Genomic DNA, 243,361 nt, shown 5'->3' on the forward strand with positions numbered 1-243,361 from the left:
CAGCATTCTAAAATCTGGAACATTCTGAATCCCAAAACTCATCGGCCCCAAGGGGTTCGGATAAGCTCTGTTATTATTTGTTGTTGTTACCAAGCTGACTGTGTGCCACCAACTCCTCTAGGTGGTGGGGACCGAGCAGCGACAAAGGCAGACCCGGCCCTCATGGGGTTCGCGGTCCAGCGGGGGAAAAGGACAGACGCAGTGCTGGGTGGTCACAGCCCCGGGTGATGGGGGGACCCCAGGAAGCACCCCTCACTCAGTCCAACCTCGCTCCCCAGCCCGTGGCTCGTGGCCGCCTGAGGCTGAGGATTTATCGAGAAAGCCTTCCTCTGCAGAAATCCTGCTTCCGGGCCAGAGAGCTGGGGGCCTCATCTCCCGACGGTCCTCTTACCCTTCCCTTCACATGACAGATCAGCCAATCCTGTCGCCTCTGGATCCACCCCAAATCCGCCCACCTCTCCCCACTCCTCTGTCTCCACCCGGTCCAGCCTCATCACCACTGGTCCTGCCTCAGGGCCTTTGCACATGCTGTTCCCGCCCCCTGAGCGCTTCTTCCCCCAGCCCTAACACCTCCATTTATTTCCTCTGCTTCTACAAACGGATGTCGAGGACGGAGGCCCCGAGGAGGCAGTGACGATGTCTGACACGGTCACCAATGGGTCCCCGGCTCCTAGCACAGCGCCCGGCACCCCGGAGATAATCCATAAAAATTCCTCCCGCCGCGGAAGGTGGAACCTCAGCCAACAGCCTTGTTGGGTCCCCGTGTCCGGGATGGGGGCCTCTGGCCATGGACCCTGAGAGGGATATTAGGGCAAAAAAGAAGAAAAGACCCCAAATTCTGGTCTCCTTTATTTTGTCGACGAGCCCCCCCATCCGGCGTTAGAGAGGACGGTCCCCTTTAGCGGAGTTGACAGCTAATTTGTGGGAAGTTTAATTACGGGCGGCGTTAATTAACTGGCAGAGTGCTGGGCAAGGAAGGCGGCCATCTGTTCCTGCAAACGTCCTCCGCTCCCGGCCCGGCTGGGAGGCTGGGAGGGTTGGGCCCGGAAGAGGACGGGGCGCGGGGAGGAGGCGGCGACAGGGGCGGAAGGAAGGACGACGAGGGGATGATTCAGGCTTCGCGCCCCCCTCCCAGATGCCAGCCTCCTCGTGGCTCCCACCGTTTGGCAGTCGCCGCCGGGAGCCGCTGGGAGTGGCAGCCACAGTTCCTTGGCATCTGCTTCTCGCTGGTTGTATCACAAGGAGCAGAGGGTGTGGAGGAGAGGAGGTGAAGAGTGGACGGGCTCCCACCCAAGAAGGGTGGGAGGAGGAGCTGGGACAGAGCTGGAGCGAGTGAACTAAGCAACTGGCCTGGAAGGAGTGGATCCCTCCACCCCTCAGTCCATCAGCCCCCTCTTCCTTCCCACCATTCTCCATGGGGATGCAAACAGCCTCCGAAGACGGGCTTCTGGGATTTGAAACCCGGCTCTGTCTCTTCTGTGCTGTTTGCCCTGGGGCAAGTCGCTTAACCTCTCTGGGCCTCAGTTTCCCTGGCTGGAAAACAGGGTTGATTCTAACGGGTCCTGCTTCCACGTGTCCTTCTAGAAGAGTCGAGCCCAAGCATGTCCAGGCGGCCGAAGAGAATTTGGTGGTGAACTCGAAGTGTCGTCACCTGTAACTAAAAATGCGCGTGCGTATTAAGGCGGCGGGCATGGGGTGGGGCGTTCTTAAGATTGTGAGGCCTTGTGCCTTCCGGGACTCTGGGTCTTTGCACAGGCTGTTCCCTCCCCCAGAACACCCTTCCCGCTCCTGCCCGATTGCCTGTGTTCTGTTGCTCGGGGTCTTGACCCTCCCTGACCCTCCAGGCTGGGAAAGGGGCGTCTACACGGGACCCCAGCTCAGGAGGCGGCTGGAGAAGGGCCCGGGCCTGACTGCTGGGGGACCGAGGAGGCCGGGGCAGAGCTGAGGCCCCTTCTCCGAGCACACAGGCCCTGACTGGGGGCAGGAAGCTCCGTGCGCACTTATTAAGCACCTACTGGAGGCCAGACGAGGCTGCTTGGGGGCTTCACCCGTGCTGTTCCAGCTGCCAGCGTCACTTTTCCTTTCCACGGAGCTGATCTCTGCTCTTTATGCTCTCGGTCTGGAAGCCGCTGCCTCCGGGGATCTGCCCAGATCCTCTGCGTTGGGTCAGGCACCTCCACTTGGGTTAACACAGTTTCCCCAATCTCATAGCTGGGCTATGGGCAGGTCACTTAGTCAATCAACAAACACTGGCAGAGCATGGAGATGGTGTCAGGCGCCGTGCTAAGAACCGTCCACGCTTAGGGAACTCCATTAGCTGGACAGCCACTAACATCCATTCTCTCCTTTTTCGTAATGATGGAACCCTTGGTTTTCAGTCGAACCACTGGCCACTCAGAATAAAGACTACATCTCCCAGCATGCTTTTGGGCAAGTGTGACCACGTGACTCAGCTGCGGCCAATGGGGTGTGAGCACAAGTGGGGTTTCTGAGAAGAGGCCTTAAAGAGAGAAGACAACCCTTCCTCCTCACTGACTGGAATGCAGATGCGATGGCAGGAGCTCAAGCAGCTGCCTCGTCCCATGAGGAGGAGACCACTTGCAGGGGATGTGGAGCAATAAAAGAGAAGGAACCGAGGCCACGGACACCATGGAGGCTCCTTTCACCCCTGAACTGACTGTTCCTGCTCATGAGCAGATAAGCCCACCCTTTGCCATCATCAGTCCAAGAAGGGAAACTCATCCTTCAACCACCATGGAGATTCCCGGCTACGTCATGAAGGGCAGACAGCGAAACATGAGTGAAAAACACATCCATGTGTGTAAACAAGGAAACCTTGGGAAAAAAGCAAGTATTCGCTCGAAAACCCACCAAGCCCAGACTGCCAGGTCCGAATCCTGTCATTGTCCATCTGCTGTGTGTTCCTGAGCAAGTGACTTGGCCTCTCTGGCCTCAGTTACCTTGTCTGTAAACTAGAGACCTGGCAGTGCTGCTAAGTGGGATTTTTCTCTGAGCTGTTTGAAACCCTCCAGTGGTTTCACTTGGCACCTCAGAATAAAACCCAAATTCCTTATCAAGCTTGACAAGGCCCCACATGGCCTGCCCCATCCCCTCCCTGCCCTCCCTCCTCCCTCTCTCCCCCTCCTCCCTCTGCTCCAGCCACATGGCCTCCTCGCTCTTCCCCCAACATGTCAGGCCCGGGCCTGCCCCAGGGCCTTTGCACGGGCTGTGCCCTCTGCCTGGAATGCTCTTCCTGCATACCCACTCCCTTCTCACCATTCCCGCCTCAGATCCAGTGTTCGCTCCCTGACCTCCCTGGTCACTCGTGCCACGTGACCCAGCCGCGCCCCCCACCCACCGCCCAGAAGACCCCTCAACGTGGCCCAACCCTGCAGAAGCAAGACGTACTGGGAGCCGAAGAAGCGCCTCATCTGCTCTCTCTAAAGTGACACCACATCCGAGCTGGCGTCCGAATCCAGCGACAAATTCACAGGAGATGCAGGGGGACCGAGGAACGTGTTAAAGGACCCCCCGGGGGACACACTCTGCCAAACCCGGACCGGGGACGTCCCAGGGTGAATGACGGATAAACAGCAAGAGACAGACGGGGGAGAAGCCGTGGCTGCAAAGAGAGATCCCGGCGGCCACGGACGGCTCTCCATCTGGATCCGGACTCGAAGGACCGAGGGAAACGTGCGCTACAGATGACACGCGGGGACGGCGCCACGGCGGGGAGCGGCCGCTCCGAAGGGATTGTTGTCATTTCGAATGTGACGCTGAGGTCGTGGGGTTTCTAAGAGGTCTCGTCCCGGGTGCTGTGGGGGGCTGAGCAGCATCCCTGGTCCCCACCCGCTCAATGCCAGGAGACCCCCCAGTGTGACAGTCACAGACGTCCCCAGACGCGGCCCTGTGTCCCCCGGGGGCAGCATCCCCACCCCCGTTGAGAATTACAGCTTTAGACACAATCAAAATATTCCCAGATGCAAAAACACGTGGGATTTGCACCAAAATAACAAGGGCTGGGGTGAGTGGCAGGTGGCAGATACGCGAGCGGCCGTGTGTCCACTGTGTCTAATCCGAGGGACGGGGGCCTGCGGGTGGGTGTCCCCAACTCACCCCCTCCCCTTGGGTGTGTTAGAGATTTTCCACCAGAAAAAGCCAGAATGGGCGGGGGGTGGGGCTCAAATGACCCCTGGAGCCGGGGTCGCCGTCACGTACCCCCGTTGCTGTCTGCGATGTGACGGACGCCCCGTGCTCACGTCAGACGTGACCCGTGCAGGGGAAGCCCGGGCGGGGCACATGGGGACCCTCCACACCCGACCTGACGTGATTCCAGAGTAAGAAGTTTATTCACAAAAAAGTGTGTCGACCAAGCAGCGAACCAGAGACCAGCGGCCCTGGAAGTGGGGACACGGGGACGCCGGCACAGAGCCGTGGTGGCCCTGACGGCGCCCTCCCCGTGCCCCGTCTCTCCTCGCTCCCCCGTGGACACCGGCAGCCACCTGGGGCTCAGCTGGGACGGGCCACACACGGCTGGCACGGGGACGTGCCCCCGACCCCCAGCAGCCAGTGCGAGAATCCGCTTTCAAACCCGCTTTATTCTCCGCCAGCCGGGGGTCAGGGTGCAGGTGGGGGGTGGTCCGTGGGCCTCAGGGGGCACCCGGGGACCCCTCCGAGGACGCCTCGGCCTCCACGGTCCCCAGGGACGTGGCACCGCGGTGGTGACGGGCCGGGCCGGCCCGGGCCAGCAGCTCCAGCCTCCGGGAACGCAGCCGGGCCTGGATGGCCCAGACGGGGGGCCGGCGGCCAGGCAGCGAGGGGTCCTCGTCCCCGAAGCTGTCGGCGGTGGAGTCGGAGCCGTCCTCCGTGCCGGCCACCGACTGCTTGCACACGGGGCAGGCGCGCCGGGCGCCCCGCGAGAACCAGAGGTCGATGCACTTGCAGTGGTAGGCGTGCGCACACGGCAGGATCTTCAGCCGGTCGCCCTCCTCGTACTCGTCCAGGCAGATGGCGCACAGGTCGCTGTGCCGCGTGAAGCGGCGCACCTGTGCCTTCTGGCACGCCTGGGTCTTGACCGCCCTCTCCGCGTGCCACCGGGCCCACAGCCACCTCCACAGCCGCTGCAGCACAAAGGCGGCCGACGCCAGCAGGGCCAGCGCGCGGCCGAGGACCCAGGACGCGGCCAGCAATGGATGGCAGTCCGGCTCCGGGCACGGCAGGTAGTCGGGCAGCAGGAGGACGTGCGCCAGCTTGTCGCAGCGCACCAGGACCCGCAGGTCCTGCGAGGCGGCCTCGCCCACGAACACCGAGGGGATGGTGATACGATGCCGCACGTCCTCGTAGACGTGGGCCATGAGCACCAGCTCGTCCGAATGCACGTTGTGCACGATGGCCGCCTCGAAGCCGGCGCGCTGGGCGTGCAACACCTTGAGGTCGAAGGTGCAATCGTAGCGGCGGATCAGCACGATGGCACCCAAGGAGCCGTTGCCCGGCCGCGGGGGCCCCTCGATAGGGTGGCACGCGTTGGCCGGCTTGGCCTCCATCAGGTAGCCACGCACGCCCTGGGGGGCCAGGGGCGCCCCGAACAGGGCCTGCGAGCCCGCGAAGTCCACCGCACTCCCGTTGCCGGCCAGCACGACGCGCACCACGGCCCTCGAGGGCGCCAGCAGGGCGCACAGGATCAGAGACACCTGTACGGCCCCCCGGGCCAGTGCTCGCCGCAGCCTCCCCATGGTCGCCTCCTGCGGCCGCCGTGTGGAGTTAGGTCCCGCTGGGGACAGCAGACGGGGAGGCCTGTGGGCATCTCTGGGGCCTCCCCGGGGGGCCCGTGCCCGGGGTGGGGCAGGGGGGTGGTCTCGAACAGGGGGCGCCGAGGCCGTCACCCAGAGCGGCGGGGACCCGGGCGGCTAGGCGGAAACAGGGCCCCGGGGCAGCGCGCTCTGCATCGTGTCGTGGGAGGAGCTGCCCTGCCCGGGCGGCTGCGCTGGCAGAGGACGCTGAGGCCAGGAGGCCCCAGGGTTCTAGAGGCCACCGGCCTCTGTGACATCGTCCTGCTGTGTAGCCTGTCCCCCAGGAGCCCCCCGTTGCCTGGGCCTGGGGCCGGGACAATTCCTGGGTCTCTGACCTGGGGGCCTGGGTGGCCTCTGAAGAACCTTCTGGAAGGCTCAGAGCATTGCCGTCTGCTGGACCTCAGAGGGGACCACAAAGTGGGCTGGCGGCCCCCGCGGACACAGATCCAGCCCCCAAATTCATCCTCCGGGAGCGTCCCGTCCCTGTGCCTCCCAGAGGCCCACCGAGGACGGTGCCAAGGTCACACCTAGAGATTCCCAGAAGGACCTGGGCTTGTTTGGGGCACCCATGCCCCATGAGGTCTGTTTTTCTAGCCCAAATTCCTCCCCTCGTCCCTCTCTCCCTCTCGATCCCTCAGCTGTGGCCACACAGGCCTCCTCGCTATTCTTTCCACGTGCCAGGCCTGGTCCTGCCCCAGGGCCTTTGCACGGGCTGTGCCCTCTGCCTGGAATGCCCCTTCTCCCCAGGCCTGATTCTCACGACTCAGGTCTGGGCTCCTACATCCTCAGGGTCTAACTGGACTTGACCTGGAGAGATGGAGAAGTGCCAAGATCTGGGCTGGGCTGGCAGGGGTTGGGGGGTCCCAAGTCCTCACCGCCTGGTCAGCCTCCAGACCTGCACCAGCTTTATTCTCTCACCTCACAGCTTCCTCACCACCCGGCTACCCCACTGTTCCCTGTGCCCCAGCCAGAGCCCCGGACGACAGCCTCACGTCCTATCCACCCCCTCGCCTCCCAAAACCTCCCACCTTGAGTCCGTCTCCTGCCCGGCTAAGCGGCCTGCTCAAGTCTCAATTCCTGGCTCTCCCATTGACACGCTGTGTGACATCAGGTAACTCAACCTCTCTGGGCCCCCATTTTGCAATCTGTAAAATGGGCCCACCGATGGGGAACTTATCTTATGGGACTGGTGGTGGGAGAATTAGATGAGATGATGTGGGATGAGTGCTCAGCATGGGGTCTGACTTCATCCTTCTCCCAGACCAGACCCGCCTCCGGGTCGCAACCCTCCACGCCTCATCGGATGCCACATGGCAGTCCTGGATTTTGCTAAAACCTCAATCCTCTGGGCTCTCGCGTGGCCCCCCCACCCCCAAGAGGAAGCCTGTGCCCCACCTCTGGGGCTGGCAAGCCCCCCAGGGTCGCCCCCTGCCCATCTCAAAAGCCTGAATGTTTTTCAGTGCTCCGGAGGCACCATGACTTCTTGACCTCTGGACCTTTGCACATGCTGTTCCCTCTGCCGGGAACAGAATTCTGTCTCCTCAGCTGCACCTTCCCAGGCTGGCTTATTCTTCAGGATTTCTCAGTTGGTCTAATACCGCCATTGGCAGAGAAGAGACACAGGGACATGTGTGACAACAGGGGCAGAGATAGGGTGACGTGTCTACGAGTTGCCGGCAGCCCCCCGAAGCCGGGAAAGGGGCACGGAACAGATTCTCCCTCTGATTCTCCAAGAAGGAACCAACCCTGCCGCCACCTTGAATCAGGAGAGAATAAATCTGTCGTGTTAAGTCGTGTTAAACCCCCTGGTTTGTGGTGCGCGTGCAGGAAACGCGTACGTGCTGGAATCTTTGTCCCGGGGTCCGGGTTGGGTGGGGCCAGCCAAAGGCACGGGGTCACCACGCTGAGACTGGAGGATGAGTAAGGGTGAAGTTGGCATCAGGGGGCAGAGAACGGCATGCTGGGAATGTGTGCGGCATGTGAAAAGGTCCTGTGGTGAGCAAGAGACGGAGAGAAAGAGAGAGAAAGTGTTGAAAGGTTGGAAAGAGCCAGCCATTCAGAGCGGCTGGAAGGATGGTCTCAGTCAAGGACGGGAGAGACTCGGGGAAGGAGGGGCAGGGCGAGCCCGGGACCTTGACGGCCAATGGCCTCAGGGTTTACAGAGAACGAGGGGGGAGCCGCAGAAAAGCTTACAGTAAAGGCAGGACATGGCTGGGTGGTTCCCGCTTCCGCGTTATACATTCTGCGTTGCTGGGATCTTTTGCGACGGGCATGAACTCACTTATTACTCCCCGAGTTAAAGAGATGCGGGTTTCCAAAAGGGTCCTCTGGTTGGTGGGGGGACGGGGAGGGGGCCCGTGTGCAGGGGGGTCTGGGCGAGCCCGAGATCTAACACCCCTGGGGAGCAGCCCAGAACCCCTGCCTTATGGGGGTCAGGGGGCGAACACCCCATCCCTCTCGCCCCTCCAGTGACAGGACTCTGGGGTGCATGTCCCACACAATGTCCTAGAGGTCCCGGCGGATGAAGCCCCAGCTGCCCCTGGACGATGCTTCCTTCCCGGGCTGCCTTCCTTTTCCCATCTCCCTTCCCCGACGCCCCTCCCAGCATCTTCTGAGATGGCTTCCAAAGTAAATAACTTTCATTCAAATTCTTGTCTCGGCGCCCGCTTCTGGGGGGACCCAAACCAAGATGCCTCCCGAGAACAAAAGAACACCGGGGAAAGCAGAAGGAAGAGCCGCAGGGAGACCCGAGTCCTAAACACATCCGAGCGCCCCAATCCAGCTGAGCCTGAAGGCCACACAGCACCTGTGCCCGTGTTATATGAACTCGTATGTTTCCTTTTTTGCCTAAGAGAGAGCTTCCGTCTTCATAAAACTGACCTCATGCCCCCTCAGGCTGACCTGGCCTCTCCCGCGTCTCTCTGTCTCTCCTCTCTCTGCATCTCTCTGTCTGGCCATTTCTGTCTCGTCCTGAATCTCCGTCTGCCCTGTCTCACCCTCCCTCCATCTCTGTCTTTCTGTTCCTCCGTCGGTGTCTCTGCCTCCATCTCTGTTCCTCTCTCTCTCACTTTCTGTCTCATCCTTTCTGTGTCTCTGTTTCCATGTCTCTGTGACTATCTCTGTTGTGTGTCTCTGTCTTGCTCTCTGTCTCTGTCCTCGTCTCTCCATGTGTGTCTTTCTCTGTCTCTCGGTCACTTTGTCCCTGTCCCCTTTTGTCTTTCTCTCTGACTTAAGCGCTCTTCTTATCTCTCATGTTTCTTTCTGTGGGTCCCTCTGTCTGTCTCTCTCAGGCTGTGTCTATCTCTGCACGTCTCTGTCTCTCTCTCTATTTCCACTCCCCAGCCCCACGCCTGGCCCGAGGATATACAGTGGATTTTGTCAGTTTGATGCCAAAGACACACCTTCATGGACCCAGATGAGCCTAAAACGGTGCAAGGCGGGGAGCTGGGCTTCAGGCCCCACGCGGCCCTCACTTCCCGTCTCAGCATCTCGGTTTCCCCATCCATAAGATGACGATGACGGATGCAGGGTCCGCAGACGCTTTCTGAACACGGTCGCCTGCGGACCCTCCCGTCGCCCTTTGAACTTGGGAACTGCTCTCCCTCGTTCCTCCCAGGAGGAAGCCGGCATGCAGACAGGGGACCGTCCCTGACCAAGTTCCACAGCTGAGAAGGGGCTGGACGCCTCCTCCATCCCCAGGCTCCCCAAACCTCCTGCCCCGTCCGTGGCTTTGTCCCAGCCTGGCCACCACCCCGGGCCAGGCGTCAGGCTGCAAATTAACAGGCTTGCTATCCGAGGTCAGACCGCTTCATTTGTCTTCCCGCCTTTCTCGCTCTAAGGTCCCGATTTTCATGTTGGAATAATTAAACGGGTGGGGACGGGAAATACTGCCGGGGAGAGGGATCTGTCTGCACAGGATGATGAGCTGGGCACTGGACAAAACCCTTGACATTCTGGAGATGGTATTCTGGCCGAGAGGAGGGGAGGCAGCCAATGAACTAATTAACTAAATGAAGAAACCAACCATCAAAGAAAGTAATTCCAGGGTGGGAAGGGCTGTGAGGAAATGAAGCAGGCCTTGTGCTTGAGAGAGGGCGGCACTGGTTGGGGTGCTCACGGAAGGTCTCCTCGAGGTGGGAACATTGGAATGGAAGCTTGAAGTGAGGGAAGACCTTTGCTTCTAGAACATTCTTGGGGTGCCACCAAATCAAACTCCCTGAGCACCTGGGCCTGGTGGATTGGTGTCATTTCCTTTCGTTTATTTGTTCATCAAATACTTGCTAAGGCCCTACTGTGCGCCAGGCCCTGGGCTGGCCACTGGGGACACAGACATGACCAGGACTGACCCAGTCCCCACCCTCCTGTGGCTCCGTCCAGCGATGGAGGAAAACGTTCGAATAAATGAACAAGAATATTTGAAACGGCGACAAGCTCCAGGAGGGAAGTAACACGATGAGGAGACAAGATCAAGTGGCTGAGAAGCAGGTCAATGGAAGAATGCTAGAATTCTTGGGTGAACGTTTCAGGAGAAACGGGATATTTGCATAGCATCAAAGTAACCCTCCCAAGACACTTACTAATTTGAAAAAGTAAAAAAGTAACTTTCCAGTGGGGAAATCTGGCAGACACCGTCGTAACCACGGGGTCAAGGTTAACATCACTGGTGACGAGACATATCCACCTCGCGTGCCTCCTGACACCCCGCACTGCGGAGGATGTGCCATCGCCCCTGTGGGATTCTGGGCAGAGACGCACGGCCCCACTGTAATCACCGGCCGACATGAGACAGACCCAAATTGAGGGACGATCTACAAAGTCCCTGGCCAGGGGTCTTCACAGGTGTCAAGGTCATGGAAGACGAGGAAGGGCTGAGGAACTGCCCCAGAGTGGAGGATGCTGGGGAGTGTGACGATGAAAGGCAACGAGTGGTCCTGGATGGGATCCCAGAGCAGGAAGAGGACATTCGTGGAAAAACTGATGAAATTCGAATAAGATGTGTAGATTCATTACTGATATCGTACCCACACTATTTTCCCGGTTTTGAGCACCGTGCCAGGTTATGTAAAAGGCTACTATTAGGGAAAGCTGGGGGAAGGGGATACGGGAACTCCGGACTTTCTGCAACTTGTATTTCTGCAACTTTTCAGTAAGTCTAGAATTATTTCAAAAGAAAATGTTTTTTTAAAAAGCACCAAAGAGCCTTAAGGCACTAAAAAGAAGGTGAAGGAGGAAGACGGGGAGGAAGGAAAGCAAGAGGCCAGGATGGCGGGCATGGGGGCTGGGAGTGAAGGGGTCACCGGCTTGATTACCGAGGGTCTTGAAGGTCACAACAACCCTGAAAGCAAATTTGCCCGTTATTTTATCTCAAAACGAGTTTATTCGGGAATAGCCCAAAGAATCGGAATTCAGGTTGCGCCCCTGTTATGGCAAAGCATACACAATCCGGGAAACAAACCAGGGAGCTGCTTTTATAGAGAAAAGGAGTGGGCGGGACTGTTCTCAAGCAAGTCCATTGGAGGAAAGTAACAGTTCAGGGTGGCAACGGCTTCTCATTGGCTGGGCTGCTGCGTTTCTCATTGGCTGAGCTATGGTGCTTCTCATTGGCTGGGCTGCAGCATTTCTCATTGGCTGAGCTGTGGCATTTCTCATTGGCTGGGCTGCAGCATTTCTCATTGGCTGGGCTGTGGCATTTCTCATTGGCTGAGCTGTGGCATTTCTCATTGGCTGGGCTGTGGCATTTCTCATTGGCTGAGCTGTGGCATTTCTCATTGGCTGGGCTGCAGTGTTTCTGATTGGTTGGGCTGTTGCCAGGTGGGGAGAGAAATCTTCCTTCAGTAGGAAAGTCGTTTTACCTCCTTTGCAAGATGCGAGCTTACGTCTCTTCCTGTTTGGAGTAACTGACTTGTGATGAGGCCTGAGAGCTCCCCCAAGGGCTTTCCCGACTCCAATTTATTAAGCTTTCTTTGCTTCACTTCTGCAGGCATGATGGACAGTTTGCATTTTATCGTAATTGCACGCAGAGCCTGGCGCACCTGGGTTCCCTGCCAGCAGCCCCTGAGACAAGGATTTGGGCACAAGTCCTTTATGGGGGAGGCGATCCCCGGATGCCCCAGGGGAGCAATGGGGAAGTGGGCGCCAGACAGGGTGCACTCATGAGCAGGTGACCATGGTGAGCAGATGGGGCTCAGTCCCACGGGGGACCTCGGGGAGACAGCACCCAGCTTGCAATTCAGAGATGCCCCACCCAAGGGAGGAGGGAGCTGGGGTACTTATGCACCAGCCCCTGCCAGTTATCGGTTGGGGGATGCTGGGGGGAGGGTGTGGCATGAATTCTGTGACACTTCCGGCCTGCCATGGGCGAGAGCGGAGCAGGCTCAGGCAGAGAGTCAGAGCCGGGATGCCAAACAGCAGCGTAGAGAAACGGCGGGGGCCCCGGGGATCTTTCCAGCTTTTAGAGCCGCACGGACCAATATGGCAGCCGCCGGCTACCTGTGCTTATTTAAATTCATTAAACTGAAATAAAACTCCAAATTCAGCTCCTCGCTCACACCCGCCACGTTTCAATTGCTCCATAGCCACACGTGGGTGACCGAGTTGGGCCGCACAGTTCTAGAACATTCCATCATCACAGAACGTTCTACTGGACTGCCCTGCCCTGGAGAACTTTAAGCAGGAGAATGGCACCATCTCATTGAGGCTCTAGGAGAATCCCTCTGGCTGCTGAGGAATAACAGTCGGTTGGGGGTGAGGGCGGAAGCTGGGAACCCGGGGAGGAGGCAGCCCAAGCATCCACGCTGGAAGTGATGGAGGCTCAGACCGGTGCAGTAGCAGTAGGGGTGGAGCAAAGCTGTTTGGAAGTGGCATCACCAGTCCCGACCATTTGGATGTAATCGGTGAGGGGAGAGGAGGACGAGGAGGTGAGACCCAGACTCTGCTGTGAGAGGCAGGTGGAGGTGGAGTGGCCGCCCCCAGGATGGGGACCCGGGAGGAAAAGCCCATTCAGGGACAGCTGCTGAGGTCTGTCGGGCCCCGCTGGGCCTGAAGGGTCAGGGAGAAATCCAGGGGGGCCGCCCAGTTGGCAGCTGGAGTCCAAGGGTGGAGGCCTGAGCAAATGTGGGAATTGGGGCCCCTGGGGCGCCCCGGCCACAGGTCCCACTGGCAGCTGCTGGGCCGCGATGTCACTTGTCAGGCGGAAGAGAGCCTGGTCCCCAGGCTGGAAGGCGCAGCTTGCCTAAATGCTAACAAGTTTTGCCTCCGAACGGTGGCGGGCTGTGCGTGCGTGTGTATGTGTGTGTTTAATTCTGGAATGAATTTAATTCTAATTCCGCCGACTTTGGGGATGGCAAACAGCTGTCTTAATGACTTAAGCAGTGGGTTTAAAATAGCGAGCATCTGTTCGCCGTCTGAGCCAGCGCCCGCGAGGCTGCTCCGAGGCTCCGGGCTCACGGTTCCGGGGGCCTTGGTCGTGGCCCTGGAGGTGGGACCGAACGTGGGGCTGGCAGGTTTGGAGCCAGCCCTGCCACCAGGTCCCCCACCCGTCCCCCGGGATTTCTGCAACTTCGTTTGTTCGACTGGGGGCTGTGGACCCACCACGCCGGCCGTCCCCTGTGTTGGGACCAGGAGCGCACACAGCTGTGGCAGATCCGACCGGTCCCATGAGGTGACGGATTGTAAGCACACACCCTCCACCCCTCGGATGCTTCCTGGCTGTGTGGCCTGAATCGCCCTGTGCCTCAGTTTCCCGTAAATGGAGATAATGTCTCCCATTCCTGTAAAATGGAGATGAGGACGGTACCTAACACCAACAGTTGTGAAAAAGTGGAGATGAGTAAACACTCAACAAGCACGTGCTTACGGCGGTGCCAGGCAGACGGAGAGCCCTAGGTAAATGTGGAATGAATTTTTTTTTTTTACGAGTTCATAGATATAGAATAGAATTTCAAAGGGTGAAAAGGGATAGAGGGAAGAAATAACGGGGTGATGGAGGTCACAGAGGGGCCTGGGTGGGTCTGGTTTAGATGGAAAAGTCAGGGAGGGCTTCCCTGAGGAGGTGACCTTAGAGCTGAGATGTGAAGGAGGAAGAGTAGCCACCCCCGTGCAAGTCGGGAGGACGGTAGTCCAGGCAGAGGGAACGGCAGGTGCAAAGGCCCTGAGGCAGGGCTGTGTTTGGGATTTCCGTGACTAGCAGTGCGACTAGAACAGAAGGAGCGGGGCCCGAACGTGAAGGAGCCTGCAGGTTGTGTTATGAAGTTGAGCACCCGGGAGCCACTGCAGATGGGGGAGGAGTGGCATCTGATTTGTAGCCAGACCCACAGCTCTCACTTCGGCTCCTGTGTGCACTTATTGAGCACCTGCTGGATACCAGGCCCTCGGGGGAGAGCGTGCAGAGTCAGAGTTGCTCACGGCCAAGCCGAGAAAGAGCCGGACGCTGAACGTCCCCCTGAGCTTCCATCCCGGTTCTGCGTCATGCAGCCCACGGGTGATGCTCCGCCTCGGACGGCCCTGGGTTCGGGTCCCAGCTCTGCCGCTTCCCAGCCACATGGCCTGTCCTCAGTTTCCCCTTCTTGTCCCTGAACCGTCTCCCCGATGGGACAAGATGGTCCACGCACAGCGCTTCAGCACGTTTCAAATGCTGAGCCTCATTTCTTACAAAGTGACACTCGCACCCGCCCCGTGACCCCGCGATTCCACTCCGAGGATGGACCCGAGAGGGTCGACAAGGCGCGTCCACACGGAGCCCTGGACCATGTTCGGAGCATCTGCATCTGCCCAAACCGGAAATGACCCACACGTCCATCAACGCGGGATGGGTCCACCAAGAGCGGTCCACGCGGACGGTGGCACGTTCCTCCGCCACGAAGAGGCGCGAAGCGCGGGGACACGCAACCACGCGGACGAACCCCAAAAACACGACACTGAGCCGGTGAGGCCTGGACGCGCGCTATGGGATCCCTCGACGGGGCCCACCCACTTGTAGCGACCGAGGACAGGCCAGGGGTCACCGGGAGAGCTGGGTGCGCGGCCGGGAGGAGCTCCAGAGGGACCCGGGGGAGGATGCATGTGTCCCCTGTCCCGCTGGGCTCGCGGGTGCGTGTGCGCGCATGCGCGCAAAGACGCATCTGAGCGCACGCTTTAAATATTCGCCGTTTACCGCGGGCCCAGTTCACGTGCATGAAGCAGGAGAAACAAAATGAAATAACCAAACAAACAAAAAAAAAATCGCAGAGCCCGGGGTGCAGGGTGCAGGGGGGGCTGGGGGTCGGGCAATTTAGAAGAAGCTTCCAGAGGCTGGAGCCCAGGGCCACAGGTTGCACCACCCCCCCCTCCTCCCTCCTCCCCCTCCCCTCCCCCTCCCCTCCCCCGTCCCCCTCCCCTTCCTCCCCTTTTCCCTCCCCCTCCTCCCTCCTCCTCCCCTCCTCCCTCTCCCCCTTCTCCCCCTCCTCCTCACTCCTCCCCCTCCTCCCCTCCTCCTCCCCTCCTCTTCCTCCCCGTCCCCTCCTCCCCCACCCCTCCCCTCCCCTTCCTCCTCCTCTCCCTCCTCCCCTCCCCCTCCTCCCCTCCCCCTCTTCTCCTCCTCCCCCTCCTCCCCTCCTCCTCCCCTCCTCTTCCTCCCCCTCCCCTCCTCCTCCCCTCCTCTTCCTCCCCCTCCCCTCCCCCTCCCCTCCCCCGTCCCCCTCCCCTTCCTCCCCTTTTCCCTCCCCCTCCTCCCTCCTCCTCCCCTCCTCCCTCTCCCCCTTCTCCCCCTCCTCCTCACTCCTCCCCCTCCTCCCCTCCTCCTCCCCCCTCCCCCTCCCCTTCTCCCCCCTCCTCCCCTACCCCTCCCCTCCCCTTCCTCCTCCTCTCCCTCCTCCCCTCCCCCTCCTCCCCTACCCCTCTTCTCCTCCTCCCCCTCCTCCCCTCCTCCTCCCCTCCTCTTCCTCCCCCTCCCCTCCTCCTCCCCTCCTCTTCCTCCCCGTCCCCTCCTCCCCCACCCCTCCCCTCCCCTTCCTCCTCCTCTCCCTCCTCCCCTCTTCCCCTCCCCCTCCCCCCCATCCCGGGGAGGGAGCCCGCCGGCCTCGCCTCTCCAGGCCTCACGTTCTGCTCCCCGCCAACGAGACACAAGATGAATCGAGGCCATAAACGCGCGGCGCCGCCTAAATCTTTCCTGGGTCTGTGCGCGCGCACGCGCGGCCCCGCGCTGCCTCTCAGCATTTTTGTATTTTGCTTCTCCGTCCTTCCCCTGCCGGGGTCGCGGGCTCTCGAGGACACGGGGGAGCCTCAAGCTGAGGTTCAAGGAAGGGATGTTTGCAAGGTGGCGGCTGTGCTGGGAGGATGGGGGGCAGGCGGGAAAGGGGGGGGGGTCTGTGCCATGACCTCGCTCTTGGGGACAATCGGAGGCCCCTGTGTCATTATGGAAAGTGGCCAAGAGCCCCTCCCCTTTCCCAAAGGATCCCTCAGCACTCATTTATTCACTCAACAGACATTTCCCTGGGCTGTGGCAGTTTAGAGCGCAGACTTGAGATCAGAAAAAGACCTGGGTGGGTTTCAGCCTCCACAACTTCTTGGCTGTGTGACCTTGAATGAGCTCCTTTCCGTCTCTGGGCCTTGGTTTCTTTCTTTCTTTCTTTCTTTTTTTGGTGAGGAAGATTGGCCCTGAGTGCACATCTGTTGCCAATCTTCCCCATTTTGCTTGAGGAAGAGTCACTCTGAGCTAACATCCGTGCCCGTCTTCCTCTATTTTTTGTATGTGAGACGCTGTCACAGCGTGATAATCAGTGTGTAGGTCCACACCTGGGATCCAGGCCTGCCAACCCTGGGCCACTGAAGCAGAGTGCGCAAACTTAGCCACTATGCCACCAGGCCGGCCCCTGGGCCTCAGTTTCCTCATCTGCAAGATGGAGATAATAATAGGATCCTCCATCATGGGGCTGCTGTGAGGCCTAAGTCAGATCTAAAATTCTTGTAAAGTTCTCAGTGTGGGACCAGGTACACAGTAGGTGCTCAAACAGCTTAGCTGTCACGAAGTGGGTGTTGTCACTGTTGGTTGAGCTCTGGGCCCTGCCCTGGAGCAGCGAAGGCAATGGAGGCTTGTCTGCTCTCCATGCTCAGACCTTATTTCCTCTTCTTCTTTCATCCTTGCACTTTACATAGGGAGGCTCAAGCCATGGAAGGGTTTGCTCAGGGCCTCAGTGCAGGACACGCCTGAGGGAATTCAGAGACGCCTCGATGGTCTCAAGGCCTCTTCTTTTAGCTGATGGGGAAACTGAGGCCCATAGAGAGCCAGAAAGGGCTCCCAGGCCTCCACCTCTGAGCCCAGCCCTGAATCTCAAGAGGAACCTCAGATCTTCCCAGTCACGTCCCTGCCTGTCCTCGGCGCTGCAGCCGCGGGAGCCGCCCGCCTGTAATTTACGAAATTTGACAGCATCTTGGCACCGATGGCACAGCCTGAGCCAGTGGCATCTGCGGGGCTGTCACCTCCCACGCTGGGTCTGAGCGATGCACCGAGGGAGCGAGAGTCAGACACTTCTCAGACTTGGGGGACGGCTAGAGACTCTTACCGACCCTAAGGATGGACGGATCACGACCCCATTAGACAGACGTGGAAACTGAGGCTCCGGGATGGAAAGGAAGTCACCCCGGGTCACACGGGTACCCATCTGAGTCCCTCCTGTTGCTGGGGTCCGGGCTGGGGGCTGCAGTGACCAAGACAGACCTGGGCCCTGCCCCCTCAGGGCTCATGTCCTGTGGGTTTCTGGAGGAGGGGCTTTCCAGGGAGCGGAAACAGCCCGTGCAAAGGCCCTGCGGCAGGAGCCAGCTTGGCCTGGTTTCTGTTTTAATCTAAGGCGATGGGGAGCCGTAGGAGGGCTATGAGCAGGGGAGGGACACTAGGATGGACGGTGTCGTGGGCAGAATAATATCCCCCCAGGATGTCCTCATCCGGATGCTTGGAACCCATGGACACCGTACCTTACACGGTGCAAGGGGATAAACAGTGCGCCCCCCCCCCAATTCACATCCACCCGGAGCCCCCGAGTGTGACCTTATTTGCACAGAGTGTCTTTGCAGGTATCATTAGTTAAGGATGAAGTCGCCCCGGATATAGGGTGGGCCCTAAATCCAGGGACAGGTGTCCATATAAGGAGAGGACACAGGGACACAGGGAGAAGGTGGCCCTGTGAGCCACCAGCCAGGGGAACCCCTGGAGCCCCCGAAGCTGGACGAGGGACACGATGCAGCTGCTCACACTGACCAGCCCGGTGCTCAGTCGTTTTGGGGGGGACCCACCGCCGGACCCCGGGCCCGTTTCTGTGCCTGATGCCCGGCGGACCCGCCACCCTCGGCTGCCGGGGGGGAAATCAGCGGCTGCAGGCAGAGCCTCCCCCAGCCCCCCTCCCACTCACTCCCCTTTTTGCAAATTGCAAGCATCACGAAGGTTCTAGAACGCCTTCAAGCTCCACAGACCCGCGGAAAGCGGAGGTTGCAAACTGCGGCCCCCGGGGGCCACATCCGGCCCCCAGACGTGTCTTTGGTGTCTCGGTGTTTAAATTAGTCAGCGATGTTTAAAGATGTGGAAGTATCGTGCAGGGCTGGAACTGGACCATCAGAGGGTCTGACCCCACTGGGCCCCAGGTGGCGGAGGCTGGGAGGGGCCCCCCCCCCCCCGTAGGCCGGGCAGGGGTCCCCATTCACCAGGGACCGGCTGAGAGGCATCGCCGTCCCCCAGGCCCCACACGACCTGCCCGTCCCCTCCCCGCCCTCCCTCCTCCCTCTGTCCCCCTCCTCCCTCTGCTCCAGCCACACGGGCCTCCTCACTCTTCCTCCAAAGCGCCAGGCATGATCCTGCCCCAGGGCCTTTGCACAGGCTGTGCCCTCTGCCTGGATTTCTCCTCCCGGCTCACCTCGCTTCTCCAGGCAAACTCTCATTTTTCAAATCAGGGCTCCAAGGGCCTTTCTTCCTTCCAGACGGATGGAGGAGGGAGCGAGGGATGGGGGTGCCCAGAGAGAATGTGAGAGACGATCAAGAGGAGAAACCAGGCAGAGATGGGACAGGAGGCAGTGGGGTGCTGGGCGGGGGGGTGGGGGTGGGGGCCGGGTTGGGGGTCGTGGGGAGGGGGACCTGGGGCCGACCCCCGCCGTGTGGCACCCCCGCCCCCTCCTCCAGCGCGCGGGCTCTTGCGCATCCGCACGCGCCAGAGTCGCGGGAAATATTTCCTGCGCGGCTGACACTTTTGGCAAAATCCGAGCCCTGCGGCTTTTCTCCGCGCGGAAAACACGTCCATCAAAAGCGTCCCCGGTGCCGGCGGGCGGGGCTCCGGGGAGAGCGGGACGCGGCCGCGACTCTCTGCGGAGGGAGGGCGACATCAAAACGGGGAAAAGAGGAGGAAAAGAGCGGCCGCCGGCTCCGCCCGCTCCGTGCGCGCGCACGACCCCACCGTTTTCCGCAGTTTTCAGGGGAGGATGCTGAGCCCAGAGAGGGGAAGACACTTCCCCAAGGTCACACAGCAGAGCCTGGATTTGAACCCCCCCCCACACACACACACTCATCTTCCCCAAGGGTGCCTGGAAGAGCGTCTCCCCAAGAGGGAGAGGGGAGGAAAGGCAAGGGGGCCTGAGGGATCCGCATATGCCAGGGATGGCGTCCAACAGCTCCAGCGGCAGCCAGCAGCCCTCAGTTAAATGGGACCGAGTGGAGCCTAGAGGAGGTGTGCAAGCTGAGCGGGTCCACAGTGGTGGTGGGGACGGGTCTCCCTCGACTGCCTGCATCGTCTCTGTCACATCCCGGTCCCCACAAACCCCTAAGCCGGGAGAGAGTGTGGCGGCAGCAGCTGTGCAACCTTAAGCAAGTTGCTTAACCTCTCTGTGCCACAGTTTCCCTGTTGATGAGAGTAGACATAAAAAATAATCTCTAACTTTCAATTAAAAATGTTAACATTCCAAAAGACGCTTGGGACAGGGCCTGGCACACAGTAGGTGCTTATAAACGTGGAATATAATTAGGTGATTCCTGACCGAGGAGTGGGCAAACCCGGGCGTCGGGGGCCAGGGAGGGGGCTCTGGTCCTGGTGCCCCAGCTGCCGCCGGGCTCCCGTGGCCAGGGATCGACTTTTCCAGAATGTGGCCCCTCCTCCCGGTTTCCATCCGGAGCCGCTGCCGCCGCCGCATAAATCCCGCTTTACGGCTGTTATTGACGGGCGGCCCGACCGAGGCCCAATTAATTTTCGCGGCTGGCATCTGTGCGCCAGGCGGCTGTCGGAGCTCCTGGGGGGCGGGGGCGGGGCGAGCCGGGGACAGGCCAGGCTGAGGACAAGGGCGTGGGCAGGCCGGGGCGCTCTGGACTCCATCCGAGGAGCACTGTTCCTGGAGTCTCAGATTCTGAGCCCCCGGGGCTCTTGTCTGCAGGGTGGAATAGGTGTGGAACGGGAGATGCAATTTTTAATGAGGATGAAAATGAGGATTTCACCGCGGAGACGCTTGAGCAAAAACCCGAAGGAGGTGAGACAGAGAGCCGTGTAGCTTTGGGAAGGAACAGTTTGACAGCAGCGGGCGCAGCACGTGCAAAGGCCCTGGGGCCGGGGGGTTGGAGGAGCAGCGAGGAGCCCCGTGTGGTTGGAGCAGAGGGAGGAGGGGGGGCAGGGAGGGGACGGGGCAGGTCGTGCGGGGCCTGGGGGGCCGCGGGGAGGACTCGGCTTCTCCCCCGACTGAGGGAGAGCCTGGAGGGCTGCGGGCGGAGGAGGCGGTCCGACTCGGGGGCTCACAGCGCCCTCTGGCTGCCATGGAATGAACACTTGGACGATCCACAGTGAAAACAAACCCAGGTATTAAATTCTCCCTTTTTCTGCCCCAAAGCTGTGAGCCCGAGGCCTGCGCTGCTCTTTCAAGGGAACATTAGCGCACAGGGAGAGGGGTTCAAACACGCTCGAGGAACTTCCTGCGATGGCAGAGACGGTCCATACCCGCTCTGTCCAGTACGGGGCCCATTGGGGACAGGTGGCTTCCGAGCAGATCAGAGTGTCCAGGGTGACTGTGGAGCTGCACCTCAAATTTATTGAACTAATTTATGTTTTAAATTGTGATAAAATTCACCATCTTCCCCATTTTCAGTGCCCAGCTCAGCGGCACGCAGCACATCCACGTTGCTGTGCCACCATCCCCTCCATCCGTCTCCAGAACTTTCCGTCTCCCCAAACGAAGCTCTGTCCCCATGAGCCGACTCCTGTTGTGCACATCGTTAAATGGTTGAAACAAAGAATCCAAGAATAATATTTGGGGACACGTGCAAATGAGATGAAATTCAACTCTCAGCGTCCGCACGTTAAGTTTTACGAGCACACAGCCGCGCCCGTTCGTTTATACGGGGCGGCTGTCACTCGACCACGGCGCGGGTGGACCGTGTGGCCGCAAAGCCGAAGATTTTGCCTTTCTGGCCCCTTTACAGAAGACGTTTGTCGGCCCCAGCTCTGTGAATTGGATGCTGTTGCCTTCCTCAGTTTATACAGACGGGGAAACTGAGGCACGCAGGGTGAGGGGGCCCAGCTAAAGTCACAGGCGCTAAGTGGCCGAGCCGGGATTTGAACCCAAGTCTGTGGGACTCCCCGTACAGTGCTCTCAGCTCCGCACGTCACTAGGTCACGCCCTCTGGCACGGCCCTCGGCACACAGGGCCGGGCGTGTGCGGGTCGGGCTCTTTCTCCCCCGAGCGAGGGGAGGTGGGGTGGGGGGTCAGCACGTGCCCAGGGGGGGCTGCCCCCTCCCCTCGGGAGCACCCAGGAAGGCAGCCAATTAGGAGCAAATCAATTAAACACACTCCAGGCCGGCCGCTGCCCTGTTTTTCTGACCTCGGCCGCGAGGCTCTCGTTCTGGGCCCGGCCAGGACTTGGCTTCGAGCAAATGCACTTGTGGGCGGATCCGAGGAGGGGCCGCAGGACCCAGAATCTGTACAAAGAAGTCCGACCCAGCCCCCTGGGAGCCTGCGGCAGTGTTCGGTTGTGTAACCTGGTTCCCCCTCGGGAAGGTGGGGGGGGGGGGGGGCGCTGTGTGAGCAAATGCTGGGAGAGGGGACCGTGTGCAAGGAGAGAGCGTTCTGCAGAAGAGCAGCTGCTCGGGGGGGACCGGGAGTGTAGGGGGAGCAGAGGGAAAACAAGGCTATAATTTGCCCATTTTACCTGTCAGTCAGGGATGAAGGTTGCTGTTTCTTTGTCGCATGCAATTTGAGAGATTTGACACCTGAAAAGGGAGCATGATAATACAAGCTCTTCCTGCTGCGCTCAAACCTGGACCCATGTGAGGTTAGAGCTGCTGCAAACGTCTTCCAGGGCCTCTCCGTGGAGCCTGAGAACAGAGCAAGGCAGGGAAAGCAGAGCAGACAGACAGAGGGAAATGAGCTCCTGGATCCAGCCGTGCCTGAAGCTGACATACACCTGGACTTTCTTTCCACTTACAGCCGGGGCGTTTATGTGTAAGGCTTATGTGTGGTAACTAATAATGCTCTCACCAAATATTTCCCGTTCTTCGCTTTCTAGGATGTAGAAGATTAGATTCTTATTCAGTAAATTCACTCAACCTCTCCCAAACTCAACAGGAGGAATATAGTTCCCTGCCCCCACGATGTCAGGCCACGTCACTCGCTTTGGCCAAGGCCCTATGAGCCAAAGGGACGATGTGCCCATTCTGAGCTCAGGCCCCGAGAAGGACTTTGTCTTCCCGTGTGCCCTCTTGTGCTCCTGCCGTGAGCCGTGAGACTAACGTGTGTTTGTCACACAGCGCCGGCTGACCATTACACACGCCCATGAGAAGACCGCCCTTCAGGGCTTCTGGTTAGTGGCACTCGATGAGGCTAGATGACTAGTTCTAGCCGATAACTAGTCACAGGACGTGTCCTGGGTCACTTCCGGCCAGAGCATCGGTGGCGGGTGAGACGTCACCCAGAGTTCTCTTTCTCTGAGCCACAGAGACCAGCGATATTCCAGACGGCGGCCGCTCCATCCGCCGGGGCCCTGGAGAGAGGGGACACGGGGCGGGTCCTCAGCCCGAAGAAACCAGAGTGAGGAAACCGTGATGTTATCGGCCTCTGAGACGCGAGGGCTGTTTGTCACCGCAGCCGGGCCGAGCGTGTCCTGATGCGGCGAGAAGGGAGGTTGTGGGGTTGGGCACAAAGTGGTGGCACAGATTTGGGGGGAGAGAGAAGATTTTAGACCCTAATAGGTGACGTTTATCAAGTCTTTCCTGTGGTCCGAGGGCTTTTCCTGAGTGACTTCGAGTAACCCATGCTGAACCCGAGGACAAAGGAGTTAGAATTTCCCTGGATTTTTAGCCTTTCACCCAAAAAGTTGACATGGGAGACAAAGTAACTAACGTTTCTGAGGTTGCTTCGCGGGCTGAGAAGGGGGCAGCCTGCTGCCCGTCCCCCGGCCTGAGCGTCGCCCAGGAGAAGCTGGAACGACCGACTGCAAACTTCAGACGTCGCAGAGGAAGAATCCGCCGCACGCAGCACGTGGGACCCGCCCAAATGTACACACGTGATCTGTGAAGAAATGTGAAAGACGGTGGAGAATGGGCAGAAGACCCTTAGAACTTCAGCCCTCAAGGCCACATGCCCCCTCTCCCCAACCCCGTTTGCCTTATATAAGTTGTTTCCAAGTCAGGTCCCCTTTAAGGTGCTTTTTATACTTTTTTTTTTCTTGTTGAGGAAGATTGGCCCTGAGCTAACATCTGCTGCCAATCCTCCTCTTTTTGCTGAGGAAGACTGGCCCTGAGCTAACATCTGTGCCCATCTTCCTCTACTTTATATGTGGGACGCCTACCACAGCATGGCTTGTCAAGCGGTGCCATGTCTGCACCCAGGATCCAACCTGGTGAACCCTGGGCCACCGAAGTGGAACGCGCGCACTTAACCGCTGTGCCCCCGGGCCGGCCCCCCAGCTTGATTTTATATCCTGCTCAGGATCACAGCAGCCCTGCCCATCAGGTCTCGGCAAAGGTGAGGATGACACATCCTGAGTTCGGAGATGCTGAGACACGAAAATGGTGGCGAAAATCGGCGAAAGGTGGGGAGTTTGTGGTTCCGTGACTGTCTCTTCCGCGGGACCCGGGAGGCGGGAACGTGGTCTGTCTTGGTCACCGCTGGGTTTCCGTGCCCTCAAATGGGGCCCGGCATTTAGCAGATGCTCAGGTGGAATGAATGAGCTGTCTGATCCCGAGCTACGAAGCTTTCAAGCGCTCTCTCATTAGATGTCCATCACGCAGTCATCATCAAACTCGACATTTTACAGAGGGGAAACTGAGGCCCCAAAAGGCATGGGGATTTGCCTGAGGCCCCGACACCCACCTCCGCCGGCCGCGCTTCCCCAGAAGCTGTTTGGTAAAAACCTCATGACGCCTGCCCGAAAGTCGACATGGAAATGACTGCCGAGCCCTTGACTCGGGGTAATTAAGAGCGTTTTAGGACGCGTCGCTTGATTAAAAGCACATCAGCCGTTCGGAATGAAAATTCACGAGGCAAATTGCTTTTGTTGCCGCCGCCACGAAGCTATTTTAAACCCACGCGGCTCTCAAGCTAATAAAGGCCCGTCACCCGGCTGTCGTCCGCTCCGGGGCCTTTGCACGGCTCCCCGACCACTGTTTACTGCCATCGCGCCTGGAGGGACCCCCGTCAGGGCATCAGAGCCGGGGGGCACGGGGCCGGCCTCCACGTCACCCCCAAACCTGCTCCCATCTCAGGGATACCCCAGTGTCTGCCTTCTCTTTGGCCTCCCCGCCTCCAGTCCCAGCTTCCCCGTCCGCCCTCCCTGCAGGGCCCCCCAAGTCTGATCCGGCTCCTCGCCCCCCGTCTTCGCCCAGCGAGGCCCCCTTGGAGCTCTCAGCATCCACGTCGGAACTACCCGGTCTCCTGTCCGTCTCCCCCCACCCGGGCTGTGAGCTCTAGGGGGGCGGCGCCTGGTCCGTCTTGGTCATGGCTGTGTCCCCAGTGCCCACAACAGGCCTGGGCGCTGACGGGGGGCGGGTGGCGAATGAATGCATGAATGAATGAATGAATGCACGTGTGCACGGGGGACCCCGTGCAGCTCAGGCAGGCCCCCCAAATGCCTGTCTGCCCTGAGCTCATCACGCTCTGGGCCCCTCCCTCCCCGGCTGAGTGACAGGAGCCCCAGTAGGAGCAGCAGGTCAAAGGTCCAGCCCCTCCGTCTGACCCCCTCCCCGCTCCCCGGAGGCTGGGGGCCGGGGGGCAATTCTGTGTCACAGGGGACGCTGGGTGACGTCTGGGGACGTCTGTGGGTGTCACACTGGGGAACCTCCTGGCTGGGGATGCTGCTCAGCCCCCCACAGCGCCCAGGACGGCCCCCCAGAGATGACCAGCCCGGATGTCCGCAGCGCCGAGGCAGGTCTGGGGGGGGCCCCCCCATGCCAGCAGACATATGGGGACACTGGCGGCGCCAGACTTTCCTGCGGACGTTTCTGCTCTAACCGCCCAGGAGGTGGGCACGAACCCCATCCCGTTCCCCAGATGCAGAAACCTGAGGCCCAGAGCTGCCGAGCCGCATCCCTGAGGTCACACAGCCTGTGGGACCACCACCTGGGCCGCGTTCACTGCTGGGTCCCCCGGCGCCCCGCGCGGAGCCTGGCGCACAGCGGATGTTCGAGAAACGCGGAACGAAGAGCAGAGCCCGGATTTGAACCCAAGCTTTGGACCCGGGGCGTCCTGACTGCCACTCGCAGCCCTGGGCCGGGGGAACCCCTCTGCTGTCCCCCTTGGGTCCCCCTCGTGCCCTGGGCAGGGCGCCTTCGGGATCCGGCCCCGAGGCCTCGGCTGAAGCTGAACCACCTTATTGTGGCCGCTGAAAAGGCAGCGGGTGCTGGCGACCGAGCAAGGGGCCGGGTCCCCGCTTTGTGCCCGAGCCGCCCCCGTCCACCCGCTCCCTCCCGCCTCCCACCCTCTCGGCCACATTCGCCACTGAAAAGATGAGGGATGCGGGGCGCCTTTGTTCCTACGTCTGGGCCTCTCCGCCTGCCGGGAGCGCGGAGAGGGGGCCGCAGGGATAAATAAATGAGGGGGCGCCCGCGAGGCTCCCATTGAAGGGATTTTCGCCTGACACTCGAAGATACCGAGGAAGGCGGCGCTGGGCCGCGGGCTGCGCCCAGATCATCGCGAAAACAAATTCATCAGGCGCCTTTGTGCTGGCCCGGCTGCCAGACGTTGGTTAACCCTGCCAGAGTAACCGCCCGCCGGCCGCCGTGCTCCCCGGGCCCAGAGAAGGAAGGCAGGGGGACGGGGTGGCTGTGGGCGCAAAGTGGGAGAGGGGACCAGGACGCAGAGGCCGCCTCTGTCCTCACGTGTGACTTGCTGTGTGACCTTGAGGAATCTGCCTGCTGTCTCTGCGCCTTGTCGAGAAGCAGCCCTTTCTGTTCCTGCCCTCTCTGGCCCTTTTCTGTAATAATAATCACCCCAGGGTATGTTGTTTAACTCAGTTACTCAGACCAAAATGTCGCCCGAGCTCCTCCAGGGTGCCAGGCTGTGCGTTGGGCTATGGGAACACGGTGAGGACTGAGGCCGATGGGCCCGGCCTTCCCGGGGGACACAGATGGTCACATGACCAGCCCTGGGGTGACGTGGTTTCGATGGGGACACAGAGGCGCCGTCAGACGCACCCAGAGCCACCTGAGGGGCCAGGGCCCGTTTCCCGGCACAGAGATGTCGCATCTCCCAGGTCCTCTGCGGCCGAGCGAGAAAAAGTCTCGCTTTTCTGCGCCCCGGAGGAGGGCACAGCGAGGCGGGGGCCCGGCGGGGGGACCGGGCGTCCGCGACACAGAAAGGAGCCCAGGGAGAGATGGGGGAGGTGGAGGCCGGAGGGGCCGGACTCGAAGCCCACGTGAGCCAGGCCGCAGCAGGACATGTGGCCAAGTGTGGCCACGGTCGCTTCCGTCTTAGGGGAGAAATGTCAGCAACACCAGTGGGATGGAGGGTAAACGGGGGTCAGGGAGGGCCTCTCGGAGGAGGGGGCCTGTGAGCAAAGGGTCACATAGAGAAGTGGGGGAAGCGTGTTCCGGGAGGTGGAGATGGCCGTGCAAAGGCCCTGAGGCAGGTTGGTGCCCAGTGTCTCTGAGGACCAAAGAGGAGACAGGAGAGATGGGACTGGGCCAGAATCGCTGCAGGATTCCTGGGAGATGCCAGGCTGCGGCCTGGGCAAAGATCAGGGGCCTGAGCAGCCTCCGTCCAAGGAGCAAAGCAGGCCGAGGGCAGAGCGGAGGGCGCCGAGGCAGCTCCCCAAGCTCCAGGATGGTGAGCCTCGACTTCCCCGGGGCCGAGGGAGCCCTTCAAGGGGTGTGGGCAGGAACGGAGCTCAGAAGCAGCCCCCCAGCCTGCCTGCCCTCGAATCCCACTCTGCCCTTCTCCTGCTGTGTGACCTTGGGCAAGTTGCCTCCCCTCTCTGGGCCTCATGTCCACATCTGTAAAAATGGGGATAACGGTCACGACCACCCCACAGAGCTGTGCGAGGATGAAGTGAGTAAACCCGGACAAGCCTGGGCTCGGAACCAGGAGCGCGGAAGGCAGACCTCGCCCCTCAAGACTCTGCACCTCCCTCCTGCTCAGGCCCTGGTTTTCATTTTCTTCCATGACCCGTGTCCCAGGGCGGGGGATCTTGTCAGGCAATGAACCGCCACCGCCCAGGTCGAGGGCCCCCCAGGACCCCCAGGATCCATTCACGACGGGGGCGCATAGGCGGGGTCTTCATCCCCCCCGACCGCCTCTGAGCTTTTCTCTCTCCAAGGCGCTTCCCAGGTCTTCTGTTCCAGCATGATGCAGCATCGTCCTTCCCAATGTTCCCTCCGGTCTGCCCTGCGCACAGTAGGGATGCAGAAATGCTGGTCCGATGGCACCAAGTTGCCGCCAGGGGCCGTGGAGAGGCGGGAGGTGGGGTCTGGCTCCAAGCGCTCATTTGGGTTTTTCTTCCTTTGGGAAACATTTATTGAGCACCTACTGTGTGCCTGAGCCTGTGCCGGGCACCGGGGACACACAGGAGACCAAACAGACAAAAAAAAAAAAAAAAACGCGCCCTTGCGGGAGGAGAGGGGCGGACTGGACAAACGGGACGGTGAGAGGCCACCGGGAGGCGCACGCACAGGGGAGGCATCACGGAGGCTTCCTGGAGGAGGTGACTCTGAAGCAGGCCCTGGAAGGAGCAAGAGAGAGGCTGCTGGAGCGGCGACCACGACGGCCCCGGACAGAGGGAGGGTGTCCAAGGGAGGCTGGGGGACAGACAGCGGGGTACAGACAGCGGGGGACAGACGGGGAGCAGGCAGGACTTACAGCCTGACAGGCGGGGTGGGGGTCAAGGTGAGGCGGGGCATGAGGCTGACATCCGGGTCTCCGACTCGGGGACACGGTGGAGCTCTGTTGTCACTGTCATCGCGAGCCCCGTGAGGGCTCGTCCTGCTGTGGCCCCCGCACCCGCTCGGGACCCGGCAGGCCGTCCATCGGTGACTCCCTGTCCACCATCCGACCCGAGCGGTCCCTCGGGGGCCGGACACATGGCAGCGCGGCCAGAAGCGGGCACCACAGATGCCGGCAAGACCCGGGCCGGTCCCCGCAGCCGAGACCCTGACGACAGCAAAACCAGAAAAAGCAACAGAGGCGGAAGCAGATTAACAAACAGGAAAATTCCGGACATCCATAAGTTTGGGGCCAAAGTAAATCGAATGATGGGGTCGAGAAACCCAGGGGTGCTGTTGAAGCCGGGGCACTCAGGGAGGGCCTCCTGGGGGAGGTGATATTTGAGCAGAGAGACTGGAAAGTTGAGATGGAGCCAGACATGTGGATACTTGGGCGGTGGCAACGGCATGTGCAAAGGCCCTGGGGCATGTGGCTGGAGCAGAGGGATCAAGGAGGAGAGAGGGAGGCAGGAGGGCAGACAGGGGACAGGCAGGTCGGGCAGGGCCTGGGGGGCCGTGGGGAGGACTTGGCTTCTCCCCGAGGGACGGGGAGCCCTCCTGTCCCTCCCGAGTCTTTGTGACCATCACCCCCACAGCCTCGTCGGGAAAGAAACCCAGAGAAGACCTTCGAGGCTCTCTGAGAAGACGTGATCCTCACCCCCTACGCAGCCCTGCCAGGCCCGGGCTCCCCCTTCCTGACCAGGCCGCTCCCCGAACCCCAAGACGGCTGCCCCACCCCCCACAGGGTGGCCCGACTGAGTCCCACGTTGTCCCCACCCAGTTCCGGGGCCCCAGAGGTCAGAAGGTCATGACCCTGACCGTCCTCGGAAGGGGTTAAGGATGCAAAGAGAAGGATGGGGGCCGTCACATTGTCTGGGCTCCTTGCAGAGGTCCCTGGGCGATGCCTTTATTCACTCAACAAACACCAGTCTGGCGCCCCCTTTCGTTAGTCAGCACCAGGCTGAGCCCCGACTCCAGGCTGTGACACTGGTCCTGCTCCACTCGGACCCTCGGTCTCTACCTCCATCCCGGGAGGAGTCTGGGCCCCTCCCCGTGCCGCCACCTCGCTCGAAATCCTAAACCCACCCAAATCTCCCACAGCAAGGCCTGACCCTGGCCGGCTCGGGGGGGGGGACCCAAAAGAGCGGGGTGCCCCCCACCCTCGCCCCTGCGGGCCCCAGGCCCGGCGGCGAGCGGGCGGGTGAGGGTTAAGCCCCGCAGTGGCCAGGCCTCGGAGAGTCTGGGAGGCCCCGCCGCGTGCTCCATCTCGCGCCCAGCGGGGGCCGCATTAGCCGCTGCAAACCCATTCGGGGAAATTAGAGCAGAGGCCTCGGCGACAATCACGGGTCATTCTCCTCTCGGTTCCCGGGGTCCCCCGCAGCGATGACAGCCCAGCAGGGCGGGTCCGGGGGGGACGCGGGAGGATCGGGGGGTCCTAGCCGGCCGGCTGCGGCCTGACGCCTGCTCCAAGCCAGTCAGGGAAAGAAAAATGCGATCATTGCGGGGTTTAAGGGAGTTGCTTCTCTGCTCCAGCACCTTCCATGGCTCCCAGCTGCCGAAGACTTCGGTCCAACCTGACGAACAGCAGTGGGGTCTCGGCAGCACCAGAGGAGCAGCCTGCCCTGCCAGCTCTCCATCCTTGATCCCACTGAGTTTGTGGGCTTCCTGAGTGTCCTCCAGCCTCAGCGGATCATGAGGCTAATTAATTCAGAAGTCAGGTGGACTTCAGGAACGGTTCGATCCAGCATGTCAACTGGTCACAAGAATCAGAGATCACTCTCTCTTCCGAGATCCAGTCCCAGCCTCTTCCCCGAGTTCCCCAGGTTTTTCCACCTCCAGGTTTGTGCTCACACCTGGCTGGCCTATTCCACTCCTCCCAACCCCACTCCCCCCCCCATTCCTCAGCCCAAAAGTCACCCCCACAAGTAGCACAGCAGTAGAGTCTCTGGAAAGAGACATCGGGAAGCTGACTACTACTCAAGTGAAGACTTCTCTGCCTCTCTCCAGGCCTCAGTTTCCCAGCTGGAAAATGAGAGGACTTGAATCCAGTTTCTTTAGAATCTCTTTCTGCTCTAAGGTTTAGTGAGTCTGGGGGCCCCACAGAGGATGCTTTTTGGAGATTAGTCCTCTCAGCAGCCATTTTAGTTGTAATAATAACAGCCGACATTAGTGCCTGGTTACTATGAGCTAGGCCCGTACGTAAGGACCTCGTGTCTGTCATGAGGTGAGGTTTCAATTCTCACCTCCCATAGGAACCAGGGACTAGCATTAGCTCCGCTTTACAGATAAGAAGACTGAAGACCAGAGACGTCCAGCATCTTGCTGGAGGTCACACAGCTGGCAGGTGATGGAGCTGTGACTCGAACACTATGGATCTCGTTCCAGACTCCACATCCTTAGCCACCGTGCCGTGATGGTGCTCAGGGGGCGCTGTGGGGAGGCCCACCCAGCGAGGAGCTGAGCCTTCCCGCTGACGGCCACAGGAGGGAGCCAACTCAGACGTGACTCCTCCAGCCCCGGTCGAGCCTTTGGATGACACAGCCCTGGCCGACAGCTTTGACTGCAAACTTATCGGAGATTCTGAGCCAGAATTGCCCAGAATGCCCCAAATTCCTCACCCCCGGGGGCCAGGAGCGGCTGCCAATTATTCTCTGAAGCTGCTAAGCTTTCGGGTAACCTACATGCTCACGGCAACTGGAGTCGACCCCGAAATCTTAGTGGCTTTAGGATGACGAAGGTTTATTTATTTCTCAGACACGCCGTATGGCCAGCACGGGTGGTCAGGGGGCCGCTGTGTCCATCTAACCCGTGTGCATGTGTCTCTGTGTCCAAATGTCCCCTTTGTTATAAGGACATAGGTCATAGGTCATGAGGGGCCCGCCCTGCTCCAGTATGACCTCATCTTAATTAATTACACCTGCAATGACCTTATTCCCAAATCAGGTCACCTTCTCTGGTGCAGGGTGTTAGGACATCAATGTATAAATTTGAAGGGGCACAATCCAGGCTGTCACGGCAGGGGCCTTAAATCTTACCACCTCCCCATCAGGAGAAGAGCTGGAATCCTGTAAACAACCCTACTAACCACCCACTTATTGAGCCCCTACTGGATGCCGAATCCTTTACTAGGCACCCACAATGCTTCCCCATCCATCTCTCAAGACAATCCTGCCAAATAAGTATTCTCATCCTATTTTATGGTTGAGGAAACTGGGGCTCAGAGATGGCAAGACGCTTGCCTAAGGTCACACAGCAATTCAGATGCTGTGCCGGGGAGAAGGCCATTCTGCCAGCTTGCCATCCTTCTTCCCACAGAGTCCGTGGGTTTCCTGAATCTCCTCCAGCTTCAGTCGCCTACAAGGCAAAAAGTGGGGCCGTGCTTGGATTTAATTCAGAAGTTGGATGGAATTCAGGAAGGGTTTGATCCAGCATTTCAACAAGTCTGGAAGAATCCAGGTTCGTTCTCTCTCTTCCCTCTGCCACATTCGCCCTAAATCTGGTTCCCTCGGGGTTGAAGGGAGGCTGCTGACGGAGAGAGAGAGAAAAGGCGAAAAGGAGAGGGAGCTTGGCTAGATTCACAAACCGGGCTGCATCTGAGTCTACTCAGCTATACTTACTTTCACTTATTGTTTTATATCTTTCTCTCCCCCACTAGACGGTCAGCTCCTGAGGGCAGGAATGTTTGTTTGGCCCTTTATCATTTCCTAAGTGCCCAGAACAGTGGCTGCCACATGGCAGGTACTCAGTTAATACCCAGCGAATAAATTAAAAAGGCAGGGTCGCCCTTAGACGAGTCACATTCTCTCCTGGAACCGAGGGTTCGTTCAGCTTCCCCCGAGGCACAGGACCAAGCAAACTTGGGGGGCTGTCAGGGAGGATGCAGCGGGCTGGATGTGGGTTTCCCCAGCTTTCCCCCTTCCCCGAAGACTCCGGTTGTGCCAGGTGGCCCCATCCACGCAGCTCTCCCCGGGGTCCTCTAACGGTGTCCTCCTCTTGCTGTCTCGCATCTACGGGGGTTGAGGGCCCCCCACTGTTGCTTTTCTGGATGCTGCGCCATCCTTTAGGCATTTCCTGCAACCTCAGCCGCACTTCCGGAAATAGCACTTTTATCCAACTTGCCGACCCTCCATCTCCCCTCTGGCGGCCTCTACTCCTTCCCCAGCCTCCTCTCTCTTCCTCCAGCTTTCAAAAGAGCCCGGCGAATACAGGCAGAAATGGAGGGGGGTGTCTACACCAGCGGAAGCTCCGCTCCCTGGGAATTCACTCTGCCAGGCTCCGTCCACGCCCCCTGCTTTTCCTGCCTGGTGTCGTTTAAGCCTCATGGGTGTTCTTATCAATCTCATTTTCCAGACGAGGAAACTGAGGCTCCGAGAGGTCCAGGAGCTTGCCCCCAGAGGCGTAAGTCCCAAAGCCAGGCTGTGGGTGGAACTGCATCCCTCCCAAAGGATACACGGAAATCCTAACACCCGGGCCCTGCGGATGTGACTTTATTTGGAAATAGGATCTTTGCAAACATAATTGAGTTAAGAAGAGGTCAGTAGGGGGGTCAAATCCCACATGAGTGGTGTCTTGATAAGAAGAGGGAGACAGGGACACAGATCCCGGGGAAGACGGAGGCAGAGACGGGAGGCCCGCCACCACGAGCCGCGGAACGCCTGGGGCCGCCGGGAGCTGGAGGACGCGAGGAGGATCCTTCTCTAGGATCCTCTAGGAGGGAGCACGGGCCGGCCGACACCTTGACTTTGGCCTTCTGGCTTCTAGAACTGTCAGGGATAAATTGCTATTGGTTCAAGCAGGGTGGTTCCTGATACTTTTTTGCAATAAACCCAGGAAACGATGCACCACATTTCCACCCTTGCTGCCTGCTCCACACGATGCCCCCAACTCTGCTCCTCCCCAAAGCCCCGAAAATCAAATCCCTTCATTCCTTCTCTGAGGAATCTCCAGATTCCGCCGTTTTCCTCCTCTGGCCTCTGTTAGTCGCAGGGTCTCATAGAGCAAGGGTGCAATGTCGCCTTTCTCCAGTAGAGGCCGCTCACGCACACACCGTCCATCCTGCAGGTAACGAGCATCCCTGCCCCGTTTGCAGCAAAGCGACCTTGAAACCGTGTAGGGCAGGATCTCAAGGTCAGGGACGGATCAGCGTAGAGATCCACAGGGTCCCGGGCTCCGTGGAGCTGGCCCCACAGCAACTGTTGAACCTAAACTTGTGAGACAGGTGATGTTGGCCCCATTTTATAAATTGGGAGACTGGGGGCCCGAGATGCGCCCTGCCACAGATCTGGCTTCCGTGCGTGGCCCCGTCCCATACCCACAAACCCTCTCTTTTGGGGGCACGTCTGACATCCAGGCTTTCAGTCAGCCGTGTGCCCTCTGCCTGCAAAACCTGCCTCCATCGTGGTCTAAAACCCCATCATCGCCCCCCTGGACCAGCACCTCACCTCCGCCTGGTCCCCCTGCTCAGGCCCTCTCCACCTGCAGTCTGTGACCCCAGCAGCTGCCACCAGAGGGCGCCTTCTCCGACGTCACCTCCTCCGGGATGCCCCCTGGGATTAACTTTATGGGTCAGTTTGCTGCGGCCACAGGTTGCCTGGATATTTGGTTAAACAGTATTTCCGGGTGGGTCTCTCAGGGTGTTTCCAGAAGAGGTCAGCATTTGAATCGGTGAACGGCATAAAGCAGACAGCCCTCCCCAAGGCGGGTGGGCCCCATCCCATCCACTGAGGGCCCCAGTGGCACCACAATGGGCTTTCCTGTCCTCGTCCCCCCACCCCCAGCCGCTCCCCATTTTAACTGCCTTCTTCATTTATTTATTGACTCGCTGACTCTCTCTCTCCCCCCGAACGGAACTTAAACCACATCAGGGCAGGTGTTTCCTCGTCTTGGTGGCTGGATCCCCAACACTTAGAAATGTGCTTGGTATACAGCTGGTGCTCAATATAGACTGGCTGAACTGAGTCATTGATTCCAGGATCTCGACAGCCCCACGGGGAGGCGGACGAGGGACCCAGAGGCCCGTGTGACGGTGGGAGAAACTCAACGGAAGCTGCAGCATCCTTGGTCCCACCCACTCCATGCCGGGAGCATCCGCAGTGGGACAACCACATGTGTCTCCAGACGTCACCGTGTCCCCTGGGGGGGGCGGGATCGTCCCTGACCGAGAGCCGCTGTCCTGATGAACTGGCTCCGAGCCCCCCTCCAGGCTCCACCCGCTGCGTCTACACGGCGGATGGCAAGGCCAGGGCTGGCAGGCGGGGGTGGGAGCCATCACCCAAGCCGCCCAGTCGCAGCCAGACCCGGAGAAATCGGATTAACTGGGAGAAACCGGCCAAGAGAATCCATCACGCCATCTGAAGGACGGCGTATCGATCCCCACGTTGCGAAAAAATTAAATGATGTGCCTTTTTGTTATTTAAAATGCTGCTTAAGCAATTCCGTAATGGAACTGCCCGGCCCGGGGCCAGGAACTCCCCGGCCGGCCGAGCGGGTGCAGGACCAGGCGGTGTGGACGCGGCCCCCCCATCTCCCCCCGCTCCGGGTAATTGATGACCCCCGAGAACAGCTTCGTTTTGCTGGCGACGTGCACGCCTTTGATTTATTAAAGACATAACAATTATGAAAATAGCTGATGGATAATCCGCTCACCCCGGGTCCTAATTGATTTCTGGGGCGAAATTCAGAACGGGAGGTGTTGACACCCTAGGACAGGGCCACCGGCCTTGGGGACGGGCCGTGAGGGGTGGCCGTTGGGGGCAGGAGGATGGGATGGGGGACATGGCGGCCTGAGTTGAGCTGCATCCTTTGTCACCTCGTGGGCTCCCGGGCTCCTGGCCAGCTCTGCCCGCGATGGTCAAGCCCCAATGGACGCCACCATTTCCCGATGACCGAGGTGGACCCCGGCCCCGGCGGAGGGACGTGCCCCGTGTTGCCCAGAAATCCCGTCACAGCTCTGTGCCCGGAGACCTCAAGGCTGCCTCTGCCGTGACCCTGAGAGCCTGGCGCCGGGCCTGCAAAGGAGTCCACCCCTTGGTTTCCAGAAGCTTCTATTCCTCCAGAGCCCCCGGCAAAGGCTGCCAAATTTGGCCACGAAAAATACAGGAGGACCAGTCAAATGTGCACGTCGAATGACACATGCTTTGTAGCATAAGTACATCCCCTGAATGCTGGGACATACTTACACTAACGAGTTTTTCATGGTTTATCTGAAATTCAAATTTCATGGGGCATTTGGGACCTTATCTGACAATCCTGACGCGACACTTAGGGCCCCAGCTCCCAACAGCCCCACGAGGGCCTGTCTAGGGCAAGAGGTCGTTCAGTGCCTGTCCCCAAGGTCACATGCTGGCTGGCTTAGGATTCAAATCCACCCCTGGGCTCTGAGCCGTCTAGAGCCCTCGAGATCCCGCTTTCAGAGGGAAGCGACAACAGCTTTTCTTTCCATTCAGGGACCGATTAGACTGTCACGGGGCTGCGGGGACCAGGCTGGCGGCAGACGGACGTGGATTCAGATCACCCCAGTTCAGCCTGGTTATTGCTGTGTGACCTTGAAAAAAGAGCTTTGCCTCTCTGGGCCTTGGTCTCCAGCAGCATCAAACGGGCGTGATGGTGGGAGCCCCATTACGGGGCGCTGGCGGGGGAGGAAATGACTTGTGGGCGCCCACATTGGAGGAGCATTCAGCACATGGGACGGGTCCCTCAGAGCTCCCCGAGACCTAACAAAGACGGAAAGAGACAGAGTCAAGTGAGAATGAACTCTGCCCATCAGAAGGTTCCGGCGGTTTCTGGAAGACAGGGAGAGAGTGAGCAAGGACCCTGAGGACCCGGGACCCGGAGCACCCGGCTGGCCGCCACCCGTGCCGTCCCCGTGCGGAAATAATTCCCCCCTCCCCCCGCAGCAGGTGATTGACGCGGTAATGGGCCCGAAGAAGGTCGGGCTGGAATGTGGTCAGTTTTTTTCTGGAGCGATGCAGAAACATGAGGACACGGCAGCCGGGAAAAGGGAGCGACCCCACACTGTCCCAGAACCCCGCAGCTCTCAGCCGTGGGGCATGATGGGGCCACGGGGACGGTGGGCATCAGGGAGCCTTCCTGGAGGAGGCGGGGCCACCACCAGGATTGGACAGGGGAGGCTGCAGACGCCGAGGTGGAGGCTGGATGTGGCCCTTCGTGCATCTTCCTGGTCCTCCTGCCGGGACATGCATCTCAATCCCAGCCTCAAACCTTCCATGGCTCCCAGCTTCCCACCCCACCTGAGTTCTGATCCTGGCTCTCCTCTTCGTAGCCATGTGACCTCAGGCCTGTCACCTCCCCTCCCAGCCTCAGTCTCTTAAACTGTAAAGTGGGATGATTGTGGGACTTCCCCACGCCAGGGATCCGGCTCGAGAACTCAGAAAAAGAGGCACCAGTTGCAATGCTTTTGGCTGCAAGTAACGGGAAAACCCAACTTAACCTGCTTTGATGTTAAGAAATATTTTTCATCTCGGACAACAAATCATTAAGGTGCCTCTTCCAGGAGCCTTTGCTGATCCATCCTTCTGCTCCCCTCCATTTTTCTCCTGAGCTCTTATCGCTTCCTGACGCTGTGCATTTGTTCACTATTTGCTTCCCCCTCCTCCAAACTCCCGAGGGCCCAAATTTTTCTCCGTTTTGTTCACGTGTTCCCAGGGGCACATAGAAGGTGCTCATTAAATGCTTCTTAAATAAACGGATGATGTCTTTCTCCAGGAGGATTGATTCAGCTACTCAAGAACATAGTCCTGTGTCTTTTTTGGGATGTTTACCATGTTGTTCCTCATGGTCCAAAATGATTGCCAAAGCTCCGACCATCACCTCCTTGTTCTAGCAGCAGGAAGGAAGACAGGCGGAAGGCTTTCTCCAATAGACTGCCTCCTGGATGGAGACTTCCCAGAAGTCCCTTCTCAAATCTCATTGGCTGGAACTCAGTCACATGGACACATGTCGCTGGCTGGCTGCAAGGGAGTCTGGGAAATGTAGTTTTTAACAGAGTGCCCTCCTGCCCCTCATCCAGCAGTGGTCCTGCAGGTGGGAAGGGACAGGAGGGTGGATGTTAAGAGGCTGGAAGCAATGGGCTCCTCCTCGCAGCCGCCAGGAAGGAGAAAACACCCCAGCACCCACGACCCAGATCAGAACCCCAAGGTCTCCAGAGATCGAACGACCAGCTGCTGAGTCGCCAAGGCCAGCTTAGTCTTGCTGCGCCTCAGTTTCCTCACCTGCAGAATGGGTTTTAGAAAAAGCATCTGGGCCGACGTGAGGGTCGGGCAAACCACGACAAGCACTTTGGGTACTGACTGCAGACAAATCCCGTGTTAGGCCCTGGGAGATCTCGAGGGAGTCCAGGAAGGCTTCCTGGAAGAGGCAACATTTGATCCGGGCCTGAAAGTGTGGCGGGAATTTGGAGCGACTGACAGAGAGGAGGGGAAAGGCCTGGCGGGTGGAACGGCTTGAGCAAAGGTGTGCAAGTTCCAAGAGGATTTTGGAGCACTGAGGGGAGAGGTGGGGCTGAACCATCGAAAGGCCTCAAATGCCAGGCGGAAAGAGTTGGGACTTGGCTGCAGGCAATGGGGAGCCATGGAAAGTTCTTCAGCAGGAGGGTGAGAGAGTCAAGGCAGCTGTGATTTTAGGGAGAGGATCCACCTGCAGGTCAGGGTGGTTCAAGGCAACACAGTGAGCATGCCCCATCCTGCCCCCCGGGGTACCTGGGATGGAGGAAGAAGATAAACATATGGGTGCTCATAAGGGGAAACTGAGGCAGGGCGAGGTTCACTGACTTGCTCAGGGCCACAGGACGAGCAACTTCCAGGGCTGGGATTTGAACCCAGGCAATCTTGGCCCCAGGGCCCCCACCTTGAATGACTCTGCAGGAAGGACTTCTGCCCACGGCACCAAGTTCCAGCCCCAAAGCTGCCGATTGAGCCACTCTTGTCCCCAACACCTCCCAGCTGACAGAAGCTGATCCCACCCTGTCACCCCAGCAGCCCCTGGGCCTTCCAGCCTCCAGGACCAACCGAGACAGCTCCGTGGTCAGATTCCGCCAATTCCCCAGCAGATGTCACCCGCTTGGCGCCTGTGATGGGCTGAACTGTGTCCTCACCCCCAGGACCTCAGAATGTGACCGAATTTGGAGACAGGATCTTAAAGAGGTAATTCAGTTAAAATGAGCTCGTTAGGGTGGGCCCTAAATACGACTGGTGTCTTTATAAGAAGAGGAGAGGAGGGGCCGGCCCGGTGGCACAGTGGTTAAGTTCGCACGTTCCGCTTCGGCGGCCCGGGGTTCGCCGGTTCGGATCCCAGGTGCGGACATGGCACTGCTTGTCAAGCCATGCTGTGGTAGGCGTCCCATGTATAAAGTAGAGGAAGATGGGCACGGATGTGAGCTCAGGGCCAGTCTTCCTCAGCAAAAAGAAGAGGATTGACAGCAGATGTTAGCTCAGGGCCAATCTTCCTCAAAAAAAAAAAAAAAGAAGAAGGAGCAGTCCACGGCGGGTGGAGGACGAGGGGACTGGCTTCAGGAAGCCTCAGACCTCAGCGCCGGCAGAGAGGGAGCAAGACCACTTGTGTCCCAACTTGTGGCCATGATCGTGGGCTTGTCACCGTCCAGAATCACTTGGTAAAGAACTCAGGTCTTCTGCCCGCTTCGCTGGCCCGTCCCCGCGTGCCCGGACGCCTCCAGGTTCTGGCCACTAACAGAACCTGCCCCAGGGCATCCGTTCCCGTCGGCTGTGCTTGGAGCTAAAAATGTTTCGTGTCACCCCGGAAAGTGAGGGAACCTCAGATGAATAGCTCAGCGATGAAGGGCGAAAACCCGAGAGTTAATCTGTGTAGAAAGCTGAGAAAAACGGGAAGGGGTCCCCAAGGATGGAACGATGAGAAAAATTAGAGCGATGATTGGAAAGCTTAGAATGGTGATCGAGGCGTCCGACGCAGAGAACGAGGGATCTCGCGAGAAGACGGCCAAGATATTTGTTAGGATGAAAAAGCAAGAGGATGGATGCAGAGTCGCCGTCTGGGGTGACACAAAGCTGTCCCCGGGTGGACCGTGGGGACGGCTGCTGGACGATGCGAATTTACATAATGCCACCGAGCTGTGCCCCGGAAATGGCTCCCAGGGTGAATTTGATGTTACATGTATTGGACCACAATTTAAAAGCAGGGGGTCAGGGGTGTGAGGAAGGTTTGGCCTCTCAGGGGTGACCCCACCTTGTGCTGCCCACACCGCAGCCCCTCGCAAGAGGCTTAGAAGCCATGTCAGGAGCCGGTTTAGAGAAACCGAGGTCCAGAGAGGGGCGGGGAGTTGCCCAGAATCACACAGCAAGGAGGGCGTGAGGCCGGGAGCCGAGAGGCTCCGACGGGGCCTGAGTGAAGGCGGCAGCCCCACACGGTCCCTCTCCAGCTCCTGGTGGGACGAGGCGGAAGGAGGGGGAGGCGTCCTCTCTCCTTGGGAACCTTGGGAATCCGTCCCTGGGGAGACGTGCGGCCCCGGGGGACGTCCCTGTGGCCTCTGATCCCGAGATTCGGTGATTTCGTTATTGTCTGCAAAGCTGTTACCGATCATCCCGGGGATGCAGGGCGCTGGGGTCATCTGGGATCCTTGAGGACGCTCGGATGCTGGGGCCACCGTGCGGGGCCAGGAGGGTGCCGGGGGAGGGTGGCACCTGCCCCAGGTCACACAGCCAAACAGACACAAGGTGCTGCCCACAGCCACCCACGGTGAGCCTGAGTCGGGCCCGCCCTACTCTGCCCACAGCCCTCCAGGGCTCCCACCTTCCCCGGGGGAGAAGCCCGCGTCCTCCTCGTGGTCCACCAGGCCCCCTGCCCGACCTGCCCGTCCCCTCCTGGCCCTCCCCCCTCCCTCTCTCCCTCCATCGCAGCCCCTGGCTCAGAAAAAATTAAAGACCCAACGCAGGGGCCGGCCCGGTGGCACAGTGGTTAAGTTCGCACGTTCTGCTTTGGCAGCCTGGGGTTCCCCGGTTTGGATCCCGGGTGCGGACATGGCACCACTTGGCCAAAGCCATGCTGGTAGGTGTCCCACATAGAAAGCAGAGGAAGATGGGCACGGATGTGAGCTCAGGGCCAGTCTTCCTCAGCAAAAAGAGGAGGATTGGCAGCAGTTAGCTAAGGGCTAATCTTCCTTAAAAAAAAAAAAAAGAGAGACCCAGTACAGAATAATGGGGCACCTTGAAGATATCCGGGATGAGAAAGGAACTTCTAGTCCATGGCGTCTGCTTGGACTCCTCTGTGGATGAGGAGCTCACTACCTCCAAACCAGTCCCATTTCACCTCTGAGCTATTCTGGTCGTTAGCAAGGTCGTCAGGAACATCTGGGCTGAGGTTTGTGCCCTGAGCCCTGCCCGCGCGCGTGTGTGTGTGTGTGTGTGTTGAGGGGTGAGGGAGGGAGATGAGGTCATGTGGGGCAATTCTGGGGTCTCCACAGGGTGGTCACTAAGGCTGCAGGGGTGAGGTTAGCCCAGCCTCACGCTCTTTCTGTCACTGTCTGTCTCTCTCTCCTCTTGTCTTTGTGTCTCTGTGTTTCTGTCTCCGGGTCTCCACGCTGTTCAAAGTCACACAGACCCGCAGCTTCTCGGACCCAAAAGAAAATTGCCGGCCACCCTGCAGCAGGATAATTGAATCGGCAGGCGGCCGGGAGTGAATCAAGTGAGGGGGTGAGGGGAGAGGGCTGAGGGCGGGCGCTCCGGCTGAGAGCGGGGCCCTCGCCAGGGGGGTGCGCTCAGCTCTGGGCAGCGGGAGCACGGGCGAGGGGGGCTGAGGGGCCGAGAAACCTCACCTGCGGGCCTGGCGCCCCCGGCCCCGCCAGAGACGATCTGAGCCCTGCAGAAAGAGCTAGAAGTCTGCGTCTAGGCCCCCAACACACAGTCGGCTGAGTCCTCAGGGCCGCTTGGCATCCATGACCCGTCTGCATCCATCCACACATTCCCTCATCCCCCACCCACCTACATATAGCCCCACCCACCCATCCCTCTATCCACAGCCACCACACACTCCCAACTCACCCACCCATCCATCCACCCATCCATCCGTCCATCTATCCATCCTCTCACCCACACACCCATCCCTCCATCCTCCTGTCCTCCTACCCCACATTACTTACCCACCCACTCACCCACCCGGCCATCCATCCATCTTCCATCATCCATCCATCCACCATCCACCATCCATCCATCCACCATCCATCATCCATCCATCCACCCATCCATCATCCATCATCCATCCTTCCCTCCATCCATCCACTCATCCACCCATCCATCCACTCATCCATCCACCCATCCACCATCCATCCACCATCCACCATCCATCCATCCACCATCCATCATCCATCCATCCACCCATCCATCATCCATCATCCATTCTTCCCTCCATCCATCCATCCATCATCCATCCTTCCCTCCATCCATCCACTCATCCACCCATCCATCCACTCTCCATCCACCCATCCATCATCCATCCATCATCCATCTCTCCATCCATCCCTCCATCCATCCACCCATCCATCCTCATCCATCCGTCCATCCATCTGCCCACCCGCTAGCCCATCATTTGACAAACACCTATGAAGCTTGTGCTGAGTACTCATTTCTGTGCTGGGTGCTGAGGACACCGGGACAAAGATGACAGCCGAGACCCCTCTTCATTTGGCGCTTAGCCCAGTTGGGAAGGTCATTGTTAAACACTGGAGCAAAGCAGTCCATCAATGACATTATGACGGCCCTTCAGGGACACTCAGGCTGCTCTGGGATGTATAAAGGGGAGAGGGGGCTAATTTCGTTGGGCGGTCTTGAACGGGCTCCAAGGGAGAAGAGTGTGATAGGCAGAGGGAACAGCATGTGCAAAGGAGAGGCAGATGTCCGGTGTTTGGCTCAAGGGCAGGACAAACGAAGCTGACCCTGGATGAGAAGTGGGGCCCCCAGATGAGAAGTGGGTCCGAGGGGAAGTTGCTGACCCCAGGTTGGGGGGTGTCCAGGGGCGATGGGCGGGAATCGGCCACAGGAGGTGACACGAAGGCAAAGGAGATGAGGTGTGGCCAGTGAGGGGGCCGGGGAGCCGGGTGTGGTCGGCCATCCGTTGCCCGGATGGACAACTTAGGGTCCAGAGAGGGGGACGGCTCTGCCTCCCAGCCAGGCCCCCCCACTGACCTCCCTGTTCCTTCCTCACGTCGGACAACAGGAGAGGCCCTGAGGACCACGGAGGGAGACCCCTCAGCGGCCGGTTTCTGAGCCCAGCCCTGCCAGCTCTCGCCGGCCAAGCCACGTGCCTAATCTAGCAGCCTCAGTGCTCTCGGCTGGGAAATGGGGACGTTTCAGCCGCCCCACGGGGCCGTGGGGAAGCGCTGAGGCCCAGCTGACCACGGCAAGAAGCGATTGTGTCCCCTGCCCTCTGACCTTCACGGCCTGGTCCCTGCCTCCTTCCTTCCTTCATTCAACAAACATTTATCGGGTGCACGGGTGCTATCCTGAAGGCTGAGGACACAGCTGTGAACCAGACACGGTTCCTCTGTCCTCAGGGAGCTGATACTGAAGTCAACGGGGACGGAATAACACACAGCTGCCTCGTCTCATTTCAGGAAGCGGGAAGAATTACAAGGTAGGAGAGGAGGGCAGAAATTGCTGGGGGAGACGCTTGTGAGCTGGGGTAATCAGAGAAGGCTTCTCTGAGGAGGTGACCCGTGAGCTGAGACTGTGGGAGGAAGCGCGGTCTGGCCGAGAGATTTGGGAAAAGCCTTCGGGGCGGTGGGAACAGCTGGTGCAAAGGCCCTGAGGCAGGACCACATGTGGCATTTCCAGAATCAGCTCCTTTTGGGGGGCTGCAGTGGAGGGAGGGAGGCGGGAAGGGGGTCCCTGCTCCTAGAGCAGCGTCTGTGCATGATTTTGAATGAATGAATGAATGAATGAATGAGGGGACAAGAAACAGGCGTAACTCCCATCAGAGGGGCCCAGCCTCCAGCCGCTTCAAGGGCCCCTTGAGGAGGTCGGAGCTGAGAGCTTTGGGGTCCAAGGCCCCCCCACCCTGGTGACAGAAATTCTAATTAACTCGGGGCCGCGAGGGCCGCCTGCTCGCAGGAATTACAGATAACTCGGCCCCGGAGGCTCGAGCGGCGGCTCCCCGTCCCCCCGGCGGCCAGCTGGCAGGGGACGCGGGCACCCGGGAGGTCATTTGCATCGGCAGGTAATTGGTTTTGCAAATAAGTCGTGTTCTTGAAATTCGCAGATTAGCAATAATACGTCTCCAGATGAGAGAGAAAGGTCACGGATGAAGACCGCGACAATTAAACGGTCCCGAGATTACGAGGCTCCGCGGCGACCCGGCCCGGGGTGGCCCCGGGGACAGGGGGCTGGGCCGGGAAGGTGGACAGGGGCTGGCGGGGGGTGGGGGGGATGTCCCCGCCTTCCCGCCTCGAGGGGACACCTCCCCTCCCGTGTCGCCTCTTGGCTGTGTGACCAGGACCGTCCCTCCCGTCTCTGTGCCTCGGTCCCTCCGCGCCTCCGACACGGAAGCTGAGGGCACTTCCCATGTGATCTCAAGTTTGCAGATGTTTTTATCCTCGCGGGGCCATGGGAGGCGACACGGCGGCTCCCGGACCGGGCGGCGTGCCCGGCGTGAGGGAGGCGTCCCTTGGGTCACCCGGGGCTCTCGGCCACCAGGAACAGAAACGAGCTCCGGGAACGGAAATTCATTGGTGACTCCCGGGTGGAAGAGAAAGACCGAGAGAGGGGTCAGCGGGCGCGGAGGAAATGGGAGATCCGGGCGGGTCACATGACCAGAGTTTGCCACCCGCCGGCCTGTGACCCACGGGAGTCTCCTTCCCGCCACCCCACTGAGGCCTCAGTTTCCACTTCTGTGAAATGGGAGGGTCCTTGTGCTGCTTTCTTTATTCGATGTGGTTGTGTGAACTATCTTCTGAGCTCCTACTGGGGGCCGGTGCTGTTCCAGGCCCTGGGGACGAGGCTGGGAGCACAACCGGCCTCGCGGGGAGACAGACGAGGGACAAATAAATGAGTCACATCTTTGGGGTTTTGGAGAAGAGCTAAGTGCTGGGGAAAGTTTGGGGGACAGAATTGGGGCGGGAGGGCAGCTTGCCATTTGGGGAAGGCCTCCCCGAGAAAGTCGCGTCTGAGCAGCGACCTGGAGGAGGGGACGGAGGGAGCCATGGAGAGAGCTGGGGGAAGGGCATTCCAGGCAGAGGACACAGCACGTGCAAAGGCCCTGGGGCAGGAGCCGGCCTGGCGTGTTGGAGGAACAGTGAGGAGGCCTGTGTGGCTGGAGCAGAGGGAGGAGGGAGGGCAGGGAGGGGACGGGGCAGGTCGGGCAAATCTCCTTGTCCGGAGGGCAAGAAGGGGCGTCTCCTGCTGGGGTCGTGAACTGGGGACAAATGTCCGCTCCCCCTTCCCAGCCCATTGGGTGGCAAAGGCTGTGGGCCGGCCCTCACTATCCACTCTCTGCTTTCTCCTTTAGAAAGAGAATCTGCCCGGCCAACAGGACACTTCTCAGTGCCCCCTCCCCCTAGCAGCTCAATGTGACCATGTGACCACATGGGGGACAATAGGGTGTGAGCATAAATGGTGCCTGCAACTCCCAGGGGGTCCCCTCCGAAGAGGAGCACAGGCCCGCCCCGACCCCTTCTCCCCTCCTCTCTCCACCCTCATCTGGAAGGTGGCCGTGATGGCAGGGCCTGCAGCAGCCACGATGGGCCACGAGATGAAAGTTCAGCCGAGGAGGCGGAGCGATAGGATAAAGGAGCCTGGGACCCCGGTGACTGTGGAGCCACCACTGTGGCCCCGGGTGACGCCCAGACTGTGGGGACGGGGAGCTGGGTGCTTCTCCCTCATGGAGGTCATGCCCTTACAGTTTCACAGTCACGTTTCGAGCAGCGGCACGGCCGAGTCGCAGCCCCGGGGCCTCCTCTCTCTTCCCTGCTAGCACCGCCCCGCTGCCGGCAGCCCCTCATCCGCTGTCCCCTTCCTTGGTTCCCCTCTGCCTCTGCTCTTGGCCGGCCCACCTGGTGCCACAACCGAGCTGTGCTGTGCCGAATGCACCACCTATTGGCTGGCCTGGGAACTGTCCTTGGCTCTCTGCTTGGGAACCCGCCCCCCTGGGTCTCCAACACCCTTAGTTTCACCCCAAGATGTTGTCACCGATGTCCCCCAGCCCCCACACCCTCCTCCCCGTCGTACCTCCCTCCCTCTCCCGCATTTTGGCAGCCCCGCTAGAGCCGAGCGGGCTCCTTTCAACCTCCAAGCCCTGCGCCTGTGGCGGTTCTGGAAGGAAGAAAGGGGACCAGAGAGGGTGAGCGACCTGGCAGGGTCACACAGCCAGGCCATCCTCTCCCAAGGAAGCAGAGGAGTGGTGGAGAGAGGGTGGACCACTGACCTCCTGGCCGGGAGACGACACGGTGGGACCCCCGTGCCTGAGTGACCCCCACCCCGGTCCCCCCGGAAGAGCCTCCATCGGGGCTGGTTAGTCTCATTCTCTCATTCTTTCCACAGACACTTGCCAGACCCCATCTCAGGCCTCGGAGGGGGGTCCGGGGAGGAGGTCGGGGGCCCAGGACGGCTGTCCCCCCGGCCACACACCCCACCGCCCGGCAGGACGGGGAGCCGAGGGGACCCGGCTGCCTGAGGCCCCACAGCTAATGAGCCCAGAGCGCACGGGCTATTTTTAGCCGCCGCTCCTCGGGACGCCTAATCGCTCGGCCAGGCTGCCATGGCAACGCGCAGCGCCAACCCGGGAGCGCGTCCCCGGTCCCCAGCCCGGGCCAGGATGCCGCCACCGCCAGGGAGGGCCCTGCACCGCCGCTGTGTGACCCTGGGTGCCTCTGCACCTCTCTGGGCCTCACGGGATGAGTGGGGGCAGCACGGATGCTGGTGGCTGAACCCCGGGGTCAGAGCCGGGTGCGACCTCTGGCTTGTCCCCAGCCTTCTTGGAGGCCCCGTGTCTCATCTTTAAGACGGGTCCCACCTCATGGGGCTGCGGGTACGGGGTGCTGGGAGCTGGAAGCCCCGCCTGGCCCCCCTCAGCTCTCATTGAGCACCCACTGCATGCCATTCACTGTACTCACTGCATCCAGGGGCAGATTACATTTTACGCTTGGGGCCTTGGCCACAGAGAGGGCAAGCGCTGTGCCTAAGGTCACACAGCACAGTGGCCTCTCAAGCAGGCGGGGCCTGGTTCTCGCCACCCCTGCTTGCTGGACTGGAAATCAGAGGGCAGAGGCTTCGCCCCCACAGGGTACAAATGGGGACATCGAGGCACGGACGGGAGCAAGTCACCCGACGCTGAGCCCCGGAGCTGTTTGGAGGGGCCGTGGCGCGTGGCCTGACACCCGCTGCTATTTCGAGCCGTGTCGCTCTGGCAAGTTGACGGGGACAGGCGGGGAGTCAGGAAGGGTCCCAGCAGGTGAAGGGAGACCCAAACCCCGACCCGGGCCGGGACAACGAGGTGGAGCCGGGAGCAGGGCAGAGTGGACGGGAGCAGGCCACCTGGCCGCTCTGTGCCTCAGTTTCCCCATCTGTCCGAGGGCCGTCGATCAGCACCGTCCCCTCCTCCCGGGGGTCTTGGGACGCTCAGAGCCATCCTGCAGGTCCCCCCAGCGGGCGCAGGGGCCCGTCCGTCCTTATTTCACATCTGGACATTTTGGGGTCGGTTTGGAATTTTTGAAATAGGACTTAAGTGGCATTTTTCTGGCAGAGGTGGCGCTTGGATTTCGCCTCAGCCCGCGGTCACCGGCTCGGCCCCACGCTCGGCGCGCAGTCAGCCCTCGAGGACCGCTGGACGGTCACGGCGGGTGGGGACGGAGGGCGGGATGCTGCCAAGGATGCAGGATGTCCCGTGACCCCAGGGCTGGGTACTATTATCTGTTGTTGTTGGGCGGCCCGGCCAGGCGGAGGGACAGCCCGCGTCACCTCGGGTGTCGTCCTCCTCGTGGGTCCGTGGAAGCGAGCGAGGAGGCGGGAAGGGAGCATCCGGGGCCGGCGTCCCCAGCCCGGCCACCAGGACCAGCCGTGTGACCTCAGCAAGGCCACTTTCCCTCTCAGTGCCTCGGTTTCCCCATCTGCACGATGAGGGGCGGTCGACCAAGGAGGCCGGTCAGGACACAAGTGTCACCACTGGGCCTCCAGGCCCTGTCCCCTCCCCCGTGTGGCTCAGACAGGCGGCTGGCTCTCTCTCGGTGCCTCAGTTTCCCCTCCTGTAAGAGGGCAGGATGATAGGCCACCACGCCGGCCCATGTGGGTCCCCACACCCAGCCCCGGGGGCCCCTGAGGACACGGGCCGAGTTCTGAAGACCCAGGAGGATTTCCCTCAAGGGAAGGAAAGGCATTCCCGGTGGAGGGAACAGCCAAGACAAATGCTCAGAGGCCACAAGCAGAAAAAACCCCAAATCTGGGTCACAACCGGAACCCAAGTGGCTCCCCTGCATAGACAACAGCCATCTGGGGCTTTGCAGTCCGAGGTCTCAAGTCGGACCTGCTGCAGTGTATACAGTGGGGCTCAAGGGAGCAGATCCTACCGTCAGAGAAGCTCTTGCTCGCGCCCCCTGGAGCTGTCGAGACAGAAAACGAGCTCAGACAAGTGTGCAAACCCTCAGCCCACACTCAGCGCTCACGGGCGGCTGCGGTTACTGTGGTTCCCAACAGGCCCTCGGAGACCATTTTTAACAGTTACGTATTCACTTCAATGTCTATACCCCCATTGATATACGCTGTCTCCACCGCTCAAAAAAAAAAAAAAATATATATATATATATCTGGGTTTTCAGGGTAGGATAGAAAGGCTCACTTTGAAAATAAATCTGTTTTGGTGGAAAAGAATGGGGAGGAGGTTTAGAGACAAACGATGGAGGGAAGGAGGGAAGCGCCGAGTCGGGGTATAGATTTCCCAGTCGGTTCCCCAGCCATAATTAATCCTGAGGGGCTGATTAAGTCCCGGCTTCCGCTCCAGCCACTCAGCACCCACCCCCCCACCCGCCCTGTTGCCGGGGCTCCCCTCCCTCCCCGCCGAGGGCTTTGGGCCCAGATCCTGGGCCTTAATCAGCGGGAATTAGGGTTCAATCAGCACAGAGCCAGCGCCGGGTGGGACCTGGCAACATTTAACACTTTGATACTTTCTTCATTGTATGTGTTTTTGCGTTCGTGCTGAGCTTTTTTAAATGTTTCATTAAAATAGTGTTGAGCAGCCACCTGGGTGCCCCCAGCATCGCCCCCTGGACCACGAGGTCCCCTCCACCCTAGTCCCCGCGGTCTGTCCTCCCCGCAGCCACCACCAGAGGGCGCCCGGGAGCCCCTGAGTCCGTCCCGCCCTCCTCCGCCCGCAGCCCTCCAGGCCCCCCTCCCTTGAGGGAGAAGCCAAGTCCTCCCCGCGGCCCCGCACGACCTGCCCCGTCCCCTCCCTGCCCTCCCTCCTCCCTCTGCTCCAACCACATGGCCTCCTCACTGCTCCTCCCACACCCCAGGCATGATCCTGCCCCAGGGCCTTTGCACGGTTGTGCCCTTGGCCTGGAATGCTCTTCCCGCCTCATCATTCACCTGGACCAGCGCAGGGGCCTCCACCCTGGTTCCCCAGCTCCCGCCCTTGTCCCCATAGTCCATCCTCCCCACAGCGGCCCCCTGGGAGCCCCCCAGTTTGATCCCGCCCCCTGTGGGTCGCACGTTCAATGACATCTTGGCTGTTTTTTCTTGTGTCTCTCAGAACATCTTTCCTTTTTTTTTTGAGGAAGATTAGCCCTGAGCGAACATCTGCTGCCAATCCTCCTCTTTTTGCTGAGGAAGACTGGCCCTGAGCTAACAGCCATGCCCATCTTCCTCTACTTTACATGTGGGACGCCCACCACAGCATGGCTTGACGAGTGGTGCCATGTCCGCACCCGGGATCTGAACTGGAGAACCCCGGGCCGCGAAGCGGAACGTGCGCACTTAACCACTGCGCCACCAGTCCGGCCGCATCTCAGAACATCTCAAATTCCCCAGGCGGCTCCACCGTCTGTCCACAGGACAGCGCCCAGCTAACTGGGTGACATGTGACTCCCAAGATGCCGCCGCATCCACGCTGCCCACCAGAGGGCTCTGCACCCTCACGGTGGGGTCAGTGATCCGGCACCGGAGGAAAAGGAAGTAGTCCAGACTGAGAGTCCGTCCTTTGTGGTTGTCGTCTTAGCTCCGTTTGTAGCACTCAGACCCGCGTCTGCCGTGTGTGGTGTCTCTGCATCTGCGGGAGACGGAGCTCCCTCTGGGCTCGGATTCCACCTCCGACCTTGACCCCACTTCATGCTGCCGGGGTCGGGGGGCAATGAGGCCTCTGGAGTCAACCCTTCTGCAGCATTAATTGGATCCCTACTGTGCGCCCCGCTCCCTGAGTTCCAGGCGGTTCCTCCCGCAAATCCATCCCAGCCCACGAGGATGTTTCCTTCCCTTTTTGCAAATGAGGCGCCCGAGGCTCAGAGAGGGAGAGCGAGCTGCCCAGAGCGGCCCAGCGGGGCCAGGCCTCGTCCCCAGCTCCTTCTGATGCCAGGGCCTCCTGGGCCTGTCCCCTCACCAGCCGCCTCACGACCTGAGCCGCGTGGGGCAGACGTGGGGGCGAGGACGCTGTCTGTCCAGATGGGGCCACGTGGTGGAGCCGTCGGTCATGAGTCCTGAATTGTCCCCATTCGTCACGGCGGCAGGAGCGGCGCGCCTGGACTCCCGATCCCTGTCTCTGTGCCCTTGGCCACCGGAGCCGGACACAGAGGTGACAGGAACGGGGAGGGGGGCGTCCCTGGGTGCTCCTCCCTAGTGCTGGCTTATGAAACGCTGCAGGTGACAGTGGTGCCAGACGAGACCCCCATCTCCCACGGGCGACCAGGGAAAACATCCATTGACTGACTAACACGAAGCATTAATGCTCCAGAGAAAAGAATAGGATGCTGGGAGAATGCGGAAGCCGGGGACCAGGCCTCGGTCAGGGCCACCCCGAGGAAGTGACATGGAGCCTGCGAATCGGAGGATGGAAGGTGAGGGTGGGGTGGGGGTGTCCCACACACAGAAACAGTGCGTGCAAAGGCCCTGTGGCTACAAGGAGTCTCTCCCCTTCAGGGTCCAACAAGAAGTTTAGCGGGTCTGGAGCTCACACCCGCCTGATGTCAGGAGCCCTCGGGGTCAGGCCTGGAGCCCTCATGATAAGGCCAGCAGCCATCAGGGGAAGCCCAGAGGAAGGGCTCCTGGGAGTCCCAGGAGCAGCCCCCGGCCTGGCAGCATCTCCCTCTTCTGCCGGACCTTGAGCCCCGAGAGGACCAGAGACGGGTGTCCCGGGCCCCACGCGGTCGCAGGGTGGGGACCTTTGCACAAATCCCAGAGGCTCCGCCTCCCGGGGCCCTGGCACTCCCTTGGCCGGGTGCCTTTGTGCAGTGAACAACCTGCCCCACTATCCGCGGCGCCCGCAGCAGCGTGTCTTGGCAGCTCCAGCAGCTGGCACAGGGCTGGGCACGCAGGGGGCCCTCAGTCAACGCCTGGGGGATGAAGGTGCACGTAGAAGATTCCAGAACCCAGCCGGGGGGCACGGGGAGAGAGACGGAGACGGCCTGAGGCTGAGCAGACGCCTCCCCTGGGAACCTCCCAGATGGACTCACACCCCGCCCTGGAAAATCACCCTCGACCTTCTGGGAGCGCAAAGCGGGTGGGCGGCCCGTGGGAGGCGGCCCCACCCCAGATGCCGCTGCCCCGGGGACACGTGGCCGCTGCCAAGTCTCACCTGAAACTCATCTCGGCCCAGACTTGCTCCTCCGGTGGAGCTGGGAGCCTGGCAGGCCCGGGTTTCACAGCCCAGAGAGGGGAGGGTGCAGGCGCGGGGTCACCCGGGATGGGAGTCAGGGCGTCCCCCCCGGCAGAGGGGACAGCGTGCGCGAAGGCCAGGAGGGGACAGAGAAGAAGAGCAGAGGCCCCCCGAAGAAGCTTGAACAGGACTTTGTTTTAAACACTGAATCTTTTACTCAGTTCACACTCCAGGACGGCCCCTTGGTCCCCAGTCCCAACCGAGGTGGCCCTGGGCCCCAGAGGCCACTCCTCAGACACAGAGGACACACAGACTCCCCAGGGGTCAGGGCTGGACCAGAGACAGAGAGATCTTGGCGACAGATGCCCAGAAGGAAGTGAAGACTGTTCTGGGAAGAGCAGAAAGGGCTGCAGAAAGAAGGGGGCATTGGAGCCGGGGTTTTGAAGGATGAATAGGAGCTTGCCACCTGCAAACGGAGCAGAGGGGCTGTGTGGCTGGAATCCAAGGAACAGGCTGATGGAGGAGCAAGAGAAAGAAGGACCGGAGGAGCAGGGTGAGCCAATGGGCGATTCCCCCAGATCCAAGCTCAAGAAACCTGGGGACAGCCCTCTGCCAGGCCTTGGTGGGCCTGCTCCAGAGGCTGTCATCTCTCCCCCTTGGGTCACTGGCACCGTCCACTCGGGTCCAGGATGATGCTCAGCGGAGGACACTTTCCACACTGCGGCTCTGAGACCTCAGGCCAGGCTCGTGCCCCTCCGTGCCTCAGTTTCCCCATCTGGAAAATGGGGATGCCGGCAGCCACTTTTGCTGGTTGTGTCCCTCTGAGGACCGGGACGCCTTCGACGGACAATGTGAAGGAGAAAATGGAAAATGGGAAGAAGGGTGGTGGAGGGGTTAGCCTCTGCCCCCGTCCGCCAGGCCACCGCCAAGGGGCGGAAGCAACAGGTCCAACATTGTGACTTCCGAACACGCCTGCGCTGTCGGGGCTTAAGAAACGGGTGCTGATTTGCATGCGATTTGCATGCGATTTGCATACTGTTTGTTAAATGTCAAAACGGCCTGAAAACGTGTCCCCCGCCCCCACCCGCAGGCAGCCCTCCCCTCCCCCCATCGGGGCCCCCTCTGGGCTGGGGACCCCGGGGCTCAGGGGCTGCTGGGGCAGTACCCGAGGAGGAGGGGTGGCCTGGGACGCCCCCATCTGTAAAACAGGTCGTGGTCACGGCCCCCATGACCGTGGGGGACAACTGGCAGTGTGGGGTAAGTTGAGGCACAGACCCCGGCCCACAGTGGGGCCCAGGAAGGGAGCGGGGTGGTTATGAAAGGCCCCACTTTCCCGCCAGGCCCTGGGGGGCAGGTCCCCAAGTGTGCACAGGGGGCGGTGCAAAGGAGGGGCCCAGCCGTCACCTGAGGCCTCAGTTTACCCACTGCCCCGCTGGAGGAGGGACCCCAAGGGGGCCGGGGGACAGGCAGAACCGGGTCACCCATGCCACACTGTGAAGGGGGGATCCCTGGAAGGCAGGGGGGTCCCTCCCTTCTCTCTTGGCCCGAGGAGAGATGTCCCCGCCGAGACCCCATGCAGGGGACCAGGCAGTGGAAGGGGGTGGCCGTGGGGTGTCGCTGGAGAGCTGGCCGAGGGCTGGGGTGCCCCCGTCTCCACCTCGAGTCATCTGAGGCCCCCGGAGTCACTGGCTGCACCCCCCACCCCAGCCAAGGCTGTTCACAGCAGAGGGGACTTGTGGGGACCCAAAAGGGGACAGGGGCTCCCTGGCTGGGAACCCGGGAGGACTTCCTGGAGGAGGCGCACGGAAGGGGCTTCCAGCGGGGACACGGCTTAAGCCAAGGGCCCAGCGACACGCCCCGCTGCCCCTGGGAGCCGCCCCGGGTGGACGGCGGTGCCCACAGCGGCCTCAGGGTCACACGGCATGGCTGGCAGGGCTGGGGCAGCGACGTCCGAGGCCGGCGACAGGGACAGGGGCTGCGTCAGGAGTGGCCGAGCGGTCGGAACCAGAACCTGGAACGGCAGGAGGGAGGGGACCAGACAGTCTCCATCGAGGCCCCGGCCCGTGTCCCTTCTTTTGTCCCCAAGACCCGCGACGTGGACACTGACCCCTGAGCCACCTCCTTCCCGGTGGCCCTGGGACCCCAGGAGGGACCCCCGGCCGCGTCGCTGTCTGGAGTCACCTGGTGGCAGTCGTGGGATTTGCAGGCAAAGAGCACGAGGAGGCCCCACCTGCCAATCAAAGCCCATTCTTGCAACAGAAGCAGCGGGTGCCCGAGCCCAGAGAGGAGAAGCAACTTGCCCAGGGTCACACAGCAGGTCAGCGCACGTTAGTCTCCAGGTGAGCACGGCGTCCCTGCCCCAGGGGCCAGAAGCACAGGGTTGTGGAGGGTGGGGTCGGCCACAAAGCTGAGTCCCTTCTCCTCTCCCGGCCTCAGTTTCCCCATCTGTGGCCTCTACAATCTGGGAGGTCCCTTCTGCACCCGAAGCACCAAAGGGACTTACTGGGATCGAGGGCCAGGCTCCCGCCCCAGCTGCTCCTTCAGCCGGCACCTCGGGTCCGCTGGGTCATGGCCACCGCTTCCAGGCAGACTACCTGAGGAGGGGACAGAGGGACACAGGTCAGAGGTCACACACAGCCCTGGCCTCGGCACTCCAGGTCTTCCCCATCCGGAGTTCCCGCCCCTGCCAGGACCCGCAGAGGGCGCCCGGGAGCCCCTGAGTCGGTCCTGCCTCCTCCGCCCGCAGCCCTCCAGGCTCCCCCTCCCTCGGGGGAGAAGCTGAGTCCTCCCTGCGGCCACCAGGCCCCGCACGACCTGCCCGTCCCCTCCCTGCCCTCCCTCCTCCCTCTCTCCCCCTTCTTCCTCTGCTCCAGCCAATCGGGCCTCCTCCTGTTCCTCCCACACCAGGCCTGGTCCTGCCCCAGGGCCTTTGCACAGGCTGTGTCCTCTGCCTGGAACACCCTTCCGCCCACACTTCACATCGCAACCTGAAATGTCACCTTCCCGGGAGGCCTCCTCTGGTCCCCGTGGCCAGGGTGGCACCACCACCATCACCCTCTGCCTTCCTGCATCTTTCCACAGTACTTATTTCATCCAGCTTTCTATCCTATAGTTATCTGGCTCCACCACTGAACTGACTGCGGGGTCCCCGCAGGCGGGCCTGGTCCATCGGGTCCCCACTGGGTCCAGGGACCCAGCTCATTGCCTGGTACCCAGTAGGCGCTCCATTAATGCTTATTGTGTGTGGGACGTTGATTGTGTGAGTGGGTGTGGCTCACTGGGGCCTGGTGGTCACGGCCGCCCTCAGCTCCGGGGTCACACCCACGGCTCCCGGCCGGCCCCTGCCCCACGCCGCCAACGTGGCATCAGGGCTCTGGGGCCCGTGCCACCTTCCCCACCAGCTCATGTGCGTCTCCCCGGGCTGGCCTGGCCCCTGCAAGCTGTTCCCACAGCCACATCCTTCCCTGCAGAGCCCTCCTGGGGCCCAGAGACCCCTCTCCTGTGTCCCCTTGGCTGGGGGACCGCTGTGGCGACCCCAGATGGCCAGGTCTGAGTGTGGGCGGCAAGAGTCAGGATGGGATGGTGGGGAGGGCAGGGAGGTGACGATGGAGAGAGAAAAGGCTCAGAGACGCAGAGAGGAAAACAGCAGAGACAGAAAGGGACAGAGACACAGACAGGATGATGGGAAATGAAACAGGACAGCAGCCCGGAGAGATGGGGACAGAGAGAGAGAAACGAGGAGAGGGGTGCAGAGAAGAGAAGGCTGCAGGCAGGGGGGCATCCAGCGGCCCCCACAGCCTCTCTCAGCCCTCCCCAGGGGTCCACACAGCAGCCAACGCTTCACGGGGCAGGAAGGGCCCTGTCCACCCTCCCGCCCCCGTTCCACCCCCACAGGACCCCAGCTGCCAGCCAGGCCTCGTGCGCCCCCGCCCTGACCCCCATCCCCAACCCCCGGGCCTCCGTGCGCCCCAGCCCTGACCCCATCCTCGACCCCCGGCCCCTGCCCTGACTCCCCATCCCGGAGCCCTGGGCCTCTGTGCCCCCCGCCCTGACCCCATCCCCGACCCCCGGCCCCCCCACGACCCCATCCCCGACCCGGGGCCTCTGCGCCCCTGCCCTGACCCCCATCCCCGACACCCGGCACCCGCCCTGACCCCCATCCCCGACCCCCGGGCCTCGGTGCGCCCCCAGCCCTGACCCCCGACCCCGACCCCCGGACCTCAGTGTGCCCCTGCCCTGACCCCATCCCCGACCCCCGGCCCCCGCCCTGACCCCCGCCCTGACCCCATCCCCGACCCCCGGGCCTCGGTGCGCCCCTGCCCTGACCCCATCGCCGACCCTGGGCCCCGGCCCTGACCCCATCCCTGACCCCCAGCCCCCGCCCTGACCCCGTCCCCGACCCGGGGCCTCCGCGCCCCCCGCCCTGACCCCATCCCCGACCCCCGGGCCTCCGCGCCCCCGCCCTGACCCCCGACCCCGACCCCGGCACCTGGGCTCGCGCACGAGCAGCAGCACCGCGCCGTCCTGCAGGCGCGCGTCGTGCACCGTCTGGTGGTCGTCCAGGCGGCGCGCGTTGTAGTAGAAGGCGCGGCGCCAGGAGCACACGCCCCGGCCCACGAGCTGGGCGCGCAGGTCGCTGAGCGTGTCGCGCGGGCGCACGGTGAGCGGCAGCAGCAGCGCCTCGTCCGCCAGGTGCACCTTGATGTGGAAGCGCTTCCAGCGCCACAGGCCCCGCCGCAGCCCCGCCATCCCCGCGCCCCGCGCCCGGAGCACACGCGGCCTGCAGCCGGCCAGGCGGACGCGAGGGGCGTGCGCTCAGGGCCGGCGACGGGCGGGGCGGGCTGTTTGGACGGAGAGCAAAAAAAGAGGCCGAGGGGCGGGCTCGCCGAGGAGGCGGCGGCGGCGTGGGAACCGGGTTCTCGAGGAGGAGGAGGAGGAGGAGGAGGAGCGCGCCGGCCGCGGAGGGAACAGCCCACAGCCGGTGCAAAGGGCCTGGGGCAGGATGGCGCCTGGAGGGTTAGAGCAAAGGCTAGGAGGCCCCGGATGCGCAGGGAGGAGGGGACGGGGCAGGTTGAGCAGGGCCTGGGGTCGGCGGGGAGGACTCTGCTTCTCCCCCCGAGGGAGGGGGCGCCTGCAGGGCTGCGGGCGGACGGAAGTGACAGGCGTATATTCGTCACTCACTCATTTTTTTCCCCTTCTTTCCTTCAGACTCGTTCAACAAGCACCGACTCTGCGTCTGAGCCTGGCTGGGCAGTGCTGGGCCACCCAGAAATGCCCCCAGGGCCCTGTCCTCAAGGGTCTCCCAGGACAGAGTGGGGGGCACAGCACCCGTCACAGACGTTCCCAGCCCGGGGTGGCCAGGGCTTGAGTAGCAGGAGAGGCCCCAGGCTGGAGAAGGCCCGTAGGTGGGGATGGCTTCCCGGAGGGGTGGGCATTGCAGCTAGGGTGTTGGCACATGAGTAGGAGTTCAACATTCCTACCAAGGAGGCCCCTGCCTGTGGTCACCAGCTGTGTAGTTCAGTGTGTGCCTGGCGGGGAGGAGCGGGAGTGAAGGCTGTGGCCAGCGGGAGCCACGGGAGGCTTGTGAGCAGGGGAGGGCCCAGCCCAAGTCTGTGCTGCCCTCCCCTCCCCGATCCTTACGACTCCTTTCTTAGGTCCTGCCAGCCTCTAATCCTGCCTCTGCTCCTTGGAAGTTCCTCAGAAAGATAATGTCCCTGGGCCTCAATGTCCCCATTGATCCAGTGCGGTTGTTACGAGGATTAAATCGATGTGCACAAAGCAATTAGAAATGTTCCCACAGGGGCCGGCCCCGTGGCATAGTGGTTAAGTTTGTGCACTCCGCTTCAGCGGCCTGGGTTCGCCAGTTCGGATCCCGGGCGCGGACCTAAACCACTTGTCAGCCATGCTGTGGTGGCGACCCACATAAAATAGAGGAAGATGGGCACAGATGTTAGCTCAGGGCCAGTCTTCCTCAGCCAAAAAAAAAAAAGAAAAACAAAAAGAAATGTTCCCACAGCATCGTCCCTCCCTAACTGGCTCTACTGGGAGAATATTCACGAAGAAGTACAATTCGATTCCTCCAAGAAAAGCAAATTAGAACAAAAAGAGCTGGAGAAAAGGCAGCCGCCCGGTGCCAGATGGTCTTCTGGGCGCTTGATTGCAAAAAGAGAAAGCTTCCCTGAATTCCCACATGACCTTCCTAGCTCCCATTTTACAGACAAGTAAACCGAGGCACAGAGAGGGTAAGCGACTTCCCCGAGGATGCACAGGGGAAAGGGGCAGAGCCGGGATGGGAGCCAGCACCCTGGCGCCAGCGATCGTGCTCTCGTCCACGGACGCGGCAGCTTCTTTTGCAATCGCCAGATTTCAGACAAGATTTTCAAGGCAGCTGAAGGCAAAGGAAATTCCAGGTGGATCTCCACCCCCAGCAAAAAAGAAAAACAAAAAGAGAGAAACTATAAAATTGCTGAAAGAAAACATGGAAGTTAAAAATAATAATAAGTCCAGTGCGTTGAAACATGACATTAACCCTGAAGCCTTTAATTAAAAGACTAATAACTGACTACACACAAATATAAAACTCCTGCGTGCACGCACGCACACACACACACACACAAAGACTAGAAGGTCAATGGACAAAGTCACTTTTCCAAGACATGATAGATGAAAGGCTGATGGCCTGCATATGTAAAAAGCTCCCAGAAATCAATAAGAAGCAACAACCTGAGCACAAAGTTGTGAACAGTTTTCGACAAGGACACACAAATGCTTCCTTTAAGTACGTGAAAGGGAGCTCGTTGCCAGTCACGCTAAGCTACCTATACAAAAAACCTACCCCCAAATCCCATTTTTCCTGAAATCCATCAGCTTGCTAATGAGGTCAAAGTTTGATCATCCGCATGGGGCCGTGGTTTGGGGGAAAGAGTGATCGTCTGAAACGGCGGCGTCTCAGATGACAGCTATCGAGCCCGTCGGCCAGCTGTGTCCCTCCTGGGCCTCGAGCCACGTGCCCAAGGGCGGCTTAGAGCAACACGCGCTGGGCAGCTTCCGTGGGCCCCACAGCAAACGCCGAGGCTGAGCTCCTGGAACAAGGAGGGAAACTGAGGCCCAGGCGGGGAGATGCGGGCTGCTGTGGACACTCTCCAGGGAAGGTGGGCGGGCCGGCTCTACCCACAGAACCGGTCGCCACGGCCCCAGAAGTCTCAGGGCTCCCTTCTCAGGTGACCAGCAGGACAGGTCAGCGAAGCCGGGGACGTGTGGCTGTGACATATGGAGCCCGGGCCGGCCGGTGCCAGTTCCAATTAATTGGGATTTTCTCGTGCGGCGTCAGGGACGGCCAGGTGGCCGCGGGCAGCGGGCCCTGTGCCCACGCCAGCAGATTAGAGGGCCCGCAGTTTCTGCTTGGAGACCCGGCATTATCTGTCACCGGCAATTACGGCAGGCCGGGGCGGATGGTGACAAGCCCGGAGAAGCCCTGAGTCCTGCCAGCTGAGAGGCTCCGAGCGGGGGGCTCAGGGAAATTGTGGATGCCCCGCGTCTTGGAACGCCCCACGTTCTAGACCCTCGGAATAGTCACCCCCTTCCGGAACATTCTAGAATCAGAGAGGCGATCAACATACATCCCTTCTGGCCATGTGAGGGGAGAAGGAATGTCGGGGAAGGTTGGTGGAAGCGCGTCCCACCCACGCTGCGGGCAGATGGGGAGGCAGGCTGGGCGTGATGGCGCCTTGGCCCCACCGGGGACATATGCACGAAACTGGGCATTGGATTCTGGAATCGAGGTTTCTCGTCTAGACTTGTCCCCTGGGATCGGCCCCGGGGCTGGACCTGCTTTCTTAGGCCCGAGTGATAGTTTTGAAAAAAAAAAAACAAGAATTGGGGAATCGAGTGTTTCCATATTAAGAAGCTGGATCCTTCATTGAGAAAGGCCTGTCTCAGTTCGGAGTGTGATCTTCATCGCTGTTACTTTCTGAACCCGTCTGTCTCCCTCCAGTGACATTTCATAAGGAATTCGTGGCTAGGAGGTCCGGCACGTTGGGGTTCCTCGTGGTCCCTATGGGTGAATTTTGTCATTGCAGTTTAGTTATATTAGAAACAAAGGCTATTTGCCAACAACAGGTTCCAAAGTGGCATCCTTCCTATGTAAAGAGTTGTTAGAAATAAATAAGAACAGAGAGACATGCCAAGAACATGGAGGCCACTTTGGACACACTAAAGACACAAGCAGTAAATTGTAAAAGAAAGACTCATGTGAAAAAGAGTCTCACCACCCCAGAATCTCTGCTCTAATCTTTGACATCGATTTCTGCGAATCCCACATTTGGCGAGGGTGCAAGAAAATGGGCGCTCGCCTCTCTTGATGGTTTAAGTTGGGACCATCTTTCTAGAAGGGAAAATGGCAAAGTGTCTGGACAGCATCGATGGGTGATAACTAATTGTAATGACACGCCTTTGTGGAGTGACAAGTCAGCTTTCTTTATTAGGGTCTCCCCACTAGAATAGAAGCTCCCCAGGGCAGGGGTTCTTGTCTTGTTCGCTGCTGAGTCCCTGGTGCCTGGAACAGCATCGGGCTCTGATTTAAACACCCGGCCTGATCGAATATACTTGTTTTTCTGTACGTAGAGGTTCGAGAACCACTGAGCCAGACCAAAGGGGAAGATTTTGTGACCTACTGAGGTCTTCAAGGCATCCTTCAACTCCCTAGTGGGGAGAGGACAATTCTGGGGGGCTCCCGCTGGCCCCCGGGGCAACGGAGGTGCTCACACTGAAAAGGATTAAATGAGATGATTTCTGACCCTTCCTGAGTCCTTAGACTGGGCCCCGGCCGTGTTCGAAGAGCTTTATAAAACTCAGCTCACTTAATCACTTAGCATTGCTGTGGGGTCGGTGCTAACATGAGCCCCATTTTACAGCTGAGGAAACTGAGTCCACAGCAGGAAAGCAACACCCCCGCCCCAGCCGGGGCCTGGCACGTCGTAAGTACTTAGGTTTAGTAGAACCTACGTCTTGCTCAGTCAGCAACACGAACACCCGTCCTTGTCTCTCCGGGGAGTATTTCCTGGGGCACCTGGAAGCGTTCCCTAAATGTTTCGGTTCTTGTGCTCTTTGGGTGACTCAGCCGCGAGCGGAGACGGCACTGGCGGGTTTCTGGGGGCGTGGAGACACGATCCGCAGGGACGCCCGTGAACACACCCCCAGGACAAACGCAGGCGCGCCCGTTTCTAAACAGCGCAGACACGCGGACACACCCCCCGAGGTTTCGGTCTCCGGGCGAGGAGGCTCCGGACCCCGCTCCGCCTCCGTCTGCCCCTCCTCCCTGGGCCCCGGGCCTCCCGCTCGGGCGTGGCGGACCGATGGGGGAACCGGGGGCGGAGAGAAAGGGACGCGGGCGGCGGGAGGCGCAGGGCACGGCTCTCGGGCGCCACCCGGCGGCCACAGGGCCTCGGCTCGGCGTCCCTGCGGGTCTCTGGGTGTCTCTGCGTCTCTGTCTCTCCCCCCCGTCACCTGCTGAGTCCCGGCCTCTCCCGGAAGTGAGCCGCCGCCTCCAGAGACCCCTCCCTGTCCGCCCCTCCTATTGGCTGCACCCCCCGTGCCTGGTCCCCCCAGGGCGTCTTGGCATTCCCGCCACCACCGGGCCGCCTGCCGTGACTCGGTCCCGGACGTGTGATGACCTCCTCTGTTCTGGTCTTCCGGGAGGGGACCCCGGCCCGGAGGAGCACGCGGCCGCCGCGCTGTGTCTGGTCCCTGAGGCCACCTGGGCTTGCCCCACCCCCAGGGCTGCGGGGGAGGGGGCTCAGGGACAGTGGGGATCCCGACCCCTAAGCAAGGAAGGGCCCAGAGAGAGACTGCCATGGTCACCCTCTAAGAGGGCAGGCACCTCCTCTTCTTTTTCTTTTTTTTGTGAGGAAGATTAGCCCTGAGCTAACATCTGCTGCCAATCCTTTTTTTCTTTTTTTTCTGCTGAGGAAGACTGGCCCTGAGCTCACATCCAGTGCTCATCTTCCTCTACTTTATATGTGGGACACCTACCACAGCATGGCTTTTGCCAAGCAGTGCCATGTCCACACCCGGGATCCGAACCCCGGACCGCCAAAGCGGAACGTGTGCACTTAACTGCTTCGCCACCGGGCTGGCCCTACCTCCTTCTCTTAACCACTGAAAACCCACCATGGCCCCCGGCCCCGGGCTCCGAAGCCAGTCTGACCCCAAGTCTCACCCACTCCCATTTGCTCCCGTTGCCAGTTCCTCCAAGGTGCGCCACCCTGTCCTTCCTGGGGGCTCCTGCGCACTCTGTTCCCTCTCCCGGGATGCCCTTCCAGCCACCTCCTCCAGGAAGTCAGCCTCGCTCCACCCCCGGCTTGAAACCATCCGCTGAGCCCCCGGAGAGCAGGTCTGTCTTGGTCATGGTCATAGCTGTGACCCTGGCACGGCGGCCAGCGCCCAGGAAGTGCTGGCTGGGAGGATGCGCTGGAGAAAGGGCTCAGAGGCATGCTCGAGCCCCATCTCCCATCTGCCTGGCTGGGGTCGGGGGCGTAGGGGGGGTGGCCAAGTGGACTTCCTTCCACTCTGCGCCCTATTTTCCCAGGGACGGGGGTGGGGGCGAGGGGACATTTTCTGGGCCGCTGGTGAAACCGACCCCCTGAGGCTCGTTTCAGCTGAGTCTGTAAATATTTAGCGGCCGTGGTGGGCGGCGTCTACGCGGGAAGCTTCAGTGCCTTTTACGAGCCACCCTGCGGGTCCCCCGGTGAGGTTCCCGTGGCTGGGTATGTGGGGCGCCCGGGCCGCTTCACAGCCAGTTGGCACGGGCTGGGGACGACGGCGGGGCCCGGAGAAGCTGCGAGACACCGTCAGTGGCTGGCAGCCCTTGACCCCCAGCGGGTCGGGGCCCCTCGCCAGAACCACTCAGGCGACATCAGAGCTTCCAGTCGCTGCTGAATCCCTGGGGGCAGGGGTTTCTGGCCAGGAGGCGGGAGGCCTGGCTTGGACCTGGCTCTTCTGGAAGGATGAACGGCAAGCCCAGACATTTGCTAAGCGCCGACTGTATGCTGCGCGCCGTGGAAAGCATTTTAAAGGCATCCACGCGTGGCATCCCCAGAAATCGCCTGCCCGTTTCCTGATGGGAAGACTCGGGGGTCAGGGGAACTGGCTCAAAGTCACCCAGGGGGCGAAGGGCAGACTGGGACGCGGCCCCTCCCACCGGGCTTGGTCTCTAGGAAGTGCCCTGACTCGTGGAGGCCACTGTGAACATCCACACCCAGGGGTCCGCCCGGCACTTGACAACTGTCAGGATGGCAAGAGAGGCTGGAGGCAGGGCCTCAATCAGATCAGCAGGCCTGAACTGTGGCCTGGGAAGCTGCATTTTTAATAAGCACCTCCCCGCACCCCCAGGGAACTCTGGCTGGAGGTGTTCTTTGATCCTCTCTCAGGAACGGCAGCCTTACTACTGCACGCGTCCAAACGTCCCCCTCAATCTCAAAAGGACTGTCTGCCACCTGATGTTTCCCAAAGACGCCACAGGACGCAAGGATCTGGTGGCCCCATGAGACGCTCTGAACTAGGAGAATTTTCTAGCAGGGCCTCGAAAGACCCCATAGGCCTAATGGGGGATGAAGTCTTGTGAAAACTTGAAAATACAGGATTAAGATGTGCTTTCTTTCTCCTCTTCTCCAGGGATCCGATCAGCATTTACCACGTGTCTGCTACGTTCCAGATGTGTTAACTATGTCTATATTTTCTGGGTTTGGACGCTTTGCGAACCAGGGCCAGCCGCAGACCCTGCTGGAATTGTTCAGACCAGCCCTTCCCAAGCCGGCTCGCCCTGCCTGCCACTCTCTCCCCTCCCCCTGCCCGGCCCTAGTGCTTCCCCTGCATGGACGGTGGGGACAGCTGAGAACAAGACATTCACGAAGCTTCTACGGGAAGGTGCGGAGGACGTGCTGTGGGACAGGAGGCTGTCACAGGGACGAGGCAGGAGGGAGAGGGGCCGGGGAGGCCTCTCGGGCCCCAAGCACTTTCCGCTGGAGCAGAACGTGGCCCCCCTGGTGTCATATTTGCAGCCGGAGGCAAACCCAGGTGCTGTGCCCGAAGTGCATCTGAGGATGTGCAGGAAAAACGCAACAGCCCATGGGCCATCCGGCTGCCCCTGGGGGCCGGCCTCTCGGGGGAGATTTGGGGGCCCCAGCACCAGCTGGAAGCGGCTTCCAGCCCAGCCCACCCCAGACAGCAGTAGGGACATAGGACGTTATCCTTAATGGTTAGACACGCGAAATAACGTAGACGGTCGTCTTTGAGTCCAGCCTGCTCGTTGGTGCCCGAAGCAATTGTCGCTTTACCACCGTGTGACCTCAGCATGTGGCTCCTGCGTCCTGGGGTGGCCGAGAAGGAGCGTGTGGGTGAGTCCCGGGCTCTCTGGGGCTCTGGGCCATCAGCTCTGTGTGATCTTCCTGGGAACGGACTCTGGCTCCCAGGGCAGCTGTGATGGGCACATCTGGGTTTGGGGGTGTTGTGTGACGTCTTTGTGTCCTGGTATAAAGCGGTCACCGGCCGCAGGGACTGTGTACGTCTCACTTCCTCGACCAGCGTTCACGTCTGCGACCCTCAGCGCAGAGTTTGTCACACCCCGTGTGATGGGCAACATACTGCCCCTCCCCACACAGATGCTTCAAATCAGAGACCCTTCCGGACCAGCGTCAGGGGAGATGGGACTATGGGAAAAGGATCAGAAGGATGCCACACGGCTGGCTCTGCAGATGGAGGAAGGGGCCAGGAGACAAGGAGCGTGGGCACTTCTAGAAGCTTCTAGAAGCGCTGGAAAGGGCAGGGCATCGGATTCCTCCCCTGGCGCCTCCAGAAGGAGCCAGCCCTGTAGACACCTCGCGTCTTAGGACGTCTGGCCTCCAGACCTGGGAGGTAAGTGGTGTGGTTTTAAGCCACGGAGATTGCGTTAATTTGGTACGGCGGCCACAGGAAAAAACCCCGTTATCCTGCAGGTGTCGGATCCTAAAATGAGGACGGCGCTCCCGGGAGAGGAGGAAGTCACCGTGCCCGAGACCTGGGACGGAGGCCTCGCGCCCATTTGAGAAAGCTCAGGACTCCAGAGAGGGTAAGTCACTTTGCCCAGGACACACAGCAGATGGAGGAGGTGGAGCTGAGATGTGTGCCCACCTGGCAGGTGACAGCCCATCCCGTGGCTGTATTTGGAGGGGAAAAAAAAGCCTCCAAAGGCCTTTTTGTTATGTGGCGTCGGAAATTCTTTGACTAGAGCGACGCATGCAATTTGAGACTGGCAATCATGGCGCAGGCTTGGGAATTCCTGCAAAGGGAAAACATTGAACCTAGGAGCTGTCGTGAAACGTAATGAAATCTTTATGATCACAAAATGGAGCAATGGATGAAGCTGACAAGTTTTCGTAGATGTGGAAATGTTTGATAAGGTATTAATTCTGATTTTGTGTGTTCTCATAGTATTTTTGGAGCCGCTCACTTCTTCCCTCCTCCTCTCCAGGCCCCAAGACATTCTGCGGGTCCCCCGTAAAGCATGGGCGCCCCGGGCCCTATTCCTGTAGGCCTCTCGGGATCGGTCAGCATTTATGAAGCTCTTACTGTATGCCAGGAGCAAGCATGAGCTCTTTACGTTATATAACTAATTTAATCTCCACAAAGGCCCTCAATGGTAAACACTATTATGATCCGCTGCCTCCAGTTAAGGAGGCCAAGGCAGCGAGGAACGATGGACTCCCCGTGGGCTGGTGGGGAGGCTGGGTCCCGGCGTCTGGCTCTGAGCCCACCCGCCCGCCCGTGTCTACCCCAGCGGCCCCCACTCCCGACACACAGCAGCTCCTACCCCAACTTTAACATTTTTTTTTATTGTGGTAAAATACATGTAACGTAAAACTTACCATCTTCACCATTTTAAGGGCACAGCTCAGCAGCATCAAGCACATTCACACGGTTGTGCCACCACCCCCTCCATCCGTCTCCAGAACTTTCCATCTCCCCAAACGGAAGCTCTGTCCCCATGAAACACCCCTCCCCCAGCCCCTGGCCCCCCATCCACTTTCTGTCTCTGTGGCTGTGGCTCCTCTGGGGACCTCCTGTGAGTGGAACACACAGTGTGTGTCCTTCTGTGTCTGGCTCGCATCCCTGAGCATCACGTCCTCCACGTCTGTCCATGTTGGAGCAGGTGTCAGGATCTCCTTCCTTTTCATGGCTGCGTAATATTCCAGTTTCTAGATAGAACACATTGTGGTTCTCCACACCACTACATACTAGGATGACTATTATTAACAAAAAACAGAAAATACCCAGTATCGGTGAGGAGGGGCAGACACTGGAGCCTTGCCCATGGCTGGTGGGGATGCAAACGGTGCAGCTGCCGTGGAGAAGGGTCTGGCAGTTCCTCAAAAGTCAGACCTACAATCACCTTATGACTTGGGAATTCCACTCAGAGGTGCCCGCCCCGGAGAATGGCAAACAGGTGTGCCAACGAAAACACGCACGCCCGTCTCCATGGCAGCATCCTTCACACGAGCCAAAAGGTGGAGACAGCCTGTCTCCCCCGGCAGCCCCTTCTAGAACGAATGTTTCATTCTACCTCCCTTTTCTGTTCTGAAATAAAAATCAGTATCACATAACTACTCGATTAAAAAATCACCACCACCAAGCAACACAATGACTGCCAGATCAGACACAAAGAGAAGCCCAGAGAAGAGGGCATCTGCCAATACTCCTCAGGCCTGTGGGCGCTCGCGCCCAGCCCGGCGGCAGCCCGAACACGGCGAGGCGCTCAGCCTGTGCAGCCGGCTCCGACCTGTGACACTGCGACAGCAGCTGGGCAGGCATGTGGATCCGGCGCTCCGGAGCTGTGCACAGAAACGGTTCCAGACTAACCGAGGAGCAATTCCCAGGAAGAATCTGTCTGTAGGGAAAGCGGACAGTGCTCTTGTGTCCCCCCAAATTCCTGTGTTGGAGTCCGGGCCCCGGGACGTCAGAATGGGACTGTTTTCGGTGCCGAGGCCTTGACAGAGATCATCGGATGCCAATGAGGCCGTGAGGGCGGGCCCTGACCTGAGGGGACCCGGGTCCTCACAGACAGCAGACGTGCGGATGGGACGCTGGTCCGTGCACAGCCCCAGGCGGGTCTGGCTTGCATCGCCCGACAGGGAAGATCTGGGTCCCGGTCCAGCCTCCAGCTTGCAGAGGCCCCGGGGGCAACGTGGAGCCGGCGTCCTGTCACCCTGTCAGTGGACGAGGACTCCAGAGGCCCCACACAGGGGTGGCTTGCGAGGTGCTTCTTGGCGGCCATTCAGAGGCCGGCCGCCCTGCCTTTCATGCCCCGGCTCCAGCCACCAGCTGGGCCCGATTGTCACATGGCCCTTTTACAGCTAAACGCCCCAGCGGGAGTGCAGACGCTCCGCCGATTGTTCGGCCGGTGGGGTGGCTGTCCTACTTTCGGAGGGGAGGGAATCGAGGTTCCCGGCAGGCGGCACGGAGGATTAACTCGTACCATGCTGGAGCAGCACCGTGACTCGACTCGGGGAAGCCAGCTCGCCCTCTGTCCCCGGCCCCCCGGGTCTGCAGTCACCCCCCCCGGGGAGGGAGAGACGCGCCCGCTGTGGTGGCTGTCACCCTGGGGCAGGGACGGCGGGCTCAGGAAGCGTCCCTGGGACCAGCCAAGGCCCTAGCGGCTGTCTCTGACGGAGAGAACTGGAATGGCTCATAATCACCAGTGAGGACACTGCCCACGAGCCTGCACTCCTGGAAAATGGGTGGATTGGGGGCCAAGGAAGGGCCACCCCATCCCTGCCCCTCAGTCGGAGCCCCGAACCGCACACCAAGCCGGAGCCCCCCAGGCCCCTGCACGGGGAGCCCCCACGGGACGCACAGCCTCGCTCAACGAGGGCTTCCTAATGCCGGCCCCGCGCTGCCACCCACGAGCTCTGGGACCCCGGGTGGACGACGCGCCCGGCACCCGGCTCCTCATCTGAGATGGGGCACGGACGCCTCGAGCGGCGGGACCACGCCCGCTCTGCAATGAGCGGACACACGCGGGTGCGAACCGTAAACTTTATTCATGGAAAATGGAATGCCTCGGTAACGGAAACCTTGTCTTAGAAACGGCAGAACAAGAACACGTTTATTTAAAAAAAAGTGACTTCACATTGAATTGCGCTACAACAGAGGGGCAGGACCTGGTTTTGCTTCTTAAAAGGGTCCCCGCATTCGAGGGACGCTGGCGGGAGCCGCGGCGCGTCGGTCAGTAGCGGCGGGCGAAGTGGGGGTGCGGGTGCGGGTGGGGGACGCGGCTGCTGCGGTCCTGGCCGGCCAGTCCTCCGCCTTCCAGGGCGCCCCCGGGCAGCGCGTGAGCCTGCGAGTGCCCGCCCTGTGCAAAGCCGCCGCGCCTGCAACAAAGGCGCACGTTTGTCCCCGCGGCCCGCCCGGCCTTGTCCTCGCGGGCGCGTCCCCGGCCAGTGCCTTTGTCCGCGTGCGACAGAGCAGAATCGCGGCCCCGCTGGGGTAACCGAGGACAGCCACTTGTGCCAGCTGCCAAGAGCTGCTGTGGAATTTGTGTTCAAAACACCCAACCACACAAGCTGCTCGAACACGCAAAAGAGGGAGAGGACGGGGAGCAGGGACAGTCAACTGGACCGCGGACAGCACTCCTTACCCAGACATCCCGCCCCGGCTGGCCATGTGCCCCGGCCCCGAGGGCCCCGACAGGCCCCGCTCACCACCTGCAGGAGAAGAGAGAGCCTGCCAGCTCGCCCTCCGGGTAGCCTGGGGCCACCCCCGGAGGCACCCGCCGCAGCGGCCAACCCTACCTTGCCACCGCGCGTGCTCCCGGCCCGCCGTGCCCGCGTCCACCGCGCCCGGCCAGGTGCGCTCCGGATGCTCGTCCAGCCTCTGACCGTGCTCCGTCCAGTCCCGTCCGCCCCTTTACGAAACAGAAGGCAGACATGCGGCTGTCCCCACGCACCTCGACTGCGGCCGCAGGCTGGCTCATCACGCCCGCGTCAGGGGCGTCTGAGCGACGTGGGCGGAGGAGGGGAACAGACCTGTCCTCAAGGACACACGTGGCCAGGGAGCACACGGGACGGTGTTTGGCACAGCTGCCATCACAGCGCGTGCGTGAGACCCCACCTCACCCTGCCAGGACGCCAGAATCCGACAGACGGACAGGAACACGTGTTGGTGGGGACGGGGGGAGACAGGGGCCTCAGGCCTGGCGGGTCCTCAAAGGGCTAAACACACAGGGACCACCCGACCCAGCCGTGCCGCTCCAGGGACCCCCCCTCCGAGGAGAATGGGAACCACGTTCACATGCAGCCCTGTACACGAATGTCCACGGCAGCTTCATTCTGTAACAGCCCCAAAGTGGAAACAGCCCAGTGTCCACCAGCTAGGGGAGAAGCCACACAGCGTGTCCCTCCACACGCGGGCACAGGGTGCAGCCGTGAAGAGGAGCGAGGCCCTGACACAGCTGCACGTGGACGGACCTGCACACAACGCTCAGGGAGAGAAGCAGACACAGAAGGACACACGGCGTGTGACCCCATGGACAGGAAACGTCCAGAACAGGCCGATCCACAGACAGAGAGCAGGTTCGTGGGTGCAGGGCCTGGGGGGGTTGGGGGTACTGCTGATGGGGACGAGGCTTCTTGTGGGGGGACGGAATATTCTAAAATTGATCATAGTGATGGACGCACAACACTGTGAACACGCTAAAAGCAGCAAATTACACGCTTTAAACGGGTGAACCGTGTAGCATGTAAATTACTTGTTGAAAAGGCTGTTTAAGAAAAGCTTCAGAGAGAAACTCTGGGAGATTGAAATCCAAACATGGGTCCAGCGCACGGGCACCAGTGGCCCCGGTGGCGGTCCAGGCCCAGGACGAGGGCCCCAGCAGAGCCCGCACCTGGCTGTGAGGGCGACGCTATACAGCCCCAGACAGTGAGCCTGGACGCCTGCACTGGGGGCCGTCGGGCGACAGGCGCTCAGGGCGCTTCCGTCTGAGCAGCAGTGCGGCCGTGTAAGTCCCCACAGCTGGCTAAGGCAGGATGGACCAGACGACAGGAAAGGCTCGCGTGCTCAGGAGGCCGTTCGGGCAGGACGACTACGTCTCCAGCGGGCGCCCCAGCCCCGCTCAACCCCTGGACACCCCCAGAAATGCTGCGGAAGCTTGTGCTGTGACCCGGCCCCGAAAGGCCCGAGGACAAGCGGGGGAGGGGCTTCTCCTCGCAGCTGGGGCCAGTCTGGGGCCCGGGGCGGAGGGCGCAGTGGGGAGCCCGCTCGCTCACCTGGGTGGTGGCGGCAGCCCCCGGGCCTCGCTCATCCTCTTGTCAGAGCCGTAGCCGCCCCAGCCATCTCGGGAGTCCCGGCCGTGGCGCTCTGGGGGTTCGCCGTGGCGGTCGTCGTAGTGCTGGAAGGCACGAGAAGGGCGACTCCACCTCGTCACCCCAGACGGCCCGTCAACCCGCAGACCCAGGTGTGAGGACTCGAGGAGCACCCGCCCGCCCAGGCCCCTCTGACCCGGCGCTGCCTGAGGCTCGCTATGACCCTGACATCACAGGAGGTCCTGCACAGCCCTTGCTTGCTGATTCCTCCTGCTCAACAACTCCCGGCGCCCCCCAGCATCATCACTGGCGCCACACCGAGCACCCGGGAAGCCCCCTCGGCCCTGTGCTTCTTGGAGCTCGGTGACCCTGCTGAAGGGTCCGCCAAGAGTCACTTAGCAGTTTCCCCAAAGAACCAGACACCTTGTCCTTGCTGATGACGGGAGGGCCCTCCCACATGCCCAGTGCCTTCAGACCCCGCTGCGCATCCCTATGGAGGCGGCCGGGGCTCCCTCACTCCGACACCCGGAGACGAGAACCACAGATGGAATGACCAGCATCCTGGCCACCCAACCCTGCACCCAGGAACCCAGCACATCTGGGCAGCGAGAGAGCACGCTCCAATGTTCTCCCAAACGTAGCCCTGTTTGAAAAAGCGACCATGCCGCCGCCCCACCTTCTCATGGAGGCCCAGACTGCCCTTCGCTCTGAGTCGACACTGTATGCACCCCACACGGGCGCCTGCAGATCACCAGCCACCAGGACCCCCAAACCCAGGCTCAACGACTCCCTAACTGAGCGCTAAGCAACAACTGAGAGCTCCTGGCAGTTCCCACTGGGTGAGCTGAAGCAAGGGCAGGCCCCCCGTACCAGAAACTCACGCTCACTATGCCGGCCAGACGGACGGCCCACCCCCGCCCCTGCCCCGAGGCGGCGCCCGGCCCGCGGTCGGGGTCTCACTCACCTGCCCGTCTCGCTCTCCCATCACTGCCCTCGGACCTTCCCTCCTGCAAAAGGAAAGATCTCGTTCCAGCGGCCGCGATGGCCCCGCACGACACTGCTGCGGGACACGCAAGAGCTCCACCACCAGACACTCACTGTCACCACCTAAGGACGCTAAGGTACTCCGAAAGAAGAGCTGGCTCGCAGCTGAGGCTTCTCCCCGCGGGTGGGAGGGAAGTCGGGTCCCGAGAGTGGGAGGAAGGATTTCACTAGCCTAATATCCCTCAGAGGGGCCTCCGGAGCACAGACCCAGCCCTGAAGCCAGTGCCTCCCACCTGTGGTCTGGCGACAAAAGCAGCCTCTGAGGGTCCCAAACCTCTGGTCCGACCCACTGCACGTGACTAACACCGAGCCTCAGACCACCTCCAGCGCAATGAAGGATGTGCGCGGCTTCTCAGCCGCCCTCCCCCGCTCCCCACCCTTCCAGAAGACCTAATGAACTAGGAAATGGCTCAGCGATATGCAGCCCGGGGGCCAGCGGGAAAGCCAGAGGATTCTCAGACTGGACATCGCGGGCTGCCCTCCCAAGGCATCAGACCCACTCCTCACTAAAAAAGGCACTGGCAGAAAAGGAGAAGAGAAAGAAAAGGCGCTGGCTGAAAAAGCCCACTCCGACCTTCGGAACACGAAGCGGGCCTAAAGGAACTCTCCCACCGTCGCCGGCCACTTCTGTCTGCGGCACTGGGACCGGGCGGCTCGGGGAGCCACAGGAATCACGTCCCTTCTCGAAACGGCTGCTTCTCTGTGATTCCAGCGGGCCGTGCAGGGGGAGGACGGGGGGATGAGGAGGCAGGGCCGGGGAGCGACCCCTGGGAGCTGTGAAACCCAGAGCCTGGGCCACCCCTAAGAGGCTGGAGACCTGCCCCAGGCTGCCTCGGTGCCATCTGTGACGAGGACAGCACGTGAAACGAGCTCGGAGGCACCTCCTGCAGGACAAGTCGAGGACGCCGAAGGGACCACGGACTTGGCACCTTGCTCGGGGCCTGGTTCTAAAGCCCACGTGCAGCGGGGATGGCGCAGCAGGAACCTCACGAGTGGACCAGGCCTCAGGGGAACGGCCGCGGCGGGCGGCACTGACCTGTCGGCCACGTGGTCCTGGTACTGGCCGCGGTCGCGATGGTCGCAGTCGTGGAAGCGGTGGTCTGGCCGAGGGAAGTCGGGGCGGTATCTGTCCTCCACGGCCAGGCGCTTTCCTTCCGGCCAATAGGGATCCTCTCGCCTGGTTTTATCACAAAAAGGACGCAAATTCCACTTATGAAAGAAACCGAGGAACAAAGGAAGGGGGTGGAGGCGCGAACTCTCCCCCAGCCTGGTATCATCTAAAACGTCCCACAGGGCTAATCTCCAAACGTTCAATCACGATGGCTTTGATTAGAGAGATGAGAAGCCCCCAAACCGCCCCGAGGCGCCATGGTCTGCTCGGCCACCATGGTGAAAGGAGGGCTGCTGGGAGCTTGCTGCACCACGAGGAGGCCAACACCTTGATCCTGCGCGCGCTCACACGCAAGGGAAAGGAAGGACCTGACCCTTCTGGAACAGCCTTCCAGCCGCCACACTTCCGCCTTCCCGCCTTCTACAGGAACCTGGACCTCCCGGGGCATTTTTGCAGGAGCAAAGGGGATTAGATGGGGGCCAGTGAATGAGACGCCGCCCAGCTCAGGACGCCCTCCAATGACCTCCTTCCCCATTTTCACCAGCAAACCAGGCTCCCGGGAGTGGGGAGACAGTGACCGTCAGGCACACAGCACAGAGAGCTGGAGAGCAATCCCCCCACTTTTGCACCAGGAAGGCAGTTTCCTTCCCCACCCGGCGACGCTGCCTCTCCCGCTACAAGGACACACAAGGCCCAGCGCAGGCCTGGGCTCTCCAGACCAGCTCCTGGACGGTGGCTCTGCTCCCCCAGAAACCAGTGCCAGGCATGGGGCAGCGCGAGGAAGCACCACAGGCCCTTAGCACAGGCCCATACCGAAGCACACAGCCACCCGATGGAGACAACCCCACGGACGAGGGCACAAACGAGCACGGGCTCTGCCAGGGCCCCGGTGCACCTCGTCTGCGCGCCCCTCTCCCCACCGGGGCGCAGGAAGGGTGCCCCCCCCTCACCGGCCGTCGTCGTAGGGCCGCCGCAGCGCCGGCCGTCGCTCCTGCTCGTAGCGCAGCTGCTCCTGCTGCCGCCGCAGCTCCTCGCGCTCGCGCTGGATGCGCTCCTGCTCCTTCCTGCGCTCGCGCTCCACGCGCATGCGCTCGCGCTCCAGCCGCTCCCGCTCCAGGCGCTCGCGCTCCAGCCGCTGCCGCTGGCACTCGAGCTGCAGGCGCTCCCGCTGCAGGCGCGCCTTCTCCTTGCGCTCGTGCAGCGCCTCCAGCCGCTGCTCCCGCTCGCGCTGCTCGCGCTCCCTGCGGGCACACAGGCGGCCACCTGATGTCCCTGTGCAGGCTCAGGTGTTGGCTGCCCGACCAGGTGCTCCGGCGCGGACCGGTCCCTCCCGCCCAGCTGCTTGGATCGCCGGGCACCCCACCTCCCGGCTTCCCCTTGCTCCCCACGGCACAGCCAGGGCTGAACCAGGAGAGAAGGGCGGCGGGAGACAGACCCCAGGGCCAGGTGGGGAGGATGGGCTCAAAGGCACCAAAACACAGACCCCCATTATTGGGGAGAGAAAAGGAAAAAAGCCAAGGATGGCTGCGACTCTAAAGGCTGCTGTGGGCACAGGGCAACCCCAGGAAAATAGGCAAAGGCCACCGGGGCTGGGAAAGCTGGCCACGTGGAGGCAGAGAGGACAGGGCTGCGGCAGAGAGGCCGGAGCATCACTGGGGACACCTCCAAGGGCTCCGCTCGAGCTCCATGAAGCCCCCAGACCCTGCGCTGCGCGGCTGCGGTTTGTCACAGCAGCATGTGGAGAAATGACAAGGGGGCTCTGCCGCCCTGGTGATGGTGGAACTGGAGAGCGGCAGCGGCTGCCTACTTCCGCCCAGCCTCCCTGACGAGAGGGAGGGCGACCAAGGATGCACTGGGGGCTGCGGCCACCTGGGAAGGCCACTAGCACAGTAGCGCCAGGAGTGGGGACGCCACTGCCATGGGGAGAGCCCTCACAGCCACCACCCGCCTAAGCCCAGGAAATGATGACCATAGAAGGGTCTGGAGGGAAGACAGAGGCCTCCACACTGGGGACCGGCCATCAGAGCCACACGCAGGGGCTGGCTCAGAGGGCCAGGGGCCGGCTGCAGCCAGAGGATGCTCTCTGGGCAGAAACGGGCTCTGAAGCCCGACACGCCATCCATGCTGTGCCGCTTGTGACCTGGGGAAATGCCGCCCTGGCCTCGGGGAGCCCCCGGGAGCCCGCCCGCCTGCCGGCCACTCACCGCCGCCTCTCAGTCTCGCGAATCTCCCGCTCCCGCTGCCTCTGGCGCTCTCGCTCCCGCTGCTCCTTGATCTTATCAAACGACAGGATGTCTCTCTTCTCTTTGCTCTCGGATTTACGGTCCTGACTCTTGGAGCTCTGCTTACCAAAAGTGCTTTATTAACATCAGAAAAGAGATTCCCACGATGGCACACTGAATGAGACGTGCACCTGGGTGACACTGGGAGTCTCCGGCCCGGGGCAGGCCATGAGCTCTGCTCTGCATCACGCCGCTCGGCCGGTCCTCTCTCAACCCGCACACAGGGCCCTCAAGGAGGAGAGGAGGCAGAGGAACCTTCGGGAACCCGCTGGCACTTCTCTGGCGTGGCAGAGCCACAGCCTCCACAAATCTACAGCCAACGAGGCTGTTTGGATCCCCGGGGCACATGCACATGACGCCACGGTGGCCCATTTGTTTAGGGGCGACAGCAGTCAGGCCAGCGGTGTGGACCGCTGGAGGAGGGGCTGCTTGTCGTGCTCTCCTCGGGGGGCTCAGGCCCCAGGCAGGTGGCTGCCAAAGCCACTCCCCTGTCTGCAGAGCCCTCGGCATGTACACGGCCTTCCCGAGCACGCGTGTCCATTCTCCCCGGAGAGGGCAGCAAACACGAGTGGCCGCCTCCCCTGCAGAGGCTTCAGAGGCCGGGACGCCCCAACGGGCACGAGTTGGCCTCTCCAGGATGTGTTTACCCGGCTTGGAGCCCGGGCCCCCAGCCCTGAAGCCCAGACTCTCGCCTGGGAGACGGGTACTCAAAGGTCCTCAGCTTATCTTCCAAATCAGCCCGTGGGGGAGCAGCGACAACGAAGGACAAAGCAACCGAGAGAAAGGGGAGCAAAGGCTTTGACCAGATACTTCACCAAGAAATAACAGCAGCAAAACCCCCCCGAAAAACCAGGGGGAGGCACAGAGACACAGAGGACAACTTCCTTACAAGGACACTCTGCCACCCAAACATGGTGATGACACCCTTCGTCCACGAGACGGGCCAAGAGCTGAGGTCTGGTCACAGCCCCCGCAGTGGGAGGGAGGAGAGACAGACCCCGAGCTCCCGGGGTGGGGAGCGACCCAGTGCACAGGCCAGCATGGCACAGAGCCCCGGATCGCATTCCGGGGTTCCGAACCCAGCCCCAGCTGCCCACCCAAGGTCAGGGTCTCCACGACCTTGCTGAGGGCTCTCCAGGAGTCACAAGCAGACACCTCTGCACCTGCCACCACTGACGGGCTTCGGCGCCTCGACACAGGCCTGCCAGAGGCGCACAGGGAGGTGGCGCCACAGCCGTTTCCGTGGGGCCGTGGAGACAAGCATGTCCCCAGGGTGCCAGTGAGGGCGCTCACAGCGCGTCCACAGATGGAATCACATGCAGCTTCAGAAGGAACGGGAGACGCAGGGCCACCCAGACAGGTCCCAGGGGCCCCATGCAGAGCGCAAGCAGCAGCCTCAAGAAGTCACGGGCTGCGTGACTCCGCCGACACCATCCTCACAGCGACACCTTCTAGAGACGTATGACGGGGGTGGGCTGGGGGGCGTGGACAGTAAAGGGGAGACACGCTGGAGCTCTCTCCGTCTCGAGTGCGGTGGCGGCCACACTCATCCTCCCTGGTGCCAGAACGTCCTGGCACGACACACGGCCCGTCCTCCAGGGTCCCCTTCCTGGCTTGTCGTGTGCGACAGTCACAGGACACGTAACCACCGGGGGAAACTGGGTGACGGGTACCCAGGACCTATGTACTAACTCTTACAACGTCCTGTGAGTCTGTAATTATTCCAAAACTTAAAATTTTTTTTTAACAAGTCAAACAGGAGAACTGTATGTCTCAACAGGTGAGGCTCCCAGGACGCAGACGCACAGAGTGCATGAGGGCAAGTCAGAGGACGCTCCTCTCCCCGCGGGGCCTGTGCACGTGCGTGCGCCGCCCTCCGGGACGGGGTGTGGCCGCCGCGGGGGCAGAGGCGCCCATGTGCCTGCACTGCATCTTCCTGTACTGCCTGGGTGCTCGTTCGCACATCGTTACTACTCATTTTTTTTACATCAGTTATTTGAGTGGTAAGATCACGTGTCTCTTTTTTCCTCTAGATTTCTCTGTATTTTATGATTTTCATGGAGGCCACAGAAAGAGCAGCATAGGAAGTGAAGTCTCGACACCGCCCAGTGCGCCTGGAGGAACGACTCCGCGGTCCCTGAAAGGGCTCTGCTGTGCTCGAGAACCTTCCAGCTAGAACCTTCGGCTGGGAAGCAGAGGGCTTGTCTCCCAGAGCGGGAAAAGCCAGTGCGAAGCCCCCAGCGTGCCCAGCTGCGTGTCCAAGGTAGGCAGCGCGGCTCCTTCTCGGGTGACGGGGCACGCTCAGTGCTAAGGTGGACTTAGCTTCTGGGTTATTCAACAGAAGATCAGAAAATCAACTCCAGAAACTGAACAAACCACGAGGAAACTAAGCACAGAGCAGACCCCGCCCTCCGACGAGAAAAGCGGGTCCCACCCGTCCTACGGATGGGGCGCTGCTGTCCGAGCGGCTCACCCTGACGAAGGCTCGGTGAGGGGGCCACAGGGGAAGTCAACACGGCTGGGGACTGTTTTGAAATAAGTTCTAGAACCTGTGTTCTGTCGGTACACACAACCTGAACAGTCAAGGACAGGCCTGCCGACGACTTCAAAGAACTGAGAATTTTAAAGGTGAAAGCACTGTTGTCATAACGCCAATCAAAGTGGCCGCTAAGCGCCCCCACAACGGTGGGCCTGCAGGGGCGAGCGCGATACTCACCCTCTCTTTGGACCTGCTCGTGGTCTTCACGCTAATGACGGGCTCTCCCTTCGATTTGTCCATGACGACCGTCCGTTCCATTCCTCTGCTTCCTTGAGGAAGAAACAACCACCTCTGAGAACACACGGCACCCCACAGCCCGACAGCGAGCAGACACTCGAGTGACTGACGCCCTGGGAGCCTCTGCACCCCTCTTTCTCCTCCAGCAGAGACAGTACCAGCAAGAGGCCACCCCGGCTGGCAGTGGCTGGCGCACCTCGACAGGCCCGTGCCCACGTGGACGGCGGTGCCCGCAATCTGCTCACACCTTACACCTGAGATATGAGTCGGAGAACATTCCATGCCACGTGCACACACCCGCCCTGCAGGCTTCCTCGAGCCCACACCAAACCCCCAGCATGACCAGTCTCGATTTTTATCCCCCCAACACATTCTACAAGGCTCTGAGGAATCCGGGCCCTGGTGCTCTGAATCAGACACTGCCGGTTCCAAGGGAGCCCCAGCCGATGGGGGGCTTCCCTTCACCTCCTACAGCGATAAAGGCTTCCAAACCCGTCTCCCCCGACACGACCACCGGGCGCCACCCGCTGGAGCGAGTTGTTATTTCGGCAGATCTGCAACACTCGAGGAACATTGTCAAAGCGCGTCCCTCACGAATGCCGGCCAATTACTCCGAACATCTAAGATCTAACTCGTGGTCATTCGCTCCAGCAAATTCCAGATGGTTGGGTTTCGCTTCTGGTTTTTGGGTTTTTTTGGGAGAGGAAGAATGTTATTGTTTGCCACAAACATTCTGTGGCGTCTCAAGCCAATCGGAAGGCACAGAGCACAATGCATTTGTATAAAATGCCGACAGGGGTGTGCTCTCGTCTGTCACCTTCCCAGGGCACGGGTGTTGTGAGGTTTTCGCTTTCTCTGTTTTGCACGCCGGCTGGCTTGCACATCAACGCAGGATAAAGCTGACCGCACACCTGAATTAGCGACAAGGAGCCAGGCCGCCTCCTCCTGCGCATCCCGCACTCTCCTCTGCCAAAGACTCAGGAGAAGCACAGCCCGGCCCTGAGCCAGCAGCCCGGACGCCGCCCGGTGCCTGGTGTCGGGGAGAAAGCCCCGCTGCCCTGACTTCCCCCGAAAGCTGGCCGGGCCCACGTGCTCCAACACCCGCCCAGCCCTGTCCCCAGGCTCCGCCCTGCTCGTGGGCATGTAAAGGACGCCTCACCTGATTTGGTGACTCGGGACCGATCGGTGGGCCCTGGCTTCAGCTCATCTTCGTCTTTTTCCTCCTTTTTAATGTCTTCGGGCCTTTTCTCCTCCTTCTTATCGATCTTCTCTTCCTTCTTAATTACGGTTCTATTGAAAGACACGGTTATCAAACTCGAGTTCCTGAGACTGTGACAGGAGCGGGTCACACACACTCACACTCGCACACGGCCCCCAGCAGCCGGCGGCCAGCGGATGGGGATGATCTGAAAACTGTGCTAAAGATAAGACCCTCTCTAGATGCAGCCCCCACTCCCGCGTCGGTTACTAATGGTTATTAATCTAGAAAGATGCAGAAGGAAGCTGCAGGCTCCTGGGGCTGTCTCCCCACAATGCCAGACGCAGGGATGCACGAGGCAGGCAGGCGGGCAGGCGTACACGGGCAACACTCCACACACACAGCAAGGCTTGTTAAGAGCTCATATTAAGTGTCTCGTTTTGTACGTGCGGAGTATTATTTTCAAGTTTTCTAGGGAAAACGTTTTTTCCAATAAGTCCAGTATCAGATAGAATGAGGGTACAGGACGGGGACAGGAGGCTCCTGCTCATGAAGCAGTGGGTCACTTGCGCTGGACACCAACACGCCACACCTCGCAGCTTCCGCGGACTGCGGCGGAGTTAAAATGGCACACGACGTGCCAGCAAGCGTGCAAAGTCTAACACTCCACCCGAAGGCGGTTTGATCATAAGGCAGGGAAATAAGTCACGGTCGCCAGCCCAAGCTGTCTGCCCCATTCCCTCATGCCGTCTGTCTCGGCCGTCAACTCCGAGCTTACTCAGGCCCAGGCCGGGTAAGCCGGGCCCACAGGCCTCTGACCGGTGCTGCCCGCCCCCTCGACCCCACGAGTGGGCCCAGCTCAGGCCACCAGAGGAGACCTCCCAGCTCACTCTGCCTCCCTCCTAAACTTGCACAGCATGGAGCTGTGGGCTTTAAAATGATAGCCATTTTCAGAAAATTTTTCATTTAAAAATTTTAAAAACTGTAAATATGCACAGGTAATCACTGATGGTGTGTCCCAGAATCAACAACGTGCTGGTTTCCTTTTTAAACAAACGCTATAGACACAGCAGACGTCACAGATGCAGGACTGCCCCCTTATTCACGGTCTCAGTTATCCGAGGTCAACCACGGGCCGAAAATATTAAATGGAAAATTTCAGAAGCCAACCATTTGTAAATTCTAAATCGTGTGCTTTTCTGAGAAGCATGATGGAATCAAGCTGTGCCCGGGTCCCGCGTGTCCACGCTGTGCACGCCCGCCCCCCCCCCTCAGTCCCTGAGGGGTCGTCTCGCGTCTCAGATCGACTGTCACGGTATCGCAGGGCTTATGCTCACGTCGCCCGGATTTCACTTAATCACGGCCCATCAAGGCGCGAGAGCAGTGACGGTGGCCACTCGGGTACGCCCGAGAGAAGCTGTAAATGCTTCCTTTAGCGAAAAGACGAAAGCTCTCGACTTATTAAGGAAAGAAAAAAATCATATGCTGAGGTCGCCAAGATCTATGATAACTTTTATTGCAGGATATTGTTATAATGGCTCTATTTAATAGTAGCTATCATCGTTAACCTCTTCCTGTGCCTGGTTTTATAAATTAGACTTCATCGTACAGGGAAAAACTATGAAACTGTGTGTGTGTATGCCCACTACACACACACACACACACACATATATGTGTATATCACACATTCGGCGTTCTCTGAGGCTTGAGGCATCCACGGGGGGTCCTGGAACGCACCCCCGTGGATCAGGGGGACCACGGTACACTTGTCCCCCCCGCATCACCGTGAGCACCGCCACCGCGCCGTCACTGCCCATCACCCGGCTCCTGCTCCTGCGACTGCAGTACACGCACGGTCACATGACCGCGAGGACCCCTGCACTGACGTCACTTCTTAAGACTGACGCAAGGGGACGGCACCGAGGTGGGCTCTACAGCGCTCCTCGGCTCACACCCCAAGGCCCGTCCGCGTGGACACACACAGCTCTGGGCCCTTTCACCTGCAGCACAGCAGCCCTCGGCTGGTCACCGGCCCCTCCTGACAGGCACAGACGCTGCTTCCAGGAGCTAGGGCTGCAGAGAAGGCCACCTGAGGCAGCTCCGTCATGCCTCCGACTCCTGCGGGACGGCCCTCTCGCTCCCAGGAGACCCGCCTACCTGCCCTGTACTCCCAGGGCGTCTCCGAAACACAAAGGAACTGGGGTAATGCTAATTACGTAAGCAGTCATTTCTAAGAAAGAAATACGTATATAGGAAAAGGACTGGAGGGCTACACACCCAAAAGCGTCGCCCCCAAGGGTGGGAGCGTGCTCAACACGTCCGCGCTTTCCAAATGGCATTGACACACACTCGCTGCTCATCCAAGACAGCGAGGACAAGCCCCCTCTCTGGAAAAGTCCCTCTATGCAGCTTAGGCTAACCTAAACCTGGAAATCCTTAAAACGAAAGAAAAGGTTAATGGAGGTGTTTATTTAAAGAAAAAAATATGGTTCAAACCAATCTGAAAACGTTCAACCTCCTAGGGAATCCACTGGAAGGCCATCTGGTTTGAAACCTCTCCAGTTCATCATCTGGTTAAGGGTCCCCACACCGGGGCAGGGCGCCAGCCCGGACTGCATCCCAGCCCTGCCGCCCCCTCGCTGGGCACCTCCACTGGCTGAGCCCGCTCCCTCTTCCACCAGAGCACAGACGCCAGGACAGGCCCGGGACTAACGGAACCACCGACAACCATGAGCTAGTCATGCCCCTTCCTCTCTTCCACAAACACGGCGTACTTTCGCGATCCAACAACCAACGCGGGAGATGCACCCACAACACCGTGGACACAAGGACTCTCCACGGCTCCCCAGTTCTCCCAACACCAACTGGCCAGCGCTGCCGAGAGGGCGTGTCTCCTTGGAGAGGCTGCTGAGAAAATGACCGGACTCACTCCTAAACACACAAAGGCTGGTCTCATGCCCACTGCTCAGGGGCCGACAAATCCCAATTTGGCCACCACGACTGGCAATCAGGGGCTGGCCCGGTGGCGTAGCGGGTAAAGTTCTCACACTCAGCTTTGGCAGCCCGGGGTCTGCAGGCTTGGATCCCGGGCACGGACCTCTACATTGCTCATGTGCCATGCTGTGACAGCATCCCACATACAAAACAGAGGAAGATGGGCATGGATGTTAGCTCAGGGCCAATCTTCCTCACCAAAAAAAAAGACTGGCAATCACACCTTTAGAAACCAAGTTCAACTTAGCAGGATTGACGATGTCCACAGCCACGTTTACTTGACTATAAACGTTCCTATAAAACAGCAAAATGGAATCACTATGAAACTGGCAGAGTCTCAGCAAAAGTTCGATTTTTAGAGCATGAGTGGATGTAGACGTGGAAACAGCTTGTGTCGATGTTATGAACTGAATAGACGCTCAGTGCTGAGAACAGCGCCATATCCAGCATGTCACCAAAGACTACCTTCTCAGAAAGATATGCCTGCGATTTTTTTTGGTCAGGAGTTAACACCTGTGCCCATCTTCCTGTTTCATATGTGGGACCCCACCACAGCATGGCCTGACGAGCGGTGCTAGGTCTGCGCCCGGGATCCGAACCCAGGAATCCTGGGCCTCTGAAGCCAAGCGTGTGAATGTAACCACTACACTACCGGGCTGGCCCCAAACCTGCGATTTTGATAAAAGTATAAATAAGCAATGCCTGCTTTGAAAGACCTGTCCCTATTTCCATCTGGATTAAAGAAACAAACTGCATCCTCTATAGACAGTGTAGCTCAGACCCGGAGTTCCCAAACCACTGTGTCAAGGTAGCCCCGGGGACCACAGTGAGCTCAGGCACCCTGGGGCGTTTTAAGTCTCCGACTTGACAGTGGTCAGATACCACACAGACACTCGCGTGAGGCCATTCGCTTCAGTACTAAATCGGGCTGCACCCTTTTAGACGATGCTGCATCTTTGCAAAGCTGGGTTTCCGCAGTTGCTTTGATAAAAAGCAGGAGCTGCGTGAAAACCAGTCTGGCTCAGGAAACGAGTCCAAGGTTTGAGAGGCCGTGCAAGGGCCCAGAATGTAGAATGAAATAAAAATATTACTCTTTCATTTCGTGTGTGTTATGTTTTTCAACAGGCTACTAAGCTGTCTGAACATAAACACTCATTAAGGATCAGCAGATCCATTTTTTAGGTACTGGTTAATTCACAAAACGTCTTTATTGAAAGCTGAGGATGGAAGTGGCAGCACGAAGAAAGATCACCTGGGATGTGACCGGGAGGCTGTTCATGGCGAGGAGGACGCACGCTCGCTCCCTGCCGGCCCCGAGGCTGCCGCCTGCCCCTCCCAGCCCTCCACCCAGGAGAAAGGTGTTCAAACGTCACTTTACTTTTCCACTTTGACCTCCACAGGATGGTATCTGTCAGCGCTCGTTGACTTTTCCTTCTTCACTTCGCACTCTTTTCGGTCGGACAGCTTTTTGCCAGCTGGTTCGTTTTTGGCCTAAAACACAACACGGGCAGAAACGGTTCAGGGTCCACGTGCCCCTGCTGGGGGACCTGGGCAGGGGACACGGGCGCGCACCGCTCACCTTCTCCACGGAGATCATCCTCCCGTGCAGCTCCGTCCTGTGCAGGTGGCTGATGCACTTGGTGGCCTCGTCGGACGTGGACATGGTGACGAAGCCGTAGCACCGAGCCCCAGGGCTGCGGGCGTTGGTTACCACTTTGGCCCCAACAACCTTCACGAGAAAGGGCACCCTTATTCCCGCCTCCAAGTGAGAAAGCACATGACGCGTCCAAAGTGATCAGCAGCTAAGTGACCATCAGAACCACTTCCACCAGTTTTTACTTCTCTGGAAACTAGTTTCTCAGAATGAGTTATTAAAGCGGTTCTAATTAACCCCGCCCTATCAAAATACGATTGCTTTCGATACAAGACCAGCCCATGGAATGACAGAAAACAGACAGGAAAAGCTGAGGACAGTTCAACGGCACTAACCACACTCATCAATGAACCAGAGGTCCTTCCCACTCGGATCACTTCCTGCGATGCCACTGTCCCCGTGGCTGGCTGGGGGCTAGCCACTCAGACATGCACCCATCCCTGCGGGCACGGCTGAAACGGCTCTGACACAGATGTGGAGTGGACTTCCGCTCCCGGCCGGGATGAAGTCCCTAGCATTTACGCCCCCGCTGCCTGGAAAATCTAAACAACTGGAGGCCACGTAGGCCACAAGGGTTTTTAGACACCGGACATCAGCCCGCACAGGACGGGGAGTCCTGTAAGCGGGGAGCACACGAGGTGAGCCATGCGGCTGCCCTGGCTCACTGCCTGGGGCCTCCGGGGAGGAAGAACTGAGGGGGCGGTACCCCGAGTCAAGCAGAGCTCAGTCTGAGGAGATCAAGGCAGTGAGAGAGCAAAGAGCCACACAGAGCCCTGAAATTCACGGGGCATCGGCTGAGCGCTCACAGAGTGCGGTCCCGGGAGTGGACAAAGCCAGCCCCGAACGCAGGCTGCTCTGGCCCTGTGAAGTCTAACAGCCCCAGGAGGAGCGAGTGACAGACCGTGTCTCAGCAGGAGCTCCAGGACATTTACAGGGACACAAGAATAACCTGCTCCCGACACGGTAAAGCACGAAGTCTGCTGTCTGATTAAATGACAAGGCTCGCCAAGCAGCAGAGAATCCGATGCTAACGAACAAAAGAAAAAACAGTCAAGAGGAGCAGGCCCAGAAATGACACGACGATCAACTTAGCGGACGTGGATCATGAACAGTTATTTCAGCCGTACCCTGAATGTTCAAGAAGGTGGGGGGATGACTGAGCACCCCAGGTAAACACACGGAAGATACTGAAAAGTACCCAAACCTGACTTCTGGAGGAGACGATGACGCTAGATGGGACTGACAGTGGACGCTGCAGAAGAAAAGATTAGGGCAGGTGAAGACATAGTAAGAGAAGCCGTTCAAAATGAAACCAAGAAAAAAAGTGGAAAACAAAACAAAGCAGAGCGGCGGGGAGCTGGGGGACGACTCGCAGAGTCCTCAGAGGCAAGGAGCACACACGAAGGCAAAGCACGGCGGCAGACAGCCCCACGGCAGGGATCAAGGGAAAATCGCACGGCAGCGGAGGAAGAGGAGCCATGGTGCGCTAAGGAACAAAGACGAGAACACAGCAGACAGGGCGGAAACGACGGGAGCGGGAGGGCAGTGGAGTGGCACTGCCATCTGGAAGAAGATCACCCAGCCGGGAATGCCACACCCGGTGAAAACAGCTTTCAAGCTGAAGGCAGGAGATGACTTTTTCAGACTTGTGAAAGCGGCAGGAAGGCACCATCGGCGAGCCCGTGCTATGAGGAAGGTTTAAGGGGGAGGAGAAAGAGACTCAGTGGGAACCTGGGTGTATGCAAAGGAGTAAAGAGCACCCCAAATGGCAAACATGGGAAACTAAAAACCCATGTGTTTTCTTATTTAAAAATCTCTTTAAAAGATAGCTGTCTCAAGCAAAAACAAGAACAAAACACACACACACAAAAACAAGCCCATCATGTACTGTGTGGTTTATTAAATAGAAGTAAAATGTATGATAACACCACAAAGGCTGGGAGGGGACGTGGCAGAGCACTGCTGTAAGGTTCTTATGCCATCTGGGAACTGGATAACATCGCTGGGGGACAGACCACGGTTAAGTCGAGATCTGTACCATAATTCCTACAAGCAACCACTAAAAAAAAGTAGCTCATCCAATGGGTCAAGGAAGAAATCAAAAGAGGAATCAAAAACTACCATAAGAAAAGTGAAAACGGAAATACAACACACCATGACTTCTGGGATGCAGCCAAAGCTGTTCTAAGAGGGAATTTCCTAGCAATAAAGGCCCATCTCAAGAAACAAGGGAAATATCTAATAAACAACCTACCTTTACACAAAGAACTAGAACATAGTTATACTAGTTATATATACCAGTTATAGATAATAAGCCACAAATCACAAAAAACACTCAATACAAAAGGTGGCAGACAACCAGGAACAAGGGATCCAAGAAGAAACAGCAGAGAGAGAAAACACAGAGCAAGATTGGGGACTGATTGCCCCTGGACCCACTGCCCACGGGCAGGACATCCAAGCAGTGGGGCGGAGCCGGCCTGTGGGGAGTGCCCGAGACGAAGGGCCCTGGGCTCTGGCTCCGACCACCTGATTCAGCGGGTCAACGTGAGTGAGCCACCCCCTCTCTCCGGAGCGCAGTGTCCCCAAGTGCGAGACGACAGAGGGGGTCCTATGCTCTCCAGGTTCCCAGCAGACCCTGACATTCACGCTTCTGCCCGCAGCGATGCAGGAGCACTGCTCTCCTGCAGAGGAAAGCCCTGATCTGACCAGAGCACCCATCCGGGGCAAAGGGGACCAGAGCCTCCGCGGAGAGGGACACGGATGTCAGTTCTCCCATCAGAGATGAAGCTGCACATTCTTCCCCCTCCTCCAGGGCAGGGGCTGAGCCAATTATGGGGCCATGTGACCTTTCCATCAAACTAATCATCCTTGCAAAGGCATCAGTTCTGACGACAGATAAACCCGAACGAGAGCAGACACCACGAGAAGCTCGAACATCCCTGTCCCCCCGCTGCCCTCGGCCATCGGCCCTCACAGCAGCCTCTGGTTAGTTCAGTTACAGAGCTTGCCCCACGGCAGGGCTTTCCCAAGTCCTGCTCTGAGTCCAGAGCTGAGCTCCATGGGCAAGGCCGACTCTAACCACGCGGGCCTCGCCCTAACCTGACTTGCTCAGGGAGCTCTGCTGAACCCACCTGCCCAGCCTAAATCGGGTCTCCCCACCACACACAGAGGGCACACTGTAATTCTCCTTCATATACTTATTGTGATGTGTTCTGTGTGTTTATTTCTTAAATGATTTTTCCAGCAGACTGCAGGCCAGGGACCTTGTATCTGTCAGCTTCCGCTTTGGAATCAGGGCCTGAGTCGAGAAGGAGGTCAACAAAATACCTGAACGGGTAGGTTACAACTTAACAGTTCTCTTAGCCCGGCTGAATGCTTCCTGTGGGTCCTGTCTGCTTGTCACTAATGCATTCACCAACGCCTCATCGGGTGACACGGACCTGAGCAATGAACCCCTGGGCAGCCAGGATGGCACAGCCGCCAAACCTCTGCCTGGAGTCCCCGTGACTTCTTGACACCCAGCAGTAATTGCCCACGCCCTGCTGGAGGGCCACTCCGCACGGCTCCCAGAGGGCCAGGGCAGTCCCTCGGGCTGAGAACAAGACACTTTCATTATCCAACTCCAAGACAGGAGAATCGCTTTCAAGTGTCCTTCGAATTCCTCGGAAGGCTTCTGAATTCTGTGATTTTCCTCCTGCCCCTGTGAGCAGTATAGTACTTCATTTACTTTTAAACCACTACTATGTGCCACTTCTCAACCCACACAAGATGTCAGAAGAGATGAAAGTGGACTCTTCCTCATGGTTAAGGAAAAGGGCACGCCCGCTCCCAGTTCTGCGTAGGGCAGAAGGCAGCAGCCTCCTTAAGAGCAGTCAGGAGCACGAGAACGTTACACGGTAGCTCTTTGTACCCACTTTTGGAGCGGTGTTCCTCTGTGCCACAAGGAGCTACCTGCTCCCCGTCACCCACTCTTGCCCAAGGAACAAGGCACACCACCCAGGACTGGGCGGGGGGCTCCCCCTGGGGTTTTTTATTGTAGTGGTTGTTTTTCAAGACCAGAAATGAGAACCAATACAATTCAACAAAGCCAGAACTCAGTTTCTGAGCTCCTGCGTTGACTTTTTAACGCCAATGCGAGGCTGGGAGGCAACGCACGGAGAGCATACCTTGCCGTACTTGCTGAAGAGGTTCTTCAGATCGGTGGCCCGAGTCGTGGAAGACAGCCCGCTGACCCACAGGTTCTTCCCCGAAGCGCTGCCGGCCCGCCCTGGAGCAGGAGGGACACGGTCACGCCCCGCCGCGGGCTCTAACAGGGAGCATGGCCGTCCTGGGACGGGAGCCCTCTCTTCAACCTAACTACGTCCGCTTTCAGCCCTCCCGACTCAAGAATTTAAATGCTGCCAACGCACAGGACGGGACACAGAAAGTCTGCATCCTGGGAACTGAGTGTCCTTACGGTAGGGATAACCGTGCCCGTGTCAGCAACAGCGGGAATGCCTCTCCACACCCAGTGCTCAAGCAGGACAGCAGTGGCTGCGACCCTGGTCACATTATTATTCCACGGGCAGAAAGACTCCTGTCCTGCGATACGGTTCTCACTACCCCATAAATGATAACCACGCTAAAGACACAGAAGACACGAGCTCACCAACGTTTAACGCTCGTCTCTCGAGGTGCCCACTGGCTGGTTAATTCCAGGAATCCACAATAAAGCAAACTACTGGGTCCAGACTGTGCACGCCTGCAGGCCCCCCTCCCCAGATAACGGCTCCGAAGGTGGCTCCCACCGCGTGAGTTAAACCATACCTTTTTCATCCTTAATGATTGGCTTTATATCTTTTTCTTCCTTAAAAGAGCTAGAGACAAAACTTAATGTTACTCATACAGGAAAAACACGAAAGAGAACTAAATTAAAAGTATGATATGTGCTAAAACTGAATACCTACCAGAAAATTAGTCTGAAATAAAACTTTACCAGACACCTTTGCAAGCTTCTAGTGGGAATCTGACCCCCAAATACAACGTCAGATTCTTAAAAGTCAATTCGATTTAGCTGAAGGGAGCGCTTAATTTAAGAACACAACCATAGTAGGTTGAGAAAAAGAAACGGAATCGAATCGCCCATTAAAAATACACAGAGAAATCAGACATTCTTTAGCAGTAAACTAGTGTCATCAGTCTGGCTGGCCAATGGCAGGACAACAGCTTATGCGTGTCATTAAACGACCCATGAAAAGGAGATAGCGTCTGGTCTAAAACTGAGAAAAAACAAACCTCATTTTCTGATCAGCGCCCTCACTGGCTGAGGACTCTTTAGGAGCCGGAGGGACTTCATTACAAGCTTCAAAAGCAAGCTTCGGCCCGTCTTCGTGGCTATCCCCGGGCTCGGGGCTCGAGGCTTCCGGGGGCGCTTCCGCGGCCTCCTCGCTACAGGCTCCCGCGGGCTCGCAGGCTCCCCTGCTCTGCTCCGCTCGCTGCTCTAGCCCTACAGGCTCGCAGTCCGTCCGCGCGCCAGCGCCCGGCTCCTCCGCCGGCTCCCTTTTCACTACCGCTAACAGGCTGTCTGCCTGGCTCGCCTGAGCCTGGCCCGGGGACTCGCCGGCCACATCTAAAGCACCCTCCTCCGGGTGGCCGCTGCCAAAAAGGTCCTCTTCCTCCGCAAGCTTTCTGTCTGGCCCCACGCTACTTGTATCCTGGGCAAATGGCTGCTCCAGCTCGGGACCTTCTTCTTTTACTGGCTCAGATTTACAAGTTTCCCCCAAAATGTCGAGTATTTTCTCATTTTCTACGGATTTAACAGGAATAGAATGGCACAAGGTTTAATTACCAGGGAAATAAAGCAATCACAAATGCGGCACGGGCACGGCGGCCACACTAACACGAAGAGAAGAGCTAGCTACACAGAGATTGGAAAACCCGCGGGGACACACACTCACACCGGGTACACTACCTGCGCTGCCACCACCGCTAGGCAAGCCTCTACGCTACAGGGAAGAGAAGAGAAAATGCCCCACAGATTTAAACACCCACAACCATTCGGCTGCTTCCCGAACGTCTTCGTGTGTCTGTTCAAGTCTGGGGCTTCTGACTTCTTTTTCCAATGTCCGAGGCGGCGAAGCGAATGCCATCACCGTTCACTGACAGCTCAATTTCCAAATTTCTTCGCGTTTCTTTTAACAGAACAGTCCAACATGAAAACCAGACTCTCTTCCGACGGCGGGAGATACGCGCAGTCCAGGAGGGGAGGACACGTTGGAAATTCTCATGGAGAAACGGTTTCCTCTTCTGGGATCCACCCCTTCTGGGGTCCCGAGCGCCCTGACACCGCTTTATCCTGCCTCAACTGCACTAACGGAAAGGCCGGCAGCAAGATATCACAAGATCTGTTTCATGTGTGGAAACACATGGAAGAATCGCTTAAATGCCACGCTACGTGGTCAGAGGGAGGAAATCACGACTGCCCCTCACCAAACACAGCGGCCTCTAGGCCAGCACGGCACTGCCACAGATCTGGTGATACGAGTGGGTTTCCAATCTCTGATCCTCGAACGATCTGGATTGCCCACCATTAAAGTAATTTACGAGACCGTAACACAGCTTAAGAGAGAGACAGCTCGGAAAAACAGCAGCGAGACCTTTCAAACCACAATGGCGTGTTTGTCTTATCAGTACCTGGCTCCGACAGGGGCTCTTCAACGTCCTGTGGAGAGAGAGAAAGAGAGAGAAAGGCCACCAGGCCTTACAAACGGGGCAGGCACACTTCCCCGGGAGACACAGCTTTCAAGCAAGCAGCGGCAACACCGAGCCCGTCCGAGCCCCCAGGGTCCGGCCAGCCCACCCCAAGTGCCAGCTGACCTAACGGCCTCTGCAGCTGGCGGACTCCAAGTCAAGGCAGAGACCACGCGAGGGCCGCCGCTTTCTAAGTTGCACTAGACCGAAAAATGTATTCCTCCCAACGTAACCCAGTATTTCTAAGCGGACCCTGTGACAAAGGCATCTCTACCTTGTTAAGCCCTCCCCCAACTCCCCACTGTCCCCAAGACGAGAAGCTGAGCCCAGACTCTGGTCGTCAGGCCCACTCGTATCCTCCACCCCCCCAGTGAGCCACTCTCCCTTCTGCCCCTCACGGGGCGAACTCCTGACCAACACGAGACCTCAATCCACAGAGGACGCCTCCAGGAAGCCTTCCAAAAGCTTGCGTGGCCCAACTCTCCCCTTCTAGTTCCGTTCCCATTGGTTGCGAGCCCGCCCCCATGGACTGCAGACCCTGAGAGTGACAGTTCGCCTTCAGCCCTCACCCCCAGCCCCGGGGGCAGCGTCCATGCTTCCTGAGCCATTTGCACACACGCTGTGGACAATGTACCACTGCCCTCAAGTTTCCAGTGGCGCAGAACCACACGGTAACCTACCGGAGGGACTTTGAAGTCCATTGGTGAAGCATCCAGAGTGTTCTCGAAGCCGTCGCCATCCACCTGGAAGAGGACATGAAGATGGCTTCGTGGAGACAGCGCCGCACACGCCGCGGCCTCCCCCGCCCCGTGCAGGCAGCCTGCATGTCTGTTCCCCTCCCAGGCCCACCGTCCTCTGCGAGCCCACTGCTGGGTGCTGTCGTCTACCAGCTGCCTCCCTGCCAGCCCGCTCCGGGCCTGGCGACACCAGCGGCTCTGACAGCGGCTCGCAGAGGCAGCACTGTCGGGAGTGTCTGAGTGAACCCATGAACTCATCTCCCAGGCGGCTTTGTCAGCATCCCCCGCCCGCCTCAGCATCCCCAAAGCAGAGCTCAAGATGGAAATGATAAACTTCACACTCCTCTCATCTCACTTGTGGCCAGACTTTTAAGATAAGAATAAGTGGCCATTTCTGGAGTGTTTTGTTTAAAACAAATACTTGATTGTCATTTCTTTTCGCTGTTTACTATGTATTAAAAAAACTCCTATGTTGGGGCTGGCCCCGTGGCCGAGTGGTTAAGTTCGCGCGCTCCGCAGCAGGCGGCCCAGTGTTTCATCAGTTCGAATCCTGGGCGCGGACATGGCACTGCTCATCAGACCACGGTGAGGCAGCGTCCCACATGCCACAACTAGAAGAACCCACAACGAAGAATACACAACTATGTACCGGGGGGCTTTGGGGAGAAAAAGGAAAAAATAAAATCTTTAAAAAAAAAAAAAAAAAAAACTCCTATGTTAAAGGTTACTAAATTCGACCATCTCTTATTTCTTCAAGTGAAATATAAAAAAGACCCCTTCCCCGATATTTTTCTGTTTTTCCCTTTTCTAGGTTTGAACCTCAAAACCTGGGTGCTTCCACTAACCGAGAAGTTTGAAAGCAAGCCCACCCTCCGGGAACGATCAACACTTGCACACAGGACCACGCTGAGGGGGGAGGACAGACGAGTTGCTCAATGCTACCCCAGGCTGAAGGGCAGCAACATTTGGAGCGTGTGACTTTTGACCCCTAATGTTCAAAGTTCAGTCCTAGGAGAGCAGTTCTTTCCAGTCTAAAGCGATAAGGCCTTAAGTAAATAAATAAAACCACTGAACCAAAGCAGCTGGGCACGCCGAGTCCTTAAGAGCTGTCAGCCAGCTCTCGCAGGGCCGCCCCGCAGAGCTCTGCGCCACAGCACGAGAAGCGGCGCTGGGAACTGAGTTACAGACAGCGCTTGGCCACAAGGACACGTAAAAACATCCAAGGACTATCTGGATGATGAAACTATGAACTTTTTTGTTTTATCTTTCTACAGTTCTCTTTTAATTTACTTTAAAAGGGAAATACTTTCACTGTGTTGGCCTTGCATTTTCAACTTTTGGCTAGAAAGTGTCTCCCATCCCACTGCAAACGTCTCCTCCAACACTGCAGAGATCACGGTCATCCACTTGTTAACATCCGACCTGGGTGGCATCTAAGCGGCTCTAATTTACCCACAAGGTTCAGACATGGACTTGGGCAATCGCGGTGATGGGTGGCTGCGCCGTGTGCTGTCAACCAGGCACCAGCGTGCCCGCACTTGTGTCACAGCACACAAGCCCCGGGGGCCTCAGGGCTGCCGGCACATTCCGCCAGGTCCCCGAGTTACCTACAGCGTGCCCCGTGCGCTGAGCCGGGAGCTCCCGCAGCTGCGCAGCCACGTATCCTTTGCTGTCGCAAAGGGACTCGAGAATGCCGTCGGCCCCCAAGCCCGCGGTGCTGCTGCTCTCGGCGTCGGCTTCCCCGAGCACGCTAACATCCACCATGTCCATGTCCGGCAAGCCCTCCAGCCCGGCTTCCGTGTCCTCCTGAAAGGGGAGGAGAGGTACTGACGACGGGGACGAGGACGCGGGCCTCCAGCCGCCACCGCCACGGGGATGCCACGTACCTGCCCGTCTCTGGAATCTTCTTCCAGGCCGTTGTCTTCCGTGCCCTCTTCCTCCGTCTTCTGTCCTAATCACAGAACAGCTGTTCAGTCACAGCACTCAGGTCCTGCCCTCAGAGGGAGTCTATGCGGGGCGACAGATTTCAACCTGGGGAGAGCACGTGACACGCAAACAGAGAGTGGCCGCTCCTCTACCACGTGTGGCTCCATCCCACCTGGGCCACGAAACCTACGCTACGGAATCTATGCCATGGAAAGCCTTTTGACTTTGAAAAACACCTAAGAGCTCCAGGAGATTTCAAAACGACGCCGAACCAAGGCAAACACCCCAACAGAAAAACAAGAAGACAAACACAGCCCGTCTCCAACCAACAGAAACTTCAGAGCGCCCTGTCCGTCTAGCAACCAAGGAACCACGGCCACAACCACGGGCGGGGGCACTGACGGGCGGCTCCCCTGCATCGCGCCTGCTGTCAGTCTTCGGCCCGGGGCCGTGTTTTGCAAGGTGAAAGGGCAAAGGCCACCACGGAGCCCGTGGTCATCCCGGGTGCTGTGAAGGCACAAGAACCGTTCCAAGTTACTGCTCGGGCTCCCACGGGGCTGGAGGGCAGGGGCGCAGAAACGTCTAGACTCAGGAGGCGAGTGCTAACTCTGGGCTGCAAAGCATCGACAGCCTTAAAAACCTGCGTCCCCGGTGTGCCAGGAACGCTCTCTGAGCACAGGCCCTACGATGTCTGACGAGGAACTCGAAACACAGGTGTTCCTTTGGCTCTAGAAAGTGCGCATGGCCAACCGTCCAAAGGAATGACCCAGGGCACGTTCTGTTCCCACGGGGACACCAGTGGTTCTCGACGGGCCAGTGGGTGTAATCTGTCAATGACTGGAGACGCTTTTGGCGCCACAACTGGGGGAGTCTGCTGGCGTCTGGGGCACAGCGACCAGGGACACTGCTCAACGCACCGTAAGGCACCGACAGCACCTGCCATGACACCCAGCTCAAACTGTCCATGGTGCCGAGGCTGGGAAACCCATGGTAGAGCAGAGGATGGATTGCAACTTAAACAACAGTAGGCTTTTAAAGAATATTTAACGATATGTGGAAACACCCACAAAGCAAAAGAAATAATAATAAAAAAATAAAAAAACCCAAAACCACGTAATCTACTTTTACTAAAAAACATGAGTGTGTCTGTATACTCACAAGTGTGAAGATGCGTTTGTGAGAAAGACAGACGCGGCTCGGGCAGTCGCCAACAGGGCTTAAAACACTGAGTTACGATAAGATGAGAAAGTTTTACTTTCACATGTGTACTTTCCTTGAAATTTTTAAAAACAAGGAAATGAAACATAAGAAACTTCCATCCCTGATAAAGACGCGACCCGCAGCGTCCACAGCTCTAGCATCTCCTTCCCCGTTCTGATCAAGAATCACTCAGGGGACATCGCTGCACCACGTGTCGGGCCCCGCGCTCTCCATGTCTACGATTTAACTCTCCCTGCGACGCCAGCAGGTTTGTCGCCACACCTGACGCAGGAGAATCGGATCCAGCTCCAAAGCTGGGACTCAGAAACCTCAGCTGTGCCACCTCCCGTGCTGTCTACACCCGGCACGTCCTTGGGAAATACGCGGTCTAAGAACGTTTGTTAATTGCACCCCATTTCCAGGCCTCGAACAGTCGCCTGCGGGGCCCGCCCAGGACGGAAGGAGAGATGCAGAGGAGACGGCTGCCCCCGCAGCACGGGACCCCAGGGCCTGGTCTCAGTGACGACTGATGACAAGCAGGGGGCGGAGGGGGCCACAGAGACCGGAAAACCACATTTTAATCCCACGCAAACCTAACTCAAACTTTAACCTTTCAACACACATCCACGAGTCCTCAGCCCTCTGCCTGTCTAGCTGAGTCGGGGAGCGACTATCCTCTTCACAACGAGGAAGCTTTTCTCGGCAAGTTTAGTGGCTTTTTACAATGGAAAGCAACAGTCGCTCGTGAATTTCCAGTGAGTACGGCACGGACCCTGGGGAACGGCTGGTTAATTCCCCCCCATCACTCCTACGTTACCTCGAGGACCTGGCATCAACCAGGACACGGTGAGGGTCCAGCACTGTCGCTAACCAGGAGCCCAGACACCTCCCAAACACGCCAGCTCAACGCGGGAGACCTGCGGGACCTGCCACCGCCCCTTCCCCTGGCTTCGGTGACTCCTCCCAACAGGCGAGAGAAGGACCAGCGAGCATCCTCCTGCTCGCGGTCAGAGCCGTACAGGCACAGACGCTCTCTATGCCAGTGGAAGAGACTGTCCCCAAACCTCTCCGGACAGAAGGCCAACTCCGGGCAGCTCCGATGGGACCTCAGACACAGACACGGGGGTCTGAGGCTGCGTCTGCCTAAGGACGCGAAGATTCCCTGACAGGAGCCGAGCTCACTGTGACCCGTAAGCCTCAAACCTCCACGGTTTGCAGTGAGCAGCGACACTACAAACTCGCAGGCTGATCCCCAGTCACCCCGCGGCTGCTGGAACGCAGGCCTCCAGCCACGGCGGACCCCACGGCCTCGCACAGGGAGGCGCCGTGCGTGCCGGCTGCAGGCCCGCCTCTCTCCGTCCGCAGCCTGCGGGACACTCAGCGTTTGTCGCTGAAACACGGGCCATTGCAAAAACAGCAAAACACACCAACGTTTTCCAACTAAACTCCAAAGTAAATCCTTTACGTAATCTAAGCAAAAATAACCTTCCAAAACGCATGCACATGTTCCAACCCCTGAGACGGGTTATGGAAAAGCTGTGCTTGGAAACGCTGTTCAAAAAGGAAGCTGAAATTGGGGCTGGCCCCGTGGCCGAGTGGTTAAGTTTGCGCGCTCCGCTGCAGGCGGCCCAGTGTTTCGTTAGTTCGAATCCTGGGCGCGGACATGGCACTGCTCATCAGACCACGCTGAGGCAGCGTCCCACATGCCACAACTAGAAGAACCCACAATGAAGAATACACAACTATGTACCGGGGGGCTTTGGGGAGAAAAAGGAAAAAATAAAATCTTTAAAAAAAAAAAAAAAAAAAAAAGGAAGCTGAAATTGTGGAAAATGTCACAAAGCACCGTCTCTGTGCCTTTCTGAGCCGCCGTCCTCCGCTGCCCGGATCTGAGGCTCCTTCAGACGAAAGGGACACGGACCAGGTCCGTGCGCCATCTCTCCAGGACACAAGCCCCTGGCGCAGGAGTTTCGAACTACGCTGTCCTTAATGTTGCAAAACCTAACGTCAAGGAGGGCAGCAAAGGTTCAAAGTGTTACGGAATGAAGCGCTTCCAAGAATGCCTGATATCAGCCGTGAAGAGGAGCGAGGCCCCGACACAGCCGCACGTGGACGGCCCTGCACATGCGATGCTCAGGGAGAGAAGCAGACACAGAAGGACACACAGCGTGTGCCCCATGGACGGGAAACGTCCAGAACAGGGAAACCGCTAGAAACACAAAGTCAATTAGACATCACCAGCGTCTATGGGGAGGGACGGCCAACGGGCATAGGGGCTTCTTTCTGGGTGAAAACGTTCTAGAATTAGACAGTGGTGACAGCCTGCTGAGTATACTAAAAAGTGCTGCGGTATCCACCTTAAACAGGTGCATCTCACAGCGTGTGACCTACATCTCGATTTTTAAAAAGAACCCCACTAGGAAAACAGAGGCTGGGTGCAAATACTCCCGACAGTCTATTTTGGACCCTAAGGAAGCTGGGATCTATTCGGTCTCTGGTGGGTGTCATTTTCCTCGGTTCCAGACCTATTTTTTGAAGCAGGAAGGAAGCCCAGCAGGTGCCTCTGGCTGCTCGGCCCAGCTGTGGCAGCCTTCAGAGTGTGCATTACACTAGATCTTTTTTAATCCCAATGACACCGACTGTTTTTAATTTTTTTTTTCTCTTTTTTTTGCTGAGGAAGACTGGCCCTGAGCTAACATCTGTGCTCGTCTCCCTCTATTCCATATGTGAGATGCTGCCACAGCATGGCCTGCTCAGAGGTGTGTAGGTCTGCACCCAGGATCCGAATCCCTGAACCCCGGGCCGCTGAAGCGGTGCACGCAAGCTTAACCATGATGCCACCAGACCAGCCCCGCCGAGAGTAGTTTCTAATAAATATTTTCATTTTGCTCGACACCCACACGTCTCTGTAGTCCTGCCGTGAACGCCTGACGCAGCAACGTGTCAGGTGCTGAAAAGCAAAGCTGACTGTCAGACGGGGATGACAACGGGCGCCAAGCAGGTTCTCCCGGCCCGGTGGGGGGGGGGTTTTGGGGGGAAGAGCCCCCCAAATCGGTTTTCTACTCAGCACTGAGGCCGAGCAGCGCCAGGCGCGAGCGGGTACCTTTGACGCCTCTCTTGGCCAGTTTCTTGCTCGTGGCTTCCAAGGCGACAGCGATTTCCTCGGGATCCTGCCCTTCCTCCTTCACGGCCTGGAGGGGGAGGACAAGTTGGTGACATGGCTCAGGGCTGCCGGGCACACACCGTTCCCCGCAAGGGACAACCCCCAGCAGACAAGGGCAAGCCTCGCTTGCACAGAGCGGCCCGGGCCGCACGCCCCAGGCACCGCACGTCCCCTCTGTGCCCCACCCCCAGGAGACCAAGCGGGGGCAGCTCGGGATCTGGAGACGGGGTCAATGCCAGCCCCCGGCCTCCGACCCGCCCAACCTCTCGCTTTAAGTCAACGATGGAACAGACAAACTGGCGGCACCGGATGGGGCACGGGCACAGGGCTGAGCGGTGGTCCACAGATCACCCCCGGGGATGGAAGACCACCCAACAGTCTTGTGCGTGCCCGGGTCCTCGCCAGTGACCTCCCAAGATCCCCCCCTTTAAGGAGCTCTGCTCTCGCAAGACGACAACCCCATGCCACCCACTATGTATGAAGCTCTAGGAAGCTGCGCATCCGCACACCCAGAACGGGGAGACACAGAGAGGCAGGGAGATGGAGCAACACTTTAGAGGAGGGTGGCCAGGCAGGTAACATCTCCGCTCTAGACCCAGAATGACAACGAGGCGCCAGCCAGGAAAAGAGCAAGGGAGGAGACAGGCAGTGCAAAGGTCCTGGGGCAGGAACAGGCACGGCCCCCTTTCTGCAAGACCTCAACGGTTCTCCAAGCGGGGAAACGAAGGCGCGGGGAGGGGAAGGCACACGTCCAAGGTGACAGAGCCCCCGGAGCTAACAAGACGGGCTTTCGGGGGCCCTTGAGACGAGCGACGGGAAGGAGGGCGGGAAGCGAGGCACAGAGAGGGGCGGTGACGGGCCAAGGTCACCCAGCCGGGTCCCCTGGCCCCTGACAGCTCGGGCCGCGGTGACAGGCCGCGCGGGGGCGTGCCGGCCCCGGGCCCCGCGCCGCCTCACCCTCTTGAGCCGCTCCATCAGGACGCTCTTGTTGCCGCCCGTGTCCAGGTTCCGCTTCTTGAGCTCCGCCCGCAGGTCGATCACCCGCAGCTCGCTCAGCCGCCGCGTCCCGGCCTCCGAGGCGCCCAGCCCGACGGCGGCAGCGCCCGCACCCAAGTCGCCGGACCCGGCCAGAGTCTCCGCCATCCCGGGCCGCCCGCCTCCACCACCCCCTCCCCACCCCGCCGGCGGCCGGAGCGGCTCTGACCACAAAATGGCGCCGCCTAAGAGGAAAACGCACTCGCTTCCTCCCGCCCCGCTTTCCGGCCGCGCATGCGCGCCGCCCCGACCGGCGTTCATGGCTGCGAGCGCGCCCCCCGCCGCCACGCGCAGGCGCCGTCCCTGCAGCACGCATGCGTCCCGGGCGGCGGCGGCGGGAGGCCGGCGACACGCAACGCGCTTGCGCACATCCCCGCAGCGCGCTCACCGCGCAGGTGCAGACGCGCCCTGGAGCGTCGGCCCCGCGCCGGGTGCGCCTGCGCAGAAGCGAGGCGCGCCGGGGCGGCTGGAGCGGTTCCCTCGCAGGCGGCGCCATTTTGTGCTGGGAGCGGAGCGAAAACCGGGCCGGTTCTGTGTGAAACGGGCAGCGGAGCCAGGGTCCCTGGAATGGCGGAGACTCTGTCAGGCCTCGGCGACTCGGGGGCGGCAGGCGCGGCGGCGCTGAGCTCCGCCTCGTCGGAGACCGGGACGCGGCGGCTCAGCGACCTGCGGGTGATCGATCTGCGGGCGGAGCTGAGGAAACGGAACCTGGACTCGAGCGGCAACAAGAGCGTCCTGATGGAGCGGCTCCGAAAGGTGGCGCCAGGCCCGGGGGCGGGGGCGGCGCGGGGCGCGGGGAGGTGGCAGGGGCCTCGGGGACCCCCAACCCCGGCCCGGTGTGCGGCCTGCGCCCGGCCCGGCTCCGCCCAGGCCCCGGCGGGAGCGCCGAGCGCGGCCGGGCCCGGGTTCGAATCCCGGCGGGGAGGGGACTCGGCCAAGGTCACGCGGCCGGGGGCGGGGGCTCCCCGGGGAGGAAGGATGCTCCTGGGCCGGTGGGGGCCGACGGGCCTTGGGGGGGGAGGCCGTTTGCGGAATAAACGTATTTAGGGGGTCTTTGAAGGGGAAAAGGAGGGTCTGGGGGGCTGCCAGCGCCGGCGCGGGGAGATGCTGTTTGCAGGAGCGGCCGGGGATGTGAGTGACAGGCGGGGGGACAGGAGGACAGCTGCGCGGGCCCCCCCCCCCCCGGAAAGGCGGGCTGGCCGTGGGCGGGGAGCACGTGGAGCCCTCTCGGAGCGTGTTTCTGGGGTCGGAAGCCGCGCAGGATGGGGCTTTGGGGTCGGGAGGAAGCAAGATGGCAGGACGCGGTGCTGCGCCGCGCCGGGCGCCCGGGGCCCGTCCCTGTTGGCGCTGCGATCGCTGTCACCGCCCGCCACCGTTTGTCCCCTGCAGAACGTGGGCTCTGACGCCCGGCTCGCGGTTCTGGGCGATGCGGCGTGGAAAGCGGCGGTGGGGGGGGGGGGGATGTGCACGTCGCATCCCCCGCCGTGTACTTGTTCCCGGCGGCTCTGCTGGGGACCCTCCGCCGCCGCCGGTGCCCGCACCCCCTGCGGGCGGGGAGGTGTCCCCTCCCGGCCGCCCATCAGCCGGGAACCGGGGTTTCGGTTGCTCGGGGTTGCGGCGGGGAGGAAGTAGGGATTGCTTCCTGTTTCCCGCGGGGGGAGGGGAGGTGGGCCCGTGTGTGTCGCCGTGGGTCCCGGCTTGCCGGACGCGGACGGGCAGGCGCGCACGGCCAGTCCCGCACCTGCCCGGGCCCGGGAGCAGGGGGCCGGCGCGTCCGCGAAGCCGGATGGCGCTTTATCCCTTCCCCCAGGCGGGCCCGAGCCTGCAGGCCGAGAGGATGGCTTCGGGCCTTCCCGTGCGGCTGTGGCTCGGGTGTGATCTCAGGGGTCTTCGTCCCTCGTCTCTTCGGGGACAAAGCCGTCCCTCCTTCCTTCTCCCTCCTTTCGGTGGTTCGGGGATGTGCTCACAACACACGCTCCCCGCCTGGCGGGCCTGCAGTGGCCGATGTCTCTGCCCCCGCCGTGCAGCGTGGTCCCTTCGCGGCTGCTTTCCCAGGGAGGGAAGGCGGAGGGCAGTTTGCGAGGCCTGCGAGGAGGACTCAGCCCGCGTGCCTCGGGGACGGCCCTGGACCCCCGGGGACGCGCTGCACCCAGAGAAGGCCGCTCCTCTCCGGGGCAGCTCTTGTCTTCTCCGGATGCTATTCCAGAATCTTCTGTCCCTAGGAAGAGAGAGAGGGGCCTTCCGGTTGTGCTCCCCTTGCCCCCGGGGCGCAGCTCCAGTCCCCGCTCCGGGCTCTGGCTTCAGAGAGGAGGGAGGGTTTTCTTTGCTCCTGGCACAGATTGGGGTGGAGCCCCCAGCCCCGTTCTAAATTTAGATTGCCGAGCTGGGAAACGCCGGGAACCGAGGCTTCTGGAACTGCCTGCGCGAGGGGAGGGTCACCTGTAGGGCTGGACGCGCAGCCTGGCCCCGGGGTGTCGTCTCCCGGCCGGTGCTGATCGCCTGGTGCCTGGGTGCTGCCGGGCGTCCGAGCGGGGGTGGGGCTGCTCCGTGAATGACAGGCTGGGGGCGGGGCTTGCCAGAGACCCTCCTGGTTCCTTGTCCCCGAGGGGGTCCCCTAGCGGTGGAGAGCAGGACGTTGGCAGCGGGTCGCAGATGCGTGTGTTAGGACGTGTCGCCTCGTGTCCAGGCCCCGCGGGAGCGGCCCCGCGGTGGGCGGCGGTGTTCTCAGCCGGTGCCGGGGCGGGCAGGGGGCCCACGGAGGGGTCACGGGGAGGGGGCGGCCTTTCGGGCGGCGTGGGTGGCGGGTCATCCTGCGCCGGGCTGGTGGGTGTGCGGAGCGCCTGCCCGCAGCCCTGGAGGGAGGGGGGAGCGGGCGGAGGCGGGCTCTGCTGACGCTGCCCCCCGCTGTCCCCCCGCTGCAGGCCATCGAAGACGAAGGCGGCAACCCCGACGAGATCGAGATCACCTCCGAGGGGAGCAAGAAGGCAGCGAAGCGGTCCAGCAAAGGTACGGCTGCGGCGCCTGTGGGCCGGGGCCTGGCCGGCGCCTCCTCTCGCGCCCCTCCCGAGTTCTGCGCCCACGGGACTTGGGGTTCAGGCGGGAAGGACAGCTGGCAACCCCGTTTCCTCTGGGCCCCTCAGCGGCCCTGCGCCCAGACCCTGCTGTGGAGCGCGTCAGGCCCACGGCGTCGGAAGACAGCTGCCCTTGCCAGCACCTGGCGGGACATGGGGGTCACTTGTACAGATGGTGCTTCCAAACCACCTGACACCTCAGGGCCCGGTCCACGCGGCCTTGGTGGCCCTCGCCCCCTGCCCCGTCTTCCCTCCTGCTCCATCTTCCCTCCTGCTCCTCCTGTTCCCGCTCTGCTTCACCGTGCGCTCCAGTCGGGCCCGAGGCACGCCCGCTCTGGCCCCGGCCTCGCCCTGAGTGCTCTGCGGCCCCCTCCGTCCTCTGCGTCCAGGCCTCGTCCCTCCAGAGCCTGTCTCTGATCCGCTAGCAGCCACAGGCTCTCCTTGGGTCTTCTGCCTGGCGTGGCCTCGTTCCCTGCCTCGGTTTAGTGCTTTGTCACGTGCCTGGGGTCAGAACCAGGTTGCTGAGGGTGCAGGCTGTGTCATTCTCGTCTGTCTTCGCCCTCAGTGTTTCCTCAATAATTTAAGTCAGTAACATTCAGTACTGTTTTAAGAAAGAATCAGCTACAAGTGGGCATTGGACTATTCTGCAAGTTTCCTTGGTAAGTGGAGGCGTTGCTCAGGCCGCAGAGTGACCTATTCGTGTGACTGGGCCGGTGGTGAAGGACTGGGACTGACCCGTCTCCGGCAGGCCAGGCCCCTGTGTCCACCCCGCTGTGCGGGGTCGGCTCCGGGAGGACAGCAGTGGCCTCACCCTGCTCACCATGAGTGGAGTCGGTTCGGGGTCCGCGGTTCATGGCGCATTTTTGGGTTTGCCCAGCAAGTGTCTTCACCAAGACAGGGAGTCTGGAAAATCGACAGAGAAAGACACTCATGGCGGGGAGAAATAGACCCCGTGGGTCTCCCTTTTGTTTTCAGTTTGGTTTTAACTTTAAAAAGCAATGCTTGTGCTAAGGTTTTTAAAAGTACAAATTTGCAGTAGGTAGAGCGGGAAGTTCCTGTGCAGTCGGCAGGCAGCCCGGTATTAGTTTCGGCGTGCTTCCCCGGACTTCTGCGTGTGCGCAGTCGAAAAATGTGCCCATGAAGATGTCCGCACACCTGTGTGTCTGAGTTTTTCTTCCATTTAAAAAAAATTGGTCCTACCATACAAAATATTCTGTAATTTGGTTTTTTCATTTAGCGTGTTAGAGACATCTCTCTGTCTTTCCCTAGGGCTACGAGTAGATAAAAACACTCCATGATTTAACAGCCTAGGAGGAGTCCTTCGTATGAGTACACTGCGATTTTGCTCGTCTGTCTCCTTATTACTAGATTATTCAGGTTTTTTCCAGTTTTCACTCGGCATTTCCAATTTTTGGTGCTGCCATGAACCAGAAATAACTCTAGTTAAAGGAGTATATGTTTTTTGATAACTTAGGTGAGAATTGTGGGGTCAAAGGGTATGTGCGTTTTATTTTAAAAGTGGGGCAATGCTGGTGACTGTCTCTGCCAGCAGTGGGGGCTGCCTCTTTCTTTAACTCTCGCTTGACTCTGAGCGTTTTTAAACGTTGCCTCTTCTGTAGAAGGAAAGTTCCCCTGAATTTATCTGCTTTTCTCCACGGTAAAGCTTTCGTTTGCATTTCTTCACAGATTGGACAGCTTCTGAAAATCGGCCATCTATATTTTCTCAATCCCCTTTTCATACCCCTTGCCCATTTTTCTGCTGGGTGGTTTGTCTTGCTGACTTTTGAGGGCTCTCTGTGTGCAATGTCACAGTTGTGCCGAGTCCCGCGTGACTTACCTTGTTTGTGGTGGTTTTGTCATTAGTTTTGATCTTTCATACAGGCGGTGCTGTCAACCTGTAGTGTGTGGTTTATGGATTTTATGTTACGTTTTGAAAGGCTCTTTGCTTGAAGATTATGAGAAGTATCCTGCATTGTGTGGTAACTCTGAAGGTGTTATGTTTGCGTGTGGCTGTAACTCATTTGGAATGGTTTTGCGCGTGGTGTGAGGTCGGTGGAGACGGGGGGGCGTGGAGCATCTCAGCAAGATCCCTGGTGCCCTTTCCCAGTTTCACTCTCCCCGCCCCTCGCCAGAAAAACGAAAGTGATGACTTTCGCCATCGTTTGGTTTTGCTTGTTCTAGAACTTCGTGTGAAATGAAACCGTTCAGTACTGACTGGTGTGTGTGTTTCCTTAGGCTTGGTGTAATTAGCCTGTTCTGCAGCTTTACAGCGTGTTTGACCCCTGATAGGGCGAGTCTGCAAGTCCGCTGAATTGTTTCCAACGGCTTTACTAGATTTTGTCCAGATTTTAACTGAAAATAGGGATCTTCCGACCTGTTGATGAGCAAAGTCAGAACGGTTTGAAGTCGGCATACTGGCTGTTTCCATCAGAAGGCTGGAAAGTATGTCTCAGATAGTCCCAGCGCTGTCTTGTTTTCGTGACGTTGCTGTTTTTGAAGAGTCCAGACTGCTTATTCTGAAGGCTGTTTTTCACTTTGGGTTTTATTGTGTTTTTTGTTTTTCTCATGATTAGCTTCAAATTATATGCTTTTGTCAGTAATACCACGAGAGGGGTTCGTCTGCTCGGCATCCGCTGTAGGGCACATGCTGTGCCTTTGCGTAACTGACTCAGAGTGGTGCTGGTCAGGTTTCTCCACTGGAAAGTTCTTCTCGCACCGTCTGTAATTGTATCTATGGGGAAGAGACTGTGAGACTGACATAAATATCCTGTTCCTCCTCCACTGGTTTCAGCATCCACGGATTCTTGTCCGGTGGTGACTTTCTAGATGTTGTCATTCCCCCATGTTGATGAGTTGGTTTTCTACCCTAGGAGGTAGCTTGACCTTCCCCCATTTATCTGCGTGAATTTAGAGATTCTTATTTTATTCAGTGGGTGATAAGCCTTTATGATAGTGATTTGTTGTGATGTTCAGGTTATCCCAGTGAGAGCCCTCCATGCTGGCTCCCGTCTCTTTCTGACATGTCCATGTCATTCTCTGAGTACTTCCTTCCTTTCTGGTGCAAGGATGACTTCCAATCTCTCCTACTTCCCCCCGCCCCCAAATCAGCCATTTCTTCCAGGCGCCCTTGTTCCGTTTCGCGGAGAGCAGCACTCTCTGCTACTGGGATGGCAACTCCTCCTAGGCCAGTGCTCGCTTCATGAGGTCTCTGGGGCAGAATATGCCTCGGGAAATTAAACACTGGTAAAGCAGTCAGAAATAGGCCAGTGACAGCTGAAGAAATGTGAAAAGATAAAGGCTTGGCGGATATGAACAGTACACCTGCTAACCTCGCTAGTTAAAATTGTTTATCAGGGGCCGGCCCCGTGGCCGAGTGGTTAAGTTCGCGCGCTCCGCTGCTGCGGCCCAGGGTTTGGATCCTGGGCGCGGACATGGCACCGCTCGTCAGGCCATGTTGAGGCGGCGTCCCACATCCCACAACTAGAAGGACTGGCAACTAAGATATATAACTATGTACTGTAGCAACAGTTGTTAGCCCAGATGCCAATCTTTAAAAAAAAAGAAAAAAAAATTGTTTATCACTTGATTCTCTTGGATTTTTGAGGTGGCAGGGACATTCTCTGCAAGTCAGAGACCTAAGCAAAATGTCGCCAGATGGACGTAAAAAATATATATGTGGTATTCTTAAATAGTAAATTAAAAGAAAATATTCAAGGCTGATTTTGAGAAAGATTTCCTAGGTGTGATGGCTTCATATCAGAAAGTTATCAGTTCCCCCCAAAGTAATCTAAAAAGAAACTTGTTCTAAAGTTAGTTAAAAAAGGAAATGGCCAAGAATAGCTGGAATTTTGGAAAACCAGTGATGTCGGCTTGCTCTAATTTTAAGGGTAGGATATTGGAAACAGCGGAACGTTTGAGGATTTGTTCGTTTTTAAAGGTACCACTAAAGATTTTTCAGTAAACCATGTTGGAACCGTTGGCTGTCTATCTGATGTAGGAAAAGGCTCTATTTTCATGGCCTTCCATGCAAAACAGAAATTCTGCTAGGAGAGTACTTTTAAAATAGAGTGATGGGGCCAGCCCCTTGGCCGAGTGGTTAAGTTTGCGCGCTCTGCTGCAGGCGGCCCAGTGTTTCATTGGTTCGGATCCTGGGTGCGGACATGGCACCGCTCATCGAACCACGCTGAGGCAGCGTCCCACATGCCACCACTAAAAGGACCCAGAACGAAGAATATACAATTATGTACTGGGGGCTTTGGGGAGAAAAAAGAAAAAAAATTTTAAAAAAACCTTTAAAAAAAAACTAAAATAAAAGAGTGATAAGGAAAACCTAAATGAGACTAAACTGAGAACTATAAAGAAAAAGAAATTTAGCTACATGGAAGGTGTAAACCTTCTAAGAAGACACTATAAGACGCATAGCAAACCGGGGGAAAATACTACAGCGTGTGAGTGTCCAGGAAGCAGTAAGCGTTCCTACAGATCAATACGGAAAATAGACAGTCCAGGTGACAAAGAGCGGGGACTATGAACAGGCAGTTCACAGATAAAAGAAAAACTAAACATGACCTGTGTGCAAGAAAGATTCCCTCGCTAATAATTAAGGAAAGCAAATAAAAATGAGATGGCATTTTTGCCTGTGACACCGGTGAGAATTTGCGTAGCTTAGTACCCCACGTGGCACGGATGTGAGGGGGTGGGCGGTTGTGGAGATGGTGAGTGTGTCCAGCCTCGGGGGTCACTCAACTAGGGATGTCCATCGTGTGCGATGAGGAGGAGGCAGCCCCGCGTGTGCTCATGCGCTGTGTAACGACGTCTCGATCCGTGGTGGACCACGTGTGCGCCGGGGTCCCATCACATTGTATGGCCCAGGTGCGTGGTAGGCTGTGTCACCTAGGTGTGTAAGCACACTCGACAGTTGCACAACGAAACTGCCTGGCACGCTTCTCAGAACACATTTCCATCACTAGGCAGCATGTGACTGGAGAGTGCAGGCAAGTCCCAGCCTGTGATTGGGGAACAGCGGCACGTCGCAGCAGGTGCACACGCTGTGTCCCCGTTACACAGCAGGTTTCTTCCCGTTTGTGGAATGTATGTATGTAAATGCCTGAGGAAACCTTTGGAAGGACCACCCGGCTCATAGCAATGCCTACCTCTCACAGGTACTGTGGGAAGAAGGGAGACAGGCTTTTTTTACGTGTTTATGAGGGTGAAGCCATTCGCGAAATAAAACTTAGAGTGAAATGAGTTTGACTCTTTTAGAAAGTGTATTTGGACAATTTTGTGAATCATTTGTGTAGTGATCAAATTTAACAAAGTAATGACCTACCCACGCGTGGGCCGCCGGGGAGAAGCAGAAGCGGGGAGGTGGCCTGAGACAGAGGGCTGAGGCGGAGGCTTCGCGGGGAGGAGACAGGCTTGCAGCAGCAGGAGCAAGCGCTGCCCGGGGTCGGGGGCTGCTGCCGAGGCTGGCGATGCTCTGGGAGGCCGGCTGTGCCGGTGCCTGCTCCTGGTGCTGGAGCCGACAGCGCTTCAGTGTGTGCCCGAGAGGGAGTGGGAGTTCTCGTTCACGTCCTTTCTCATCTCTGGAGGGTAGGGTGTCTCTCCCCAGTAGGAATGGTTGGTTAGCATCCCGGCCGGGGCTGTGCTTTCTGTATTGAAGGCCAGATGTTCTTAAGACCCCATGTTTTCTTGACGTGTCCGGTCGTTTCTTGCCTGGAGGGTCCGCCCCGAAGAGCTTTGGGCTGCACTGTGTCTGTGCTGCTGCTCGGGAGAGAAGTGGGCTGGAAGGTGGGCCCCTGGCTCTGCTGGCTGGGCTCTGGGCCTTTCTTGTGAGGGGGGATTCCATGTGAGGGCTGGCAGCTTGTGGTAACCTCCTGAGGTCTTCCCCAGTAGCTGGAACAGCATGGGACCGAAACCAGCGCGCACATTTGGAGGGCTAGCAGCTTCAGCGAGTATGATCTATGTGGGGGATTCTGCTGCTGCGTCTCCCTGGCGTGTTTACAGAGCGCGCTGGGTCGACTCGCAGAGGGTTTGGAAGCCCAAAGCACGTTTTGCCGTAGGAATGTCATGCTCTGGCAGTGGGTTTCCCGGCCCACAGCACGGCGATTTGCACACAGTGCACGGAATTCTAGTGTTGGCGTGACGATGCCCTGTTTTCCTCAGTCAGACGTTCCTGAAAACCCGAATGAAACGAGAATGTGGAAAAGTCTCGCAACGCGCGGTGTAAGGAAATTCGTACTCTGAGAGGGGGTGTTTTAAAGCCTCAGTTGTGGTGTAAGTTAGATTTGGGATTTTTGGTTTTTGCTTTTTTTGTTCTGAATGTTACACATTTCATAAAGTTAGAGACTAAATCATTCAACAAGGGAAATTAACGTCTGGCTCCCTTACGTAACCAGAAGCAGCACTTAGTGGCCTTGAGGAACTGGCTGCACGTGGGCAGACGCCTGCGGTGCTCGCGAGTGCGTGGCTGGTCAGCGGGCGCTGCCTGTGTCCCGGTGAGCCGAGCGCCACCATGTGCTTGGGAGCCGTGGCCGCTGTGGCCCTGGCAGCAGCTGCAAGGCGCATCCTGACGGCACCACGCTCTGCTTGAGGCCTGCCCGCCACGCGGTCCTGCTCTGGCTCGCGCGTGCTCACACTCCTCACGCTGGAAGGAGGCGAGCCTGCTCTCGAGACCCCACGTTTCATTTCTGCCGTGCCTCTTCTCCATTTTACTTTTAGCTTTGTCATCCTTGTTATCATTATTTACATTTTTCTGTATTTTACTCATGTTAGCGTTAGTATAAAAAATAAGGCTGGTCGGTGACCCATATACACTGCTCTCGGGATGAAAGTGCCAGCAGGCCTGCCCCCTGAGCTGTCGGCTCCAGAACAGGTCGTGACTGTTAGAAAATAACAACGGTGAGGACAGTTCAGAGGGTGGGTGAGGGGAGTTAAGGGAAGTGGTTTCCTCATTTTTCAAAGCGCAGAGTCAGTTACCTAAAAGGTGAAATTTGAGCCTAAAAATGTGTCCAGCCTCTTAATGTTCATTTTTTCTTACCCTTAAATTACTGACCTCAGGTGAAGAAACACCTGAAGTTAAGCCACTCCTTCCAGGTCGCTTTGGTTTCCTTTTCGAGTTAATCTCGATACTTCATATTTTTTAAAATGTTATAATGCCACGTAATTAAAACTGGAACAAGAATAACTGACGAGTGGGAGAGAATGGAGAGGTTAACTAGTCCCAGGCGGACGTGAGACTGTCACGGTGAGTGAGACCCACATTCAGATCGTGCGCAGAAAAGCTTAGTAGCTGGCGTTGGGAAAGCAGTTTCCCAGCGGGACAGCCGTTTGGAAGAGTCTCAGCACAACGCTGAAAAGAGGTGAATGTTAAAACCAAAAGAGAATGAAGTACAGGTGGAAACGTGTGTGGTCTTAGCGTGGAGAAGGGCATTTAAACGTGAAGGCAAAGAAAAAGAAAACATCGTTTACACAGAAAAACCAACTCATGGTTTTGGCTACATGAAAGTGAAATTTACCCAAAACCCGTAAGTAAAATTAAGAGATTGGCGAAGAACTGGGAGAAAATACGCATGGTGTCTATGACACGCAAATAAAAAACGAGGAGAAATGGAACAGAAGTTTTTAAATAGAGAAAAGATATAAATGAGAAATTTTTACAAAGCTACAAATGATCAACAACCAAAAATTGAGCCTAAGCAGCAATCAGATAAATTTCTGCTGAAACAAGTAGTCCTTTTTGCCTAGCACATTGGCAGAGGCGAAGAAAAATAGCTTATTCTAACAGAGATTCAGAAAGGTTGGCACTTTCCTTCACTTTTGGTGGAACTGTGTGAATGGGAACAGCCTTGCTCTGGGGCATCTTGATAATATGTGGGGGCTTTTTTTCTTTTTAATCAAAGTCTTAAAAATGTATGTACTTTTGGGGCCAGCCGGGTGGCGCGGCAGTTAAGTTTGCACATTCTGCTTCAGGGGCCCGGGGTTCACCAGTTCAGATCCCCGGGGTGGGCCTATGCACCACTTGGCAGGCCGTGCTGTGGCAGCGTCCTACATAGAGGGTAGAGGAAGATGGGCACGGATGTGAGCTCAGGGCCAGTCTTCCTCAGAAGAAAGAGAGGATTGGTGCCAGATGTTAGCTCAGGGCTAATCTTTCTCAAAGAAGCATACGTACTCTTTGTCTTGGGGAATCTATTTCTAGAAATGTGTCCTAAAATGATAATTGCCTGTGTGCAAAGAATTACCAAGATGTTCCTCTTTATAAGCATTTCCTTCCATTTCCAGCCGTAGTCAGATCGCTGTTTTAGTATCTCCAGATAGTGCTGTTAATAGAGATGTCTGTGTACAGTGTGTGAAGTGGGAAGACCATGGGGTGAGAGCACAGTGCCGTTTCTGTAAGCATCGAATGTGTGTATATGCAGCAAAATATGGGAAGGTATATAGATGTAAATATATCATAACACGGGGGCTGACTCTAGGTGGTGGTTATAAATGGCTTTTATTTTCTCTTTGCTCATTTGTGTTTTGCCTTGTGTGATTGTTTCTGTGGGGAGACTTGCTCCACGTGCCTTACCTGGCAGGCAGCGCGTCTGTGTGAGAGTCTTCTCCCACAGCCGGAGCCACGTGGCGCACAGGCCAGGCCTGGAAACGCTTCCCCTCTCCCTCGGCCTTGCTGCGGCCTCCCTTGCAGCGCCCGTACTTGCACGGCCGGGTGGAAAGGACAGAACCCCTGCTGCTTGGGGCGGGAGGGCCGGCTTTGTCCACAGTGGCCTTAGCGTTCCTGGAGTGCAGTGGCCCTGAATTGGGGGTGCCGTGGGTGTGGTAGGTGTCCCCTTCAGTGGTGCTTGGGGCCTGTACAGGTCACAGTTACCGCTTCTGGAAACGCCTATCCTTGTTCTCATGCCGGAAACGATTGTCTCTTCAGGGCGTAAACCAGAGGAAGAGGGTGTGGAGGACAACGGGCTGGAGGAAAATTCTGGGGACGGCCAGGTACGTGCAGCCTCAGCGAGCGCGCGTGGCGGGTGGGCCGCTGGCAGGCCGGTGATGGTTGCGTTTCGTTGTGCGGCAGGAGGATGTTGAAACGAGCTTGGAGAACTTGCAGGACATCGACATGATGGACATCAGCGTGCTGGACGAGGCAGAGATCGATAACGGCAGCGTTGCCGACTGCGTGGAGGACGACGAGGCCGACACCCTCCCGGAGTCCCTGGCCGACGGCCGAGAGCCGGGCGAGGGGGAGATGAAGGAGCTGCCCGAGCCGCTGCCGGAGCCCGCTGTAGGTAACTCGGCCGCGCCCTGTGGCGGCGGTTCCTCACGCAGTGGGTGACAGGCAATGCGGGAATAGTGCCAGGCGGTGGGCTGATGGCTGAATGTTTGCGTGCGGTTCAGACAATGCTGAGAACACGCTTTGCTTCGTTGGAACGGGGTGGCTCGTGCTGCCCTCTGCGCGATGCAGCAGTGGACATTTCGGGGGCGCTGGTCAAGCCCTTCGTGTCCCAGGAGGTTGGGCTGAGCTGCTAGGGCTGGAATGCCTTGGAAGGACCAAGACACACAGAGATTGAGGTTGGTCTTTTCCTGGTCAGAGCCGATCGGGACCCTCCCAGCAGACAGCCTCCGGCCCTAAGCTTTGACGTCGTTTCAGATGGTACTGCAGTCAGAAAGGGTATTGTTTATCGACCCGTTTGCCAGGCGTCGGGCAGCACGTCTGTGATGCTTTTAACAGCAGTGTGACAGCTCGGTGCTGTTGTGCCCATTCTCCAGTTGAGGACGCTGGGCAGGAAAGAGGTGAAGAAAGATCTGCAGGCAGCACACAGCTCGGAAGACAGTGAGAATTGAGAGCAGGCTGATCGAGGCCATGGACTTAACCGTGCCATCCATTCGTTAGATGATCTCATTTCTGTGCGGCTGCGCGTTTGTCAGGGAGACAGGCGAGGCAGTGAGGGGGCTGCCCCGTGGCCGAGGGGTTAAGTTCACGCTCCGCTTCTGCGGCCCAGGGTTTCACCGGTTCGGATCCCGGGCGTGGACATGGCACCGCTCATCAGGCCGTATTGAGGCGGCATCCCACATGCCGCAAGCAGTAGGACCACAGCTACAACATACAGCTGTGTACTGGGGGGCTTTGGGGAGAAGAAGGGGGAAAAATTGGTAACAGATGTTAGTGCAGATGCCAATCTTTAAAAAAAAAAAGGAAGGAAGACTAGTTAGTGAAGATGAGCGGCGTGCGGCGTCGCTGTCGGATCCTGGGTGCTGGGAGGCGCCTGTCCTCATGGAGGCCCTGTTTGCCCAGCTGGGCCGCACAGTGTTCTTGCGTTTTCTCTGGGAACTGACGCTCAGGATCCTCAGAGGGAGCAGGTCGTCATCTTTGAGTGAGCGGGGCTGGTTTTGAGAAGTAGCTGAGAGTCGTTTTGACACAGATCGGGTATGTGATGGTTTAGGTTTCGATGAGTTATTCATTGGCTTCCTGAAAAGTTGCACCAGAACACGGGAGCTGTGACTGGAAGTACACCCCCTTCCTTAGCTGCTGGTTTCTCTTCAAGGCTTTTTCCCCTTCTGATTAGAAAAGTAATACAGATGGTAGTAAAAGCCTGGAAACATCCTGAATATCTATCAATAATGGTTGAGTAACTATGACTTAGTAGGCATAATGTCAGTTAAGAGTTAAGAGCATTGACTAGAGGCCTGCCACTTAACTTGCTGTGTGACTTTGGGCACGTTACTTAACCTCTCTGGACCTCATTTGTAAAAATAGTAAGTTTGGGGAGGATTAAATAGATGAATATTCATCACTAGCTTAGAGCAAAAGTCATCGCCCTGGCCAAAGCTTTACCGGAACACAGCCACACGAATCTGACAGTTGTCTGCGGCTGACTTGTCGCCACAGCAGCAGAGTAGAATACCTGTGACAGACCTTCTGGCCTGCCCAGCCTGAAGGAGCCCGTCTCTGGCCCTCGATGGCAGTGGCTGGCTGACCCTGGCTCAGAGCGCTGCCTGGCGCATTGCAGGCCCTGCGGGGCTGTTGCTGCCATTACCGCGAGGCCTGCCGTTCCTGCCAGGAGTACGGTTACTGCTGCTGCGTAACCGTCCCGGAGAAGCGAGGAGACGCACAGGACCCGAACAGGCTCCGGGGCCGTGCACAGGGGAGGGAGGTGTCCTCGACACACGCGTGTGCGCCCTGAGCTTGCACGGAACGTGTGGAGTGCTCGATCGGGGAGGAAGGCGTGCTGGTCTCCTGTCAAGTGACGGCAGTAACGGCGCATGCTCGGCGTGCAGTATTTGAGAAACACACCCCCTCCGGAACAGTGTAGTAATGTTCGGGGCTTTGTGGCAAACGGTCACAGTTATTTTGGGTCATAAACGGTTTTCTGGACCTCTCAGAGTGGAAGCTCTGCACACCAGTGCCTCTTCCACCGCAGAGGGCGTGGATGGCTCGCCCCCACACTCAGGTTTGGAAGTCGATGGCGCCGGGAGGAGGGTTCTCAGAGACGCCAGTCCGGTCTGGGCGGCGGCCCGCTCAGGGGCAGCGGTAGCATCCGGGCTGTGGGCAGGGATGGCGGCCACAAAGATTGGAGAACCCCTCCGCAGCCTGACTCTGGCCACTGGGTCCCAAGGAGTGGTCCCCACGCCGTGCTCGGTCTGCTTGGCCCGGCTGTGGGGCGCCCGCTTGTGGTCTGTCTCCTGCTCGGCGGAGACGTTTTTCGTGGTTGCCTTGCCTCCTGAAACCCACGCTGCTGCCGTTCTCGCGGGTGCCCTGCTCTGTCTGCAGGTGCGCCTTGACGTACAGCGTGCCCCTCGCTCAGCATGCAATCGCACTGTTTGGAATGTTGTCATAAGTGAATTTTCATGGCTGTTCCTTGTCACCGTATGCAAGTACCGTCACGTTCCCTTCCTGTTGCCATGGTAACACTGTTCTCCACTTATTTTGCAGGTAGAGGACAAGGAAACTGTTAACAATTTAGATACTTCATCGTCTGACTTCACTATATTGCAGGTAAATTGTTGTGTCTCAATCATGTTAGAGTCCAGGGGTAGACTGCGTATCTGGAAACCGCTTCTGACATTGTGCGGCCCCCCCACCTGGAAGCCGCTGCCAGGTTGGTTTACTCCGCGGCCCTGTTGAGAGGGATCTTCCTGTCCACTCCGCCAGGTGGAGCGCGCCTGTGGCGTCTCGGCCTCCCCGGGCGCCGCAGCTCAGCTGCAGCCGCAAGCAGGGCGGCGGGGAGCACCTCTCGTCAGTTCTGGGTGGCATCCTCTGCAGAAGGGCGATTAGATGGGACAGTGGGGGCGGGGCGCCCCTACCCAGACAGCTGGATGGGGCAGAGACGAGGGTGCAGGGCGGGGGCCCAGCGCAGTGACAGAACGGCTGGGGCCTCTCGGGGGTTCTGGCCTGGCCTTGGAAGTTCTTCCCGCAGAGGGTGCAGAGGTTTCTTTTGATGACTGTCTCGTCTTGGCTGTTCCGTTGCCATGGGTGGATGTTAACTCTTAGTGGGATGTGGACTAACGCTCAGGTACGAGCTGCCCAAATGTGGGTCTTGAGTTCCCTTTGAAGGTTTCTGCCGGCCTCCTTAGGTGTGAGCTGTTGGAATAAACCAGCCTGGGTGGCTGTCTCATCTTCCTCGGAAAGTGTTGTGAGGAGATGGGAATACAGTCAGCTTAGGCCAGTCTCGCTTTGTTTTCAGTAACGTCACCTGTGTTGCTTAGTTAGCAGGCCCCGTGCAGGCAGGATTTCCTGTGGCTCCTGCCGGGCAGGGACACGGTTGATTACCGGCAAGCCAGAGCCCCAACCTCGAGCAGCCTGCAAACGTTAGGAGAGCTTGCCGGAGCTCAGCTCACCGTGAGGGCTGATGTCTCTTTCCCCCGTGAGGTGACACAAGGCCATTCCCGACTCAGAAGGGAGAGCAGGAGCCGAGGCTTGGCATTTTCTCGAATGTCTTTCTAGGTCAAAGACTCCACGTTGACATAGAAAATACATAACCATTCCTGGAGACAAATAGGAATATATTGGTTTCTCTCTGGAGAAAGTTAAGCAGAGAATTGTTCTGCCTGCAATGATCCTTTCCTTTAGTCAGAGAATCTTAATTCTCAGCTCGTATGTCACATGAAAAAATTGATTACAAATGAAAGTATAGGGAAAGTGAGCAGTTTCCGAGGGTTTCCCACAGCGGCAGGTCCGTGCCCAGTGGCAGGCCAGGCTGCTCCCGTCCGTTTATGGGTGTATGTTAAGCAGCTGTGGTGCGAGGTGTGGCTACAGAGATGGATGAGAAGAAAGGATGGCCTCCACCCTCACAGGGCTCGTCTTCCCCACGCACGCGGTGCCGGGAGAGGCCTGGACCGATGCGGGCTCCCAGTCACACAGCCTTTGCTCACATCTTAGCTCTGCTGTGTGTCCTCGAGCAAGTCAGTCAGCCACCCTGTGCCAGTCTCCTAACCTGCGAAAAGAAGGGTGACACTAATAGCACTAACTTGCTAGGGCTGTGTGATTAATATATTTATACGTAAGGTGCTTAAATCTGTGCCTAGAACCTCGTCAGCGCCCACCAGTGTGGGCTGGAATTCCAGAAGAATGTGTCTTGAGCAGAGGGAGCCTAGGGCCGGGGACCACAGATTGAGAGAGGCCCTTCCTCAGTGGGGCAGCCACCGGAGCCATGAGGAGAAGCCTTTCTATGAGGAAACAGGCCCTGAGCCAAATACTGAGAGCTCTGGAGGGCAGGGTCCTGATGGGCCTGTGGGGGAGGAGGTGGCGGGGCCCGCTGCTGAAAGCTTTAGGCCACCGGGGGCCGAGTGCTCACCATGGCAGCGAAGTGCACTCACGGCCATGGGGGCAGTAAAACCAGACGTCCTGCTAGGCGAGGAACAGCGTGATCTGAATTGACAGGCCCTCCAGGAGAGGGCGTGAGGGACCTTTGGGAGTTTAGAGCTGGCCTAGTGGGGCCACTGACGGGAAGGGAGGAGGAGGAGGACTGTGTCATCTGGGGAGCACAGCTGGGCAAGGATGGCATGACCACGCCAACAGGGACAGGGGCCGCACCACCAGTGCCCATGTCCCCTCAGGCTCTTGAGTTTTCAGAAACTACATGAGTTACAGGGTAAAACGATTGTCTGATGTGTAAGTAGAAAGATGAGAGCACGTCTCCCCTTGTGTGTAAGAGTTCAGTCTAGAGGGACGGACAAGCATGTGATCCGTTCATTGCCATGGAAGGGATGGCGTGGCCAGGCTGGGGACAGCAAAACTGGAGGCGAGGCCCAGGCCCTGGAGAGTAGCCTGGAATGCGGGGCCTGGGCCCGGGTGCCCGAGGCGGATGCCGGCCTGCGGCTCTTCCCTCAAACTGGCAGGGCCTCCGCCTGTTGCCTTTGAGTGTCCGGGTCTGCCTTTGAAACGCTCCCTTTCTAGTCATTGCAGTCCTTAGTGTTACTAACCCGTAGGTGTCATGGGTCTGGCACGGTCTCACTTCTGCTTTTCGTTGCAGGAACTTGAGGAGCCCTCCTTGGAGCCAGGTACTGTTACATGAAAACCTTAGCAGCGGGGTTTGAACCATCCTAGTTCCCACCTTCTCTGATTTGAAGCCTTTAATTTTAAAAAGTTGCCTTACTGTAGTGTTCGTTGTTCTAAAGGTTTACGATCCAAAACATCCAGGATCATAGAGATTGGAAACCCAGCCATATCACCAGATCTGTGAAAGTGGCCAATTCGCAGTTTGCAAAATGAAACTCTCGTGCCTGTTTCAGTGGAAACGGCACTCAAACGTCCGCAGAGCGAGTGTGCACGCCTCTCGAGAGCCGGCACCTCCCACGCAGCAGATCTTGTGATATCGGGCGGTATCTAGCTTGGTGGTGTTGAATCAGGCAGCGCAGGTAGCGGTAGGGAGACGCCCGTGAAACACTGAGACGGAACTGGATTCCGGAAGAGGAAAGAGTGTCTTCACGAGAATTCCAAACCAATGCTATTCACTGTCTGGACTGCAAATATCTCAGAGCACCGAAGGAAGAGAGTCTGGTTTTCATGTTGGACTGTTCTGTTAAAAGAAATGCAAAGAAATTTGGAAATTGAGCTGTCAGTGAATGGTGATACGTTCAGTTAAGCAACTTGGACTTTGGAAGCTAAATTTGGAAGAGTCATGTGTAAACGACGACAGAATGAAGACTGTCAAGAAGCAGCCAGAAGGTTGGGGGTTAACTCTCGGGGATGCTTTTCTCTTCCCTGTAGCGTAGAGGCTTGCCTAGCGGTGGTCGCAGCGCAGGTAGTGTACCCGGTGTGAGTGTGTGTCCCCGCGGGTTTTCCAATCTCTGTGTAGCTAGCTCTTCTCTTCGTGTTAGTGTGGCCGCCGTGCCCGTGCCGCATTTGTGATTGCTTTATTTCCCTGGTAATTAAACCTTGTGCCATTCTATTCCTGTTAAATCCGTAGAAAATGAGAAAATACTCGACATTTTGGGGGAAACTTGTAAATCTGAGCCAGTAAAAGAAGAAGGTCCCGAGCTGGAGCAGCCATTTGCCCAGGATACAAGTAGCGTGGGGCCAGACAGAAAGCTTGCGGAGGAAGAGGACCTTTTTGGCAGCGGCCACCCGGAGGAGGGTGCTTTAGATGTGGCCGGCGAGTCCCCGGGCCAGGCTCAGGCGAGCCAGGCAGACAGCCTGTTAGCGGTAGTGAAAAGGGAGCCGGCGGAGGAGCCGGGCGCTGGCGCGCGGACGGACTGCGAGCCTGTAGGGCTAGAGCAGCGAGCGGAGCAGAGCAGGGGAGCCTGCGAGCCCGCGGGAGCCTGTAGCGAGGAGGCCGCGGAAGCGCCCCCGGAAGCCTCGAGCCCCGAGCCCGGGGATAGCCACGAAGACGGGCCGAAGCTTGCTTTTGAAGCTTGTAATGAAGTCCCTCCGGCTCCTAAAGAGTCCTCAGCCAGTGAGGGCGCTGATCAGAAAATGAGGTTTGTTTTTTCTCAGTTTTAGACCAGACGCTATCTCCTTTTCATGGGTCGTTTAATGACACGCATAAGCTGTTGTCCTGCCATTGGCCAGCCAGACTGATGACACTAGTTTACTGCTAAAGAATGTTTGATTTCTCTTTGTTTATTTTAAGCTGATTACATAATCTTTTTTCTTTTCTCAACCTATCATGGTTGTTTTCTTTAATTCTTCCTAATTATCTTTAGCCCAGCAGAATTAATTAACTCCTGTGGGTCTGAGATCTTATGGTTAGGTCAGATTTCCAATGCCAGTTTGTCGGGGTGTCATTTTTTCAGAACTAAATTTCGGGTAGGTATGCAACCTCAGCACGTGTTTGATAATTTTGAGTTTGTTTCCTCTCTGCTGCTTCCTCCTGGAGTGACATTATCTTTTGTCTCTAGTTCTGTCGAAGATGACTCGGACACAAAGAGGCTTTCCAAAGAGGAAAAGGGTAGGTCACTGCAGCCACCCCCGTCCCCTGGGGCGCATTCGGCCTCGGCAGCGGCCGGGCGGCTGTCTCCTTCGCCCAGATCGGCCTGTGAGCTTTCACGAGCCTTTCTCTGCCCTCTGCGAGGGCTCTGCGGGCCCTGGGTCCTGGGGAGAAGCCCGTCCCCGAGTCTGTGCATCAGCCTGGTGCGGACGTTGCTTTGGCCAGAGCACTTGAGCCCAGTGAGCCCGCCTGACCCTCCTGTTATTTGCAGGTCTCTTGGCCTCAGTGACACTTGCAAATGGAGAAAGGCTTCTGGTTTCAGATATCCTGGGGTTGTCTGGTATTCCAGATTTACCCACAGCTTAACCTTTTACTAAAATGACTAATTGAGACACTGCTGGCCGTCGTGAGGACAGCCGGCCTGGCCCCCACCCCACTGGCTTTGGATGCTGCTGGCATCTGGGAACAAGGCGGGCAGGCGTCTGGTCTGGAATGGCCTTCCCCTGTAGGAGTCAGGGTCTTGTGGGTGTCGTGTTTTTGATGAGAACTTTCGTTTGAAATAGGTCGTAGCAGTTGTGGTAGAAATTTCTGGGTTAGTGGACTTTCTTCTACCACCAGAGCTACAGATTTGAAGAACCTGTTCAGCAAATACGGGAAGGTAAGACGAGGGCTCCCTGGAGAGGGGGCTCGAACGCCGCTGGCGTGCGGCCTGGGCGTGCAGGCCGTGCTCCCCGCTCGTGCGTGCTTTCACGCCGTGCTGTTGTTGGAGCTCACCTTTGCCCATGGGCTGTGCAGGGTCTGCCCCTGCATGGGTGGCGGTGAGAGGCCTGTGGAAGCTCCCAGGGCCACGTCTGCTTTATATTTGTCCCCCTGCCCCAGCCCCAAGGCACCACTTAGACTTGATAGGGTCTCCTGAGTGCATCTCTGGCTTCAGGACAGACCCTGGGAGGGCTGCAGGGCTGGCGGGAAAGGGCAGGGCCGGGACGTGCACTTCTGTGAGACCGTGGTGATGACGGAGGGACACTGGTGAGGCTGGGGACAGGGGCTATGAACAGGGCCTCTGGCATCAGACCAGTGGGCAGCTGCCAGTCCTCACTCTGCTGCTCACGGTCGTGTGACCCAGGGCGTGCCACTCACTGTCCGGACGTCATCCCTGCGCCTGGGGCCCTCAGAGCTGCCTTCTCCTTGAGGGCTGTGTAGTCGTAACAGCGTTGCTGCCCCTCGCTGGGCCCTCAGCTCACCTGCTTTCCCCCGCAGCTGGGGCCACCTCTCCTCGGCAGCACCTGCCCTGCTGCCCTCCTCACTCCCTCCCGTGCCCGCTGCGGTTCCCTGTTGGTTAGGGCACCTGTGTTGGCTTCCCTCCCTTCTCTCTCTCACCCTCCCCTCCTCCCTGGGCCTCCGGGACTCACCTCCCAAGTAAACTCCTGCACCCGGGGTATGTCCCTCAGAGCCAGCTTTGGGGCGAGCCAGAGGGAGAGCCAGCACGGCCCCTCCCTGGTCATAGGAAGGGTTCAGCAAGTCATGGTAGAGAAAACCAGCAGTATTTCCCTTGGTTATCGATGTCCAAGGACGGACAAGAGGAACACTGAGCACGACACAGTTACAGACGTGCCTGACAACTCCCTGGGCTCAGTCGTGCCCGGTGGCCCGTGGGTGCTCTCCGCAGGGAAGTGGCACCCGGCGCCTGCAGGGGCTTGGGGGCTTGGGGGCTTACTGTGGGCTCAGTGGGGGACCTGGCCACTCGGAAGCCTTCCTTTGGGTCTCAGACCCCGTGTGGCACAGTGAGGATGCCTGTTGGTTCCTGTGGGACTCCTGCGCCATGGTGCCTTCAGCCTGCTGGCGTCAGGGATTAAGACGCTTCTCAAGGCTGCGCGTGGAGCGCTGGAGCACCTGAGCCATCCCAGTGGGGGTTGTCACTGTCAACAGTGGGATGGGTCCTGCGTTCCAGTGCTCCTCGTGAACCTGTGCTCAGGCCAGGCTCGAGCTGTAGACGTGCCCTCGGCTTTACTGCCCACGTGGCGTGCCTGTGTGTTCTGAACCGTTTCTTCACGAGCGCTCACGTTGAAGGAAGGCCAGGAGCCTCAGCCTTCCGATCCCCTCTCCTCTACCCCACACCTGCTGTCCTGGCCCTAGAGGGACCTGGGGGAGGGCCCTGGAGTGGTGGCCGCAAGACAGCAGCATCGCCCTCCCCCGTCCTTTTCTGCTGCATGTCGGGCACCTGGTGCCAGGGTTTCTCGTGCATCCTCTCCCCGGGAGGAGAGCACCGGCACGTGGGCTGCGTCGGGGAAGGCGGCCCGCGCATCTCCAGCAGTGAATGCCGGGGTCCGGGTGCGGCTGTGTATCTGAGCCATCGTGCGCTTTCCTTCGAGGTGGTGGGCGCCAAGGTCGTGACGAACGCCCGGAGTCCTGGGGCTCGCTGCTACGGCTTCGTCACCATGTCCACAGCAGAAGAGGCCACCAAGTGCATCAGCCACCTGCACAAAACAGAGCTCCACGGGAAGATGATCTCCGTGGAGAAAGTAAGGGCTGCCCGCTGTCTTCCGGGGGCCAGCCCGGCCCAGGAAGGAGGGGCTCCTTCCACTTGGCTCTCTTCTTTCAGGCGAAAAACGAACCTGCTGGCAAGAAAACCTCTGAGAAGAGAGACGGTGAGGGGAAAAAGGAGAAGTCCAGTAACAGTGACAGGTATGGCTCTTCCCCGAGGGGACTGTGGCCAAGGTGAGCCTCTGCTTTACCTCCCACCCTCCAGGCTCCCACAGGTCGGGAAGACCACGAGGGCCCCCCCCCCCCTTATTTTTTGGCATTTGTCGGAAGATTTCCCCGCTAGTAGCTCTCACTCCAGGCCCTCTTCCGGGGCGCTTGGGAAAAGCAGTGGTCGCGTTGCTGCCAGCCGAGGCGGCCTCCTCCCATGTGGTGCTCAGTGCCAGAGGCCGGTCGTGGTGGCGTTGCCCTCAGCATCCCGTGTAACACACTTGTGTGTCCTGGGGTGTTATTTATAGACCTGCGAACCTGAAGAGGGAAGACAAAGCCGACAGAAAAGATGATGCTAAAAAGGGCGAAGATGGAAGTGGGGAAAAGAGTAAAGATCAGGATGATCAGAAGCCTGGCCCCTCGGAGCGCTCCCGGACCACCAAATCAGGTAAGCCGCCCGACGGGCGTGGGAGGCGCACCTCCGCCTGGCCGCCGTGGGCTGTCTTCTCCGTGGAGCTGAGTGTTTCTTTCTTGCAAGGTGTTGCTTGTTTCTGACCTTATACCCTTCCTCCTTCTTGCTGCAGGAAGTCGGGGAACCGAGCGCACAGTGGTGATGGATAAATCTAAGGGTGTGCCTGTCATCAGTGTCAAAACCTCGGGATCCAAGGAGAGGGTGCGTGCGCTTCCTAGCTGGGGTCTTCGGCAGCATCCTCATTTGTGTGTGTGTGTGTTTTAGAGAATTCTCGGGTGTAATTTGAGAACAATTCTGTGCCTTTTCGAAGTATAGGCATCTTGGACTTTAGAAACAGTCGAGACAGTTCAGGAGCTTTTCTCACCTGCCTTGGGCATCTCCGCAGCTCTCCTTGCTGCATTCTGACCCCCGTGTGACCCACGTGCCTTTCCTGCCTCTCTAAGCCCTGTCCCCACCTTGGCCCCGTCCCAGACTCTGTCTCCTGGCAGAGGCTCCAAGGAACGCAGGATCCACAAAGTACCTGTCGCGGGTTCTTAGCACTTCGCTCCGCCTGCCATTGGGCCCGCGCCTCTGTTGACATTCCTATATTCCCCTTTTGACCACCTTCCAGCCTTGATAGCTGTGGGTCGAGGTTCCCCAAGGCCACCCATGTTCCGTGATTCACCAGTAGGAGCTCTGGGCTCAGGCTGGGCTTCTCCTCCCAGCTAAGGTGGCCGCAGTGCTGCGAACACAGGCAGTCTGGGGGACCTGCGCGGGCTCTGTTGTGTTCTCTCCCTCCCACGAGGGCTCCCACAGCAGTGGAGATGCAGCAACACGTGGGCCGTGCTTCTGCCCAGGGAGCCCACTGGAGCCGCAGCGCCCCAGGTTTCTACCGGGGGCTGGTCACGGGGGCACCCTCTGCCATGTAAGGAGCAACATTCCCGACTCCCGGGGAAAGCAGGTGTTCAGTGTGTGTGCCATAGTTTGCGTGGTATGGGCACAGCGAACCACCCTTACCAGTTAGCTGCCCGCGGGAGTACTGGGTGCCCAGTTCGAGGCGCCAGCCTCAGGCCTGCCGCACAGAGGGCAGACCGTTGAGGCCGATGAATGGTGGGGATCGGCTGCAAGCCGGCGTTTCACTTCCACAAGCTTTCCGTCTGCTTTGTGTTTGTGCGGACATTTTAGTATGTTGTGATCTCTTAGTCTTATTTTATAAAAAGTGATTGGAAAATCGTAAAATGAAAGTGCAATTCCGGGGCTAACATGGGTAGATCTCATTAAGATACTGCAGTGACACACATCAGGAGTCTTCGGACACGCCGGAAGGGGCTGCTGCTGGGCGCCCACTGCGTGTTTAATTCTGAAGGAAAGAACAGGGTTAAGGGATTTGTCTTGGGTGCAAAAGACAAAGGATAAAAAATACTTTTTTGATCTTATGAAAAGTTCTGAGGGGAATACTCCTTTCCACCTTGACCTGCGGGAGTGTTCAGGGGTCATGTTTCAGCATTGAACGATGGTGACGGCCTGTGACTTTGAATCATAAGCCAAACACGGGGTCTCGCAGAGGGCGCCTTGTGGCCCCCAGTCCAGAGAGCGCCGGCCTTCGTTTCCAGTCTGCCCGTCGGGCGCTGGGACCCGGACGCACCTGGACCTGGTGTCGTTTCTCCTTTAACTGCTCGCTGTCCTTGGTGATCCAGGTCTCCAAGAGCCAGGACCGCAAGTCGGCCAGCAGAGAGAAGCGCTCCGTCGTGTCCTTCGACAAAGTCAAGGAGCCTCGCAAGTCGAGAGACTCGGAGTCCCGCAGGTGCGTCGGGGGCAGGCCTGGGGCCCCGGGGGCACTCAGTGCACGTTCTCGCTGCGCTCTGGCTGTGTCCTGGGGCTCGTTCCAGTGCCTTCTCGTGCAAGTAGGCCCCTGTGCTCTGGAAGATCCGGAAGGTGGCGGCGGGGAGGGGATGCCTCCTGCAGTGGCAGTGCTCGTGCACTGACATCCCAGACCCGCTCCCTAAGCTGAGAGGCCTCCCCCTTAGTCAGCCAGGAGACACGTCTTCCTCAGTTCCAGAACCAAACGCGGGTGGAACTGGTCACCCGAGGGACAGTTAATCTTTCTTGTCAAGAAACAGTTCTTAAACTCTAGTTTGAAAAATAAGAACCTTGGGTAAAAAGCCTGGAGGGGTAGGCGTGAGAAGGGCCCCGGGCGCCGGGGTTGGTGCTGCCCCGGCCAGAGCGGTCTGCCTCCAGGGCAGGGCGGCGGGCAGAGGGAAGGGCACTCCTGGTGGCGTAATTGGCACTGGATGAGCGGGAGTGACCCACGTGCGTGTGGGAACTGAACACAGTAAAGGCCGTTTCCCACTAGTGACGAAAGGATGCGCTCTCCCTGAGGGCTTCAGGCCATCTGGCTGTTCTTTGGACAGTCCTTGTGTCTGCAGCTCACTCACGTCACAGACCCAGCCGTCAGCATACACTGATGACTGATCGGGGACGTGAGAAGGAACGTGCGTGAAGGAAATGTCTTTGCACGTGAGCTTGCGAAGGCCTGAAAAGTCATAAAGGAGGAGAGAGGGACTCAGTTTACCTTGTGGACAGTGCACCATAGAGAGCCAGGTCGCTCAACAGAGGGGAATCAAGGTGACCGGAAGTCAGTGTCGTAGGGAGAAGATAAGCCGACAGGGAAATGGGCAGAAGACAGTCCACGGAAGGGTGCTGCTCGTGGCCAGGAGGCCGTGGGCAGTGGCTGAGCCTCGCCCGATGGGGCTCCCCCGTCGGCTGATCCGGTCGCCGTCTGAACTCCGGGGTGGGTGTGGTGGTTGGAGTGAGCGTGTCCATGCGCACGGCAGCCTGGAGGGAAGGTAACAGGAGCACACGCCTGAAGCCTCATGTCCCAGACAAGAAATGCCGCTTCTCCAGACCTGCCCAGGGGAACCTGTACACCAGAAAATGCAGGCCCAGGGGTCCGTTTGAGGGTCGGGAACAGCCGCAGGGTCCACCTCGGGTGCTGGTTCCATAAACCGTGGCCTCTCCCCACTGTGGGCTCCTTCCCAAAAGCCTGTTGTAGACACAGGGGCGTGGAAGGGTCCAGGACCTGCTGCGTGAGCTGAGGAGGCTGCGGTCATTTTTGTCACAACCCTGCAACGTGATAAATTCCTGCGGGTACAAATGTGTCTATAGATGCATGCAGAGGCCAGCCAGGAGACAGCCTGGCGCTGTCTTCTCTGTGGCATGCTGACTGAAGGGAACGCGCTGGAGCATGACGAGTGTGGCTCTCAGAAGCAGAGTTGTCCGTGCCCTCAGCTGCTGCAGCCCTTGCTGGCTGGTAGATTCGTTTGAGTTTATATGCGTCGTTGAAAGACGGCGACTCTAGTGCACTAGCCCCATGTTATGGTGACTAAGTGAAGCTCCTGGCTTCGGGAGCAAAGATTCTGATGCACACTTACTCCCAGTGAGAAATAAGTTCTGTTTCTTGTTTTTGTTTGCTGAGGAAGGTTTGCCCTGAGCTAACATCCATGCCAGTCATCCTCTATTTTTTAGTACGTGGGCCGCCAGCACAGCATGGCCGCTAACAGAGCAGTGTGGGTCCGGCCCTGTTTCTTATGTTTAATGGGCTGTTTTATGGAATCAGATGTTGAATGCCAGAAGGATCTCATCTCAGTTCATATCATAGCTCACACACAGACCCATCCACCCAGCCCTGCCTTTGCTCTTTGCCAGCTGGCTGGTCGAGGGCTCAGCTGGAAGCAGCGCCCATGCTGGCCGTTTGGGCTTCCCGCTGTGGTTTCCAGAGCTCGGTGGGTCCCACCCTCGTTGTCCCTGCTCCAGCGCGGCCCTGCGGCTCGGGCACAGCCCTGGAGTCCATGTCTGCCTTGGTCTGGGAGGCTCAGCCCGCTGGGCGAGGATGTGGCCCCCGCGCTGCAGCCGCTGCCCTTGGCCCGCAGGGTGCGCGAGCGCAGTGAGCGGGAGCAGCGGCTGCAGGCGCAGTGGGAGCGGGAGGAGCGCGAGCGGCTGGAGATCGCCCGCGAGAGGCTGGCCTTCCACCGGCACCGGCTGGAGCGCGAGCGCATGGAGCGGGAGCGGCTGGAGCGCGAGCGCATGCACGTGGAGCAGGAGCGCCGGCGCGAGCAGGAGCGCATCCACCGCGAGCGCGAGGAGCTGCGGCGCCAGCAGGAGCTGCGCTATGAGCAGGAGCGGCGGCCGGCCGTGCGCAGGCCCTACGACGACGGCCGGTAAGCCGCGCTGCCCCGCCCTGCCCTCGGCCCCCGGACACCTGCTGCGCTGGCCCAGGTCAGTGTCCCGTACGCTGCAGGGCCCTGGGGCAGGAATGGACGATTCGGGGGTGCTGAGTAAGCCATTGGGTACGGGTCCCAGCACGGGCCCCGAGGGGGGGGCCAGAGACCCAGACCCCTCCTCGAGGGCCCCTCCAGGCCTTGTCCTCACGGCTGTGTCTGGCTTGGCCCCTTCCTGTCGTGAGGTTGGTCCTGATCCCCGACCACGGTGAGGGGCGTGGGGGCGCAGACGGGGCCTGAAGCTGGCCGGAGTGGGGCGCTGGTCCCTGCCCGGTGCTGTCGGAGTTTCTCCCCATGTGTCGCGACTTGGGGCAGGCGCGATGGCCTTTATCCTGTTTCTCCTGCGGGTCAGACGCTCATGGAGCACACTGCGAGGCCTCTGTAAGGGCCCTCAGCTGCTGTGGGGCTTTCGTGCCCTTTCCAAAACCCTGCCGCTGGGGGTCCCTGTGGTCAGAGATGTGTTGAAACTACGTTTCAAGTGCTTCTCGAAGTCCCCCCGGGTGTATGCCGGGTCCAGTCGGCGTCGGGGCGGAAGGGACGGGCGTGCACTGGAGCGCGGGCGGCGGCTGTCCTGTGTCACGTGGCTGGACTGAGGCCGGCCCTCTCGGTGGCCTCTGGTGCAGTCCCAGAGGCGATGCGCAGACCTGGCGCCAGCCGTCCCCCGAGGGAGCCCGAAGCCCTTGTGCTGGGGGCACAGTCGCTCAGTGGGTCCCCCGTCAGCAGGCGGAGCAGAGGGTGCTCCGTGCGCACCGTGACCTCTCGTTCTCCCAAGGGCCGGGCGGGCTCCGGTTGTGGGGTTCAGTTCACCATCCCCCCAGTGATGTGTCTGGGGAGGAAATGCACTGCGTCCTGTCTTCCTCTCCAGGCGAGATGATGCCTACTGGCCGGAAGCCAAGCGGGCCGCCCTGGACGAGCGCTACCATTCGGACTTCAACCGCCAGGATCGCTTCCACGACTTTGACCACAGGGACCGGGGCCGCTACCCCGACCACTCTGTTGACAGGTCAGCCAGGGTTCCCTCAGCCTGCCCCCCGGGTGCAAGCTTTCTTTGTCCTGGTTCAACCCTCACGACAAAGAACTAAGGTCGGCCTTCAAGGCTCTGCGAGCCCGCCCAGACCCTCCGAGTGTGTGGTCTCCACTGGGAAATGGTTTTCATTTGGGGGTCTGACCACCTGTGCCTCCTCTCCTTACAGTTTTCTCTCACTTGTTTTCAGGAGAGAAGGTTCGAGGTCGATGATGGGAGAAAGAGAAGGACAGGTAAGTCGGGCTCCAGCCTAGCCAGTTTCCGCAGAGTTGATGCTCTTCCTGCTACCCGCCTTCCTGGTCTCCCGTCTGAGCCCGAGGAAAGGAGCAAAAGGCAACGTGCAGCCCCCAGTGGTGGCCCGATGCTTTGTGCCTGGTCTGGGCTGGAAACCCAGACAGGGATCCGAAGCCGCCTTTGGCCTTGACCCTGGGGTTCCGTGTGCCCTAGTAACTCAGCACACGGCGCCGAAGCTCTGCGGAGCCTCGCGCGGCTCCGACGGGCTCCCACGGCCCACACAGGGCGCAGCGCTTCCGAGCTGTGGTCCCCGTGCACCAGGCGCGCAGTGAGCCGCCCTGCTGGGCCTGCGAGGGCAGCGCCGTCTCTGGTCCCCGCTCTCTCTGCGGGATTGACACGTCAGAAGACGTTCTCCCAAGAGCCTCGCCCCTTTAGGGGGCTCGCGTGGGAAATGGGGCTGAGGGAAGGGGTCAGGGCGTGGCTGGCAGAATTGCCACCCGTGGTCGTGCCCTTTTCGGCCTCCGGCACAGACGCCTGCCCTCTGGAGTCAGCCTGCAGCCCTCCCATGAGCCTCTTTCCTGCTCGGGGTAGATCTCACGTAAACCGCGGCCCAGTGCCGGCTCCTCTCTGCGGGAGCAGTTGCTCCCCGGGTTAGATGCGCGGGCTCCGCAGTCAGAGCCGGGCTGCCTCCCGGGCCCACCACTCCACCCAGCCTGTCCCTAGCGGTGCTGTGACAGTAGTCACGTGGCCACAGAGGGTGGCCGAGGGAGATGAGATGAGCCCGGCTCTGCGGGAAGGGCGGCCCCTTCCTCACACTCGGCTCTTGTCAGTGGCGCTTCTCCTGTGGTATAGACTGTCCTCCCGGGGCAGAAAGGGGGGTCCTTCCTCCGTCTGCCCTCGGGGGTGCCAATGCCTGGCGAGGGGCGTGTGCACGGCCTTCGGCCTCGGCGGGTGCGCTCGGGGCGCCTGGAGAGGAGTGTCGCCTTTAAAGTGCCAGGGAGGGGTGGGCTCAGTCAGAGCCAGTCTCTGGAGAGGGTGTGTGCCTTGGACGGGGGCTGCTGCTAGGAGACCGTCCCCTGAAATGCTGGTCCTTGTCCAGAGGTAGACGAGGCTGCCTGAGTCACCAGCTGGGGCTAAAGGCCCGTGTGCAGAAGCCCGTAGCCGGTGTGTCCAGGCGGGCGCATCAGCAGCTCTCCTCAGGTTACATTCAGCAGCCCCGATTGCCTGGACCCACTGCTTGTGACTTTGTCCCCCCTGTGGAACTGGGCCCTTTCCTTATGGGGAGGGGCGGCGTCGGATCGGCACATGCGGGGCGCTGAGGTCCTGGGGTGCTGAGAGCTGGCCTGCCCTAGTCCGGGCAGATGAGCGGGGACAGCAGTGACTGCCGGGCAGCCGTCCTGGGGCGGGAGGTCCCAAGGCCACGGGGTGGGCGTGTGGAGCCAGAACCGCCTCGGCAGCTCCCCGAGAGGCAGCACAGGCGTCCGTCTGTCCCTGCGGCCCGCCGGATGGCTGGGCGGAGGGCGAGGCGGCCGCTGTTAAAGCAGCCGCGCCTCTTCCCATCCTGCCCCTGCGGAAAGTGTCCAACGGCCAGGCCCTCCTGGGGCTCTCCTGGCCGCGCAGCCTTGCACAGGGTGCGGTGTGGGCTGTGCCATAGGCGCTGTGACCCCAACAAAAGGACAGGCTGCCAGGCCCAGGAGGCAGCCATGTTAAGGGTCCCCCTGCCCTTTTGCTCTGCTGCCCGGGTGCTGTTGACCACATCGTGGCGCTGGGACCCACCACAGTGTCGCCCCTTCTTGGTGCGCGGGTCGCTGGGCCCCAGCCCCACTCGGTCCTCCAGGGCCTGACTCTCGGCCCTCCAATATGGGGCCTCAGCCCGAAACTGCCTTGTCCGTCCTCGGCTCTGCTGTGCCTCTGCCTCAGCAGGCCGTGAGCATCCTGCGGGGCCGCGGCTGTGTCGTGCGCGCCGAGATGGCCTCCGTGGCGCGAGACAGTGCACAGAAGGCCGCGCGCTCCCCTCTGAATTGCCGGCCTTGGCGTGGTCGGCCTTTGCCCGCAGCCCTGGCCCAGGGCCGCGCTGAAGCCTGCCTTCCCCTCCGCCTCTCTCCTCAGCATTACCCCGAGCGCCACGGCGGGCCCGAGCGCCACGGCCGGGACTCCCGGGACGGCTGGGGCGGCTACGGCTCCGACAAGAGGATGAGCGAGGGCCGGGGGCTGCCGCCGCCACCACCCAGGTTTGTGTCCCGCACCCCACTGCTGGGTGGCGGGATCGGTGAGTCCAGCTGCGGACCCAGGTCCTGGGGCTGCGGCGAGGGCCGGCCCCGTGACCCCGCGCCCGCCCCGGTTCGCTCCGAGCAGCATCCGGCCAGGAGCCGGTTCCCGTCCCCCACGGCCCGCGGGGACGGGGCTGGGACACAGACTCCCGCACCCGGCGCCGTGCTGAAGGCGGGGGCAGGCCGAGTCAGAGATGCCTTTCTCCAAGGGGCAGACGGGACTGGGGGGACCACGGCCGGAGGCTAGAGGATGACCGTGCGTGGCAGGGCGCCGCCGACGGAGGCATGATGGACAGGGACCACAAGAGGTGGCAAGGTGAGGACTGGCTCGGCCGGGACGCGTCTGTCTGGAGAAGCATCTAGAGAGCTCATGCCACAGCGGCTCTCCGCCATCCCGGGCGTCCCCCGCTTCATGGGGGCAGGGCCATGCTCTCCCCTCCTCGGGGCCTGGCAGGAGGGTCCCCTGACGAGCTCGGGGTAGGGGGTGAAGAAGGGAGGGAGGGACGTGTGGCCTGGAAGAGGGCTCAGCAAGGGCGGCGGGTGGCATGGTGCCCGTGCCTGTGCGGCCGCAGGGGCTGGAGGAGCGGGGCCCCGTGTCCGTGTCCTCTGAGCTCGCGGCGCTGTGTGAGCAGGCGCTCTTGTGTTCCAGGTGGCGAGAGAAGTATGTCTGGTCACTCAGGCCCGGGCCACATGATGACCCGCGGCGGGATGTCGGGGTAAGCCGGCCCTCCTGTGCCCAGTCCCGTCCTCGCACGCTCGCCCGTGGTGGTGGGGCAGTCGTCTGCCTCCACGCTGCCTCCCTGGGCCCGTGCTGCTTGCGCGGGGCCCTTGGGGACAGGGGCGTGGGAGGGGGCTCCTGGACACAGGGTCTCCTCTCTTCCAGGCGCGGTAGCTTCGCCCCCGGCGGGGCCTCGCGGGGCCACGTGATCCCGCGCGGCGGGATGCAGGGCGGCTTCGGAGGCCAGAACCGGGGCAGCCGGCCCAGCGACGCCCGCTTCAGCCGCCGCTACTGAGCACCTGGCCCGCGGCCGCCGGGGCGCGTCCCGTTAGGAGCCCCTTCAACTGTGTACAATACGTTTTTTTATCTGCTGCCATATTGTAGCTCAATACAATGTGAATTTGTTTTCTGTTTTTTTTTGGTTTTTTGTAATAAACGTGTTTCTGTTCACATACCCTTTATTTACAGCGTCGTCTCTTTATTTCCGCCTCTTTAAGTAAAACGTCGTCACTCTCGCGTCGCCGAGCTGCAGCTCGTCCTCTGCGGGGGGACGGAGGGGCCGCTGTAAGGGACGGCCAGGCCCCAGAGCCCTCCACGGACGGCACTCAGCTCGCGGCCCGCCAGCCAGGCGGAGTTCCCAGGACCGGCTGGGTCCGACGCGCGGCCACCCTGTCCCTCCGCCACCGGTGCCCTGTGATGCCCCGCAGGTGTTCCTGAGGCACACGCTCGCCGCACGTCCAGGACGCGCCCACCCCCGCTCAACACGCTGCTGTTTCCCGTGTGGTAAAAATCTGCGTAGCGGGAGCTTTGCCGCTGTAACCCTGTCTAAGCGTACGATTCAGCGGCTGTGCGCGCCCGTCCACGATGCCCTGCAGCCATCTCCAGCATCCGTCTCCACAGCCGTTGACCTTCCCAGACACAGACTGTCCCCGTGAAACACGGAGCCCCAGCCCTGGCCCGCCACCTACTTCCTGTCTCTGGATGTGACTCCTGGGCCTCACGGAACAGCATCTGAGTGGGTCGCACACAGCGGTGTGGGGCCGAGGCGTGCCCACGGGCAGTGCCACCTCCCCGGCTCAGCCGCGCTGCCCCCAGGGGTCCCGGCTCTGTGGACGGGGCTCGGAAGAGGTGGCGCAGCGAGGCCTGCCTCGGCTCTAGGCCCCGTCTCTGACACACTGAAGCGGCGTGTGGCCCCGTCTGGGGGCTGGGGATGTACCCACGGCCCAGGCGGCCTGAGCCCGTCCCCCAGGGCCCACAGCGGGGGGCAGGCAGACACGTGACCAGCCCTGGAGACTGGTCGGCCAAATAAAGCCCACTCGACGGGGCAGAGATGTCCCCACCCTGGAACCTGTCCATATGGACCGCACCTGGCAAAAGGCCCTCGAGAGGGTCAACTCCGGGCTCATCCTGGTGGCCCGTGTCATCTCAGGGCCCCTGTAAGGGAAATAGGGAGGCGGGACCAGAGGACGGGAGAGGACGCCTGCACCCCTGGCTTTGAGGATGAAGGGCCCGCGGGCCCAGGAAGGCAGCGGCTTTGAGAAGCTGGAAAAGGCAGGAAACCCAGTCCCCTTGGAGCTTCCAGAAGGAACCAGCCCTGCCCACACCTTGATGCCAGCCCAGCGAGACCACGTGGGACCTCTGACCCCAGAACCACAAGAGAGAAAACTATTTTTTTTTTTTTAGGAAGATCAGCCCTGAGCTAACATCTGCTGCCAATCCTCCTCTTTTTGCTGAGGAAGATTAGCCCTGAGCTAACATCCATGCCCATCTTCCTCCACTTTATATGTGGAACGCCTACCACAGCATGGCGTGCCAAGCAGTGCCATGTCCACACCCAGGATCCGAACCGATGAACCCCGGGCCACTGAAATGGAACGTGCGCACTTAACCGCTGCGCCACTGGGCCGTCCCCAAAACTGGTGTTTTAAGCGGCCGAATCGGGTCATTTTTTGCAGCAGCCACAGGGTAGTGGGGAGGACTGCCCGGAGGAAATGGGGCAGGGTCTGGAACACTCGCAGCTGTGTGACGGGGCTGACGGGGTGCTGCTGGCATCTAAGGGGTGCAGGCAGGGATGCTGCTCAACACCTGCGGTGCCCAGGACGGCCCCGCAGACATCTCCCTGGCCCCGTGTCTGATGTGCAGGAGGGGAAACCCTGCCCCAGGGTGGCAGGCGCCGTGATGGGGCACCCACAGGGTTCGGCCCGGGTGGCAGGAAGTCAGTGGAGGCCTCCCGGAGGAGGGGGCAGGCAGAGCAGGCGTCAGCTAGGAGGAGGGCTGGCCTGGCGACAGCTCGCACACGTCGTGGCAGAGGCTGGTGGTGAAAACCAGCTGTCGTGGGGCCACCTGGCACGAACAGGAGGGGCCGAGGGGGAGGAGGCCGGAGGGCGCCCGTGCGGCGTCTAAGACGGCCCGCCGCTCTCCTGGTCCTCGCTGTGCGTGGCCATGCACTTCCCCGAGCCCTTCCCGCCCACCGAGTGGTCCCCGGACCCACGAGCGTCCCCTCACCCTGATCCGGGCACGTGCCGCGGGCGCTCCTCTGATCAGGGCCGGCCGGTGGACACGAGCAGACCCGAAGGCAGGGAGCAAGTCCACGGCCAAGTACATGGGGCTGCAGGACAAGGCCAGCCGCCTGGAGCCGAGGGGCCAGAGGGCCGGGCACAGCCCGGGGTGGTGCCTCGCTGGCCTACAATGGCCACCGTCCCCTCCTTTTGCTCCGCTGGGAGCTCACAGGGCACAGCAGGTTGGCCTCGCACGCCTCCCCCTCTGTTAGATGGTGACAGGAAGAGGGCGTGAGGCCCAGCCCCAGCTTCCCAGCCCGAGTCCCGACCCCTCCTGTGTTCCAAGGCCCGGGACGGGGTCCGCGGGGGCGCGGCGCTTGGCAGTCTGCGCCCAGGAGGGTTTCAGCCAGCCCTCCCCGGACTCCAGGCGCACAGAATGGCCTTTGAGCCCGGCCCTGCGAGTGTCCCCATCTGTAAAATGGGCCCGTGATCCGCCTCCCTCAGGGGCTGCCGGAAGGGCTGCGGGATGGAGAGGCCGGCTGGGTCATCCTGCGGCTCGCCGGGCCCTGGGCCAGCTTCCGCCTGCGCAGCCCCGAGGATCAGGGGCGCTCCCGGGCCCGGCCCACTGCGCCCTAGATCTGCTCCCACCCCCGCGGGGGTCCAGCCAGGACAGGGGCCACACTGGACACGGGAGGCCCACCAGAGACCGTTCCTGAAGAGCAGAGTGGCGCCCAGGCCAGGCCGCCCATCCTCAGCTCCCGCTGTCCCCACGCCTCCCTCGGGCTGGACGGATGGACGCACGCCGGCCTCTCCTCCCAGGAGAGCCCAGGAAACACTGGCCTCTGGTCTCCGTTTCCCTTGTGTGTGACACCCACCACCCCCTCCTGGCTCGGGGGCTAAACCCACCGACATAAAGCCCAGAGCTCTCAGGAATGGAGGACCCCGCGCCAGCTCAGGGCCCATGACCTGCGCCTGCTCCCTGCTCTCGGGGCCGCATCCCGGGCCGGCCTCTGGCTCCCCCCAAGCCCCCCTCCTACCCCGTCTGCCTGGGGCACAGGTCCCACCAGCGGGGACCCCCTCTGTTGCTCGGTGCCGGGGGCCTGGGGGGAGCATCTTGAGGGCCCACCCCCCAGAGCTCCAGCCCAATGCGGGAGACACACTCAGGTCCCCAGGCAGCTGAGCCAGTGTGGGGCGGGGGGTCAGGGGACATCTGGGAGGGCTGGGGACCCCAGCTAGTGGGGAGAGGGTGGAGCGAGAGTGGACAACAGACGAGGGAAGGCCAGGACCATGGAGACACAGGCAGATCTGTGAGCCGAGCAGGCCGGAGAATCACTGCGCGCAGGGCTCCCGGCCGTGTAGACGGCAAAGGAGCCACGAATCCTGCGCACTCCACCGAGCCCCCCGCTCCCAGACGGCCCCACCCTCGGCTCAGCCCCCCACGAACTGAGACCCCCAACCCTGGCCCCGAGCACTGTCCACGGAGCACAGGGCCAACCGTGTGCTCCCATCCCCATGCCAGGGGTGAACCCGAGGAGCCCCCAGAGCCAGAAACCCAGGCCCCTGTGCCCCGGGCGCCGGCCCAGCCTCCCCAGACCCCACAGGGCCAGCACACGGTGGAGAAACACTTCCCAAGTCCTTTATTGGGCCGGCAAGGCCGGGAGCTGCCCTCGGAGTGGGGTTCCCATCTGGAGTCCCCAGGTCGGTCCCTGCCCCTGTTCCCGACAGGGACAGGCAGCCCCTCTGCCAGCTACTTGATGCGCTCCTTCAGGTACTGCCAGCCCTCCTTCGAGTACTCGCAGGCCTTGGAGGGAGCCACCGACAGAGCCGACATCACCGTCATGATGCCTGTGGGCGGGGAGGGAGGGAGGCCCGGCGCCTTCAGCCCACGGGGTTGGGCCAGCCCCGGGGGACACCCTAGCCCTGCAAGACTCTTAGAGGCGCCACTGCCAGATCCGTCCATTCGACACAGGGAAACTGAGGCAGAGGAGGGGCAGAGCCTCGCCTGGTCTGAGGTCACAGGATGCGCTGCGATGGGGCCCCAGCCCTCAAAGGAGGCTCGGTCTTGCTCCCACCACCCTCGACTCTCCAGCCCAGCGCCTCTTTCAGATCCGTTGGGGGGGTGGGGGGGTGCACAGAGCAGAAAGGGGAGGGTAGAAAGGTACGGCCCAGAAGCAGGGTGGGGGTGCTAGACGGGGGTGTCTGGGGCCCCCCCAGGCAGAGGGACTCCCCAGGCCTACCTGAATTCCAGGAGTCGCGGAGGTGAAAGTTAAACTTGGGGGGCGCTGGGAGCTGGGAAGAGAGGGGGGGAAGGGGCTGGTGAAGGGAAGCCCGTCCCCACCCTCGCCACCCCGGAGGCAGGCAGAGCAGCACACGCCCCCATTCAGGGGACACCAAGCAGGGCCGGAGGGGCCACCCCAGAGCTGGCACCCCCACCTCCCGCCAAGCCTGGGCAGCGCTCGGATCGCCGGGTACCTGGGGAACCTTCAGGCCGGTCTGGTCGCACACGTACTGGCTGAAGCCGTACACGGCGGGGGGCACCACCTCCTCGGCCTTCTGCAGGACCGCCTGCGTCTTCTCGCTGGGCCCCAGCAGCTCCTGGTCGTACACCAGGTACACGGCCACCCCGGCCACGCTGCCCTTGAGGAGGAACCTGCGGGCGGGGAGGGGGCGGCGGCAGCTCAGCGGACACGGCGGCCACCATCGGGGGTGCGGGGGCGGGGGGGGCAGGAGTCGGGCGCCCTGGGGACGAGGCGGCGAGTAGGGGAAGCACAGGGCACCCGGGGGGCCCGGAGGCGTGTCTGACCTACTATGCACGGCCCTCAACTGACAGCGTGCAGAACACGGGGCTGGTCACCCCATTTAACCGGAAACTGAGGCCCCGAGAGGGACAGGGCGGCACTCATGATCCCGCAGGGAGCAGGGGACAGGGAAGACTTCAGACCCATGACCTTCTGCCTTCCAGCCCCCGGAGGGACGTCCCCCGGGAAAGCTGGGGGGTTTCTACGTGGCCCTGGTCGCATCCTATACTGACACACGCGCTCTGCGCGCGCAGGAACCTCCCAATAAATGCGCGCGCATCCCCATTTCACAGAGCAGGCCACTGAGGCTCGGAGGGGTCTCGGATAGAGTCGGGGGACAAGGGCTCGCTAGGAAGCGACCTCGGGAAGACCCTCCCCTCCTGAACCTCAGATTCCCCATTTGGGCCATGGGGACCAGACCCTACGGGAATCGAAGAGCAGGTCGGGAGCAAACCGGAGGGGGCGTCCCCGAGGGAGTGGACTTTCTCGGAGGCTCGGGGCCCGCTCGGCGACCCCACGCACCTCATCAGCGACCACACTCGGGGCACCATGGTCACTCGGCTCGGCACGCAAGGACACTGGACTCGCCCGCCGCTTCCGGTTGCGGCGCCGCAGAGGCCTCTGGGAGGCGTAGTCGCCCTTGTCAACCGCAAAGACCTCTGGGAGTCGGAGTCTCGTGGCGGCTCCGAGACCCCAGGAAGGGTTGCGGCCCCACCGCGAAAGGACTCTGGGAAGCGTAATCTTCACGGCCCGGGCGCTGCAAAGGTGTCTGGGAAATGCAGTCCGCGGCGCCTCTTGAAGCGCCCGCCGTCTAGCCTAGCCGCCGAGGCTCCTGGGAAATGTAGTCCGACGCGGCCCTGGGGACGTGAGGGGAGAGAGGAATCTGGTGTCTGGAGTGAGGCCTAAGGGTGACCCAAGAAGATGTCGGAGCCCGGGAGGTCCACCCGCGCCCGCGCGGGGGACTAAGCGACCGGGCCTAGAGAGACAGTGCGAAGAAGCCGGTTGTCACGGCAACGCGGGAGCGGAATTGTGCGAGGGGGCGGGGCCTGAACCACGTGATCGGGCTCGGTGGGTGGGGCTTCCTCCCGGGGGCGGGGCCAAAGCCCCTGTTTGGTGGAGAGAGCTAGGCCGGAGGCTGTTGCCCGGCAACGCCTGGGCGCTGAGTGCCGCGGTCTGGCCCCGCCCCCCCGTGGAGGGCTCGGCGTCACGTGATTCAGGCCCTAGGGGAGGGGGCGCGGTCGGGGGCCAGACCGGAAGCGGCCGTGGAGGGAGGCCGCAGGGGCGCGCACTTGGCTCGCAGGCCGAGACCCCCAGCCCCGCTGGACGGCGGGAGAAACTGAGGCCCGAGTGGGTGAGTGTGCGGTTGGGTCGCACGCCCCGTTTGTCCAGAGGGGAAACTGAGGCCCCGCGAGGTCAGGGGACTGGTGGGTTCTGCGAGGATCTGGTTTCCCCCGTTCCTTCCCCATCGCAGCCCGACTGCTCCACCCATCCACCCGTCCATCCGTCCGTCCGTCCGTCCGTCCGTCCATCCATTCATCCATCCATCCATCCGTCCGTCCGTCCATCCGTCCGTCCATCCATCCATCCGTCCGTCCATCCGTCCATCCATCTATCCATCTATCTATCCGTTCATCCACCCACCCGTCCACCTATCCAACCCCTGCGAAGCTGCTGGGTCAGGCCGGGGGTGGGAGACGGCTTGAGCGGAGGGCCTTCCCGGGCTTTCCCTGGAAGGGAGGAGAGATGGGAGCGCGATCCCCGGTGAAGGGACGGCTGGCTGGCTGGGGAAGGCGAGCAGTTCACTTTCCTGAGAACTGAAAGATTCATAGACAGGAGTCGGGGAAGACGAAGAGGGACAGAGGGACAGGGACCGGAGCCAGGGGGCCTTGCGGGCCGGGGTGAGGCGCTTGGTCTCCATCGGGGGCAGTGGGGAGCCTGGAAGGGGCTGGAGCAGAGAGGGGCGCGCCAGGCTTCTTTTCATAAGATCATTTGGAGGAGAGGGTGGGAGGGAGGGAATGTGAAGATGCGGGAGCCAGGGAAGTCCCCCTGTTTGCCCCACCTAGAAACCCCAAGATGTGATCGGCCTGTGCCCTTTGTAGGGGAGATCCTTGACCCCCCGAACTTTCAGCACCTGACCTATTTCTCTTTTGCCCTCTCCCTGGAGCAAGTAAACCCGCCCCCACAGCTGAAGTCACATCTTAACTCTGATGACATGGGCCCCCTGTCCCTACCCCAGCCCCGAGTGTCCTTCAGAGGGTCTCCAGACAGAGTCGCCTTTCTGGGCTCTCCCGGGGGTCACCTCCCCCATTCCTCATATCCGTCTGTGTCCATCTACTATCTGTTGAGCACGACTGCGTGTCCAGCACAGTTTGGGGCGCTGGAGACCTAACAGTGAAGAAAACAGGGTTCCATGTCCTTGCTGCCCTCTTGGGGCTGCCAATCTAGGGGGAGACGGGGACAGTGAACAGGAGACCACTCATCAAGATGATTTCAGGTGATGATGAGTGCTGAGAAGGAGATGACAGTTCTAGAGGTAAGGGAGAGAGGGGGTCCAGGAAAGGAGGTGCTTTAGAAAAGCAGGCCAGGGAAGCGCCCTCGGAGCAGGTCATGTTTGTGCTGAAACTTGAAGGAAGTGAGAGAGCTGGCTATTGGGTTGTATTTCGGAAGAGCATTCCTGGCAAAGGGAACAGCCAGTGCAAAGGCCCTGAGGCAGATGGTGACTGGCTGCTTCTGAGGAACAGCGAAGAGGCTGGTGTAGCAGAAAGCAGAGTCAGCAAGAGGGGCTGGCCCGTGCAGGGCCTCCGTGGCCATCTGGGAGTCTGGCTTTTGTCCGAAATGAAACAAGGAGGATTTTCAGCGAGGGGAGGCAAGATGTGATTGGGTTGCTGCCTGGAGGAGAAAGCCCTAGACGACGGGAGGGGATTGGCACAGTGGTTCAGGTGAGCTATACGGTGACCTGGACTGGGTGGTGGCTGCGGAGATGGAGAAGAGGAGGCAGGGCCAGGGCCAGGGGCATCCTCATGGAAGTTGGGGAGACGGGGGTGCCTGTGGGCCAGGCCCGTGCGGGCCACCCTCTCTCCCGCTGCAGACCCGGGAGGGCCATGAGGGTGCTGCTCCTCACTGGGCTGGGAGCCCTCTTCTTCGCCTATTATTGGGATGACAACTTCAACCCAGGTGAGTGCCTGGCCCGGGGGCGCGGGGGGGATCGGGCCGGGCCTGTCCTGTCCCCCCTGGAGGCTGACCACCTCTTCTCGCTGCCAGCTAGCCTCCAGGGAGCCCGGGTGCTGCTGACCGGGGCCAGTGCAGGCGTCGGCGAGGAGCTGGCCTACCACTACGCGCGCCTGGGCTCCCACCTCGTGCTCACAGCCCACACCGAGGCCCTCCTGCAGAAGGTGAGACTCCCCATTTCGAGTTTAAAGGTGGGAGTGGGAGTGGGGTGGAAAACGGGGCCTGAGTTTGAATCTCGACAAGGATTCAGGCTTCCTGTGTGACCTTGGGCAAGTCGCTTAACCTCTCTGAGCCTTAGTTTCCTCATTTGCAAAGCAGAGACAGTAAAAGTACCTTCTCGTGGGTTATGGTGTTGGGTTGATGCAGTAAGATAGTGAGTATAAAGGAGGGACTGTTCCTCAGTAAACGAGGGTATTGATAGTGTCCAGCCTCTGCCGAGCGCCGTGGTTCTCAAACTCAAAAGCGGGGTGGGTACAGATTTCTTAGCAACAGCCCATTGATGCTCCAAGGAAATGTACAGCTCTTGGGGACAAACTTTCCACAATTTCAAGAGAGGCCAGAAATCCCGAGATTTATTTGAAAATCTCCTGAGTGTTAAATCTTGGTGATTGAGCAAATAAAATGCCCCTTATTCTGGCCCTCAGGCTGCCAGTTTGCGACCCCAGTGGTAAAGCTTTGGGAATGAGGCGGAATGGACCCCAAGGCCCAGAGTAGGGGAGGGGGCTTCGGGCTGGGGGCCCCTACGGGCCAGCGAGGGGGGGGGGGGGGGGCCGGCCGGGATGGAGGGCCCACGGGCAGCTCTGGCCCTCCCAGGTGGTAGGGAACTGCCGGAAGCTGGGCGCCCCCAAGATCTTCTATATCGCTGCGGACATGGCCTCCCCTGAGGTGCCCGAGCGCGTGGTGCAGTTTGCGCTGGACAAGCTGGGTGAGGGGCGGGCCCTGGAATCCGGGACCTTGGCCGACGCCTTGGGGGCAGGACCCGAATTGGGGTGGGGGTGTGGTCGTAACGGATGTCTGAGGGCGGAGATTTATGGGGCCCAGGGGCGTGGCTAGGTGTGGAGCCTCATTGCATCCCGGGGTCGGAACTCTGGACCAGGCCTCATGGGATCAGGGACCAAGCCTGGCAGGATCCAGGAGTAGGGCGGGGTCTCTTTGATCTTAGGCGCAGCTCCCTGGGTTAATACTCTAGCCAGAGCTTTTCTAGTTCAAGGGGGCGTGGCTACGGGCGGAGCCTCAGCCGTCCCAGGGGCGGAGCCTCAAGGACTACCTTGGGGCTGACGGACCTCTCCCGGCCAGGCGGGCTGGACTACCTCGTGCTGAACCACCTCGGCGCCGCCCCAGCAGGCACACGAGCCCGCAGCGCGCAGGCCACGCGCTGGCTCCTGCAGGTGCTCCGCCCATCCGCGCCCAGGCTCCGCCCCCTCCCGGCCCTGGCTCCGCCCTCCCGAGGCAGGGTCTGTTCAGCCTATCCCCGGGCCCCGCCCCTCCGCGTCCCGGCTCCGCCCCCTCCGCGTCCAGGCTCCGCCCTCTCCCGACCCTGGCTCCGCCCTCCTGGGCCAGGCTCCATCCCGCCTATCCCCAGGCCCCGCCCCTCAGGGTTCTAGGCTCCGCCCTCCCAGGCCGGCGCTCCAGCTCCCCTGTCCTGGACTCCACCCTCTCGGCCATCCCTACCTTGGGTCCTGGCCCTCCCGGGCCCCGGTCCTTCCGGTTCTAGGCTGCCGGACCTCTCGGCCTTGGCTCCACCCTGGGGCCAGCAGTCCAGCTCTTCCATCCAGGACCCCGCCCCAGCCCTCGAGCCCCTCTTCTCCCTACCCAGGCCCCGCCCCAAGGTTCTAGGCTCCGCCCCCTGCCTCTTTCCGTCTTGGGTTCCTCCTGGGCCGGTGACTGGCAGTCGCCACGTCCAGGTGAACTTCCTGAGTTACGTGCAGCTGACTTCGTTGGCGCTGCCCAGCCTGACGGACAGCAAGGGCTCCCTGGTGGTGGTGTCCTCGCTGCTCGGTGCGTGCACGCTGGGCGGGGCGTGGGGAGGCTCACGCTGGTGAGCCAGGAGGGGCCAGGAGGGCTTCTTGGAGAAGGGGGAGCTGCGTGTGGCCGCTCAGCCACGCCCTCCCGCGCCCCCAGGCCGCGTGCCCACGTCCTTCTCCAGCCCCTACTCGGCGGCCAAGTTCGCGCTGGACGGCTTCTTCGGCTCCCTGCGGCGGGAGCTGGACGTGCAGGACGTGAACGTGGCCATCACCATGTGCGTCCTAGGCCTCCGGGACCGCGCCTCCGCCGCCGAGGGAGTCAGGTGAGGCCTGGGCCGTGAGCCGGGGCCGCGCAGGGGGCTGTCGGGGGGCCCGCCCAGCCCCAGCCGCAGTCCCCACCGCGCCCTCCCGTCCCCAGGGGCGTCACGAGGGCCAAGGCGGCCCCGGGGCCCAAGGCGGCCCTGGCCGTGATCCGCGGGGGCGCCACGCGCGCCTCGGGCGTCTTCTACCCGTGGCGCTTCCACCTGCTCTGCCTGCTCCGGGGATGGCTGCCGCGCCCCGGGGCCTGGTTCATCCGCCAGGAGCTCAACGTCACGGCCGCCGCCGCTGCTGCCTGAGCTCCTGCAGGGGGCGCCCCTTCATCTTCCCAGCGAAACACCCTCCATCCAACCGTCCGGGAGCCGGGACACCTCCTAGAGGGTGGCCACGGCCCAAGATAGTCCTCGAGACAGAAGAGGAAAACCGAGAGAAACTTCCAGCACCTGGAAACAGTCCGCTGTGTGCCAGACCCCTCGTCAGGGACTGGGGAGGCATTGCCTCCGTCTTCTCCGCGGTCATCGATGGTGTGATCGCTGCTTCCATTGTACAGATGTGAAAACTGAGGCTCAGAGAGGCGATGTGCCTGGCCCCAGGGCCCTGGCCACGTCAAACAGGTCACACCGCCGCTGAGCCACCCTGGGAACTCTCTCCACCTCCCACCTGGAACCACTGCATCCCTGATTTGCTCTTTCCACTCCCTCAGCGTCGGAGCACCCCCAACCCTGGTACCCAGCAAGGGAGGGCCTCCACGCTGTCCACTGCTGGTGGGGCCTGGGGGGCGGGGAAGAACGCGTCTGGGCTGGACCCAGCGTCCCGTTTCATAATGAAACTGCTTCTTCCCTTGCACATCCGTTGTTCCAGTTGCGTGGTCCTTCCAATTGGCTGGCGGCAGGCGGGCAAAGAGGGGTGGGTGTGTGCCACGGGACCAGCATTCTCAGCCCCATTTCACGGGTGGGGAAACGGAGGCCGACAGGGAGGCGCACCTCACCCAGGAAGTCAGGGGCGGAAGGAAGGGTACAGATTGTGGCCCAAAGGCTTTATTTCCAGCACGCAGTCCATGCTTTGTGCACTAATAATGATAACGCGCATCAGGCACTACGCCCTTGACGTTCGTGATCTGGGGCATCTTCACAGCTGGACGTCGGTGCTACCACTGTTCCCATTTTACAGACGCGGGAACGACACTTTGGGGGGGGGAGTCAATGGCTGAAGCTGGGATTGTGACACCAGCCTGTCCCTGTTTAAGGCCAACGGTGGGCTGCATCAGCACATCGCTGATATTTACAGTGATGAATTGAAAATTTCCCTTCCCTAAAATGGTAAGCCAGCGCGCTGCTTGCAGAAAGGAACTGTAAAGATAAAACCTGTAGAATGAATGCAGTGCTAGAAAGTGCTAGCTGCTGTTGGCTGCCCAAAGCTCTAAGATTAGCAGATCTTCGAAGGGCTAACCCCAAACAGATCAGCCCCAAAGCAGGATTGGAAGAGAAAAAACAGAAAAAAAAAAAATGTGTTCGCACCACGCCTCCCATCCCCGCGCCGCCTAAAATTACAGCAAGTGAAACCAACTGCCACCAGGGGGCACTATGCCACATCGCCATCCTCAGCCCCAGCCCAGAGCTCGATCTTATAACGATACCAAGACGCCCGCGGATGGGAGTTCGCTTTGGCGCCAGGTACCATTGTATTTTGTTCACGCAGCTTGCAGTAGGTAGTATGACTGTCCTCATTCTGTAAACGGGGAGATTTGGGTCCTGGCAGCTGAAGCCGCTGGTGCAGGTGACCCAGCCCGCGGCGGAGGGACGGTTCCAACTCAACCCACCGGCAGAAGGAGGTGCCCAAGCCGCAGCCACGCCCACCGGGTCCGACTCCCAGTGCGGCCCGCTGAGGAAAACGCGCATGCGCGAGCGGCCGGGGTGCGCATGCGCAGGAAGACGGGAGGGACTCCTCCGGCCGCCAGGGGGCGCGCACGCCGCCCCTGCCTCTCTGGCCCGCTCCGCCGGCGGAGGATAGATATCCCAGAGTCCCGCGCGGCGCTGGCCCTTCCTTCCGCCGTGGCCGCCATTGGAGAGCAGCAGGTTAGCAGCGCCCGGCGCCGGTGGCATCCGCCGCCATCTGAAGCCCGGGGCTCTCTCGCGCGGCTCGGGGGGTGGCTGGGTGTCGCGGGAGGGCCCGGGGGAGCCGGGGCGGGGGGCTCCGGGCGGCGGGGCCCGAGCCGGGACTCACCGCCACCCCGTTTCCGCCGCCGCCGGCAGCCATGGCCCTGCGCTACCCGATGGCCGTGGGCCTCAACAAGGGCCATAAGGTGACCAAGAACGTGAGCAAGCCGAGGCACAGCCGCCGCCGCGGGGTGAGTGCCGGGGCCGCGGCGGGAGGGCGGGCTGCGGGGCCCGCGGAGCGGGAATGGAGACCCCGGTGCCTCCTGTCCGCGCCGCTGGGACGGAGGCCGGGGCAGGAGCGGGGGCGGGCATGGTTGATGTACGAGTAGGAGTCCGCCCAGCGGAGGAGGAGCGGGCCCAGGAGGCTGGCTGCTGCGTGGCGCCGGCGGCCCCGCGGGCAGGGGCGCGGGCTCGGGGGGCGGCCGGCTGACGCGCGTCCCCGCAGCGCCTGACCAAGCACACCAAGTTCGTGCGCGACATGATCCGCGAGGTGTGCGGCTTCGCCCCGTACGAGCGGCGCGCCATGGAGCTGCTCAAGGTGTCGAAGGACAAGCGCGCGCTCAAGTTCATCAAGAAGCGGGTAGGGCGGCCGGGCCGGGGGGCGGGGGTCACCGGGGGCGGGGGTCACCGGGGGGTCCCGGGCCCGGGCGGCCGCTCACGCCGCGCTCGCCGGCAGGTGGGGACGCACATCCGCGCCAAGAGGAAGCGGGAGGAGCTGAGCAACGTGCTGGCGGCCATGCGCAAGGCGGCGGCCAAGAAGGACTGAGCCCCGTCCCCCCCCACCGCAATAAAAGGCTTCGCGGAACGCGCCGTGTCGTGTCGTGTCGGGACAGGGGGGCTGCACACACGCGCCATCGCAGTCCTACAATCGGTTTAATCGCAATCATGATTCGGTAGCGAGTCCGGCCCCGGTGGAGGCCCCGCGTCACCGCTCCGCGGCCAGCGCCTCGGCCGGCGCGCGCTCGGAAGGGAAGGCGACGTGGAAGATGTCGCGGTAGTGCTCCACGAAGTGCACCTCCAGCCCCTCGGTGATGAACGGCGCCAGGTCGAAGAAGTCCTTCCGGTTCTCGGCCGGCAGCACCACGCACGTCACCCCCGCGCGCTTGGCCTGCGGGACACGGGACACGGTCAGCCCGACCCGCGGGGGCCCGGGGACCTGCTCGCGCCGGCCGCTGGGGGACTCTAACGGCGGTGGGGTGGGACACGCGGCATGGACTCGGGGTGCAGCTGGAGGACCACAGCTGGACTAGAGTGACTGCGTGTCCTGCCCAACGTGCAGGGGGCGCCGGGAGCCCGGCTCAGGGACCCCCTGCCTTCTCTCAGCCTGACTCCACTCCTGCTGGGCGGTTGCCGTTTGTTACCCTGCGTGGCCTGCCTGGGGACGTCCCCATCAGGCAGGCTCTGCAGGAGCACAAGGGGGGCGGGGTGGGGACAGAAGCCAGGGCCACATGGGAACAACGGGGTCAGACGGGAGCTGGACACAGAGGGCAGCCACTGTACTCCCGGCCCACCCAGCGCCCATGAGGCCGGCCCAGCCTCTGCACCTCGGCTGCCCTCAGTGCCGGGCAAGTGGGCAGCTGGCAAACAGGAGCCCCCTCCTGCCCTCCAGAAGCCCAGATGGGGAGTCTTCCTATGCAGAGACCTAGAACGTTCACTGATGTCATGGCAAAGCTGAGAGCCACACGGAGGTGCAGCTAAGAGCGAGCTCCACGTGGCTCTGGCTGGGCTGTCACGGGCCGGCACCCTCCCTCCCGAGGCCCAGGGCCAGCAGCCATGTGTCGTCCTGAGCTGCGGCAACCCCGGGTGGGGGGCTGGCTCACCGCGATGGTCTTCTCCTTGATGCCGCCCACCGGCAGGATCTTGCCCGTGAGGGAGACCTCGCCGGTCATGGCCAGGTTCTGGCGCACGGGCCGGTCCATGGCCAGGGAGAGCAGCGCCGTCACAATGGTGCAGCCAGCGCTCGGGCCGTCCTTGGGGGTGGCACCCTGCGGGCGGGGAGAGGCAGTGGGTGGGGGCAGCCGGGCAGGGGGGTGCCTGGAGCCAGATGTGCGGGGCCACGAGGGGATGGGGCTCACCTCGGGCACGTGCAGGTGGATGTGCGAGGTCACCAGGTACTCGTTGGAGGGGTCGCGCTGCATGAGGAAGGCCCTGGCAAAGGTGTAGGCGATGCGCGCGCTCTCCTTCATCACCTCCCCCAGCTGGCCCGTCACCTCCAGGCTCCCGTCCTTGTCACCCTTGCTGTCGCTGTCCCGCGGCCGCCTCAGCGACGTCTCAACAAACAGCGTGGAGCCTCCTGGGAGAGGCCAGAGGGTGAACCCTGAGCCATCTCAGAGTGTCCCCTTGCTGTTCCCTCTGCCTGCAACACTGGTCCTTCCCCAGCCCTCATTCCCTCAGCTGTCACGACTTGGCCACCCTGTGCCCACACCACCTTCTCCAGGGAGCAGCTTCCACCTGCAGGGACCAGGATACAGGAAGGACCAGAGATGGCCCTGCACCAGCCTCCGCTGCGGGCCTCAGCACGGCCAGGGCTGAGCTCAGGTCCCTCCCACAGAACAGCCGTCCTGCCACCTGGAGCCTGCACCCTTCGCGCACCTACAAAGCTGCGCCCAGCCCTGCCGGCCCAAGACGACCCCTGGGCTGTCAAGGACCCCGCCCTCCGACCGCCCGTGTGGGGCTGAGCGACGTCTCAGGACACGGACGCCCCGTCCGACCCCTGCCCGGCGCTCCCTGCCCTCCTCCCCTGCTCGTGCTGGAGGACCCTCCCGCACGCACACCTGTCCAAGTGTCCCCCAAATAAAGCTGTGGGCAGTGCTGCCACCTCGAGGCCCCATCTTTTCCTCGATCAGCCCCAATCCTGTGGCCTGTCACCCCGTCACTGGGAAGGGCGCAGAAGCGAGGGCGAGCCCCTAGCCCAGGGCCCGCGGAAGGGACAGCTCACCCATGGCGGTCCAGGCCAGCCCCATGACCACGCCGGGGGGCGTCACGTCGTACATGCGCTCCACCGTGAACACAGGCTTGCCCACGAAGTCCTGCAGGTTCTCGGGCGTCACCTCCACGAACTCGGCCTCGCCGCTCACGATCTTGTAGGCGGACTTCCGCAGCACCTGGGGGACAGCGCGCTGGCCGGGGCGGGGCGCAGGAGCCCACCCGCCGCCACAGCTCCTCCCTCCTTACGCGCCGCCAAAGTCACCCTCTGAACCGTTTTAAGTGGACGGCTCAGCGGCAGGAAGCACATTCACACGGTTGTGCAGCCGTCCCCTCCGTCTCCAGAACCTTCCATCTTCCCAAACTGCAGCTCTGCCCCCGTGAAACACTGACTCCCGTCCGCCCCCAGGCCCCGGCCCCGCTCACCTTCTCCACCTGCTTCTGCAGGTTGCGCACGCCGCTCTCCCGGCAGTACTGCTTGATGAGGAGCGTCAGCACGGCTGACGACAGCCGGGCCTTGCTCTCGTCCAGGCCGCACAGGGCGCGGGCCTGCGGGACCAGGTACCGCTGGCAGGGAGGAGAGCGCCGTCAGCACCCCGTGGGTGAGCGCCATCCCTGAGGGGACCAGGGCCGGCCCGCATGGAGCTCTGGCCCTCATGGGGCGAGTGGCTCCAGGAGGTGACCCCTGAGCTGAGCCCTCATGGGGGAGGAGGCCCAAGGCCACGAGGGAGGGCGCCAGGGCCCTGAACGGTGAGTCTGCCCTGCCGCCAACACACACTCCCGAGTCTCCAGGCCTCTGCCCAGCTGCCACTCCCGCCCACCCTCCAGATGGCATCTGAGACGGCACTTCCTCCAGGAAGGCCTCCCTGGGCTCACCCACATACAGACCGAGGGCCCGTGTGGCGGCTGATCATGCAGCCACCGCACTCAGCAGACAGCGACAGGGTGTCAGAGGCTCCGCGGTCCCGCACGGCCCAGCCCGACCTCTGCACACGGCCGTCACTAGACAGACTGTGCCGAGCCCCGACTGTGGGCAGAGCCCCGTGCGTCAGTGCATCTGCCAACTGGCAGGGTTGGCCTGGGCCCCTTCAAGGCTCCGCCCCTGCTTCTCTCAGTTGGGTCTCCATGCTGGTGGTGGATGGAGCACGCGGTGGGGGTCCCCGCACCCCAGCAATAACCACAGCCGAGAGCTGCTCTTCCTCCCCTCCTGGCCCCCAGGGGACACCTGAGCTGAGACCAGCCCCTGTCACCCGGCTGCGAAGGGCTCAGGGAGAAATGTGCTGCCCCCCAGAAAGAAGGCGCCGCGTCAGAAACACAAGACTCCCCTCCACCGCCCCTCGGGCCGAGAGCAGGCCTGAGCCCACTCCAGGCTGGGACCCGCCCGCAACCAGGAGGGGGCGACGCCCGTCTGAGACCCAGACCCCCAGGGCCCGGCTAGGCCGGCTCCGTCCGTGCTCACACGGCCGGGGAGCCAGCACTGCCCCATCAGCAGGTGCTGGGGGACCTGGGGCCGCCTCGGGGCCAGGCGGGGTGGACACGAGGGCGGGGCACTCGGGGTGAATCTGCTATACGGCTGAGCTCACGATCCCAAGGGCCCTGGAAGCCGCTGTGGTCGCAGGCCGCCCCTTTCTGCTCCCCGAGCTGCGGCCAGATTTACGTCCCGGTGCAAGAGCTTCCCAGACCCTGGGAGCCTCCCAGGGAGGGACAGGGTGACAGGCGTGTGTCAGTCACAAGAAGCCCCTGAATCTCAGCCACACCTGAGCTCCTGCTAACGAGGCAACCTTGGAGGACGGGGCTGGCGGCCAGGGGACCAACCCGGGGTCAGAGGGATAAGCTCTCAGCCCCACCCGACCCCCAGGGAGGGGAGAGGGGCTGGGGAGTGACCTCGTCACCAGTGGCCAGCGACTGACTCGATCGTGCCCACGTGAGGGAACCCCGACAACGCCCTGCGACAGTGGGGTGTGGAGGAACCCGAGGGACAGGGGGTGGCGCCCAGGGAGGCTGAGGCCCCGCCCCTTCCCCTCTGCGTCTGTTCTAGCAAATTCTCAAACCCCAGGAGGAGTGTGGGAACCCCGATTTGTGGCTGGTGGGTCAGAGGTCAGAGGCCTGGCGTGTGAGGCGGGGCGAGCCCTGAACCCGCGGCCGAGGCTGTTTCCCGTGCTCAGGGTCAGCACTGAGCTGAAGTGCGGACACGGCTGGAGAACTGGCAGGCGTAGGGTGGCCACACGTGGGGTGGGGGACACACACACAGTTTATAACTTTCTCTGGGTGACCTCATGCCGCACTGCACGGCAGATCCCGCCTGTCACCCTCGTGAATGGAAGCTTCACGAGCAGGACCCCCACAGACGGCACCCTGGGGAAGGGTGGTCTCACCTCGGCGATGGCGAGCTTCTCCTGGGCCACGTAGCCCGACACGTTGATCATCTCCATGCGGTCCCGCAGGGGCTCGGGGATGGTCTCGGTGATGTTGGCCGTGCAGATGAACAGCACCTGCGGGCGGCACGCGTGAGCACCGGCGGCCGCCTCGCCCGCGGGCCCGGGCCGGGCGCCACACGCACCTTGGACAGGTCCACGGGCACGTCCAGGTAGTGGTCCAGGAAGTTGGCGTTCTGCTCGGGGTCCAGCAGCTCGAGCAGCGCAGACGACGGGTCCCCCTGGTAGCCCCGGCCGATCTTGTCCACCTGCAGGCAGCAGAGGCGGCTGTGGGCGCCCGTCCTGCTCCCCGGACTCGGCGGGGAGGCCAGCGCGGGGTGGGGCTAGGCAAGGGCAGCAGGGACCCTCGGGGGCGGGGCCGGTGTCCCGAGCCGGCCTGGCTGCGGCGAGGCCACCCAGGTGACTCGGGAACCACGGGAACGGAGGGCCGCGCACCTCGTCGATGAGGATCAGGGGGTTCTCCGTCCGCGTCTTCTTCAGGCACTGGATGATCTTGCCCGGCATGGCGCCCACGTACGTCCGCCTGTGGGAGCGCACAGCTGGGCGGCAGCCTCACCCGCCGCCCGCTCCCCGGGACCCAGAGCTCAGCCCAGGGGGCAGGAGGGAGACGCACCCACCGTGGCCGTGGTGGAGGCCGCCGGCCGTCTGCAGGGCCTCGTCACCCGCACCGCCTGACGCCCGCCAGTGCAGACACATGCCACCCTCCCCCAGCTCAGAGGCAAGGCAGAGGGCGCAGGGTCGCTGCCAGCTCTCCCTCAGACCCAGCCCCCTAGCTGGCACCTCCTATCCAGACAGTGAAACCCAGCCCACAGTGCCTGGCCTGCCAGGAGAGAGCAGGGAGTAGCCACCTACTGACGGCCTGGCTGAGGGGCCCTCCCGCTGGTCAAGAGGCTGAGATTTTGGTCCAGTGTTCTTTGAGCACCTGGACTCAGCCAGGCCTGAAGTCACATCGATGCCCGGACTTTTCAGTTAATTACTCCAGTGTGAATGGAGTCTGCTGCCCCCACTGAAATCTCTCTAACACAGAGGGGAGCAGACCCAGGAGGAATGAAACCCCACAGGGGGCTGCGACGAGCCACGAGGGGAGGGGCCAGGCCTACCTGTGCCCCTTGATCTCGGCCACGTCGGTCATGCCCCCAACGCTGAAGCGGAAGTACTCGCGGTTCAGGGCGCGGGCAATGGAGCGGGCGATGCTGGTCTTGCCCACGCCAGGGGGCCCATAGAAGCAGAGGATCTTGCCCTGGGTGGAGCCTCGGAGCTGGCTGACAGCGATGAACTCCTGCGGGCAGGGCAGGGCCGGCTCCTGTGAGCACGCGCCCTTCCACGCGCGGAGCCTGGCAGCAGCCTCGCTGCCTTCACGCCGCCTTTCAGGCTCCTGGGGGCTGCCAGAGGGACAAGGCCTGTCCCAGAGGGGCTCAGCCGACCGGAGCGGTCATCTGCCACCGGGAGGGATAGCTTATGGCACCAACAGGGCGAGCAGACGCCAGGAGAACGCAAGGACGGACGGTCGAGTGTGGGGGACCACGGCGCCACGCCTATGAGGCAGCACCCTTGCCCAGCAGGCCCTTGCTGCCACACCCTGGGTCCCAACAGCCTCTCCAGCTCAGCCCGCCGCCGGCCCGGTCTCAGTCCTTGTCTCGTGCTGTGTCCAGCACGATCTTTATCCCCCTGGTAAACCCACGAGCTCCTCGGAGCAGAGCAGGCTGGCCCGGGCACACGGGCTGCCCCTGACACTTCCCAGCCGCTCCAAAGCCAGCCGGTCCCTCTAGAGGCCTCCACCCCCCACCATCCTTCACCCTGCTGACCCCGCCAGCCTCGCTATGGCAAGCCCGCTCCCTCGTGGCCCCAGACCTACAGATTCCCAGGGGGCTCTTCTGGGTCTCCCCACAGCACAGGGAATCCTGGGCCCCAGGCTCTGAGGTGCCCGCCACCCCCGCGGAGATTCAGACCACGACGGACCCCGCCTATCAGCGCCTGCCCGCCTGGGATGCAAGGACCGGGTGCCCGGGACATGCATGCCCAAGGGAGGATCAGGCCAGACCCCAGTGGGGTGCAGGGCCTCCCCGGGGGGGTGCAGGGCCTCCCCGGGGGGAGGGTGCAGGGCCTCACCAGGATGCGCTTCTTGACGTCTTCCATCCCATAGTGGTCCTCCTCCAGCACCGCCTGGGCCCGGGCCAGGTCCAGGTTCTCGTCGCTGTACTTGCCCCACGGGATGGACGTCAGCCAGTCCAGATAGTTGCGGGTGACGCTGCCGGAGGACAGACCACAGTGGGTAAGTGGGACCCAGCAGCACGGGGCACGCAGATCCACATCCGGTCCCCTCCGCGCCTGACGCGGGGGCCACGCCGAGGGCAGCTCGGCCGGCGGGGCTGCTAACCACTCTGAGAAGCCGTCCTGGCCCAGCCACACAGGAGGACTTGGCCCGGTTCCTCGCACAGGTGCGAGGTCTGCTTCCCGGACCAGAGCTGGCGAGCATGGGGACGGCTCAGAGCGGCCCCACACCAAGGACAGGGCGGGGCTAGAAGAGGGGAGACACCCGCCCCGGGGCAGGTGGGGAAACTGAGGCCTGGACGGGGGCAGGTCAGCACCACCAGGAGAACGATGCCCGGGCTGGAGCTGTGCACCAGGGACGGCAGCCGCCCTGGCCTCAGAGAGTCCCCTCCCCTCACAAGGGTCCTCACGAGAGAGAGGCAGGAACGGTGCCAGAGAAGGTGTGACAAGGCACACAGAGGCTGGAGCGCTGCGCTCTGAGGACGGAGGGAGGGGCCCCGAGCCATGAACGCTTCCACAAGCAGGACAAGGCCAGGAACGGGCGCCCTCAGAGCCTCCACGGGGACCCGCCCCGCCGCCTGCCTGACTAAGGCTTCTGCCGCCAGCCCGCAAGGTTAGCCTGCGCCGGTTCAGGGCACTGAGTCGACGGTCATTTGTGACCATAGCAAGAAGCTCGCTCGCTGCCCGAGGGCGAGATGTCGGGGGGTCTTTGGCACAGACGCCAGCAGTGTCTGGATGAAGCAGTGTCCCCCAGAGTCCTTGTGGAAGGAGACCGGCCTCCTGCACCCCCTGAGCCAGGAGGGGGCCTGGCCGCAGGCACTCAGGGCCCGCTCGGGTCCCCTCAGAGGGGCTGTCCCACGCCCTGCCCAGCCCACGCGCTGTCCCGGCACAGTGCCCGGGCCCTGGGCCGCACGCAGAGCCAGAGAATCCCAGACCCCGGGCAGCACCCGACTCGCGGCCAGGGGGTGGGAACAATGACCGCCAGGCGAGGGTGGGACACAGGAGGACCGCTCACTTCCTGGCTCACTCAGAGCGGCGAGAGGGAGGCAAGGGGAGGAGCGGCCTTGGGGTGACGGCTCAGGGCCTCCGGGTCCAGGCTGGAAGCGCTGGCCTAGAGCCAGACGTCCCTGGGTTCAAACCCCGTCCCCATCGCCCACACAGAGGTCCTGCTCGCCACCCTAACCTCACTGAGCCTCGGTTCCCTCATCTGTGACATGGGGGCAACACGAGAACGCCCGCCACGACGACAGCGTGCCCAAGGGACCCCTCCGGGCCTTCAGGGTCGGCGTGCAGACCCCGCGGGGTCACGGGATGCTCCGGGGCGGGGCAGGGGCAGGGCCACCGAGGGCCGGCCGCCGCGGGCTCACTTGAACTCTGAGGAGTGGTTGTCCAGCAGGCCCAGCTTGCTCAGCTCCTCGTCCACCACGTCCATGACGTGCTTGGGCACCACAAGCTCCTTCAGCCGCTCGCGGAACTTCTCCTCGATGGCGTCCTTGTCTTCCTTCTCCAGGCCCAGCTCCTTCTTGATGATCTTCAGCTGCTCCTGCAGGAGGTACTTGCGGTGCGTCTGCTTGATCTTCTCCTCCACCTGCGGGGCCGAGCGGCTGCTGTCAGAGCAGGCTCAGGAGGGCACGCGGGCGGCCCCAGGTGAGTGGGGACACAGAAGAGCCCGTGCACACAGCCTCGAGTCCTTCCACCTTCCACCCCAAGCCTCCTCAAGTGCCGGCCTTGCTGGGCTATGCAATAAATGACCAAAATTCGGGGATGAGGGGTCGCCCTTCAATGCTGACCCTGAGGAGGGAAAGGCCGGCCTGGTGCCAGCGTGTCACCACACTTCTCCAGGGGTGCTGAGCACCCTTCTAAGAGACGGGCAGCAGGTATGACTCAGGGCCCAGGTCAGCACGTTAGGCCACGCCGGCCCGCGGGGGTCCCACTGTGCTTATGAACGCTGCCTCGTGTCACCAGGCCAGCCCCACAGCTTTCCCCAGCGAAGGTATGATAGGAAATTTTTCCCTAACATACAAACTAAGGAAGCGACCTGAGAAGCGACCTGGCTGGTAAGGACCTGAGGAGCCGGCGGCCCAGGATTGGCCGTTTTCAGTTTGGACACGCTGAGTGTCGCGCCCACTCACCTCGCGCCCCAGGCGCTGCTGCAGCTTGCTCAGCTCGAACTCCTTCTTGAGGAGAGACAGTGCCTTGTACAGCCGCTTGGGGATCTGCCAGGGAAGGGGAGGCACGAGAGGATGGTCAGGGCCGGTGTCCTGGGCTGCGGGGGTGCCGCCGGGCAGATGGGCCTGGCTCGGCCTCACTACAGTACAGGCGTGCACGCACGGGCCCTGCAAGCCCCACTCTGGAAACGCTGCTGCAGAGACCCCCCCCCACAGGCCTATGAGCTGTGTGGACGAGGACACTCGCAGAGCCGCTGTACATAACAGCAAGACTGGCCATGGTGCAAATACACCGCCCACTGCATGGCGGGCAGCCCGGATGGAATACTATGCAGCCCCAAAAAAGAATGTGGGAGCTGGATGCAGACGGAAGGACTCGTGGTAACATTCAGCGGTCTCCACAACAGAGCCGGGGGCCAGCAGCCAGGTCGGGAGGCTGCCGGCGCAGAGCAGACAGCACGGGGCGGGCGGGGGCGGGCCCACTCACATTGGTCTCCTCCAGGACGTCCTGCAGCTCGTGGGACTCGGCCCCGGTCAGCGCGGCGCCCATGTCACTCAGGTAGATGGGGTTGTCCACCACCCGCTGACCCGCCTGCATCATCTGCAGCACGGACTCCCTGCGAGGACAGAGGGACGCCCACTGCAGCGGCCGGGCTGGACGGCGGCCCTCTCGGGGCCCCGGGCTCAGGCTCAGAGCCAGCTCCGCACCGGGCCTCACAAGGGTCAGGGCTGGTGGGGCCCCGTCCTGGAGTCCCGAGACGAACGCCCCGTGCCCAGACGTGGGACCCAGGACAGCCATGCACTGACCCCTCCTGAGCATCCCACCTCTACCCCAGTGACGACCACCAAGGCTTCCAGCCAGACCAGGCGCTCGGCAGCAGGGAAGAGGCAAGGAGCCTGGGCAGGGAAGCCTCACCCTTCGCCTGCCCGCCCGGCAAGGCTTCCAGCAGGACGACACTGAGAAAGCGCCCACCACCCAGCCGTGGAGAGAGCCAGAGCCGCCCGGCCTTGAGGCGGGAGACCAACCTGTAGAGGGGGTTCAAGGCGATGATGTCCCGGATGGTCTTCACGATCTCGGCGGTCAGGGCCTGGCGAGCAGGGAGCCTTGCTGGGTCACTGGGGCCAGCGGGGGCGGTGGCACCAGGGAGCCCCTCGCACCTGGTCCTGGCCAAGGACAGCCTCAGAGGCCCAGGGGCAGAGCCCGAATCCACCAGTCACGGGGACCCAGGACAAGAGCAACAACTAACGCCCACCTGGCTCCTTACACCCCTGACCTCAGGATGAGCCATCGTGGGAGAGGGGGAGGCCTCCTCATTCCTTTGTCGTAAGCACTATCCTCATGGCCGACACCCCCCCCCCCACCCCAGCCTCAGCCATGGGACAGCCAGGCTGTGCAGACTCCTGTCTGGGGACGTGCCTGAGTCCCCGCGGCTCTCGCCTGTCCCCTCCAGGACCACATCCCGGGCTCTGTAGAGGCAGGGCCCCCTCCACTGGGGTGCCATGGGCACCGCGTGCCTTCTGGCTGCTGCTCCCTGCCAGCGCGAGGCCAGTACAGGACCACTGGGCACAGCTCGTGGCGTAAAAACCCGCACCTCATTTGTTTCCAGAAGGCAGCGGCTCCCAGCGCATCATACCCCGAGAAGGGCACCAGCAGACACAGAGCCGCCAGCTGCCGCAGCCGGGCTTTTTCAGCCTATCGCCTGGTCTCCAGTTACTGTGTCTGTCCCTGCGTGCCTGAGGTGGCCTTTGTAAAGGAGCCAGGACAGGCCAGCGGGGCCCATGGCACTCGCTGAGCAAGGACGAGCGCAACCCCGAGGCGCCCGAATCTTTCCATCGAGCGTCTGTGCGCTGTGCCATCCCCTCCCCACGACAAGGCCCCCCGAGGACACTCTCAGGCTGTGCTGCCAGGACAGCAGCCACTCGCCATCGGTAGCTACTCAACTCAAACAACTTAAAATTAGACAAAACCAGACGTTCTGCTCCTCGGTCGCAGCCACCACAGGTCACAAGGGCTCACGGTGCAGTCACAGAACATCCCCACCACCGGGGGATGCTCTCTGGGTCATCGCTGCTCTGAAGCGCCCTGTGTGGCCCTGGGGACTGATGGCTGCCGGGCCAGGAGTAGTGCAGCCGAGCCCTCTCAGCGCCGGGGTGGACATCACTGTGGGTTGTGGTGCCCCTCCCACGAGCACCGAGGCTGCCCCCGAGTCCTTGTCACCCCAGCACCACAGGACCAGACGGAAGCTAGGGCCACTCCGGCTCTCATCCTCCTCAGGGAGCCACCACCACCGGGCATGTGCCCGCAAGGAGTCTTCGCTCAGCTCTGCCTTTCCTCCTCGTCCCACCCCCGGAGACGGGTCACCTGCCCACACCCTGCACAGAAGTGCGGGAGGAAGGACGTGCCCCACCCCTGCTGTCGTCGTGCCATGACGCCAGCACGAGAGCCTAGGGCTGCGGGTCAAGGTGGCCAGAGGCCTGGCTCTTTCTGGTCTTGCAGCTGCGGGTCACAGTGAAGGTGCCCTGGGCGTGGGGGCGCTGGACCCGGGTTCAAAGCCTGCCTCCCTCGCGAGCATGGAAGGGCCCGGCATATCCGTTTACTCTCTGATGACAGTTTCTTCCCGGGACTCTGGGCGGGAAAGGACGCTTTGTGCCCGCAGAGCCGGAGCGCCATGACACGGGGAGCAGACAGGGGAGCCCACGGGCAGCCCCCAACTTACCTTCACTTCCTCCGTGACCTGGAAGTCCTCGTGGACCACGTTCTCGACTTCCACCATGAGCACCTCGCCGGGGGCGGCGGCGGGATCCACTCCCACCTCCATCTGCCGCCTGGCGCTCGCCTCGTCCTCCGCCTCCTTCTTGCCCCGCTTCGCCTTCCTGCGGGCCTTCTGCTTGCTCTCTGCCTCCGCCTCCTCCAGCTCCACCTCCAGCGGCCTGTTGATGTGAATCCTGCCGACGGAGCGGGCGAGGTGAAGCCGCGCAGGCCGGGAGGGGCCCCCCCGAGACTCCCGCGTCCCACTGGGCCCAGGTCCCTGGAGCTGGCGACCCAGCTGCTTCCTCAGAACCCCAAGATCAGCGGCCCCCCTCTGGCCTCAGACTCCAGCCACCCCACCCATTCTGTCTCCCGCCCTGATACCCCACTGTTGCCCAGACATTAGAAGCATAAGAGAGAAGCCAGCAGTCCCCAGGGCCCCATTGCAAGCTGTCGGCACGGCCGAGCACAGCCCGTCTCGGGGACTCTGCCTGCCCCACCCTCGGCCTCGAACTCGCCATCCAGCGGCTCTTTTGCGTCATCCAGGTCTCGATCCAAGGGCACCTCCATGAAGAGGCCCCCCCGGCCACATCACATGAGGTCTAGCCCCGCCTATGCACACACCCAGCCCTGTCCGCGTTCATTTCCCCCCAAGGCACCCACCACTGTCAGAATTCAACTTGGGCCGTCTCCACGCTCCTGTCCCCCCCCACACTCAGAGGTGGGCTCCCAAGGCGGGCCCCTCACCTGCGTCTCCGCTCGCTCACACCCAAGTCCCTGGCAGACGCCAGGCCCCGGGGGTGTGGTGGAAACAAGCAGTGTTCCACCACTGGCTCTCCCGTCACGTGGTAACTAATAACATGCCTTCCTCAGAGGCGGCCTGACAGCTCCTGGGGATGCGGACTAGCACCCAGGGACATCAGCAAGACGTGCAGAGAAAGGAGGGCAGGACAGGTGGGTACCGAGAAGGCCTGGCTGCAGGAAGCAGCTCAACTCGCTCTCTGCGGCACCAGAGGCTGGCGGAGCCTCAGGAGCCACCACCGGATTCTGTTCATTTGAGCAGCATCTTATTCTGTTCCCTCTGGCCATGGATCCTCCCAGGAGAGAGGAGCGCCACTTCCCCAAAACAGAGGAAGGCACGTGAGGGGACTCCGTGCACTGGGAACACGACCCTCAGAGCCGGCTCCCGGCACAGCCCACGTCCCCTGAATGGGTTCTGGGGTGCTGCCCGGCTACACAAGAATAAGGCTCTGGAAGGAAAAAGGACGGAAGGCTCCACATTCAACAGACGCCAACCAGCATGTCCTATAAGGCCGTTTCAGAACGTTTCCTACAGTAACGGCTTGTGACTGAAACGTCTGCCGTGGGTATTCGACCTCGGGAGTGTCCTGGCGAGCGTCTTGCGGGGCCAGCGTTCCCCGGGACACATGTGAAGAGCTGGTTAGTTCCTCCATCGAGAGCTTTGACCCTCCGCTGACCCCGTGGCTTCTTCTTAATTAACCTGGGCTGACAAAGCCCTTCACACAGACCGACAAGGAGATGCGTCTGGGTGAGCAGAAAGCCACCGAGTGCTAATAAGCGAATGTGCAGCAGGAGCTGCTGCCAGACGCAGACACGGGCCCTGGGGGAAGCCCGACCTGAGCAGCCGACACCCAGACATGCACCATTAGGGCACCTGCTACTTCGTTTCTGTGATGCTTTTTGGAATAACGTGCACAACAGAAACACTTCTCGCTGACCACCCATACTGCCACTTTAACAAGGGGACCCTGAGAAGGGAGGGGTCCAGGGGACACGTGTCAGCCCCCATCTCCAGCTCTGGCCTAGTCACTGTGGGCACAAGGATGCAGGGCTGACCAAGAAGGGTGGGTGGCTGCTGGGGCCCAGGGGGCACCTGGGGCCACTGTTTCCGCCCCGTCCCACACGCTCAGGCCCTCGCACCTTCTGTGCCCCATGACGATCATGCGCAGCTTGTCCCCAAGGTCCTGCATCTCATGGATCTGGACAAATGTCCCTGTGTGGTAGACCTCATCCAGGCTCTCGACCACGTCGGACTCGTTGCTGGGAGACAGGGACACAAAGACATCAGCACGGGCGCTCTGACTCTCAGTGGGGTGTCCCCAACTAAGAGGGAGGACGGGAGAAGAGAAACGGCCCTGCAGCCTTGCTTGAAACAGAGCATGCTTCCTCGCTCCCCCAGGGGCTCCGGAGCCTAGGGCGCTGCCCGGACCTGCGCACGGGAGCCGTTCCTGGCCCAGCCGGCCGACAGGGCGGACCGGATGGAGTTCTGATTCCACCCCACGCCTCCCATGACGGAGCCGCTCAGAAGGCGCCTTCTAACTCGGAAGGGCAACAGATCGTCATCTGGAGCCGCCACACCTGCCCGCCCAGCTCTGCTCTGACCCCAGGGATCCTCGAGACTCCTAGCCCCCACGTCCCGACCGTGCACGAAGCCTAGCGCTCCGAGCCTGCACCCACACTGAGGACGGAGGCTCGGCTCTGGCCTTGTCCCCTGTAGGCTGTGCCTGGGATTTTCAGGCCAAGGGTCAGAGCTCCAGGCTACCCTACGGGGCAGGATTTGCGGTGAGCTCCGCTCCAGGGCGGCTCGACACAGGCGTGAGGGAAAACGTCCCCTTACCTGTCGTCCCTCTTCAGAAACACGCCGGCGTACGGCTGGGCGAGACGCACTTTCCTTCTCAGCAGCTCAACCAGCTTCTTGTTTTTAACCTAGCGAGACAACCACCCCAAAGTGAAACACAGGTGACGTTTTTGAGTTTTGAGTTTTGAGTTGATTTTTCTTTTCCTGGGAAAGACTGAGCTAACCTCTGTTGCCAATCTCCCTCTTTTTTTCCCCTCCCCTAGGCCCCCATGCATGGTTGTATATCCCAGTTGTAGGTCCTTCTGGTTCTTCCATGTGAGCCACCACCACAGCACGGCCACTGACAGACGGGTGGTGTGGTTCCGCACCTGGGAACAGAACCCAGGCCACTGAAGAGGAGCGCACCCAACTTAACTGCTAGGCCGTCAGGGCTGGCTCTCTAGCCGACATTGTGACAGCAGCTCTAGCAGTTTCTGTGTCCTCTGGGGATATGCTAATCTGATCCAGGACACTAACATGGTCCGGGAACCCTTGAACCAAAAAAAAAACAATGTGGAGAATGGAGCGAGTCAGGGCTGACCAGGTGCATTCCTGAGTTCTTCTCCCCTCCTGAAGAAAACTCAAAGGAGATCCACAGCCAGAACCAAGAAACTAATTTCACGTCCAATTTCAAGGGCTGTTTTGGTGGCGAAATGTCTTGGCTCGAAAATCTAGACCATTCTGATTTTATTGATGTCAGGAGAACACTGAATGTGTGTAATTCGAATGTGGCCCATCCCACAGGCTCATAACTTCCTCCAGTTTCCAGTGAAAATATTTGTCACATCTGTACCCTAATCATTGATCCTCAAAACCCCCAGGATCACACACATCCTCTTGACGTCATTTCAAGGGCAGTGAGGGCTGGGAAATGTCTGATGGGGAGATGCACGGATGTCCTTAGGCCTCAGCTGGGTTCTTTCAAGCCCGTCTTAATTCCCAGGTGAGCCTCTGATTAAAGTTCCTGGCCCTGAACTTCAGCGTGCATCAGAATTACCTGGAGGATTTGTAAAGCAGATGGCTGGGCCCCAGCCCTGCGGTTTCTCCATACAAGAGGTCTGGGTGGGCCTGGGAATCTGCATTTCAAACAAGCTCCCAAGTGGTGTTGATGGTCGAGAAGCAGGGTTTTAACTCAGTCCCTAACAGGGGCTCTGAACTCACAGTCCAGGAATTCCTGACTCTATAGATGCATTTTCCCAGGGAGAAGGTCCACGACAGCCGTTGGGAGGGTACGTGACCCACCACAAATTAAGAGCCACTGATCTATACTCAGACGCCACTAGTAAGAAGAGAAGCTACGGGGCAAGTTAGCCACACAGTGTTAACTACAAAATCAAGAGTAAGTGGAGCTTTGCTAACAGGTTCAGAAACATTTACAGGGTCCCACAGAAGCCATCTCCAGTTCTCTGCTGACAGCTGACTGCTATATCTCAGCTCCTGTCCCCTCCCTTTGGCAGGATCCCCGTTGGTTATTTACGAGATAGCAGTAGAAATACAGTGGATACCACATGCCCGTCTCCTGCCATCCACAGCGACTCCTTTAGCCCTCCTGGCTGGGTCTGGGCGGGCAGGCAGAATGTCTGGGAAGAACGGTGTCTGTGCTTGGACACTGGGGACAAGGGGCACCTGCCACTCTGCAGGACTGCAGGCACCACACCTGGCGAACAGTCCTGGCCCCGGAGGCCTGGGAGGGCGGAGAGGGCGGCTAGGGGTGGGGTCAAGGACGGGAAAAGGCTTCCAGGGCAGGCCTCTGAAACGTCAGAAGCGGACCACATGGCAACCAGCAGCAGCTTACTGTTGAGGCATCCTAAGGACCAGCCATGAGGCTAAATCCTTTACACACGCGACCTCACTGACTTCCCACCACCGCTCTAAGAAATGAGGTACTGTTACTACATCCATTGCACAGATGAGAAAACAGAGACGGGGGGGGGGGTGGGAACAGCCTGCCCCAAGTTACGGAGTTAGGGGTGGAGGAGCCAGGATATGAACCCACAGGGTCCGGCTCTGGACCCTGCAAACAACCACTAGTCAACATCAGGGAGGGGTAGCTCAGATGCACAGTCAGCAGAGCGCGGGAGGAGGTGGCAGGGCCCCTTCTGTCCCCTCCCCTTTCCAAGGGATCCTTGAGATTTATCTAGCAGAGCCTGGAGTGCAAGAGGAGAGACTAAAGGGTGAATGTAGAGGCTGACTCATGGTGTGACCTTGCTTAGAGAGTTAACAGATAACCTTTCTCCTCCACAGGCTCCAGTGTCCACGGCATTTAAAAAAAAAGGGGGGGGGGTGGGCAAGAAGGCAGACATCTGGGTCCTTTCCACTCCAAAAACCCAAGGCCCTCGCACTCAGCTGCTTTCTTTCTGTTACATCACCCTGGTATTCCCCCCCACCCCGCCCCCTTTGTGGCTCTTGGCTCGCTGACTCTCTCTTCCTCAAGAGCCTAGGTTCCTTAGGCAGAGGGACTGCGTGTGGCTTGTTAGCTGCTGGATCCTCAGTGCCTGCAACGCGGTAGGTGAAGAACACTCCGCTGGATGAATAAACATGCCTGCACCCCTTTCACAACATCCTCCTCCCACTTTCCTCCTCCTCCTCCTGTTCCATCCTTGCTCCACTACTCTCTGTACTACTTGGAGCCTTTGAACACATTCTAACTTCCTTACTAATCTTGTTTCTTGCCTCTGCATACGGCTAGAATGTAACCTTCAAGCTTCCTGCCGTGGCAGCCTCGCAGCCAATGAGGTTTATCCCAGGCGCGATTATTGCTAACTGAAAACTTTTCCCAATAGAATATAAGCTCCGGGTAGGAATTTTTGTCAGTTTTGTTTACTGCTGTATCCCTAACACCTAGAACCTGGCACGTGCTAAGCGGCCAGAAATATTTAAGAAACAGATGAATCCTGATCCCAAAAGAACTCGTAACCAGAAGGCAGACCGCCCTGGGGGAGAGCGTGTTACCAAACTCTTCCCAAGACCCGGAGAGAAGGAACTGGGCCGCAATACTGTTCTGTCGCTTCCCAGCACCGGATTTCTAAGACTAGGGCTCTGAGTAGGCGGGCCTACACTCATCGGATTCAACTCCCCTTAAGGGATCCAAAAACGGGAGGAATCTGGCTCAAGTTCACCAAGCGAATGGTGAGCAGACAAGGATTCCCACTCCAGCCTTTGAGAAGTCCCGTGTTTGAAGAAGGTTCGAGGAATGAGGGCGCTCAGCGATCCCTCGGGCCACCCCGCGGCCGGGGAAACCGAGGCCAAGGCAGGGCTCTCGTTACCTCGATAATCTTGATAAAGCGCGGGAACACCGGGTTGCGGGTGACAGCGATGAGCGGCAGGTGCGGGAACACGTCCGGGATCGTCATGGGCGTCAGCGCCGTGATGACCGGGCCTTCCCCGCCGCCCGCGCTGCCCCCCGCGCCCGAGGCCCCATCCTCCGCGCCGCCCTCGGAGGCGTCCTCGCCACCCGGGAAGGCGCTGCCGCCGCTGCGGTTGTTCGCTTCCCAGAGCCCCCGCCACTGGCCCGCGGCCGCGGGGCATGGGCCCCACAGCGGCCAAGGAGGCGAGGCGTCGCAGGTCCGCCGGCCTCTGGACAACCACGCTCCGGCCGCGGTGGGGACCCGCCCCCCGGCGGCGGCCAGCAGCGGCCGCCGAAGCGCCCAACACCGCGCAGCGCCCCACAGCCGCACGTAGCCTGTGCACGTCGCCATGGCCCGGCCATCCTGGCGGCGCACAGGACTTGCGTCATCTCCGCTCGCCCGGCTGGGGCGCACGTGACGTCGGGCACGTGCCCCGGTGCCCGCGGGGGGCGTGGCCCGGAACGGAAGGCTGCGGGGGGCGGAGCTTGGAAGAAAGCGAAGGCGGGGCCTGCGCGGAGGCGGGGGGCGGGGCTCCTCCTTTTCCCTCAACGCATGCACGTCTTCCTGCCTCCCAGCTGGCACGCTCAAGGCCCCTTCGGGTCCCGGGGAGGGTTGTGGGCACGCGCCAGCACCTCTAAAGAGAGCAGCTGTTGCTGCAAGCGCAACTTTGGGGACATGTGGGCAGCCCTGGTATACACTTGAGCGCCATGCGCATGCTCAGATTCCGGGGAACGTCCTGGCTGGCGGATTTGGGCTTCACGGGAGACGAGGTGCGCATGCTCAGATCTGAGGCAGGCGCAGGCGGCTTGTGCGCATGCCCAGACAGTGAAGCGACTCCTCCTGGCGGTTGAGGGACAGTCGCGGCGGCGCAGCTCGAAGCGAGAGGATGCTGTTGTTGTTGATGGTGGCGGCGGCGGCGGCGGCGACCTTGCGGCTCTGCCCGCTGGCCAGAGCTCAGCCACTATGCCGGTGGGGCTGCCCTCCCCGGGCTGGGGTGCTGCCAGGGGTCGCAGAGGGGGCTGGCTCGTCCCTGCGCGGTGACCCAGGCAGAATCCAGGAAGGATGCTCCGCTCCCCATCCTCCTTGGGGCTCCCCAGTCTCCTCTTCTGGGAATCGAACTTGATCCCTCCCTCTCTCCCGTCACCGAGTCCTCCCCCTGCCTGACTCCGACCCCTTCAAGCCACCTCCACCTCCTTGTCCCTCCCCCACCCGGCAGCCAGGGGCGTTATTGATGGACGAATCTGATCTCGTCTGTCCCCTTCCCAGAGCAAAACCCAAGTTCCTTGCGCAGCCCGCCTTTTCTCCCAGGATCTGGCCCAGGATTTCTCAGCAGCGCCGCTGACATTTGGGGCCGGATCACTCTCTGTAGGATGCTGACCAGCATCCCCAGCTTCACCCACTAGATGCCAGTCACGCCTCCTTCCCCGGGCTTCACCGTCAATCACAACTGTCTCTGGGCATTGCCAAGTGTCCCCTGGGGACTTGACAACTGGTGATCTGGCCCCTGCCCACTGCTGAATCTCTGTTCCAGCCACGCCGTCCCTTGAACAGCCAACCTCGGGCCAGCCTTGGGGACGCGGGAACTTGGCGGTCAACCCTCCCTCTGCCTGGCACGCTTTGCTTGCAGGTTTCTCCGTGGCTGGTTCCACATCGTTCAGATCGCGACTGAAATAGCGCATTTCCTTATGTAAAGGCCCCCCCTCCCCGAAGCTACTTTTTCCTGTCAATCACTAATTTGTTATTCTTTTCTTTTGACGAATTTTTTCTTGTCTGTTGTCGCTAGAATTTTAGCTCCGTGAGGGTGTAGAGTATTTATCGTATTCTCTTCTTACCCAGAATATTTTTAGATTTCAGTAAATGTTAGATCAGTAAATACTGTATGTGAGGTGCCGTGGGGACTAGACAGATGCTGAAGTCCAGCTCCTGCCTGGAGTGAGCTGTCACACTCAGCAGAACCCCCTCTGCTGATGAAATCAAGAACTTGCACTTCCTGTGCATGATCTCATTTCATCTTTTTTTTTTTTTTTTTGAGGAAGATTAGCCCTGAGCTAACTGCTGCCAATCCTCCTCTTTTTGCTGAGGAGGACTGGCCCTGAGCTAACGTCCGTGCCCATCTTCCTTTACTTTCTATGTGGGACGCCTGCCACAGCATGGCGTGCCAAGTGGTGCCATGTCCGCAGCCGGGATCCGAACCGGCAAACCCCGGGCCGCCCAAGCAGAATGTGCTCACTTAACCGCTGCACCACTGGGTCGGCCCCTCATTTCATCTTTATAAGGTTCATGAAGTAACGATTCCTTAACCTTATGTTATAGACGTGAAAACAGACCTGGCAAAATTTAAAACACACTTGCGTATAAAAGCACATAGCCAGGAAGCAAAGAGTAGGGTCTCCCAGTAAGATTTGCCAGTCGGATTTCTCTCAGTCTGAAAAGGTTGGTTATAACCAGTTCTCCGGCTTCCCCATGCTGGTTCTCAAAGTGTGTTCCTGGACCAGCCGCATCAGCATCCCCCGGAAATTTGCTAGAATTGCAGTTCCCTGGGTCTGCAAATCAGAGACTCAGAGGCGGGGCCCCGAGATCTCATGTGCCAAGCCCTCCAGGGACTTCCGGCGCACATCCAAAATTGACAACTTCTGCTGTAAACTATACCAACATTCTCCCAGCCACCAACACTCCCCTGTCGCCAAAAATAGAGAAAAAATCTTGGAGTGGGAGTTCCTGATCTGGGCCCTGCAAATGAGCCTTTATGAGCTCCCGGGAATTCTGTCTCCATTTTTGTATACACGTATGTCTGTTTTGGGGAGATGGGGGCCCACAGTTTCTTCAGATTTTCCCGGGGCTCCCAAAACCCTAAAAGCACCAAGAACAGGTAACCCAGCAACCTGGTAGGCATCAGGGGTCACGCTGAATATTCAATAAACTGATGGACGGTCTCTCGTGTTGCTTACTTCTAGTACTCACACGGTGAGGACAGGAAAAGTGTTTCATACCAGACAGCGTATTCAAGGGGTATGTGGATCCATACTCAACATTCCGTCTTCTCTTTAATCACGGGATCAGAACTAACACTTGCTACTATTTCTTAGGTGCCAGCGTTGTGTCAGACACAGAACATTATCTTATCCTTCCTGTCGCTCTTCGAAGGGATGGGATTAATGTTTCCCATTCTGCGGATCTTTTGGGATTAACCTTTCCCATTTCGCAAACTGGTTGAGAGAGATCGAGTAACCAGAACAAAGCCAGGAGATAGCACTGGTTTAGAACTCCCATCTGGCGAGTTTTTATCCAGTGTTCTGCTGGATAAGAGATCTTGAGTGCAGAGTAGCAAACTGTTACTTTCTTTCCATGGCATAGTGCAACCGGAAACTTCCTTGCACGTGTCCACCTGAAATGCACAAAGTAAAGAGGGTTTCATCCGTTCCAATGTGTTTCCCATTGACACCGCGTACTTCAGAAGTGGTGTCAGCATTTCTAAATCATCTTGAAGTAGCTGGTTGCTGACATGTTAGCTTTACAATTCTTCGTCCTCTGGCCTTTCTTTCAAATAACAAATAAGCTGCGAATAAACGACAGGTGCACGAAATGAGAGGTAGTATGAATTATTATCCTGTGAATCTCTAACTTTTTATTTTGATGTAATCATGGATTTGCAGCAAGTTGCAAAAATCGTACAGAGATGTCCCGAATACCCTTCCCCCTGCTCTCCCCAGGGTGACGTCTGATGTAACCAGAGTGTGTCAAAACAAGGAAATGACATGGCTACAACCCACCTACCTAATTCAGATGTCACCTTTACATTTTTAACGTTGCACATTAGGAAATTATTTTTATCGGGTGTTTATTATTATTGCCATTATTAAGATTTTGTGGTTCTCTCTCTAGGACCGTCTGTATTTTTCATCAATGACAACACGCTTGATTAAACATCCTTGCAAGAAAAACGTAGCCCTCTATTTAGGGTAAGTCACCACTTTATGTATTGTTACCTTCCATTTTTTTTATTAAAACGTTGGATTTACCCTCACTTATCATTCAGCAAACACTAAGGAAGACATCTCTGGCCTGTGGTGCTAGTTGCTGGCCTGCAGGAACCCCACAGTCGGGGTGGGGGTCAGAGGAAGAGAGAGGAAGAGACCAGCAAGTAACTAAAATAATTACACTATAGTATGGCACCACCTGTCACAGATATTTGATATAGACAGTCATGGGGTGACAGAGGAGAAAAATGCCCAGGAAGTTTCCACTGGGGAATTGATGCCCAAATTGGGTTTTGAAGGATGAATAGGAGTTTGCCGTCAGGGGAGGGGGAAGCAAATATGTATAGGCTTGGAGCAGAGCATTCAAAGGAGTGGAAACACCATGCCCAGCATGCACTTTGGGTTGTCAGGATGCAAACCAGATGTGTGCACCATGCCAAGATGTTTAGCCCACCTCCTCAAAGCAGTGGAAGATCTGGGGCTACACAATTTGTGTTGAGGAGGATTTCCCAATGCCCAATGTTAAAAAACAAAATGACACAACAGGATGAAGCCTCAATGGAAGGAAAGGCCACAGGGAGGAGAAGGAAGCCAACACAGCAAGACTTGACGACTCACGTGGTGCGCAGAACGGAGGCGAGCAAGCGGTTTAAGATGGTCCCCACATTTCTGGCAGAAAGAACGAGGGAGATGGGTGGCGACCCGGGACGGCTTGCTGCTTATGACACATTGAGGACACACAAGGCCAGAGATGGGAACAGAAGGTCACCTGCACGTGAGCAGTGGTCCCGGCTGTGGCATGGTTGCGGTCACCCAGAGAATGCGTGTTCGGCATGGAGAAGCAGGCCCTGGAGGCAGAGGGGCAGGCCAGAGAGAAGGCGAGAACACGGAGGTCCAAAGTTCTGTGACTCCCTCCAGAAGCAAGAGGAACAGAAGAGAGAAGAGAGGTCACTATAGAGAGAAGCCCAGGGGCCAGCCCGGTGGCGCAGTGGTTAAGTGCGCACGTTCCACTTCGGCAGCCCAGGGTTCACCAGTTTGGATCCCGGGTGTGGACATGGCACCGCTTGGCAAGCCATGCTGTGGTAGGCGTCCCACATATAAAGTAGAGGAAGATGGGCACGGATGTGAGCTCAGGGCCAGTCTTCCTCAGCAAAAAAAAAAAGGAGGATTGGCAGCAGATGTTAGCTCAAGGCTAATCTTCCTCAAAAAAAAAAAAAAACACAATTGGAAGGAAAGAGACAAGATTTGCCAAATCCAAGAGATCAACTGCCAGAAGTAATAACCAAGTACAGCACGTTGGCCAAATATGAGACAGATGTTAAGCACATCCACACCTCTCTTGTCAACCAGCAGTGACCGACTCAGAAAGGCAATTATGAAAAATCCCGTTCCCAGTGGCAACAGAAACTTTTAAAATACATAAGAGTTAACTCAGCAATTCTTCTCTGTCTAAAATGATAAAATTCTTCTGGAAGAGGCAGGAGGAGACCTGGGTATACCATGTCCATGGATGGCCTTTTCCTTCTTAAAAATTTCCTGCATGAAGGAACAAATTGTTTCTTTCTTATATTCCCATTCCTGGCCTGAAGCCCTTTACTTTAGTGGGATTATAGCCATATAAATGACCTATAAATGACAAAATCCACGAAAGTTCATCTCTGAGCAAGTCACGCTGTCATTTGACGCCAGCCCCACACAATTTTATATTTGACACGGTCACGCTTTTAAAATAACGCTCTTTCGGGGCTGGCCCCGTGGCCGAGTGGTTAAGTTCGCACGCTCCGCTGCAGGCGGCCCAGTGTTTCGTTGGTTCGAATCCTGGGCGCGGACATGGCACTGCTCATCAGACCACGCTGAGGCAGCGTCCCACATGCCACAACTAGAAGGACCCACAACAAAGAATATGCAACTATGTACCGGGGGGCTTTGGGGAGAAAAAGGAAAAAATAAAAAATCTTTAAAAAAAAAAAATAACGCTCTTTCAAGAAGTCAAGTGCCCAGGCTAGAGAGGTTTACTCGTGCGAAAATAAGTAGACAGACAGAGAAAACCTAAGTGGTTCCCTGTTTACGAAAGGAATTTTGTCTGAATAGGACCTTTTTTAGAGTGCCCGCCACTGCCTTTTTCCTTTTCCTGTGTGAAATTGTGCTAATTCAGCTCTTTTGTCATTTTATTCCAGAAGGCAAGTTTTTCTGACAACAGATAACTTTGAAAGTAGTCTCCTCCCGTTTTCCATCCCTACGTCAATGCAGGTAGTTATTTTACTGAACAATCTGAAGGATGCTCAAAATAAGTCATACTCGGGGGGAAATATCACACTGTTTTTCTTCATTTGGGGGTTTACTTTACAAGATTCCTCTTAAAGACGTTGAGAGCAATTCCCAAGCAGAAGAAGGGTTAGTTCAATCCTGCAGTAGCCTTTTTTTTTTTTCCTGAAAAAGGAAGCAGAATTGTTGCAAATGCTCCTTACAATTGGTTGTGTGTGGTGAACAGATAAATGACGGGCATGAATTTCAGGGCCTCCCTAAACTGTCGTAAAACAAAACAGAAAAACCCTCGCCCCCTCGGTGACCATCCTGAGAAACTACCGTTGGCAGAATTTCGAGAAATTCCAGAAATTCTCGCTCTGCTAAAGAAGGCTTTGCCGTCTGTCAGAACACCAGTGCGTTGCTCTTATAAGCGACACATTTATCGGTTCTGCTCGTCATCCAGCATTTCAAGGTCAGGCTTTATCCTCAGAGGAGGTTTTCATAAGAGAGACGAAGATGGAGTGAATTTAGGTATCTGAGGGCACCTGATACCGATTTCAACCTCCCAATTTGGGTTCCAGCTGACGCCAAGATAGATACACAGTTCCCAATATCTAGGAACCAAACTTCTCTTAGCTGCACATCTAGAAGGATTGCTTTCTGAATCGGTTCCGAGAAGGTGCCCTTCCTGATGCGTATCATTGTTTTCAGGTTGGCACACCCAAAGTAACGTCAGCACATTTTGCTGGTCCAGTTCTGCTCTTAGTACTGAATCAAAAAGTCTATATTTATGATTATGAAGTCAATTCCTGGAACGCATCTGTAGGTATATGGGTTTTGTATTTTTTGGTTGGTTTGTTTGTTTGAGTTCAGGCAACATCAGAGAAGAGGTTATAAATTCCGGAAGCACAAAAGATTCTGCTTTGCGGATGTCAGCCCCAGGACATTACCTTGACCTTTAAGATTCAAAGGACAGTTGGCCTGAACCCGCATCCCGGAGGGTGGGAACCTGGTGTTTCCATCGGGGCCTGGAGTTACAAGCACAAAAACCTGCTCTGATTGGCTGAGGCGGACGAGGGACATGAGCGGGCGTTGCACTGGGGTGGATGTCAGGGAGGATGGGAGACAGCCAACAATGGCTCCTAGGTGCTCGGTGACAAGGCTGGGGGATGGGAGTATTCAGTGCTACCTACATCATCTTAGGGACAGGGAACAGTAGAGAAGAGAGAGAAAGAAGAGACCCCTGAGAGAGGAGGCAAGGAGATGAGGTCAAGAGTGAAGACAAGGGAGATGTCATTCTTTAGGAAAGAGGAGCATCGTCTTCTCTCTTCCCGGAAAAGGGAAGAAGGGAGAGAGAGCATTCAGTTCCTCATTATGGTGAGAAAGGGGTGGGGACAAGGTTTCCAACCCGGCACTGCTGAGATTCAGGGCCAGATCTTTCTCCATCATCGGGGGCCATGCCCTGCACTGTAGGGGGCTGAGCAGCATCTCTGGCCCCCACCCACTGGATGCCAGGAGCTCCCCTGAAGTCCTGACAATAAAAATGTTCGTAGACATCGCCCGGTGTCCCCTAGAGGTCAAATCCCCTCATTGGACAACCCCTGGGTGGGTGGGTGGGTCACCATCTGGTGGTGCCTTCTTCTTCTGCTACACTGTATCAGTTTTAGAGAAAGACTGTGGGCCCCACAAGAGGGAGCCCCGCCCCCATCATCTCGGGGCCTGCCAGGTGCCTGCTGAAGACAGGCTGGGAAAGTGATCACGGTCCCCCCGGGGACAGAGAAGCAGGGCAGAAGGTCACGCCTGGGTTCAGCCTCCATCTTACTTTTCATGACAGCGGTCCAGACAGCCTCTGGACAAGGTGGAGGGGAGATTTTTAGCAAATCAGCACGTTTCAAGTCCTCTGGCTGACGTGTGGATACCGTGTATAAACGCAGCGTCGGATGGGCCCCAGAGAGAACGCCTATAACCCAAGTAAAGCTGGGCTGCCTCGGGGCCATCTTGGGACCGTCCCATCAATCTGTCACATCCAAACCAAACGCACATCTACCCCCGAAACAACAGTCCGCCAACCCTTTACAGAACTTGCCTCCCTCCAAAATTCGCCCACACTGCTGCCTCTCACGTCACTCCCCCATCCTCTCGACCTGCCCCCTCCTGACCTTCCAGTTCAATTCTTTTTTGGCTCACGGTTCATGGCTTTTTTCCTTCTTTGGGGGGAAGAAGGCATAAAATTCACATGAAGCTCACCATTTTAAAGTGTACAACTCAGGAGCATGGAGTACATTCACAGTGTGGTGCCACCATCCGCACTGTCGAGTTCCAGAACATTTTCGTCACCCCAGAAGGAGACCCCATTCCCGTTAAGCAGGCGCTCCGCATCCCCTCCCCCAGCCCCTGGCCCCCACCATCCTCTTTCTGTCTCTGTGAATTTGACTCCTCCAGGGCCCTCCCGGGAGTAGGATCACGCAGTATTTGTCCTTGTGTGTCTGGCTTATTTCCCTGAGCATCGTGTCCTCAGGGGCCGTGCACGTTGTCACAGGTGTCAGGATTTCCTTCCTTTTTAAGGCTGAATAATATCCCGTTGTGTGTGCAGACCACCTTTTGTCTCTCTGTCCATCCACGGATGGACCCTTGGGCTGCTCCCATATTTTGGCCATTGTGAATCACGCAGCCTTGAACACGTGTGTGCAAATATCTCCTTTTAATTCTTGGGGGTGAATGCCCAAAAGTGGAATTACCGGATCTCTATTTTCAATTTCTCGAGGAGCCGCCATCCTGTTTCCCAAAGCAGCCACACCATTTACATACCCACCAACAGGGCACAGGGGTCCCAGCTTCTCCCTGCCCTCGCCCACACCGTCGTTTTCTATTTCTTTGATGGTAGCCGTCCTAACGGGTGTGAAGTGGTACCTCGAGGTGGTTTTGCTTTGCATTTCCCCAATGGTTAGTGATGCTGAGCATCTTTTCCCATGCTTCCTGGCCATGAGTGTGTTTTCTTTGGAGCCGAAGCTTCTGCTTTTAAAATAGAATCAAAGCCCGACTCACCAGGAGAAGGGAGCCCTTCCTGCAAATTTGGCGGAATCCTAAAAGAGTTTCTGCAAAACCGGTCGTTCTTAACCAGGCACAGTTTCTGCCCCCCCCCCCCCCACACACACACAGACGACAGCTGGCAATGTCTGGAGGTATTTTGGGTTGTCAAGACTGGAGGAGGGGGGCCGGCCCGGTGGTGAAGCAGTTAAGTGCGTATGTTCCACTTCAGCGGCCTGGGGTTCGCCAGTTTGGATCCTGGATGTGGACGTGGCACCCCTTGGCACGCCATGCTGTGGTAGGCGTCCCACATATAAAGTGGAGGAAGATGGGCACAGATGTGAGCTCAGGGCCAGTCTTCCTCAGCAAAAAGAGGATTGGCAGCAGACGTTAGCTCAGGGCCAATCGTCCTCAAAAAAAAAAAAAAAAGACTGGAGGAGGGTGTACCTGGCATCTAGTCAGTAGAGGCTGGGATGCTGCAAAACATGCCTGAGTGCCCCCAGGATGGCCCCACAACCGAGAACAATCTGGCCCCAAATGTCAGTTGTGTCAAGTTTGAGAAACTCCTCTAACTTTCCCTCTGAATTTCAGGGAACTCATATAGTTTTTAAATGACCTTTTCCTTTCAGGTATAAAACACCCCGTTTCGCATCTTTCTGGTGACAATTGTTGTTATAGTGGACATCCCTCTTGCACGGTGAGTGCCAGGTGTATTCCATCATTTTTCACTCTGCTCTGAGTACGGGTAATTACGGGTGGAAATTAGGACAGCAGAAGCCTTGAGGGCTGGGACCATGATGGACTGGGCGGTGTTACTTCCCCAGGGGTCAGAAGAGGACCTGAGATATGAGAGGGGCTCTGGAGCCACCTTCAGATCAACTGGCTGACACACCATGAATATATCATTTGTCTTCTTTTTTTTTTAACTTGTTAATTTTGAATCCACAAACTTTTATGGTTTTTTTTTTTTTTTTTTTTTTTTTTTTTTGCTGAGGAAGATTAGCCCTGGGCTGACATCTGTGCCAATCTTCCTCCACTTTTTGCATGTGGGTTGCCACCACAGCATGGCTGATGAGTGGCATAGGTCTGCACCCAGGATTCAAACCCGCGAATCTGGGCTGCTGAAGTGGAGAGCGCCAAACCTGACCACTACACCACAGGGCTGGCGCCTATCTTGTTATTTTGGAATAATTATAGACTCTAGAGGAAACTGGAAAAATAACACAGAGTCCCCTGTACCCTTCACCCAGCTTTCCCCAATAGTTACACCTTACATAACTATAGTGTATTACACTGACATGGATACAATGTGTGTGTCTAGTCTGTGCCATTCTGTGACCTGTGTAAAGTCACAGAGCCACCGCTGCCATCAAAGCACTAGACCGTCCCATCGCCCCAAAGCTCTCTGTGCCTCCTTGCTTCCACCCCATCCCTAACCCATGGCAACCACTAATTTCTTCTCCATCTCTATAATTTTATCACTTCAAGAAGGTTATGCAAATGGAATCATTCAATATGTAACCTTTTGGGATTAGCTTTTCTCAGCAAAATTCTCTGGCAATGCATCCAATTTGTTGTGTATCTCTCTAGTCCATTCCTTTTCATTGCTGCGTAATATTCCACAGTATGAATGTACCAGAGTTTGGTTGCTCCCACTTTTTGGCTATTACAGATAAAGCTGCTATGAACATTCGTGTATACATTTTTGTGTGGATGTAAGTTTTCATTTCTTTGGGATAAATGCCCAGGAGTCTGATCAGTGACATCTATCTCCCTTTTTTATAAATGGAGATATAACTGACGTGTAACATTGTATAAGTTTAAGGCGTACAATGTGTTGGTTTGATACATTTATATATTGCAACATTGTTACCACTGTTGCATTAGCTAATGCCTCTATCACGCCACACAATTACCATTTCTTTTTTTGTGGTGAGAACAATTAAGATCCAGTCTCTTAGCACTTTGAAGTTTATACTACAGTGTTGTTGTCTGTAATCACCGTGCTGTGCACCAGATCTCCAGAACTTGCTTATCTGCTAGTTGCAAGTCCGTGTCCTTAAGCCACCTCTCCCCATCCCCACACCGTCTGTCTCCTGTTAAAGAGATTATTTTGTGTGTGTTCTTCCAGGACATAAGCAATTCGGTTTTTGCTTATTTGCACGGAGACCAGGTATCTGAGGCCAATATCTATTTCTCAGACAGCTGCGGGTACACCTTTCAGAAGTTTGCCTATGAAAGACAGGTACGTTCAATTTGCTGAGAAAGTGAGCATAGAAATATGTGTCCCGTGTGGTTGGAGTAATTCGCTGTCAGCGGGTGACCAAGGGCTTTTTTCTCTTTAACGGTCAGCTGTCCAGCTGGCCGGGAGGGCAAGGAAAGTTCCAGGTCAAAGGAGCTGGCTAGGAAGTTAGGGGGAGGAGCCTGAGGAGTGCAGACGAAGAGCTGATGTCAGGAAAGGCTGCATTCTGAGTAGGACGCTTCACCCCGGGCCTTCCCAAAGATCAGTAGCAGCGTGTGCGGTCGTCACCCCATTTTACAGATGCAAGAACTGAGCTGGGTTGAATAAGGACCCCCCTCCAACATTTCTGTCCACTCAGAACCTCCGACTGTGCCCTGATTTAGAAATAGGGTCTTTGCAGATGTAATTAGTTAAGATGGGGTCGCACTAGATGAGGGTGGGTCCCGAGTCCGGTGACGGGGGTCCTTCTAAGAAGAGGAGAGACATGGAGAGATGCGCACAGACGGCCTTGTGAGGATGGAGGCAGCGATTGGAGTGATGTGGCTGCGAGCCCAGGTCTGCTGGCCACCACCAGAAGCCAGGAGAAAGGTAGGGCGAGCTTGCTTCCTCCCGCCCTCCAGAAGGAACCAACCCTGCCGACATCTTGATTTCAGACTGCTGGCTTCTAGAACCATGACAATAAACTTTTGTTGTTTTAAGTCCCCCAGGATGTGGCATCTTGTTATGGCAGCCTAGGAAACTAATACGAGGATGAAGGCTCAGAGAGGTGCAGGGCCTTTGCCAAGGCTGCACAGCTTGGCAGAGCTGAAAAGCTGAAGCAGACAGGATGCTGGGGTAGCTGAGGGGATAAGGATGTTTTGTTCCCACGCAGAGAATGGCTTCACCCAGAAACACTTGGCAAGTGTGTCCAAAGGAAGGCAGAAAGAATCAACTCCGCTCTCAAGCTCTGGTCACGTCCCCAATCTGGTTTCCCGGCCCTGCCCAGGGGCCCGATGAAACTTGGAAGCTAAGCAGCCACATATTTTCACTCAAAACTCAGCCTAGAAGGACCCAGCGTTAACATTTGGGCCCAGTTGAAAACTGTCATCCTAACACCCCCAATTGTATTAGGGTTCTCCAGAGAAACAAAACCAATCAGATATGTGTATAAATCTACAGAAGAGGAGATTTATTACGGGAACTGGCTCACATGGTTATGGAGTCTGAGAAGGCCCACGACCTGCCACCTGCAAGCTGGGGACCCGGGAAGGCCGGTGGTGTGATTCAGTCCGAGGGCGAAGGCTTTAGAACCAGGGGGCTACTGGTGTCAGACCCGGAGTCTGAAGACCCAAGAACCAGGAGCTCTCATGTCCAAAGGCAGTGAAAGATGGACGTCCCAACTCCAGAAGAGAGAGTGACTTCTGCCTTCCCCTCCTTTGTGCCCCATTCGGGCCCCCGATAGATCGGATGGTGCCCGCCCACACGGGGAAGAGCAGATCTGTTCTCAATCTGTTGGATCAAACTTCAGTCTCTTCCAGAACCCTCCTCACAGACACACCCAGACATAACGTTTTACCAGCTCTCTGGGCCTCCCTCGGCCCGGTCAAGTTGACACACAGAATTCACCGTCACAGTCCACCCCATGTCAACTTGACGCCCATACGCGTCTCCTGCAGCCGCAATCTCCAGATAGACACTAACAAGGTTGCAACTCCACCCGACACGATACCACCATTCTGTGGACAAGCGACAATGCGCTCACCCCTCCCCAGGAGATGAGAAGTCCCAGAGAGAGGTGCACGCTTCTCCTTGATGTCACTTGAATAACAATTGTTAATAATACGGTAGTCTTTTTGCTCTGTGTGTGTGTGTGTGGTGGTTACTGTCATGGACATTTCGAGAGGAAGGGACGGGTCCATTTCTGCGTGTCGACTCAGAATAGGGGTGCTCAGGACTGCTGAGGCCAGGACCACCACCAACTACACTTGTTCTCCTGGCCGGATGCCCCCTTGTCCTCAACGCTCTGGAAGTCATCACCGTCCCTTTTCTGCCTCCGCACCAGCACATCGGCCTTGGCAATCGGAGAGGGAAACCGCCAAGCCGCGAAGAAATGTCTGGAATCTCGACTTTCACCAGCAAGAGTGTTCACCTCCTTCTTTCTCATCCGGGATGACGGCCTCGATGGCGTTTATGGGATTCACACCCCATGGACGTGTCTCCGGTCTTTATCTCAGCAGTTCTTTACTTCTCGCTGAACTGGGGTTATCCGTTAGCAGGGCCCTTGGCTGCGGGTAACAATGGCTGAAGCAGTTTCGAGGTGGTCTTTTCTCACACAGAAGGCAGGCCCATCCAGCAACGCTCCCAGGGCTCCGGCAGCTCCCTGTATTTCTGCTCCCCCATCCTCAGCATCAGAACTCGTGACGTTCAGAACCCGAATCACGGGGACCCTGTGGCATGGCCACTGCCCTATCAGAATAGACTCGCCCTTGTGATGGGGCAAGACCTGGAGGCCCCTTCTGTGCCAGGCGTTAATCCTGTCATTGCCGAATTGTGGGAAAGTCAAAGGAGGGGTCTCTGTGGTCAGCAGAATAATGGAACCCCCAAAGATGTTTATACCTTAATCCCCCAGAACTAGATGGAATTAAGGTAAGAATTTTTTTAATTTTTTTGAGGAAGATTAGCCCTGAGCTAACTGCTACCAATCCTCCTCTTCTTGCTGAGGAAGACTGGCCCTGAGCTAACATCCATGCCCATCTTCCTCTACTTTATACGTGGGACGCTTACCACAGCATGGCTTGCCGAGGGGCGCCATGTCCCCACCCAGGATCCGAACCGTCAAAGCCCGGGCCGCCGAAGCAGAACGTGCGAACTTAACCACTGCACCACCGGGCCGGCCCCTAAATTAAGAATCTTGAGATGAGGGATTATCCTGGATTATCCGGGTGGGCCAACGTCATCACCAGGGTCCTTATAAGAGGGAGGAGGTGGATGATGGAAGTAGAGGTCAGAGAGAAAGCGACATTTGAAGAGTCTGTGCTCCTGGATCTGAAGATGGAGGAAGGGACCAGGAGCCAAGGAATGCGGGCGCCTCTAGAAGCTGGAAAAGGCAGGAACAGATTCTCCCCTGAAGCTTCCAGAAGGATCCAGCCCTGCCCACACCTTCACTTGGGCCCAGTGAAACCTGTCGTGGACTGCTGCCCTCCAGAATCCGTGCTGATCTGAGCCCCTGAGTTGATGGTCATTTGTCACAGCAGCTTCAGGAAACTCATACGGCCACTGCAGAAGTATTTCAGTGTTTCCCCATCTGGAGCAGACCCGCCCCGCCCCGCCCCGCCCCGCGAGCTCAGTGCTCCATCTGCAGCCGTCACGTCTCCCTGGGAGGCAGGAAGGCAGCCGACGGCTTTCTCTTTTCATTCAGACTCGCCATCCCATCCCCGTCCGTGCCCAAGGAGCTGAGACCCCTGAGTGTGGTCTGGAGCAATCAGGATTCGTCCCCCGGGATCAAGGCCCCTTTGGGGTTCTGCCGGTAGGGGAGGAGTTGGGGCGGCTGATGGGGAGGCAATGGAAAGGCCACCAGGAAGTCTAGCCGCCTGTACTGGTTGGACTAGGATGGACCGACTGGCTCAGTGAGCTCGGGCTGCCCTGACATACCCCAACCTGGGTGGCTTAGGTAACAGACACTTCTTTCTCGTGGTCCTGGAGGCTGGAAAGTCCTAGATCAAAGTGCTGGCTGATTCGGTTCCTGGCGGAAGCTCTCTTCCTGGCTTACACATGGCCGCCTCCTTCCTGTGTCCTCACATGGTGGGGAGAGCCAGCAAGAGAGCGCAGTCTGGTGTCCCTTCTTATAAGGACACAGATCCCATTGTGGGGGTCCCACCCTCTTGACCTCCTCTAAATCGAATGACATCCCAAAGGCCCCGCCTCCAAATTCCATCTCTTTGGGGGTGCTGGGGTTTGAATGTGTCCCCCCTAGATTCATCTATTGTCATCCTAGTGCCTGATGCGATGCTATTGGGAGGGGCTGCCTTTGGGAGGCGCTTAGATCATGAAGGTGGAGCCCTCATTTTAGGATCACGGGCTTTGTGACAGAGGCCCCAGGGAGCTCGCTCATCCCCTTCCGCCATGTAGGGACACAGCGAGAAGTCTGCGACCCCAAAGAGGGCCCTCACTTGACCACACTGGCATCTTGATCTCAGACTTCCAGCTTCCAGAACTGGGAGCAATAAATGTCTGTGGTTTATAAGGCAACCCCATCGGTGGCATTTTGCCATAGCCGCCCGAACAGATTAAGACGGGGGCTTAGTGCTTCCACATAGGAATTTGCGGGCGACACAGTTCAGTCCACAGCACAGCGTATAATGGGAAACTCCCCCTGAATAGCAGAGGCTCAAATAAGATCGTGGTGTCTCTCTCTCTTACCTGGAGGTAGCCAACAGGGCTGCCATCGCGAGCTGCCCCGTCTTCCCCAGGTCAGGGCACTAGGTCACATCCTCCAACCTGGCTGCTGGGCACTTTGCTGACGAGCCAAGAATCAGGAGTGAGGGACCCGGGCAGGAGCGAGGGGTTTAGGCAGGCGTCTCACAGTCCGGGCCACACCACCTCCGCCAACTCCCTGACACAGAGCTGCCTCCATTCAAGCTTCTGCCCGCCGTGCCGCATTTCCACAGAGGTTCCAGAAATAGATCGTAATAAGAAAGACTTTCCTCCATTTTAGCTTATTAGATAATCTGGAGTTAAGTATGGACTCCGACACACGTTTGCAGTTCATTCACACGCGATGTTTTTTCGTTTCTCTCATAGGCGGAGCTAGCCGGGTCTCTGGGTGGGGTCTTCTACTTTCACTCCTTGTCGCAGGTTGGCCTGCTTCTCATTGATCAAGGGAAGGTGAGTAACTTTGGACTGGGAGGAACGACTTCAGTGACCTTTGCCCCAAGCCAGGATTTTGTTGAACCTCACGCGCTTAGATTTTCTTATCTGAAATCCATCTGGCTTTTCATTCACCTGTCCATCCATGTATCCATCCATCCATCCATCCATCCATCCACCCATCATTCCATCCATCCATCCATTCACTCATCCACTCATCTGTTCATCCATCTACCCATCCACCCACCTATCCATCCATCCAATTAACTACTTATCCATCCACTCATCTGTCCATCATCCATCCATCCACCCATCCACCCATCCATCCATCCATCCATCCATCCACCTATCCATCCATCCATCCATCCATCCACCTATCCATCCATCCATCCATCCATCCATTCATTTACCTGCTTATACATCCACTCAACTGTCTATCCATCCATCCATCCATCCACTCATCCATCCATTCATCTGTCTATCCCTCCATCCATCAACCCATCCATCTATCTATCCATCTCCATCTGTTTACCTACTTACCCATCTGTCCCTCCCTCCCTCCATCCGTATGTCCATCCCACCACCCCCCCACACGCCTCCCCCCACCAGTCCCTGGCTCATTTGGTCAAGCACTCAGCCATAGTTAAGTGTGTCCGGGGGCGCTAAGCACCATACTGAGCGCTAGGCATGAAATACGGGGTGTGGTGCGTGTATCGCTGCTGGCGCACCAGATCGTTTTAAAGGCCTCGTGTTGAACGTTTTTTTAATGATTACTTTCATGTGTATTCAGAAAATCAGTCCACTGGGAGACCTCCCAGATCTCAGTTAGGATAAAACTGAGTTCAGAAGAGAAGGCCATCCATGTAAACTGCAATTGAAGAAAAAGTATTAAATCAGAAAAAGAGGGGCCGGCCCAGTGGCGCAGCAGCTAAGTGCGCACGTTCCGCTTCTTGGCGGCCCTGGGTTCTCTGGTTCGGATCCCAGGTGCGGACATGGCACCGCTTGGCACGCCATGCTGCGGTAGGTGTCCCATGTAGAAAGTAGAGGAAAATGGGCATGCACGTTAGCTCAGGGCCAGTCTTCCTCAGCCAAAAGAGGATTGGCAGCAGATGTTAGCTCAGGGCTAATCTTCCTCCACAAAAAAAAAGAAAAAAAAAGAAAAAGATTCAGTCCAGTTAGTTCCTCTGCTGCTGCAAAACTTGTGAGCGGGGCGGGGTCAGCTCTGAATTTCAGGGGAGACCCAGCATCGGGGGGTCCTAGGGGGTCTTGTTTGTGGTCTACTCAAGTCTTCCTGGGCGCCTCTGCCAAGCTGGAAGATGCTCTACTGTGCTCTGACTGGGTATTTTTCCACTCCGAGCCCTCTCCCCCTGCCCCCCGGCTGCATAGACTGCAGGAGGCTTTTGAGCAGGCGCCCTCCAGAGCGAGATGAACCCCACACCTGCGCTGATCAGCGGACCCTCCACGGCTGTGCCCCTCTATCAGGGAGGGACGGAACAGGGTGACTCGCGGTTTCTCTGGCCCCGTCTCTGGCTTCCCCCACTGCAGTCAGCAATTAAAGCTGAATTCGTTCCTGTTTGGCTTGTTGCCTCCGTCGGCTGCTCTGGCACCTGGCGGCTCAGCTGAGCTCCTGGCAAAGCCTGCCTCTCAGCATCCGGGCCCGGGCCCGAGGCCAGCCCATCCATGACACGGTGGGGAAGAGCGGGGGGCTGCGAACTCCCAGGCTCTTAGCACGTCCGCAGTGGGGCCAAGACGAGTCAAGTGCAGCAGCCTGCACGGTCCGTCCTCCCCGTGAGCACTCAGTCTCCCTCTGTGCCCCGGGAGGCGCTTGGAAAGCAAGCCGGTAGGTCTGCACACACAGAGGCACCGGCCAAGGGTCCCACGGAGGTCTCCCCCTCCTCTCCACGGGGCATCTTCTGGGAAAGGGATGCAGGAATCTTGGTGGTACTCACTTACGAACCATGGACACGGTTTTGTTATTTTGTGGTGGTTTTTTTTTTTTTTTTTTTGAGGAAGATCAGCCCTGAGCTAACATCTGCCACCAATCTTCCTCTTTTTGCTGAGGAAGACTGGCCCTGAGCTAACATCCGTGCCCATCTTCCTCTACTTTCTATGTGGGACGCCTGCCACAGCATGGCTTGACACGTGGTGCCATGTCCACACCCGGGATCCGAACCGGTGAACCCTGGGCTGGCGGGCCAGCCCCCAGAGTTTTGTTTTACACTTCCATCCTTGCCTCGCGCTGTCGGGTCTCCCACACAGAGCAGATAAGAGAGGTTTGAGAGCCACACAGAGGAATCTAGACGATGCGAGAGCTGGCCCTTAGAGGGTCTCAAGGTGCACGTGGCTTCATGCTAAAGGTTGTTGGGAAGAAAATCCAGGGCGTGGGCGCAGGCAGAGGAGGAGGGGGAGACGCGTGCAGGAAGCCAGCGGGGGCCTGGCAGAGCAGCAGCAGAGGGGGCAGCCCCTCAGCCTGCATGTGGACGCTTTGGGTGAATAGCTCTTTGTCGTGGGGCCGTCCTGGGTGCTGTGGAGGGCTGAGCAGCATCCCCGGCCCCCACCCACTCGAGGCCAGGGGCTCCCCCAGTTGTGACAACCACAGACGTCCCCAGATTGCCCAGTGTCCCCTGGGGGCAGAATCACCCCAAGCTGAGAGCCACTGGACCAGATAATAAGGTTGGAAGAAAGATCGAATAACGGAACTCGTGGACCCACGCTGTTCCACTGCCAGCTGACCAGGCGACTGCCTTTGTCGCCCCACACTCGATCGTCCCTTTCTCTCAGGCCATGTTCTGCTATTCAGACCACCCCGTGAACCACAGTTTTGGGCTGCCCTTTGACTACAACGGGACCCTCGACATCCTCATCACCCCGGGCCAGAAAGGCATTCTCATCTTCTGGTTTGAGAAGAGCCTGTTGGTTTCCTGGAATGCAGGTGAGCGAGGCCCCCCCGCTCAGGGCTGAGACTCAGTGCCCGCTCTGGGCCGGGAAAGCACAGCCATTTTTTTTTCTCTCCCCTGACTTGAGTGGACAGCGATGAGCCCGTTCTCGCTTTGCCATCCTCACTGCGTCCCCCCATCCCTGCTTCATAGGACCTTCAGGGCCACATAGGCAGCTTCTGAGAGTCACCTCTGCCTAAGGCACAGGGTCCAAGTCTTGGGTCCAGGAACAGGAGATCTTGCTTTGGGGTAGAGGTTAGTGACTCCAAGAGGTGGGTCAGGGCCACCCACTCGAATTTCCCCTGGGCCCGAGAAGAATCAGGAAATGGCATAGCCCCACCAGCTGGCCTTGCTGAGGAATCCTGGCAGTGCCCTGGCTAAGTGAGCCCCAGCCCGCCAGCCAGCATAAGGAGCAAAAGGCAGACCTTCCAGGAGGAGGTGCTGTCAGGGACCTCTGGGCACAGATGTGGCTGCACCAGCACCTGCAATCACAGTCAGCTACCCAACACCAGTCAGGCCGCCTGAGCACAGCTGTTTCCTCCCAGTGCAAGGAAAGGGCTCAGGGCTGGCCCACCCCTTTGGAGAACCCATTGCAGAAAGAAAGTTCTGTCTTATTCCTCATACACTTTACCCATCTAGTAAAAGGCATTCTGTTGTGTTCATGCCTCCAGACGGCCAAAAAGCATTTCTCTTATAAACTCAACAGCCATTCCCGGAGCTCTGGAACCAGGAAGATGTACGGGGGTCGCATTTTCTTAAACCTAACCGTGTTCCACACCATGTTTCTCGACCTGGCATCTCGTGCTGTGTTTTCCTTGACTATCATCTGAGTCGAGAACCGAGGGGTGCGGAGGGTGGTGGGGGAGCCCCAGCCCAGCCTCACGATGCTGCCCTGTTACCTCCTAGGTCAGCTCGTCGACCCGGTCGAGGTGAAGGAAGGACGCCAAATCGTATATTCGTCCCTTTCGGAGGCCAAGGTCACCATCCACACCGTGGCGGCCAGTGCGTGCCCCGCCCGCGGGTAGCTCTCTAGCCGCGCTGTCTACCTGGCTTGTTAACCACTGACCCCCTGCAGCCAGCCCAGCCCAAACAAAACCCAAACGTGGTTATCGCCTTTCTAGAACGACCCCGGGCCTAGTCTGTGCCCTTTCACGATGAAATGGACTGTCGGTTGGGTATGAGTTTGCTCGCGGGGCTGTGGCAAAGCTCCCCACAAACGGGGCAGCTTGGAACCACAGACATCCCTCCTCTCGCGGTTCTGGAGGCCGCAAGTCCAAGATCAGGGTGTCGGCAGGGCCGGCTCCTTCTGAGGCCTCTCTCGCCTCCACCCGTGTCTTCACGTCATCTTCCCTCCGTGTGTGTCTGTGTCCACATTTCCCCATTTTTATAAGGACCCCCGTCCTATTGGATTAAGGCCCACCCTAATGACCTCATTTTAGCCCGATCACCTCCATAAAGACCCTACTTCCAAATAAGGTCACATTCTGAGGTCCTGGCGGTTTGGACACCAACATATCTTTTTTTCTTTTTCTTTTCTTTCCTTTTTTTTTTTTTTTTGAGGAAGATTGGCCCTGAGCTAACATCCGTGCCCATCTTCCTCTACTTTATACATGGGACGCCTACCACAGCATGGCCTGCCACGCAGTGCCATGTTTGCCAGTTCGGATCCTGGGTGTGGACATGGCACCGCTTGACAAGCCATGCTGTGGTAGGCGTCCCACATACAAAGTAGAGGAAGATGGGCATGGATGTGAGCTCAGGGCCAGTCTTCCTCAGCAAAAAGAGGAGGATTGGCAGCAGATGTTAGCTCAGGGCCAATCTTCCTCAAAAAATAAATAAATAAATAAAATTAAAAATAAAAATAGAATTCATTACCATGTGATCCAGCAACCCCACTTCTGGGTATTTACGCAAAATATATTTTTGACGTGGAGCCCGTCCGAATATCCATCAGCAGCGTGAGAGGCACCCGTTTCTCCTCGGCCAGGCCTGCAGGCCACGAAGCCATTGCACTGTCCCTCTGGAGCTTCTGGGGCCTCTCTGACAAGCCCTGACCTCCGGGGACTGACCTGGTGCAGCTCCTAGGGAGCATCTCCTTCCTTGCTTTCTAGAAGTTTCCTGATTGTTCCATCGGATTCTAGTCTCTTCCTTTCTGAAGCCCAGGTTGCTATGGACTGAATGTTGGTGGCCCCCCAAGTCTGTATATTGAAACCTCACCCTCAAGGTGACGGAATTAGGGTGGGACCTTTGGAGGTAATGAGGTCGTGAGGGTGGAGCCCCCGTGAGTGGGGTTAGCGCCCTTATCGAAGGACCCCGGAGGCCACAGCAAGAAGGTGACCAGGAAGCGGGCTCTCAGCAGACGCCAAACCTGCCGGCACCTTGATCTGGGACTTCAGCCTCCGGAACCAGGGAAATAAATGTCTGCGGTTTGTAAGCCCCCCGTCTGCGCCAGCCCGAAAGGGCTAAGACGCAGGTTAAGCAAATTCATCATTTTCTTCCCCTTTTTTTGGTTACGGCTTTGTTGAGATGTAATTCACGGACCATGCAATTCACCCCCTTGAAGCGTGTGACTCAGTGGTTTCTGGTGTGTTCACAGAGCTGGGCAAGGACCCCCACAGTCAATTTCGGGACGTTTTCGTCGCCCCCAAGAGAAACCCGTACCCTTCAGCCATCACTCCACAGCCCACATCCGCCCCCAGCCCATGCCAACCACTGGTCTGCTGCCTCTCCCTCTCCATTCACCTATTCTGGACGTTTCCTACAAAAGGCATCACATGCTACATGGTCTGTTTTACTCGCTTCTTTGACTTAGTGTCTTCAAGGTCCATCCACATTGTCACGTGTGTCAGTGCCTCGCTCCTTTTTAAGGCTGAATAATATTCCAGTGTGTGGATGGACCACACTCTGTGCATCCACTCAGCCACTCATCGGCCTCTGGTTGTTTCCACTTCAGGGCTATTGTGAATCATGCTGTTGTGAACATTCAGGTCCAGGTTTTCGTGTGGACGCGTCTGCATTTGTCTTGAGTGGACGCCTAGAAGCGATTATAGTCATAGGTGGATGATGTTTAACCTTTTGAGGAACTGCCTGTTCTCCACAGAAGATGCCCCATTTTCCATGCCCATCAGCAGTGTATGAGAGCTCCTATTTCTCCACATCCTTTCCAACACTTACTGTCTTTTTTTTTTTTTTTGGTGAGGAAGATTGGCCCTGAGCTAACATCTGTTGCCGATCTTCCTCTTTTTTTTTCTCTCCAAAGCCTCAGTACATAGTTCTATATTCTAGTTGTAGGTCATTCGAGTTCTTCTATGTGGGTCGCTGCCATGTGCTTGGCTTGGTGAGCGGTGTGTAGGTCCGCTCCCAGGATCCGAACCGGCACATCCCAGGCTGCCGAAGCGGTGTGTGCAAACTTAACCACTGCACCACCAGGCTGGCCCCTGTTACTGTCTTTTTGTCTCTGGCCATCCCAGTGGGTATGCAGTGGCGTCTCATTGTCATGTTGTGCTTTTCCCTGATGACAAATGCTGTGAAGCCTCTCTTCATGTGCTCATCAGCCACCTGTATACCTTCTTGGGAAAAGTGTCTCTTAAGCTCATTTGCCCATTTTTCAATCGGGCCGTTCGTCTTTATTATTGACTGGGAAGAGTTCTTTATATATTGTGGATACAAGTTCCTGTTCAGAGATGGGATTTGCCAGTGTTTTCTCCCATCCTATGGGTTGTCTTCCCCCTCCCTTCTTTTTTTTGGAAACCATTGAGTACAGGGCTTTATTCTTTACAAAATAAAACGATCAGAAAGGATATTTACTAAAATGTTAAGAGTGGTTATCTATGTCAGAGTTAGCAAACCATGGCCTGAGGGCCAAGTCCGGCCCACCACTTGCTTTTGTAAATAAAGTTTTATTGGCACACGGTCACGCCCATTCCTTTACAAGGTGTCCACAGCTGCCTTCATGGAGTTCAATACTCTGAACAGACATCCTCTGACCAGCAAAGCTGAAAATACGTACCGTCTGGTCCTTTAGACAAGAAGTTTGCTGACCTCTAGTCTATAGGGTGGAATTGGGGGTCATTTGTTTTTTTTAACTTTTAAAATTTTTGTCCATTGAAACAACTCTGATTTCCATGTTTGTTCTGTCTTATCTTTTTCGTAGATGAAAATGAACTGGCGGTTTTGACTCAGGAGAATCATTTATACTATGGCAACCTGGGAGTCCTGTCGCGCTCTCTAGTCAAAGTAGGGTTCTCACGCGGTCGGTAAGGAATAATGGTCTTGTTCTCAAATGTCCGATCCTCTTTCTTTTTTAAAAAAAATTATTTTATTGAGGCCATATTGGCTTACGACACTGTAAATTTCAGGGGTACATTATTGTATATCGGTTTCTGTAATGGATGGCATCATGCTCGCCACCCGTAGACTAGTTTTTGTCCACCACCATGCGTGTGCGCCCCTTTACCCCTCTCACTCTCCTCCCACCCCCCTGCCCTCAGGCAACCACCAATCTCTTTTTCGTATCTATGTGTTTGTTTATCCCCCACATATGAATGAAATCATATGGGGTTTGTCTTTCTCTGTCTGACTTATTTCACTCAGCATAATACCCCCCTAGTCCATCCATGTTGCAAATGGCACGATTTTGTCTTTTTCGTGGCTGAGTAGTATTCCATTGTGTATATAGACGACATCTTCCTTATCCATTCATCCATTGATGGGCACTTGGGTTGCTTCCACGTCTTGGCTGTTGTGAATAATGCTGCGATGAATATAGGGGTGTAAGGCAAAGGAAACAAAAGAAAAAAATAAGCCAATGGGACCACATCAGACTAAAAAGCTCTTGCACAGCAAAGGAAACCATCCACACAAACGAAAAGACAGCCGGCCTCCTGGAAGAAAATATTTGCAAATCACATGTCCATTTCTGTTCCTGAAGGGTAGAAATCGCTGTAGTTATTAAAAGATTAATATTGCTATTTTTTTAAAGATTTTATTTTTTTTCTTTTTCTCCCCAAAGCCCCCTGGTACATAGTTGTATATTCTTCATTGTGGGTCCTTCTAGTTGTGGCATGTGGGACGCTGCCTCAGCGTGGTTTAATGAGCAGTGCCATGTCCGCGCCCAGGATTCGAACCGATGAAACACTGGGCCGCCTGTAGTGGAGCGCGCGAACTTAACCACTCAGCCATGGGGCCAGCCCCCAATATTGCTATTTTTAATAACAATAATTTAACTTTAGTTTTCATCAATATTAAATTATGACCATTAATTGAATATTTCATAATTTCAATGATAATAGTAATTTTAATATTCAATTTAAAATAACGCTGGTGGCTGAAAGTTCCTTAGAATACGGCAGGTGCTGGTCTGAGTGCCCTCCGTCTGTTTCCTCATTAACCCTGACCATTGTCTTAAGAAGTAAATCCTTATGTCGTCCCCATTGGACAGAGGGCAAAACCGAGGCACAGAGAGGTGCCGACATTTGTCTGAGGTCACAGAGGGAGGCGGTGGTGGTGCTGGGCTGGTCTCCGGTTCTCTTGCGCATTTTGCTTCTGTATTTCACAAGAGCATCTGTTTCAAGAAAGCAGACTCACATCCTCACGTCTGTGCTTCCGTGTGCTGGTTTGGTCCACGTTCTTTAAACCCCGATCACAAGCTGGAATTTAAATCTTCCAGAAAGAACTAGAATGACTTGATCTCAGCAACCCTTTTTCTCTCAGTTTGCAGACCAAAACATCTGGTCCCAGGAGGCAGCCCTGATGTTCACGAACGTGGGGATGCTGGAAATCCTGACCCCCCTTCCTGACTCGGTCTTCCTGGCGTTCGATTTCCAGAAGTGCCCTGTGAACATCCAGGCGATTCTCATGGACCCCAAACTCCAAGTGGACGTCTGCAAAGTAGGTGACCCCAGCTGTTGAGATCAATGTTTGCGGCGCTCGTTTTGAAAAGACAAATCTCACACGCCAGGGGTGGGCTCTGTAGCAGGCAACGACACGTTAAACTTGAATTTCACATAAATCGCTAAATCTGGCAGCCAGCTACCAGAGCCCCAAAGGGGGCGCCCTCAGCTTAGACAATTTCGTGTCTCTTATTTCAAACAGAAACGTATTTCCCTTTTATTAGATGCTCTTTGTAACAACCCTCAGCATTGTTCAGAAGAGAATAAATGATGTGGTTGTCACAGTTACCATCCTTTTTAACTAGTCAAATGGACCATTTTGGTTCCACAGTAACTCACCCAGAGGGTCTCTGGAGGGGAAGATACGATGGGGCTCAAGGTATTTGTCTGGGCTTGGTATCCACCGAGCTATGGGCATCAGCCTTGTCTGGGCCAAACAGACTGATTAAAGAGGGGGGAAATTATAGAAATATGGAAATGTGTATGTCTCAAATTGGCTTCATTGTTCTGCAAGTGACAGAAAATCAGAATCAAAAGGGCTTAACCCAGAAAGGCTGCTGTTGACTCATGTAGCCAAAAAGTCAGAAAGGGGAAGGCTTCAGGTGAGGCTTGATCTAGTAACTCAAATCATGCCACCAAGGAGCCAGCTTCTCTCCAGCTCTCCACTCTGCCTGCTGGGGCGCTCCATGCTTCATGCTGAGGCTCCATCTAGATGCTTCTGGGAAGCCCCAGGCTCTCGTATCACAGCAGCAGGCTGGCCACCAACACTGCAGACCTGGCACCCTCACACAGTGTCCTGGGCGAGAGAGAGGGTCTCTCACCAGAGCTCTGCAGAAGCCAAGAGAAATCCCAGCAACGTCTCCCACATCTCATTGGCTCAGAGAGGATGACACGCCCATTCCTGGCCCAGTTGCATGGCCAGGGGTGAGCAAGTGAGAATCCACTCCGTGGGGGCTGGCCTGGTGGTGTAGTGGTTAAGTTTGCACAATTTGCTTTGGCAGCCACAGCTTTGCAGGTTCAGATCCCAGGCACATACCCAGCACTGCTCATCAAGCCATGCTGTGGTGGAGTCCCACATGTCAAATAGAGGAAGACTGGCCAATCTTCCTCACCAAAAAAACCCCACAAAAAACCAAAACCCACTCCTTGAGACAGTGGTGGGGTCAGCCCACCAGGTCACATGCCCCAGGACACGTGAAAGGGTGGTTCCCCAAAGGAGATACTCCCCGGCTGCTGCACAAGCAAGACTAGAAGTTTCCATCCCTAGTGGGAACCACTGACTGCCCTTCGTTTTGGGGGAACAGAGGCTTGATTTCTTTTAATTTTATTTTTTTGCATTTCTAACTAGGTAGAACTTCTGCAAGGGGAGTTTGAAAACAAAATGTACACCATTGATATGAATAGTGCGTTGGAGTTGACAGCACTGATGATACCCCGGCCTGGCATGTCCCCGGTGCCGCTAGTAAGGACATCTCCTTCTCTGTTTGACGAGCGTTTCCGATATGTGTCTTTCCCAGCGTCCTTGGCCCCGCGCCCCTGTGCCTGTTATTCCCAGACCCTGGAAATTCTCTGGCAGCACCCGGTGGAGAGACAAGTGTCTCTCTCCTTCTTTCTCCTCAACTGGCCTCCTCGTGTATGGACGTGATGGGACCCGAGGCGGTCCGGCTGCCTGCCCAGCCCCGTTTCACGTTCTCTGGGCCTCAGCCTCCACCCTTCGTGCCAGCGGCCCCCTCCCCTGCCCCGAGCTCCTTTTCCTCTTGCTTCGGTCAGAGCCGGCTTCTGCTGCTTCCAGCCAAGAGCCCCGACTCATGCCACCTCCCCTCCTGCAGCGGGAGGCGCCTGAGAAAGCGGGTGTCCCTGGGCCCGGACTCCTGGGTGCAAGAAATCCAGCTGGAAACAGGGGTTGATGGATGTCAGGACGTGGGGTGGTGTCCAGCCAGCCGGGTGGGTCCCAGACCTGGGGCGGGGGCCCCCTGGGGGACACACGCTGCCTCTCCCTCTCATCCCGCCATCTCTCGTCTCGGCCTCCCTCTGTGGGGTGGGCGCCAGGCCCCTCCATGCTCTGGGGACACGGCTGCTCCTTGTAGCTGTCTGCAGCACGGGGCTGAGGGGCCACAGCTGGGGGGTGGCTGAGGCCGGGGCGCATCTGGGGGCTGGACTGGCAGCTGCGTGGGCGGAGCAAGCTGGGTTTGCGGTCTCAAGGTGCGCTGGGGTGTGGCCGTGCGTGCGTGCCCGCGGGCGCTCCATCGATGCCTCTCCTGTGCCACCCCCAGGTGATGGTGAGCAACCCCCACTCCCTGGGGCTGCAGGCTGTCATCTACGAGGATGGCTACACCTACGACGGGAACACCAAGCACAGACTGGTGAGCCCGCTGCCCTGCCCGAGGCCACTCGGAGAGAGGAGGGGCCCGGCCAGGTCCAGGCGCCTTCTGCCCAGCCCCTCGGCCTGCCCCTCCTTCCTCCTGCCCATCCTTTTTTTTTTTTTTTTTTTTGAGGAAGATTAGCCCTGAGCTAACTGCTGCCAATCCTCTTCTTTTTGCTGAGGAAGACTGGCCCTGAGCTCACATCCATGCCCATCTTCCTCCACTTTATACGTGGGACGCCTACCATAGCATGGCGTGCCAAGTGGTGCCATGTCCACACCCGGGGTATGAACCAGCGAACTCCGGGCCACCAAAGCGGGACATGCGCACTTAACCGCTGCACCACTGGGCTGGCCCCCACTCCTGCCCATCCTTGCACGCACCTGGGGAGGGCGCTGCAGAATTTGGAGGGGACGTGGCCATGCCCTTCCCCACCCCGGGCAGGCAGCAATTACTCAGATAAGTGACGTCATCAAGGTGTCACACGGGAGAGGCACAGAGGACATGACGCAGAGGGCGCGAGACCTGTGTTAGCTGGGTAAACCGAGGCATCGGGACGGAGGCGAACCAGGGGGACCAGGAGGGGCTTGGCCAAATTTGGGCCTGGGGCATCCACAGGGCCAAGCCAGGCCTCACGGTCACACCCGGGTTTGGACTGGACCCTGGAAGCCTGGATGGAGTCGGGCAGTTTCCATAGGATGGGGGCCTGACCAGGCACGAGTCAGCCACAGCCAACTCTGTGGACTGGTCCTTGTCACATCCCAGCTAAACACAGTGGGGGACAAAGTCACACCTCACTGTGGGTCCCCAGGACAAAGGCAGTGAGGGAAGGAAGGAGCGTGGGGCCGTCATTTCCATGAGCTCCCAGAAGCCTTGCACGGGCTGTGGAATCAGAACCAGAGGAGGGCTGGACGGCTCCCAGGCTCCCCGTCCCCGTGCCCCCCTCCAGCCTCCGTCCCTCCCCGGACCCCGACTTCGGGACTGCCCCTGGCTGTGCCACTGTTGCCATCAGTGTTTTCTCTCTCGGTTCCACAGAACATTTCCCTGATGCAGCAGCACCATTGGGGCAGGGCCGACCCCAACTTCACCTCCAGGTAGGTCGACCCTGGACGGTGGCAGGTGGCCCCCGGGGTGTCTGCGGGGTCCCTTAGCAGGAGCCGGGGAAAGCAGGGCCAAGATCCAGACGCCTCCTCTCCGAGGACAGTAAGGCAGGAGCTACTGAAAACACTTTGCAAGTGGCAGTTCCTCAAAATTAAACAGAATTTCCATATGATCCAGCAGTTCCATTTCTGGGTTCATACCCAAAAGAATTGAAGGCAGGGTCTCAAAGAGACATCCACACCCCGAGCTCAGTGCAGCAGCATTCACAGCAGCCAAAACATGGAAGCAACCCCAGCGTCCGTGGATGGATGATGGGTCCACACAGTGTGGTCCAGCCACACACTGGAATATTATGCATCCGTGAAAAGGAAGGCAATTCTGACGCCTGCTCCAATGTGGATGGACCTTGAGGACACGATGCTCAGTGACATGAGTCAGACACAGAAGGACAAACACTGTGGGGTCCACTCACAGGAGGTCCCTAGTGTATATATTTCAACAACAAAGTAGGCTCTAATTCTGTATATAGAACTTTGTAACGCTGTATTGTATACTGTAATCGAAATTTGCTAAGAGAGTAGAACTTAAATGTTTTCACCGAAAGAAAAATAAAGATAAAGATGTGAGGGATGGATATGTTAATTACCTTGATGGGGAAATCCTTTCACAGTGCATACATTTATCAAACCATCGCATTGTACACTTTAAATATATTACAATTTTATTTGTGAGTTATACCTCGGTTAAGCTGAAAAAAGTCAAGGAAAAGTTTAAAAAAAAGAACTTCGCATGTTATTCGTATAGAATATTTGTTCCTCTCTCGTGCAGTGAGTCTATTTGAAAATCACTCAATTACTCATGCTCTTGGCCGTAAAAAAAAAATCAGTTCTCCAGTAGAGATTTTCAGACCACATTCTCAGACCTTAATCCAGTAGAAAGAGAACTCAGCAACGAAAAAGTAGAAAGCAACACCAATACCCAAAATCCCCTTTACTTGGAAATTAAGGAACGCCCTTATAAATAATCCCTTGAATCAGAGAATTGATGGAATCCACCTAAAATACACTCAGGAAAATTTATACCCCAAGCACTTTCATTATTAGGGAAAAAAATGGACTGATGATAAATGAACTAAATATTTAACTTGATGAACCAGAGTAACAATAAAAAGAAATTGAGAGAAGGGAATTAACAATGATGGAAACTGAGATTTATTAACTAGAGGGCAAAAAGACAGTATAAAGTCAAAGTGAAACAAACAGCTGGGTCTTCAGAAGACCAGTTTAAGAGAGAAAACCCTATGATCCTGATGCAGGAGAAAAGAGAGAATTAAAATGAACACTAGGAATGGAAGATGAAGGTAAAAGGATGGAGACAGAGGCTATTAAAAGGATAATGAGGAAACATTATATGCAGGTAAGTGATCAGAAAATTGAGGGTCAGGTGTTCTTTTCAATAAGTTATTATATATGGATTAACAAAACTGACTCAAGAAGAGGTAGAAACTTGAGGGACAGTGGGGCCACCATGAGTGAGCAGAGGTTCTTGGTCAATATTCCAGAAGGAATGGATGAATGAATAAATGGATGGATGAATAGACAGGATAGATGGATGGATGGATGGATGAATAAATGGATGAATGGATGGATGGGATGGATGGATGGATGAGTGTATGGTGAATGAATGGATGGATGGATGGACAAATGGGTGGGTGAGTAAATGGATGAATGGATGGATGGATGAATGGACAGATAGATGGATGAGTGGATGGCGAATGAATGGATGGATGAATGAAAGGATGGATGAATGCATGGATGGGTGACTAGATCGATGGATGGATGAATAAATGGATGGATGGATGGGTGGATGAATAAATGGATGGGTGAATGAATGGATGAATAGATGGATGGGATGGATGGATGAGTGTGTGGTGAATGAATGGATGGATGGATGGGTGGATGGACAGACGGATGGACGAATGGATGGATGAGTAAATGGATGAATGGATGGATGAATAGATGGATGAATGGATGGATGGATGAGTAGATGGATGGATGGATGAATGGATGGATGAATGGATGGATGGATGAGTAGGTAGACGGATAGTTGAATAAGTGGATGGATGAATGATGGATGGGATGGATGGATGAGTGTGGTGAATGAATGGGTGGGTGGATGGATGGATGGATGGACAAATGGGTAGATGAGTAAATGGATGAATGGATGGATGAATAAATGGATGGATGGATGAATGGACAGATGGATGGATGAATGAAAGGATGGATGGATGGATGAGTGACTAGATCGATAGATGGATGAATAAATGGATGGATGGATGGATGAATGAATGGATAAATAGATGGGTGGGATGGATGGATGAATGTGTGGTGGATGGATGAATGTGTGGTGAATGGATGGATGGACAGATGGATGGACAAATGAATGGATGAGTAAACGGATGAATGGATGGATGAATGGATAGATGGATGTATGAGTTGATGGTGAATGGATGGATAGATGGATGATTGATAGGTGAATGGATGGAAGGATGAATAAATGGATGGATGGATGAGTGGATGAATGGGTGGATGGATGGATGGATGGATGGATGAGTAGATGGATGGATGGATGGGTTGGCAATGCTTTTTACTGCAACAGCGGTGTGCAATAACATGCACTCCCATTGCCTTGCAGCATAAGGAGACCCACGATGTCTACCATCACTGTGGACATAGCCAACAAGGAAATTTCATGCGTGGACCTCAAGCCACTGGTACGTCCCAAACTTGCTGTGCCATATCATTTGTCATTAGCGTTAAGAATAATAGCACCGGGCCTTGGCTGGCTTTTCCCTGAGGGGCTGGCCGAGCCCACATTCAGGATCTGGAAATGGAAGTGATTCTGTCCCAGTTGCTGGGGTCACTGCCCCTCCCCCCTCACCATCCCCCAGGGCTGCCCCTCATGACTCACCATCCTCGAAACAGCTGTGTCAGTCCTGGTTCTTGGGTTGTCTCCAAGGTTTGCTCCTGGGCAACCCAGTCCTGGGGGAGGTTGAGTGCTGGGTGCTGTCCCTGGGACGGCCATTTGGGCTGCAAGCCACAGCCACCTCTGAACCTCCTTAAACCAGAGAGGGCCGTTTTTATGAGGGCACAGCGGCATTCCCCTGGCAGAGCCCACAGCATGGCGGACAATGGCTGTCCATTGGTCGGACAGCCCAGCGTGGCTGATGGATCTGGCATCCACCCTGGTTAGACGTGAGAGGACAGGTGACAGAAAAGGGGGTGTGTGCTATGGACCCCCAAGGGCCCATGGGACCAGGTGAAGATGTCCCCTCGCCTTGTGGCAGCATCTCAGTGCCAGCTGGCATCTGCCTCCACACCCTGACCCCGCACACCGTGTCCTACCTCCCTCCTCTGGGTGTCGCAGGAGGATGCGTCCTTGGCTTTCTGTCTGAATCCTCTAAGTCGGCAAGTCCCAGATGCTCCAGCAAAGCGTCCCCGAGGGCAGAGGAAGTGAGGGGCCACCCCGGAGGGGGCTCGGAGGGGAGAGAGGTCAGAAAGAGGACTTTTCTTCAAAGATTCATGGCGGCTGTGAAAAATCGATAGACCCCAGCTACAACGTGGAGGGAGCTGGAGGACGTGATGCTCAGGGACGTGAGCCAGACACAGAGGGACACACACTGTGTGGTCCACTCGCAGGAGGTCCCCAGAGGAGCCACATCCACAGAGACAGAAAGGATGGGGGGCCAGGGGCTGGGGGAGGGGTGGGAGTCAGTGTTTCATGGGGACAGAGCTGCAGTTTGGGGAGATGGAAAGTTCTGGAAATGGATGGAGGGGATGGTGGCACAACCGTGTGAATGTGCCTCATGCCACTGAGCTGGGCACTTAAAATGGTTAAAATGGTAAATTTTATGTTATGTATATTTACCACAATTAAAAAAAATTGATACGAATCTTGCATTCTGCCCTGTGGTAAATCATGTCTGTCTTTCTAGAAATCTGCTCTTTCAAACACCAACATTCTCTCTGCCCTGTGGGTTTTGTGCTCCCTTGTCTATTTCTAAGGGTGCCACTACACCCAGTTTGAGAAGCGTGTCTCTAAGGCTGCGGGTTGACCCCAACTCACTCTTTCTCTCTTTTCTCCTTTCTGTTTGTTCGTGGCAGCCCATTCTTTCTTTCTCTTCCTTCCTTCCCTCCCTCCTTCCTCTCTCTCACCCTGTGTATGCCAAGCATTGTCCTGGGCCGTATAAATTTGGGTTTCTGGTCACTGCGAAGCCACTAAGAGGTCGGCGGGCCATGGGGGCACCTCTGCCGCGCCCCAGGCTCTCAGGACGTGAGCTTCAGTGGCCGTCACAGCGGGTCCCAGGCGCCTGGGTCACCATGCCGGGATCCAGCCTCACCATTTCCGTCCCTCCTGGGGGCACGCGTGTCCCCGCGTGGGCTTTCACCGTGGCCGGGCTCTCAGTGGCTGTCAATGACGCACGGCAGCATCCTTCTCTCTCTCTCTGTGCAGACAGCGCTCGTCTCGGTGGGTTGCGACCTGGAGAAAAAGATCGTCATCCAGAAGTGAGTGTGTTGTCGACCTCGGGCGGGGCGGGGGGAAGTGGGGACGAGCCTGGTCACCATGGCAGACGCCGTGTGACATCGTCCTGCCTACGTTTGTACGTGTTTTAACGTTTCCACGGTGGACACTTCAATGATCAATGCTAGCAGGTTCGGTCTGAGTTTCTGGCACGGTTTGGGTGACAGTTGCATTCTCTTCCCGCTCCCTGAGTGGCCGAGGGTGGGGGTGGGGGTAGGGGCGCCCTGACGCCCGATGCTGGCTGAGTCCTGTGGCCAATTTAATGCTACCACCCAGAGTCAGCTGCAGGCTCACAAAATTCCTGAAGCTGTAACAGCTTTGCCGTAAAGAGAGCGGAGACGATACTTGTCACTTGGGTAACCAATGAAGGCTGTGTATCCAGAATTTATAAAGAATTCCTACAAGTCAATTTAAAAAAAAAGATGAACGAATAGAAAAAAAAAAATAGGCAAAAGGCTTAAAGAGGCACTTACATCAAAAACAGAAAAGAAACTCAAATGGATGATCTACACGTGACATGCGCTGCAAAATGGCAGCTTGTATTATTCACCCAGCAGCGTAGCCAAATTCACGACGCCTGGCCAGGGGCAAGTGCTGACAAGGATGGGGACCCCCCCGGCGGCCTCCGGAACCCCCAGACGCTGCTGCCGGGTGTGTCCATTTTCCAGCTGCTTTGAAAAGCGCATCTTTCCACCCACAATTCCACTCGTGCACATTTGCACGGGCATAGATTCTAGAATGTTCTCAGCAGCGTGATTTTTTAATAGCTTCAAACAGAAGCAACCCAACTCAAATGTCCGTCGATTGGAGGAAGGATCCGCTAGGCCCGGTGTTTTGATACGATGGCCTGGCATAGCCGAGAAAGAAAACCACACGGAATTCCCCAGATGGAGCGGAGCGTGCAGACATCCGGGCCCAGCCCAGATCCTGCTCGCCATCGTCTTCCTCCAGCAGGAGGAATTAGGGCTCCCTGGAGAAGTGGCCGACTCCAGGCCGGGAAGGGAGGATGCAAGACGAGACTGGAGCATCTGGCAGAACCAGAAACTCAGGAAGAAGGGCTCAGAAGTCAAACCAATGGGGATATAGTCAAAGGGAAGGATTCGCGATTCTTCAGTTCCGCGTGTGGTCGGGCAGCTCGTCAGCATCTTGTCTTGTCCGCAGCGAAATTACAGCCTGTTACAATGGCATCCTCGACCCCGTGGCCCTGCAGGACAATTACAGCTACGTCATCGAGAGGTGAGCTGGGGACCCCATCCACCCGCTCCCTCCCGTCACCTCCCATGACCGTGGGCCCCCCTCCCACCCCTCGCCGGCCTGCCACCAGCTTCCCGAGCCCAGCCACCGGGGCATCTGAGCTAGTGGGATCAGCCAGACACTGTCAGCCAAGGCAGCAGAGTGGCAGGCTGAGGTGACCCTCCATGCAGTGCGGCTGGCCCCCAATGCCACCAAGTGGGCCTGGGCTGCGGGTGGCCCTTCTTGGCGCTTGGTGCCCAGCACCAGGAGGCCCTCCCACATCGATGCAGCCCCGGCGGGGAAGACCCGAGTGTGTTTTGTATGACCTGGCCCCGCGGATACAAGCCGAGAGTCAGTCACCTGCCAGACTCACGGCCGAGGCCAAAACTGGCGCTGCTGGGCTTGCTGACCAGGGAGCCACAGTCAGACCTCCTGGGCACATGGAGGAGGGGGTGTCAGGGGCTCCAGGGGAGGAGAAGCGGATGGGATATGTGTGTGAGAGACAGAGACGTGGAGAGAGACAGAGATGAAGAGACAGAGACAGAGAAACAGAGACGGAGAGAGACAGACACAGAGAGACACAGAGAGACACAGAGATGGAGACACAGAGAGAGACAGAGATGGAGAGACAGAGACACAGAGACAGAGATGGAGAGAGAGACACAGAGAGAAACAGAGATGGAGACACAGAGAGAGACAGAGATGGAGAGACAGAGACACAGAGAGAAACAGAGATGGAGACACAGAGAGAGACAGAGATGGAGAGACAGAGACAGAGAGAGAGACAGAGATGGAGAGACAGAGACACAGAGAGAAACAGAGATGGAGACACAGAGAGAGACAGAGAGGTGGAGAGAGAAGGAGAGATAGAAAGAGGGACAGAGACAGAGAGAGGGGTCTGTCCTGGTTCTGTTCGGGCCTTTGAGAGCCCCCACAGTTGGGAGCGCCATCTGCTTTCCTCCAGGTCCGCTGATTCCAGTGTTTCCCCCACAACGCCCTCACGGAAACATCCAGAATAATGTCAGACCACATATTCGGGCAGCGGGGCCCAGCCAGTGGGCCCATATCATTAGCCCCCACGGGGCTCCCAGGGTCAGCGCCCATCTCTCTGAGCCCCCTGGCTCACGTGCCCCGTGTCGTGGTGCCCCATCCGCAGGGACAGCCGGGGGTGGCCTCACCCCTCTGCCTCCTGCTCCCCCGCAGGGACGCCTACGACCCCAACTTCCGGGGGCAGAAGGCGACCAGGGACCTGGTGGTGCATTACCACTACGAGCAGCTGGGCTGTCCCCACCTCGTCTACTACGACACCCCGTGGAAGCCCGTGGTGGAACTGTAAGCCCGCGGCCCCGCCGGCCTCAGAGGGCGCCCGCTCTGCCCAGCCCTGTCCCCACCCGGGCCGCCTCTCCTCCTCCTTAGCCCCCCGCTCACACAGGCCCCCCTCCCCTCTGTCCTGGTCAGCGGGGGCGGCCACAGCCAAGTCCCGGGGCCTGGGGGCCTCAGCAACAGACGCGGACGGCGTCACGGTCCCGGAGGCCGGAGGCCCAAGGCGGGGGTGTCATGTCCCAGGGCTGGCCGCCTGGGGCTCCCTCCTCGGCCTGCCGTCGGCCGCTTTCTGCTGCGTCCTCACGTGGCCTCTTCCCACCGGACCAGGGGCACCTTGATGACCTCCTTCAACCTTACTTAGCTCCCTAAAGACCCCACCTCCAAATACAGTCACCTCGGGAGTCAGGGCCTCAGCATAGGAATTTGGGGGGCGCAGTTCAGTCCACAGCAGTCACCCCGCCTCCTTCTGTGGATTCTGCTGGCTTCCTGCATCCGATTACCCCAATCCCCACCGGGTGAAGCCACCCCGTTGTTGCCCCAGCCCAGCGCTGCCCGGTGGAACTTTCTGCAATGATGGAAATGGTCCATAATTCTGCGCCACCCGACCGGCAGCCGCAAGCTACACGTGGCCACTGAGCACTCGAATTGTGGCCGGTGCGCCTGAGGACCGGCTTTTCCCTTTTATTTCACGGGCATTCATTTCAATAAGCACACAGAGGCTGGGGGCTCAGTTCAGTGCCCCAAAGATCATCTGATGAAAGAGTTGTTGATTGACAAAATGAGGGCAGGAACTGACTTCCATGTGTAAACATTTAGGTTCATTGGAATGTCACACCTTGGGGCCGGCCCGGGGTTCGCCGGTTCGGATCCCGGGTGCAGACAGGGCACCGTGTGGCAGCCATGCTGTGGCAGCATCCCACATATAAAGTAGAGGAAGATGGGCACAGATGTTAGCTCAGCAATAATCTTCCTCACCAAAAAAAAAAAAAAAAAAAAAAATTACAGCAACCCCAATTAGTCCCAAATGCATACCTTCTCAGTGTCTGCAGATATCAGAAAAATATCAGAGGACAGGTGTGAAGGGTCATTTGTTTATGGGTTTATCTGCTTATTCATTAATGAGTCTATTTCTTTACAAGTGAGATTATTGGGTTCTAGAACGTCACGTCAGTTTCTTCCGGTCTGCTCATTGGCCCCTTCCCAGAGAGGCCTTTTGTGGTCACACCCCATAGAAAATTCTTGATGCCTGCTCCCCCACCCCAGCCCTTCACCCTGCTCTGCCCCACACCGTCCACGTGTTGGCCATCCCAGGAGTGTCCGCCCCGCTCCACCTCCGCCTCATAACCTCGGGGCTGCCGTGTCTCCCGGGGCCGGCGTCCCACCGCCACGCCCTGTGTCCTAGGTGGCGGGGAGGAAAGTTCAAGGAGGTCGTGGAGGCCGAGTACGTCCTGCTGGAGGTGAACGGGCTTTTCACATACACGTACTCTCTGACGGCGGGCACTGCGTTCTGCACGGCCCAGCCACAGAACTGGACCACTATCTTGGAGCACGCCGGCGACAAGGGGCTCTTCGCCTGGGACCGAGAGGTAGCGTTTCCGCTCTGACCACTTCCCAAACGGCTCGAGGCGCTGGAAGATCCCGTGTCTGGCGGGAACCTGCTTCCTGCTTCACAGACTGGCTGTGTCCTCATGTGGCAGAAGCGGCAGGGAGCTCTCTGGAGTCCCGGTTATAAGGGCACGAATCCCGTTCATGGGGGCCCCACCCCCACGCCCTCATCACCCCCAGAGGCCCCAACTCCTGACACCATCACCTCAGGGGTTAGGTTCCAACATCTGGATTGGGGCGGGACACCAACAGTCAGTCCACAGCACGGGGCGGGGGGCGGACACACCAGGACACCACGGGCATGGGGCCGAGTCTGGGACTGTTAAGGCGGGCAGGGCCTCTCGCAGCGTCTCCCCAGGGAACTGGCCACACGTCAGAGCTGCGGCCGCGGGCTCCCGGGGCATTGCTGACTGTGTGCAAAATTGTGGGACCACCCAATGCCGGTTCCTTGAGGGGCTGCCCAGCGGGCGTGTCTGCCCCGCGCGGGGGTCGGCACACGGTCGACAAGGGAGGGCGAGACGTCAGCAGAGGGAAGAGACCGCGCTGGTCCCCTCGGCGCCCAGGGGTGGCCGCTCAGGGCCCCTCAAGGCCCAGGGCGCCGACGCAGCACAAGGCAGCCCCCCCACCCCAACCCCCTCCCACGCGGCCTCCCGGCTCCTTTTCTTTGCATTTTCTTTCTTGGCCCCGGGCGGCCTCCCTCCATCCTCACACCGCCTTCCGTCGAGTCCATTCAATCCTGTATTTTTCGGGGGTGACATTGCTTTTACTACTTTTTGGAAACCGAGGTGAAATTCGCATCGCCTCTAACATGGACGAGTCACGCGCAACCACGAGGTGCGGGGGGAGGAGGGCGGGAGCTGGTTGAGCGCCCCGGGCCCGCCCACCCCCAGGGCACACAAGGTCGCCTCTGTGTCCCCCAAGAACTACGTGAGCTGCCACACTGATGACAACAAAGCCCCCTTGAGGTGGCCAGACGTCCCGTACCAGATCCTAGGGGGGCCGACGGACAACAAGGTTGTTTTCGACCAAAGGAACGGAATGTACATTTTCTTCCTCTCTATCGTGGACCCTCACTACAGGTGAGCCGGCCGCGCTGCCCCCGGGCCTCTGCGGGGCGGCTGGGTCACCTGGGGCACGTGGCAGGTCCTGGATAAACCCGAATTCCCCCAACAGCCCAGTGGATGCCATTTGCTCCCCTCCGTTGCCCCCCACAGCTGGTTGTTAAATGCTCACGCCACGTGTGTTGAGAGTTTTGTGATGTCACGTCCAGGATGATCAGCGTCCCCCACTGGGGACGTTTCCCCCATCATCTATGCCCTCCACTCAGATACAGACTCTACCCCTAGAAGCACGGGGGTCCTGCCTTCCCTGGGGCTCCCAGACCCTGAACTGGGGGTGCCGGCTCTGGGCTGACCTCGGGCAGAGGGCACTGGAGTGGGGACGTCAGAGGAGAGAGGGGACAGAATGCATGCAAGATGAAGTGGATATAAGTGGAACTCAGGGTCCCATGTCACCTCCAGGGTCCAGCTGGGGTGAAGGTGGGGCCCCCAAAGGTGACGCCAGTGGCCTCTCCCTGCCCCCACCCCCCAGCTACTGTCGCCTGGAGACCTCCTTCAGCGTCTACGTGTACGGGGCCTTCCCGATGTCTGTCATCCCGCAGGAGAGCACCGTCTTCCTGCTCACGGGGGCCATCCTGCTGACCGTGTGGCTGGCCTACTTCCTCCCCAAACTCCTGAGCACCGAGAAGGGCCTCCGGCTGAAGGGCTTCTGGGTCCGCCTGTACGGGAGATGCAGACAGTCGTGTGCGTGTTGGCAGGGCAGGCGCTGAGCACCCGCGGAGGCCACGGTTCCCGGGGAGCCCTCCGCTGCCGCCCGTGGGACCCAGTGTCTTAAAATAAAGCGTTACGTCCAAACGAGCAGGTGGCGGCGGGCGTCGATCATGTTTTGTTTTCCTGACACCCACCTTCATGCCTCTGCCTCCCCCACGTTCCAGGGTCAGCCCCCGCGGGCGGTGACCTTGAGGACGCGGGGTCAGCGGGAGATTGTGCCCCACGCCGCACAGCACATGGTGGGACAATGGGCAGGCCTTGGAAAGGGTGGGGCCGCCACGTGTCCTCTTGGGGAAGAAGACCCGAGGGGGCATTGCGGCCGGCGGTGACTGCGGGTTCCACTGCGGAGCTTCAGACCCTCATAGCCGTGCAGGCCCGTGCGTGGGTAGAGGCTTAGAAGTGTGTTAAATATTTTCTATGTACAGGTGTCAGGTATAACGCATACACAGATAATACGTATCCAGGCGTGCATATATGTGCACGGAGATAATGCATATACACATCACGTGTAGATACTATGCATGTGTGTGCGTGTGACGTGAATGCGCATGCACGCATAGATAATATGGGTACCTAAACACGTGTGCAGCTGTGGACGTGTCCACGTGTATGTAACATGCATGCAAGCAGGTAACAGGTGTGTAATGTGTGCACACGCACGTGTCTTGCTGTGCGTATGTTTACACGTGTGCATGTGTGCGGGTGTCTAGGTGCGTAAACCCCTGTAGGCGTCCACTGTGTGTAATATGCATAGATGACACGCGTGCCTCTGTGCACAGGTGTAACCTGCATGCGTGTGCACACACACAGCCGTGTATTCATATGTATGGACAAGGTGCAGATCCTAGTCGCCCGGTGCTGTCTCAACTCTGTCACTGAGACCCCGACTCCCACGTGTGGCGCGGGGGCCAGTGGCCTCCCCTGGCGGAGCCGGCTCTGCTCCTTCCACCGTCCCGGCATCTTGGGAGGGGACGCGTTGGGTTGCGGGGTGACCTTTGCCTCGTCACCCTGCGTCGGGGTTAATCTTGAAGAAAACTGAGCCCATCCTCTCGCGTCCGCCCGGTGGCCAGGCTTTCCCCGGGCCAGCGGCGCCTGACTCTCATCTCAAACACGGCAAACGCGGCTGCGGGGGGAGAGGGTGCTGGGGAAGGCGCGCTCCGGGCTTCTCCGGGCTGGGTCGCTTCAGGACAGACACGGATCACAGGCCGGGTGAGAGGAAGTGTGGACGCCGCCGGTGTAGACCTTGTAGCCCACGGCCTGGCCCGAGGATGGAGGGACCAGCGCCAGACGGGGCCGCAGTCGCCACCTCGCTGAGCCCTGGCATAGGGACACTTCAGGGTCACCTGGAGCATTTTGGGGGTGGAAGGCCCTGGGAAAGGTGGCGAGGTGGAGGTGAGCCTGGACCCGGGACGGCAGGAGGACAGCGCTCAGGGGCTGACAGGGAGGCCCAGGCAGGAGGGAGCAGTGTGAGCGGTGAGGCACACCCAGACTCCCGTCGCCTGCACCTGCCACATGGGATGCAGAAGCCACGGCGTGGCCGGACCGTGGGGGGCCCAGTGCTTGGGGCCTGGCTGGATGCCCATCGGGGGACAGACATGCCCTCTTGGGTGCTGGCCCTCCCCTGGGGCTCAGGCGCCCCATCACGGTGCCTGTCTCCCACACCCCTGCCATCCCCCACCCTGAGCCCCCCGTCTGTCTCAACATGAGTGGGGGCTGCTGGGCTGAGGCCGACTGAGCCTGGCCAGCAGGTCCCCCAAAGGTCTCCCCCTCCCTCCACTGGTTGTGGCCTCCAGGGGACAGAATAGGGGAGTTGGGGCCACTCTCCAGGGCCTGCCCTGCTTGCTGTGCATCTCCAGGCAAGTTGCTGCCCCTCTCTGGGCAACCCTTTCTCCACCAAACACAGGAGCAAAAACCCCTTCTGGTGCAGGAGCCTGGGTGGCATCTCCCTGCCTCCCAGGAGCCCCCACCCCTGCTGGCCAACGCCAACTTTCCGGGGCTGGGAGACCAGCAATTTAGGACCCCCTGCGAGTCTGGGGCTCCCCAGCTCTGCTCTGGAACCCCGGCACCCAGCAGGCGCTGAGGTCCCGGGGCCCACCGGACAACAGAGCAGGTGCGGGGATGGCCCTCCATGCCCAACCCCCACCCACCAGCCCCAGGCGATGCCACCAGCAGATGCCGAGCTGAAATCCAATGGGCTTTAATGGGGGGCGGCCCCCGGGTCCTGCCTGGGCGCCGGTGGGGCGGCCTGCTTGTTCTTGCCTCCCTGCCTCCCCTTCTTGGTGGCCGAGGCGCCCGCTTTCCTCCGGCCGGGGGGCTCGGCCCGTGGTGCGGGGGCCGCGGGCTGGACGGCGGGGGGCCCGGGCCGGGCCGGTGGCTCCTCATCCAGCGCCTTGAAGTTGAAGAAGTAGTCGACGTGGGACACGGTGTCCAGGATCTCGGGGACGCTGTAGTCGAAGGACAGCAGCTCGTCCGGCAGGTGCAGCGAGCGGATGTCCCCAGAGGAGTCGCCCGCCCCGTCGGGCTGGCCAGGGCCAGGACCTTTGCCCGGGGTCCCCTCGGGCTCGGGGACGCGCGGCAGGCAGTCGAAGAGCTTCATGGCGTCCTCCAGCAGCACCTTGTCGGGCAGCGCCGCGGCCTTGGTGGCCTGGGGGGTCCCCGCCTCGCCTGCCCCCAGCGGGGGCCCGTCGGCCTCGGCCGCCTTGGGCTCCCCAGGGCCAGGCCCGGGCTCCTTGGGCGGAAAGGCCAGGGGCTCCCCGGGCCCGTGCAGCTGGCTCAGGCGGCCCTTGAAGTGGCCGTAGGTGGCGGGGGGCAGGGCGGCCTCGGCCGGGAGTGTGATGAGCAGGGGCGGCGGCTGGGTCTCCTTGGGGGGCGCTGGGGGGGCCGGGCCGTCCTTGAGCAGGGTGGGGGGCAGCTCCACGAAGGCTGGGGGCCCCCCGTCCCCCACGAAACCCAGGGCGTCGGGCCCCTCGGGCGGGAAGTAGGACATGAGGTACGGGGCGCCCCCGGGCGCCAGCTGGTAGTGGGGGTACGGCGGGGGCGGCCCTGTGGCCTTGAGGTAGGGCTGGGACTCCAGCAGGTAGGTGCCCGGTGATGTGGGGCCCCCAGCCGGCCCCCCACCACCCGCCGCCACCAGCTTGTACAGCGACGACTGGCCGAAGTCAGTGGCGGCCCACTCGATCCGGTAGATGCGGGGGTCGAAGAAGCAGCCGCAGGGCGCCATCTGGAAGCCTGCGGGCATGGAGGGGACCCCGAGAGGGGCAGGGGCTCAAACCACGGGGCACCCCTGGGGAACAGGAGATACCACCTGGCCCTGGGGCCCGCGGGGGGCATGGGGACATAGGGCTCGCCTTTGGGGCCCCATCTGGGGTCAGAGCCCTGGGTCTTGCTTTGGGGGCCTGAGGCTCGGGGGCCATGGCTCCAACCTTGGGGGCCCGTCTGGTGGCTGGGGACATGGGATTTGGGGAACCTGTCTGGGGAACAAGAGACACAGGCCTTGCCTGGGGGACCCCGTCTAAGGGATGGGGACGTGGGCCTTCCCAGGGAGGGGGCCCATCTCGCTCCCACCCCTCCAGCCCATCCCCGGGGTCGGGGGCAGCTGTACCTGCCGGGGGGACTGGAAACACCTCTTTCTCCGGGTTTGGGGCGGGGTAGAGATTGGAGACACCTGTGGACGAGAGCCGGTGGGTGGCTGGGGTCCTGGGGCTGTGGGGCAGAGCCCTGGTCCCCGCCCCGTTGGGCACCCCCGAACCGCGCGCACCTACGGCGGGCAGAGGCTCCGGGCAAGCGGGAGCGGGCGCCTCGGCGCCGTCCGGGCCGCGGGGGCTGAAGCCTTCCTGGGGCGTGGCGGGGGCGTAGAAGGGCTTGGGGTGCTGCATCGAGAGGCAGGGGCTGGCCGGGCGGGCCGGGGGGGCGGCAGGCAGGAGCACAGGCGGCCGTCCGGAGAGTGGGCTCCGGGTCCCGCCGAGTTCTGTTTGCCCCGTTGCTCCGGGCAGCGGGTTCTAGGCTGCGGCCCACCCCCTGGTCAGGGTTCCGGATCCAGGGGGTGGGGTGGGGTGGGGGGGGCAGACAGGGAAACCAAGGCAGGCGTCCCAAAGGGCGGCCCGGTCTGTGGCCTGCCATCTGCCAGCGCCAAGGCCCCCTCCTCCAGGGAGCCCGCCCTGATTCACACCCTGCAGGCTGAGGCCCCCCCATCACGAGCCCCGGTGGCTTCTTTGTGGCCAAGACCTGGCTGGGCCCCGGGAGGGTGGCCAGGGGGACTGTGGTAAACAGTGAGAAGGAGAAAGGGAGCTGTGGGGACAGGGACGCCGGCGTGGAGAGAAATCTCCTGAGACAGTCACAGAAAGGCCTGGCTTACAAAGAATAAAATTTATTGTCTCGGGGCCAGGGATCCCCGCCCGCCCCGTGGCTACTTGTACGCGTTGGCCTTGTGCTTCGGCAGGAAGATGAAGTCGCGCGGCACAGGTCCCAGCAGCATCTCGCTGTGGGAGGGCGAGGGGCGCACAGTCAGCCCGGCCCCCACTGGGCGCCACCCCCCCCCCCCCCCCCCCCGGGCTCAGCGCCCCTTGTGCAGCCACGTGGTTCCTGGCACCTGATGCGGATCCAGTCGGCCGCCCGCTGGCTGGCCAGGAGTGTCTCCAGGTAGTCGCGGCCCAGGAAGTAGGGCGGCCGCTCGTTGAGGCGCTGTGGCAGCCGCTCCAGCAGGCCCACGGGCACGTACCTGCGGCCGGCGGCGGGGACACGGTTGGTCTGGGGGGCCCCACGACACTGGCGTCCCCACGCAGCCTGGCGGGCGCCCACCTGCACAGGAAGGACAGCCACTCGAGGAGGAAGCGGCGCGTGCGCTCCACGCCCTGCGTGTCCGAGCCCCAGTGCTCCAGGCCGTAGTGTGTGAAGTCCCGCAGGATGTCCAGGCGCTCGGACGCCGAGATGTCCCAGTGTCGCTGCTCCTTGATCTCCGTGAACAGCCAGGGCTTGAGCAGGGCGCCGCTGCGGGGCAGGGGACACGCTCGATGGCACCAAAGCCCCGCGCGCTCACCCTTGAAAGCCCCAGAAACTTCCAGTTTTGCTAGCCGCAGCCGCCAGGCGTCCCTGGGCCCCGTCGGGCACCCACAGAGCAGAGCAAGGAGCCCGTGGGGTTGGGGACCCCAGCTGCCGCGACAGGCTCAGGCCAGGCCCGGGGGCTCCGGTGGGTCCACTCACCGGGCGATCATGACGCCCGCGACGCCCGTCTGCATGGCACGGTTGGCATCCTCATAGGACAGGATGTCCCCGTTCCCTGCGGGACAGAGGCGGGGGCCTCAGGGGGCTGCGTGCATCCAGGCGGGCGGGAGGGGGCGAGCGGAGGGCAGGGGACCCACCGAACAGGGGCATGGGGCTGGCGGCCGCGACGCACTGCTCGATGTAGCGCCAGTCGGCCAGCTTGGTGTAGCGCTGCTCGCGGGAGCGGCCGTGGAGCTGGGGGCCGGGAGCGGAGGTCAGAGAGGGCGGGAGACGGGCTGAGAGACAGAGAGACGGACAGACGGAGAGACGGGCGGGCGGACACAGGGACGGAGGGGGAGCGGGAGGAGAGACGCCGTGAGAAGGGGCCATCGGTGCGTCCCCGCCACCTGCCGCCCCGAGACCCACCGTGACCAGGGCCGCCCCCCAGGTGCGCAGCTCGGGCAGCAGCCGGTGGGCCAGGGGGGTGCGCTCCTGGACGCCCGTGCGGAGCTTCACCGTCAGCGGCACGTCCAGCACCTGCGGGGACGGGCGGTCAGCGGCTGGGGACGAGGCGGGGACGAGGAGGGGACGAGGAGGGGACGAGGCGGGGACGAGGCGGGGACGAGGAGGGGACGAGGCGGGGACGAGGCGGGACGAGGCGGGGACGAGGCGGGACGAGGCGGGGACGAGGCGGGGACGAGGCGGGGACGAGGCGGGGACGAGGCGGGGACGAGGCGGGACGAGGCGGGGACGAGGCGGGACGAGGAGGGGACGAGGCGGGGACGAGGCGGGGACGAGGCGGGGACGAGGCGGGGACGAGGAGGGGACGAGGCGGGGACGAGGCGGGGACGAGGCGGGGACGAGGCGGGGACGAGGAGGGGACGAGGCGGGGACGAGGAGGGGACGAGGCGGGGACGAGGAGGGGACGAGGAGGGGACGAGGCGGGGACGAGGAGGGGACGAGGAGGGGACGAGGCCCGTACCTGGCTCATGCCGCGCACGATCTGCTGGAACTTGCCAGAGCGCTGCATGAGCGCGCAGCCCCCACCCTGCAGAGACGGGCACTGAAGTGAGCGAGGCCAGGCCCCGGGCCGGCCAGATGGGGAAACCGAGGCACGGAGGCCCCCGCGCCCCCCAGGCTGTGCCCGCTCTGGGCTCCGGGGCCCGAGGCGCTGTACCTTCTTGTACACCAGGTCGATGGGGCAGCCGACGTTGATGTCCACGAAGTCCACGTCCACGGTGCGGTTCAGCAGCTCGGCGCACTTGGTCATGGTGTCCGGGAAGGCACCCTCCAGCTGGGGCGGGGGGCAGGGCGTGAAGGCCCGTCCGGACTGCCCCCACCGGCCTCGGCGCACCCCCCGCCAAGGCCATCAGCCCTGGAAGCGTGTGGCTGAGCCGAGAAGGGCACGGGAGCCGGGAGGCCCTCCTCTCTGCCACCCCCCGCCCCGGGCGGCGCCCACCTGGACGCCGAAGATGTCCTCGCACTGGTGGCGTCTGAGCAGGGCCCACTCGGACGTCTGGCCCTGCAGCAGGTTGGTGCACACGGCCATCTCCCCGCAGGTCACGTCGGCCCCGAAGCGCTTACAGATCCGCCGGAAGGGCAGGTTCCCGCACTGTGGGTGGTGGGACGTGTGAGGGCGGGGCCACACTGGGCACCGTCGGGGGGACCCAGCCAGGCCTCCACCCGCTGGCCCACCCCACGCGGGCCTACCGTGGTGAGGGGAGCCAGGTAGAGTTTGCCACTGATGTCCAGCTGGAGGAAAAGGAAATGCACAGTGAAGCTCCACTCCACCCTCTGCCCTGGTTTTCAAGGCCTCTTGGGCCCCCCTCCCCCTACAGTCTAGAATATTCTTTGTCCTGCCTCAACCGGCCTGGGCCCCTTTCACCTCTGGGTCTCTGCACATCTCAACCAGTCCTTCTATGAGAAATGTTCTTTTCCCCATGTTTTCTTCCATCAGAGAGCTTCTACTCAACCATCAAAACCCCAATCGCAATGCCCCCTCTTCCAGGAAGCCTTTCTCACTGCCTCGGTCTGCCCCAGGCCTGACGCTCCGGGGCTGGGCATGTGTGTCCAGCTCTCTCTGCCCCCCGCACTGCTAGCGTCCTCAGCAAGGAACCTGTGACACGTACCCGCCTCTTCTCACAGGGCCGCAGCCTGACGATGTCCTCGTCCGTCAGGGCCCCGCAGGTCTGCACGGGGCCACTGGCAGGAGCCACCGTGCCCAGCTCCTGGGGGTCCTGCGCCGGGGCACCCTCGGCCTCTGTGGCCTTGGGGACAGCAGAGGGGGGACCCGGCAGCTGGCCCCTGCTCAGCTGGCGCAGGGCCTGCTCGGCGCGCTCGAAGCGGACCTGGCGCTTGCGCAGCTGCTGCTGCAGGGCCTTGTCGAGGCCGTTGCGGACGGGCGGGGCCTGGACGCCCTGCTCCTGTCGCACCAGGTTCCGGCCCCCGGGCCCCAGGTGGGCCCCGGCGAAGCGGCAGGTCACGCCCGCGGGGCACCTGCCGAAGGTCTCGAAGAGCACGCAGCGCGGGCCCAGGTCGGCCGGCTTGGCCGCCAGGTAGCGGCCCACGTCGTGCAGGAAGCGGCAGCGGGCCCCAAACGCACACTGAGTGGCCGGTTCCTGCGGGGAAACAGAGGCAGGGACGGAGGACGAGGAGAGGCCGGGCGGCCGGGGTGGGAACCCCCATCCCGCCCCTGCCGGCTGTGTGTCCTCGGGCAGGTCTATAACCTCGCCGAGCCTCAGTTTCTCCATCTGGAAGGTGGGAACCACAGTGACACTGATTTGGGGCGCAGGCTGAAGGTGGCGATGGTGACGCTCACCTGGACAAGGGAGGGGCAGAGCCGGTCCTTGTCGTAGTGCGTGGGCTTCACGTGGGGCCGGCCCTTGTTCTGGCCCCGGGCCCTCTTCTGAGCCTGCGGCTGCTCCCCCGGCTCGGCTGCCTCCTCCGTGCGCCCGTCCTCCGTCTGCCCATCCTCCGTCCGCCCATCCCCTGTCTGCTCGTCCTCCAGCCGGATCCGCTTGGCCTCAGGCTCACCCAGGTCATTGCCACCAGGGTCTCCTGCCTCAGTTTCCCGGCTGGGCTTCTCCTGCCCTTTGGCCTCCAGGAATTCGTGGAACCGCTCCTTGGTGGTGAGGTATCTGCCCGCAGAGAGGCGGGGGAAAGGAGGGCTGGTCAGAGGGGGGGTCCCTCCTCTGGGCTCAGATTCAACGAACGCTGGGGAAGGGGACTCAGAACACTTGCCGCTGCTTACATGCTTCTGCTGATGGGGAGCTCACTACTTAGAACCGGCCAGCCACCAGCCTGGGAACACTGCAAGGCCACAGGCAGGACCTATTTTGTCCCTGTGTCCCCATTTCTCAGAGCGTTGAGCCAAACTACATGTACCAGGCACGAACCTCCCTGGCCACGTTAGGCTAAAGAAAACTACACGTCCCAACGTGCCTTGCAATGGAGGCCACAGCCGCCACATCTCCCAGTATGCCCCGCAGGACTCCCTTCAGAGGTGCACATGTGCAAGTCTCGCCACACGCCAAGACTACAGTCCCCAGCATGCACTGCGGCCCTCGCCTCAAACCCCGCCCACCCCAGCGTGCACTGGGGCGACCTGCGCGCCTGTGACAGCTCTCAACGTGCGCGATCCCCGGTACTGCCGCTGAGCCTGCGGGCGGAGGAACAGCCCGGACCGAAGAGCATGCGAGCTTCCCGCTCTGAGCCGCTACCCCATCTCCCGGCATGCCCTGCTTGGGCCGCGCTACGGGTGCCGGGAAGGCCTCGTGAGGTTCTCTCCCTACCCCGGCGACTCACTGCGGCTTAATGGGCGCCACTCCCCGTTCCAGCGCGCCGGCTCCTGAGTCGCCTCCGCCACCACTCTCTGCAGGGGCCTCCGTCGCTCCCTCCGCCATCAGCCCCCCTCACGCCCGCTTTGAGTTGTGGCGGGAAGGCCTTCCGGGTCGCGCGCGTGTCTTCCCCGGCCGTGCTGGGGAAGTGCGCATGCCCGGGTCGCTTCGAGTGACGCCATTGTCCGCGCGTCGACGTAGCGAGGGGCGGGGACTGCGTGGGGGCGGGGCTTCGGCTCGGGTCGCCCTCTGGGCCCTTTGGGGGAACCGGAAGTCGTTCGACGGTCCTGGGGGAGGTTCGCAAGCCGGCCGCCCGCGGGCCGTAGTTGTGTTTTCCTGCTGGAGTTTTAAAAAAATTTAAGTCTACTACTTTTATAGAATTTGATAGAATGAATGCGGGGCTCTCATTCAGCCGGTAATTTGTTGAGCGCCCGGGTGCTGGATGCTCTCGTAGATGCGGGGGTGACAGCAATGCACAAAGCAGACCCCCAAACCCTGCTCCTGGGGAGAGGGGGCCCTGGGGCTCCGGGGCAGCCCGTCCTTCAGCTTCTCTCTGCCTCAGTTTCCCCATCAGGAGGAGGGGGCTGATCAGCGCCCCCCCACCCCCCTTCGAAGATAAGGCTTCAATAAATGACCCATCCGTGCGCATCGCGACGGTCGTTACTATTACGTTACGAGTGTTATTTGCCCCGAATCCCGGGAGCACGTGCTGGGGACACGCAGGCCCCCGCCCGCCCCGCGGAGGGACCCGAGGCAGGGGCCGTGCTGCTCGCCTTAACAGATGGGGAAACTGAGGCCCGAGGACGGGAGGGATGCGCCTGAGCCCGCCAGGCTCTTCCGAGACCCGGGAGCCGGTGGACGGGGCGGGCGGGGCGGCCGGTCCTCCGTCTCCGGCCTCGGCTGCCCCCCGGGGGCCAATCTGGGAATAAGGCGGTGGACTCGGCAGAGCTGGCAGAAACCTCTGGAATCTTCTGGAACCTTCCTCGCAGCCCCCATCACCCGCCTCCGGGGCCGCCCGTCCCGTTGTCCTCTGCGGCGCTCTCCCCTCCATCCTCCCACAGACCACTCTGGGGAGACGACTGGACAGCTGGGGAAACTGAGGCCCAGAGAGGGCGACCTCAGGCATGTGGCGTCGCCTCTCCGGGCCTCAGCCTCCAAGGCTCTGCCCTGCCTGCTCTGTGTAAGGCAATCCCGGAAGGCTTCCTGTAGGAGGGGGGCTGTGGACTGGCCATTGGGAACCATGGTATGAATAGGATTAATTCCTCCTTCTTATTTAGTATATTAATGATCACAGTATAGTATTAACCGTTTATCAGTAGCTGCACAATGATTGAGCGCTTGCTGTATACCAGGCCCCGTTCCGAGCCGTTTTCACATATTCACTCAATTATTCCTCTTGTGCAGAGGGAGCAGGGGTTCACGTCAGCTCTACCTGAATTCCCAGCTGCCCGCCGAGTCCTGAGCCAGACCCTCCAGTCTCTCTCCAGTCCGCCCCGTCTCTCCCCGTCACCTCATCTTTCAGGCCTCAGTCTCCCCTCCTGCCCCCAACACCCCAGCCTCCCACAGCTGTGTGCAAAACACAGGCCTGACCGTGGGCCTCCCCTGCTCCCAATCCTTCCATGGCTCCCTAGTGCCCCAGCCCCTGCTGCCTTCCCCAGCTTCATCCCTCGTCACCCCCTCACTCCCTGAACTGCACCCCCAAGTTCAGTCCAAAACTCCCGTGAGCCGGTCTTGCCTCCCAGCCTTTGCCTATGCTGTTCCCTCTCCCAGGAAGTCTGTGCCCTGCTCCCAGTCACCTCACTCCTCAGCTTGTCTGGAAGCCTCTCTGATTGCCCGCTGCTCAGGGCGGAGCCAGTGCCGCCTCCAGGGTCCCCCATCGCGGCCCCGGTCACCCTGGACCTGCTGGCCACGCGCCCGTGTGCCCTCTGTCTGGACTGTGTGCCCAGAGAGGCCGGGAGTGGGGTCTGCCCTGGTCACTCTGTGTCCCCAGTGCCCGGCACGCGGCCTGGCCCATGGCAGACGCTCAGTGAACACTTGCTGAGGGAATGCATCATGGCCGGGGAAACTGAGGCACGCAGGGGGCAGGACCTGCTCTGGGAGGGGGTCCCACCTTTGCTGAGGCTGTGGCAGGGGCGAGGACTTCCCAGTGTCACCCTACAGAGTGTGGGGACACTGAGGAAGATGTCCCCCCTCCACCCCAGAACTAGGCCTGAGTCGTCCTCCATATGCCCCACCTTGATGGATCTGAGGACACAGGAGGGAGGCGGGGACCCGGGGCCCCTGAGCAGGCAGGGAGACTGAGGCAGCGGGTGGGGGTGGGCGGGGCCTGGGAAGAGCTTCTGGGGCTCTGCTCGGTGACCGGCTCTCTGCCTCTGGCTCTCTTTTATTCTTTCTTTTTGTTTTTTGAGGAAGGTTAGCCCTGAGCTAACATCTGCCGCCAATCCTCCTCTTTTTGCTGAGGAAGACTGGCCCTGAGCTAACATCCGTGCCCATCTTCCTCTACTTTATATGTGGGACGCCTGCCACAGCATGGCTTGTCAAGTGGTGCCATGTCCACACCCGGATCCGAACCGGCGAACCCCGGGCCACCGAAGCAGAACATGCGAACTTAACCACTGTGCCACTGGGCCGGCCTGGCTCTCTTTTATTCTGGTTTCTGCCTTAATTTTTTTCTTTCTTTCTTTCTTTCTTTTTTTTTTTTTTTGCTGAGGAAGATTGTCGCTGAGCTGACATCTGTGCCCATCTTCCTCTATTTTCTGTGGGACGCTGCCTCAGCGTGGCTTGACGAGCAGTGCTGAGTCTGCGCCCGGGATCCGAACTGGCGAACTCTGGGCCAATGAAGCAGAACGTGCCAGCCCCTTAATTTTTTTTCTTTTTTGGTCTTTTCTGTATCTCCTTCTCTCTCTGTGTCCCTTTGTCTCTCATATCTTCCTCTGCATTTCACTCTCCCTCCATGTCTTGTCTCCACATTTCTCTCTTTCTCTCTCCCTCTGTCTCTCTCTTTGCATCTGTCTCTCTGCGTCTCTCTCTGCATCTCTGTCTCTCTGTGTCTCTCTCTGCATCTCTGTCTCTCTGCATCTCTGTCTCTGCATCTCTCTCTGCATCTGTCTCTCTGCATCTCTGTCTGCATCTCTGTCTGCATCTCTGTCTCTGCATCTCTGTCTCTCTGCATCTCTGTCTCTGCATCTCTGTCTCTGCATCTCTGTCTCTCTGCATCTCTGTCTGCATCTCTATCTCTGCATCTCTGTCTCTGCATCTCTCTCTGCATCTCTGTCTCTCTGCATCTCTGTCTCTGCATCTCTGTCTCTGCATGTCTCTGCCCCCCCGCCCCCCTCCCTCCAGCTCCCTGCGTCCCGCCCTCTCTCCCCTCGTCGGGGGTGCGCCGGCTCGGTGCCCGGTGCTGCGGCCTCCTTGATCAGGCGCGGCCGCCCCTTATCTGCACGCGGGGTCAGGGGGTCGGGGCCAAGGACGCGGGCGGGGGCCGGGCGTGTGCGCTGCTGCGTGTGCGCGTGTGGTCTGTGTCTGTGCGCCAGCGTGTTCACACTGGGGGCCTGTGCACATGTGTGTGCGTGCGACGGGGGACACATTTGCAGCTGTGACTGCTGAGTGCGTGTGACTGTGTGTGAGTGTGTCTGTCTGTGTGTGTGACGGTGTGCACACATGTGGCGCGTGCGTGTGCGTCTGTGCCTCTCTGAGCCCCGGGGGCCCTTGCACAACCCCCAGCCCCCCGTTCCCTCCCCCCCGCCCCTCGGGCAGCCTAATGGCTTTCCCGCCTTGCCGACCTGGGGCCTCCAGGGACACGGCCCTCGACCTGTGACCTGCGGCTGCAAATGGCCCTGTGGGGACGGCCACCGGCCCTGCTTTTCCCATCCAGCCCCTTCCTGCCGCCCCCAGGCCTCATGGGCCCCATCCCAGAGCCCTTGCGGTGACCCCGCCAGGAGTGTGCGTCCAGCTGTGTCCCCGTCGGGCCCGAGGCCTCACTCCGCTCTCAGCATCGCCCAGCTCGGGGTGACAGTGACTTTGTCAAATCAAGAGCCCCGAAGCCTCATTTTGGGGGGCCTTGTGGCTGGGCATCACAGCCTTGAGCTGTCCCCGGGACCCCGGGGGAGAGCGATGTCACCCCCACCTCAGCCTGGGCACAGAGCGAACGCCGTTTCACATACAGGGAAACTGAGGCCCAGCGAGCTCAGTCACCGGCACGTTGAAGGGTGGGGCAGGGCTCAGTGGGGGTGGCTGACGCTCTGGCCGGGGGTGGCCAGAGGGACAGAGGACGCAGACGGCGCCAGGACGCTCCCACCACACAGGGCTGATCCCTGGGGGTCCCGAGGCACAGCCCTGGGTCCACGGGGCCTGGACCAGCTCCTGGCACTAAGATGGAAACTTCTCCAGCAGCCAAGTCCGCATCTTGGCCAGCGGCCGCCTGGGCCTCTACTCGCGAACAGAACACCCCCCTTGGGAGCACTGACTACCCGGGGGGTGGGGGGGGGCAGCCCCGGGGGACAGGGATGGAGGAGCGGCCGGGGCAGTGGCTGAACGTCCTACAGTCCTTGGGCCCCCAGGTTTGAGCCTCTTCGTTCCTGTGTGACCTTGGAGCAGAGTCTTGACCTCTCTGATCCTCAGGTTTCACAACGGCCAAGTGGGCCCAGAGCTGGCTGGGGAGGGGGAGGCATCACCCAGAGCCACCTGGGGGGGACATCGGAGGAGGCTGTGACTGAGCGGAACAAATTCCCAGGCAAACACCACAGAGGGCGGGCCGGTGGCGGGGTCTGGCTTCTGGCCGCCCCTGGCCTGTCACACCCCTGCCTCGGCTTTGACCCAGGAGCCAGCAGGCTCGAATCAGCCTCAGGGGCCCCGTGCCCGTGGGTGCCCCCTGCTCCTCGCCGAGCCTCAGTTTCCCCACCTCTGTGCCCTGGGGAGACCTCAGGCCCTGCTTTCAGCTTGGGAGGTTGGCGGCTCGGTGCCACCCGCCCCCGCCCTGCGACAGCCCCAGACTGGAACCAGGAAGGTTTAAAAATAAAGCATTGTAAATACCCGTGTTTCCTGCAAATAGAAGCGGCCCCCGGTCCCCTCGGCCTCGCGGGCAGCCGGGCCCAGACGGGGGGTGGGGACCCGAGGGGGGGGGCGCCCGCGTGCGCCCCAGTTCCCGCGGCGCTGTGAGTCAGCCGGTGTGATGGGGTGTCTGTCTGTCACCGCCTGTCCTGGGGGCGGGTGACCAAGTGTGTGGGTTGGTGCCAGAGGGTGACCCAGGGTGCTGTGAGGTGACACATCGATGATGTGGGAAGGTCACACTTGCATCCGGTGTGATCACGGGGGGCTGGCCCTGAGTGTGACGGGGTCTCCTCCCTGGTGGGAGTGTGTGTGTGCTCCGGGATGTGACAGGCTCTCTGTCTGTAGGGGAAGGTGGGCGTGGGTCCTGGGGTCCGGCCCCCCTGTGGCCCCATCCCCGAGGCCCTGCCCCCTCCCCCCCAGCCCAGCGGAAGAACCGGGGTCTTTCAAGTCGCTGTTGCCAGGACGACTGCTTTACGAGCGTCCACATGGTGGGCACATGTGTGTGTCCCGCGTCCCATGTGTCTGCGCGCCCCGCCCCCACGGCCCCCGTCGGCGTTCAGGGTGAGCCGGAGGCGGCCCAGGGGCAGCTGGTGACAGCTTAATGAGGGCTGGCTGGGGTGGGGTGGCCTCCCGGCTGGGCTGCGGGTGTTCAGGGCGCGGGGGCTGTGCTCCCAGACGGGTCCAGCGTGTGTGCACGCGCGACCGTGTCTCCGCAATTTCTGTGCGCGTGTGGCTGTTGGCGGGGGTCCCCTGTGCTCGGGGGTTTTTGCGTGAAAAGTGTGTGTGACCGCTGTGTGTGTGTTAACAGCGCCAGGCAGCGTGGGAGTGTGTAAGGATCCACCGAGTGTGCATGCACGTGCCCCCTGGACCTTCTCTGAGGACCAGTGCACTGAGACGCTTGTGCACATCGTGTGTGTGTGTCCCTCCAGGGAACTGTGTGTGTGTACGGATGTCTGGGTGTCTGGGCATGCTGATGGGTGTGACCCACCCCCCCAGGGACAAAGGTTTGAGGGTCTGCATGTGAATGGCCAGTGGTGCCACGCCCATGTCTCCCCCCCAGGGTGCGCGTGTCACTGGGACTGAGCACTTGGCGACAATAGTGACGGACACTTGGACATTGCTCACCACGGGCCCGGCACGGTTGCTCATTGAATCCTTACTACAACCCTGAGGATCTACAGATGATAATCCGTGGTACAGATGGGGAAACTGAGGCACGGAGCGGCGAAGGACCGGCCCCGAGCCGCCCACGCACACACCTTGCGCTGTCCACCCTGGACCGGGACCCGGTACGGCCCCTTCTCGGACACCGGCTCGCTCTGGTGGCCCCCCACGCACCCCCAAACTCACAATCCGGAGCCCACCCCAGCCTCACGCCCGAGAAAAACCCCGGGCTGCTGGGATCAGAGGAACGCAGGCGGCTGGGCCAGAGGGAGGAGGCCCCGCGAAATCAGGCGGCGGGAGCGAGAAAGCGGAGCGCCGGGCGCCCAGAACGCGGGCGGCGGCCGGGACCGCGCGGGGCGGGGCCTGCGCACGGGGGGCGGGGCTCTCTGGGGGCGCGGCCACGGCGGCTCCAGCCCCGCCCACCCACCCTCCATCCCCTCTCCCCCCGCCCCGTCGGGGCCGCCAGGGGGCGCTCTGGGCACGCGCGGCCGTCGGGTAGGGGCCGGAGGCGGGGGGCGGGCGGCGAGGGGTCTGGGGCCCAGCAGAGTGCGGAGGGGAACCGGGGGTGGGACGGGGACCCCCGCAGGGCTCTGAGGCCAGCCTGGGGGGCACTGCCCCTGGAGGAGGGCGCTGCGGACGGCGGGTCTCGCCGTCAGTCTTAGGGTACCCACTTGCTGTCTTAGGGAAGATCTTCGTGTCTCGGCTTTCTGGAGTGGCTTTCTTGGGGGGGGGGAGCCTCTTTAGCTTTCTGGAAACAGGACCTGGGGGGCCCTCACAATCCTCAGCGGGGTGCGCGGGAGGCTGGGCCATCGGGGGGCAGTGCTGGCTCTTAATTCCCAGAAGGGGAATCTTGGGGGGTGGGCGTCTTGGAGACTCACGTTTATGGAAGGGGCGCCGTCGGGGTTCCTGGAGTGGGGTGGGAAACAGCTCATGGGGGGACCCTGCGCTGGTGGGTCCCTTGAGGGGCTTCCTTGGTGAGGGGACTTCTTGGGGGACCGGGCAGGACCTGGGGGGTGTGACATAAGGCCAGGTCCTCATGAGAGTGGGGGTCGCTGGCGTCGGGGGCGCCGTGGTTCTTGTCTCAGTGGGGGGCCCTCTGGGACGGGGCGTCTTGGGGCCCCGGCTTTTCCAAAGGGGCCCAGAGTCCCGGGGAGGTGGCCGTCTGGGGCGCGCTGCGGCCCCGGCAGCCCTACCACCTGCGATCCTCGGCCCCCCTCGGGCGGGGGCGGGGCGCGGCGGGGGCGGCTCCCGTCCCGGGAAACCCGAGCCACCGCCCCTGGCCCCGCCCCCGGGCCCGCCCCCCGGCCCGCCGGCCGAGCCGTCCGCGGCGGGAGCGGCGGGAGAGCGCGCCGTGGAGCCGCTCCGAGCGCCCGGGCCCCCCGCGCCGCCGCCCCGGAGCCCCGCGCTCGCGCCCAGGCCGCCCGCGCCGTCCGTGCGCCCCCGCGCCCCGCGCCCTCCGAGCCGCCGGCCGTCCAGGGCACCCGGGAGCCCCCGCCGGGCCGGGATGGCCGCAGCCCGCGGCTGAGCGAGCCCGGGGGGGCCCCATGGGCCGGCCCGCGCCGCGCCCCCCCCGCGGCCGCCCCCTCCGGCCCGCGCCCCCCCGGGCGCCGCGGGCCCAGGCGGCCCGGATGGCGGTGGCGGCGGCCGGGGCAGGGGCTGGGGCCGGCGCGGGCGGCAGGCGCGGCCGCCACTGACGGGCAGTCGGGCGCCCCAGCAGGTAAGCGAGGACGGGCGCGGGGAGGACCGGCCCCGGGGACGCGGGCTTGGGGGGGCTCCCGGGGACTCCGGGTGGACCAGCAGCTTCCCTCCCGGAGCCTGAACTGGCGTGTGTAGGATGGTGGGGTCAAGGGGGCGACAGGTCCGCGCGTAGCGGGGCGACGGGGGCGGGGTGGGGGATCCGAAGCGCCTCTGCAAGGATCCGACGATGGGGGGAGGGTCCCTGTCCGACGGGGCGGGCGCGCCTGTGCCCCCCTGGACCCCGGTGTGTGCGTCCTCGGAGGGCTGGAAGCGCGGGGAGGGGGGGCAACCGGGATCCCCTCTGCAGCCTCCAGGAGGGCGAGACCCAGACACCCCTCTGCCTCGTGGTCCCCGAAGGGCCGTGGGGGGCTTCCGGGTCCCGCAGCCCCGCGCGGGGGGCTGCCGTCGCGGCCCAGCTGCGCGCAGAAGTAAACATCTGTCAGTGGCGCGTTCCAGCCGCGCTCGCTGCGCGCCGCCGCCGCCGGGGACACGGTGTCCTCCGGTGAGGGCCCGGCTCGCTCGGCGCCCGGAGCCGCCTGTTCACCACAAGAGGGCGCGAAACCCTTTTTTGGGGGCGGGAGGGGGGGGGGCGTCCCTTAAGGGCAAAGTCCAGATTTGCAAGGTTCTGCGCCCGCCTTCTTTTGATTTTTGGAAAAGGCATCTCTTGGGCTGGAGGGTCTCGCGATTCTGCCCAGCGGCGCGGTTTGGGGGTGAGGGGGCTGCAGACGCAGGGCAGACGGGGGGTGGCACTGGAGAGAGAAGTGGCCTCTCCCAGGGGCTGATGTCACCGCTGTCCCCTCCCAGGAGCATCAGCGTATACGTGGGGCCACCGGGCCAGCTCAGCCGGCCCGTGGTCACCTGCCAGGCTGGGTCCCCAGCCCGGATCTGGGAGCAAGGCCAGGGGCCTGGGAGGGGGTGCAGAGGCGGGACCCCTGACTTTCGTCCCTCCTGCCCGCCCACCCTGCCCCGTCCCTGGCCACCGTCCCTCCTTCTCTGCTCCATGACACTCTTTGTCTGTCTGCAAGCGCCGGGGGCTGAGGAAGCCCCACCGGGGCGTGACTGGTCTGGGCGGATGTCAACCCAGGGGAGGCTCCCAGCTCTGCCAGCTTCCCCGCCCCCCTCCATTCCCGGCCTTGGGGACCTTCAGGCCACCTCCCAGGACTCCTGGGCTCGGGGTCCCCAAGCCGTCCTGGGTGCACAGCCCCCTCTGAGCGAGCTGCAGAGAGCTGGCTGTGCGGGTGCAGAGCACAAAGCCAACGTCCCCTGCTGCTGGCACAGTGTCTCGCAACCCCCATCAGCCCTCGTCCCTCAGTTTTCAGGGATCGAGGAGACGATATGGCTCCCAAGAGGCTGGGGCGCGAGAGGGAACCCCACAGTTTGCAGCCGGGCGCAAGGACGCGGTCAAGAAATGGGCCACAAGTGTTTGCGGGACGGCAATGGTGTGGCCCACTGTTTGGTGTCAGGGCTCCTGGGCCCTGTCCTTCAAGGAAGGCAGACTTAGATCCAGGGTGGAGCCCAGAGTGGGGTGTGGAGGCTGTGCCTCAGGGTAGGAGCGTCAGGAGAGACTTTCCCCAAGGAGGGGCATTGGAGCTGGGGCTGTGAAGGATGTGTAGGAGTTTTCAAAGTGGAAAAAGAACAAGCGCATTCCAGGTGGTGGGAACTGCACATGCGAAGATCTTGAGGCTGGAAAGAGCAGGGGTGGTTTTGGAAAATCCAGGGTGCCCGGGCAAGTGTGTGAGGGAGAGGCTGTTCAGAAAGGTTGGCAAGGGTGCTCAGGAGTTTCCAGAAGGCTCTCTTCCCATCCGGGTGAAATCAGGCTTCGGGCCAGTTCTGGAAGAAATTAGACCCGGGGGGGGGGGCCCCTGCTTGCAGCAGGTGGATCTTGCTTCCTAGTTGGGGAAACTGAGGCCCATTCATGCCTGAACAGCTCAGAGTGTTGGGACCCGAGGCAGGATTCGAACTCGGGGAGATGGCAGAGGTGACTTGGGTGCCCCGGTTCCCAGTGTTAGGGGTCTGTGCCTCGGTTTCCCTCTGTGTCAGCGGGCTGGCTTTGAGTGGCGTCCTCCTGGCCGTTCCTGGGGGACCCATGTGCCACCCGCCGGCCCTGCGCCAGCTGCTCCGCGTGCCAGGCCTCATTAGGCTGATCCTGTCATCACAGCCCGCGAGCCCCTCCTGCCCACCGCGATGCCTGCTGGCGGCCCAGGCCGGTCTGCTGGGGTCACGGTGGGAATTTTAGGGACAGCCGCAGAGGGCAGGTCATTCTGAGTTCCCTGCCTTGCCGGGCACACAGTAGGCTCTCAATCACTGTTGAGCGAATGTCTCGGGGCTTTCTGCCACGGGGGCCCTTTATTTCGTCCTGCTCTGCTGTGTGGCTTTGAGGAAACCTCTTATGGTCGGGGGTTCCCGGGTATCCGCGAGGGATTGGTTCCTGGAGCCCCGCGAATCCGGAACTCGCGGGTGCTGGAGGCCCTTCTAGAAATGGCGACGTATTTGCATACAACCTGGGCACATCCACGTAGACTTTGAATCATCTCTAGATGACTACTGATACCGAAGATAATGGAAACGCTGTGTAAACAGTTGTTAGTCGGTATTGTTTGGGGAATAAGGACAAGAAAAAAGTCTGTCCCTGTTCGGCACAGACGCACCCGTCACAGGCTTTTCCATCCGCGGTTGGCTGAATCCGCGGATGCAGAATCCGCGAATATGGAGGGCCCACCAGACTTCTCTGGACCTGAGCCCTACTTTTCTCCCAAACAGCAGAGCCTGTCATTCCCTCCCCGCTTCTTCCCTCCCCCTCAGCACTGCCCTTGTTACGCAGGTCCCAGGGGTTGTGGAGGCATCAAGAGAACAAATTGGGAGTCAGACCCAGCCTCAAACCCCAGCTCGGCCACTTATTTTTTGGGTGACCTTGAGCAAGTCACTGTACCTGTCCAAGCCTCAGTTTCCCCATGTGGAAAACTGGGCTGATAATACTAACAACATCTTTTCCAGGGACTGTGGGGAGAATTAAACGTGGTAAGCACTTAGCACAGTGCGTGGCACTAAATAAGTGGAACAGCCAGTGTTGCCTGGTGTTAATGTTGTCACAACAATGTTGTTAGAAAGGCCATATGGTACAGTGGTTAAGAATGTGGAGGAGAGGGCATTGGGGCTGGGGCGTTGAGGGATGAATAGGAGTTTGCCTGATCACCAGTGTTCAAATCCCAGCTTGGCCACTTAAGTTCTGTTTGACCCTGAGCAAGTCACTTCACATCTCTGGACCTCAGTTTTCCCATCTACGAAATGGGGATAAAATAGCCCATGCGTTGCTAGGAGTTACTGTGCGTAAAGAGCTTCTGACGGCCCCAGTAGCGTTGCTCACTGTTGTTAGGATCCTCCGAGTCGTGGGGAGCCAGCGATGGTTCTAGCAGTTGGGCAGCACGCAGCCTCCGGTTGGGGGCCCCCACGTCTGGCCAGGCCTGGAAGGGTCGGCAGGGGGTGTCTGTGACTGCCGCCCCCATGAGGCCGCCCCAGGGGCTGGCCCCGGCCGCCGCAGACGTGGCATCAGAACCAGCTGTGCTGGCCAGATGTTCCTCGTTTACCCCCAGATGTGTGTCGCGGCGCACGGCTGCCCCGGCCTCCGAGTCCCTGCCCCGGGGTGGGGCCGGGCCCTGGGGCCCCCGAAGGAGGGGCACATTTTTGCAGCTGCGGAATTTGCTTCTCATTTCAAGGAACCACTGAGTCTGGCCTTGAGAGAGGCCTCAAGTCCTGCCCCTCCTGGGGCCTCAGTTTCCCCATCTGCAGGACCCTGGGGACTGCCCCCCACAGGGGCCGTCTAGGGGAACGGAGAGGAGCAGGCTTCCCTAAGAACAGGCCCCCCTGCCAGTCCCCGGCTCACTGAGCCTGGAAGCATGATGACAGCCCCACACGCCTCACCTCTGGGTCCACCCGACGTCCCCACACTGCTGGGTGGCCTCCTTAGGGCGCTTTTGGAAGATGGGGACACCGACTTAGGGGAGGACTGGCGACGGTCCTGGAGGGACACGGAGAGGAGGGAGAAGGAGGCGCCGCCAGGCAGAAGCTTGGAAAGGGCGCTGCAGCCGGCTCAGGCCTCTGGGAGCAGAATTATCGAAGCCTGCCCTTGACACAACTGGGGCCAGGCTGTCCCTCCAGAACGCGCCAGTCCAGCAAAGACAGACATGGGCACAGAAACCGTGCCGGCAGGGCTGAGCAAGAAGGGGGGCCCCACGGCGGCTGGGGGGCCGAGATGGGGAGCAAGGAAGGCTTCCTGGAGAAGGGGCTGTAGGAGCTGGGGTTTTGAAGGATGAATAGGAGTTTGCCTAATGGGGAAAGGCCCTGATGTCAGGCCTCACCCAGACTAGAGAGATGAGCGCATGGAGGCAGGGCTCCCCTCTCGTCCTTCCTGTCCCGGGGAAACGAGCGTGAGGCCAGGAGCTCAGCAGTTCAGAGGCCGGGGAATAGGTGCGCCTGATGAGTGTCCCCGGGAGGCTCTGTGGAAAGGCGGAGCTCAGGGGTGTTGCCTGGGCACCAGGATAATGAGCAGTGTTTCCTGGCCCCACCAAAGAAGCTGCTAGAACATCCACACGCCTTCGCCCTGGCCGTCTGATCCTTGGAGGAGACCAGCTGTGTGACTTTGGGCGACTCATCGCCCCACTCTGGGCCTCAGTTTCCCCTCCTCCCCGCCCCAGCCCTGGGGATTCATGGCTTCTAGCTAGAAGCGTGGGGCGGTTCCCCTGCAGATTCTGCGTCTTGCAGCCGCCGTGTCTGTGCCACACACTGTTCCCCGGGAATCTCTGCGGCCGAGGGCCCCACGGCACTGGCGTGTTCCGTGTGTGCCCCGTGTGTGCGAGCGTGTGGTGGGGACACGCATGCGGCAGGCCAAGCTCCCCCCCGGGACACGGGGACACCCCTGTGCACACAGTCCACGTGCTCCCGGGAGGGCTCCGAGGCTGCGTGTGCACACGGGCATGTGTGTGTGTGTCGGTACCCACTCACTGTCGGTGTGCGAGACAGCGTGTCTGTGAGAGTGTGAAAATGCTGGAGTGTGGGAGGCCTGACTGGGTGTGAGTGTGCGAGCTCCCAGGTGCGTGTGAGAGGGAGGCCGGCCCGTCACGTGTGAGTGGGGGAACACCACCATGTGAGTGTGTGCAAGGGCGAAAACACACTAGTGTGTGGTCGTGGTCACATCATGTGTGCAAATGTTGAGTGTGAAAATGCCCAAAGTGAGTGTGTCTGTGTGAAAACACGCCAGTGTGCGAGTGTGACACTGTCCCAGTAAGTGTGATAAGTATGTGAGAAATCCCTGTGTGTGCTTGTGAGTGTGAAAATAGGAGTGTGCACGTGTCATCACGTCTGCATTGTGTGACAGCCCTGAGTGTGTAAATGGGACAGTGTGAGTGTGCATGTGGGAGAGGGAGGGTGTCAGAGCCTGTGAGCGAGAATGCGTGCAAATCTGTGCGTGGGCTCGTGTCCGAGTGTGTGCGTGCGAGTGGCCGTGGGTGAGAGCGTGGGCCCCGAGCGTGCTGTGCGAGCCCCCGGTCTAGGGGCCTCCGTGACACCAGCGCACGCCCGTGCACACCCGCCCCCTCCCGCCAGGCCCGCGGGGACAAACCAGGCGGGTGAGGCACAGAGGCCCATTGTTGGCGCCTTATCAGCCGCCGCCAGCCCTCCAGCCGCCGCTTCCCACCCCCTCGGAGCCCCGGGGGGTCTGCCGCCCCAAGGCCACCAGGGGCCCCGGCCAGGCCACCCCGGGTCGGGTCCCAGCCCCCTGTGGAGCCCTCAGCAGACACCGAGGCCCAGGGCTTGGCGCCGTGCGGGAGCTCTGTGCCAGCCGGCCGGGGAAACTGAGGCACCCTGCTCCAAGCCTTGGGTGTGAGGGCAGGAGGGTGCTGGGGGCCCAGAGGCTGAAATGACTTTCTATGCGTTAAGTTTGTACAACGGGATCGGCATAAACTCAGTGCTTCTTGAGAATAAAGGGGGCGGGTTTCTGCACCTGACGGAATGAAATATTGTCCCCGCGGCCCCCCAGGCCCCGAACGACCCCCCTCCCTGCCCTCCCTGCCCTCCCTCCTCCCTCTCTCCCCCTGGCTCCCTCTGTTCCCGCCACACAGGCCTCCTCGCTGTTCCTCCAACCCAAAGGCCGGTCCTGCCCCAGGGCCTTTGCACGTCCCCGTGTGGGGAACAGCATTCTCCACCACCCCCAGCATAAAACTGGCCCTCCGAGTACGAGGGGCAGCGGCAAGCCGTTGGGGTGACGCCCCAGCCCGGGCTCCCAAGCCCAGCCCAGCCCTGAGGTGTGTGTCTGTCAAAGAAGCCGGGTTGGAACCCCACGTCCTTTTCTAGCTGAGCAGCTTGGACACGTCCCTCCCTAGCTGTTTTGTGCCTCAGTTTCCCCAGTTGGAAAGTGGACATCAGAGTGCCTGTCTGTGGACTCAGCCCCGGGCCTGGTACACAGCAGGCACTTCATAATTGTCCCCTGTGACTTACTGTCCCGTGGGCTCAGGTCCTGCGGACGCCTCCACCCGGCGGGGACGGGCAGGGACTGGCGCTTCCGGCCACGACTGAGGGTCCGCCCAAGACTGGGCGCACGCAAATGAATGCAAATAAATGCAAATGAATGCAAATCACGGCTCCTCCCGGGCGCGAGCAGCGTGCACGGCCCGGGGTGGGCGCGTGGGGTACCCGGCCCCCTGCACCTCCGGCACCCCCGGGCCCTCTGCACCCCTAGCAACCCGGAGCCCCCCCCCCGCCCCCAGGGCCCCCCGGGCGCCCCCCCCCGCGCCCTAGCACCCCGGCTCCCCAGGTCCCCCGACCCCCCAGGCCCCCCCCGGCTCCCCAGCCCCCTGGGCACCCCCAGTCCCCCGGGCACCCCCGGCCCCCCGGGCCTCCCCAGCCCTGCCCGGTGCAGCCGGGCCTCCCTTCGGGCCCCGTGCAAATGTTTACACCGGGCCGGCCGCCAGGCCCCGCGCGCGGGGGAATGTAAACGCGGGCTGGGGCCGCCCGGCGGGGCAGGGAGCTGCTCCCACGAGGGGGAGGGGGAGGTTATTGCACACCTACTGTGTGCACGGAGCACCACTCTGCCAGGCAGTCGCAGCCCCGAGTCGTCGGTGTCCCAGTGAGGGACGATGCTCAGGGCTTTGTGCGGGCCTGGCGAGGGGTGGAGGCGGGCGAGCCAGGGAGGGCTTCCTGGTGGAGGCGCCCTCCAAGCAGAGACTGAACGGGGAATGGGAGAGGGGAGGGAGAGGAGGAGAGAGTGTTCTGGAAGGACGGGCTTGTGCCAAGGCTGGAGGGGGGGGTCGAGCGCAGCTTTGATCCATCCTGCGCCCCATCTGGGAATCTGTCTGTCTGTCTGGAGGGGAAACCCCGGCTCAGGGAGGAGCCGGAAGTCAGTCCATCCACATGCAGAGAACAAAGTCTCCAGCCCAGTTCCTGCCTCCAGACGACTCTCAGCAGCCTCTCCTGCCACCTTGTCCCACAGTGCCCCCTGCTGGGACGCCCTCACCTCCCTCCACTCTTCCCCCAGGATCACCCGGCTGCAGCCACCCCAGCCTCTTGGCTGCGTTGGCCAAGCTTGGTCGGGCCTCAGGACCTTTGCACTGGCTGTTCCCCCGTGCCTGAGATGCCCTTCTCTTCTGCCTGGCCCACTCCTACCTTTGTTCGAGTCTGGGCTCCCCTGCAACCTCAGGAAAGCACTCTGGGACCCCCAGAGCGGGGTGGTTTCCCAGTTCCCCCTGGCACGGCGCCCACCCCCTCCTTGGCAGCGTTTCTAACAACCTTGTTCCGTGGTTCCTCGATGAATCATTTCTACGTTATTATTGATCATTAAGCAGGAGCGGTTCAAAATCGGGGGGCCCCTGTGCCCCCCCCCCGTGCCTGGCCCGGCGCCCCATGCCCGTTGCTTGCCTGACGCACAGACGGAGGCCGTGTGGCTGACCACCGCGCGCCCGCAGGCCGAGGATGCAGCGCTGGAAGGCGGCGGCCTTGGCCTCGATGCTCTGCAGCTCCGTGCTCTCCGTCTGGCTGTGTCGCGACGGCCTGCTGCTCAGCCGCCACCTGGGCCCCGCGCTCGCCCCGCTGCGCCGGCCGCCGCGCACCCTGGACGCCCGCATCGCGCGCCTGGCCCAGTGTAAGCGCTCCCCCTTCTCTGGGGCGGGACACCCCCAGCTTCGGGGCCACCGTCATGGCGGCCTTGCGCTCCCTGGAGCGGGGACCCAGAGGCGTCTTTAGATGCGGGGCAGGGAGGGTGCAAATCCCCTCACAGCCTGGCAGGGGTGGCGGGGTGGCGGGGGGGAGGGGGGGAGACACGGGATGGCTGCTGGGGACCTGGGGTCTCTCGGCTCAGCTGTCACGAGGAATTAGGCTCTGGCCCTGAGGGACCAGGGGGGCCAGATGGGGATTAGACCTGGGCGTCCGGCCCAGGAGGCCTCGCAGCGCAGCGCGGGGTGGGGGGAAAAGGGAGGCCGGACCTGGTGACCTGGGCCCCTGGGACAGGGACCAAGAGGAGAGGGAGAGCCCTAGAAATGGGGAAAGGTGCAGAGATAGCGAGGCGCAGAGACCAACGGGGACAAGGGAGGGACAGACGGACGCGGGAAAAGGCAGGGAGGCGAGAAAGTGGAAATGCCCACCCGAGGGGGCGTGGCCGCCCGAGCCCAACTCCCCACTCGCCCCTGGTGCCCGCCCTCTGCTGCTTCCCGGAGGCCAGGGCAGTGCGCGCCCCCCCACCTCATGCGTGTGCGCGCGCACGTACCCACCGCTGGGGTCTAGGTGCGGGCGGGGCACGTGCATGGCGCCCGCGGGTGGGGGCCCCGTGCACGCTGTGTGCACGCCTGCGTGCACGCCCGCGCCCTTCCTGTCGGCCCACACAATCCTTCTTTCTTGTCTTCACAATGGACAAGGGTGGCCTCCGGCGCGGGCTCCGCTTCCGGCAAAGCCCTTCCCAGGTCACTGGGTCCCAGAGACCCGGGTGGGGCTCCCCCAAAGCGAGCGCTCCAGGACCTGGGGGGCTGACAAAGCCCCAGGGGTGGAATGTCAAGCGCCGGGGCCCACAGGCAGGTGCCTGCCTGCCCTGCATCCTGTGCCCGGGGCCCAGCCCTTCTGGAGAAGGGAGTGGCTCCTGATCCCCAAAAGTCACCGTGTTCCGGGCCCCGGGTGACGGTGGAATTTCAGGCTGGGGGGCGGGGGGCGGCGGGCGGGTCTCATCTGTGTGTTCCAGACCCTGAGTGAAGGAGGCAGACACAGATAGACCGAAGGACCGTTTGCTGTTGATCTGAAATTCAGATTTCACCAGCCATCTGTATTTTATCCGCCAACACACCCCCCTAGAAACGCACCTTTCGGGTGGGCACGCGGAATCGGGGAACGGCGGGCACCAGAAGGGAGCCAGGCTCCAACCTGACCCACCCGAGCAGACGCTGCCGGCCACCCTAGTCCTGCCCCTGGGCATCGAGGAGTCGCCACATGCTGTTCAGTCGCCCCTCTCCCCACCCTTTCCGGTTTCCCAGCCTCAGCCAAAGCGGGGGGCTCGGCAAGCCTCAGGAGCAGACAGGGAAACCGAGGCACGGAGCGGGATCATCACCGGCCTGAAATCGTGCAGGGCTGAGAGGGGCAGAGGGGCGGGGCTCAGAACCGGGGTTTGTCTGCTTTCTGAGACGCCACCCCCCCCCCCCGTGGGAATAGACACCCCTCAGGGCGACAGACGGCCCCTCCCACCGGGGCCTCCCAGCAAGCAGAGTCTTTTGACAGCCAGGTGCGCCAGCCTTGGGGGCAGGGGGGCGCTGAACTCAGGATTTCCTCTCGGCCACAAGTGACTGCCACCTGCTGGGGGGCCGGGAGCCCCCTGCCCGCGGTTCGCTGTCAGCGCTGCCTGCTGTCTGTCCCGCCCCTGCTCGCCTCTCCTGGGGCGGCGGAGAACTGGGGCCGGGCCAGCCGCTTGGGAAATAAATTTAGGCTGCGGGGCCTGGGAATCTGGGACTCGGGGCATCCGCGGCCACCGTGGGAGAAGAGGCCTGGACGCGGGCCACACTCGACCTTCTGGGGGCCCTCTTTGCCCACCTGTAACATGGAGGTGGCCCTCACAACAGCAGCTGCCACCCCCTGCGGGGCTCGGGGGCAGGGTGGGGGTGGTCCCCCAACACAGGCCTCAGTGCCTGCTGCTCCTCTGTGTGTCTTGAGAAGCCCCAGCACTCCTATTGGGTTTTGTGGCTGGGGAAACTGAGTCCCGCTTGCCGGTGGAGCAGCAGGGACCGAGTTGGGGGCGGGGGGCGGGATGTGAACAGCCCAGCGACTCAGAGAAGATGTGGGGTCTTTGGGTGGGGACCCCAGAGAGTGAGCTAGAGACCCGGGACAGCTTAGCTAAAGGGGGACGGGTTGGGGTGTGGGAAGCAGCCCCCCCGACACTGTTCAGAGAGGGCGTGCCAGTGCCCTAGGGCAGCCCAGCCTAGGAATGGGGGCTCAGAGGGTTGGGGGAGGTGCTCAGAGGGAGGGAGACACCCGGGTCAGCTCAGCCCAAGGTGGGGCAGGCTGGAAAGTGGTCCAGGGCACCCACAAAGGGTAAGCCAGCTTCTGAGCAGCCCAACCCGGGGGCAGGGTCCAGAGAGGGGGTGCTGGTAGCCCTGGGGGCCCAGCGCGGGGTCTGGACGTGCACGAGAGGGTGGGGCCTGGACGGGAAGCTGGGAGCGAGCGGAGCACTGACCCCCCTTCTCTCCCTCCCCTCGCAGACCGTGCCCTGCTGCAGGGCGCCCCGGACGCCGTGGAGCTGCGCGAGCTGACGCCCTGGGCCGGGCGGCCCCCAGGTCCGCGCCGTCGGGCGGGGCCCCGGCGGCGGCGCGCGCGTGCGCGGTCAGGCACACGGCCGTGCGGGCTGCGCGAGCTCGAGGTGCGCGTGAGCGAGCTGGGCCTGGGCTACGCGTCGGACGAGACGGTGCTGTTCCGCTACTGCGCAGGCGCGTGCGAGGCGGCCGCGCGCGTCTACGACCTGGGCCTGCGGCGCCTGCGCCAGCGGCGGCGCGTGCGGCGGGAGCGGGTGCGCGCGCAGCCCTGCTGCCGCCCGACGGCCTACGAGGACGAGGTGTCCTTCCTGGACGTGCACAGCCGCTACCACACGGTGCGCGAGCTGTCGGCGCGCGAGTGCGCCTGCGTGTGACCCTACCTCACCCGGCCCGGCCCGCCGGCGGCCACGCCCCCCCGCCCCGACGGCGCGCCCGGCCGGCTGGCCCGCGACAGACTGCCCATGCGCAGGAGATGCCCTCGGGGCCTCGGGACTCTCGCGATAACCGTGCCGAGATAAAGTGGTGGAAAATCGAGACCGCGTGGTGATTCCGCGCTCCCGGCAGTGGGAGGTTGGGGGTACGGTGGTCCCTGCCTATCGGGGGGTTGGGGGCGCCATCTCCACCGGGAAAAGGGGCACAGGTGCGGGGACCACCTGCAGGATGCCGGGAGCATCCCATTTACTTTGGGGGTAAAGGAGAGTAGCTGCAGAGGGTCTCGTTTCCGGGGGACAGCACGGAAAGTGGGGTGAATGGGGGCAGTGTCGGCAGGGACCGTCTCTCCCACCTGCCCTGTGTCCCTTCCCGGCGTGTCCCATGCCCACCTTCCTGCAAGGTGTGCTCCTGCGGAGGGAAGGTGGAGTGAGTCGCTCTGCCGATGAAGAGACTGAGGTCCAAGAGGACCCAGGCCTCGCCCACCAGAGGGGCCCCTCAAGCCGGGTCAGCACCCCCTAGAGTGAACTCGGAGCCACTATCTCGTTTCACGAGCTAAAAATATACGCGAGCGGCCCATCTCCCTGTAGAGATGGGTGTGGGGCGGGCGCCAGCCCCGTCTAGCCGGATCCCAGGGCACAGCCGGGTCCCCAGGGACCTGGGTCCTGGGCCATAAAAGCCCTGGCCGGGGCTCCGGGGGAATTTACGACGAGCCCCGTGGAGGATGGAAAAAGCGCGGGCACGCTGCTTGGACTCCGCGGTGTCACCTTGACGCTTGGCAGGCCCCTCGGCGCCGGGGGAGGGTTCCCAGGGCGCGGGGAGGGGTCGGCGGGTCCCACGGTCTGGGAGGGGGCGGGAAGGGGGGCGCTGCGCCCCCGGGGGGGACCCCTCCCCTCCTGCCACCCGGCCTGGGCTCCTTCCCGCCTTTGCTGTGCCCCCCACGTCTGAGCTTCTAAAGGCCACGTCCCTCCCAGACCCCATCCCCACCTCCCCCGGAGCTGGGGCGCCCCCATCAGAAGCTGTCCCGGGGTGGGCGGGGACCACCCGCCCCCACCTGCAGCTGGACCCACTCGAGGCAGCTAACAGGCGGGACTTCCAGGGCCCCAGCCCGTGGGTGGTCTGCATGGAAGGTGGCTGCAGAGCACAGGCTGCCTGGGGTCCCCGCCCGCGCCCCCGGAGTCCCCTGACTGAGGTTTGGGGTGGCGGGTTCCTCCACCATCGGGGCTGACTCCACCCAGCGTGGCAGAGAGGCCAGAGTCCCCTGCTGCTGCGGAAGCCAGGCCTCAGTTTCCCCATCCTCCGTGGCCCTGAGCCTCCAAGAGGGAAGTCGCTCAGCCCAGGATGCGCAGTAGGGACACTGGCCTTGGAGACCAGGTCGGTGGCCCCTGAAGCTTGGCTGCCTCAGTGTGTGTGTGTGTATGTGTGTGCGTGTGCCCTTCCCGGGCCTCCCAGGACCTCGGCCCCCCGTCTCCCCCCTAGATGTGACATCACAACCACAGGACGCTGGCCCGGCTGCTGGAGAATTGGAACGTAAACAGAGCTGTCCCCACAGATCCCTGCACCCGGGTTTCCCAGCCCACCACACCCCCCCACACACACACTCACACACACATACAGACACACACACTCTCACACAGACACACACACAGGGCACAGAGACTGCCACCCGCTTGGGGCTTTGCAGACGGGGTCCCACGCAGCCCCCGGCCCGCAGGCTTGCACACTCAGTCATCATTCACACTCAGAATTGCACACTCACAGGGCACCCTCAAAGCTGTGGCTGGTTGCAGAAGTGCACACTCTCCCCCATTGTCCTCCTTCGTGGGGGTCCCTGCCCGTCCTCCGTCCCTGGGCCCCTCTCCCGGCCCTGCCCACACTGACCCCCAGGCAGCCTGGCCCCACTCGCCGGCCCCTCTGCGCCTGCTCCCCCCGCCCTGCCTGAGGGGCTTGGCTTCTGGAGTTTTCCACCTCCTGACATGGGGGCTGGACCATTCCCCATTGTGAGGGGCTGAGCAGCATCCCCAGCCCCACCCACTCAAAGCCATCAGCCCACGCCCAGCGTGACAACCACGGATGTCCCCAGACAGGGCCGAGTGTCCCCTGGGGGGCACAGTTGCTCTGGGGCGAGAACGCAGTTCTAGAATGAGGGAGGACACGGCAGTTTTCCTCGGAGCTTTCCCACCTGGAAAGGGACCCAACAGGGCCAGCCTGCCTCCCCATGGGCCGGTAACAACAGCAATGGTGACTACAGGCACGCCCACCACAGCCGGCACCAGCGGCCGGGACCCGAGGCCGCTTCCCCAGGGCGAGCGCCTGGGTGGGTGAGGGCCAGCAGCCGAGGTCCCCGGCAGATGATGTCCCCGGCAGATGTGGTCCCCGGCATGTGAGGTCCCCGGCAGGTGTCATCCTGGCAGGTGAGGTCCCCAGCAGGTGTCGTCCCCGGCAGGTGAGGTCCCCAGCAGGTGAGGCGCCCCCCAACCCCCAGCAGGTGAAGTCCCCAGCAGGTGAGGCCCCTGGCAGGTGTGGCCCCCGGCAGGTGAGGTCCCCGGCAGGTGTCGTTCCGGCAAGTGAGGTCCCCAGCAGGTGAGGCCCCCGGCAGGTGTGGCCCCTGGCAGGTGAGGTCCCAAGCAGGTGTCGTTCCAGCAAGTGAGGTCCCCGGCAGGTGTGGCCCCCGGCAGGTGAGGTCCCCGGTAGGTATCGTCCCAGCAAGTGAGGTCCCCAGCAGTGTGGCCCCCTGCAGGTGAGGTCCCTGGCAAGTGTCGTCCCGGCAAGTGAGGTCCCCAGCAGGTGAGGCCCCCAGCAGGTGTGGCCCCCTGCAGGTGAGGTCCCCAGCAGGTGTCATCCCCAGCAGGTGAGATCCCCGACAGGTGTGGTCCTTAGCAGGTGAGGTCCCTGGGGGGTGAGGTCCGCGGCAGGTGGGGTTCCCCAACCCCCAGCAGGTGAGGCCCCTGGCAGGTGTGGCCCCCCGCAGGCGTGGCCCCCGCAGCCCGGGCCGCAGGCGGGTGGGCTCAGGTGAACCAGGCGGCGAGGCTGGGCGCCGTCTTGTAGGTGGCCTCCTGCTGCAGCTGCCAGCAGGCCTTGCAGAACATGAGCGCCCAGCTGGAGGAGCGCGGCCGCAGCGTCTCTCGCCAGCGGAAGTAGCTCAGGTAGCGGCCGTCGTCGCGGTCCAGCGCCAGCAGGTACTGGGCCAGCTCCCTGGGGCTCTGGAAGTCGTCGACGTGGATGAAGGCATCGGGGGGCAGGAACTGCTCGTAGTTGCTCCGGCTGGGGCCCAGCACCACGGGCACGGCCCCGGACATCAGGGCGTTCCTCCACAGCTTCTCCGTGATGTAGTCGGGGTGCACGGAGTTCTCGAAGGCCAGGTAGAACTTGTACCGGGCCAGGTGCTCCAGCATCTTGTCGCCGCGGGGCAGCGGCTCGTGGGAGCGCCCGTACACGTGCACTTTGAGATGCTCCCGCAGGGTCTCGTAATACCGCACCCTCACCGAGGTCGGCTTCCAGTTGGACACCGCCCAGGCCACCAGCTCGGTCTTGGCCGAGAGGTTGACTGCCGCCTCGGCGGGCGGGCCGCTCCAGGGCTCGAGCCAGCCGTAGGGCGTGAAGATGTCGGAGTCTCGGCGGTAGGACATGGTGAGGTTGAAGTACCCGTCCAGCTCCTTAAGGCGGGGAGAATGGTCGGGCGGCTCCATGTTGAACCAGACCCAGCGCTGCCTGGGGGGCCGTGGGGAGGGCGGGAGCTGCTGCCGGGGCCTGGAGCTGACCTCCCAGTGATGCACGAGGACGGCGTCCGCCTGCGGGTACAGGCTGCGGTTGAGAGTCAGCTGGCAGTCGGGGGTGCCGGGCCACAGCTCCGAGCAGCGGGACAGGGCCACCGGGACGTGGAAGGGCCAGGTCCAGAGCAGGAGAAGCAGAGGCGGGCGGGCCGGGGGCCCCGCGGTGGCCTGGCAGTGGGTCCCCTTGGACGACCCCGGCTCTGCCGACCCTGTGGGAGCTGTGCTGACAGACTCGACTGCGGTGGCCCCGGACTTAGTGGGCCAGAGGAGCTTGTCTGGGGACACGCGCAGGTAGGAGAAGAAGCACAGAGCCAAAAGGAACTGCAGGAGCAGTCCGAGGACGCAGTGGCGCAAGGGGCATTGTATCTTTGCCCGGCTGAGTGCATCCATGGGTCCGAGCAGCTGGGGGAAGGGGAGAGTGGAGACAGCATCATTGATAACAAAAGTAATAACCCACGCGTGGGGGGCCACCGTGGGGGACCCCAGTTACTATTCATGGGTCCCGAGGTGGACGCTGTTAGGGCACCAGTTTTACAGATAAGAAAACTGAGGCTGGGTGTAAAATATCACGATGACTTTTCTACTGATTTCACATTGAAATAATACTAATTCGGATCTATTGGTTTAAAGAAAGTGAATTATTAAAATGAACCTCACCTGTGTCTTTCACTTTTTCTTTTTTTGGGCGAGGAAGATTGGCCCCGAGCTAACATCTGTGCCAATCTCCTTCCATTTTGTATGTGGGATGCCGCCACAGCGTGGCTTGATGAGTGGCATGTAGGTCCGTGCCCGGGATTCAAATTAGGGGCCCTCTCTGTGACAGAATACTACGCAACTGTGAAAAATGAATAAGGCCACTGTGTTGGCCCAGATCCGCTGACACATCTATATTTTGGGAACTTCTCCAAGAAACAGCAAAGAAGTCCAGGCTTAGATACGGAAACAAAGCTTTTTTTTCTCTTTAAAATTACTTTATGGCGGTCATATTGGTTTATAACATTGTGTCATTTCGGGCGTACGTTATTACATATCCGTTTCTGTATAGACTGAATCATGCTCACGACCAATAACCTAGTTTTTATTTGTCACCATATAGATGTGCCCCTTGGCCCCTTTTGCTCCCCTCCCACCCTCTTCCCCTCTGGTTCCCGCCAATCTGTCCTCTTTATCCACGTGTTCCTTTATAGATACAGAAGCAAATCCTTATTTAGCTTAAGCTTCAGCTGCTTCATGGTGAATGCACCTCTGCCTGGAGCAAAGCAATTCCCAGAATTAAACAGTTTGGGCTCAGGGCTGGCCCGGTGGTGCAGCGGTTAAGTGTGCATATTCCACTTCAGTGGCCTGGGGTTCATCAGTTCAGATCCCGGGTGCGGACAGGGCACCACTTACCAAGCCATGCTGTGGCAGGCGTCCCACATAGAAAGTAGAGGAAGATGGGCACGGATGTGAGCTCAGGGCCAGTCTTCCTCAGCCAAAAAGAGGAGGATTGGCAGCAGATGTTAGCTCAGGGCTAATCTTCCTCAAAAAAAGATTAAAAAAGAAAAAATAGTTTGGGCCAAACCTGAGCTGTCCAAGTTGGGAGCCACTAGCCCCACGGAGCGACTGACAGTTGTCATGTGGCTAACGCAACAGGGGACTGAAGTTGTAAATGTTACTAAATTTCACCTGTCTATTTAAAAACTGAACAGCGTAAACACATTTTTTTTTAATTAAATACAACTTTACTGTTTGGGGAGGAGAGCCCATTTCACTCTACCCAGGGAAAATTTAGCATCCAAACAGAGATGTTTAAAGTGTTAAATACACCGCAGAATTGCAAGACTTCGTATGAAAGAAAGAATGTAAAATACCCATTGATCACTTTCTATATTGATTACATGTGGAGATAATGCTTTGGGTGTATCTGGTGAGATAAACTGTATCGTTAAAATTCATTTTGCTGGTATCTTTCGGTTCTTTTTAATGTGGCTGCTAGAAAACTGAAAATTAGAAATGTGGCAGAAAAAAGTTTGGTGATTCCTCAAAAAGCTAAACGTAGAATTGCCATATGGCCCAGTAATTCCACCCCTGGGGGCCTCCCCAGAGGAAGCGACAGCAGAGACCTGAACAGATCTTGGGCGTCTGTGCTCACAGCAGCGTGATTCATGCAGCCAAAAATTGGAACATCCCAAATGTCCATCGATGGATGATGGACGCACCCAGTGTGCTCCGTCCACAGCCTGGAATATTACGCAGCCATGAAAAGGAAGGAGATCCTGACACCTGCTCCCACGTGGATGGACCTGAGGACGTGATGCTCAGTGACGTGAGCCAGACACAGAGGGACACACACTGTGTGGTCCACTCACAGGAGGTCCCCAGAGGAGCCACAGCCACAGAGACAGAAAGTGGATGGGGGGCCAGGGCCTGGGGGAGGGGTGGGAGTCAGTGTTTCATGGGGACAGAGCTTCCGTTTGGGGAGATGGAAAGTTCTGGAGACGGATGGAGGGGATGGTGGCACAACCATGTGAATGAGCTTCGTGCCGCTGAGCTGTGCACTTAAAAATGGTTAGAATGGCAAATTTCGTGTCATATATATTTTGCCACAATTAAAAACAATAATGCGATAGAGCAAAACCCAGTGAATTGTGCACTTTACATGTATGAATTGTGCGGGACGTGAATTCTGTCTCAATGAAGCTGTTTTGAATAAACGATCTCGGTGGCTGGCAGGCCCCTCTCACTGGCAGAGCTGGCACGGGCCTCCGGGTGCAGAGTGCAGGACCTGGCAGGTGGCCTTGTGTGATGCAAAGGGAGTGGGATGTGGAATTAGGTGTTCACGCCAACGTTACGTTTCTGGAAACAGACCCAAAAGACAGGCCTTCGGGACAGCCACATGCCAAAGAATGGAAGTAGACCATTATCTTACGCCATACACAAAAATTAACACAAAATGATTAAAGACTTGAATGTAAGACCTGAAACCATCAAAATCCTAGAAGAAAACACAGGCAGTATGCTTTTTTTTTTTTTTTTTTGGAGGAAGATTAGCCCTGAGCTAACATCTGCCACCAATCCTCCTCTTTTTTGCTGAGGAAGCCTGGCCCTGAGCTAACATCCATGCCCATCTTCCTCTACTTTATATGTGGGACGCCTGCCACAGCATGGTGCGCCAAGCAGTGTCATGTCTGCACCCGGGATCCGAACCGGCGAACTCTGGGCCGCCGAATTGGAACGAGCGCACTTAACCGCTGCGCCATGGGGCTGGCCCAGCAGTAACCTCTTTGACGTCCATCTTAGCAGTAACTTTTTGAATATGTCTGCTAAGGCAAGAAACCGAGGAAAAAATAAACCAATAGGACTACATCGGACTAAAGAGCTTCTGCACAGCAAAGGAAACCACAAACAAAACAAAAAGACAACCCACCAACTGGGAGAAAATGTTTGCAAATCACATATCTGACAAGGGGTTAATTTCCGAGATGTATAAAGAACACATACAACTGAACAAGAAAGAAACAAAAAAATCTAATAAAAAATGGGCAAAGGATCTGAACAGGCATTTTCCCAAAGAAGATGTACAGATGGTCAACAGGGACATGAAAAGATGCTCAACATCAGTAATGATCAGGGAAATGCATATCAAAACTGCAATGAGAGATCATCTCACACCCATCAGAATGGGTATAATTGACAAGACAGGAAACAACAAACGTCAGAGAGGATGTGGAGAGAAGGGAACCCTCGTACACTGCTGGTGGGAGTGCAAACGGGTGCAGCCGCTGTGGGAAACACTATGGAGATTCCTAAGAAAATTAAGAACAGATCTACCATATGATCCAGCTATCCCACTGCTGGGTATTGATGCAAAGAACATGAAAACGCTAATTCAAAAAGATAGACGCATCTCTGTGTTCATCGCAGTATTATTCACAATAGCCAAGATGTGGGAGCAACTCCAGTGCTCGTCTATGGGTGAATGGATAAAGAAGATGCCCAATAGGTGATGTACAGTGGAATACTACGCAGCCATAAAAAAGATGAAGTCGTGCCATTTGTGCCGACATGGATGGACCTTGAGGGCACTATGCTGGGCGGAATAAGTCAGCCGCAGGAAGACAAATACTGTATGATTTCACTCGTATGTGGAAGATAAACGAACGCACACACGTACAGACAGAGAGCAGATTGGTCACCAGAGGGGCAGGTGGGGAGGACCACATGTGTATGATGACGGATGAAAACCAGACTTTTGGTGGTGAACATGATGCGATAGGGCGAGAAACTGAAACATAACGACGTACACCTGAAATCACACAATGTTACAAACCTCACACTGAGGTCACAATTTGACCTCAATAAAATAATTAAGAAAGAAAAAAAAGAAGAAACAAAGGACAGGACTTCGAGGAGGCAGCCCGAGGCCAGAGCGGGAGGGATGCTGAACTTTGACCACCTGCCATCTCGCGCCCTTGGGCTTTGGGGCCACGCAGAAAAAGTCAACGTGTTGAAATGCCGTGAAAATGAATGTCCTGCATCCTGCTGGATCCGGGCCCCGAGGGTAGCGCAGCGCCTCCTAGGAGACCCGGACGCCCCGGGCAGGGGCCTTGAGGAGCGCAGACTAAGGGGAGGGGATCCCCCCCAAGTTGAACCCAAGATCCTTTTTCCTAGGAAACGATTGAGAAATGTCACTGTCCTGGGACATCCCAAAGAGTTTTTTAAAAACCCTTCTGTGTCCCAAGTCGGTCCAGAGTCCGGGGGACGGGGGGCCCTGGGGGCCGACCGTGGGACTGCTAACTCGGAACCTCGCCAGGCAGAGAGGGAAGTGCTCGGTTCCTCCCGGTGTGGCCCTGAGTCCCACCACCCACTCACGTCTGGGCCACCCGGGCGCCCAGGAGGGACCCTGCCGGGGACTGAGGTGGCTGGCAGAGTCCGGGCCGTGCCACCAGCCGGCAGACGGACCCTCGGCTGTCTGTCCTGCACCAGCTCCAGCCGCCACGTGAATGAAGGCGACAGGATGGGGCAGAGAGGAGAGGGCGGCCCAGCCCCGAGGCCCTTCCCAGGGGGCACCCGAGGCTCTGGGGGGGGTCCATGCGCCCCTCGAGGCCTTACCTGGGGGCAGCGCACAGTTGACGGGAGGTTTGGGACCGCTGTGGGCTGGTCTCCCGGGATGTGGATAAGGCGGGACTGGGGAAGAGAAGGAAGTGCACCTGCAGGTGGAGCACGGCTGGGTCCAGCCCACACCTGTCATCAGGTGACCCAGGGTGTCCCGTCCCAGGCCACCGTGCCAAAGCCAACTGTGGGGCTCCCCTCAGCGTTTGCCATCAGACCAGGCAGGGCGATGCAGGAAGCTGGAAACGGGAGTCACCGCCCTGGCCTCACCTGCGACCTCCGGGCCTGGGTGGCATACCCTTGACTCATCCATAAAGTGAACAGGCCAACCCAAGTCCTCAGTTCTCAAACTGGGTTCCGTGGCATGGCCCCAGGGCTTCCTTGGGGGTGGGGATGGGCAGGTGGGCAGAATTTCAACCCTCCCTCTTTCACTTCCAGCAGATCCCACCCCCATGTCTTGAGTACCTGCCACATGCCAGGCCCCAGGGATAGGGCCAGAAGCAAACAAGACAGATAATACATAAGGAAACTCATAAATGATCATAAGATGCTTATTTGCAAAAAGTGAGGAAGGTGTGGCCTGGTCTGGGCTTCCTGGATGTGTGAGCTGTGAGCTAAGACCACACAGGAGTTCTGGAGTAAAAAGGAGGAGGGAAGAGCTTTCCAGGCCCTGGGAACCACCTGTGCAAAGGCCCTGAGGCAGCGAGGAATGGGGGAAATTCCGTAAGCCTGGGTGTTCACGAGCAGGAGATGAGGTCAGGACTGGCGCTGAGGCCAGGCCACATTGAGCTCATCCAGCTGTGGTCAGTGACAGAGCCTGTAACACGAGGGCCATAGGGAGCCACTCAAGGCCCCCAGCAAAACAGATGCCACCTCAACTCCTGTTTTGAGAGGCTCTCTCAGGCCACCACGTGGGGGACAGGCTATCGGGGGGGCAGAAGAGGCAGGGACGCCGAGGAGGAATAGGCTGCTGCAGGCGGCCCAGAGCCCCAGGTCCAGACCTCAGGTGTCACCACTTCCCTGTTCCTAGACCAGAAACTTCCATGAGGCCACTTCTGCGGCCGGGGGTCCCAGCATCAGAGTGGCCAGCTGGTTCCAGGCCAGTTCTGGGGGGCTGGGGGTCTCCCAGGGCGGGGCATTCACAGACTGGCCCCAACCTCCTCGGAGCTCACGCCCGGCCGGGTGGCACGATCTGGTGACTTGTTACAACAGTACTCATGGAGCTGCCTGGCATGATGTCACTGTGCCCAGGACCTTCAGCCTTCTCATGGCCACACTGCTGATGTGGAAATTGAGGTCCAGAGATGAGGAATTCTTTGCCCCCCGCGACCCTGTTAATCCCCGGTCATCCTTCAGGGCTGAGTGTAGACACCTCCTCCAGGGAGCCTCCCCGGATGCCTCCCTTGTCCTCCCAGCTGGACCAGATCCCTCCTCTGGTTCCTACAGCTGCTCGTGTGCCCCCATCATAACACTGGCGACACTATGTCGCTTCCCCCACTGGGCTGATAACCCTGCGAGGACAAAACAAGCTGGAAGAGCAAGAGAGCGGGGAAGAGAGAGTAAGAAATTGGGTTGTATCTCAAGGATTGGGAAGACCTCAAAGCAAGTCTCTAGTGGAGGGCGACAGGGCTCTGCCTATTCCACATTTGGTTCGGCTGGCTATGTCTGCAAGTGTGTTGGGTTGGGCCCCTGGTCCTGCCTCTTACTGCTGAGGGGCCTGAGGCTGGTGTCTGCCCCTCTCGGAGCCTCCATCTCTCCCCTCTATGACACTGGGCTCAAGCTAGCACCCCTGGGGGCGTTCACTGTTACTACCTCCAGAAGGAATGAGCTCCCCGTCGAGGGCAGCATCCAAGCAGGATGGCTATGCTGTGGAAGGATGCTCTCTGAGATGCCCCAGAGGAGCCAGGAGGGGCTTTATCTGCCCTGGGGCCAGGCCACGAAGCTTCCAGGACAACTCCTGAGGGGCCGGGACTGCAGCAAGGGGGCGGCCCCCCGTGATGCCCCTCTGCCCCCTGCTTCTGGGCCCTCTGGTTCCGATCCACTTGTCCCCGTGGAGCCAGATGGGTGGTGGGGGCGCTGTCCATGGGGGTTCCCCCCCACAACTGCACCTCAGGACCCCGAGATGCCCGTGGTCCCCAGGGACTCAAGCCGCCTGTCACCAGGTCGTGGGCAGGGTGTGGGCTGGGCAGAAGGGACAGACAGGGGTTTTTCCACACATCAGACCCCCAACGCTGCCTGCCTGAGCCTCCCCCGGGTCCACCTCGGCCGGAGCTGAGCCCCCCAGGACAGCTGGATGGCCGGGCTGGCCTCGGGGACGGTGGCCCTGGGGTCAGGAACTGTAGCCACGCTGAGCCCCGACCCCGAGGGAGCCCCCGACCCCGGCTGTGCCCCGCGGCAGAGGAGAAGCTGGCCATGGGGCTTGTGGGGGACATTGGGCTCCCCATCATTGCAATGCTGCCCACCCGCACCCTCCCCGCTAGGTCCTGTCGCCCCACAGGTCCTGGCAACGAAGCCCATGCGTGTGACAGGGCGAGACACAGGGAGAAGGGGTCAGGTCGCCTCCTGCCACCCAAACCGCCTCAACTGGAACTGTGGCAGAGCTGGCTCTGTCCTGGCCCCGTGTCACTCCCCGCAGCCCTGGGCGCACCTGACCCCGCCCGCGCCTGGCTCCCTCTGCCGGGAACACCCTCCCCGCGCTGACCTCTTGCTTCTCGGGGTGTCATCTCCTCCGGGGGGGTCGCTGGTCATCCTGCCTCTCCCGTCAATTAGTTTTATGGCCTCCAATGACCATAGTTTTATTTCAGACTTTATTGGCATCGTTTGCTTCACGCAGCTGGGAAGTGCGGGTGGGGCTGGGGGTGGGTTTGGGATCTGACCCCAGCCCTCCTGGCCTCGGGGTGTGCAGCTGGACCAACTGCTAGCCCCTGGGGTCCAGCCTTTGGGGACCTGAGGACCCCCCCCTGCCCAAAGCCAGAGGGAGCAGGTGGTTGTCCTGAATTTGCTGTGTGGCCCAAGAGCCTTCCTGACCCTCTCTGGGCGAGGCTCACCTGGCCAATGCCAGGCAGGGCCTCTTTGGAAGGAAGCTGGGCCCCGAGCCCAGAGTGGGGGAGCTGGGGACCCCTCTCCCACAGGCTCGGGAGGAGCCGGAACCAGCGTGCAGGGGGAGGTGGGGCCACTCGCGCCCCCAGCCAGACTCTCTGCCTGCATCGGACCACGTGCCTCCATTGGCCTGGGCTGGGGGGTGACGGAGCTGCCAGCCAGTGGGAAGTTCCATCCGTCCTGGGGCCTCAAAGCCGAGAGCCAAGGGGTGGCGGGTGGCTCTGGAGGAGTGCAGGGTCCCCCCCGCCGGCGACGGGTGAGGAGTGGGCCACACATGCAATTGGAGAAAATGGCGAGGAATGGAGCTTGGGTACCGGTGGGGGCACCCCAGCGTCTCCCGATGTTGGCCCAGGTGGTAGGGGCCCGAGGAGGGTTCCCTTCCCCCCTGAACCTCGGAGAAACTTCCAGAAAGAGGGAGACAAAGGGAGAAGCTCAGGGGGCAGACCCCAGTTCAGCTGGAGGCGGGGACCGCAGGGGCTCTGGGCTCCTCCCTGCGCAGCCCCGCCCCGGGGACCGGCCCCCCAGCCTGCAGAGGCCCGGGCCTGGCCCCCTGTGAGTGCCGGCCACCCCGAGGCCCGTGGCCTACAGCCAGTGGGCGGGGAGGGGGCCCCAGGTGCGCGGTGTGGGTGGCAGGTGAGCGATGGGCCCCGTGAGGCTGGCTCAGGCCCGGGGTCCCCGGCGGCCTTGCCCAGACCTCCCACGTCCTCACCCACTGGTGCCCCCTCCATCCTTGGACCCAGCCCCCGTCTCAGCCATGACCGGGATCCCCGAGTGTCCACTGTTGCAGCCAGGGAAACTGAGGCTCCGAGAATGCCTGGAATTCACCCCCTGCCCCTAACTCAGTCTCTCTAGGCATTCTCCAGGGAGCAGCAATTTCCTCCGAGCCCAGAAGGTTCTGGAATGTTCTGGAAGTCCTCATTTGATGTCAGAAGCCACCTGCAGCCCCCGAGTGGCAGAGCTGGGCTGGAGCCCAGGTGCGTGTGCCCAACTCAGAGCTCTTGACCACACGAACTTCGAGGAGCAGACTGAGCTCTGGCAGCTGCGTGACCTTGGGTGGGTTCCATCACTTCTCTGGGCCTTAGTCATCTCGTCTCCAGAGCAGAACGAACGCTGGCACCCTCTTCAGGTGACCCAGCAGGTCACAATCACCCTCTGGCACCCAGCAGGGTCTCTGCGGGGGGCAGAATTGCCGGCCCGGGTCTCTGGGCCTCAGTTTCCCCTCCCATGAGATTTTTAAGAACGCAGCCTCTCCCTGCCCGTCGTCACGGGGCTGCCTCGCAGGGAGGGAGCGGGGGAAGCTCAAAGTGACAGAAATCTGGCATCCGCGTGCCGGCCGCCCCCGGGCTGTCTTCACCGGGGCCCCTGGCACGTCGGGGTCTGCCCACCCCCGGCCCCGGGGCCCCGCTGGGTTCACGGGGCTTAAATTTCAGCCGGTGGTGGGTGAGGGGGCGGGGGGGCCTGACACGCTTCATTTTCCAATTTCTGGAAATAAAAGCGGCGGGGCCACCTATTGTGGGGCGGGAAAAAGGCTGTTGCACAACGGCGAGTGCAAACACCATCGCCGCCGAGGTGCGTCCCGCCGGGTTCCAGGACCTGTGGGGCAGGAACAAAGGGCCCTTTCTGTCGCCCTGGACAGGTTCCGCGGGGCCCGCGCGGGGCGTCTCTACAGCGGCGCAGGTATTTTGCAAGTCTCGGAGAAGATGTGTTGGGACAAGGATGGAGGGGAGAGCGGATTTTGTGGGTTTGCTTTCTGAGATGCTTTTTAGGGTTTTTACAACACCTGTCACTCCGCTGGCCAAAAACGGAGCCAGGCACGCTGGCACCCTGGGCCCCCGGCCCGTTCCTGGTGGGGAGCGTCTGGAGATGCGCCCGGAATCTGCATCCCCCCCCCTTGTCCCCATCGTCCTCCAGAGCGCGGCAATTTCCGCCTCCCTGGCCTCTCAGAAGGTTCCGGAAGTCCTCATTTACAGTGGCAAACCACCTGCAGCCACTCAAGGCCTGGCCCAGCTGCAGCCCCTGACTCTGCCCTCGGCCTGAAGGGTGACAGGGCGGGGGACTGACCTCAGGACACGGGTAGAGCCGGACGTGGGGACGTCATGCTGCATCTTGCATCTGTCCCAGACCCCGCGGTGGCCCCGTCCATCTCAGAGGCAAAGCCCCCGGCTCTGCCCCATCTCCCCATGTGCATCCTCCCTATTCATACCCCAGGGCCTTTGCACATGCTGGTCCCTCTGCTGGGAACTCTCTCTCCCCTGATCCCCACATGGCTCCCTCAACTCTCTCTCCCTCTGGAATCACTTTATATCAAGTTGTCCCCTGCCCCACAGCCAGCACTTTCCCTCCCTCTTTCTTTTTCTTTGTAGCAATTCCTACTGTTTAACCAGATCATGTATCTGACTTATTTGCATCATTTCTTGCCCCTGGCTGTCCCCCCGCCAGAACGCCAGCTCCACGGGCGATCTCGGTCTGCTCTGTGCCCCCCCCCCGAGCCCCGAGCACCTTGAACGGCTCCTGACCCACCGGGGGGGACTCGACAAACACACCTTGAAGGAATGAATGAATGAACCAAGGAATGAATGAAGGGCGCTGAGCACGCTCAACAATTCTGGCTGCTTTCTGGCTTGTCCTCGCTTCCCCTGGGGCCGGGAGCCCCAGGTCCCCGGCGGGACCCGGCGGGAAGCAGCTCCTGAATAAATGACAGCATCGGGGAGTCCACCAGGGTTTGGAACCTGACTCAGAATCACCAGTCAAGACTCTGGGGCGGGGGGGCGGGGGGCGGCTCTCGTCCCTGCTCTTCCCGGGCCCCGACCGCCCTGCGCCTGCCCGGGCTGTCTCTCGGGGGCTCCAGGTGAGGGGGTCCCCAATGCGGGCGCCGCGGGCCCGGCCGAGGCGGTGGCAGGCGCGGGCAGCAGGAATGCTCCGGCCGCCAGGAATGAATAAACAGGCTCTGTGGATGTCACGGGGGGAGAGGATGCTTTGAATCTCCTGCTTGGCTGAGGATGTTTGCACAAGGCAGGCGGCCAGGGGGTGTCATCAGGGCTAAAATTAGCCTCCGGTTCCCGCTCAGCCCCTCCCTCCGGGCCAGGAGGGAGCCCGGGGCCCCCGGGCCATCACTGAAGCGAGCGCTACCTACGAAGCAGGCCAAAGGCCTCGAACAGATGAATGCATTTCATCCTCTCAACGACCCCGACGGCCGGGTACTATTATTGTTAGTAGCACTGACCCATTTTACACGCGAGGACATCGAGGCACAGGGAGCAGCTGGCTCAAAGTCACAGACTCGCCGGTGGCAGAGCCCGGATTCGGACTCAGGATTCGAACCATCGGGGCCTTGCTGAGGGCCGGGGCACATGAGAGGTGGGTTCTGGGGGAGGCGGGCACGGCCCCTCCTTTCCTCTCCCCCAGGGCCCTCCGGAGTCACCATTTTGGCATCCCAATTGAAACGCGTCCACTGCAGGTGGCAGAGAGCTGCAGCCTCGCCTCCCCATCAGACCTGGCCCCATCCTGGCCCCTGGGAGCCCCAAGGTCCAGCACCCTCGGGGGCCAACCTGACCGAGGCCCCCAGCCTCCGGGGGCCAGGCTCCCTCTGACTGGTCCATACGGGACAGCATCCGGGCGGCCACCGTCACGCAGGCAGGCCCACCGAGGCTGTCGTGATCCAGGCGGGGCCGGTGGAGAAAACGCAGCTGAATCCGGACTTGAGCTAGACAGTGAGCCCCGCTCCGCTCACACTCGCTGCTCGGGTGGCCTTCCAGCCCGGCGACCGCTGACGAGCTTCCCAGGGCCCCTCCATCATCGCTCCCACCCCCACCCTCAGGTCCCGCCTGGTCCAGCTCAGGATTCATTTCAACGGAGGTCACGGGGTGAAGCGTGGGCGGGGACACCTGGGGCCAAGGCCCCTGCACCAGGCGGCCTCGCGCATGGCGGGGAGGGTCTGGCCCTGGGCCGGAATGTGGGGTGGGGGCGGAAGGCCGACCCCCCTGCACCCCGCCAGTTCCTTTCATTGAGACGGGGACCAGGACTGCATCTCTCCACCTTGGCCCGTCCCCACCCGGGCCTCCTCCTGGGCATTTGAACCCCAGATGCAGGGGTGGGGGGCTGCTCTGCACGCCGGGCTTCCTCCCACCTCGAGCTCCCCATGTGCCAGCCCTGGCCGGAGCGTGTGACCCTCAGGAGTGCACGGAATCCTCACAGCCATGCTGAGGAGGGGAAACTGAGGCCCAGACTGACGGGCCACCAGAGGCAGAGCTGGGGCCGGAAGCCAGGACTCAGCTGGCCAGAGTGGG

At 59.9% G+C, this 243,361-nt stretch overlaps 13 protein-coding genes and 1 pseudogene across 52 annotated transcripts; 6 read left to right on the forward strand and 8 right to left on the reverse strand.

The window, feature by feature from the left end:
* Positions 1 to 4,649: 4,649 nt before the first annotated feature.
* On the reverse strand, positions 4,650 to 9,419 carry ZNRF4 (zinc and ring finger 4). The gene is given in 5 exon segments (XM_014843128.3): positions 4,650 to 5,786; positions 5,788 to 5,838; positions 5,841 to 5,927; positions 5,930 to 6,093; positions 9,191 to 9,419. Coding segments are annotated over 5 exon segments (1,668 nt in total).
* A 41,734-nt stretch (positions 9,420 to 51,153) lies between these two features.
* On the reverse strand, positions 51,154 to 55,854 carry TINCR (TINCR ubiquitin domain containing). 3 transcript variants are annotated; one of them, XM_070491776.1, is made up of 4 exons: positions 55,452 to 55,854; positions 53,466 to 53,556; positions 53,070 to 53,192; positions 51,154 to 52,973 (listed from the first exon to the last, which is right to left on the reverse strand). In XM_070491776.1, the coding sequence occupies exons 1-2, from the start codon at positions 55,709 to 55,711 to the stop codon at positions 53,553 to 53,555; spliced, it is 264 nt and encodes an 87-aa protein (XP_070347877.1). In that variant the 5' UTR covers positions 55,712 to 55,854; the 3' UTR covers positions 51,154 to 52,973; positions 53,070 to 53,192; positions 53,466 to 53,552. The 3 variants fall into 3 exon arrangements, with proteins under 3 accessions (XP_070347877.1, XP_044609128.1, XP_070347878.1); XM_044753193.2 differs by lacking the exon at positions 53,070 to 53,192 and having other exon boundaries at positions 55,452 to 55,851; XM_070491777.1 differs by lacking the exons at positions 51,154 to 52,973; positions 53,070 to 53,192 and adding an exon at positions 53,199 to 53,316.
* An 11,212-nt stretch (positions 55,855 to 67,066) lies between these two features.
* On the reverse strand, positions 67,067 to 97,373 carry SAFB2 (scaffold attachment factor B2). Of its 3 annotated transcripts, none has more exons than XR_011496111.1 (21): positions 97,069 to 97,373; positions 96,052 to 96,139; positions 91,709 to 91,773; positions 91,434 to 91,628; positions 89,766 to 89,828; positions 89,029 to 89,056; positions 87,631 to 88,141; positions 87,163 to 87,212; positions 86,523 to 86,623; positions 82,279 to 82,428; positions 82,078 to 82,190; positions 77,667 to 77,797; positions 76,448 to 76,539; positions 73,654 to 73,790; positions 72,400 to 72,690; positions 71,375 to 71,515; positions 70,259 to 70,301; positions 69,259 to 69,408; positions 67,783 to 67,895; positions 67,629 to 67,695; positions 67,067 to 67,362 (listed from the first exon to the last, which is right to left on the reverse strand). XR_011496111.1 is itself a non-coding variant. In XM_014843129.3 (21 exons), the coding sequence occupies exons 1-21, from the start codon at positions 97,252 to 97,254 to the stop codon at positions 67,218 to 67,220; spliced, it is 2,832 nt and encodes a 943-aa protein (XP_014698615.2). In that variant the 5' UTR covers positions 97,255 to 97,373; the 3' UTR covers positions 67,067 to 67,217. The 3 variants fall into 3 exon arrangements, 2 of the variants coding, with proteins under 2 accessions (XP_014698615.2, XP_070347880.1); XM_014843129.3 differs by having other exon boundaries at positions 69,259 to 69,380; XM_070491779.1 differs by having other exon boundaries at positions 69,259 to 69,380; positions 91,709 to 91,768; positions 97,069 to 97,222.
* Positions 97,374 to 97,516: 143 nt separating this feature from the next.
* On the forward strand, positions 97,517 to 128,695 carry SAFB (scaffold attachment factor B). Of its 2 annotated transcripts, none has more exons than XM_044753144.2 (21): positions 97,517 to 97,902; positions 100,068 to 100,152; positions 109,138 to 109,202; positions 109,282 to 109,488; positions 112,138 to 112,200; positions 114,677 to 114,704; positions 115,613 to 116,123; positions 116,544 to 116,593; positions 117,136 to 117,230; positions 118,942 to 119,091; positions 119,172 to 119,254; positions 119,569 to 119,708; positions 119,845 to 119,933; positions 121,409 to 121,515; positions 123,641 to 123,928; positions 124,854 to 124,991; positions 125,203 to 125,245; positions 127,356 to 127,477; positions 127,732 to 127,832; positions 128,166 to 128,232; positions 128,400 to 128,695. In XM_044753144.2, the coding sequence occupies exons 1-21, from the start codon at positions 97,714 to 97,716 to the stop codon at positions 128,527 to 128,529; spliced, it is 2,751 nt and encodes a 916-aa protein (XP_044609079.1). In that variant the 5' UTR covers positions 97,517 to 97,713; the 3' UTR covers positions 128,530 to 128,695. The 2 variants fall into 2 exon arrangements, with proteins under 2 accessions (XP_044609079.1, XP_070347879.1); XM_070491778.1 differs by having other exon boundaries at positions 97,527 to 97,902; positions 127,726 to 127,832.
* A 3,657-nt stretch (positions 128,696 to 132,352) lies between these two features.
* MICOS13 (mitochondrial contact site and cristae organizing system subunit 13) lies at positions 132,353 to 134,361 on the reverse strand. The gene is made up of 4 exons (XM_014843135.3): positions 134,053 to 134,361; positions 133,205 to 133,382; positions 132,970 to 133,021; positions 132,353 to 132,577 (listed from the first exon to the last, which is right to left on the reverse strand). The coding sequence occupies exons 1-4, from the start codon at positions 134,079 to 134,081 to the stop codon at positions 132,480 to 132,482; spliced, it is 357 nt and encodes a 118-aa protein (XP_014698621.1). The 5' UTR covers positions 134,082 to 134,361; the 3' UTR covers positions 132,353 to 132,479.
* Positions 134,362 to 134,742: 381 nt separating this feature from the next.
* On the forward strand, positions 134,743 to 139,887 carry HSD11B1L (hydroxysteroid 11-beta dehydrogenase 1 like). Of its 30 annotated transcripts, none has more exons than XM_070491801.1 (8): positions 134,743 to 134,881; positions 136,619 to 136,704; positions 136,792 to 136,922; positions 137,557 to 137,683; positions 138,055 to 138,146; positions 138,663 to 138,756; positions 138,880 to 139,045; positions 139,141 to 139,887. In XM_070491801.1, exons 2-8 carry the CDS (start codon positions 136,632 to 136,634, stop codon positions 139,337 to 139,339), a joined length of 882 nt encoding a protein of 293 aa, XP_070347902.1. In that variant the 5' UTR covers positions 134,743 to 134,881; positions 136,619 to 136,631; the 3' UTR covers positions 139,340 to 139,887. The 30 variants fall into 30 exon arrangements, with proteins under 30 accessions (XP_070347902.1, XP_070347900.1, XP_070347905.1 ...); XM_070491799.1 differs by having other exon boundaries at positions 137,572 to 137,683; positions 138,055 to 138,212; positions 138,687 to 138,756; XM_070491804.1 differs by having other exon boundaries at positions 137,572 to 137,683.
* Positions 139,888 to 140,653: 766 nt separating this feature from the next.
* Positions 140,654 to 142,001, forward strand: RPL36 (ribosomal protein L36). Its single transcript, XM_044753274.2, has 4 exons — positions 140,654 to 141,115; positions 141,293 to 141,387; positions 141,642 to 141,776; positions 141,873 to 142,001. Exons 2-4 carry the CDS (start codon positions 141,295 to 141,297, stop codon positions 141,960 to 141,962), a joined length of 318 nt encoding a protein of 105 aa, XP_044609209.1. The 5' UTR covers positions 140,654 to 141,115; positions 141,293 to 141,294; the 3' UTR covers positions 141,963 to 142,001.
* Positions 142,002 to 142,052: 51 nt separating this feature from the next.
* On the reverse strand, positions 142,053 to 160,106 carry LONP1 (lon peptidase 1, mitochondrial). Its single transcript, XM_044753140.2, has 18 exons — positions 159,649 to 160,106; positions 156,383 to 156,471; positions 155,686 to 155,805; positions 153,713 to 153,941; positions 152,022 to 152,083; positions 151,483 to 151,612; positions 150,960 to 151,043; positions 150,195 to 150,415; positions 148,666 to 148,804; positions 147,657 to 147,835; positions 146,992 to 147,079; positions 146,682 to 146,804; positions 146,497 to 146,613; positions 144,548 to 144,688; positions 144,135 to 144,300; positions 143,272 to 143,489; positions 143,017 to 143,181; positions 142,053 to 142,304 (listed from the first exon to the last, which is right to left on the reverse strand). Exons 1-18 carry the CDS (start codon positions 160,078 to 160,080, stop codon positions 142,122 to 142,124), a joined length of 2,886 nt encoding a protein of 961 aa, XP_044609075.1. The 5' UTR covers positions 160,081 to 160,106; the 3' UTR covers positions 142,053 to 142,121.
* CATSPERD (cation channel sperm associated auxiliary subunit delta) lies at positions 158,788 to 199,015 on the forward strand. Of its 3 annotated transcripts, none has more exons than XM_070491780.1 (22): positions 158,788 to 158,887; positions 163,612 to 163,688; positions 165,884 to 165,956; positions 166,665 to 166,779; positions 169,610 to 169,677; positions 171,112 to 171,225; positions 174,620 to 174,727; positions 176,002 to 176,085; positions 178,849 to 178,999; positions 179,910 to 180,005; positions 183,157 to 183,239; positions 184,716 to 184,892; positions 186,243 to 186,356; positions 187,168 to 187,257; positions 188,293 to 188,351; positions 191,053 to 191,131; positions 192,871 to 192,923; positions 194,101 to 194,175; positions 195,376 to 195,504; positions 196,898 to 197,081; positions 198,022 to 198,179; positions 198,691 to 199,011. In XM_070491780.1, the coding sequence occupies exons 2-22, from the start codon at positions 163,633 to 163,635 to the stop codon at positions 198,926 to 198,928; spliced, it is 2,304 nt and encodes a 767-aa protein (XP_070347881.1). In that variant the 5' UTR covers positions 158,788 to 158,887; positions 163,612 to 163,632; the 3' UTR covers positions 198,929 to 199,011. The 3 variants fall into 3 exon arrangements, with proteins under 3 accessions (XP_070347881.1, XP_070347882.1, XP_044609082.1); XM_070491781.1 differs by lacking the exons at positions 158,788 to 158,887; positions 174,620 to 174,727 and adding exons at positions 160,515 to 160,698; positions 162,684 to 162,738 and having other exon boundaries at positions 198,761 to 199,015; XM_044753147.2 differs by lacking the exons at positions 158,788 to 158,887; positions 174,620 to 174,727 and adding exons at positions 160,515 to 160,698; positions 162,684 to 162,738.
* Positions 159,085 to 159,205, forward strand: LOC123279200 (U4 spliceosomal RNA; annotated as a pseudogene).
* Positions 199,016 to 201,126: 2,111 nt separating the features above from the next.
* PRR22 (proline rich 22) lies at positions 201,127 to 202,936 on the reverse strand. The gene is made up of 3 exons (XM_044753230.2): positions 202,687 to 202,936; positions 202,531 to 202,593; positions 201,127 to 202,157 (listed from the first exon to the last, which is right to left on the reverse strand). Exons 1-3 carry the CDS (start codon positions 202,802 to 202,804, stop codon positions 201,127 to 201,129), a joined length of 1,212 nt encoding a protein of 403 aa, XP_044609165.2. The 5' UTR covers positions 202,805 to 202,936.
* Positions 202,937 to 203,279: 343 nt separating this feature from the next.
* On the reverse strand, positions 203,280 to 208,158 carry DUS3L (dihydrouridine synthase 3 like). 2 transcript variants are annotated; one of them, XM_044753159.2, is made up of 13 exons: positions 207,933 to 208,158; positions 206,947 to 207,265; positions 206,258 to 206,746; positions 205,839 to 205,880; positions 205,588 to 205,740; positions 205,306 to 205,422; positions 205,111 to 205,176; positions 204,555 to 204,665; positions 204,287 to 204,383; positions 204,129 to 204,204; positions 203,727 to 203,915; positions 203,518 to 203,646; positions 203,280 to 203,407 (listed from the first exon to the last, which is right to left on the reverse strand). In XM_044753159.2, exons 1-13 carry the CDS (start codon positions 208,028 to 208,030, stop codon positions 203,335 to 203,337), a joined length of 1,959 nt encoding a protein of 652 aa, XP_044609094.1. In that variant the 5' UTR covers positions 208,031 to 208,158; the 3' UTR covers positions 203,280 to 203,334. The 2 variants fall into 2 exon arrangements, with proteins under 2 accessions (XP_044609094.1, XP_044609091.1); XM_044753156.2 differs by having other exon boundaries at positions 204,287 to 204,665; positions 207,933 to 208,146.
* Positions 208,159 to 215,512: 7,354 nt separating this feature from the next.
* Positions 215,513 to 227,217, forward strand: NRTN (neurturin). 2 transcript variants are annotated; one of them, XM_070491809.1, is made up of 3 exons: positions 215,513 to 215,894; positions 223,744 to 224,042; positions 226,633 to 227,217. In XM_070491809.1, the coding sequence occupies exons 2-3, from the start codon at positions 223,874 to 223,876 to the stop codon at positions 227,055 to 227,057; spliced, it is 594 nt and encodes a 197-aa protein (XP_070347910.1). In that variant the 5' UTR covers positions 215,513 to 215,894; positions 223,744 to 223,873; the 3' UTR covers positions 227,058 to 227,217. The 2 variants fall into 2 exon arrangements, with proteins under 2 accessions (XP_070347910.1, XP_044609194.1); XM_044753259.2 differs by having other exon boundaries at positions 223,747 to 224,042.
* A 2,625-nt stretch (positions 227,218 to 229,842) lies between these two features.
* Positions 229,843 to 236,147, reverse strand: LOC106832782 (3-galactosyl-N-acetylglucosaminide 4-alpha-L-fucosyltransferase FUT3-like). Of its 2 annotated transcripts, XM_070491808.1 has the most exons (3): positions 235,977 to 236,147; positions 232,275 to 232,400; positions 229,843 to 231,287 (listed from the first exon to the last, which is right to left on the reverse strand). In XM_070491808.1, the coding sequence occupies exon 3, from the start codon at positions 231,273 to 231,275 to the stop codon at positions 230,121 to 230,123; it is 1,155 nt and encodes a 384-aa protein (XP_070347909.1). In that variant the 5' UTR covers positions 231,276 to 231,287; positions 232,275 to 232,400; positions 235,977 to 236,147; the 3' UTR covers positions 229,843 to 230,120. The 2 variants fall into 2 exon arrangements, with proteins under 2 accessions (XP_070347909.1, XP_044609156.2); XM_044753221.2 differs by lacking the exon at positions 232,275 to 232,400 and having other exon boundaries at positions 235,977 to 236,142.
* Positions 236,148 to 243,361: the final 7,214 nt, after the last annotated feature.

The sequence above is a fragment of the Equus asinus genome, chromosome 20, assembly GCF_041296235.1.
Source record: "Equus asinus isolate D_3611 breed Donkey chromosome 20, EquAss-T2T_v2, whole genome shotgun sequence".
In the NCBI taxonomy this organism is placed as follows: domain Eukaryota; kingdom Metazoa; phylum Chordata; class Mammalia; order Perissodactyla; family Equidae; genus Equus; species Equus asinus.

What these genes read in the sequence shown, in the direction of transcription:
- TINCR (XM_070491776.1), bottom strand. Translation starts at nt 55,711, where the DNA reads ATGGCGGGGCTGCGGCGGGGCCTGTGGCGCTGGAAGCGCTTCCACATC.
- SAFB2 (XM_014843129.3), bottom strand. Translation starts at nt 97,254, where the DNA reads ATGGCGGAGACTCTGGCCGGGTCCGGCGACTTGGGTGCGGGCGCTGCC. An exon ending in CAGGACCACGTGGCCGACAG is followed by an intron (nt 70,302 to 71,374) that starts GTCAGTGCCGCC and finishes TTCCTTTTGCAG; the next exon opens with GAGGGAAGGTCCGAGGGCAG. An exon ending in GGAGCACGCGCGGTGGCAAG is followed by an intron (nt 67,696 to 67,782) that starts GTAGGGTTGGCC and finishes CTTCTCCTGCAG; the next exon opens with GTGGTGAGCGGGGCCTGTCG.
- LONP1 (XM_044753140.2), bottom strand. Translation starts at nt 160,080, where the DNA reads ATGGCGACGTGCACAGGCTACGTGCGGCTGTGGGGCGCTGCGCGGTGT. An exon ending in AGAAGCTCGCCATCGCCGAG is followed by an intron (nt 144,689 to 146,496) that starts GTGAGACCACCC and finishes CCTCCCTGCCAG; the next exon opens with CGGTACCTGGTCCCGCAGGC. An exon ending in TGCAGAAGCAGGTGGAGAAG is followed by an intron (nt 144,301 to 144,547) that starts GTGAGCGGGGCC and finishes GCTGTCCCCCAG; the next exon opens with GTGCTGCGGAAGTCCGCCTA.
- CATSPERD (XM_044753147.2), top strand. Translation starts at nt 160,616, where the DNA reads ATGCTGTTGTTGTTGATGGTGGCGGCGGCGGCGGCGGCGACCTTGCGG. An exon ending in AACGTAGCCCTCTATTTAGG is followed by an intron (nt 163,689 to 165,883) that starts GTAAGTCACCAC and finishes ATTTTATTCCAG; the next exon opens with AAGGCAAGTTTTTCTGACAA. An exon ending in TACAGCTACGTCATCGAGAG is followed by an intron (nt 194,176 to 195,375) that starts GTGAGCTGGGGA and finishes GCTCCCCCGCAG; the next exon opens with GGACGCCTACGACCCCAACT.
- MICOS13 (XM_014843135.3), bottom strand. Translation starts at nt 134,081, where the DNA reads ATGGTGCCCCGAGTGTGGTCGCTGATGAG. An exon ending in CGAGTGTGGTCGCTGATGAG is followed by an intron (nt 133,383 to 134,052) that starts GTGCGTGGGGTC and finishes CCCCGCCCGCAG; the next exon opens with GTTCCTCCTCAAGGGCAGCG. An exon ending in CCGGCCTGAAGGTTCCCCAG is followed by an intron (nt 133,022 to 133,204) that starts GTACCCGGCGAT and finishes CTCTCTTCCCAG; the next exon opens with CTCCCAGCGCCCCCCAAGTT.
- LOC106832782 (XM_070491808.1), bottom strand. Translation starts at nt 231,275, where the DNA reads ATGGATGCACTCAGCCGGGCAAAGATACAATGCCCCTTGCGCCACTGC.
- HSD11B1L (XM_070491782.1), top strand. Translation starts at nt 136,551, where the DNA reads ATGGAAGTTGGGGAGACGGGGGTGCCTGTGGGCCAGGCCCGTGCGGGC. An exon ending in CTCCGCCCTCCCGAGGCAGG is followed by an intron (nt 138,213 to 138,574) that starts GTCTGTTCAGCC and finishes CTCCCTACCCAG; the next exon opens with GCCCCGCCCCAAGGTTCTAG. An exon ending in TCCGCCGCCGAGGGAGTCAG is followed by an intron (nt 139,046 to 139,140) that starts GTGAGGCCTGGG and finishes TCCCGTCCCCAG; the next exon opens with GGGCGTCACGAGGGCCAAGG.
- SAFB (XM_070491778.1), top strand. Translation starts at nt 97,714, where the DNA reads ATGGCGGAGACTCTGTCAGGCCTCGGCGACTCGGGGGCGGCAGGCGCG. An exon ending in CTGACTTCACTATATTGCAG is followed by an intron (nt 112,201 to 114,676) that starts GTAAATTGTTGT and finishes TTTTCGTTGCAG; the next exon opens with GAACTTGAGGAGCCCTCCTT. An exon ending in CCCGACCACTCTGTTGACAG is followed by an intron (nt 124,992 to 125,202) that starts GTCAGCCAGGGT and finishes ACTTGTTTTCAG; the next exon opens with GAGAGAAGGTTCGAGGTCGA.
- PRR22 (XM_044753230.2), bottom strand. Translation starts at nt 202,804, where the DNA reads ATGCAGCACCCCAAGCCCTTCTACGCCCCCGCCACGCCCCAGGAAGGC. An exon ending in GGAGCCTCTGCCCGCCGTAG is followed by an intron (nt 202,594 to 202,686) that starts GTGCGCGCGGTT and finishes TCTCGTCCACAG; the next exon opens with GTGTCTCCAATCTCTACCCC. An exon ending in GTTTCCAGTCCCCCCGGCAG is followed by an intron (nt 202,158 to 202,530) that starts GTACAGCTGCCC and finishes CCATGCCCGCAG; the next exon opens with GCTTCCAGATGGCGCCCTGC.
- DUS3L (XM_044753156.2), bottom strand. Translation starts at nt 208,030, where the DNA reads ATGGCGGAGGGAGCGACGGAGGCCCCTGCAGAGAGTGGTGGCGGAGGC. An exon ending in TCGACCTGGTGTACAAGAAG is followed by an intron (nt 205,177 to 205,305) that starts GTACAGCGCCTC and finishes CCGTCTCTGCAG; the next exon opens with GGTGGGGGCTGCGCGCTCAT. An exon ending in TCGTGCGCGGCATGAGCCAG is followed by an intron (nt 204,666 to 205,110) that starts GTACGGGCCTCG and finishes CCGTCCCCGCAG; the next exon opens with GTGCTGGACGTGCCGCTGAC.
- NRTN (XM_070491809.1), top strand. Translation starts at nt 223,874, where the DNA reads ATGCAGCGCTGGAAGGCGGCGGCCTTGGCCTCGATGCTCTGCAGCTCC. An exon ending in CATCGCGCGCCTGGCCCAGT is followed by an intron (nt 224,043 to 226,632) that starts GTAAGCGCTCCC and finishes CTCCCCTCGCAG; the next exon opens with ACCGTGCCCTGCTGCAGGGC.
- RPL36 (XM_044753274.2), top strand. Translation starts at nt 141,295, where the DNA reads ATGGCCCTGCGCTACCCGATGGCCGTGGGCCTCAACAAGGGCCATAAG. An exon ending in GGCACAGCCGCCGCCGCGGG is followed by an intron (nt 141,388 to 141,641) that starts GTGAGTGCCGGG and finishes GCGTCCCCGCAG; the next exon opens with CGCCTGACCAAGCACACCAA. An exon ending in TCAAGTTCATCAAGAAGCGG is followed by an intron (nt 141,777 to 141,872) that starts GTAGGGCGGCCG and finishes GCTCGCCGGCAG; the next exon opens with GTGGGGACGCACATCCGCGC.